This window comes from Oncorhynchus nerka, linkage group LG1 (assembly GCF_034236695.1).
Source record: "Oncorhynchus nerka isolate Pitt River linkage group LG1, Oner_Uvic_2.0, whole genome shotgun sequence".
In the NCBI taxonomy this organism is placed as follows: Eukaryota; Metazoa; Chordata; class Actinopteri; order Salmoniformes; family Salmonidae; genus Oncorhynchus; species Oncorhynchus nerka.
This window is the reverse complement of record NC_088396.1, coordinates 24,610,184-24,825,966: the sequence shown is the minus strand read 5'-3', so window position 1 is coordinate 24,825,966 and position 215,783 is coordinate 24,610,184. Positions and strand designations below refer to the sequence as shown.

The 215,783-nt window shown below is 42.5% G+C and overlaps 5 protein-coding genes, 1 long non-coding RNA gene and 1 pseudogene across 8 annotated transcripts; 5 read left to right on the top strand and 2 right to left on the bottom strand.

Moving 5' to 3' along the window:
- Positions 1-207: 207 nt before the first annotated feature.
- Positions 208-32,358, bottom strand: LOC115126569 (ankyrin repeat domain-containing protein 10-like). Of its 2 annotated transcripts, none has more exons than XM_029656237.2 (5): positions 31,999-32,358; positions 27,604-27,756; positions 24,745-24,836; positions 6,698-6,966; positions 208-3,665 (listed from the first exon to the last, which is right to left on the bottom strand). In XM_029656237.2, exons 1-5 carry the CDS (start codon positions 32,194-32,196, stop codon positions 3,382-3,384), a joined length of 996 nt encoding a protein of 331 aa, XP_029512097.1. In that variant the 5' UTR covers positions 32,197-32,358; the 3' UTR covers positions 208-3,381. The 2 variants fall into 2 exon arrangements, with proteins under 2 accessions (XP_029512097.1, XP_064873539.1); XM_065017467.1 differs by lacking the exon at positions 31,999-32,358 and adding an exon at positions 31,531-31,729.
- On the top strand, positions 31,512-38,420 carry LOC135571400 (uncharacterized). Its single transcript, XR_010463772.1, has 2 exons — positions 31,512-31,670; positions 34,833-38,420. It is a non-coding gene; the product is annotated as an uncharacterized LOC135571400 (long non-coding RNA).
- Positions 38,421-50,288: 11,868 nt separating this feature from the next.
- On the top strand, positions 50,289-68,854 carry LOC115125793 (A-kinase anchor protein 12-like). The gene is made up of 16 exons (XM_065003205.1): positions 50,289-50,392; positions 50,718-50,843; positions 51,158-51,256; positions 51,355-51,417; positions 51,520-51,678; positions 51,809-51,958; positions 52,078-52,236; positions 54,354-54,509; positions 54,615-54,739; positions 54,803-55,021; positions 55,300-55,828; positions 61,890-61,996; positions 63,469-63,534; positions 63,831-64,128; positions 65,407-66,653; positions 66,694-68,854. The coding sequence occupies exons 1-16, from the start codon at positions 50,362-50,364 to the stop codon at positions 68,557-68,559; spliced, it is 5,400 nt and encodes a 1,799-aa protein (XP_064859277.1). The 5' UTR covers positions 50,289-50,361; the 3' UTR covers positions 68,560-68,854.
- Positions 68,855-69,932: 1,078 nt separating this feature from the next.
- LOC115125883 (sushi-repeat-containing protein SRPX-like) lies at positions 69,933-101,354 on the top strand. 2 transcript variants are annotated; one of them, XM_029655499.2, is made up of 10 exons: positions 69,933-70,104; positions 78,944-79,000; positions 80,395-80,589; positions 84,587-84,763; positions 88,262-88,388; positions 95,868-95,986; positions 96,285-96,464; positions 99,105-99,238; positions 100,130-100,251; positions 100,370-101,354. In XM_029655499.2, the coding sequence occupies exons 1-10, from the start codon at positions 70,029-70,031 to the stop codon at positions 100,548-100,550; spliced, it is 1,368 nt and encodes a 455-aa protein (XP_029511359.1). In that variant the 5' UTR covers positions 69,933-70,028; the 3' UTR covers positions 100,551-101,354. The 2 variants fall into 2 exon arrangements, with proteins under 2 accessions (XP_029511359.1, XP_029511425.1); XM_029655565.2 differs by lacking the exon at positions 78,944-79,000.
- A 227-nt stretch (positions 101,355-101,581) lies between these two features.
- LOC115125704 (synaptotagmin-like protein 5) lies at positions 101,582-126,750 on the bottom strand. The gene is made up of 16 exons (XM_029655283.2): positions 126,338-126,750; positions 124,682-124,897; positions 124,176-124,418; positions 121,305-121,466; positions 116,655-116,772; positions 116,159-116,303; positions 115,381-115,478; positions 110,030-110,125; positions 106,589-106,657; positions 105,879-106,057; positions 105,288-105,390; positions 104,806-104,967; positions 104,599-104,707; positions 104,344-104,479; positions 103,764-103,972; positions 101,582-103,628 (listed from the first exon to the last, which is right to left on the bottom strand). The coding sequence occupies exons 1-16, from the start codon at positions 126,454-126,456 to the stop codon at positions 103,486-103,488; spliced, it is 2,307 nt and encodes a 768-aa protein (XP_029511143.2). The 5' UTR covers positions 126,457-126,750; the 3' UTR covers positions 101,582-103,485.
- Positions 126,751-174,780: 48,030 nt separating this feature from the next.
- LOC115146283 (dynein light chain Tctex-type 3-like) lies at positions 174,781-176,670 on the top strand (annotated as a pseudogene).
- A 9,420-nt stretch (positions 176,671-186,090) lies between these two features.
- On the top strand, positions 186,091-191,205 carry LOC115130988 (gastrin-releasing peptide receptor-like). The gene is made up of 3 exons (XM_029662608.2): positions 186,091-186,497; positions 190,174-190,519; positions 190,657-191,205. Exons 1-3 carry the CDS (start codon positions 186,091-186,093, stop codon positions 191,044-191,046), a joined length of 1,143 nt encoding a protein of 380 aa, XP_029518468.2. The 3' UTR covers positions 191,047-191,205.
- The last annotated feature ends 24,578 nt before the right edge of the window (positions 191,206-215,783 follow it).

Here is a 215,783-nt window from a genome sequence, read left to right as displayed (position 1 = left end):
AAGACAGTCTAAATGACAGCATAATCTTTAGAAATGAGACGGCACAATTGAGGGCCTGCACAGCCTTCTCAATATCACCAGAGGGCACCAAACTACTCAGATATTCAGGTAAACTATAGAAAATATGAAATAATATTGCTTCTGTGTTTTCAGACGATTGTAGATACATTCTCATGCACACAAAAAATGAACAAATTAAGAGAAAAATCATAGCCCCACCATCATAATTTTATTCAAAATAATTACCCTTTAAGGAGTTTAAACCGTACAAAATTACTCCACACTGAGCGTCAGCTCTAATTTGCATCAATATATGCCATCTACTCATGAACATTTGTGATTCTGTACAGACTGAATAGTACTGCTGAGCGGATTGCTCGACCGAAAAATGTAATGAAGCAGATGTATGCAGGGAGGGATTTAAAGTTTGTGACCAATACATTTATGAAGGTTCCTATTTTTCCTTCTTAAAAAATTGCCTTAGGCAAGAGTAGCTTTGCCTTGCTTTATAAAAATTGTAGCACTACTAATCACGCACATTTGTCATAGATCAACGTCTACATTTTGTCATTACTGTAGTTAGCAAAGCAATACAACAAAACACAAGCCAAATAAAGCTGCAAAAACATAGAAAAACAGTCCAAATAAACTCACACCATTTTCAACACCAGACACAATAGATAGGCTATACAGAAAAGCGTACACAGTCCTTTCCTAGAAAAGTAGAATGAGAGAAGATGAGGGCACTAGGAGGGGCTAATTCAACCAAAGTCTCCAGTCTGCGAGCTAATAGGACAGGGTCAGGCCATATAGCACACCTTGGTAATACCTAAAAGCTCACATAATACAGAAAAGCTGCACAGTAAAGATGTATGTACTTTAAACATTAACGTAAAGATATGCTTTGGCATAACAAGGGAGTTCTTGTAGAAAAAATAGCTATGAGACAGAGTCACCACCAGAAATGTCCAAAAAGGTAGATTTTCTCAGGGGGAATAAAAGAAAACGCAGATAAAACAAAAGATGCTTTCCCTTATTTTTACTTTAAGGGGAGGAACATTCTCTAGTAGTCTCTTCATTCTGACATGAGATGGACAAATGATGTCTTTATCCCCTTATTGGCCAAAATGGTGCAACAACATTAGTACCACTAAATGCAGTACTGGATGTCTTAACTCAGTGGCCCCCAACCGATGTTTAACACGCACTTATAAAACGGGACCTGTGGAATGCACATGGCATTTTTACTTTGGCGCACTAGTGTCGGTTATATAATTTGTATCACTTTACTCAGTCTGTGAAAACCATTAAAACATGAAAGTCTGATTAAACTTAGCCTGAGTCATTTAATTCCTACTATATGGCTCTGGGCTTAGCTATACCACAGCATGTGCTATAGAAACAGAGCATGGCTTTGTGTCCTTGGTTGCACCTTTATAATGCAGAAACCCGCCTGTTTGTAGCGCAAACCGTTAAAAACTCAAATACATATTTAACCAGTGCTACATTTTGTTATAGGCCTTCACGGGTCAAAAAAGATGGATCCATTCTAAAATGGACCTGGGGTTTCCCATCCGGACCCGATATGCATAAATAAAATACAACTATATAGGGACCCGTTCTGAACAGAATCGAGGACTAGACCCGTTCGGTATAGACCAGATCGATACAGACCCGGTCCTGAAGCAACAGACAAGTACATTTTTAAGCTACTTTAGTTACCGGAGCTGATAAAGCACAAGGGAAGAGGTAAAGAGTAATGACGCTATAGCAGGGGCCATGTTGTGTGGTAGGCTACTGTGAGTGTGCGTGAATGAGCCACACAGGAACAGTGGCGGGAGAGACCGCAACCAACCAATCCGACTTGAGCTATAGTAGACTAATCGCTGCCATAGCTAGGTTATGTATCATCATATATGATTAAGTACTGGTACCTATATTGACTGCATCAAACCGGGAGAAGCTAGTTAAGATCGCAAGCTACACTATTTGATGCTGCATACGCTTTCCCGTTCTACAGTTACAAACAACTCGCAGAGCTGTAGTGAAGGAAGTTGTCAAGGAAGTCAGTTTGTGTTTATACAGGACCTCCCGCCCTCAACTACAGTCAACCAATCAGTCAACGCGGCGCTATACCGAGACCTCCGCATTTGAGTGGCGCACGGCGATGCGGTACAGAGCTCAATTTGGCCTGTGCGTGCCCTCCGAGGCTCCGCAATTGTGTCACACCATCCATATGGTGCCTTGACCACATTTTCGGACCAAGCATACATTGGCTCTTATGATTGGCCAACAACAAGCTACACGTACCACTCTCATGAAAAACAAAGAGCAGCAGCAAAAATGATACAACTTCTCTGTCTCGCGCTCTACTGCAGCATTCGTGTTCGAATGCATGTGGGTCCTAGCAAGTCAGTTAAACATGACACATACCCAAGGCAATCCTATCAGAGCCGACCCAGACCCTTCATATTATTAAAGAATTCTCGACCCGGACACGGTTGCATCCCAGATCTGGTCTCGGGGATTCGTGTCCAGCTGGATTCACGAAGACCTCTAGTACACACACACAATAACAATCATGAGTAAGGAACTATTTCAAACAAACCATATTTAATGTATAAAAAACGTTTGTCACAGAAAATAGATTTGCTGTATGGATCAGATAAAATAAGAGGTCATTACCACTAAATAAATGAATAGTGAAATGCTATCCCATCAAGGTGTGCCACGGTTAAAAAACAGTTGGGAACCACTGGTCTAACTTCGTAAAGGTCAGAATTCCGCCATTGCATATTCATGATGCGGAGGGAAACTTCAGTGCAGCCTCTAGGATTTGATCTAACCGAAGTCTAACCTTCTCCCTATTCTTCTCCGGAAACCAAGTGAGAGGCTGGTTTCAGTAAATTGTTCCCAAGGTGTGGGCGTTTCTACATCAAAGGAATGTAGATTAGAATTTTACAACATTATTACAGTTACCATTGGGCAATGTAGGGTGTGGAGGGATAATTGTGCAAAACAGAAGTCACTCATCCTAAGGGGCTTTGCCAAAAACACAAGATTATTTAACAAGAATTGTGTGGATCATTCAAAGAACCTGGTATAACAACAAAACATAAAACTAATGTTTCTCTATCAATTAAGTATAGTAGCAAGGCAATGGATTTCTTAACATGTATGTAGAATACAATAAATTAACTATTTATGCCTTTATTTCTAGAACCCGGAAATATATCATTATCATGCCAAGAACCCAACAATGGCACTAAAATTAATTCCATCAGTGAGAGAACATGGCCAGAGAGGGCCTGATGGACATTCTACCAAGATACAATGACTAGGAGGGTCAACACTCAACTCAATACATGCACTCTAAGGTCTCTACAGGTAGGCATAGGAGTTAGTGCAGCGACAGGGGATCTGCATGGAGGCCACAGTGAAGATCTCCAGCTCCTTAGGGGCCGGTGTGGACACCTCCACTCCCCCCTGGTCCACCAGGCCTGGCACCGGCGCAGACCCATTCATCCCAAACGTCAAGGGTCCTGGCCCACCTGAGCTCACTGCCGGTGGCGCTGACTCCATGCTCTCCTGGTGTATGCTCTCCATCAGGAACTCTCCGACGCCGCAGACCGACCCATTCAGCATCCCCAGCGGCAGGCCCATACCTAGTTAGAGCAGTGGATGAGCATGTTGGGCTACCATCTAGAATACAACTAAATAAGAATACAATGACATACAGGTCAGAATACTCCAGAGAATAGTCAGAATACTACAGTCCCAAAGAGGCCATTCCATCATGCACAGGCTGTCTGGGCAGAAGGGGAGACACTGGTATTTAGCATTTTAGAATAATCAACCTTACTCAGCAAGTCCAATGTCCAATTTTAGGCTTTATCATTCAGCAATAAAAATATATATATTTTTTTTAAATCGGCCACTGCCCCATTTTCTGATTCCCTACAGCCTTTATCAACAGTTCAAAACTCTGCTCCAGAGTTTGCAGAAGTCCAATAAAACAAGCAGATGCTTTTACATGTCAACATCAGAGGCCTGGCAAACAGCAAAGGGTAAGTCCCCTGCCACCCCCTTCTTCCTCGTACTGCTCGTTCTAACGCTGCACAATGAAGTAAACAATGTATTCTACCAGGTTCTCATATGGGCTAGGCCAGTTTAATCATGGTTTTACAACAGGATTTTAGAATCGGAAAGGTTTTATGACACTCTTTGCTTTATTACGCATAATTAGGTGAGGAGAACATTCAGTCAGGAATAGGGCTGCAAATGGATGCTATACTACTGGAAACTTTCAAAAGTTTACCAACATTTTGGTAACTTTAAAGTATTTTATTTTATCAGGCGACATCTAGTGACCTTTTTTGGGTACTTCAGATTACCACAGATGTCCATCTCTGGCCAACAAACATATATAAAATAAGATGATTTTCAAACAAAAAGGGTATGACAAAGCTGTAAACATTATCCTAAATATAACCCATCAACTTAGTGAATACCATTGGTTTTAAATGAGGGCTTCAGCATGAAATATCCCTAATATATACATCCAGTCAAAAGTTTGGACACACCTATGGTGTGGGTTTTTCAAGGGGTTTTCTTTATTTGAAATATTTTCTACATTGTAGAATAATAGCGAAGACTTTAAAACTATGAAATAACACAAAATGGAATCATGTAGTAACCAAAAAAAGTGTTAAGCTTTGCACTCTTGGCATTCTCTTAACCAGCTTCACGAGGAACGATTTTCCAAAAAGTCTTGGAGTTCCCACATATGCTGAGTACTTGTTGGCTGCTTTTCCTTCACTCTGCAGTCAAACTCATCCCAAACCATCTCAATTGGGTTAAGGTTGGGTGATAGTGGAAGCCAGGTCATCTGATGCATCACTCTCCTTGGCCAAATAGCCCTTACACAGCCTGGTGGTGCGTTTTGGGTCATTGTCCTGTTGAAAAACAAATGATAGTGGGACTATGAGCAAACCAGATGGGATGGCGTGTCGCTGCAGAATGCTCATGTAGCCATGCTGGTTAAGTGTGCCTTGAATTCTAAATAAATCAGTGTCACCAGCAAAGCACCCCCACACCACCTCCATGTTGCACGGTGGGAACCACACATGCAGAGATAATTTGTTCACCTACTCTGCGTCTCACAAAGACAGAAGTTGGAACAAAAAAACATCAAATCTGGACTCCAGATCAAAACGACAGATTTCCACCGGTCTAATGACCATTGATCGGGTCTTCTTATTATTGGTGTTCTTCAGTAGTGGTTTCTTTGCAGCAATTCAACCATGAAAGTCTGATAACAAACCTCCAGATGAGCTTCAATGACATACAACACTCCTTCGTGGCCTCCAACTGCTCTTAAATGCAAGCAAAACTAAATGCATGCTCTTCAACCGATCACTGCCCACCCATCTAGCATCACTACTCTGGACGGCTCTGACTTAAAATATGTTGTTTGTGTTGCACGGCTTTGCTCTATTTTGGCCAGGTCGCAGTTGTAAATGAGAACTTGTCCTTAACTGGCCTACCTGGTTTAATAAAGGTGAAATAATTTTTTTTTTTTTTAAATGTACACAGTGTCCTCTGAACAGTTGATGTGTTTGGTCTGTTACTTGAACTCTGTGAAGCATTCATTTGTGCTGCAAATCAGAGGTGCAGTTAACTCTAATGAACTTATCTTCTGCAGCAGAGGTAACTCTGGGTCTTCCTTTCCATTTGGCGGTCCTCATGAGAGCCAGTTTCATCATAGCGCTTGATGGTTTTTGCAACTGCACTTGAAGAAACTTTCAAAGTTCTTGAAATGTTAAGGATTGACGGACCTTCATGTCTTAAAGTAACAATGAATTGTTGTTTCTCTTTGCTTATTTGAGCTGTTTTTAGCATTAATATGGACTTGGTCTCTTAAACAAATAGGGCTATCTTCTGTTTACCACCCCTACCTTGTCACAACACAACTAATTGGCTCAAACGCATCAAATAAATCAATTCCACAAACTAACTTTTAACAAGGCACACCTGTTAATTGAAATGCATTCCAGGTCATGAATCTGGTTGAGAGAATACCAAGAGTGTTCCAAGGGTCGCTACATTGAAGAATATCAAATTATTTTGATTTGTTTAAACCTTTTTTGGTTACTACATGATTTGATATGTCATTTCATAGTGTTGATGTATTCACTATTATTATACAATGTAGAAAATAGTAAAAATTAAGAAAAAACCTTGAATGAGTAGGTGTGTCCAAACTTTTGACTGGTACTGTATATTTTACACACTTATTTTACTGTATCAATAAGTCTTTGTTGTAAACATTTTGGCTTCAAACTGGTGGTGAAAAAAGTAAATCAGTAGTTTATAGAATAAAACAAAATGTTCATTTTACCCAAACACATACCTATAAATAGTAAAACCAGAGTAACTGATCATGTTGCAGTGGTCTCAATTTTTTCCAGAGCTGAACATGAATACATTTTTTTTTAAAGTATAAATTAGCAAAATGACCAGATTGCAGAAGATGCCGGTAACTTTGGTAAATTACCAGTTCTCTTTGCAACCATAGTCAGGAGATGAATCACCCTAAAACTCTTGCTCATTAAAAAAAAAAGTCACTGGAATACGTTAATAATCCCTCGCAAATTAAAGTTATTTTTTACAGAGTATTAAAACTGCAAAAATCTACCGTCAGTTCTGGCCTTCTTGATTTGATTGGCTTCCATGTTATCAAACGATCTCTTTCTATTGGGTGCCCCGTTAAGAAGGCTCCGCCCTAGGATGAGAGGGTGGGAGTGGCCTCCGTTCTGGGTGGTACCGTTCAGACAGAAGCCGTTAAACTGGGTCTGGGTCAGGTTCTGCTGCAGGTTCTGCGCATTGGAGAGCATCTCAGCACATTCGCGGAACCCCTGGGCATGGGCCAGGTCAGCGGCGGACAGCCCACTAGCGTTCCTCATACTGCGCAATAAGAGAAGAGAGCATTAGAGAAACCTACGCCCGGCCATAGCCAGGGATCTCACACACACACACACACACACACACACATCCCTGACTGCCTCAATTACACTAACCTTGCACTTCTACACTACCATTATCTCTTTGAGGGAGAGATGACAACTGATCCCTTTAGATATTTTTTCCCTGATATTAAATGCATCTGGAAATAAAAATCTCATCTTTTTTTAAATGAAAATGTAGAGCTGTCCACTGCAAGAGAACATGATAAATAACTATCAATATGCACACATTTAAAAAAAAATCTGAATCAGGAGACCAAAGTCATTCCCACATCCCAGAAATGTTGATACATTTCAAAGATGCAAAACATTGAGTGGAAGAAATGCACATCCTTGGAGATAACGGACAAGTTCATTCTGATTGACGGTGACCTCAAAGAGAGGAAAAGTCCACCTTGCAGAAAATGTATGTGCATGTATGTGTGTGTATGAGACGTAAATATGAGTGAGTGGGTGTGTGTGAAGCTAACAAAGTGTCTCTAAAAAAAGCTGAATAATAGTGAAATTCTTGCTAAAGTGAGCAGAGACTGGCAACACAGGATCAAAGTTCTGCTTATTTGGTCCAAAGGCAGTCCTCAAGACAGGCTTCAGGGTCCTCCAACTCATTCATCGGTCACAGGGAAAGCTAGGTTTTTTTTTTCTCAGTACATCCATGTTCATGATTTGATGCAAATGGAAGAGAGAGAAAGAAGACAGGGATAAAAATGGAAAAGCATAAGAGAGAAGAAAAGGGATTCAGCAGAGTAATCTTCAAGGAACAGGGATGATGAAAGATGTCCTTTCTTCCAGGAGAGAAAAGCAAAAATTAGACAATATGTTGGAGCTCTACAGTGGCACTCACTGTTTAAGAAGAGGGAGAAAAAAGATTGTCTGTTTTCAATGTCAAAGCAGCCGGCATCCAATCAGAAGGAACCAATAAAAGGTTAAGAAAACAACCCTTCATGTTGGTATCACAGAAGACACCAAAAAGACCTATGGTTGATTTGGTCTCAGATTCAGGCGTGTGCATAACAGATAGTCTGTTTAGTCATTTCCTGTTGCCACTATAAACCTGTAATAAACCTACAGTAGGACTTTATGAATGAGCGAACAGCAATGCAGTGAGCATAGTTGATCATGATTTCTGATCACGATTTCCATAATGCTTATAGATATGCTAGAAAGAAGACAAGGATGTCACTGGGTGGGTAACAATTCAGAGCATCAGTGTTTGAGCTGTTTTCTGTGTCTGGACTTCTAAAATCAGTTGGGTAAAAGTAAAAAAAAGTGGAGCATCAAAGCAAATTAGTCTAAAAAGATAGGACTACTCTAACCTGGCTACTAAGCCAAAATTGGCCATCTAAAGCGATCAGATAGGGCCAAACCAGTGACCCGCTTCTAAGCAGGTCATAAACAAAAACAGACACCAGGTAGATAATTGCCTGGTCAATGTTCCTGTCCTGGCATGTGCTGTAGCAGACCAAAAAGATTCCCTTGTAAGGATTGAGGTCTGCTCTGCTCTGCCATGGAAATGGTTCAATTCATTTCCAGGAAGTGTCTCGAAAAATACTCTAAGCTAACAGGAGGCCCGAAACTTGACTGTTTTGATGCCAATCGCCAAACATTTCTGCTGGCTAATGGGAGAACCATTCTGCACTTGTTGTTCCGAGGCTAAACACCATTTGATTCCGTGGCAAAATAATTTCCCAAGCTGAACAACCAGGTCTTTGTAAGGGGAAGAGGGCATTCGAGGCAGGTCCCCCGTATTGATTGAACTTTTTTTGTTGTATTATTTAGAAATGAGAAACACTTGACTTATAGATTGCAATGATGCACTAGGCAAATAACCTGCTACTGCAGTGTTGCTGTAAGGGATTGTAGGACGTTGAAAAGACGTGTAATATACATACTTTCTAGACGTTGAAGTTGGGTTCAATTTAAGTTCTGTATGAAATATGAAAATATGTATTTTCCGTATGTTTAAAATGCATATTTTCCAGGATGTTGAAAAATATGTATTTTCCCGATGTTGAAATCAGGCAATTTTTTGGTTCTAAATTAAAAGTTGAAAATATGTAATTTATAGATGTCTATGATTGGTTCAGATTTTGGACTGTACAAAAAAAAAGAAAAAGAGACGACCAAAAAGGCATTAGTGTTGGTCCGTGCTTACTGACATATAGCCTACAGTTTTGCCTGAGATTTAAGTTTATGAATGCCCATCTGCGTGGTAAGCCCACCACTTGTAAAACACAACAAAAAAAATGACATTTTGTCCAGACAGGAACAAAGAGAGACGTTGGCTTGTGCTTACTGGGGTGTAGTAGCCTGCCATGACAGCCACAATGGAATTGTATGAATGCCCATCAAGTTGTAGGCCCACCATTAGTAAAACAGGCCATTGCATAGGATTTATTAGTCATAAATGCTCTGACTAATCAACTTGGCAATTTAAGCTCTGAATATCAGATATCCAACTTTATCAGGAGTTAGTGAGCCTATTTGCAATGTGTTTACACTGCGGGAAATGCAGAAGTATTTAATTTTTGCTATAACCAGCTTGTCAAACATTGACAGATACAAACTTGAAACTACTGATCATGTCAATGGGGTGAAACTCCTGGACAACAGTTGTACAGCTGTTTTTAGGATTGTTTGTTAACATGACAACGCATATTTGTATTTGATCGGGTGTCATTTAGGTTAGGCTATTTGATCGGGTGTCATTTAGGTTAGGCTATTTGATCGGGTGTCATTTAGGTTAGGCTATTTGATCGGGTGTCATTTAGGTTAGGCTATTTGAGCGGAGAAACCTGCATGTAAAAACTGTCAGTCTCATTACATTGTCATACATTTTATCTACAGCCTGTAGGCTACAGAAAAGACCACATACTCTAACATATTCTATATTTGCTACACGATTTAATTAAGTCAAAAATTGACGTAATGTTGGTGCAACACCGCAGCGAGGGGTCTCTAGATGAGCACCCTGAAGAGGCACGCTTCAAATATGAGTTATAAATGTGAATAAAGTGAAAGTTGTAGCAACCCAGTGACATCCATGAAGAAATATATACTCTCCAGTTTAGATACTGTTGTTCACTCATTCATAAACTCAGTGCTTTGTCTTTCTTACAATCTCTAGAACTATCTTAATGTGTACAAAGTCAAAACAATAAATGACATCAAAATGCACTGTAATTAACGTGCTTAAGATCACATTCTTCTGTTGAATAAAAACAAAACAAAAATCACACATGATTAACTTGCATACATATCCCATTCCCCCCATTCTGACTCTGTTTGAAAAAACAAAAATTAACGCTTCCAAGAGATCCCACCTTCAAGCAAAAGCTTTGTTTATATAGAATTTGTGAGCATGTACTGTAGACTGACGGGTCTCACTAAGAGGAGTAACAATCCTTCAGGGTGCCAGAGAATCTAATACAACCAGTGTAGGGAACATTATGTGCACAAAGAACATGACACCAAAATATTCTGCTCTGACTTCTGAAAAATGTCCTATTTTTGTATTAGTAATCAGGTAACATTTCAACCCAACATTAAGTGAATTTGTTGAAGGGACAAACAAGATATACTGTAGTTTATTATCAACAAAATGTAATTATACTATGCGTATGTCATGTGTATTATATGTCTAACCCCTCCAACCTTTACTATCCTATCCCATCCCACCCCAGGCCTGGACCCACCCCCTGCCGTCACTGACAAAGACCAGATGTTTCATTAAAATAATAGTTCAGGATTTTGGCAATTTAAAAGGTAGTTTTGCGAGCCAATGCTAACTAGCATTAGAGCAAAGACTGGAAGTCGACAGACTTCAAGTCATTGCGCTTCCTTCAAACTGCACGCAGAGACATAAAATGGTATCAACGGGTTCATCGGACTCAGGGGAAGTAGAGCAAAGGCCCCATTGCCAAAAACCCAAACTATCCATTTAAAGTAAAGGGATTTTTTTTTTTAAGAGAAAAAAAGGATAGCTAGCAACTCCATCTCCTTGAACTAAGACTAATTTATTATGAATCAAATTAGACTGACTAAGATCCTTTTAAAAAGGTTGCTTCTCTTTTTCTTAGAACAAACTGCAAAAGTGTTCTTCATTACAAGAAAAACAATTGGTTATAAAAGTAGAGAACATGGGCTTGAAGAAGGAATCCTGGAAATAACATCCCGAAAAGATGAATGAAAGTGACTTTTGGTTGAACATAATCACACAGAATGTTTGCTAATTGTATGTTAGCAGATGCTGAAGTAACTGATAGGATACCATTCGCCCAAAAGTATCAATGTGACAGGTTAGAAGCTATTTTTAAGTCACACAACCACAACACTAATATAGGCTTAACCCATCAGTTTACTGGTTTTAAAGAACTAGATAACTTAGTCCAATAAGTTAAAAGGACTGCACATGTAAAAATAATAGCTCAAATATAAGAATTATATAATATTATGAATTACCAGTAGAACCACATGTTCCCATTCACTTAAATAATGAAATCCGAATTATGTTATTACAATCAATTATCTCCATAATAAAGTTTAAAGATTTGGATGCAACACATTAGATATAAAGACACAGTAAGAATCAAAATATTATAGATTTGTTTTATGTGGTGCCTTGTTCCTTTGTACACATAGTGCCCCTCATTAGATCTTTCATAGGGCTACAGTTTAAATCAGATCTCTGGCCAGACTTGTTCCTTTGTACACATAGTGCCCCTCATCAGATCTTTCATAGGGCTACAGTTTAAATCAGATCTCTGGCCAGACTTGTTCCTTTGTACACATAGTGCCCCTCATTAGATCTTTCATAGGGCTACAGTTTAAATCAGATCTCTGGCCAGACTTGTTCCTTTGTACACATAGTGCCCCTCATTAGATCTTTCATAGCCCCTCATTAGATCTTTCACATAGGGCTACAGTTTAAATCAGATCTCTGGCCAGACTTGTTCCTAGTGCCCCTGATCTTTCACACAGTAAATCAGATGCCCCACATCATTAGATCTTTCATAGGGCTACAGTTTAAATCAGATCTCTGGCCAGACTTGTTCCTTCGTAGTGCCCCCTCACACATAGTGCCCCTCATTAGATCTTTCATAGGGCTACAATGTGTTCAAAGGAACAAGTCTGGCCAGAGATCTGATTTAAACTGTAGCCCTATGAAAGATCTAATGAGGGGCACTATGTGTACAAAGGAACAAGTCTGGCCAGAGATCTGATCTGATAAATCAGCCACAAGAGCATTAGTGAGGTAGGGCACTGATGTTGGGTGATTAGGCAGTCGGCGTAACAATTCATCCCAAAGGTGTTCGATGGGGTTGAGGTCAGGGCTCTGTGCAGGCCAGTCCACTTCTTCCACACAGATCTAGACAAACCATTTCTGTGTGGACCTCGTTGTGCACAGGGGCATTGCCATGCTGAAACAAGAAAGGGCCTTCGCCAAACTTTTGCCACAAAGTTAGAAGCAGAGAATCGTATGCTGTAGCGTTAAGATTTCCCTTCACTGGGGCCATAGCCTGAACCATGAAAAACAGCCCCAGACCACTATCCTCCTCCACAAAACTTTACAGTTGGCACTATGCCGTCTCATTCAGGCAGGTAGCGTTCTCCTGGCATCCGCCAAACCCAGAGTTGTCCGTTGGACTGACAGATTGTGAAGCGTGAGTCATCACGCCAGAGAACGAGTTTCCACTGCTTCCACTGAGCTTTACACCACTCCAGCCGACTTTTGGCATTGCGCATGGTGATCTTAGGATGGTGTGCGGCTGCTCGGCCATAGAAACCCATTTCATAAGACTCCCGACTAACAGTTCTTCTGCTGACGTTGCTTCAAGAGGCAGTTTGGAACCTTGGTAATGAGTTGCAACCGAGGACAGACGATTTTTACACTCTACGCGCTTCAGCAATCCCGTTCTGTGAGCTTGTGTGGCTACCACTTCACGGCTGAGCCGTTGTTGCTCCTAGGTTTCCACTTCACAATAAAAGCACTTACAGTTGACCGGGGCAGCTCAAGCAGGGCAGAAATTTGACAAACTGACTTGTTGGAAAGGCACCACATTGAAAGTCACTGAGCTCTTCAGTAAGACCATTCTACTGCCAATGTTTGTCTATGGAGATTGCATGGCGGTGTGCTCAATTTCATACATCTGTTAGCAATAGGTGTGGCTGAAATAGACAAATCTACAAATTTGAAGGAGTGTCCACATGTAAAATACTTTTGTACTATATAGTGTAAGGGTCTCCATAGAAAACCCTCTATTTTGGGAACACTGTTCTGAGAGTTCTGTTAAAGCCTGATAATGTAGCATTTCCCTTCACAGGATCAGAGCGGCACTGGAGAAACTATTTTAGTTGCTCTAACTGCATTTGTCATCTTGGCTTTAAACCGTCAATGGACAAAAGGAAATCCCCCTTCCCCCTGTGAATTATATTTGGAGACAGGTCCACAATAATGGTAACCTGGTTTATGGGATGAGTCAAAAACAAAAACATCCAGTGGCCAAATTGATTAATATACCAACATATGTCAGCTCTCACATCACTGAATGTTGTAAATGTGCCTACTAACGATGAATGTCCAATAGAAACGTAAAAACATACTCAGTTAAGCTAAGTGGGTTTTTGATCCTGCAGCTCTTCTGAAGTTTTCAGCTATGGTTCTTAGTCTCTGGCGTAACTCATCACATAGCTCAGCACGGGAGCCAATCGAATGACGCCAGAGCTGACATGAACAACAATAGACTGATTGCAGTCTTGCTCAGGGCAAATCCCTTAGATAAGGGAGGCCTTGCATTCCCCCCCTCTTCCTGCCCCTGAATTCTAGCCAACTACATTCTATCTTCCACCCTCTCCCATTTGGTTCCTGTAGTTACAAAGTGATCCATTTAGATTTTTTGTTTAACTGCAAAGTTTGACATAGTTCAGGTCGAGAAGACAGCGGTAAATGAACACCAACTTTATTTGAAACACAATGATATCTACAATCACACTCATGTCCTGTTATTGAGACCCGTCATGTGTGTGAATGCTAAAGGGTGATACAGTACCTTGAATAATCAGCCTGTTGGATTCTAAATGGTCTATAATTAAGCAATAAGGCCCGAGGTGGTGTGGTATATGGCCAATATACCACAGCTAAAGGCTGTTCTTATGCACAACGCAACGAGGAGTGCTAGAACACAGCCCTTAGCCGTGGTAGATTGGTCATATCACAAACCCCTGAGGTGCCTTATTGCTATTATGAACTGATATCAACATAATTAGAGGAGTAAGAATAAATGGTATGTCATACCCATGGTATTCGGTCTGATATACCACGGCTTTCAGCCAATCAGCATTTAGGGCTTGAACCACCCAGTTTATAATACAGGATGACCATGTCCAAAACTGAGTAGTAAGTAAGGAAGCGTTAATTTCTCTTTTAAATGCCTGGTATGCTTTGCTTTTCAGTTGTGAACACACAACCACTGCCTTCTGTTGCTAGCCTATCACCTTCGAGAGAGATCCTAAAAATCATGCTGACCTGTAACTTTACATAGGACTAATTAAAAGATCACTAATCATAAAATGGGTCCTATGGTTAGTTTACAAATAAAATACAGGGACAGGTAATATTAAGCAAAGCATGCAGGTCTAAACATGTCTAAAGAAATCAAACTATTTAAAAGATATTCATAAATGTCCTAGCATTAAAACCAATCACCGCATGAAATACCTCAACAGTTTGCCAGTTTGTAGATAGGAAGCGATAGTGAGAACACTCAATGCCACAACAGTACGGCTATCCCAGGGAACGGGGCAGACTCTGCAGTGTCTATTCTCCCCCTTTTCTAGGATTACTTGAAAAAATCAAGTCATTTCGAATTCAATGGCTGCAAAACATTGAGATGTGGAGGTTTCTGAGTCTTATTCGTTGACAGTACAAAAAAGAAGAGATCATACGTTTTTCTATTAACTATTTTTTCTCTCTTCTCATTGCCACTTTCATAAGAGAAAATGTGACAGAAGATCAGATAATCAAAACAGATCTTACGGTATATCATAGAAATGGGTTAATACTGAAGGTGACATTCAAAAACAGAACAGGTTCTTTTATACAAGCAAAATATTTATAGCATTATAATGTTAGCATTATATACAGTTAAATAGTATGACCCTAGTGACTGCTCTACTCTGGACTATTCTCTATCCACTACACAACCCAGAGTGATTCTCTATTCACTAAATCTACTGAGCTTACCCCCTAGAGTAGCTCATTGTAAAACCCTAAAAGTGCTAGAGGCTCATGACAAGAAATTCAAAAGGAGAATCCAAAAAGTGAAATTAAATAAAGTTTGATGTTTTATGTTCAAAACGATCTACGCATGTTTCTAGATATTTAAGGTTTTGATTGCGAATTATGCTATTTTTTCCCCACGTCAAAATCAAAATGGATAACTATTTGAATGAAACAAACACTAATTAATATTCATTGCCCTATTATGATGGTGACGTAAAACCATTCATTTAGGGTTCTACACCTGTATTGCTGCACCGTGCTTCTATACCTGCATTGCTTGCTGTTTGGAGTCTTAGGCTGGGTTACTGCACAGCCCTTTGAGATATCAGCTGATGTAAGAAGGGCTTTATAAATACATTTGATTTATATATTTGAATAAACCAGAACATTTGGCCTGAAATTCCCTAACAAGGAAGTTACCTTGCTGCTCCATGCATGTATTGTTGAAGAATATCTGTGAATAATGATACCAAGAGATTGGGTAAATGATCTGGAAAGATCATGTAAACGTTGATGGGAGAAAAAAAGAACTGAACCAACAATAGAAGACAACCAAGCTTCCGTGAGTAAGTATGCCGGCTGAGATATTCATGGTTTGTGCAGGATGATTCAACATGATCAGGTCACAAGAAAAGCACCTGTCCAGAATAAGTGGGCCACGGTCCTTGTCAATGTACTGCCACTGACAAACAAGAAAATAGGTAATGGTCTTAATACGTTGAACTTGAGTCTTGAGATGCAGAAAACACTATGATAGACGGTTGAAATATCATGTTTTTATTAGAAAATTGATCCTCTTTCAGATAGGCTATTCAAGGTGGTTCAGGGACAAACCCACAAACAAGGACATGCTCCATGGCTTCAGTGATTTCACAAGAGAATGAAAATATTTCATTAAAATCACACATCTTGAGTGATAAGATGACGGCAGACAGATATGGCAGCTCTGCTTCTAGCTCCTAAGCACAATAATTTTGCTACACCTACAATAACATTTGCTAAATATGTGTAAAGTGGGACAAAAAAGTATTTAGTCAGCCACCAATTGTGCAAGTTCTCCCACTTAAAAAGATGAGGCCTGTAATTTTCATCATAGGTACACTTTAACTATGACAGACAAAATGAGAAGGAAAAAAATAAATCTAGAAAATCACATTGTAGGATTTTTAATGAATTTATTTGCAAATTATGGTGGAAAATAAATATTTGGTCACCTACAAACAAGCAAGATTTCTGGCTCTCACAGACCTGTAACTTCTTCTTTAAGAGGCTCCTCTGTCCTCCACTCGTTACCTGTATTAATGGCACCTGTTTGAACTTGTTATCAGTATAAAAGACACCTGTCCACAACCTCAAACAGTCACACTCCAAACTCCACTATGGCCAAGACCAAAGAGCTGTCAAAGGACACCAGAAACAAAATTGTAGACCTGCACCAGGCTGGGAAGACTGAATCTGCAATAGGTAAGCAGCTTGGTTTGAAGAAATCAACTGTGGGTGCAATATTAGGAAATGGAAGACATACAAGACCACTGATAATCTCCCTCGATATGAGACTCCACGCAAGATCTCACCCAGTGGGGTCAAAATGATCACAAAAATCTCAGAACCACACGGGGGGAGCTAGTGAATGACCTGCAGAGAGCTGGGACCAAATTAACAAAGCCTACCATCAGCAAGGGCATTGAAGATGAAACGTGGCTGGGTCTTTAAGCATGACAATGATCCCAAACACACCGCCCGGGCAACGAAGAAGTGGCTTCGTAAGAAGCATTTCAAGGTCCTGGAGTGGCCTAGTCAGTCTCCAGATCTCAACCCCATAGAAAATCTTTGGAGGGAGTTGAAAGTCCGTGTTGCCCAGCAACAGCCCCAAAACATCACTGCTCTAGAGGAGATCTGCATGGAGGAATGGGCCAAAATACCAGCAAGTGTGTGAAAACCTTGTGAAGACTTACAGAAAACGTTTGACCTCTGTCATTGCCAACAAAGGGTATATAACAAAGTATTGAGATAAACTTTTGTTATTGTCCAAATACTTATTTTCCACCATAATTTGCAAATAAATTCATTAAATATCCTACAATGTGATTTGCTGGATTTTTTTTTCTCATTTTGTCTGTCATAGTTGAAGTGTACCTATGATGAAAATTACAGGCCTCTCATCTTTTTAAGTGGGAGAACTTGCACAATTGGTGGCTGACTAAATACTTTTTTGCCCCGCTGTATGTGACCAATAAAATTACATTTTATTTGATTTATATCAAGGTTATGGTCAACATACTTTGCTCTTTCTTCAAGGGAAGTCATTCTAGCTGCTCTTCAGGTTGTGGAGGTTTGAGAAGCCTAATTTGCTTAGCCCCGAAGAAAATCATGTAGCACATTAATGCAGCGGTACTGGTCAGTTAAATGGTAAAGGTCAGTCTGGGAGGGGGCAATGGGCAGAAGACAGGAGCTCAGATGTCCAAGGAGAAGGTCATTCTAAGTTTAGGGCACAGCGACGACCAGTAGAGCAGCATAAAGCGGGAGGGAAAGAGTACTGGGGCAAAGTGACGAAGCAGAACAAACCCAGCGCAACAGTCATGATGGCGACTTCTGTGATTGGTAAAGGTTGAAATGTCCTCTTCAGAAGTGAGAAAGAGCTCTGTTTATGACAGTGAGAGATATGATACTAGAACTATGAATGATTTGTGCAGCAGCAGCATAAATATAGTGTTAGCACAATGACTGGAAGTCTATGGGATCTGGTAGCATGCTGGAGATGCTGTGGCTCAACGATTGTGTGTGAAGAGAGAGGATGGGCTGTTCATGTATAGACAAGGGAACATTCTCAGAATGGAATCATCCTTGTGGAACTGTGCCATGTAACACAGTGACAGAGTGCCTCGCTAATGGTGGTGGTTGGTACGGGAGGCATCCATTACTAGAGCATCAAAGAATGTGTGTGTGTGCGCGTGCGCGTTTGTCTGACAGTCACACCAGACAGCAGCTTAGACAAAGTATTTTGAGAGTAGGATAACAGGTTTAAAATAGTTGGGTGCATTTAATAGTTCAATATTCTCCCTATTCTACAGAAAATTATTTTAAAAGGTAAACTTATAGTTGGTAACAGTGGGAAATTGCAATATTGCGGCATATGATTCATACAAATATTAATCTGCCTGACACAGACATAACTTCCAGAATTCAAAGGAAGCAGCTGCGGAAACCTGGCACAAATGGCACCAGTCTGTATTGGAATGTCTGTGTGCAACTAAGAGCTATGTTTACAGTAGCTAGAGCTGGCTGGTCAACTACAGGCCCAGTAACAACCTTATGTTTGTAGAAGCTATTTAAAGCTGAATGCATTTATGTAGCACTGCCATTTATATACTAGTAAGTAAACATCTGAACATAAAAAATATTTAGTAATATTATATTTCATAAAACCAATATGGACATTTTGTTAAGCCTTCTTTGCATTCAACTGGCTGGTGCTTCAATTACTATTAGGCTAGATTTACTCAAACTACAGCTGCCTTTAGCAGCATAGAAATCACCAGTCAAATGCATTTCCATTGCAGTTTTGTCAGCTCCCTCTGGGTACTGAGAGCAGATAGGGAAGCAACCACTAAGCACAGGAGAAAATGGCTCTATTCAAAATAGTTTTTCGAAAGCAAAAAATAAAAGCTGGATTCATATAGGTTAGCCTATATTTTATAACTTGTTTGCTATTGGTCAAAACCTTTGGCCTTTTGAAGCACCATAGGGCAATAGAAGATTGCAGGGAACAAAAATGAAGACAACTAACAATACTTTTAAAGGCTTTAAATAATTTTAATTTCACCTATAATTTCTTAATACGTCACTGTTTAGAGGGCAATGTTTTTGAATTAGAGAATGTATAGTAAAGAAAAATGAAAATCTGTTGCCATGAGCCTCCTGTCTAGTTTGCCTTTTTCTTCCATACTCTAGAATAGTGGACCATCAGAATCAACATGAGCTACAGCTGTCAAAGGAAACAACTTTGTGACAAACAGTAACTCAAACAGCTGCACAGTAGCATTTCTAGGACCTTTAGGGAAAAACAAACAGCTTTCAAAATTGTTCAGAGGCTAGCGACCATATGCACATTTCATCATAATGAATAGAATGAAAATATTCTAGAAGTGATTGTTTTCCACCCACTGAAATTGTCACCAGTGATTCTAAATGCCATAGACCACCAACCCCTTAACCCAATACAAAGCGGTTTCCATTTAACCTGGGTTAACAATATTACCATAACAATATTGTCTAAATCTGTTCTACAATGCTTGTTGGAATTTGGGTTTGTACGACTATAATTTATACTACGTTTGGTTAGGTCGTAACTCTACGATGAGAATTGAGAATCCTAAAAATTGTCATAGCGCCTGCCAGAAATTAAAATTCAATGAAGTATGGCATAACTCACTGTATGTCAGCTGAAATAAGGAGTAGAGTACCCTATAGTCACCTAAAAGAGAGATTACATTTCACTAGCTCAGGGATGTAGAACTCAAATTCTCAAGTCCTACAGAGTCATGCTGGTTTTTGTTTCTCCCTGGCAATAAAAGTAGTTTCTTCCTGATCAGAAAGGTTTTTGTAAAAGTTATATAGTAAACCCAGGTAGTGGTAGAAATTAACATTTAAACATGGCATATAAACTCACTGGTGTTTCTGGTTTAAGGTGTGTGCGTTGGGGTTTTAACGGACAGATGAAAAAGGTATAGGCTACAGGTTGTCCCACAGATGACACTAACTAAAACACCATATTTCTGCCTGAAATGTTGAACTATCCTTCAGGGTGAATCCTTCCAACACTTGCTAAGAATTTTGGGGAGCAAAAACATTCCCTTGAGTGAATCGGACTATGCATGTTTGTGAGCAATTTGTCCTTGAGACAGATAAAAGGTATAATCAATTTAAACAGACAATGATTATCATTTAGTAACTAATTTAAAATATGCTGTGAAATAATTAGATCCCTGTCAAATTGAGGCAGTCTCTGCGGTCTGCTGTCAACAATGTGTCTTGCCCACACTAACAGATGTGTATTTGTCAAGGTTTCAATACTGCTCTTGTAGAAGTTAATGGTTCTAGTATCTGTCGACCTAAACACGATGGCACTTGGTCATACAATGAGGAGCACCCTAAAACTGTTGGTAAAGCACTATTTGCAGGGCATGGTGGTGGCCTTGACTAAATGTATGCACTAACATTCAGTACGTACAGTGCATTCAGACCCCTTGACTACTTCCACATTGTTACGTTTAAGCCTTATTCTGAAATTGATTACATCATTTTTTCCCCCTTATCAATCTACACACAATATCCCGTAATGACAAAGCAAAAACAACTTCAGGAAAGAAAAAAAACGAAAATATTTAGACTCTTTACTCAGTACTTTGTTGAAACACCTTTGGCAGTGATTACAGCCTCGAGTCTTCTTGGGTATGACGCTACAAGCTTGGCACACCCGTCTTTGGGGAGTTTATTCCATTCTCCTTTGCAGATCCTCTCAAGCTCCGTCAGGTTGGATGGGGAGCATCGCTGCACAGCTATTTTCAGGTCTATCCAGAGATGTTTGATCGGTTCAAGTCCGGGCTCTGGCTGGGCCACTCAAGCACATTCAGAGACTTGTTCTGAAGCCACTTCTGCATTATCTTGGCTGTGTGCTTAGGGTCATTGTCCTGTTGGAAAGTGAACCTTCGCCCCAGTCTGAGTTCCTGAGTGCTTTGGAGCAGGTTTTAATCAAGGATCGCTCTGTACTTTGCTCCGTTCATCTTTCCCTCGATCCTGACTAGTCTCCCAGTCCCTGAAAAACATCCCCACAGAATGATGCTACCACCACCAAGCTTCACTGTCAGGATGGTGCCAGATTTCCTCCAGACGTGACGCTTAGCATTCAGGGCAAAGAGTTCTATCGTGTTTCTCATGGTCAGAGTCCTTTAGGTGCTTTTTGTACAAACTCCAAGCGGGCTGTTCCTTTTACTGAGGAGTGGCTTCCGTCTAGCCACTCTACCATAAAGGCCTGATTGGTGAAGTCCTGCAGAGATGGTTGTCCTTCTGGAAGATTCTCCCATCTCCACAGAGGAAATCTGGAGCTCTGGCAGAGTGACCATCGGGTTCTTGGCTCTCCAAGGCTCTTCTCCCCCAATTGCTCAGTTTTGCTGGACGGCCAGCTCTAGGAAGAGTCTTGGTGGTCCCAAACATCTTCCATTTAAGAACGATGGAGGCTTTTGCACTGATATGCCCTGTTAACTGTGGGACCTTATATAGACAGGTTTGTGCCTTTCCAAATCCTGTTCAATCAATTGAATTTACCAGAGGTGGACTCCAATCAAGTTGTAGAAACATCAAGGACGATCAATGGAAACCGGATGCACCTAAGCTCAATTGAGTCTCATAGCAAAGGGTCTGAAAACTTAGGTAAATAAGGTATTGGTTTTTTATTTGTAATAAATTTGCAAATTTTAAAAAAAAAATGTTTTTTTTTGCTTTGTCATTATGGGGTATTATTTAGAAAAAGAATGTAACGTAACAAAATGTGGAAAAAGTGAAGGGGTCTGAATACTTTCCGAATGCACCCAGAACTTCATTGAGCATCTGATCCAATGACGCAAGACATTAGTTCTGGGTTAACTGAGATTAGGCAGCGTCTAACCCACAGAATAATTGACAGCAGAGCAAATGTAGGCCTATATTAAAAATCCATCAGTGTTATACCATGCCTTCTAAAATAATCTCTCTCCTCTTTGTTCATTTTACATCCGTCATTTATGGGAAACTGCAGATATAGCCTACCCTCTATGAAACGTTTGATTGGGCACTTGTTTCAGATCACAATATGAACCCATTTACTTGCAAGGAGATAAAGTAGCTGGCACGGAGAGCGTGTTTAGAAGCACATCTACAGTATGGCGAGCAGAGCTTCATCTGTATCTATTTTAATCATGTCAAACACAGACCTTTCAAGCCCTGCTAGTTGTGAGGGATTGTGCAAGTATTGAGTCATAGTCCAATTCCTCTCAGGTATATCAAATGCACTCAATCAAAACACAAAACAGGACTGGCAGGTTGTATGTTTCTGTATTTGTCCATTTATTAGTCTCTCTGGAAAACATACTGAGGGTGTGAGAGATTAAGAACGGTTGGTGTTAACAATAATTATTTCATGGTTCGTTCTGGAGTTATGCTAACCTAACATATGGCTAAACTAAAAACACAGGACTTGTCTAGGGTGAGGTGTGTAGTTCACGTCAGGTAAACGACTTATCAGCTCTCTGGAACGTTGGGCACCTGCGCTGAATGGCTGGAGTAGTTTATCTGTGTGTTGTCTGTTATCACCCAACAAGTCTTTTTCAAACGGCAACAGCTTCTATCCTTTGTCAGATCATAGGAGCTGCTGCACAGCATATAATTGTATTCTCTATTTCTATTAAGAAAGGTTGCAAATTTATCTTGGATTATGCATTTAATGTTTCAACCAATCTGCTGACAAGAACAAATGGGGGTAATTAACACTACAGTATTCATACCTTTTGTCAGTGTGTCCCTCTCCATATTTCTCGCTCTCCATTTACCTGCATGCACTGCATCAGCCCTTTATAGTGATGGGAGACCAGGCTGGCTACATCCTGATATGATAAACAAATTCTCAACTAGATGTTTTTTTATTTATGACAAATGGTCAGAAAAGGACTGGATAGGTGAAACCAGTTTGTTATGTGGCGTTTCTGCCACATTGCCTAAAAGTTTAACCGATCCAATCCTTTCACATTGTTTGGTTCAACGAGGACAGAAACTCATTAAGGGGTTTTGGGACATCATTTGATGTGTTTTCAGTGTCATCTCCGAGCAAGTAAAAAAGATTTTAAAAACACATTTTACCTCCATTTTGTTCAAATCTACCAGGAATTGTCCGTTTCTCCTCTTCAGGTTCGTAATGAGGAAATGTGCATTTGGTCAGGCGCTACAGCTATAGAAAAACACTTACCAAAGCAAACGTGAACAAAGAGACAGTAATGCTATATTAATTCTACAAATAATATAATCTACAGTTTAAACATATCAAAAATAATTTGCAGATGGTAAAGCTTATCAACCTGGGTCACATTTGCAGGAAAACTCCACCAAAAACAGAGGTATCACAAATATTTTTCCCTGAAAAGACACCGCTCCATGATCAGACTGTGACTAGTGCAGGAGGGAGATTCTCACACACCAGTTTATAGACTAAGGTATTCATCCCTGGCCCAGAAGAGCTACTGGGTATGTAGGTATTCATCCCTGGCCCAGAAGAGCTACTGGGTATGTAGGTATTCATCCCGGGCCCAGAAGAGCTACTGGGTATGTAGGTATTCATCCCTGGCCCAGAAGAGCTACTGGGTATGTAGGTATTCATCCCTGGCCCAGAAGAGCTACTGGGTATGTAGGTATTCATCCCTGGCCCAGAAGAGCTACTGGGTATGTAGGTATTCATCCCTGGCCCAGAAGAGCTACTGGGTATGTAGGTATTCATCCCTGGCCCAGAAAAGCTACTGGGTATGTAGGTATTCATCCCTGGCCCAGAAAAGCTACTGGGTATGTAGGTATTCATCCCTGGCCCAGAAGAGCTACTGAGTATGTAGGCTTTTGTTCCAGCCCTGAACACACACATTAAGTTCAGGTAATCATTGTCCAAACAGAAGACCATGATTAATTGAGTCAGGTGTGTACAGGTCTGGAACAAAAGCCTGCACCCTCCCGTACCTCTCCAGGAATAGAGTTAGAATCCCTTGGCGTAGGGAGTGTTGTGACGTCAGATGGCCCAAATTGAGGAACAGCAGCGGATTGCGGAGCAACATGTTGGGATTCAGCATGAATTTATCAGGAATTGTATTATTGTTCTCCATTTATCTGGAAACATGCATCCTTCCAAAGACATGTTGTTCTGCTTTCCTTGTCTGGTTGCTACAGTAACAGGACTCACACGGAGGAGGAAATCTCAGCAACACATTACTTTTCATAGGCGTAATTTCAGGGTAACTACTAACTAAGGGTATAACTCCTGTAATTACCTTGTAACAAAGTCTAAGTACAGGCAACTAGATTTCTTACCTTTACTAATCAAGTTTTGAAAAAAAAAAAAAAGTTCTAAACACAGCATATCTGCACATAAATAACTTGTTACAGGGTAAGAACATATGTTATTCCACTGGTAGTCCCTGTGTAGTTATTCTACTTCATTATCTATCCAGAGAACCTAAGAACCATTCCCGAAAAATCCACACCAATTTCCACAGTTTGAACATGGAGCACAGTGTCAACTCTCCTAAAAAAAAAAGCACAGCTTGTTCGGGTTTTGATGGAGTCCTCCTGTAAATGTGTAGGTATAGGAGATCTTGGGTGTTACAGTGAGGGGTAGACAGAGCACACAGGGGGTGCAGTAGCACGACTTACTCAGCTTTCGCCCCCTGAATCAGGAGAGCGTTGACACAGTCCAAACTGCCTGCACGGGCAGCCTTATGGATGGGTGTCTCACCCACATAGTCCTGAGAAAGAGAGGGAGGTTATAGAGAAGGAGAAGGAAAGAAATCCGTTACACACTGCATTTACACAAACTGAAGCAGTTGCTCACATTGGTTTCTTGTGCTGCAATAATATGCAGCAGGTTAGCCTCCCCCCTCTCATTTCCCTTAGAGCAGTGTCTGGTGAGGTCTGCCAGACACCAGAGTAAAATTCTCCAGAGGCAGAGTGAACTCTTCACCCCAGCTGCACGGGGGGCCACGAGGCTGTAGAGTATCACGCATGAGAGAAAGAGAGAAGGCAGTAGAGAGAGAGGGAGAGAGATGTAGAAGGCTGTGGCAAGACCGAGCATTTTTTTAAATAAATAGATCCCTCCTCCATGAGAAAGAAAGTGAGGGAGGAGCTGAAAGAGTGGTAAAGAGAGAGATTGAGTGTTTTTCCAACATATCCCTCCTCCATCCATAACCGCTGTTCTTCACATCCAGAGAATGTAGGCCATTTGACATGCTGTAGTGGTGACCCACCCTGCACCTCATCCCTGGGTGGCTCTATTCATTCCATACAAGGGAGGGGTTAAAAGAGGGTGATGGGTTTAATGAAGGGGAAACTGTATGGCTATTTTTGAAATGGGTGTTGAAATGTTTAATGTAAGCTGTATTAAAGCTCTATTAGAAATAACAGTAACATTCTGCAGCAAGCCAAGAGTAGAGGTAGGAGTTATGCCATCATGACCTACTATTCAGATGTTTCTGAGTGGTGCAGTGAAGCGTCAGATGGTCAGTGAAAATGTGTGCACACAAGACAGGAGTGTAAACAAAATAACATGTCAGAAGAACAAACACCAATGACATCAAGTCTAAATAAAAACAATATTGTCTATTCATATGTAGATAAGTGTACGTGTGCACACACACCGACTAGTGGTTTTCTGTCAGTCATTAATAGAACAGCACGGAGATAAAAGCAGGCTAGCTGGGGCTCGTAACAAACACGGGGTTGAAGAGGTTCTATAGATGTAATAACAACCATAGCCACAAAACAGAATGGATATCTTTCCTCTTAAAATATACAGTACCAGTCAAAAACTTGGACACCAACTCCTTCAAGAGTTTCTTTACTTTTACTATTTTCTACATTGTAGAATAATAGTGAAGACATCAAAACTATGAAATAACACATACGGAGTCACGTAGCAAAAAAAATAAAAATGAATATTTGAGATAGTAGCCACCCTTTGTCTTGATGACAGCTTTGCACACCCTTGGCATTCTCTCACCCTGCTTAATGGGGTAGTCACCTGGAATGCACTTCAACTAACAGGTGTAACCTTGTTAAACATGACATGTGGAATTTCTTTCCTTCTTAATGCGTTTGAGCCAATCAGTTTTGTTGTGACATGGGTGGTATACAGAAGATTTGATTAAAGACCAAGTCCATATTATGGCAAGAACAGCTGACATAAGCAAAGAGAAACGACAGTCCATCATTACTTTAAGACATGAAGATCAGTCAATCCGGAACATTTCTAGAACTTCGAAAATGTCTTCAAGTGCAGTCGCAAAAAACAATCAAGTGCTATGATGAAACTGGCTCTCATAAGGACTGCCACAGAAAAGACCCAGTTACCTCTGCTGCAGAGGATAAGTTCATTAGTTACCAGCCTCAGAAATTGCAGCCCTCAGAGTTCAAGTAACAGACAGTCTCCTCTGAACAGTTGATGTTGAGATGTGAGTCAGGCCTTCGTGGTTAAATTTCTGCAAAGAAACCACTACTGAAGGACACCAATAATAAGAAGAGACTTGCTTGGGCCAAAGAAACCCAGCAATGGACATTAGACCGGTGGAAATCTGTCCTTTAGTCTGATGTGTCCAAATTTTTTATTTTTGGATTCCAACCGCTGTGTCTTTGTGAGATGCAGAGTAGGTGAACAGATGATCTCTGCATGTGTGGTTCCCACCGTGAAGCATGGAGGAGGTGCTTTGCTGGTGACACTGTCTGTGATTTATTTAGAATTCAAGGCACACTTAACCAGCATGGCTATCACAGCATTCTGCAGCGATAAGCCATCCCATCTGGTTTGCACTTAGTGGACTATCATTTTTTCCCCAACAGGACAATGACGCAACACACCTCTAGGCTGTGTAAGGGCTATTTGACCAAGAAGGAGAGTGATGGAGTGCTGCATCAGATGACCTGGCATCCACAATCATCTAACCTCAACCCAATTGAGATGGTTTGGGATGAACATTGGGGTTGGGGACCGCAGAGTGAAGGAAAAACATACGTGGGTACTCATTTAAGACGGTTGGAAAAGCATTCCAGGTGACGCTGGTTGAGAGAATGCCAAGAGTGTACAAAGCTGTCATCAAGGCAAAGTGTGGCTACTTTGAAGAATCTCAAATATATTTGGATGTGTTTAACATTTTTATGGTTACTACATGATTCCATGTGTTATTTCATAGTTTTGATGTCTTCACTATTATTCTACAATGTAGAAAATAGTTTTAAAAATAAAGAAAAACCCTTGAATGAGTAGGTGTGTCCAAACTTTTGACTGGTAATGTACGTTCAATCTAAATGTGTAACTGGTACCTATTCAGATGGGTCAAGGGTCAGGTGGCCCAAAGACAGGATGATCCCTTTGATTGGATCAGTCTGAGCTCAGCCCCTCTCACAAACACTGGCTGCTGTCATTTTTACTACGTCTGTTCCCCTTTTCCTACTGTGTGTGTGTGTGTGTGTGTGTGTGTGTGTGTGTGTTTCGGTAAGTATATGCATCCATGTGTACTATACCTGTCTGTTGATGTCGGCGCCAGCTTGCAGCAGCCACAGCAGGCATTCTGGGTGGCCCCCAAACGCAGCGATGTGAGTGGGTGTCTGAGCAAACCTTGTGGTCACCGCGTTGACCCCACAGCCCACCTGCACCAGACGCATCACACACTCCAACTGAGAAGAGACAGAAATATATACAGTTGAAGTCGGAAGTTTACATACACCTTAGCCAAAAACATTTAAACTCCATTTTTCACAATTCCTGACATTTAATCCTAGTACAAATTCCCTGTCTTAGGTCAGTTAGGATCACCACTTTATTTTAAGAATGTAAAATGTCAGAATAATAGAGAGAATTATTTAATTCAGCTTGTATTTCTTTCATCACATTCCCAGTGGGTCAGAAGTTTACATAAACTCAATTAGTATTTGGTAGCATTGCCTATAAATTGTTTGATTGGGTCAAACGTTTCAGGTAGCCTTCCACAAGCTTCCCACAATAAGTTGGGTGAATTTTGGCCAATTCCTCCTGACAGAGCTGGTGTAACTGAGTCAGGTTAACTGAGTAAGGTTTGTAGGCCTCCTTGCTCGCACAAGCTTATTCAATTCTGCCCACAAATTTTCTATAGGATTGAGGTCAGGGGTTTGTGATGGCCACTCCAATACCTTTACTTGGTTGTCCTTAAGCCATTTTGCCAAAACTTTGGAAGTATGCTTGGGGTCATTGTCCATTTGGAAAACCCATTTGTGACCAAGCTTTAACTTCCTGACGGATGTCTTGAGATGGTGCTTCAATATATTCACATAATTTCCCCGCCTCATGATGCCATCTATTTTGTGAAGTGCACCAATCCCTCCTGCAGCAAAGCACCCCCATAACATGATGCTGCCACCCCCATGCTTCACACTTTGGATGGTGTTCTTCAGCTTGCAAGCCTCCCCTTTTCCTCTAAACATAACGATGGTCATTATGGCCTAACAGTTCTATTTTTGTTTCATCAGACCAGAGGACATTTCTCCAAAAAGTACGATCTACATCCCCATGTGCATTTGCATACCGGAGTCTGGCTGTTTAATGGCGGTTTCGGAGCAGTGGCTTCTTTCTTGCTGAGCGGCCTTTCAGGCTGTCAATATAGGACTCGTTTTACTGTGGATATAGATACTTTTGTACCCGTTTCCTCCAGCTTCTTCACAAGGGCCTTTGCTGTCGTTCTGGGATTGATTTGCTCTTTTCTCACCAAAGTACATTAATCTCCAGGAGACAGAACGCGTCTCCTTCCTGAGCGATATCGCGGCTGCGTGGTCCCATCGTGTTTATACTTGCGTACTATTGTTTGTACAGATGAACGTGGTACCTTCATGAATTGGGAAATTGCTCCCAAGGATGAACCAGACTTGTAAAGGTCTACAATTCTTTTTCTGAGGTCTTGGCTGATTTTTTGATTTTCCCATGATGTCAAGCAAAGAGGCACTGCGTATGAAGGTAGGCCTTGAAATACATCCACAGGTATATCTCCAATTGAGTCAAATGATGTCAATAAGCCTATCAGAAGTTTCTAAAGCCATGACATCATTTTCTAGAATTTTCCAGGCTGTTTAAAGGCACAGTCAACTTAGTGTATGTAAACTGCTGACCCACTGGAATTGTGATACAGTGAATTAGAAGGGAAATAATCGGTTGGAAAAATTACTTGTGTCATGCACAAAGTAGATGTCCTAACCGACTTGCCAAAACTATAATTTGTTAGCAGGAAATTTGTGGAGTGGTTGAAACACTTATGTTGGAGTCATTAAAACTAGTTTATGTAAACTTCCAATACAGAGTGTCAAAGCCCCCTGCTGTGTCTGTCCTGCTGTGAGGAAATCCACAGGCATCAAGCAAAACAGTATAGTGAATAAATACAAAAGAAAAGGCCTACAGTATCAGTATTTCCTGTCATCAAATACCTCCCTGTAGTTATTTTACAACCGGTACAAATCACACTAGGCTGGGGTGGTATCCAGATTGTCATACCGACCTTCAGCCATACATGGATATTTGGTAATACCGCCACTGAACACAAGGGACGCTATTTTCAAACACCACTTAGACATTTTTAATACGAAGGTTAGCAATGCTAACAAGTACATGCAAGGCTCTTGATCCAATAGGCGATTTTCTGCTGTTGCTGGCAAGCGAATCTTGATTTTCAAAGACACTAACCACTTAGCTAGATAGCTAACTAGCAACTAATTTAGCACACCAAATGCACAACTGCAGAGCATTTAACAAATTTTAGACAGTTAACTTAATAGTTATAAGAAATCTTAGCCGGCAAACATTTAGTTGTGAATTCCATTCTGTAACTAGATCACCTGGCTCGTGCTGCACAACAGCGAGTGAGTCACAAGGCTCCGGTCTCATTGTTTCAAGCACACAACAAACACCACGTGAACGGGTACTACCGGTAAGCTTCATAATGAAAAATGATGTGACCGGTGAAATGAAGAAGGCAATCTTCTTAATCTCCGAACATATTGCACAAGTTGACTGCAGGTATTTACTTAAAAAGTAGCTTCAACATTCAAATGTATATCAAAATTTTAAAAATTGTTAACGGTATTGAAAAAACATTTGTAGTTATTTCCAAATACTCCGGTATATGGTATACCGCCAAAGCCTAAATCAGACCCAGTTAACCACCACCAGGGCAATATAATAATGCATCAATCCAAATAACTATATCACATTTACATTTGTGTAATGTATCTTATTCAGAGTGACTTACAGTTGTGAGTACAAACATTTTTGTACTGGTCCCTCGTGGGACTCGAACCCACAACCCTAGTGTTGCAAGCACCATGCTCTACCAACAGCCTCATGGGACCTACCACCTCATTTGGTGTTAAACCAACCTATAAAGAGGGTGTTTTTAATGGTTTTATTTTTTTAATTCAAACTATTTGACATGTCAAATAGTGGGGGGGGGGGATTACCTTACCCCTATGCAAATACAGTCTGACCCTCCGTGGGAGTGGCTTGATCAAACATATTTTTTTTGCAGCAGTAGTAACAGTGCTGTAGCAGGACATTTATTAGACAAGGATGTAACCTGGAAGTTGGCCATGCTCCATTTTGTGTGTATATTGTGTTTGTGCAAGTTAGTTTTTTATGATCAACACAAGAGAGAAAACTATGCTTCTCAAAACCACAAACTGCCTTGTGTTCAGTCATCGAGTCAGGCAGAACATGCCTCGGGCTATTTGTAAAACCCTGCTCTAAAAGTAACAGGATACAGTAACAGTGTGAATAACTCAGTAGCACAGAGGAGAGTCAACGGATGACTCGATTTCAGTAAATGCCTGAGGCTGAGCTAGCATACTGTCACTAACCAGGCAGGGACAGGGAAATAGAGAGGGCAGAATGTGTTGTTCTCAGTGTGTGCTGAAAATAGATTGACAATTTATACAGTGTAGCTATTGTACTTTCACTTCTCTCAAATCGATCAGCATCCAGTCAGTGATGAGGCTGATTTGTGCAGCAAGTGGCACAGCGGTCTAAGGCACTGCGTCCCAGTGCCAGAGGCGTCACTACAGACACCCTGGTTCGAATCCAGGCTGTATCACAACCGGCAGTGATTGAGAGTCCCATAGGGCGGCGCACAATTGGCTTAGCGTCGTCCGGGTTTGGCCGGTATTGTAAATAAGAATTTGGTCTTTAACTGACTTAGTTAAATAAATAAAACAACATTGATTTATAATGTTCCTCTTAGTTAAACAATCAGGTAGGCTGGACTGGAGCTCACCCCGTCCTTCGGTTGACTTGTTTACAATGTGTATGTATACACTTACACATGGGAAGTCCTGTGTGCTTACAAACCGCCTTTTGGCGCGTTACAAGTTATTGGTTTTCCAACGCAACCAATAAACAATCGAGCCCGCCACACATATCAAAGAAACCACACTTACCGAGTTAAACTTACACACAGGTGTTCGGAGCATGCTAGATAGCTAATTAGTACAAGTGGTCACCTCTTGGCTTACATCTGTTTTCCGTAAACAAGCGCTGTAAACGTGGAGATATGCCCGTGTGGGAACACGTTATCAAGGTGTGTATCAAATTGTTATTTCTGGCTAATATGAATGATACGGTCCCTATGCTTCCAACCCCGTACCGCAAGAGACACATGTTAATGTTCAGACCGAACCGTGTCAGGGAGGGACCTTAACAAAACTCCCCCCGAAGACGCCTCCGTCCAATGACTTGTGTAATCTAATGGAACTAAGAGTAATGATCAAGGGCTAACTAGCTAGCGTTACCTAGATATTTATAAGTCAGTCAGTCTTAAAATGGCAGCTGGAAACCTCGGCCAAAGATGGTTAGAAACTCTGTGCCTCGGCCTTTTCATTTCTTGGTAATAAAAAAAATCCCATTACCTTTCCAAAATGAGCAGCCCAATGTATGGGTGTCCAGCCATAGAAAGAGTCCTCCACGGCTAAATCCGCCGGGTTTGAGGTGCACTGAAGAAGCGAGCACAACGCACCGATATCTCCATCCCTGCACGCCCGGTGGAGTGGGAAGCGAACGTTCAGAACCTCTTCACTTGAAAATCCCGACTGAATGCCCACCGACATTATCAAACTAATATAAAATACTATTTTAGCAAGGTACCGGTAAACGCAGTCGCCTTTTTCCAAGTGTAATTATTGTGGTAATGCTTCTTTGAGTGCCTTTTCACTAAGGCACCGTCACCCTGCTTGCTTGCAACATTGAGCACACAGAGACAGTGATGAGGCTCGAGTTTCTTGTCCAATGCACTGAGAATAAAACTTGAAGCGACTTGCAAATTCAGGAATGGAGTTTTGTACGCATGACTCGGCACTAAATTCACACCTTATTATCTGATACATGTAATAGAAATACGGCCAATCTCTGCCTGTATCCTAGGCTATTATACCTGCAAAACGTCAACAAACCCAGCCGATCTACTTACAATTGGATGCATGACTCTTTGTAATTAGATTGCACAAAAACATCTGCCTAAATAACTTTTTATTTCAACAATGAAACATAAGATTGGGTTACATACTGTAGTCTACGATTCACAAAATAAGCTCAGATAGTCTACTACTCAGTATGAACATTTTTAAAACAATGGATTGTAAAGTAGCCTATATTCAGCCAAGGTAGGTCAAAACATCCACATATACCAGTCGGGCTATTTTGACTGTGATTTCAGTATGTGCATGGTTTATGCATAAATACGTGTAACACTTCCTGCTAAGGAATTTTTTTAACCTACTTACTATTACTGTGGCCAAGCTCAGTGGTTCCCAAGCTGTGGAGTGCGCGAGGGGATCAGCAGTTTACCTCTTGTCATTGCATACATTAGAGAGCTATTTATAACTTATCAGAAATGTCCAGATCAACTAGCCCATGTCAGCAAACGTTATTTAGATTTTTTTAGCCCATTGATTTTGTTGTAACGCTTGAGTCACTCAAATATAATGAAACATTGGGGGTCACCAGTTTACAAGGACACACGGGTGTCTAATCACGGCCAGATGTTTTCTTTTTTAAATCTTTATTTAACTAGGCAAGTTAAGAACAAATGATTATTTACAATGAAGGCCAAACCCTAACCCGGACGACACTTGACCAATTGTGCGCCACCCTGTGGGATGGCCGGTTATGATAGTGACGCCTCCAGCACTCTAGCAGTGCCTTAGACCGCTGCGCCATTCGGGAGCCCACATGAACACATAAGACATGGCAAAATGTCTAGAATTGCAGGAAATTTGCTTTAAAATGGTGAAAAAAGTATCCATCCTATGGCAAAATGTATTGAATTGCAGAAAATAAGCCTTAAACATGCTAAACGTTATCTCCACTAACGAGGTGTGTGAACAGTTACAAACAGACTTCTGCCCATAGAAATGGCGCGCGCGCGCGCAGAAGGGCGGGGCGTAGGATGTTCGCCAATGCTGGAATAGTGCCCTGAGTGAAAACGTTTGGGAACTCCTGGCCTACTACCAAAAATACGGGTGATTAACTATACCCTCTTCTATTCAATTCAAGGGGCTTTATTGGCATGGGAAACATATGTTAACATTGCCGAAAGCAAGTATAGTATATGTGCTCATATTCAGTATTGTTGTGGATGAAGTAATGAGATACTGTCTCTCCTCTATATCTGGGGGTTGTAATCCCACCCTGTTGTCGATGGTCTTATTTCAACATGTTTCACAGAGAGCAGAACACAAGCACAGTAAAACACACTCTTTTGTGATATCCGACAGACGTTTTAGATATTAAAAAGTCAATGTATAGGTGATTTCTATCGTGTTGCATGATTGGAAAATGATCGGAAATTGCTATTAAACAAAATTAATCGTTTTTCCACTGTTCTGTCCGCAACTGCGTTCATAAACGCCATGAAACCCTGAATTTCAAACACAGATTCAACCACAAAGATCGGGGAGGTTTTCCAAAGCAAGCTACACTGTGATTAGGGAGGATAGCCCCATTTCGCCTGCACCCCGCACTTCTGGAAATATATTTCTCAAAACTATGGATCCGTTCTGCGCATGTATTATTTTACGCACACATTTTATTCTACGTAGCTTCTGCTGCTCACGCCACCTCCCTTCACTCACGTCCACCCTTTTCTGAATAATGATGATGTAGCCTATGTCTCTGCCTCATAACTGAACAAAAACTGCGCACAGATGTAGGCTAATCTTTGTAGTTGTTTTGGGCTTTGTTGGTATGCTTTCTAATGTTTGGCTATGTGTAAAATGGAATACACATTCTTCAATTCAAAGAGTGCTGACCTTCTCTTCTCTCTACTGATGATTTTAAGTCAATAGGCTACACCAACTAACCATCTTAAAAATAATACTTTAATGATTCCTTACACAGGTGGTGTGTGTATACTCTAAAAGTTCAACAAAGGTTCTTCTAAAATCCTCAATGTTCTTTGAAGAACCTTAGGGTTCTTGGCACTGTAAATGACCCCCAAAAAGTTATTCCAAGTACACCATAGGAGGTAGGGTTCATCGAGAAACCTGCTTAGTTGGTGTGGGTTCTTGCAGGAACCTAACTGCCCCACTGAAACAACTGGGTTTGGATTTGAAAGGACAGCAGGTGAAGAACACATTTAAATTAATATCAATCAACAGAGGTAAGAGTATGTAAGCTATAAGAATATGTTGCAGGCTAGCTATTTTGGGTGCAGATGACTGAACTTTTCACTGTTGTGTCTGTGCAGGTATACAGACAATGAGGCGTGCAAAGGTACGTCAATTGGTATGTTATGCAGATCACATTTACCATTCTCATACCTTACATCTTCAACGAACATCCCATAGGCCTCTACATTATGGACACGGTATGTATATGAAAACCATTATCAAAACAGTTATTTATTTATTTTTCACCTCCACCACAAAAACCAAGGTATGAATACTGTCGTGTGCATGTATTGTTAATCTGTATTTTTGGGGGGATTCAGACTTCACCCTCCCGACACCTCTGATTAATATAACAGGAAACCTGTTCAATCACCATGCACTTCAAAATCATTCTGGCTGTGGATACAGAGAACATCAACACATTAATATCAACACGCCAGAGGATAAACCCATTGGACTTGGGGCTCTGCTGGGAGTTTACCTCATATTTTGATTTTTATATTCTGCTTTGACACTAAAACTATAATAAACACTGAAAACTAAAAGGTTATGAGGATCCATTAAAAGGGGTTCTTCAAAGAACTTATAGGGGTTCCCCGACATTTTCAATTTGAAGAACCCCTAAAGGATACTCCAGGAATCTTTTATTTTTAGAGTGTATACCTGCAACTGAATTGTAATAGCTATCTACCCTGTTTCAGTCAGAGGTTGCCGTCAAGTCCCCTCACACGCCCGTCCGCAGGATCAGGAGGGAAGACAGCCAGTATTAGAGAACCCATGCATGGGATACCAGAGAGGATGTACAATGTTATCTTTTGGCTATTTCTGCCAGCAGGAGGTGCCATTGTATAATTATACAGTAAAGTACAGTTTGATCAAAGATTTGTATAACTAAATTAAGATTGAACACAGCCTGTCGTTTCCAATGGGAACAAATAAGTCATTGTGGGCAGAACAAGCAAGGAGGTGGGCAGAGCCAAGCACGAGCTAGCAAGATACTATTGGCCCGTTCTGAGATGCATCTGCATATTTCCGTTAGAGACCGCCTACTGTGTGACGTGCGCAATAACTCAATTTGCCTTTGCACTCCTTCTAAACAACACAATTTTAAAAAACTTTGCCAAAGGGTAAAAATCCATCACCGTCCATCTTCAACCACTGCCAGCCGCTATCATCCTAACCAACTTGCCCTCTAAATACACCGCTGCTGTTTTCAACCAAGATCTCAGCGATCACTGCCTCATTGCCTGCATCCGTAATGGGTCAGAGGTCAAACGACCTCCACTCATCACTATCAAACGCTCCCTGAAACACTTCAGTGAGCAGGCCTTTCTAATCGACCTGGCCCGGGTATCCTGGAAGGATATCCTCCTCATCAGGATGCCTGTTTTTTTTTTAAAATGCCTTCCTCACCATCTCAAATAAGCATGCCCCGTTCAAGAAATGTAGAACCAGGAACAGATATAGCCATTGGTTCTCTCCACACCTGACTGCCCTTAACCAACACAAAAACATCCTGTGTGGTTCTGCATTAGCATCGAACAGTCCCAGTGAAATGCAACTATTTAGGGAAGTTAGAAACCAATATACACAGGCAGTGTCTCAGCCTCCAGTATTTATGCTGCAGTAGTTTATGTGTCGGGGGGCTGGGGTCAGTTTGTTATATCTGGAGTACTTCTCCTGTCCTATTCGGTGTCCTGTGTGAATCTAAGTGTGCGTTCTCTAATTCTCTCCTTCTCTCTTTCTTTCTCTCTCTCGGAGGACCTGAGCCCTAGGACCATGCCCCAGGACTACCTGACATGATGACTCCTTGCTGTCCCCAGTCCACCTGGCCATGCTGCTGTTCCAGTTTCAACTGACCTGAGCCCTAGGACCATGCCCCAGGACTACCTGACATGATGACTCCTTGCTGTCCCCAGTCCACCTGGCCATGCTGCTGCTCCAGTTTCAACTTCCACCTGACTGTGCTGCTGCTCCAGTTTCAACTGTTCTGCCTTATTATTATTCGACCATGCTGGTCATTTATGAACATTTGAACATCTTGGCCATGTTCTGTTATAATCTCCACCCGGCACAGCCAGAAGAGGACTGGCCACCCCACATAGCCTGGTTCCTCTCTAGGTTTCTTCCTAGGTTTTGGCCTTTCTAGGGAGTTTTTCCTAGCCACCGTGCTTCTACACCTGCATTGCTTGCTGTTTGGGGTTTTAGGCTGGGTTTCTGTACAGCACTTTGAGATATCAGCTGATGTACGAAGGGCTATATAAATAAATTTGATTTGATTTGATTTGAGTTAGAAAAGCCCAGGCTAGCTTTTTCAAGCAGAAATTTGCTTCCTGCGACACAAACTCAAAAAAAGTTCTGGGACATTGTAAAGTCCATGGAGAATAAGAGCACCAACTCCCAGCTGCCCACTGCACTGAGGATAGGAAACTGTCACCACCGATAAATCCACTGTAATTGAGAATTTCAATGTAAAAAATTATACCGTCTGGCCATGCTTTCCAACTGGCCACACCTAACCCGGTCAACAGCAACTCACCCAAGCCTTCCCTATTTCTCCTTCTCCCAAATCCAGTCTGCTGATGTTCTGAAAGAGTTGCAAAATCTGGACCCCCACAAATCAGCCGGGCTAGACAATCTGGACCCGCTCTTTCTAAAATTATCTGCCGAAAATGTTGCAACCCCTATTACTAGCCTGTTCAACCTCTTTCGTGGTTGAACAATCAAAAGTTAAATCTAGAATTGGCTTCCTATTTTGCAACAAAGCATCCTTCACTCATGCTGCCAAACATACCCTTGTAAAACTGACCATTTACCAATCCTCGACTTTGGCGATGTCATTTACAAAATAGCCTCCAACACCCTACTCAACAAATTGGATGCAGTCTATCACAGTGCCATCCATTTTGTCACCAAAGCCCCATATACTACCCACCACTGCGACCTGTACACTCTCGTTGGCTGGCCCTTGCTTCATACTCGTCGCCAAACCCACTGGCTCCAGGTCATCTACAAGACCCTGCTAGGTAAAGTCCCGCCTTATCTCTGCTCGCTGGACACCATAGCTGCATCCATGCGTTCCAGCAGGTATATCTCACTTGTCATCCCCAAAGCCAATTCCTCCTTTGGCCGCCTCTTCTTCCAGTTCTCTGCTGCCAATGACTGGAACGAACTACAAAAATCTCTGAAACTGGAAACACTTATCTGCCTCACTAGCTTTAAGCACCAGCTGTCAGAGCAGCTCACAGATCACTGCACCTGTACATAGCCCATCTATAAATAGCCCAAACAACTACCTCTTCCCCTACTGTATTTATTTATTTATTTAGCTCCTTTGCACCCCAGTATTTCTACTTTGCACACTCATCTACTGTCAAATCTACCATTCCAGTGTTTTAATTGCTATATTGTAATTACTTCGCCACTATGGCCTATTTATTGCCTTTACCTCCCTTATCTCACCTCATTTGCTCACATTGTATATAGACTTATTTTTCTACTGTATTATTGACTATGTTTGTTTTACTCCATGTGTAACTCTGTGTTGTTATATGTGTCGAACTGCTTTGCTTTATCTTGGCCAGGTCGCAGTTGTAAATGAGAACTTGTTTTCAACTTGCCTACCTGGTTAAATAAAGGTGAAATAAAAAATAAATGCAAAACTGCCGGCCGCTGAGCTTCCTCTCATTACCATATTTGGATGTTTCACATTTATACATCCGGTGAAATATCTGGTCTCATTGTTCTATCTGTGGTGTTGTCACATTTTATGCTTTAATTCACCATATGGAATTCAGGATTTGGGTCGTTGTCAATCAAGTATTTGACCCAGCTCTGCTTTGTAGTGTTGCAAATGCTCATAAAGCTGTAAACTAAGGATGCCCTCGGCAGGTAGTGCTAGAGTTAGAATCTTGGCAAGGGGATCTGGGGGGAGTAGTCAGTCCGCAGAGAGACCATCAGACCCTGGAGAGATAGAAAGCATGAGGCACAGATAAAATAAGAGAAATGTTAGAATGTCTCTTTGAGAATAAGAACCTGGACACACCTACTCATTCCAGGGTTCTTCTTAATTTTTTACTATTTTCTACATTGTAGAATAATAGTGAAGATATCATCACGATGAATTAACACATATGGAATCATGTATTAACCAAAAAAGTGTTAAACAAATCCAAAAATATTTGATATGAGATTCTTCAAAGTATCCACCCCTTGCCTTTGACAACTTTGCACACGCTTGGCATTCTCTCAACCAGCTTCATGAAGTAGTCACCTGGAATGCATTTCAATTAACAGGTGTGCCTTGTTAAAAGTTACATTTATGGAATTTCTTTCCTTAATGCATTTGAGCCAATTAGTTGTGTTGTGACAAGGTAGGGGGGTATACAGAAGATATCCCTATTTGGTATAAGACCAAGTCCATATTATGGCAAGAACAGCTCAAATAAGCAAAGGGAAACGACAGTCCGTTACTTTAAGACATGGTCAGTCAATTCTGAACATTTCAAGAACTTTGAAAGTTTCTTCAAGTGCAGTCGCAAAAACCATCAATTGCTATGATGAAACTGGCTCTCAAGAGGACCGCCACAGGAAAGGAAGACCCAGAGCTACCTCTGCTGCAGAGGAGAAGTTCATTAGAGTTAACTGCACCACAGATTGCAGCCCAAATGAATGCTTCACAGAGTTCAAGTAAAAGACACATCTCAACATCAACTGTTCAGAGAAGACTGTGTGAATCAGGCCGTGGTCGAATTGCTGCAAAGAAACCACTACTAAAGAAACACCAATAAGAAGAAGAGTCTTGCTTGGGCCAAGAAGCACAAGCAATGGACATTAAACTGGTGGAAATCTGTCCTCTGGTCTGATGTGTTCAAATTTGCGATTTTTGGTTCCAACCGCGTGTCTTTGTGTGACGCAGAGTAGGTGACTAATGATCTCTGCATGTGTGGTTCCCACCATGCAGCATGGAGGACGTGGCGTGATGGTGCTTTGCTGGTGACACTGTCTGATTTATTTAGAATTTAAGTCACACTTAACCAGCATTGCTACCACAGCATTCTGCAGCGATACGCTATCCCATCTGGTTTGGGTTTAGTGGGACTATCATTTGTTTTTCCACCTGACAACGACCCAAAACACACCTCCAGGCTGTGTAAGGGCTATTTGACCAAGAAGGAGAGTGATGGAGTGCTGCATCAGATGACCTTGCCTCCACAATCACTGGACTTCAACTCAATTGAGATGGTTTGGGATGAGTTGGACCGCAGAGTGAAGGAAAAGCAGCCAACAAGTGCTCAGCATATGTGGGAACTCCTTCAAAACTGTTGGAAAAGCATTCAAGGTGAAGCTGGTTGAGAGAATGCTAAGAGTGTGCAAAGCTGTCATCAAGGCAGCTTATTTGTTTATTTAAGCAATATGATATGGAACGGAGTTCCATGCAATAATGGCTCTATATAATACTGTATGCTTTCTTGAATTTGTTCTGAATTTAGGGACTGTGAAAAGACCCCTGGAGGCATGTCTGGTGATGCAAGTGTGTGTGTCAGAGCTGTGTGTAAGTTGACTATGCAAACAATTTGGGATTTTCAACACAATGTTTCTTATATATCAGCCCTCTGATTACAATGAAGAGCAAGACATGCCGCTCTGTTCTGGGCCAGATGCAGCTTAACTTGGTCTTTCCTTGCAGCACTGGACCACACGACTGGACAATAATCAAGATTAGATCAAACTAGAGTCTGCAAGCAGAGCATCTCTTTATTACGGACAGACCTCTCCCCATCTTTACAACCATTGAATATACAGTGGGGAGAACAAGTATTTGATACACTGCCGATTTTGCATGTTTTCCTACTTACAAAGCATGTAGATGTCTGTAATTTGTATCATAGGTACACTTCAACTGAGAGACGGAATCTAAAACAAAAATCCCCCAAATCACATTGTATGATTTTTAAGTAATTAATTTGCATTTTATTGCATGACATAAGTATTTGATCCATCAGAAAAGCAGAACTTAATATTTGGTACAGAAACCTTTTTTTTGCAATTACAGAGATCATACGTTTCCTGTAGTTCTTGACCAGGTTTGCACACACTGCAGCAGGGATTTTGGCCCACTCCTCCATACAGACCTTCTTCAGATCCTTCAGGTTTCGGGGCTGTCGCTGGGCAATACAGACTTTCAGCTCCCTCCAAACATGTTCTATTGGGTCAGGTCTGGAGACTGGCTAGGCCACTCCAGGACCTTGAGATGGACCTTCTTCTTACGGAGCAACTCCTTAGTTGCCCTGGCTGTGTGTTTCTGGTCGTTGTCATGCTGGAAGACCCAGCCACAACCTATCTTCAATGCTCTTACTGAGGGAAGGAGGTTGTTGGGGCAAGATCTCGCGATACATGGCCCCATCCATCCTCCCCTCAATACGGTGCAGTCGTCCTGTTCCCTTTGCAGAAAAGCATCCCCAAAGAATGATGTTTCCACCTCCATGCTTCACGGTTGGGATGGTGTTCTTGGGGTTGTACTCATCCTTCTTCTCCCTCCAAACATGGCGAGTGGAGTTTAGACCAAAAAGCTCTATTTTTGTCTCATCAGACCACATGACCTTCTCCCATTCCTACTCTGGATCATCCAGATGGTCATTGGCAAACTTCAGACGGGCCTGGACATGCGCTGGCTTGAGCAGGGGGACCTTGCGTGCGCTGCAGGATTTTAATCCATGACGGCGTAGTGTGTTACTAACGGTCCCAGCTCTCTTCAGGTCATTGACCAGGTCCTGCCGTGTAGGTCTGGGCTGATCCCTCACCCTCCTTATTATCAATTTCTTTCAAACATCAGTCAATTGTGTCAGTGCAGTACACGTTGTGTGTCGTTCTCTATAAGCATGCTAAAAGTCTTAATTTGTTTACAGAGAAATAGCATTATATTTGGTCAAACCATTTTTTACACAACAGTTTGCTAAGAGGTTGCAGCACACTTATAGGTCTGCTGTTAGAACCAGTAAAAGGCTGGTTTACCACTCTTGGGTAGCAGAATTACTTTGGCTTCCCTCCAGACCTAAGGACAAAGACTTTCCTCTCGGCTCAGATTTAAGAAATGACAGATAGGGGTGGCTATAGAGTCAGCTACCACCCTCAGTAGCTTTCCATCGAAGTTGTCAATGCCAGGAGGGTTGTCATTATTTTCCACCACTCCCACACTAACTTTACAAAATTCAAACTTGCAATGTTCTTCTTTCATTATTAGTTTTTTATGCTTGAATACGATGGCTCACTGTTCACTGTTGGCATTTCCTGCCTAAGTTTTCACACTTTGCCAAAGAAGGAATCATTAAAATAATTGTCAACATCAAATGGTTTTGTGATGAATAAACCATCTGATTCGATGAAAGATGGTGTTGAATATGTCTTTCTGCCCATAATTTCCTTTAAAGTACTCAAGTTTTTTCTTATCATTCTTTATATCATTGATCTTGGCTTCATAACAGTTTCTTCTTCTTTTTGATGAGTTTAGTCACATAATGTCTCACATAATGTCTCAATAAGTCAGATGTGTAGCCAGACTTATTAGCCACTCCTTTTGCCCCATCTCATTCAACCATACTGTTGTTCAATTCCTCAATCAATCCATGGACCCTTAACAGTTCTAACAGTCAGTTTCTTTACAGGTGCATGTTCATTAATAATTTGAAGATGCAATTTCATAAGTGCAGCGTCTGGATGCTCCTCATTATCACATCAGACCAACAAATATTTGTAACATCATCCACATAAAAATCACAGCAAAATCTTTTGTATGATCTCTTACACGCTATTTTAGGCCCAGCTGTTGGAACTTTGGCATTCCTGGATATAGCCACTATATTGTGATCACTACGTCCGATGGGTATGGATACAGCTTTAGAACGAAGTATTAATAGTATTAGCACAAATATCAAATCCAAATCAAATTTTATTTGTCACATACACATGGTTAGCAGATGTTAATGCGAGTGTAGCGAAATGCTTGTGCTTCTAGTTCCGACAATGCAGTAATAACCAACAAGTAATCTAACTAACAATTCCTAAACTACTGTCTTATACACAGTGTAAGGGGATAAAGAATATGTACATAAGGATATATGAATGAGTGATGGTACAGAGCAGCATAGGCAAGATACAGTAGATGGTATCGAGTACAGTATATACATATGAGATGAGTATGTAAACAAAGTGGCATAGTTAAAGTGGCTAGTGATACATGTATTACATAAAGATGCAGTAGATGATATAGAGTACAGTATATACGTATGCATATGAGATGAATAATGTAGGGTAAGTAACATTATATAAGGTAGCATTGTTTAAAGTGGCTAGTGATATATTTACATCATTTCCCATCAATTCCCATTATTAAAAGTGGCTGGAGTTGAGTCAGTGTCAGTGTGTTGGCAGCAGCCACTCAATGTTAGTGGTGGCTGTTTAACAGTCTGATGGCCTTGAGATAGAAGCGGTCTCTCGGTCCCTGCTTTGATGCACCTGTACTGACCTCTCCTTCTGGATGATAGCGGGGTGAACAGGCAGTGGGTCGGGTGGTTGTTGTCCTTGATGATCTTTATGGCCTTCCTGTGACATTGGGTGGTGTAGGTGTCCTGGAGGGCAGGTAGTTTGCCCCCGGTGATGCGTTGTGTAGACCTCACTACCCTCTGGAGAGCCTTACGGTTGTGGGCGGAGCAGTTGCCATACCAGGCGGTGATACAGCCCGACAGGATGCTCTCGATTGTGCATCTGTAAAAGTTTGTGAGTGCTTTTGGTGACAAGCCGGATTTCTTCAGCCTCCTGAGGTTGAAGAGGCGCTGCTGCGCCTTCTTCACAACGCTATCTGTGTGGGTGGACCAATTCAGTTTGTCAGTGATGTGTACGCCGAGGAATTTAAAACTTTCTACGCTCTCCACTACTGTCCCGTCGATGTGGATAGGGGGGTGCTCCCTTTGCTGTTTCCTGAAGTCCACGATCATCTCCTTTGTTTTGTTGACATTGATTGTGAGGTTATTTTCCTGACACCACACTCCGAGGGCCCTCATCTCCTCCCTGTAGGCCGTCTTGTTGTTGTTGGTAATCAAGCCTACCACTGTAGTGTCGTCTGCAAACTTGATCATTGAGTTGGAGGTGTGCATGGCCACGCAGTCGTGGGTGAACAGGGAGTACAGGAGAGGGCTCAGAACGCACCCTTGTGGGGCCCCAGTGTTGAGGATCAGCAGGGTGGAGATGTTGTTACCTACCCTCACCACCTTGGGGGCGGCCCGTCAGGAAGTCCAGTACCCAGTTGCACAGGGCGGGGTCGAGACCCAGGGTCTCAAGCTTGATGACGAGTTTGGAGGGTACTATGGTGTCAAATGCTGAGCTGTAGTCGATGAACAGCATTCTCACATAGGTATTCCTCTTGTCCAGATGGGTTAGGTCAGTGTGTAGTGTGGTTGCGATTGCGTCTTCTGTGGACCTATTGGGGCATTTTTTTGAATGGGGCATGCTTATTTAGGATGGTGAGGAAAGCACTTTTAAAGAACAACCAGGCATCCTCTACTGATGGGATATGGTCCATATGCTTCCAGGATACCCGGGCCAGGTCGATTAGAAAGGCCTGCTCGCAGAAGTGTTTTAGGGAGCGTTTGACAGTGATGAGGGGTGGTCGTTTGACCGCGGACCCATTATGGACGCAGGCAATGAGGCAGTGATCGCTGAGATCCTGGTTGAAGACAGCAGAGGTGTATTTAGAGTGCAAGTTGATCAGGATGATATCTATGAGGGTGCCCATTCTTACGAATTTAGGATTGTACCTGGTAGGTTCCTTGAAAATTTGTGTGAGATTGAGGGCATCTAGCTAAGATTGTAGGACGGCCGGGGTGTTAAGCATGTCCCGGTTTAGGTCACCTAACAGTACGAACTCTGAAGATAGATGAGGGGCAAACAATTCACATATAGTGTCCAGGGCACAGCTGGGGGCTGAGGGGGTCTATAACAAGTGGCAACGTTGAGAGACTCATTTCTGGAATAGTGGATTTTTAAAAGTAGAATCTCGATTTGTTGGCATAGATCTGGAAAGTATGACAGAACTCTGCAGGCTATCTCTGCAGTAGATTGCAACTCCGCCCCCTTTGGCAGTTCTATCTTGTCTGAAAATGTTGTAGTTGGGGATGGAAACTTCATAATTTTTGGTGGCCTTCTTAAGCCAGGATTCAAACACGGCTAGGACATCAGGGTTGGCGGAGTGTGCTAAAGCAGTGAATAAAACAAGCTTAGGGAGGAGGCTTCTGATGTTAACATGCGTGAAACCAAGGCTTTTACGGTTACACAAGTCAACAAATGAGAGCGCCTTGGGAATGGGTGTGGTGCTGGGGACTACAGGGCCTGGGTTAACCTCTACATTACCAGAGGAACAGAGGAGTAGTAGGACGGCTAAAGGCTATAAGAACTGGTCGTCTACTGTAGTGCGTTGGGGACAAAGAATAAAAGGAGAAGATTTCTAGGCGTGGTAGAATAGACTCAGAGCATAATGTACAGACAAGGGTATGGTAGGATGTGAGTATAGTGGAAGAAAACCTAGGCATTGGGTGACGAGAGCTGACAAAATAGCTATCTAAGGCATTTAGGGTGGGGCTGGGGGCTCTACAGTGAAATAAAACAATAATAACTAACCTAAACAGCAGGTGACAAGGCATATTGACATTAGGAAGTGGCATGTGTAGCCGAGTGATCATAGGGTCCAATGAGCAGCAGTAGGTGAGTCAGGGAGCCGTTCGGTAGGTGCTACTACGCTACGCGAGCTGGAGCTAGCGGGCCGTGGCCAGCAGATGGGTCTTCGGCGACGTCACAATGGAAAAGCCTGTTGAAACCACCTTGGACGATTACGTCGGCAGACCAGTCGTGATGGATCGGCGGGGCTCCGTGTCGCCAATAAAGGGTACAGGCCAATTGGCATAAGAGTTATTGTAGCCCAGGAATTAGCTGGTAGACCTCTTCGGCTAGCCGGAAAATGGGCCTAGCTCGAGGCTAGCTCAAGGCTAACTGCTGTTTGCTTCGGGACAGAGACAGGAGTAGCCACTCGGATTGCAGCTAGCTAGCTGCGATGATCCGGTGTAATGGTCCAGAGCTTACGCTAGGAATCCGGAGATGTGGTAGAGAAAAACCAGTCCGATATGCTCTGGGTTGATATCGCAGACTGGCAGGTATTGACCGAGCTGAGGCTAGCTGGTGTCCGAGTTAACGGTGAAGGCCCGCTAGCAGTGGCTAACTGACTACTAGCTAGTAGCAGATCCATACCATGTTGGGTGAGGCGGGTTGCAGGAGAGTATATTCAGTCCGTAAATGGAAAGTGAGATTAAAATATATACCAAATATATACGGGAGGAAAACTATTATTTACACGGGACAAGACAAAACACACGTCCGACTGCTACGCCATCTTGGGAAAAAATGAGCATGTGTAGGGATGTGACTTCAATCAAATCAAATTTCTTTATAAAGCCCTTCTTACATCAGCTGATGTCACAAAGTGCTGTACTGAAAGATTAGTGGAATCTGTGTGGGTAGCTGGACAGGTAGGATGACTGACAATGAAGGTGAACAGGTGGTCACGTGTCAGGTGACAGAGGAATGTATGAGACTGAGGCAGGAATTCCTTTAACCATAAAGTGGTATATTTACTGGGTAGTCTGTGCTGCATCACAAAGGAAACAAACAACATGTATACAATCAAATTCATAATCTAAGATCAAATCATATCATTCATTATTAACATAATTGAGGGAATTCAACAGTCCAGGTCATGAAGAAGTCAATAGTAATCATCCGTGAGTCATTTAGGCTCGTAACTATTTATCATAAAAGAATACAAACAGGGAATGTGGTCATTGACAATTCACATTACATAATATGTTTGAAGCTGCGCTCCAAGCCGCTATAAACAATAACTGAATGGCCCACTCTCCCGATCGCCACAGATAATTCAGAAAGGTAACATGAAAGGTAACAGAGTCGGTGGACTTACGTGGATTCATGGACGCACAGAACTTCTGAATGAGATGGAGTTAAGGAAGAGAAAGCAGCGAGATCAGGCGATGGCAATTTCCTCCTTTTATGGAGTTGAGATCTGTCGGACATTTCCACCTGACCTAATTAAAGCGCCCCTGGCCCAGCTGAGTAAATGGCAATGAATTAAAGGAGTATTCCACCAACTCCATTCAGTTATTGTTTTTCTACAGCCACCCCGGAAATTTGTTAAATTCCACACTCCTCAAAAAAGGCTCATTGCTCCCCGTCCTCTGTCATCTCAGGGAGAGGAATCAGTCGGGCAACTGGCCGGATATATGTCCGGTTCTTCACCTGGATCTCCACTGATCTAACACGACCATCGATCCCAGGCATGGTCTTAGTTATACGGCCCACCGGCCAGGAGGCTCGAGGCAGCTGAGGGTCCACCATCATTACTACTTGGCCAGTTTCCAGGCTGGCCATTTCTCTCCGCCATTTCCCTCTGTGCTGTAGACTTGGTAGGTAATCCCGAATGAATCGGGTCCAAAAATGGTCAGCTAAGATTTGGCTGTGTCGCCACCGGCGTCTGCCTACGAGGTTGGTATCAGCATACATGGCTTGAGGAAGTGACGCATCTCGGCGTCCCATCAAGAGCATATTCGGTGTAACCGGATCGGGGTCAGCGATGTCTGCAGAGAGATATCCCAAGGGTTTAGAGTTCAGAATCCCTTCCACCTCTATCAGGACAGTCCTCAAGACAGTTTCAGTGACAGTTTGGTCCCCCAGGACGACTCGTAAGGCAGTTTTTTACAGATTTGATCTCTCGCTCCCATGTTCCTCCAAAATGAGGAGCGCCTGGAGGGTTAAATTTGAATGAGATTTGTTGGTCCATCAGCTGATCCTGGAGGCTGGGTTCCATGGCTTGGAAGGCTTCCTCCAACCTGGCTTCTCCTGCCTTGAAGTTCGTACCTCTGTCAGCCAGGATCTCGTAGGGTTTCCCCCGTCGGGAGATAAACCGCCGTAGGGCCATGAGGAAGGCTTCCGTATCCAAACTCTCCAGTAGGTCCAGGTGGACACATCTGGTTGTCAAACACTTGAATAGAATGCCCCAGCGCTTTTCCACACGACGACCTAACTTGATCATCAAGGGGCCAAAGCAATCTACTCCTGTTGACCAGAAGGGTGGTTTAAGGAAGGGGGTAAATCTGCTATTTTGGGCACCGTAGCTCCGATCTCTGAATTCTACGCAGGCGGGTAAAAATCTGCTATTTTGGGCACTCCTCACCAACTTCAAACATCAGCTATCCGCAGCTCCGGCCCTGCCATCTCTGATACATTTTATTTATTTATTTACTTTCTGCTCTTTTGCACACCAATATCTCTACCTGCAGACCATCTGATCATTTATCACCCCAGTGTTAATCTGGTGCTACCTCATGCCTTTTGCAAATGGCTGCCCATTTTTTTTTCTACTGTCTTACTCCATGTGTAACTTGTGTTGTCTGTTCATCCAGTAGTTGCAAATGAGAACTTGTTCTCAACTAGCCTCCTGGTTATCTCCCCATAGACCCTCTCTGGACCTGGGTGGAGAAGCCACTCATCATAACTCTTGATGAGGAGCCTGGTAAGAGGGTGTCTGGAGTCAAGGATAATTGGGTGGATAGCATCTGGGTCCAAAACCTCTGCTTGGCGCAGCCTCCCTCCGACTCTGATCACTCCAAGGATTGGATCATATTCTGGGGCAAGAGAGAGAAGACTGCTGTCCTTAGCAACTTCCCTACCGGCTTTCAGAGCTTTTAACTCCTCAGGGAAGCTAACTGCTTGTGCTTGCTGGAGGAGTAGTGTCTCTGCCGCGAGGGAGGTAGGTATAGAAGCCACCTCATCTGAGGTCTGGTTTGTGGCTGTGATCAGATCCGGCAGTGTTTGGGATTGTGTTAGGTCAGGGAGAGCCGTTGTTGGTTCCGTAGAAATGCTGTAGCATTGGGCGGACTTCCTTAACTCATGAGCTTCAGTTGGTTGCGGAGGGGCCGCACGCCTGGGGGCTGTCGGCCACTCTTTCTCTGGTTGGGACAAGAATGGTGGTCCCAAGCTCCAGCGATAGGGTTTAGCCAATTCCTTAAGGGTTTTACCTCTAGTAATGTTATCAGCAGGATTGTTTATGCTATCAACATACCTCCAGTCCTGGACTTCTGTTAGTTCTTGGATTTCCGCAATGCGAGTTCCGACAAACACCTTATACCTGCAGGACTCCGACTTGAGCCAGGTCAATACAGTGGTCGAATCACTCCAGTAGATGACCCGTTGGATTGGCAAGGTGAGCTCGGCTCGCAAGGTAGAGGCCAACTGGGCTCCGGAAAGGGCAGCACTGAGTTCCAGCCTAGGCATTGACAACTGCTCCTTGGGTGCGACCCTGGACCTGGCCATGACAAAGGAGACATGGGTGTGGCCTGCCTTATCCTCCACTCTAAGATAGGAAACCGCCCCATAGGCTCGCTCCGAAGCGTCACAGAACACATGCAGTTCCAGGCATGATCCCAGTTGGTCAGCACAGGATGGTACATAACATCTTGGCATTTGGACATCAGAGAGCTCCGTTAACTCTGTTTCCCAACAGATCCATCGTTCCACTAGGTCAGCCGGGTGGATTGGTTCATCCCAGTCCCTCTTGGTCTGCCACAGGTCCTGGACTAAGACTTTGGCCCGTGTTGTGTATGGCAGGATATACCCAAGGGGATCGTATTGACTGGCCAGGGTCCGATAGATGGTGCGCAGAGTGGGGGTTTCGGTACTCGGGGATGAGCGGTGCTTATACCCCAGGGTATCCGGTATGCAGCTCCACCCAGGTCCAGAGAGAAAGAAATCCATCTCACTGTGTTGCATGATCTAATTCCCCAAGCAAAGAAGGAGCAGAGTATGCTCATGGTAGGAGCTGCAAAGGAGCTGTATCTCGACCAGCAGAACCGGTCTCCAAGGGTCATGTTGAAGGTGGTCAAGGTCACTCTGCAAAGTGAAGGGAGAAGCATTGATACATTCGCCGTTCTAGATGATGAGTCGGTGGACTTACGTGGATTCATGGACGCACAGAACTTCTGAATGAGATGGAGTTGAGGAAGAGAAAGCAGCGAGATCAGGCGATGGCAATTTCCTCCTTTTATGGAGTTGAGATCTGTCGGACATTTCCACCTGACCTAATTAAAGCGCCCCTGGCCCAGCTGAGTAAATGGCAATGAATTAAAGGAGTATTCCACCAACTCCATGGGCCTTTTCTACATGTACAGAAACCCAGCCTGAAACCCCAAACAGCAAGCAATGCAGGTGTAGAAGCACAGTGGCTAGGAAAAACTAGCCAAAGACTTGAATGGAATATGACTGAAGGAGTGGGATGTTTATTTTTCATGTCTCTTTTTTAAAATGTTGTATATCGGTTTTTCCCCTTTCCAACTATCGATATTTATTCCATAGTTTACCACCCGTACAGTAGGTGGCGGCATGCATCTCTAACGATTGTTTGCGGACCGACATAATACCATAGAAGAAGAAGGTTATTTCGGTCGAGGAACGTCATCTGCGTCTGTAAGGTGTTCTGAAACCAGGGAAGGGATGACCGGCCAGACGGAGGCTGATATACCTGGTAAGAAAGCATGTCAAGTGTCTGTATCTCGCTTTTTTTAAGCATATGGCTGTTATTTAGATAGTGTAGCACCAGTAATGTGTGGTGGTGAGTATTCGCTAACCTGTTGCTATTTCTGGCTTGCTGCGACTTAACGTTTAAATAGGTAGCTGACAACCGCTTGGCATTAGGATTTACCTACTCCTGTAACGTTAGCCTAGTGAAATCAGGGTCATTTTAGTACAACCAGACCTTGTAGGCTATATTAGACCTGTTATATTCCTAAACCCCAATGAAATGTCGTAGTTTCTATCCTGTCTGAAGGTAGTTTTTTTTACCGTAACAGAAACGGGAGCAGTCTTCACCTTTGGGAAAAGCAAGTTTGCTGATAATGTGCCCAGTAAATTCTGGTTGAAGAATGACCATCCAGAGGAAATCTCATGTGGGGGGGATCACACTGCTGTCATAACAGGTACTCAGTTTGTAGCCAACTCTCTCCCATGGGAGTGGGTGACTTGGAGATGCTGTATAAAACCATAAATTATCTGTCTTTGTTTATAAAATGACTAAGTTATTATAAATAGTTATTAACAGTTTATTGATGCTATATTGAACCTGTAATTAGTTATTGCAATGAACAAAATGTGTTATACTTCAAGACGTGTAGTATTTAGGCATTCAAATAAAAATAAATGTTTTTACAAAAAATGCATAAAAACAGTATAATTAAGAGTTTTATTATCAGTTTATGAAATATAAGTGTAATGCCTTTTCTCCTACCTGTAGGCCATGGCAGGCTGTTCATGTTTGGAAGTAATACCTGGGGTCAGCTAGGACTGGGGTCAGAGATCAATGTCAACATCAACAAGCCCACCGCTGTGAAAGGTCAGTCAGTCCATCATGTACTAGGATTATGTTTGACTCATGTTTTGTCGAAGTTTTGCTACGTTTTGTAATGTTAAAACCTATGTTTTTTCCTTTAGCGTTGAAGTCTGAAAAAGTTAAGTTTGCATCATGTGGGAGAGACCACACAATAGTGTGCACATGTAAGAGAACCATGTTATTTTACTCTGCATTACTTGAGAGGATGTTATGAATGAATATCTGCTGTTATCATTACTTATGAGTCTTTCCCCCATGATTGTCAGGGAGTGGGCGTGTTTATGGTGCTGGCAGTAACCAGGAGGGGCAGCTTGGTTTGGGACACTGTGACGACACAAACACCTTCCACCTGCTTCATCCTTTCTCTGACCATGCACCAATCAAAATGCTTGCTGCTGGCTGCAACACCTCAGCTGCCCTGACAGGTAAGGATGACGACAGATGGGTTGTTTACTGGCATCATCAGTGTAGAGCAGTCCTGTCTGTCTGTCGGTCTGGTCTGGTCTTGTCTGTGTTTCTGATCTTTCACATGCCGTCTGTGTGCTGTATTGTTAGAGGACGGCAGGCTGTTCATGTGGGGTGATAACTCTGTGGGCCAGATCGGTCTGGGCACAGAGAGCTACATCCCAGAGCCCAGAGATGTGATGGTGGGACAGCCAGTGGCCTGGGTGTCTTGTGGATACCACCACTCAGCGTTTGTCACAGGTAATACACTCACACGTGCATGGTTATTTTATATTGGGATCTTAACCTTATGCATACCACATCCTGTTGTTATATAGTAATGTGGCTGCGTTATTGTTGTTGGTTTGGGCTTGTTCCAGTGGATGGGGACCTCTACACGTTTGGGGAGAGTGGGAGCGGAAGACTGGGTGTATTCCCAGACCAGTTAGCCAATCACAGAGTCCCTCAGCGTGTGGAAAGCATCCAGGACCCGGTCGTCCAAGTGTCCTGTGGAGGGGAGCACACAGTGGCACTCACAAGTAAATACCTCTGTGAAATAATATTACTATTAACCTTTACACATGTGAGTTCCAAATATCTCTCACGGTCGCCCCAGTGTGAGATGTTTTATGCGCGTGATGTCAGAATGCATCACTGTTCCAAAATATGATTGTTATGCAATAGGACAGTTAACCCATGCTGCCCTCAAACCAAGGCACACTGCCTGCTAATCTATAGGCTATGAATTGAGGTCGGTTCCGTCTCCTCGTTAATTCACATAAGAATTAGCCCATTTCACTGTTGCTGACAATTTATGTTTTAGGCTTTACTGAGCCGGACAAACTTCTCTCTTCGACAAGAGCCCAAGCACTTCCCCAGTGTTTCCCCCAAGTAGGCATCTCTAGTCAGAACAGGCCCTGCACAAACTTTTTCCCCCTGGCAAATTTTCTGACTGGCGCCCGCATTGTATTCATTGTTGTTTTCCTTACAAATAATAACTTTGGACATGTGTGCATTCCTATCCAAGTAAGTGCCTTATTTTCTGTATATTGTGTTGTCATTTCTACTGTAACATACCGTATGTATGTATGGAGCATAATGTATTTACTGTATTCCGATTCTTGCATAGATTGTAATGGACACATATGATGTGTGTAAAATACTTTTTTGAGGGTTGTACTGATTATGATGAGCTAATGCTAAGCTATTTTCCAGCTATTTGTGGTGCCATGTTTGTTGACACCATACAATGCATTCTGATTGTCACGTAAAGATGTCAGACAAATATGCTATAAAAAACAAGGTGAAGGGATAGTTCACTCGACTGACTTATGGTGCTTTGAAGACAACTGGGAACTGAAAAATACGAGGTCAAATCATGATGTCAGTCATCTTTAGGTTGGAAAGAGGCCCGAGTTCCTGAGTTGGAATTCTGAGGTGGATGACCGTTCAAAAATATTTTTCCCAGTCCAGGCTCTTTTTTTCCAGAGTTCCCAGTTGTCTTGAACGAAATGAAGGCGGAAGTCAGAGATATCTAGTTGTTTGAACATCAGATTGTAACTATGGTATCTCAGGGTTGCCAACTTAGACCTTTCCAGGGGTTTTATTTTTATTTAACGTATAAACTTCTCCTGTGTTTGCCCCCCATTTATTGATAAATCCCCCCATCGTAGTAATATTTCCTGCATGATATCCCCCCACGATACCTTCCCCCATTACTTCCGCCCATAGACTTGAAAACTCCCCACAAATGAAATGAACCCCCCCCAACAAACGGTTTCATCCCTGTTTAGCTTTCGCACTATGGTTAGGCTAGGCAGTAGGCTTGTATTTGGGGTAATGATCTGTGAGGTGAGAACATTTTATTTGCTTTGTGATTTGTCAAAAACGGTAAATTCATGTGCTCTGGTTATTGTATACACTGTCAAAAGTACATCAAAGATTTGTAATATGCTGAAAGTTCATATTTTTCACGCATTGGGCGCAGCCATCTTTGACTTTGTTTATTTGTGTCTTATAGTGAATGGCATTCTGGGATTAGGGAGTTTTCGCTTGTCAAGCATAAACAAACCTAGCTGCCACAGCATAAAGAATTTAGCTGTTGTTAGTTTAGCTCACACGCATCTATTCTCTAAACAATATTACATTTCTCCCTTCTGCTCACCAGATATGTGGTATATTGTAAACAAGTTTAGTTGTTAGGTCGCTAACTTATGTTAATTTTCTTTGTCAGCACAACCTGTTATTTAGACTGTTTTATGGAATGAGTTTGGATGTGTTCTGTGTGATGTTTGGATGATGAAGTTTGCATTTATCTTTTACAATAAAAAGTGAAATTGAGGAATTAAGTTGTGAAGACCTTTTATTTATCATCAGTACAAAACATTGTTTAGATGCTTTTCAATCAACAATGCTGTTTAGACACGTTTGTTGCATCATACGTTCTGTTGCCACTGTTCCAATCACATATTTGCGAAGGTACTCTGCAGGGACCACTCAACAATGATCACAAATATGTGATCGTACGTGTCAAAGGGTTAATACTAACTAAAGATACAGTACTGTTAATGAAATAAAATAGTCTGTCTACTGTTCCTAGCTGGTAACTGTCTCATCTTCTTCTACACCTCTCTCTCTCTTCCTCTCCATGTTCCAGAGGACAATGTGTACGCATTTGGGCGGGGGCAGCATGGGCAGCTAGGCCATGGGACCTTCCTGTTCGAGGTACCTTTGCCAAAAGCACTGGACCACTTCCGGAATGGCAGAGTCAGTCACGTAACCTGTGGAGAGAACCACACTGCAGTGATCACAGGCAATCTTCCATACTATTCTACTAGTATACACTGTTGAATGGATGTTATTCAGACATTTGAAGCCTGAGCATTTTTCCATTGAGGCCTCATTTCTCTCACTCCAGACAGTGGGATTCTATACACCTTTGGGGACGGTCGCCAGGGTAAACTAGGACTGGGGGAAGAGAACTTCACCAACCAGTTCAGACCAACACTGTGCCCACGCTTCCTCAAATACAGTGTCCAGTCAGTAAGTCAAGTAGTGTCTGAGTCTATGTTCGTGCACCTGCTAATACTGTGTATGTGTGTTCAGGTGGCATGTGGCGGCTCTCACATGCTGGTGCTGGCTATGCCCAGACTCCCAGAGGTTGAGGAAGTGGTGATAGAGGAGGATGATGTTACAGAGAGCATTCTGGAGTCTCTGGAGACCTACACCGAGCTGCTCCTGATGGACCCCTCCTTCCTGATGCCCAACCCACAGACCACACCTCCTCTCTGGACCCTGTCTGCTAGGGCCCGCCGCAGGGAGAGGGTGAGTACTGCCAAAACATCTGACAGTTCCCGAAAGGAGATCTGAAGTGTTGATTACAAAGGGTGACAGAGTTGTGGGGTTTTGGTTGCCTTCACTAGCGACCAGTGTTGCATCACATTGCTGCACCTCAGTAATGGTCCTGTGTAGTAGCCGACTTTATGTGAACCAGTCTAAGTAACTACTCTTTAATACTATTATTATGGTCTGAGGGAGCAATTTAGCCCTTATGTAGCCATTATTTAGTAGATTTATCTACTTTTCTGTGTTGTGTGTTTCAGGAGAGTTCTCCAGAGCAGTTTGGCCAGATGTTCCGTAACCTTCCGCCTCTGATGTCAGGCTTCCTCAACGCCTCCCTGCCCCTGTCCAGAAATATCCGCATCTCCAGAACACCATCTGAAGACCCCTGCACCTCCTCACTGTCCTCCAATCCCTCCTCAAACGACCCCCCCAGCCCCTCACTCTCCCTTAAATCCAGATCCAAAACCCCATTAACACCGTCACCCAAGTTCATATTCCCAGACCCTCCTAGCCCTTCACTCTCCTCCAAGTTCTCCCCTAAGAAGAGGCCCAGCCCATCAAAATCCCCCAAATATGCATCTAAAGAACACCTCACCCCCCCACAGTCCTTTAAATCCACACATAAACTCATCCCCACCCCCTCAGTGTCCCCTAAACCCTCCTCTGTAAAGCCCACAGATGACAACCAATCCCCAAAACGCTGTCTGAGGGTCCCACCACACCACAGACAGGTAGCTGAATCCTACAATGCTGTCTTTCCTTTTCACCACAGTACAGTGCCTTCGGAAAGTATTCAGACCCCTTGAATACTTTTGTCTTAGATTTTATTTTATTTTTATCCATTCTAGAATAAGGCTTTAACGTAATGTGGAATAAGTCAAGTGGTCTGAATAAGGCGCTGTATACAGGCATAACTGCTTCCCATATTCTATGACCTATCCAGACCTGGGTTCAAATACATGGATTTCAGTATCTGGTATTTAAAATACTTTTTCTGTGTATTTGTGTATTTTCAAATACACAGCCCAAAACAATCACTCATAAAACTTATATTAATCGCAGTCTCAAATAGCCACCTATCCCTTTTAATAGCCAGGCAACTGCACACATTTCAGCAAATAACGCCTAATTCAAATAAATACAGGGCCTATGTGAATTTTTTATGAGGTAACCATGAATTACCATGACATTTACAAGGTTTAATATTTGAATTTGGTAAATAAAATAATTCAGTGATGACTTGAAAAAATTGTCAATCAACCGATTTTTATCGCCAGTAGGAAACTGCTAGCCAATGGCTACTAACAGATGAGAGCTGCTAACTAACTAACTGGCAGGCACAAAAACCATCAACAATCTAGGGAGTACAGACCCCCAGAAATTGGCCGATCACATTCTAGTGGAGAAAGTAAAAACTGCCAAAAATGCACAGTCAAGAGGAGAATAATTATTCTGTCAATGAAGTTTTTTTATTTTTCGAATAGAGGCATACTAAGACAAAACGTGACACAACGTGTAAATGATAACACATTAGTGCAGGAAATTGATTAAAATGCTGGAAGTGCATGCTGGAATTCAACAATTAACAATGCAAATGAGCAAACGCTGTGTTAATTATGGAAGTAGACGCCTGGCTCAAATAGAAGCCTTTCTCTAATAAACAGCTGTTGTGATCAGTGATTCAAACAAATAAATGTCTGGGCTATTAATTGAAGTTTTACAGACTTTTATTTGTAAAAACCAAATAGTCTGCCAAATTGTATTTAACAGTATGTTCAAATACTTATTTCAAATAGTATTTTCAAATACCTGGGTTAAAAGCATTGGAGTGAGTCAGTGTATTTTAGTTTTCAAATACTTTCCAAGTGTATTTCCAAATGCATTATAATATTTTTTAAATAAAGTACCAGTCAAAAGTTTGCGCTCAACAGTGCATCCCACTTGTAAAGCCATCCGAAACGGTGCATCCCACTTGTAAAGTCATCTTTAAGACTAAACTTTGGCTAGCCTATCCCTCCCCCTAGACTTTAATTGTTGCTTTTATATATTTGATTGTTGCTTTTATTTATATATATATACATACATACATACACACACACACTACCATTTAAAACTTTGGGGTCACTTAGAAATGTCCTTGTTTTCCATGAAATATAGTCAAGACGTTGACAAGGTTATAAATAATGATTTTTAATTGAAATAATAATTGTGTCCTTTGCTTTCGTCAAATAATCCTCCATTTGCAGCAATTACAGCCTTGCAGATCTTTGGCATTCTAGTTGCACATTTTTTGAGGTAATCTGAAGAGATTTCACCCCATGCTTCCTGAAGCACCTCCCACAAATTGGATTGACTTGATGGGTATTTCTTACGTACCATACGGTCAAGCTGCTCCCACAACAGCTCAATAGGGTTGCGATCCAGTGACTGTGCTGGCTACTCCATTACAGACAGAATACCAGCTGACTGCTTCTTTCCTAAATAGTTATTGCATAGTTTGGAGCTGTGCTTTGGGTCATTGTCCTGGAGGAAATTGGCTCCAATTAAGCTCCGTCCACAGGGTATGACTTGTTGTTGCAAAATGTAGTGATAGTCTTCCTTCTTCAAGATCCCTTTTACCCTGTACAAATCTCCCACTGCCACCAAAGTACCCCCTGCTTGACAGATGGCATCAAGCACTCCTCCACATATTTTACTTTTTTCTGCGTCTTACAAATGTTTTTCTTTGTGATTCGACACCTCAAACTTAGATTTGTCTGTCCATAACACTTTTTTCCAATATTTTTCTGTCCAGTGTCTGTGTTATTTTGCCCATCTGAATCTTTTCTTTGAATTGGCCAGTCTGAGATAGGGCTTTTTCTTTGCAAATCGGCCTAGAAGGCCAGCATCCCGGAGTCGCCTCTTTGCTGTTTACGTTGAGACTGGTGTTTTGCGAGTACTATTTAATGAAGCTGCCAGTTAAGGACTTGTGAGGTGCCTGTTTCTCAAACTAGACAGTCTAATGTACTTGTCCTCTTGCTCAGTTGTGCACCGGGGCCTCCCACTCCTCTTTCTATTCTGGTTAGAGCCAGTTTGCGCTGTTCTGTGAAGGGAGTAGTACACAGCATTGTACGCTGTTTCTTGGCAATTTCTCGCATGGAATAGCCTTAATTTCTCAGAACAAGAATAGACTGACGAGTTTCAGAAGAAAGTCTTTGTTTCTGGCCTTTTTGAGCCTGTAATCAAACCCACAAATGCTGATGCTCCAGATACGCAACTAGATACGCAACAGATACGCAAAAAAACAAGGACATTTCTTAGTGACCCCAAACCTTTTAACGGTAGTATACATATATATACAGTTGAAGTCAGAAGTTTACATACACTTAGGTTAGAGTCATTCAAATTAGTTTTTCAACCACTCCACAAATTTCTTGTTAACAAACTATAGTTTTGGCAAGTTGGTTAGGACATCTACTTTGTGCATGACACAAGTACTTTTTCCAACAATTGTTTACAGACAGATTATTTCAGTTATAATTCACTGTATCACAATTCCAGTGGGTCAGAAGTTTACATACACTAAGTAGACTGTGCCTTTAAACAGCATGACAAAATGATGTCATGGCTTTAGAAACTTCTGATGGGCTAACTGACATAATTTGAGTCAATTGGAGGTGTACCTGTGGATGTATTTCAAGGCCCACCTTCAAACTCAATGCCTTGTTGCTCGACATCATGGGAAAATCAAAAGAAATCAGCCAAGACCTCAGAAAAATATTGTAGTCCTCCACAAGTCTGGTTCATCCTTGGGAGCTATTTCCAAACGCCTGAAGGTACCACGTTCATCTGTACAAACAATATTACACAAGTATAAACACCATGGGACCACGTAGCCATCATACCGCTCAGGAAGGAGATGCATTCTGTCTCCTAGAGATGAACGTACTTTGGTGTGAAAAGTGCAAATCAATCCCAGAACAACAGCAAAGGACCTTGTGAAGCTGCTGGAGGAAACAGGTACAAAAGTATCTATATCCACAGTAAAATGAGTCCTATATCGACATAACCTGAAAGGTCGCTCAGCAAGGAAGAAGCCACTGCTCCAAAACCGCCATAAAAAAGCCAGACTACGGTTTGCAACTGCACATGGGGATAAAGATTGTACTTTTTGGAGAAATGTCCTCTGGTCTGATGAAACAAAAATAGAACTGTTTGGCCATAATGACCATCATTATGTTTGGAGGAAAAAATGGGGGGGCTTGCAAGCCGAAGAATGCCATCCCAACCGTGAAGCACGGGGTGGCAGCATCATGTTGTGGGGGGTGCTTTGCTGCAGGAGGGACTGATGCACTTCACAAAATAGATGGCTTTATTAGCAAGGAAAATTACATGGATATATTGAAGCAACATCTCAAGACATCAGACAGGAACTTAAAAGCAGCTTGGTCGCAAATGGGTCTTCCAAATGGACAAGCATACTTTCAAAGTTGTGGCAAAATGTCTTTAAGACAACAAAGTAAAGGTACTGGAGTGGCCATCACAAAGCCCTGACCTCAATCCTATAGAATATTTGTGGGCAGAACTGAAAAAGCGTGTGCGAGCAAGGAGGCCTACAAACCTGACTCAGTTACACCAGCTCGGTCAGGAGGAACGGGCTAAAATTCACCCAACTTATTGTGTGAAGCTTGTGGAAGGCTACCCAAAATGTTTCGACCGAAGATTAACAATTTAAAGGCAATGCTGCTAAATATTAATTGAGTGCATGTAAAGTTCTGACCCAAATGGGAATGTGATGAAAGACATTAAAGCTGAAATAAAAGCTGAAATAAATCATTATCTCTACTACTATTCTAACATATCACATTCCTTAAAATAAAGTGGTGATCCTAACTGACCTAAGACAGGGAATTTTTACTAGGATTAAATGTCAGGAATTGTGAAAAACTGAGTTTAAATGTATTTGGCTAAGGTGCATGTAATCTTTCGACTTCAACTGTGTGTATATATATATATATATATATAAAGAAAACCCTTGAATGAGTAGGTGTGCCCAAATGTTTGACTGGTACTTTATATGTAAGTTTGGACACACCTACTTTGGACTGGTACATATATATTGTATGTTTATGTATGTATACAGTACCAGTCAAAAGTTTGGACAAACCTACTCATTCAAGGGTTTTTCTTTATTTTTACTATTTTGTACATTATAGAATAATAGTGAAGACATCAAAATTGTGAAATAACACATATGGAATCATCTAATAACCAAAAAAGTGTTAAACAAATCCAAATATGTTTTACATTTTAGATTCTTCAAAGTAGCCACTTTGCCTTGATGACAGCTTTGCACACTCTTGGCATTCTGTCAACCAGCTTCATGAGGAATGCTTTTCCAACTGTCTTGAAGGAGTTGTCACATTACCTGAGCACTTGTTGGCTGATTTTCCTTCACTCTGCGGTCCAACTCATCCCAAACCATCTCAATTGGGTTGAGGTCAGATGATTATGGAGGCCAGGTCATCTGATGCAGCACTCCATTACTCTCCTTATTGGTCAAATGGCCCTAACCCAGCCTGGAGGTATGTTTTGGGGTCATTGTCCTGTTGAAAAACAAATGATAGTCGCACTAAGCGCAAACCAGATGGGATGACGTATCGCTGCAGAATGCTGTGGTGCCATGCTGGTTAAGTGTGCCTTGAATTCTAAATAAATCACAGACAGTGTCACCAGCGAAACACCCCCACAATATTACACCTCCTCCTCCTCCATGCTACACGGTGGGAACCACACATGCAGAGATCCTAGCGTTCACATACTCTGCGTCTCACAAAGACACGGTAGTGGGAACCAAAAATCGCAAATTTGGACTCATCACACCAAAGGACAGATTTCCACCAGTCTAATGTCCATTGCTCGTGTTTCTTGGCCCAAGCAAGTCTCTTCTTATTATTGGTGTCCTTTAGTAGTGGATTCTTTGCAGCAATTTGACCACGAGGGCCTGATTCACGCAGTCTCCTCTGAACAGTTTATGTTTAGAGTTTGTGTCCCTAAACTGGAACGGTTGTTGTTAACATGCGCTAATGTGACTAGAATGACAGTGTAAATAGCAGCCAACTTTCCAGGACAGTAGACATGTCTTATGTCCAATTTACAGTAGCTATAAGAGTGAAAAAGACCATTCTATTGTTTGAGGAGAGTACACAACAACAAAACACTTATCATGGCAACTGGTTTGATATATTCACCTCTGAAGGTAAATAATGTACTTACATTCAGTAATCTTGCTCTGATTTGTCATCCTGTCTTAATGTAATGATGGACTGTCGTTTCTCTTTGCGTATTTGAGCTGTTCTTGCCATAATATGGACTTGGTCTTTTAACAAATAGCGATATCTTCTGTATACTACCCCTACCTTGTCACAACACAACTGATTGGATCAATCACATTGAGACGGAATGAAATTCCACAAAATAACGTTTAACAAGGCACACCTGTTAATAGAAATGCATTCCAGGTGACTACCTCCTGAATGCCAAGAGTGTGCAACGCTGTCATCAAGGCAAAGGGTGGCTACTTTGAAGAATCTAAAATATATTTTGATTTGTTTAACACTTTTTTGTTACTACATGATTATATCTGTGTTATTTGATAGTTTTGATGTATTCACTATTATTCTACAATGTAGAACATAGTAAAAATAAAGAAAAACCATTGAGTAGGTGTGTCTAAACTTTTGACTGGTACTGGATATCTGAATTCTTACATTGAATGTATGTGAAAGTAATTGAGATTTTTGAAATAGTATTTGAACCCAAGTCTGGACCTATCCCAGTGCAGCCATGTTCTCAGTATCTGTATTTACAGAGAGGACCAAGGACACTGTGATAGAAGCAACTGACAGCCGGATGCTCATTGAGAATTTGAAGAAGAACATGGATGAAGAGAACAATAAAGACATGTTGCCAGACATGGTGAGTACAGTGGTTTTATTATATAATATTACCATTTGTAGCATGTGTTATGTGTAGATAGGTATGCTGTCTTGCTTTCTTCTGAGGTACAGTATGTGGGCTCCATGTCTTTGGCCTGGGATCATAATGGTCTCTGTTCCCCTCTACGTTTGTCTGGGTTTTCTGTTGTCCTTTACTTTGGTCTGTGGCCTGGGTGCTCCAAGGCAGGAAACAGTGTTTGCAGGCAGTCTTTGAGTATTCCAGGAAAATGTGTATAGCTCAGCACACTCGTGTGTGTGTGTGTGAGTGAGATAGGGGGGCATTTTCCATTTGGTGGAACACTGGGGGGGGGGGGGACCCAAAACCATTCATTTTAATTGTACTTGTTTTGGAATCTCTCCATCTGTTTCTGTATCTGTCTCACGCTCATTTGCTTTTCCAAGAAAATATGTCATAAGTCTCCTCAAGGCAGCTTCAGTGCTACAGATGGCTCCTGCCAATAAACAAATGTGTTTGAGCTTAACCCATGTCCCTGCCACCATCCTTCCCATCACCATACACACACAGAACAAGTATACACATACACACACACATACAGCACCTCCTTGTGTGTAGCTAATCCATAGTGTTGACTTGGCTGGGATGACGACACACTTCACGTCCATGTTTCCATGACTCCTGCTGAGGGAGACTGTGAGGGAGTCTCCTGTGTTCAGATGAGAAGCGTATTTAGCTACACACAGCCAAACACTGCCACAGAAGCTGGATGCTTTTAGTGATACAAGCACAATGTTTTTACCAACAATATCTTCATCACAGTCTTCATCAGAACATGCATGTTGCAGCACACAATGACATCCAGCACTGTGAACAACAGACGTGGAGGAGAGAGAGCAGCTAGAGAAACACATGGAATTGGGAAGACCAGGCTTTTCTTTTCGTTGTGCTTCCTCTCCCATGCATCTGAGGTCATTCTTTACACAGAGCCATTACAGTGTCTTGTGTGCTATGAGCCTGAGTGTATACTGTACAGGTTTTATCTAGTCCATGAGAGCCTCTGAGGTGTAGTATATGAGAAGTTATGAGATAGATGAGTTTGGCACACGTTGATGAAGGTGCATATGTTAATGAATTGTTTGGAAAATCTTCTAATAAAGGTTGCCTTGGCAATGAGCACCCTCTCATTATCTTAGATTATCATTTATTTCCAGCGGAGATGGGGAAAAAATAGAGGGATTGAATTGCCATGCGTCTTAGTTCTTCCTACCGGCCTCTAGTTATGTGGTTTGTAGGCTCATGCTTGCCTGCAGGAAAGCTGATTACACACACTTTGTTTACATTCCTGATGGAAAGAAGATTATAGCTTTTGTGTTGTAACCCTTTATAGTGGTTTCATTGTAAGAACTTCTATGTAAGTATTGCCGTATCTCTATATAGTTCAGTGAGATGTTGAGTTTGGTTGTGAGACTTGTGTCCCGTTCTCTTTGAGGCAGGCATTACCATCAGGGGGAGATTTTGGCGATGAGACTGGGACTACATCTGCAGAACAGAAGGATAAGGTATGTTATTGTATTTACTGGAAGGGAGAGGAAATAAGGACTGCCATCTACAAGTCTTTCTCCTTTTCTCCTTTACTCTACCTTTAGCTACTTTATTCTGCTTTACACTTTACTGTCTCCTCTTTATGTTTCAAATCCTTCTCTCTTTTTCTCTACTCTTTGAATATTCTCTCTTTTTTGCAAAACCTTATCCTGTTTTCATCTGATTCTTCCTTTGCTCTCTTACTTTTATTTCTCTTTACAACTTTCTCTGTCTTTCTCTTTCTGTCTCCTTCACTCTTTCTCTATCGCTCCAGAGACATAAAAAGGGTCGGGCTCTGAGGAGAGCTGTTAAGGAGGCAGAAATGGAGGTTGAACAAGCCCCGGCCAACAGGAAGCCGCAGCTACTTTCCCATAAGGTCCTTCCTACCGAGCTTCTGAGAGGCTCCAGCTTGAGTTCATTAAAGGCAGAGGGCACGCCCCCAAAGAGCCCCAAATGCTTAATGAACCCTCAGACCCCAGCCAGCGGCAAGGAAAACATTGCCTTGACAGCAGAAAATTCTGGCATCAAAGTGAACACCAGTAAACTGACAGGTAGTAATCTGCAAAGCACAGGTAAAGCAGGGTCTAAACCAATTTCACCAGCAAAGAAACAAAGCAAGTTATCCGTATCGAAACCTAGCACTCCTACACACAGCCAGATCCAGATATCTGTGTCTAAACCCGGCACTCCAAAACATGGTCAAAACAAACTGTCTGAATCTAAACCCAGCACTCCAAAACATGGTCAAAACAAACCGTCTGAATCTAAACCCAGCACTCCAAAACATGGTCAAAACAAACTGTCTGAATCTAAACCCAGCACTCCAAAACATGGTCAAAACAAACTGTCTGAATCTAAACCCAGCACTCCAAAACATGGTCAAAACAAACTGTCTGAATCTAAACCCAGCACTCCAAAACATGGTCAAAACAAACTGTCTGAATCTAAACCCAGCACTCCAAAACATGGTCAAAACAAACTGTCTGAATCTAAACCCAGCATTCCAAAACATGGTCAAAACAAACTGTCTGAATCTAAACCCAGCACTCCAAAACATGGTCAAAACAAACTGTCTGAATCTAAACCCAGCACTCCAAAACATGGTCAAAACAAACTGTCTGAATCTAAACCCAGCACTCCAAAACATGGTCAAAACAAACTGTCTGAATCTAAACCCAGCACTCCAAAACATGGTCAAAACAAACTGTCTGAATCTAAACCCAGCACTCCAAAACATGGTCAAAGTAAACTGTCTGAGATGAATAAAGGTACAGAGATTAAAGTTAAAGGCCCTGTAAAAGTTCAAGGTAAAGAGGCTTTCAAAGACAAGAAATCTAAAATTGCAGAGGAATATACTAAAACAATTGAAGTTCAAAATAAACCACTTCAAGAGATCATGTCCCCTCCAGTCAAAGTTAAAGGTAAACCTGTGGAAAAGGAAACAACTCCAATTAAGGCTACTGCTGAAACCATTCCTTTGAAAGTAAAGAGCATTCCCAAGAAGATTGTAGATGATAACAAACCAACTGAATGTAAAGGCACTCCAATAAAAGGAAAAAAGAAGGCAAAAGAGGTGAATGAAGAGAAAATGGAAGAGTCTATTACTTTCAACGAGTCAGGGACAATAGTGGGGAACAAAATGGCAGTTAAAGATAAAGGCAAAGAAAAAGAATGTGCACCCACCAAAACAAAAAATGTGTCCAAACAAAAAGATGTTGAAGCAAAACTAACTGAGTTAGAGGGAGCCCCAGTGAAACTGAAAAGCAAGCCGACAGAGGTTTCCAGCCAAGCAGTCTTAGTAGAACCTACCTCAAAGGCCAAATCACCAGTCACATCACTCTCATTATCAGATGCACTACCTCAAAATGCTGGAGATAAGAAGTCAACAAAGTCACTGGTTGTCTGTCAGGTCAGGGATAGAGTGGAGGTCCCAGGGGAAGATGCCTTTGATGAATCGCAGAAGGGGAAGCCTAGCTGGGGAGGATTTCTCAGCGATGCAGCCTCTCTCCTTCCAGATGTGGGGATGGCGGGGACAGCCATGGGGGTCCTGAGTGAGGCGGTGACGAGCGTGAGGGGGATTCAGTCGGAGAGTGACACAGACACTTCTATCCCTCCTCGGCGGTCCAGCCGGGTAGAGAAGTTCACCAAACAGAGCGCCATCACCCAGCCTTCCTCCACATCACCCTCTTCTTCAACATCAGATCCAAGCACAGCTGAGCAAAGCAAGAGGACTGACGCCCGCATCGGCACCCTCAGGAATTCTGATCAGGAAGTGGGGAGCAGGATTATTGAGAAGGACCCAGAAACCACAGAGGCTGCTAGTGAGAGGTCAGGGGGTCAGGCCAAGGTTGATTATGATGAGAACTCTAGTAGTCAAAGTTCGGGAGCTGAGGATGATGAAGATAAAGAGTCCACAAAGAGACATGGAGATGGGACAGAAATGGAGAGCACCAAACAAGAGGAAAAAGAGGATTACAGAAGTGTTAAGGGTCTGGAAGATAACAGTGAAGACAGTGATACTGTGGCCAGCGGAGAGGGAGACGAGGGTAGAGAAGAAAAGAGTGAAGACAGCGAGGGCAGAGAGGCAGAAGAAAAGAGTGAAGACAGCGAGGGCAGAGAGGCAGAAGAAAAGAGTGAAGACAGCGAGGGCAGAGAGGCAGAAGAAAAGAGTGAAGACAGCGAGGGCGGAGAGGCAGAAGAAAAGAGTGAAGACAGCGAGGGCGCGGAAGAAGAAAAGAGTGAAGAGAGCGAGGGCGCAGAGGCAGAAGAAAAGAGTGAAGAGAGCGAGGGCGCAGAGGCAGAAGAAAAGAGTGAAGACAGCGAGGGCGCAGAGGCAGAAGAAAAGAGTGAAGAGAGCGAGGGCGCGGAAGAAGAAAAGAGTGAAGACAGCGAGGGCGCGGAAGAAGAAAAGAGTGAAGACAGCGAGGGCGCAGAGGCAGAAGAAAAGAGTGAAGACAGCGAGGGCGCGGAAGAAGAGAAGAGTGAAGAGAGCGAGGGCGCGGAAGAAGAGAAGAGTGAAGAGAGCGAGGGCGCGGAAGAAGAAAAGAGTGAAGAGAGCGAGGGCGCGGAAGACGAAAAGAGTGAAGAGGATGCGGAGGCGGAAGAAGAAGAAGAAACGAGTGATAGTGTGGGGACAGAGGTGTGAGAGTGAGGGGACAGGTGATGGGGAGGAGAGCAAAGAGAGTGATTCTGAGGCAAGCCTAGAGGAGGAGGGAGATGAGACGAGTGCACAGAGTGAGGGGGAAGGAGAAGAGGGCGAAAGTGGAGAGGAGGAGATGAGTGAAGAAGAGTCCAGTGATGAAGAGAGTGGGGATAAAAAAAAAGAGGAAGAGGAGGAGAGCAATTCGAGTGAGTATGAAAAGGAGGAGAGTGGTGATGAATCAGGAAGTGAGGCTGAGCGCAAGAGTGAGGTATCAGCAGAAGAGAAAGAAGATAAACAAGCAGAAAAAGCAGAAAGTAAAGCCACTGAGTCAGCAGAGGAGGAAGGAGAGAACCAAGAAGAGGAAGAGAGTGGAGCAGAGGAGGAAGGAGAGAACCAAGAAGAGGAAGAGAGTGGAGCAGAGGAGGAAGGAGAGAACCAAGAAGAGGAAGAGAGTGGAGCAGAGGAGGAAGGAGAGAACCAAGAAGACGAAGAGAGTGGAGCAGAGGATGAAGGAGAGAACCAAGAAGAGGAAGAGAGTGGAACAGAGGAGGAAGGAAAGAACCAAGAAGAGGAAGAGAGTGGAGCAGAGGAGGAAGGAGAGAACCAAGAAGAGGAAGAGAGTGGAGCAGAGGAGGAAGGAGAGAACCAAGAAGCGGAAGAGAGTGGAGCAGAGGAGGAAGGAGAGGGAGAGGATAAGGAAGGTAGTGAAAGTAAAGAAAATGAGGAGGGGGAGGAGGAGGCAGGCGTAAGTGAGGAGGAGGGGGAGGAAGAAGAGGACGAGGGAAAGGATGAAGAAAGTGGAGAAGGTGAGGATGATGCAGGAGAGGGGGAAGCACTTGAGGGTGAGGATGAAAAGGAAGGTGAAAAGGATGAGAACAACGAAGTTGAAGAGGGTCAGGAGGGACGAGAAGATGATGAGAAAGAAGCCAGGGGAGAGGAAGAGGTTGAAGGTGGAAAAGGTGAGGAAGAGGAGGAGGAAGAAGAGGGAGACAAAGAAGCAGAAGGAGAAAAAGAAGGAGAGGAGGAGGAAGAAGAAAGACAGCAAGGAGAGGGGGAGGATGAAGGAAAGGAAGAGGGTGAAGGGGAGGAGGAAGAAGAAGAGGAAATTAAGAATAGAGAAGATCAAGGAGAAGGAAAGGATGAGGATATGAAAGAAAGAGAAGAGAATAATGAGGAGAAGGGAGAGGATGAGAGTGAAAAGGGGGATGGTGAAAAACAGGAAGAGGAGAAAGAGGAAAGAGGAGTGCATGAAGAGAGAGATGAGGAAGCAAATAAACCAAAAGAGGAAAGGGAGTGGCAAGAGGAGGAAGTGAAGGGAAAAAACAGGGAGGGGGAGGAGAAGGGGGGAGGTAAAAAAGCAGGGAAAGAAAATAAGACAAGTGATGGGGAGGTAGAACAAGAGGAGGAAGAAGAGGGCACATGTGAACAGAAAGGGGAGATGGATGAGGAGGAAACTGGAGCGGGAGAGGAGGAAGGGGAAGGAGAAGAAGAGGAAGAGGAGAAAGATAGTAAAGGAGAGGAAGAGGAGGGAGAGGGAGAGGAAGAAGAAGAGGGGGAGGGGGAGGAAGATAGTAAAGGAGAGGAAGAGGAGGGAGAGGAAGACGAAGAGGGAGAGGAAGAAGAAGAGGGGGAGGAAGAAGAAGAGAGAAAATCACAGAAAGGGATAAAGAAAGGGTCACAGAACGTACCACCTAAAGCAGCTCCCCCCAGCAGGAAAGGGAAGGAAGAGCCCCCAATGGAGAAACCCAAACCACCAGCCCGCACGAAGCTGAGGACCACAGGGGGAAAACAGGCCAATGGAACCCAAGAATCCCAACAGTTCTGGAACAATGTCTTACCCCAGTACCTGGAGCTGAAGTGAAATATACTGGACATCAATGGTTCCCAATTTTATTTGGGTCAGAACCCATAACCTGACTGTTAATAACAGCTGGAATGGGTCTGGACCTCAGAAAACGAAGCCAGGTGCTCAATATACAGCACGACCCTACGTAAACTCCTTGAATTTAATCAATATCTGCATACAATTTACACAATATGCCCACTGTACTGTAAGGTACTAAACTGAGTGTACTCATGCACTATACTGTACTGAATTGTAATATACAGATATTTGTATTAAATAAAGAGAAATTGAGAATTTCACAGGACTGTCAGGAGCAAAGACTGTTTTTCTAGTAGATATAGTAGACATAGTTAAATATGATTGTTCTGTCTCTATACCTAGGTGATAGGGTATCATTAACCCCTAGAGTTCAGTTTACTGTAATTATAGATGAATGTACTATGACTGTCTGGAAGGGCACTTGGAGCCAGCAGAAGACATGGGATCCACTTCTAGAATCTAAAACATCAATTGCTGCAGTACATGTAGGAGAAACAAACACGTGCACAGTCACACGCACACACATGCAGTTTTTTGTGTTTCAGCCTAGTTCAGTCTGGTTTGGTGTTATTGTTATTATAGTTTCTGAGAGGCTACTGCACAGAAGCTCTGTTTGACTCACACTACTCTCTCCTGTTTCCTGTGAAGACAAGGAGCACCTTAACACCTTCATGTGGAGACTCGCCCCTAAAGAGACCAGAGAGGAGAACTGGCAGGCAGGCAGCCAAAACTGTGTGAGAGTGCATGTGTGTGTGTGTGTGTGGTGGTGGAGAGTCTTTCATCAGCTGTATACTTTCTCTCACCACTCATGTGCGAGTGTCTGTGTGAGATCTCTTTCTGTGTGTGTGGATGTGAATGGACATGTTTAACTATACTTGTGGGGACCAGAAGAATAGTAAACAAACAAGATTTGACTAACTGGGGACATTTTGTTAGTTCCCATGAGGTCAAATACTATTTCTAGGGGGTTTAGGGTTAAGGTTAGAATTAGTGTTAGGATCTAGGTTAGTTTGGTGGGTTAGGGTAAGAGTATAGGTTGGGGTTAGGGTAAATAGGATTGTGAATGGGACTGAATTGTGTGTGTGTGTGTCCAGCAATGATGTATCACTTTGGTGTTTGAGATGCCTTTATTTGGTTGTGCTTTTAGATTTTTTTATTGGGGAATGTATTTCCCCAGCAGCCTTGGCAAGTGGCAACTAGACCTAAATGCGTAAGCTATTGTATGAAAACAAAGTCCCTTTGTTGCAGGTTAAAATGTCTACTATAATTTGTTAGAGTTGTTTGCAGTGTTTAGTTCAGTGTTGCTGCACTTAGCTGTGACGCGCGCCGTGGCTCAGGCCAGATTCGATTAGGATCCTGGTGGAGTATTCTCTCGTGTTTCTGGAGCAGGAGGCGGGTCTTTGGAAAGTTGGAATGCCTTGGAAGTTTTCCTGTACTTTACAAAGATGTTGAATATGGACACCTGGCTGGTAGTGTCCCTGTTCGTGTTTGTCCAGCTCTTCTTCAGTTTAGCGTATGAAGGTAAGGAATTGCAAATATTTATCCATCCCGCGGATCAGAGGGATTTAGTTAACCCACTGGTGTCCAAATTGACACCGTCCATTTAATTTACATTTCTCAAATGTAACGTTTTTAGATATTTGCATAACATAGTTAGTGGTTGTTGCAATTTGTTCTGTTATTACGTATTCATTATCGGTTAGCCTATATCCCACCGCTACTTTTTGAGAGCCACATTTTATGTTTACGTGGAGGGGGGTGAGGCTAGGGTAAAAGGGGGAATACAGTGCGTATCTGGGGGACGTCTCCCGAAGAATTCATGAGAGACATTAAAGCCAGCATTATGTAGATGGTGCCTTAGCTTACCTTCGTGCTATAGCCTGTAAAAAAACATTTATTAATTAAGTCCTTTGTTCAAGTTATTTTGCCATGCAAAGTAAGGGCGCTATCCCACTGGGCACAGACGTCAATTCAACGCAGCTATTCCATGTTGGTTCAACGTAATTTCATTGAAATGTCGTGGAAACAACATTGATTCAACCAGTGTGTCCAGTGGGTAATGAGTTTAACAGTTGTACATTCGTTTAACAAGGGGATATGTACGTTAAACGTGCCAAAATGTAACTAATCTTGACCAACTAATGGTCTATGATTTCAGTCAACAGAGTGGCGAATCACATCGAAATTGTCAATAGCCTAGATAAGTCCACGTCTCCAGTAAATATTTCCAGACTACAGTCCACCCCAGTGTGACCGGCATTGGAGCTCCGTGCTCTGCAATCAGAGCCCATAGCTCCGGGATGTCGGACAAGGGCTCCTGTGTTCGGATTAACTGCACATTTGCTCGGGCTGCCTCCTCCCATTTCCTAGCTTTCCTAGACCCGCAGATCTGTGGAGTCAGTGTCTGTCCAGTGCTGGGTGGTTTTGTTTAATAAGATTGTAAGGTCTCTTTGGAGGGTGACAGGAGGACTGTACCAGTTGAATGGAGCCGTCAACAGGCCATACCATTGATTTAAAGGTAGACAGACACCATGATGGGATAGAGAGACCATTATAGTTGTTTTATTTTTTGCTGGTCGATTGATTTGATTCCATGTGGTGTTCTCTCATCTTAGCTTGGTTACACAATAATTTCACACAAAGTCACACACACATATATGCAAGCACTTACACACACACACACACACACACTGAGAGAGTTTTCCAGATGGCTGGGTGCCAACAGGGCAGGGACAGTATCCTGCAGAGGAACATTCACTGAAGAGTAATGACAAGCTGAAATAAGTTCAAGACGAGACGGGACTGTATAATAGTTTGGATGCATGGGTGTATACGTGTGCGTTTATCATGGAGTGTATGTGCATGTGTATGTCTGTATCAAGGTTAGAGATGTAATGTGTGTCAGAGAGAGAGAATGTGTGGGTGTGTGTGCTTGAGGGTGTGTGAGGGTGTTGATTTGGAGATGTATGTGTCTTGTCCAGTGGCGGCGCGGCTTACCACTTCTGTCTGAGCAACAGGCTGAAACATGTGCATACGCTACTGGATTTAGATTTACACTGACAGGGTAAACACAGCTTGTCAAACTGATGCTTATAGCTGGAGGTCACTGGTGAGTCTGTGTGCTTGTGAGTGTGTGTGTGTGTGTGTGTGTGTGTGTTTATGGGGGTTGATTTTTAACAGGGGTCTTTGTATTTATTTGGGGGTTGTTAGTTAGACTTTATGTGGCGTAATTTATGTGTGTGTGTGTGTGTTTTAAAGGGGGTTGAGAAGGGTGGATGGTTTGGGTTTTAAGTAGCCTTAGTAACCTTTCTTTGCTTTGGTGTTATAGAATGCATTGAGGTGTCTACTGAGAGACAGGCTGAGTGTTGTTACTTTACGTGCATTGAGGTGTCTACTGAGAGACAGGCTGAGTGTTGATGCTACCTCCAAGGCATATGAAGATGGGTGGTAACTGGCAAGGGAAGGGTTTGATGGTTGATTCTCTCCGGAACTCTGTATGTTTCTGTCTCGGCTGCTGTCTCAAAAACAAGATGGTTGCCGCTGTCTCCTTTGTCCCGTCTCATTACTATTTTCTCTGTCAGCACAAGCGGACACTCACACAGACACACGTACACACTCAGCGACGCCTTCGCCTTTATAGCTCGCTCAGCATGCATTTCTATTTACAGTGAAACCCAGTCATAATGACTCTATGAATCATTCATATTTTACGAATGGACTGCTGTGCTGTTGGTCTAGGTGGTTAGTGACCTTGTATGTATAGTTAATTGTCAGAAAGCTCAAACATGCCGTCTTAACACAGAGTGATGTAACCCAGGGAATTCTCTAAGCCTGCCAGCTTACTAATACCACTGGAGTAGCAGTAATAATGGTTCTTCTCATTTTCCATGGTGAGAGAGAAAGAGAGCATGACGGTAAGCCAGTCAGTGATTGATGCGTTAAGAAAGGTGTCGTGAGCATGTGATGTTGGAGAGAACACAAGTTTAAGTGGTTGGTTGAAGAAGAGATCTATTAAAGGGAAGTTGTGCACAGAGGCAGTGCGAAAAATATGGTCAAATCACTTCACTGTCTTTAGTCTATGTGTTTCTAATGCCCAGATGAAATAACAGATGCCTGTACTGCCTGTTCAGTTCTCCTCCTGGCATGTTTCTACATTAACCCTGTCATTGATTCCTATTACGCACAGCTCAGCTGAATAAAGCTGACTGGAACCTCAGTTTGTGTTCCCTCTGGCCCTGTTGTTCTCATTGAGCTTGGCAGGAGAGCCTCTCTCGCTCTGTCGCTCTCTCTGTTTTATCAACACCGTGTTCTCTCTGACGTCTTCCCACCCTCTGAGGAGTCATTTTCACTGTTAGAGAGAAGAGAAAAGAAGAGAGAGACTGTTAGGGATTCTGTCTGATTCCAAACCTCAGTGCACTGACAGAAAGACTGTTGGGACCGGGACCATGTTTATGTGGATGAATGACAACTTATAGGTTTTCTCTTTCTTTGTTATTGAAAACTCTGGATCTGGCCTTCATTCACACACTGATGTTAAGCAAATAAGAAATAACTTTATACTGCCAAGTTGAGTGTCAACTTCTCAGCATATCAGCTTTTATTCAAGGCTGGCTCAATTTGATGATGTGGATGAGATCGTTTCAAGTTAATCATAGTGTTATTTTATCCCTGGCTGTTCTGGAGACCGCTTTGAGTGGAAAAGGAACAGTACTGCGGTATTCTAAGATCCCTTAGGAAAGGAGAGAGACACGTCTATAATAATGTGTTATTCCCTCTGCTGCAGATTGCTGGATGGGATGTGAGTGTCAGTCTAACTGGCTGCCTTTGTCTCTAAGGATGTGCATGTGGAGAAGATGGACTAGCTCTGCCTCTGGGAAATATCCCCTGCTATAGGCTATGAGGCTCTCTGCTGGTATGGTGTATGTCAGTAGAGCCCCCTAGGATTGAATTTATTACAGAATTACAAAACCAAAAAATCAGAGCAGAACTTTAGTTGTTGTAGCAGGATAGTAATCTGTAGAACAGTCTCGATAGAGAGAGAAAGGAAGGCCTACGTGTGTGTGTGTTAGATTTACTCTGTTGTCTGTTGTCTATTATGGCTCCATAATAAAGCCCAGTAGAGATGTGTGGTAAGTTCTCCATGTGCACTCTGGTGTTGGGCCATATAGCGGTCGTACTCTGTAAGGATAGTCATATATAACCTCACTGTAGGCAGTGAATTGACTGCAAGCTTGTTATAGAACTGATCTGAAGCAGCAGCACACACCTGTGATTAGTTTCCCAGATATGTCTGTTTCCCTCTGATAGACTTCCTTGGCTGTGTGCCCGTGACTTTTCCCCTCAGTCAGCCAAATCAGATTCAGGGTCTGTATAAGGATGTGCTCAGTAGCAGTGTGATCTGACGGCTTAAACCGCAGTGCACGTTCGGCATTTGGCTGACGTGTATGTACGCCCGCCGGGCTGGGAGCGTGTAGCTGTAGCAGGAGTGAAAGACTTCTCTGTCTGTTTTGTCCCTCATGGATCCTGAACAGAGAACACATTCACACTGGGTTGGAGTCCACAACATCCTCCTCTGGTAGCGATTGGGCGTATCTGAGCTCGCTCCTCACTCCTCTCTCCCATTTACACCCCTTTCCTTCCCTCACCCATTCTCTCTTCCGCTCCCTTCACTATAATCCTCACCTTTTCCTCTCTCCCTCATGTCACTCCTTTATCTTGCATTGTGAATTGAAAGGTTATGTATCATTTTGAAGCAGTAATTTTGCTGTGACAGCGAAGCATTGTCTGCCAGACAAGCAACGTCCCAATACTCATATCTGCTTTCCTTTTGACAACTGATATCAAATATCTTGACAGATGAAAACAATAAGCCAGATTTCTATTGGAAGGGCCATTCTTTTTCTAGCTCTCTCACATAGAGGTCGACCGATTAATCGGAATGGCCGATTAATTAGGGCCGATTTCAAGTTTTCATAACAATCGGAAATCGTTATTTTTGGCCCCCCGATTTGTCTGAATTATTATTATTTTTTGTACACCTTTTTAACTAGGAAAGTCAGTTAAGAACACATTCTTATTTTCAATGACGGCCTAGGAACGGTAGGTTAACTGCCTTGTTCAGGGGCAAAACGACAGATTTTTACCTTGTCAGCTCGTGGATTCAATCTTGCAACCTTACAGTTAACTAGTCCAACGCTCTAACCACCTGCTTTACATTGCACTCCACGAGGAGCCTGCCTGTTACACGAATGCAGTAAGAAGCTAAGGTAAGTTGCTAGCTAGCATTAAACTTATCTTATAAAAAACAATCAATCAATCATAATCACTAGTTAACTACACATGGTTGATGATATTACTAGTTTATCTAGCGTGTCCTGCATTGCATATAATCTATGCGGTGCGGGAAAAGGACTGCCGTTGCTCCAACGTGTACCTAACCATAAACATCAATGCCTTTCTTAAAATCAATACACAGAAGTATATATTTTTAAACCTGCATATTTAGCTAAAAGAAATCCAGGTTATCAGGCAATATTAACCAGGTGAAATTGTGTCACTTTTCTTGCGTTCATTGCACGCAGAGTCAGGGTATATGCGATAATAATAAACGTTTTGTTTTCGCAATGATAGTTTCTGGATTCGACCATATTAATGACCAAAGGCTCCTATTTCTGTGTTATTATGTTATAATTAAGTCTATGATTTGATATTTGATAGAGCAGTCTGACTGAGCAATGGTAGGCAGCAGCAGGCTCGTAAGCATTCATTCAAACAGCACTTTCGTGATTTTGCCAGCAGCTCTTAGTAATGCTTCAAGCATTGCGCTGTTTATGACTTCAAGTTTATCAACTCCCGAGATTAGGCTGGTGTAACCGATGTGAAATGGCTAGCTAGTTAGCAGTGTGCGCGCTAATAGCGTTTCAAACGTCACTCACTGTGAGACTTGGAGTAGTTGTTCCCCTTGTTCTGCAAGGGACGCGGATTTTGTGCAGCAATGAGAAATGCTGCTTCAAATGGTGGCTGTTGTCGATGTGTTCCTGGTTCGAGCCCAGGTAGGAGCGAGGAGAGGGACGGAAGCTATACTGTTACACTGGCAATACTAAAGTGCCTATAAGAACATCCAATAGTCAAAGGTATATGGAATACAAATGGTATAGAGAGAAATAGTCCTATAAATATAATATTAACTACAACCTAAAACCTCTTACCTTGGAATATTGAAGTCTCATGTTAAATCTTCTTAGGGCTGCAATCCCGTTAACGGGATCGACATGACAACAGCCAGTGAAAGTGCAGGGCGCCAAATTCAAAACAACAGAAATCTCATAATTACAATTCCTCAAACATGCATGTATCTTATACCATTTTAAAGGTAATCTTGTTGTTAATCACACCACAGTGTCCGATTTCAAATATGCTTTACAGCAAAAGCACCACAAACGATAATGTTAGGTCACCTCATAGCCACAGAAAAACACAGCCATTTTTCCAGCAAAAGATTTTCCAGCCAGTCACAAGAACCACAAATAGAGATTAATCACTTTGATCATCTTCATAAAATGACACTCATAGGACTTCATGTTACACAATACATGTATGTTTTGTTTGATAAAGTTCATATTTATCAAAATATGAGTTTACATTGGCGCATTACATTCACTAGTTCCAAAAACATCCAGTGATTTTGCATACCCACATCATTCAACAGAAATACTCATAATAAATGTAGATGATAATACAAGTTATACACATGGAATTATAGATATTCCTCTCCTTAATGCAACCGCTGTGTCAGATTTTTTTTTTAAATTACGGAAAAAGAAACCCATGCAATAATCTGCGACGGCGCTCAAAAGTAAACGTCACAATAGCCGAAGTGATGGCGTCAATATAAACAAGAAATTATATGATAAATATTCCCTTACCTTTGATGATCTACATCAGAAAGCACTCCAGGAATCCCAGGTCCACAATAAATGTTTGTTTTGTTCGATAATGTCCGTTATTTTTAACATATAGCTTCAATAAAGTTCCAACCGGAGCATTCCTTCATGTCTTCATGAGCAATGGAACGCAAGTGAATACCATGAGGAATAAGCGTGATCAGAAAATGGCTGACTGCCAGACATCTGATAGATTCTGCTCTCATTCACTCCCACAACACCGTAGAAGTCTCATTCAAATTTCTATTGATGGTTGACATCTGGAATAACATCTGGAACCCCTAGGCAGTGCAACATCATTAATATCTCAAGGGGATTTCATTGGTGACGCTGGTGAATACATACAAAGCTCAGATTTCTCACTTCCTGTTTTGATTTCTCCTCAGGATTTTGCCTGCCATATGAGTTCTGTTATACTCACAGACATCTTTCAAACAGTTTTAGAAACTTTAGAGTGTTTTCTATCCAATACTAATAATAATATGCATATATTAGCAACTGAGACTGAGGAGCAGGCAGTTTACTTTGGGCAACTTATTCATCCAAGCTACTCAATACTGCCCCCCAGCCATAAGAAGTTAATGCAACCGCAATAATCTGAGAACGGCGCTCAGAATTTTTTTTTTTTTATCCGCCATGTTGGAGTCAACAGAAATCAGAAATTACATTATAAATATTCCCTTACCTTTGATGATGTTCATCAGAATGCACTCCCAGGAATCCTAGTTCCACAATTAATGTTTGATAATGTCCATTATTTATGTCCAAGTAGCTACTTTTGTTAGGGCGTTTAGTATTCAAATCCAAACGCTCGTGCAGGTCCAGCCAAACGTCGGACGAAAAGTTCAAAAAAGTTATATTACAGGTCGTAGAAACATTTAAATCTAAGTATAGAATCAATCATTAGGATGTTTTTATCATAAATCTTCAATAACGTTCCAACCAGAGAATTCCATTGTCTGTAGAAAAGCCATGGAACTCAGGTCGCTCTCATGTGAAATGCGCTGACCAGGACCTGGCTCTCTGCCAGACCACTGACTCAAAGAGCTCTCATCCAGCCCCACGTCACAGTGGAAGCCTCATTCAAGCTTCTAAAGACGGTTGACATCTAGTCATCCCTAGGAAGTGCAACATGAACCATATCCCACTGTGTATTCGATAGGGCTGTTCAAAAACTACAAACCTCAGATTTCCCACTTCCTGTTTGGATATATTCTCAGGTTTTTGCCGGCGATATGAGTTCTGTTCTACTCACAGACACCATTCAAACAGTTTTAGAAACTTCAGAGTGTTTTCTATCCACATGTACTAATAATATGCATATATTGGCAACTGGGACTGAGGAGCAGGCCTTTTACTCTGGGCACCTCTGGACACCTTATTCATCCAAGCTACTCAATACTGCCCCTGCAGCCATAAGAAGTATAAAAAGGAACCACCAGCTTTCATATGTTCTCATATTCTGAGCAAGGAACATAAACATTAGCTTTTTTACATGGCACATATTGCACTTTTACTTTCTTCTCCAACACTTTGTTTTTGCATTATTTAAACCAAATTGAACATGTTTCATTATTTATTTGAGGCTAAATAGATTTTTATTGATGTATTATATTAAGTTAAAATAAGTGTTCATTCAGTATTGTTGCAATTGTCATTATTACAAATACATTTTTTTTAAATAGTCCGATTTAATCGGTATCGGCTTTTTGTGGTCATCCAATAATCGGTATCGGCGTTGAAAAATCATAATCAGTCGACCTCTACTCTCATAGTGACCAAGAAGGAGAGGAAACCAATATTGGAGCACTAGTCACATATCACAGTAAGTATGTTGGTGACCTCACAACAAGACCCTGAGTCACATTTCAGCAAGAACAAACATGAAAAAACATTTTGGAATGGAGAAAAGGTTTAGGTAGTTCCTCCTCCGTTTCAAAACGTTTCCTTCAGTTTCATACTTACTGAATGTAACCCCAGTGTGAGGTTGCCATTGCAGCACTGGTTTTAGAACAAGGTTGCAGTAAAAGTGATTCATTGTGCCAAACCAGCTGGGGAGAAAGGCTCCCTTGGGGTTCTGCTTCTCTGCATGTGTTAAAGAGATTTCTCTCATTCCTCTTTGGAGGAATAGTTTAGCAACGTTTTCCAACAGTGATAATCTTGATTTAATAATGACCTCTTGCAAAACACCAGTAAATTCCAACCCAAATCTTTTGTTGAAGGATTAGGCCCACATCATGTTTTGAAACGTTGATAAACCCTTTCAATCAAATGTATTTATAAAGCCCTTTTTACATCAGCAGATGTCACAAAGTGCTATACAGAAACCAATGCAGCCCTACTCTTATCTTGAATGCAGCCTTGCTCTCTCCCTGCCTTGGTCACTAGCTGCTTTCTTCTCCCTCTTACTTTCTCAGGGTCGGGATACTATGGCTATGGAGATGATGAAGATGCATATGCTCGTAGAAACGGAGGTGAATGCTTTGACCAAGCTCTGCTGCCACACGCACGCACGCTTTTTACACACTCTGGCACTCGCTTTCAACATGCAGGAAAGTTTAGGGTTGAAATAAGCCTTTTAAACTCAAAGCATTGACTTTTTATCAACATTGAAAACATTTATTTTATTTGAAAAGCCAATCAAAGTTAGCTGTGTGTCTTTCACTTCAATGTGATGTACATAACTATGTTATTTTCTTCTCCACAAGATAGCGATATGCTTCATCCCATGTTTTACAAACTGACACAATTATGTCAAACTAACTTTCAACTTTTCTTTGAGGTCAGTTAGACATGGAATTTTACCCTCTGGGCCAAACCAAACTCCTGGACTATTTCTCTTCTGTAGAGACTCAAATATAGTATTGTGTTCTTTTACTCAATGACAGTGGAGACTGGAGTTACAGCCAACACACACACACACAAACTTATCCAGCTCCTGTCCAGCTGGTGTATGTTTGAGAGTGTTTGTGCGTGCGTGCGTGCGTGCTTGCAAGAAAGTGCGTGTTCTGAGCCAGTGGGGAAAAGACTGCATATTTTATTTCCCTGGAATACAAACCTACTGGCCCCTCAAACTTGGCATTCCCAAAAGGAATCTTTAGGTAAGCTTTTGAGGGATGGATAGAGCCATCCAACTGGTCGAGGAAAGTTGGAGGCAACTTGAGTGTTCTTCTGACAAATCTTTATCCCTCATGCTGTAAATCAGCTCTAGATCATCATCCACTTCAGCCTCCATTCTGAAGGTTATATTTATTAATAGATAAATTGATGGGGTTTAGTAGCTCTAATCAACAGTATGATTGAGTGATCCCGTTTAAATCCACTGGATCAAAGTGATCAAAGACAGACAGACACCCACACACACACTCAATCTATTTCCCTTACTCTCAACCTCTATCTTTTCTTTACTCAAGCAAGTACTTCTTGTTGTCAAGTACTTCTTATTGTCAGTATGGATTATGGTAAGTGACAAAGCCATTGTATCATTCTGTCTACCTGTGATAAGATGATGGATGGGTTTACACTAGCACTCCAGATTTCATCTCTTTAGTCTGCTGTAAACACTGTGTCCTGTGGTAAATCAGTATGGATTATGTATGTTGCTATGGGAAACTCACTGCCTGACTTACACTCATAGCCTCTCTTCATTTTAGCAGTAAGGTGAGAAAACACATTGATGTCCAAAACACTGGTAAATACCCCCGGCCCCCAATAGTTAATTTACATTGCGGCACAAACAGACAATGTCTATCTCTATCCTGTATAGGAAGATGTCTGTCCAGCATCTGAACCAGAAGGACATTTATTTCAATCTTTTATGTGAATGCTATAACTCTCCCTCTTATTCCCCCCTCAACCCCATTTTTAGGGACCCCTTGGTGCGCGCCCATCAAGGTGAAGCATGGCGACGTGAGTTGTCGGAGTCCTGGGGGGCAGTATTATAAGAACGTGATGGGATCGCGCTGTAAGATCCGCTGTAAGAGGGGTTACGAGATGCAGCAGGGACACCCAGAGGTGGTGTGTATGGCCAGCAAACACTGGTCAGGAAACTACGCCTGCAGGGGTGAGACCACCACACACACACACACAAACTCGCACACCTGGCCTACTGGCGAGACCCAAAATCACTGGACACCTTTACACCAAACATACAGTACCAGTCAAAAGTTTGGACACACCTACTCATTCAAGGGTTTTTCTTTATTTTTAAATTTTTTTACATTGTAAAAATAACACACATGGAATCATGTAGTAACCAAACAAGTGTTTAACAAATCTAAATAGATTTTAGATTTTTCAAAGTAGCCACCCTTTGCTTTGATGACAGCTTTTGCACACTCTTGGCATTCTCTCAACCAACTTCAACTGGAATGCTTTTCTAACAGTCTTGAAGGAGTTCCCACAGATGCTGAGCACTTGTTGGCTGCTTTTCCTTCACTCTGCGGGCCAACTCATCCCAACTCATCAGTTTTGAGACACTGTAAAGTCCATGGAGAATAAGATCACCTCCTCCCAACTGCCCACTGCACCGAGGCTAGAAAACACTGTCACCACCGATAAATCCACAATAATCGAGAATTTCAATAAGCATTTTTCTACGGCTAGCCATGCTTTCCACTTGTCTACACCTACCCCCTGCAGAAACTTGCCCAAGCCCCCCCACCCACCTCTCCTTCACCCAAATCCAGATAGCTGATGTTCTGAAAAAGCTGCAAAATCTGGACCCCTACAAATAAACTGGGCTAGACAATCTGGACCCTCTCTTTCTGGACCCTCTCTTTCTACGGCAATTGTTGCAATCCCTTTTACTAGCCTGTTCATCCTTTCTTCCCTTCTTTAAAGGGGGAGACACTCTAGACCCAAACTCTTATAGACCTATATCCATCCTGCCCTGCCTTGCTAAATTCTTCGAAAGCCAAGTTAACAAACAGATCACCAACCGTTTTGAATCCCACCGTACCTTCTCCGCTATGCAATCTGATTTTCGAGCCTCCTTCACTCATGCTGCCATGCTGTCAAACATACCCTCATAAACTGACTATCCTACCAATCCTTGACTATGGCGATGTCATTTACAAAATAGCCTCCAACACTCTACTCAGCAAATAGATGTAGTCTATCACAGTGCCATCCGTTTTGTGGCGGCAGGGTAGCCTAGTGGTTAGAGCGTTGGACTAGTAACCGGAAGGTTGCAAGTTCAAACCCCCAAGCTGACAAGGTAAAAATCTGTCGTTCTTAACTGACTTGCCTAGTTAAATAAAGGTCAAATAAAAATTTTAAAAATTGTCACCAAAGCCCCATATACCACCCACCACTGCGACCTCTATGCTCTCGTTGACTGTCCCTCGCTTCATGTTTGTCGCCAAACCCACTGGCTCCTTGTCATCTATAAGTCTTTGCTATGTAAAGGCCTGTCTTTTCTCAGCTCACTGTTCACCATTGCAACACCCACCTGTAGCTCGCGCTCCAGCAGGTATATTTCACTGGTCATCCCCAAAGCCAACTCCTCATTTGGCCACCTTTCCTTCCAGTTCTCTGCTGCCAATGACTGGAACGAATTGCAAAAATCACTGAAGCTGGAGACTTACATCTCCCTCACTAACTTTAAGCATCAGCTGTCAGAGCAGCGCACCTGCACACAGCCCATCTGTAAATAGCCCACCCAACTACCTCATCCCCATATTGTTATTTATTTTTGCTCTTTTGCACACCAGCATCTACTTGCACATCATTAATCTGCACATCTATCACTCCAGTGTTTATGCTAAATTGTAATTATTTCGCCACTATGGCCTATTTATTGCCTTACCTCCCTAATCTTACTACATTTGCACACACTGTATATATATATTTCTATTGTGTTATTGACTGTATGTTTGTTTATCCCATGTGTAACTCTATGTTGTTGTTTTTGTCGCACTGCTTTATCTTGGCCAGATCGCAGTTGTAAATGAGAACTTGTTCTCAACTGGCCTACCTGGTTAAATAAAGGTGAAATCAAATTTTTAAAAATCCCAAACCATCTCAATTGGGTTGAGGTCGGGTGATTGTGGAGGCCAGGTCATCTGATGCAGCACTCCATCACTCTCCTTTTTGGTTAAATAGCCCTTCCACAGCCTGGAGATGTGTTTTTGGGCCATTGCCCTGTTGAAAAACAAATGATAGTCCCACTAAGTGCACACCAGATGGGATGGAGTATTGCTATAAATCACAGACCGCGTCATCAGCAAAGCATTCCCACAACATCCCACCTTCTCCTGCATGCTTCACAGTGGGAACCACACAGGCGTTCACCTACTCTGCATCTCACAAAGACATGGCACTCAAATTTGGATTCATCAGACCAAATAACAGATTCCCACAGGTTTAATGTCAATTGCTTGTGTTTCTTGGCCCAAGCAAGTCTCTTCTTTTTATTGCCGTCCTTTAGTAGTGGTTTCTTGCAGCAATTCAACCTTGAAGGCCTGAACAGTTGATGTTGAGATGTCTGTTACTTGAAATCTGTGAAGCATTTATTTGGGCTGCAATTTCTGAGGCTGGTAACTTTAATGAACTTATCCACTGCAGCAGAGGTACAGTGCCTTGCGAAAGTATTCGGCCCCCTTGAACTTTGCGACCTTTTGCCACATTTCAGGCTTCAAACATAAATATATAAAACTGTATTTTTTTGATTACACACAGGTGGATTGTATTTATCATCATTAGTCATTTAGGTCAACATTGGATCATTCAGAGATCCTCACTGAACTTCTGGAGAGAGTTTGCTGAATAATTTTGCACGCCCAATTTTTCCGTTTTTGATTTGTTAAAAAGTTTGAAATATCCAATAAATGTCGTTCCACTTCATGATTGTGTCCCACTTGTTGTTGATTCTTCACAAAAAATACAGTTTTATAACTTTATGTTTGAAGCCTGAAATGTGGCAAAAGGTCGCAAAGTTCAAGGGGGCCGAATACTTTCGCAAGGCACTGTAACTCTGGGTCTTCCTTTCCTGTGGCGGTTCTCATGAGAGCCAGTTTCATCATAGCGCTTGATGGTTTTAGCGACTGCATTTGAAGAAACTTTCAAAGTTCTTGATGTGTTCAGTATTGACTGACCTTCATGTCTTAAGATCGGTGTCCCTAAACTGGAACGGTTGTTGTTAATATGCGCTAATGTGACTAGAATGACAGTGTAAATAGCAGCCAACTTTCCAGGACAGTAGACATGTCTTATATGGGCTGAAAGCTTAACTTCTTGTTAATCTAACTGCACTGTCCAATTTACAGTAGATATAAGAGTGAAAAAAAGACCACGTTATTGTCTGAGGAGAGGGCAAAACAACAACATGCTTTTATCATGGCAACTGATTTGATACATTCACCTCAGAAGGTAAATAATGTACTTCCATTCAGTAATCTTGCTCTGATTTGTCATCCTGAGGGTCCCAGAGATAAAAGGTAGCATAGTTTTGTTTGATCAAATCCATTTTTATATTCAAATGTAAGAACTGGGTTCTACAGTTTGAACCCCTGCTGTCTCTGGCCCCACACCCACCCTGCCCGGCAATCTAGTTGCGAAAGTTGAAAAAGAGGCTGTGATCCTTGCTTATTTGAGCTGTTCTTGCCATAATATGGACTTAGTCTTACACAAATTGACTTTTAACAAGGCACACCTGTTAATTTAAATGAATTCCAGGTGACTACCTCATGAAGCTGGTTGAGAGAATGCCAAGAGTGTGCAAAGTTGTCATCAAGGCAAAGAGTGGCTACTTTGAAGAATCTCAAGTATAAAATATATTTTTGATTTTGTTTAACACTTTTTTGGTTACTACATGATTCCATATGTGTTATTTTATAGTTACGATGTCTTCACTGTTATTCTACAATGTAGAAATGTAGTACGAATAAAGAAAAACCCGTAAAAGAGTAGGTGTGTCCAAACTTTTGACTGGTACTGTATGTAACCACTGAAGATACACACAACCAATAGAATCATTGTCAGATTCATCAGCTACCTGCTAATCATACACCCTCTTTGTGAAAATACATTTTTGGACTTGATTTGTGTTTCCCTGTCAGAGATCCGGTGTCCTAAGCTACAGATGCCTGCTAATGGTGGCTATAAGTGTTCAGATGGATCCTACTTTAACTCCCGCTGTGAGTTCTTCTGCTCCCTTGGATACACTCTGAAGGGGTCCAAGACTGTCACCTGCCAGTACCACAAGACCTGGACCTCAGGGGAGAGCGCCTGCATAGGTGAGTCAGAGAGTGCTTGTGTGGATGTGTGTGTGTGCGTTCGTGTGTGCATTTACCGATGTACAGTATGTGTATGGCGTTTGTGTGTGTGGTGTTTGTCTGTAGCTGTCAAATGAAATCAAATCGATTTTTTTCAACAGTGAAATGCTTACAAGCCCTTAACCAACAATGCAGTTTTTTAAAAGTGTTTAGAAAATATTTACTAAATAAACTGAAGTAAACAATAAATAAATAAAAAGTAAAAAATAAGAAAATAGAAAAATAACAAATAATGAAAGAGCAACAATAAAATAACTGTAACAAGGCTATATACAGGGGGTACCGGTCCATGTGTGGGGGCACTGGTTAGTCGAGGTAATTGACGTAATATGTACAATCATGGCCAAAAGTTTAGAGAATGACACAAATGTTAATTTTCACAAAGTCTGCTGCCTCAGTTTGTGTGATGGCAATTTGCATATACTCCAGAATGTTATGAAGAGTGATCAGATGAATTGCAATTCATTGCAAAGTCCCTCTTTTGCCATGCAAATGAACTGAATCCACAAAAAAAAAATTCCACTGCATTTCAGCCCTGCCACAAAAGGACCAGCTGACATCATGTCAGTGATTCTCTCGTTAACACAGGTGTGATTGTTGACGAGGACAAGGCTGGAGATCACTCTGTCATGCTGATTGAGTTCGAATAACAGACTGGAAGCTTCAAAAGGAGGGTGGTGCTTGGAATCATTGTTCTTCCTCTGTCAACCATGGTTACCTGCAAGGAAACACATGCCATCATCATTGCTTTGCACAAAAAGAGATTCACAGGCAAGGATATTGCTGCCAGTAAGATTGCACCATAATCAACCATTTATCGGATCATCAATAACTTCAAGGAGAGCGGTTCAATAGTTGTGAAGAAGGCTTCAGGGCGCCAAGAAAGTCCAGCAAGCACCAGGACCGTCTCCTAAAGTTGATTCAGCTGCGGGATCGGGGCACCACTAGCACAGAGCTTGCTCAGGAATGGCAGCAGGCAGGTGTGAGTTAATCTGCATGCACAGTGAGGCGAAGTCTTTTGGAGGATGGCCTGGTGTCAAGAAGTACAGCAAAGAAGCCACTTCTCTCCAGGAAAAACATCAGGGACAGACTGATATTCTGCAAAAGGTACAGGGATTGGACTGCTGAGGACTGGGGTAAAGTAATTTTCTCTGATGGATCCCCTTTCCAATTGTTTGGGGCATCCGGCAAAAAGGTTGTCTGGAGAAGACAAGGTGAGCGCTACCATCAGTCCTGTGTCATGCCAGGAAACTCCCCAGACCGTAATCCCATTGAGAACTTGTGGTCAATCTTCAAGAGGCGGGTGGACAAACAAAAACCTACAAATTCTGACAAACTCCAAGCATTGATTATGCAAGAATGGGCTGCCATCAGTCAGGATGTGGCCCAGAAGTTCATTGACAGCATGCCTCTGCGGATTGCAGAGGTCTTGAAAAAGAAGGGTCAACACTGCAAATATTGACTCTTTGCATCAACTTCATGTAATTGTCAATAAAAGCCTTTGACACTTATGAAATGCTTGGAATTATATGTCAGTATTTGTCAATAAAAGCCTTTGACACTTATGAAATGCTTGGAATTATATGTCAGTATTCCATAGTAACATCTGACAAAAATATCTAAAGACACTGAAGCAGCAAACTTTGTGGAAATGAATATTAGTGTCATTCTCAACTTTTGGCCCCGTCTGTACATGTAGGTAGAGGTAAAGTGACCATGCATAGATAATAAACAGAGTAGCAGCAGCTTAAAAATGGGGGGGTAAATGCAAATAGTCCAGGTAGCCATTTGCTTAGTTGTTCAGCAGTCTTATGGCTTGGGGGTAGAAGCTGTTAAGAAGCCTTTTGGACCTAGACTTGGCGCTCTGGTACTGCGGTAGCAGAGAGAAAAGCCTATTACTAGGGTGGCTGGAGTCTTTGGCAATTTTTAGGGCCTTCCTCTTACTGGTATATTTTTTGTTTTTTTATTTAACCTTTATTTAACTAGGCAAGTCAGTTAAGAACAAATTCTTATTTACAATGACAGCCTAGGAACAGCGGTGTAACTGCCTTGTTCATGGGCAGAACAACATATTTTTACCTTGTTCTTATTCGATCTAGCAACCTTACGTTTACTGGCCCAATGCTCTAACCACTAGGCTACCTGCCGCCCCAACCACTAGGCTTCCTGCCATCCAGTATAGAGGTCCTGGATGGTAGGAAGCTTGGCCCCACTGGTGTACTGGGCCGTACGCACTACCCTCTGTAGTGCCTTGCGGTCGGAGGCCGAGCAGTTGCCATACCAGGAGGTGATGCAACCAGTCAGGATGCTCTCGATGGTGCAGCTGTATAACTTTTTGAGGATCTGAGGACTCATGACAAATATTTTCAGTCTCCTGAGAGGGAATAGGCATTTTCGTGCCCTCTTCACGACTGTCATGGTGTGTTTGGACCATGACAATTCGTTGGTGATGTGGACACCAAGGAACTTGAAGCTCCCAACCTGCTCAATGACCTTGACTAACCGGTGCCCCCGCACATGGACTCTGTACCGATACCCCCCGTATGTATATAGCCTCGCTACTGTTATTTTAATGCTGCTCTATAATGAATTGCTGTTTGAATTTTTTACTTAAGACTTCTTTTTCTTAACTGCATTGTTGGTTAACAGCTTGTAAGTTATCATTTAACTGTAAGGTCTACTACACCTGTTGTATTCGGCGCATGTGACAAATACAATTATATTTGATTTGTAAGCCGGAATCAGGAGGATAGAGTTATGGTCAGATTTTCCAAATGGAGGGTGAGCTTTGTATGCATATCTCTGTGTGGAGTAAAGGTGGTCTAGAGTTTATTCCCTCTGGTTTCACATGTAACATGCTGGTAGAAGTGAGGTAAAACGGATTTAAGTTTCCCTACATTAAAGTTCCCGGCCACAGAGTGCTGCCTCTGGATGAGCATTTTCTTGTTTGATATGGCCTTATACGGGTCGTTGAGTGCGGTCTTAGTGCCAGCATCGATTTGTGGTGGTAAATAGACAGCTACAAAAAATATAGATGAAAACTCTCTTGGTAAATAGTGTTGTCTACGTGTTATCATGAGATACTCTACCTCGGGTGAGCAAAACCTTGAGACTTCATTAATATTAGATTTTGTGCACCAGCTGTTATTGACAAAGAGACAGACCGCCACCAATTGTCTTACCAAAGGCAGCTCTTCTATCTTGCTGATGCATGAAAAACCCAGCCAGCTGTATGTTATCAATGTAGTCTTTCAGCCACGACTCGGTGAAACAGCACTCCATCACAGCAGCTTCTCTAGTCTAAAATCACCCCAATTACACAGACAGGACATAACATAACACAACATAACATGACAGAACAGAACAGGGAAAAGCACATTTTTCCTGTTTCTCTTCCCTCCACATCTGCTGACCTTTTTAACCACTCTTTACCCCATCTCCTCTCTCCTTCTCTGGTAGATGTGGATGCCCCAGTAATAAAGTGTCCTAACCTGAAGGACAAGACGGCAGAGCCTGGCAAGCTCACTGCCAGGGTGACCTGGGACACACCGGAGGGCAAGGACACGGCCGATGGCATCCTCACTGAGTCAGTCTGACCCCTGATCCTTAACCCCTAACTCCACTGAACCTTCATTTATAACCTGTAGTGGTAGTTAGGCTTGGGCTGTATACCGTGTATTAGAGGTCGACCGATTATGATTTTTCAACACCGATACCGATTATTGGAGGACCAAAAATCCCGATACCGATTAATCGGACGCTTTAAAAAAAATATATATATATATATATTGTTTTTACATACACTGCTCAAAAAAATAAAGGGAACACTAAAATAACACATCCTAGATCTGAATGAATGAAATATTCTTATTAAATACTTTTTTCTTTACATAGTTGAATGTGCTCACAACAAAATCACACAAAAATGATCAATGGAAATCAAATTTATCAACCCATGGAGGTCTGGATTTGGAGTCACACTCAAAATTAAAGTGGAAAACCACACTGCAGGCTGATCCAACTTTGATGTAATGTCCTTAAAACAAGTCTAAATGAGGCTCAGTAGTGTGTGTGGCCTCCACGTGCCTGTATGACCTCCCTACAACGCCTGGGCATGCTCCTGATGAGGTGTCGGATGGTCTCCTGAGGGATCTCCTCCCAGACCTGGACTAAAGCATCCCCCAACTCCTGGACAGTCTGTGGTGGATGGAGCGAGACATGATGTCCCAGATGTGCTCGATTGGATTCAGGTCTGGGGAACGGGCGCGCCAGTCCATAGCATCAATGCCTTCCTCTTGCAGGAACTGCTGACACACTCCAGCCACATGAGGTCTAGCATTGTTTTGCATTAGGAGGAACCCAGGGCCAACCGCACCAGCATATGGTCTCACAAGGGGTCTGAGGATCTCATCTCGGTACCTAATGGCAGTCAGGCTACCTCTGGCGAGCACATGAAGGGCTGTGCGGCCCACCAAAGAAATGCCACCCCACACCATGACTGACCCACCGCCAAACCGGTCATGCTGGAGGATGTTGCAGGCAGCAGAACGTTCTCCACGGCATCTTCAGACTCTGTCACGTCTGTCACATGTGTTCAGTGTGAACCTGCTTTCATCTGTGGAGAACACAGTGTGCCAGTGGCGAATTTGCCAATCTTGGTGTTCTCTGGCAAATGCCAAACATCCTGCACGGTGTTGGGCTGTAAGCACAACCCCCACCTGTGAACGTTGGGCCCTCATACCACCCTCATGGAGTCTGTTTCTGACCGTTTGAGCAGACACATGCACATTTGTGGCCTGCTGGAGGTCATTTTGCAGAGCTCTGGCAGTGGTCCTCCTGCTCCTCCTTGCACAAAGGCGGAGGTAGCAGTCCTGCTGCTGGGTTGTTGCCCTCCTACGGCCTCCTCCACGTCTCCTGATGTACTGGCCTGTCTCCTGGTAGCGCCTCCATGCTCTGGACACTACACTGACAGACACAGCAAACCTTCTTGCCACAGCTCGCATTGATGTGCCATCCTGGATGAGCTGCACTACCTGAGCCACTTGGTGGGTTGTAGACTCCGTCTCATGCTACCACTAGAGTGAAAGCACCGCCAGCATTCAAAAGTGACCAAAACATCAGCCATGAAGCATAGAAACTGAGAAGTGGTCTGTGGTCACCACCTGCAGAACCACTCCTTTATTGGGGGATGTCTTGCTAATTGCCTATAATTTCCACCTGTTGTCTATACCATTTACACAACAGCATGTGAAATTTATTGTCAATCAGTGTTGCTTCCTAAGTGGACAGTTTGATTTCACAGAAGTATGATTGACTTGGAGTTACATTGTGTTGTTTAAAAGTGTTCCCTTTATTTTTTTGAGCAGTATATATATATATATATATACATGTAATAATGACAATTACAACAATACTGAATGAATACTTTTTAATTTTAACCTAATATAATACATAAATAAAATAAATTTAGTCTCAATTAAATAATGAAACATGTTCAATTTGGTTTAAATAATGCAAAAACACAGTGTTTGAGAAGAAAATATGTGCCATGTCACGCCCTGACTTTAGAGAGACGTTTTATTTCTCTATTTGGTGAGGTCAGGGTGTGATGTGGGGTGGGCATTCTATGTTTTGGATTTCTTTGTGTTTGGCCGAGTGTGGCTCCCAATCAGAGGCAGCTGTCTATCATTGTCTCTGATTGGGAATCATACTTAGGTAGCCTTTTTCCCACCTATGTTGTGGGATCCTGTTTTTGTACAGCCTACGGAATGGTACGTTCGTTTTGGTTTCACTTTGTTATTTTGTTGCTGGTTCTCATTTAAATAAATATGATGACCACAAATTACGCTGCGCCTTGGTCTCCTTCAAACAACGCACGTTACAGAAGATCCCACCACAAAAACACCCAGCAGCGTTTTCTGAAGGAGTGGACATGGGAGGAGATACTGGAAGGCAAGGGTCCCTGGGCGCAGGCTGGAGAGTATCACCGTCCAAGGGAGGAGATAGAAGCAGCTAGAGTTGGACGGCGAGGAATTAGAGGAACGGCAACTATACAAGAGGTCACGGCTAGCACGGAAGCCTGAGTGGCAGCTCCCCCCCCAAAAACGGGGGGGGGGTCACACGGGGAGATTGGCGGTGTCAGGGTTTAGACCTGAGCCAACTCCCCGTGCTTTCCGTGGGGAGCGTGTGACCGATCGGGCGCCGTGCTATGCGGTGATGCGCAACATGTCTCCAGTGCGCGTTCACAGCCCGGTGCGCTACATTCCAGCTCTCCGCATTGGACGGGCTAGAGTGGTTATCCAGCCAGGACAGATGGTGCCGACTCAGCGCTCCTGGCCTCCAGTGCGTCTCTTCGGCCCAGGATATCCTGCGCTGGCTCTGCGCGCCGTGTCTCCGGTGCGTCTGCACAGCCCAGTGAGTCCTGTGCTAGCGCCCCACATTTGCTGGGCGAAAGTAACCATCCAGCCAGGACGGGTTGTGCCGGCTCTACGCTTGAGACCTCCAGTGCGCCTCTACGGCCCAGTGTATCCGGGTGCCTGCTCCACGCACCAGTCTTCCAGTGCCTCTCCCCAGTCCGGTGAGACCTGTTCCGATTCCACGTACCAGGCCTCCAGTATGTCTCCCCAGCCTGGTAAGCCCTGTGGCAGCTCCACGCAACAGGCTTCCAGTACGTCTCCTCAGTCCGGTAAGACATGTTCCGGCTCCACGTAGGAAGCCTCCAGCGATGAGCCATGGCCCGAAGCCTCCAGTGATGAACCATGGCAAGAAGCCTCCAGTGATGATCCATGGCACGAAGCCTCCAGTGATGATCCATGGCACGAAGCCTCCAGTGATGATCCATGACATGAAATCTCCAGTGATGATCCATGGCGCGAAGCCTCCAGTGATGATCCATGGCACGAAGCCTCCAGTGATGATCCATGGCACGAAGCCTCCAGTGATGATCCATGGCACGAAGCCTCCAGCGACGATCCATGGCACGAAGCCTCCAGCGACGGTGTCCAGTACCTGACCTTAGAGAGACGTTTTCTCTACTTGGTGAGGTCAGGGTGTGATGTGGGGTGGGCATTCTATGTTTTGTATTTCTTTGTGTTTGGCCGAGTGTGGTTCCCAATCAGAGGCAGCTGTCTATCATTGTCTCTGATTGGGAATCATACTTAGGTAGACTTTTTCCCACCTATGTTGTGGGATCTTGTTTTTGTACAGCTCTTGTAGCCTACGGAATGGTACGTTCGTTTTGGTTTCACTTTGTTATTTTGTTGCTGGTTCTCATTGAAATAAATATGATGACCACAAATTACGCTGTGCCCTGGTCTCCTTCAAGCAACGCACGTTACATGCCATGTAAAAAAGCTAACGTTTAAGTTCCTTGCTCAGACCATGAGAACATACGAAAGCTGGTGGTTCATTTTAACAGTCTTCAATATTCCCAGTTAAGACGTTTTAGGTTGTAGTTATTATAGGAATTATAGGACTATTTCTCTCTATACCATTTGTATTTCATATACCTTTGACTATTGGATGTTCTTATAGGCACTATAATATTGCCAGCCTAATCTCGGGAGTTGATAGGCTTGAAGTCATAAACAGCGCTATGCTTCAAGCTTTGTGAAGAGCTGCTGGCAAACGCAGGAAAGTGCTGTTTGAATGAATGCTTACGAGCCTTCTGCTGCCTACCACCGCTCAGTCAGACTGCTCCATCAAATCATAGACTTAACCTCTAGCGTCGAGCAATCCCGTATCCGGGAGCGTAATCATAGCCTCAAGCTCATAACGGAACGTTTCCTATTCATGAAAATCGCAAATGAAATGAAATAAATATATTCAAACACAAGCTTAGCCTTTTGTTAATAACACTGTCATCTCAGATTTTCAAAATATGCTTTTCAACCAAAGCTACACAAGCATTTGTGTAAGAGTATTGATAGCCTAGCATAGCATTAAGCCTAGCATTCAGCAGGCAACATTTTCACAAATACAAGAAAAGCATTCAAATAAAATAATTTACCTTTGAAGAACTTCGGATGTTTTCAATGACGAGACTCTTACTTAGTTAGATAGCAAATGTTCATTTTTTCCAAAAATATTATTTGTGTAGACGAAATAGCTCCGTTTTGTTCATCACGTTTGGCTAAGAAAAATACTGGAAAATGCAGTCACTTACAACGGCAAACTTTTTTCCAAATTAGCTACATAATATCGACAGAAACATGGCAAATGTTGTTTAGAATCAATCCTCAAGGTGTTTTTCACATATCTATTCGATAATCTATCAGTGGTGGCAGTTGGCTTCTCATCAGAAGCAAACGGAAAAATACTGCAGCTGGAGATTACGCAATAATTGCGACGGAGGATACCAAGCGACCACCTGGTAGATGTAGTCTCTTATGGTCAATCTTCCAATGATATGCCTACAAATACGTCACAATGCTGCAGACACCTTGGGGAAAACGTGGAAAACGTAAGCTGACTCCTAGCTCCTTCACAGCCATATAAGGAGTCATTGGCATGAGGCGGTTTAAAAAAATGTGTCACTTCCTGATTGAGTTTTTTTCTGTAACATCAGTTCTGTGGCACTCACAGACAATATCTTTGCAGTTTTGGAAACGTCAGTGTTTTCTTTCCAAAGCTGTCATTATATGCATAGTCGAGCATCTTTTCGTGACAAAATATATTTTTCATCCAAAAATTAAAATAGCGCCCCCTATATCCAAGAAGTGAATTATAATATAATAAACACACAGAAATATGAGCCTTGGGTCATTAATATGGTCAAATCCAGAAACGATCATTTTGAAAACAAAACGTTTATCAGTGAAATACGGAACCGTTTCGTATTTTATCCCTTTTAACCCTAAGTCTAAATATTGCTGTTACATTGTACAACCTTCAATGTTATGTCATAATTATGTAAAATTCTGGCAAATTAATTACGGTCTTTGTTAGGAAGAAATGGTCTTCACACAGTTCGCAACGAGCCAGGCGGCCCAATCTGCTGCATATACCCTGACTCTGCTTACACTGAACGCAAGAGAAGTGACACAATTTCCCTAGTTAATATTGCCTGCTAAAATGATTATTTTTAACTAAATATGCAGGTTTTAAAAAATATACTTTTGTATTGATTTTAAGAAAGTCATTGATGTTTATGGTTAGGTACATTGGTGCTACGATTTTGCTTTTTTCGCGAATGCACTTTTGTTAAATCGGCACCCTTTTGGAAAAGTAGATTGATTATATGCAATGCAGGACAAGCTAGTTAAACTAGTAATATCATCAACCATGTGTAATTAACTAGTGATTATGTTAAGATTGATTGTTTTTTATAAGATAAGTTTAATGCTAGTGTAGCGTGGTTCGTTCTGCGTTGTGTACTTTTAATTAGGACATTGCCACAAGTGGAGGTCTGCTGGTTGGATTATTTTTATTTGCCCTGCACACGAAGAGACAACACACAATATTTTAGCCCTTGGCGCAGTCATAGCTCTCAGGCACCTGCGCGAGCTCATAGAAACTCACTCAAACACCGTCCCAAGTACTCACAAGCTACAATAGGTACCCTAACTTTAATAAATCTTTATATTGTCCACATTGTGTAACATTACCACGGTTTTATATTGAACAATTTCCGAGCCACGGACAACATACTTTGCTTGCCGAAGGTCAGGCAAAAGAGAACAATAAGAGGGTATGGAAATACAGATAACCCGCGATGGACCAAACCAAAATATACAAACCAAAATATACAAAACTTTTACAATCACGTGTATGTACAATATAGATATGAAAAAACGTTTGTACACCAACAACTAACAATTAGCTATGCAGCTGTAATTAAGTTTAAAAAACACACTGAATTATTATTATTATCCCCTCGTGGCCTGGCCTATTTGAATTGGTCCTTGTGTGCAACTTGGTGCATAATCTAGGGGAACAACATCACACTGCTACACTAGCTAGAAACTTACCTTGGCTCCTTGCTGCACTTGCGTAACAGGTGGCCAGCCTGCCACACAGTCTCCTCATGGATTGCAATGTAATCGGCCATAATCGACATACAAAAATGCAGATTACCGATTTGTTATGAACTTAAAATTGGCCCAAATTAATCAGCCATGCAGATTAATCGGTCGACCTCTACCATGTATATACCGTATAGCGGGATATTTGGAAATGGCCACAGGATGTTTTTTCAATACCGTTTAAACTATTTATTTGTTTTTGTATACATTTGAATATTTGTAGTTACTTTTTAAGTAAATACCTGCAGTCAGCTAATGCAATATGATAGGCAATAAAGAAGATTGCGTTCTTTATTTTACCTGTCACATATTTTTTCTTACCGGTAGTCCTCCTTCACGTGGTGTTTTGTTTACAAGCACACAACAACAAGAGACTTGTGAGTCACTCACTGTTGTGCAGCACACATCTAGTTACAGTATGGAATTCACAACTAAATGTTTGCCAGCTAGATATTTTATAGCTATTAATTTAACTGTCTAAAATGTGCTAAATGTTCTGCAGTTGTGTATTTGGTTTGCTAATTTAGTAGCTAGTTCGCTATCTAGCAAAGTGGTTTCGCTTGGCTTAGTAACAGTAGAGAATCGCCTCCTGAATCAAGAGCCTTGCTGTCTAGTATTTGTTTTGTGCCTGCAGCAAACTGTTAAGTAGCTTTTTGAGTTACTTGTATAGCTTTATGAGCTGGGACGTTTGTCCTGGAAATCATTTAGATCAGAGGCTGTATAAAATATTTGCAAAGAACTTGTTAGCATTTAGTTTGCATTCTCTATGAGATTTTACATGTACTTGTTAGCATTGCTAACCTTAGGATTACAGAGGCTGTGGATTTAGAAAACAGCTCCCCTTGTGTTCAGTGCTGGCATTACCGAATATCACGGTATAGCACAAGGTTGGTATGAAGGTATTACCATCTGGATACCGCCCAAGTCTAGTGGCAGTAGCAGTAATAGTAGTAGTCATGGTAGCAGTAGTAGTAGGGTAAGTCTTTAGTTAAGCTTCAGTACTATTGACACAGTGTAGTATTTGACTGAGGCTGTGTTTACAGTGTGATCCTGAAAGGGAAGCCTCCTGGACACTTCCCCGAGGGGCTCCATAAGATGTCCTACACCGTCTATGACCGCGCCGGGAACAAAGGCAGTTGCCGCTTCTCTGTCAGAGTACGAGGTGATCCCCCAACATTTTTACAGTGTTTCTAGTCAGACAGCAATGTTCTGACAACATTTGAAGGAACAAACACAGAACACTTACACATTTATGCCTGTTAAGGCTGCTTTTACACAGTCAGACAATTTTTATATTCCACTAATTGGTCTTTTGACCTATCACGTCAGATATTTTCACATCAGATCTTTTTCAGAGCTGAAATGATTGGTCAAAATACAAAATTAGCAAAAAACTATCAGAATTGGGATGCGTAAACACAGCCTTAGAGTGTGTGTCTGAATCTGTTTTGTGCCACCAGTGCGTCGCTGCAGCCCCATCACCCCTCCAGAAAACGGCTATATGAAGTGTGACAGTGATGGAGATAACTACGGAGCCACCTGTGATTTCAAATGTACAGGAGGGTATGAACTCCAGGGCAGTGCTGCCAGGGTGTGCCAGTATGGACTCACCTGGTCAGGCACGGAAACCAACTGTGCAGGTACATATCTGTGCACACACACACACACACATGTATGTATACACACACACATACACACATATTGTTCACATCACATAAGCACACCACAGACACACATACAGTACTTTACACTTCACATAAACCAATAGGGCTGGGATTTGCTAAGGATCTCCCGATACAATATCATCACGATACTTAGGTGTCGATACGATATGTATTGCGATTATCACGAATCTATATGCATTGCGATGATCACGAATCTATATGTATTGCGATTCAAAACTGTGATTATATTGCGATTCGATGTTCCAAACATATTGCTCACCATCTGTCTGCTGCAGAGGGACAAGAGAGAGCCATGAGAAAATGAGTTTTGATCAGACATGGAAATAAAAGTGCTGAAAAACAAATTGACTCCCTATTTAAAAAGAAGAATGAGAACATGCAGGCACATCAAACCAGCACAATAATGATATTGTGATATTTTCAAAATGATACGATATATCGTCAAAAATAATATCCCGATATGTAACTATTGATTTTTTTTTCCCCCATCACTATAAACCACACACACATACAGTTGAAGTCGGAAGTTTACATACACCTTAGCCGAATACATTTAAACTCAGTTTTTCACAATTCCTGACATTTAATCCTGGTACAAATTCCCCGTCTTAGTTCAGTTAGGATCACCACTTTATTTTAAGAATGTGAAATGGCAGAATAATAGTAGAGAGAATGATTTATTTCAGCTTTTATTTCTTTCATCACATTCCCAGTGGGTCAGACGTTTACATACACTCAGTTAGTATTTGGTATCATTGCCTTTAAATTGTTTAACTTGGGTCAAATGTTTCGGGTAGCCTTCCACAAGCTTCCCACAATAAGTCAGGTGAATTTTGGCCCATTCCTCCTGACAGAGCTGGTGTAACTGAATCCGGTTTGTAGTCCTCGTTGCTCGTACATGCTTTTTCAGTTCTGCCTACAAATGTTCAATAGGATTGAGGTCAGGGCCTTGTGATGGCCACTCCAATACCTTGACTTGGTTGTCCTTAAGCCATTTTATCACAACTTTGGAAGTATGCTTGTGGTCATTGTCCATTTGGAAGACCCATTTGCGACCAAGCTTTAACTTCCTGACTGATGCCTTGAGATGTTGCTTCAATATATCCAAATAATTTTCCCCTCATGATGCCATCTATTTTGTGAAGTGCACCAGTCCCTCCTGCAGCACAGCACCCCCACAACATGATGCTGCCACCTCCGTGCTTCACTGTTGGGATGGTGTTCTTCGGCTTGCAAGCCTCCCCCTTTTTTTTCTCCAAACATAACTAATGGTCATTATGGCCAAACAGTTCTATTTTTGTTTCATCAGACCAGAGGACATTTGTCCAAAAAGTACGATCTTTGTCCCCATGTGCAGTTGCAAACTGTAGTCTAGCTTTTTTATGGCAGTTTCGGAGCAGTGGCTTCTTCCTTGCTGATCGGCCTTTCAGGTTATGTCGATATAGGACTTGTTTTACTGTGGATATAGATACTTTTGTACCTGTTTCCTCCAGCATCTTCACAAGGTCCTTTGCTGTTGTTCTGGGATTGATTTGCACTTTTCGCATCAAAGTACGTTCATCTCTAGGAGACAGAACGTGTCTCCTTCCTGAGCGGTATGATGGCTGCGTGGTCCCATGATGTTTATACTTGCGTACTATTGTTTGTACAGATGAACTGGTACCTTCAGGCATTTGGAAATTGCTCCCAAGGATGAACCAGAATTGTGGAGGTCTTGGCTGATTTCTTTAGATTTTACCATGATGTTATGCAAAGAGGCACTGAGTTTGAAGGTAGACCTTGAAATACATCCACAGGTACACCTCCAATTGACTCAAATTATGTAAATGAGCCTAATAGAAGCGTCTAAAGCCATGACATATTTTTCTGGAATTTTCCAAGCTGTTTAAAGGCAAAGTCAACTTAGTGTATGTAAACTTCTGACCCACTGGAATTGTGATACAGTGAATTATAAGTGAAATAATCTGTCTGTAAACAATTGTTGGAAAAATTACATGTGTCATCCACAAAGTAGATGTCCTAACCGACTTGCCAAAACTAAGACATTTGTGGAGTGGTTGAAAAAATAGTTTTATTGACTCCAACATAAGTGTATGTAAACTTTTGACTTCAACTGTACATTACACATCCACCATGCTGTGTGTTAAGCAGCATTGAAGTTGTGATCAGGGGTGCTGAGGGGTTCGCTGGAGGTGAAAAGGGGATGTCTCCCTCGGCCAGGATGGGCTGTCGATCGCTCACAGAGATCCAGCAGATCAATACCGCCTGCTCTGAAATCGACCAGCACTGTCTGTGACACATACTTAAGTGGATTATTGTCTAATAGAAGAGACAGTATTATACTGCTATCATATTTTAAAATACAGTGACACTCCATATAGCACTTCTGATATATGCTGTGGAAGGAACAAGTCAGAGCAAACTTTATAACAACAAGACCAGTAAAGACAAGTAAAACAGAGCAATGAAATTAACATTTTGAGTTTTTTGGGGCAATTGCAAATCAAGTTACATTATTTGCTTTCATAGAATGTGATGATGTGATATGTTGCAATGATGTAGTGTTTTATTATGTCATAACATGTTATGTCACAGCTATGAACATCAACGTGGGGGTGCGTACAGCCTCAGGTCTGCTGGACCAGTTCTATGAGAAACGACGCCTCCTCATCATTTCTGCTCCCACAGCTGCCAATCATTACTACAGGTTCCAAATGACTAATCTACAGGTGAGGGAGTAGGAGGGAAGGATGGAGGGAGGGAGAGGGAGAGGAGAAAGGCAGAGCGTGAGGAAAGAGAGAGACCGAGTGGGGGAGTAGGTCAAATTGTCTGTGGTTCTGCTGATGGGGTGTATAGTTCCTCAGTTTCTGGTAAACAGAGAAAATGTCACCGCGCAGCATAAACAATGCCGGTGTGCTCTGTAAATTCAGGCTATTCTGGGTTTGGATGATTTTCTGCCTGTCAAAAGATATTAAAAGGGAGCAGCCTTTAAAAAGCATGACCTTTAAAGTGTCAGGAAAGATGTGACTCTTGTCATACGCGGTGAGTCATTACAACCTCACCTTTAAAGGTCCAATGCAGCCAATTTCATCTCGTTATCAAATTCTTTATGGGAAACAATTAAGTACCTTACTGTGATTGTTTTCAATTAAAATGGTCTAAAAGAGCAAAGAGCAATTTCTAAAGCAAGAATAGTACTAGGACTGTCTGGGAGTGGTCTGAGTGGGGAAGGTAAAACTAGCTGTTAGCGAGAGGTTTGGAACTCTCTCTCTTATTGGTCTATTAACTAATTTACCGCCTGGTGATGTCACCAAAACTCAATCTCACCAAAGTAGGCTGAAATTTCAGGCAGTCTTTTTAAACACCTCTTACACTACAAGGGCATTTTCACAATTCCACAGTATTATTCCAACTTCATAGTGTGGAAATATATATAAAACACAGGATAATCACGTTTTTTACTGCACTGGGCCTTTAACAGGCCAGGTGATGGATTCTGTGAACTTTGTTGACATTACTTGAATTTGTATGCGAGTACATTTTCATGTTCTGTGCTTGTATGTACAATGCTATTTGTGTGTTTTTGGTGTGGTTATAATGTAAATGTGTGTGTATTTCAGCATGCCCAGTGTGGTCTGGATCTCAGGCATGTGACGGTGATTGAGCTGGTCGGGATTTACCCGGCACAGATCGGCCGCATCAGCCACAGACTCATCCCCCCAGGGCTGGCTCTACAACTCCGGTACACACACATACACACACCGTCATCATCATTCATTACAAACCTATAACTCATTCTTCAGACCTACCATTGTGTGTTCAGCCTTGACCTGATGGAAGTGTTGATGTATGTTGCCTAGGTTACTGCTCCAGATCTCCCATAATAACTTCAACATGGTGATGATTGACAAGCAGGGGATGGACAAGGAGCGCTACACATACCCCATCACCTCAGCCCAGATCTTCACCACCATTGACACCTGGCAGGGACGCATGGATGAGATGGTGCTGCAGCAGGAGGCAGGCCACACCTGCCAGTAGTACAACATCTCAATGACACCCCTCACTAACACCCCCAACCCAACACCATCTCCCCAAAAAAGCCCACTATTCCCAATTGTACTCCTCAACGCACCCTATTTCCTTCACCCTATGGACAGTCCTTCTCACCCCCACAATATCCCTCCAAGTCAATAATTAAACCCTACCGTTGCTTAATATTACTTCCTGAACCCGACTCCCATCCTCCAGTTCCCCATAGCAGACCACAGCTAGTTAACATATCCATCAATAAGTCATTGAACCCTCTATTTCCCACCAACTGAAAGTCATCACATTGAAGTGCCATTCTAATTGTAAGGAGACAGGGGATTCAATAGTCACTACTAAGTAGGAATCATTAGTATCGGAATGTCTGATTGGAGCTGTGGAGCATTGGGCCCAGGCTAATTAGAATGGAAATATAACTCACTTTCATCACTGCATCCTACAGCAGTTAGAGGTCCTGGGCAGAGTGGGTCATCACAATCATATTGATTATTGTACTCGTCAGTCTTGTTTTTTGTTTGCTTTTTAAAGCTTGGACACATTTTACTATTATTATGATGTTTTGTATAATAACTATTTTCTTTTTTTTAAGATATGAAACTGGAAAAATCCTTTAGCTGTTTTATATTTATGTTTCTCAATTCTGGTAGCAGTGTTTTAATTAGGACATTAATAATAAGCACTCGGGAATGTGTGTGTTTGTGTGATGTGACAGCCAGTGATGCTGGTCCATCAGTACACTGCTGTTCGTTCCCTTTGATTTCACACAACCATGATTAAATAGCCCTCTTAAAAAGAGTGACCTCGTCCTTCTGTTGTTACAGAACCAGAACTATGTTTTACGACAGTCTAGTTTGTCTTTTGTAACGACATAAAAAGTTTTATACTTTTACGCTCAGGAGAGATGGCTGCTGTGTGAATGCAAATACACACACGTGCACACACACACACACTGACCCGGTCAGACACGCTCAGTTACATTCCGCACAGAAAGTCTGTTCTAAACATAGAGATCTGATCTGTGGTCTGATATGTGTGGTTTATTACTTCAAAATATTCTGATAACACATTGCAATCAAAAGAAGAGATGGATTCAGTCACATTCCAAAGTCAAATCAATCTAGTTTTGAAATGAGAGGACATTAAAACAGAGACCGTAACATGCTGTTAGACACATCTAGTGTTTCTTCAGTAGCAGCAGGGTATTGCGCACAACTCATCTATACAGTAAATTCCATTTTAATAGTATCATTATTATTATGCACTTTTCAATGGTTGTTGAGCATAACAGAAACTTAGACAATGGCGAATGTGCAGACTTGTCATTCCACAGAAAGAATGGCACCACAGTAGGATATGACTGTATACAGAGACATAGTCTGCGGTCAAATGGTACCCTATTCCATTTCCATTTATTTCCATTTAGCAGACGCTCTTATCCAGAGTGACTTACAGGAGCAATTAGGGTTAAGTGCCTTGCTCAAGGGCACATCGACAGATTTTTCACCTCAGTGCCTCGGCGATTCGAACCAGCGACCTTTGATTACTGGCCCATTCCCTTTATAGTGCTCTACAAGTGCACTTTAAAGGGAAAAGGTTACCATTTGGGATGCATGCCAAGACACCGGAACCCTTTACGGGGGGGATACTAGAAGTGTTATTACTCATCCAGGGAGATTACAAGGACTGAGGGGTCACAGTGGCCTGAGTTACAGGGACAGACACTCTGACGGATGTGCTTTATTCAATGAGTCACAGACAGAGGGTGGACTGGACACTGACTCATCGTGGAACATGCAATCCTCCTCCCATCTCCTCAAGGCTCCTGGGGCAAAACGTTTCCAGTGTTGCAGATAGAACTGCCTGACTCTCTATTCCACATTTGACACAATACATTTTGATCAGCAATTTGGTGCTGATAGATCTCTGGTTAGATTTCCACCTTAATCTGTTTCCACACAAAGTTAGGTCCAAAAACGTCTGTTGATGAAGTGAGTATTGTTTGTGCGGTTCTACTCTTAAAATGTGCTTTATCAAGACAACAGTAAAACTATTGGTGTGTTCAGGATCAGTTACAATGCAATTGTGCAACAATTTGAAACAGGTGATTATCAGTTCAGAATGTTGCATAATACAATTATTGCATGAAACATCGCAGCCTTGAACATACCCTAATTGTCATTGTACAGTATTCTATTGGAATGTTTAAATCTCCTCAGCAATGCAACAAACCCAAAGTGCCTTTGGAGTAGTTACCTTATGAGAGTAGGTAGAGGCTATCCTGAACCACTGATACAGGGTCAGATATGTTAATTTCCCACTAGTGGTTATAGTTAGGAGCAGGTCAAGACAATCTGATCCTAGATCTGGGAATAAGGACAACTTCTAACTCGTGGTCTCATCACAGGGAGAGGAGAGTGTTGTAAATAAACTACAGAGACAAGGACAGGTTCCCCCACACACCCATAATGTATGTGCATAGTGGAAACCGGGAGTCAGATCAGATCATACAATGGCACATGCTTGTTCATTATGTTACATATATGTCATAATGTACAGCGGTATTAGTAGTTGTTGTTGTTGTTGTAGCAGTGCTTGGTCTTGGCTGGACGCTTTGGAGGGCAGGGTGTGTGTGTGTAAGGCATGACTGGTTGGCCACTTAACCAGGTAGAGGGCCACGAACCCCAGTGCAGGATCAGGGTGGCTCAGTGGTTAGGGTTCAAAGTTCAGGAAGTGGGGTGATGTCATCAGCTCTTTATTGCGGGGATAGAGCAAGGCCATGGAGCACTCTCAACCACTGTCCCTCTCTTTCTTTTGTTCATTTTATTTCCCTCTTTCTTAACTTCCACTTTTTCTCCCCTCTGATACCTTTCTCTGTTTCCCCTCTGTCTTTCCAACTGCCTCTCTCCTTTTTCTCCCTCCCGCCATGTCATGTGTTGTGCTTGCACATGCTGGACCTCAGCATCAGTGTACACTCCTGGGGGACCTCTGGGTTGTCAATCATGCGTTGCCATAGCCGCTGTTCCTCTCCGTATGAGTCCATCCAGTCCACCTGGTTCCCATAGCTCTGGTCTGGAGGGAGACAATAGGTCATCACTATCTGTTCCATACACTCCATATCCCTACAGTGTTATGTTGACTGAATATGCTACAAATCACCCTAAACCTCAGAGGAGAAAGAGAAAATAATTGAAAAGACAGACAGACCTGTCCCTCCGTTGAGTCGGACTCCCCCCAGGAAGACGTTGCTGGCCAGAGCCTCCTTGTCCCAGACGGTGAGCTCCAGACACACGTTGTTCAGGTCTCCGGCCTGCAGGCCACAGTAGGTAAAGGTGTGGTTCCACTGGGGGTTGACCGTGCGACGCAACACCGCCGTCTTGTGCTTGGTGGACTTACTGTTGTCAGGGAGCAGGTACCTGACCAGATGGGGAGACAGGAAACAAGAAATACAAAACTGTCAGACGAATATTTAACCTTTATTTAACTAGGCAAGTCAGTTAAGAACAAATTCTTATTTACAATGACTGCCTACCCCGGCCAAACCTGGACGACGCTGGGCCAATTGTGCGCCGCCCTATGGGACTCCCAATCACAGCTGGTTGCGATACAGCCTAGAATCTAACCAGGGTCTGTAGTGACACCTCTAGCGCTGAGATGCAGTGCCTTAGACTGCTGCGCCACTCGAGACCCATTGAATAGGAAGAAGGTAGATAGTAGGTCCTAGAAATGTAGGCTGATTGAAATAAATGGGTCTCCACATGAAACTAAATGGGTGCACCCGTCTCACCCTTTCACAAAGGGGTCCGAGGTGCCTCCAGACTTGACAGCGGTCAGGTTCTTGGCCTCCTTGACCAGCAGCTCCACCATTCCTCCTTTGGGCAGCTTGATGCTGGTCTTCTTTCCTTTCAGAAAGCCTTTCTTCACTGAGAGGAGGAGAGGACGAAAGTGTTCCGTTTATCAACATCTTTAGTCAATTAGTTGAATCAGGTGTGTTAGTGCTGGGCTGGGGGCAGATAAAACAGAGGGGGTAATTGTGGAGTACCTTGGACCTGGTCCAGGGGTAGCATGAGGTTCCTCTCTGCAGGGATGTACTTAAGAACGACGGTTAGCTCCCCTTTATACTGGAGCGTGGAGTCCATTCTACTGTCCAGCTGCACATAGAACAAACATACTGTACTTACAGCATTTACGACTTACATACAGTATAAATCCACACATGTACGCTATTGTCCATCTAAACACAGAATACCTTGGGTTGCAGAGAGTACCACTCCTCCATGTTAGTGTCAAACTCCCAGGAGTCAAAGGTCAGCTCCACCTCCCCAAGGAAGCTGTTGTGACCGAAACGGTCGTGGTGCCACACAGACAGCTGCAATGTCCGTGTCTCCAACTGGGAGTGGCTGATCACATACTACACAGCACAGCACAGGTGAGAGAGACGGATGGAGAGTAGGACTGAGTACCAAAACTAATTTCCTGCCGATGCTCATACAGGAATAAAACACACACACCAGGGCCTTGATGAAGGCTGAAACACTAGGTATGGTGGTGCAGGTTAATGAAAGCTTCATTTCTTTAAATATGAACACCTGCTGCCTGTCACTAGTATTGACACACACTCTTTCTTCAGGCAACGATACACATTCTCATGACCACAAAAACAAACTCATGACATTTTACTGTCTCCCAAGCTATACACATTTTCATACGTGCACACAAACACTTCCTTACCCTAAGGTTCTCATTGAACACAGGGTTGATTGTGTTGGTCTTGATGCTGGTCTTCCTCTTGCTCTGGCGAGACTTGTCTGGGAGAAGGTAAGCCTTCACATAGCTGCCAATGGAAGGTACAGTCATTCAGCCACACTCCAAAAGAGGACATGTATGCAGGGATCCATATGATCACCCCAGGGCTTCACTAAGGTTACTCTATCATACCATGACTGTCGCAGTCATTGTGGGTCATGGTGAGTTCACACTTCAGTCATGGATTGGTTCAAGTTGAGCTGATGGTCAGTGACTGTGATAATTAGTGTGTGTGTGTTTGTGTAAGCATACACTCTTTAGAATAAAGGTTTCCAAAAGGGTTCTGTGGCTGTCCCCATAGGATAACCTTTTTTGGTACCATGTAAGACCCTTTTTGGCTCCAGGTAGAACTCTATTTGGTTCTATGTAGAACCATCTGTGGAAAGGAATCTACATGGAACCCAAAAGGGTTCTTTAAAGGGTTCTCCTGTCGGGACAGCCAAAGAACCCTTTTTGGTTCTATATAGCACCTTTTCTTCTTAGAGTGTAGGTTCTTCAGTGTGTGTGTGCCCTTACGCGTCTGTGCGTTGCTTCCTCTCATCCCCGGTGGCCAGGTTGCGACACTCCTTCACCAGGACATTGAGAGCGCCTGTCTTATAGCTGTAGCTGATGTTCAACAGCAGCTCCCCACTCACATTGGCGTTGCCATAGTCACCGGTCTCACTGTACATACTCATCATACTGTTCAGACTGCTCTGTGAGGAGAAGAGAGGGGAAGAGGAGGGGAGAGGGGGCAAGAGAAGGGGAGAAAGGGTATAGAATAGAGAAGATGGGTAGTGATAGAGCAAGTGAGGGGTACGAGACAGCAAAATGAGTAAAATAGTGTAATAGATGGGAGAGGAAAAGAACAGAATGGAGAAAAGAGAAGTAGATGATTGGGGTAGAGAATCAGAACCGATGAGGGTGAGAGAAGAGGAGAGTCAGAGCAGGAGGAAATTTTAAAAAGAAGTAGAGGGAAAAGGAGGAGAGAGTAAGACAGATGTAGGCCTAGATAGCCTTTAGTCTTTCTGAAGGTAAAAATGCAGAATGGACAGATTGCGTCATTTGATGTGAGATGTATCTGGCAGGTGAATGTAATATCCTAATGATGATCTAATTTATGTCATAGAATGAGCCCGTATGAGTGGCAGCGATTGGAGCAGAGCGGCACAGCTTGGTGGAAATATATTCACAATAAGTGGGGCGCACACATGCAAGCATGCACACACAAGGAGGCAAGGACTCACAGTCTCTGCGTCCGAGTCGCCAGGGAGACTGAGGTAGCCCCATTTCCTCTCTGAGCCAGGAGTAGAAGACTAGCAGCCAGAGGAAGAATAGACCCAGAACCAGCAGTGGCAGGAGGAGACAGAGAGAGGAGGGAAGAGAGGTGATACATGTGAAAGTGTAAATAGGACAGAGACAAGGGGAAAGACCCTAAGTACAAGAGCAGAAACTCCAGACACCCCATCACCAGATGCTGTGACAAAACAGAATCTAGCAGGGTTGCCATGGTGTTTATCAGATGAAGTAGGAACTGATTTGATCTCCTCCGGGGATAACATGAATAAACAGGGATGGACAAAGCAGGCTGACAACACCAGTAAATATCAAAGGCAACTACACACAGGTGTTTGGCCCAAAGGAACAGGTCCAGGTAGAGCAGTGGATACAATGAGAAGCAGCCTTTCTGGGCCTCAGTTAGGATTTATTTAACTAGGCAAGTCAGTTAAGAACATATTCTTATTCACAATGACAGCCTACCCCGGACAATACTGGGCCAATTGTGCACGGCCCTATGGGACTCCCAATCACAGCCAGAAGTGATGCAGCCTGGATTTGAACCAGGGACTACAGTGACACCACTTGCACTGAGATGCAGTGCCTTAGACCGCAGCGCCATTTCAGGCGTACATGAACATTATAGAAATAATAGATATGTAGATATCTATTTTGTGTGTGTATGCGTGTGTGTTTCCCTCATCCACCCCTATCCATCCCTAGTACAGCCATCAAACATTGTGTTCTATTCATACATTATTTTCGAGTGGGGAGATTCACAGAAGCCAGTCACCATTCATCTGAATAATCTCCTTAATCATGGCTCTCCACCTCTGCTGTTATTGAGAGCAGATCCCACTGCCAGAATTAATGCTGTTAGCCATGTCTGGGGTGAAATCATTAAATGTCAGACAGGCAGGGGATGCGTGTCTCTTGTTAACATAGCAATGTCTCAGAATAACACTGAGGGGGTTTCAGTGGCGTAAATACGTAGATAAGCCAGCAATGACAGTACATAGCTAATTGGTTAGTGTAACCTAGTGTTGATTTTCCAGTGTAACATTTATTGTGTTGATTCAGTTGTTAAATGAACTCTGTTATTGTTACATTAACACTTATTGGTGTAAAAGAACCCCAGTGTTGGTGTTAATAAGCAGTGTTAAACCAAATCTGGTTTACTTCAAATATCATCCAGTTTCATGAAAAACATTTTGATTGTGCATGACCTTCAACACTGAAAAGTGTTGACCTGTATAGACACTGGACCAGTGTTAAAAGTGACACTCTCTGTGTTGATCTAACACTGAAGAATTTGCTGTGTATGTCCTTATACTTTAAGTGTTGTATATTAAGCCGGTATTGAAAATAATCAACCAATCGTGTCCTTTATTATCCCGGTGGCAAAATGTTTTATGAGAAAATAAATGTAAATGTTGTGAAGCCAGGCATACCTACACTACCGGTCCAAAGTTTTAGAACATTACTCGTTCAAGGGTTTTTATTTTTACGATTTTATACATTGTAGATTAGTAATGAAGACATCAAAACTATGAAATAACACATATGGAATCATGTATTTAACCAAGCAAGTGTTAAACAAATCAAAATATATTTTCTATTTGAGATTCAAATAGCCACCCTTTGCCTTGATGAGAGCTTTGCAAACTCTTGGCTTTCTCTCAAACAGCTTCACCTGGAATGATTTTCCAACAGTCTTGAAGGAGCACTTGTTGGCTCTATTTCCTTCACTCTGCGGTCCGACTCATCCCAAATCATCTCAATTTGGTTGAGGTCGGGGGATTGTGGAGGCCAGGTCATCTGACGCAGCACTCCAACACTCTCCTTCTTGGTCAAATAGCTCGTACACAGCCTGGAGGTGTGTTGGTTCATTGTCCTGATGAAAAGCAAATAATAGTCCCACTAACCAGATGGGATGCATATTGCTGGGATAGCCATGCTGGTTGTAACCTTTAATTAACTAGGCAAGTCAGTTAAGAACAAATTCTTATTTACAATGACAGCCTACTGGGGAACAGTGGGTTAACTGCATTGTTCAGGGGCAGAACGACAGGGATTCAATCCAGCAACCTTTTGGTTATTGGCCCAACGCTCTAATCAATGGGCTACCTTGAATTCTAAATCAATCACAGCAAAGCACCCCCACACCATAACACCTCCTCCATGCTTTACGGTGGGAAACACACATGCGGAGATCAACCGTTCAACTATTCTGCGTCTCACAAAGACACAGCGGTTGGAACCAAAAATCTCACATTTGGACTCCAGATCAGAGGACAGATTTTCACCAGTCTAATGTCCATTACTCGTGTTTCTTGGCCCAAGCAAGTCTCTTCTTCTCATAGGTGTCCTTTAGTAGTGGTTTCTTTGCAGCAAGTCAACCATGAAGACCTGATTCACACAGTCTCCTCTGAACAGTTGATGTTGAGATGTGTCTGTTACTTGAACTCTGAAGCATTTACTTGGGCTGCAATTTCTGAGGCTGGTAACTCTAATGAACTTCTCCTCTGCAGCAGAGGTATCTCGGGGTCTTCAATTCCTGTGGCGGTCCTCATGAGAGATAGTTTCATCATAGTGCTTGATGGTTTTTGCGACTGCACTTGAAGAAACTTTCAAAGTTCTTGAAATGTTCCATATTGACTGACCTTCATGTCTTAAAGTAATAATGGACTGTCGTTTCTCTTTGCTTATTTGAGCTGTTCTTGCCATAATATGGACTTGGTCTTTTACGGAATGGGGCGATCTTCTGTATACCCCTTTACCTTGTCACAAAACAACTGATTGGTTAAAATGCATTAAGAAGGAAATCAATTCCACAAATTAATTTTTAAGAAGGCACACCTGTTAATTGAAATACATTATACAAGCTGGTTGAGAGAATGCCAAGAGTGTGCAAAGCTGTCATCAAGGCAAAGGGTGGCTATTTGAGGAATGACTCTCAAATTTGATTTGGTTAACACTTTTTTTGGTTATTACATGATTCCATATGTGTTATTTCATAGTTTTGTATTCACTATTATTGTACAATGTAGAAAAGTGTCAAAATAAAGAAAAACCCTTGAATGAGTAGGTGTTCTAAAACGTTCGGCCGGTAGTGTACATATGCTATACATACAGTATATATATATATATCATTAGACTAATGGCTCCAACAAGTGCTGTGTCTTTATGTGAGCTCTGCTGTGAAGTGTGTTTGTGACACTGCTCTGCTGTTCCTCAGCCCTTGGGCCACTGGCCCTTTGACACTGTTCACACTCATCCCTCTTCTTGGGCCCTTTCTGTCTGTGTGTGTGTGTGTGTGTGTTTGTGTGTGTGTGTGTGTGTGTGTGTGCCAGAGAAGGACAGAGTAATTGTTTTGAGTGTTGTGTGTTAGTGATACCGCAGGGTATTACCGTGGACATAGCGTTGCTCACGCGTCGGCTGGTGGCCTTGCTGTGTGCCGACATCAGAGCATCGATGTCCTCGTCTTTCTCAGCATTATTAAACTCCTGTGGAACACATAAACTATCAGAGGAGACATCAGCCCATTAAATCTCCATGTACATTCTCAGTAAGGAGGCCACACAGTGTCAACCTATCGTATCAGTCTGTTTCCAGTGGCAACTTTAAATTCAATCAGACAGGTCAGGACAGAGTGTGTTAATTAGATGACCCACTCATCGCACATGCTGTCTTTGAGATCTTTGCAAGTGTGTGTGTGCGAGCGTGTGTGTCCGTGCATGTGTGTGAGTGTATGTACTCACACGTGTAAACAGATCAGACCGTTTATTCAAATGCACACTTACAGTAAATACAGAGGAGTAGTGACCCTAAGCCAGTGGTTAAAATCTTTACCTGCTTCACCACACAGCCTTCAGCCCTGCTCCCAAGCCCTGCTACTGAGCAGGTGTTGATGTGAGCCTACACTCACTAATTAACTCCTAACTGGGCTCCTTATTGAAGCTCATATCTCATTCATACCGTTGTGTTAATCAGACAGACTTGATATGGATAGGATGTATAGATTAGAGCAGGGTTTTCCAAACCCCCCTAGGTGCACGTTTTGGTTTTGGCACTAGCAAAATAACAAACTCATCGTCAAGATTTGATTATTTTAATCAGCTGTGTAGCGCTAGGGCAAAACCCAAAATGTGCACCCAGGGGGTGGATTAGAGGACGTCCACTGTACTGTGCTGTGCACTTTCTGTATGGAGCAAATTCTCCAGTGTTAAATCAACATTGTGAGGATTAAATGTAACACTGGTCCAGTGTTTATACGGGTCCACACCTTTGGTTGTTAAATTACCACTGTGCGTAGTGCAGTGTTAGACTACACTAAGTGTTAGACTACACTTTGTCAGTGTTAGGGAATTAACACTTTCAGTGTTATGCGATAGCACCTCATATAGTATTTTAACACTAGGAAGTGTGTACAGTTTGCACCAATGGTGTTATTGCATAACACTGAATATGTTAATTCCCTAACACTGACAAATTATAACAGCGTCAGCAATAAGCACAGTGTTAATTTAACCATCAAACGTGTGGGCTCGTATAGACACTGGCCCAGTGTTACATTTAACACTGTCAGAGTCAAAAATAAAATATTCCCTATTTAGAGCGTTCTTGATTCATTCTTACTTTTTTCCCCCTATGTTTACTGAAACCGGTCATATTCAGCGAGTGTTGCACTTTCCTAAATTCATCAGTTATTCTGCACTCTGACAGACGAGAGTGCTCTGAAATCAGAGTAGACAGCCAGAGTGAATTTGTGAACGCAAGAGATATGCTAACTGGACAAAAGTCGTTCAAGTGCTTGCTAGCTAACCAAAAACAACTTTATAAGAGATTTTATTAAAATAGGTTACATTTGACTCAACATTCTGTAACACTAAGACATTGTTGGCGGAACAGACTGATGCAGTTCAGTGCATGATTAACATAATTCACCAATACATTTCTTGGTAGTTAAAAAAATATTGCTTCTAGGTGGTAAATAACAGCTGGCCTGGGACATTGTTTTCTGCCTCCATACGGATGTTTCAGTTTCAATGATTCAATATTTTGGACAAAAACGGACGAATGTAACTAAGGCTGGGAATGTCTATACAATCAAACTAGCAAAGACAATGATCACAAATCAGCCATAACACGGCTAATAGGCTAGCATATCTATTTATGTATAAAGCTAAAAACAGATAGCTAGCTAGCTGCTAAGAGGATGTCATGTCATTGGAGAAGTGGGTGAAGGACTGACTTTTCCCGCTCATATTGTTTTTCGGTGGCTATATACAGCTTGAGATGCAGGTCTCATTTGGTTAATGCTGAATATGACCGGTTTCAATAAATGTAGGTAAAGAAAGTAATAGTTCATCACAAACGCTTTAGGTAACATGTAACAGCCTAACCAGCTCTGATAGGGCGATTCTAAAATGGTCAGAGTGAGGTGTTCTCTCATTTGTGTCTGGAAGCACACTGCATGGCTAAAAGTATGTGACAATTGCTCGTCGAACATCTCATTCCAAAATCATTAGCATTAATATGGAGCTGGTCCCCTCTTTGCTGCTATAACAGCCTCCACTCTTCTGGAAAGGCTTTCCACTAGATGTTAGAACATTGCTGCGGGGACTTGCTGCCATTCAGCCACAAGAGCATTAATGAGGTCGGGCACTGTTGGGCGATTAGGCCTGGCTCACAGTCGGCATTCCAATTCATCCCAAAGGTGTTCGATGGGGTTGAGGTCAGGGCTCTGTGCAGGCCAGTCATGTTCTTCCACACCAATCTTGACAATCCATTTCTGTATGGACCTCACTTTGTGCACGGAGGCATTTTCATGTTGAAACAGGAAAGGGCCGTCCCCAAACTGTTGGCACAAAGTTGGAAGCACAGAATCATCTAGAATGTCATTGTATGATGTAGCATTAATATTTCTCTTCACTGGAACTAAGGGGCCTAGCCCGAACCATGAAAAACAGCCCCAGACCATTATTCCTCCTCCACTAAAACTTTACAGTTGGCACGATGCAATCGGGCAGGTAGTGTTCTCCTGGCATCCGCCAAACCCAGATTTGTCCATCGGAGTGCCAGATGGTGAAGAGTGATTCATCACTCCAGAGAACGTGTTTCCACTGCTCCAGAGTTCAATGGCAGCGAGCTTTACACCACTCCAGCCGACGCTTGGCATTGCGCAAGGTGATCTTAGGCTTGTGTGTGGCTGCTCGGCCTTGGAAACCCATTTCATGAAGCTCCCAACAAACAGTTATTGTGCTGTCATTGCTTCCAGAAGCAGTTTGGAACTCAGTAGTGAGTGTTGCAACTGAGGACAGACCATTTTTACGCACTACGCGCTGCAGCACTCGGCAGTCCCGTTCTCCGAGCTTGTGTGGCTTAGCACTTCATGGCTGAGCCGTTGTTGCTGCTAGACATTTCCACTTCACACTAACAGCACTTACAGTTCACCAGGGCAGCTCTAGCAGGGCAAAAATTTGACAAACTGACTTGTTGGAAAGGTGGCATCCTATGACGGTGCCACCTTGAAAGTCACAGCTCTTCAGGAAGGCCATTCTACTGCCAATGTTTGTCTATGGAGATGCATGGCTATGTGCTCGATTTTATACACCTGTCATCAACGGGTGTGTCTGACATAGCCGAGTCCACTAATTTGAAGTGGCGTCCACATACTTTTGTGCATATAGTGTACCACGGCTGTCAGCCAATCAGCATTCAGGGCTTGAACCACCCAGTTTATAATCCTCATTATACAACGGGTGGGTCTAATCCTGGATGTTGATTGGTTAATCCCGCCTTCCAGCCAGTATCTATTCCACACGTTACCACAGGCTAAATCTATTACATTGAAATGGCTATTTACTCTTTTCCATCTTATATACAGTGGGGCAAAAAAGTATTTAGTCAACCACCAATTGTGCAAGTTCTCCCACTTAAAAAGATGAGAGAGGCCTGTGGAAAATAAGTATTTGGTCAATAACAAAAGTTTATCTCAATACTTTGTTATATACTCTTTGTTGGCAATGATAGAGGTCAAGCGTTTTCTGTAAGTCTTCACAAGGTTTTCACACACACTTGCTGGTATTTTGGCCCATTCCTCCATGCAGATCTCCTCTAGATCAGTGATGTTTTGGGGCTGTTGCTGGGCAACACAGACTTTCAACTCCCTCCAAAGATTTTCTATGGGGTTGAGATCTGGAGACTGGCTAGTCCACTCCAGGACCTTGAAATGCTTCTTACGAAGCCACTCCTTCGTTGCCCGGGCGGTGTGTTTGGGATCATTGTCATGCTGAAAGACCCAGCCACGTTTCATCTTCAATGCCCTTGCTGAAGGAGGTTTTCACTTAAAAGCTCACGATACATGGCCCCATTCATTCTTTCCTTTACACGGATCAGTCGTCCTGGTCCCTTTGCAGAAAAACAGCCCCAAAGCATTATGTTTCCACCCCCATGCATCACAGTAGGTATGGTGTTCAGACGGGCCTGGACATGTACTGGCTTAAGCAGGGGGACACGTCTGGCACTGCAGGATTTGAGTCCCTGGCGACGTAGTGTGTTACTGATGGTAGGCTTTGTTACTTTGGTCCCAGCTCTCTGCAGGTCATTCACTAGGTCCCCCCGTGTGGTTCTGGGATTTTTGCTCATCGTTCTTGTGATCATTTTGACCCCACGGGGTGAGATCTTGCGTGGAGCCCCAGATGTATGTCTTCCATTTCCTAATAATTGCTCCCACAGTTGATTTCTTCAAACCAAGCTGCTTACCTATTGCAGATTCAGTCTTCCCAGCCTGGTGCAGGTCTACAATTTTGTTTCTGGTGTCCTTTGACAGCTCTTTGGTCTTGGCCATAGTGGAGTTTGGAGTGTGACTGTTTGAGGTTGTGGACAGGTGCTTTTATACTGATAACAAGTTCAAACAGGTGCCATTAATACAGGTAATGAGTGGAGGACAGAGGAGCCTCTTAAAGAAGAAGTTACAGGTCTGTGAGAGCCAGAAATCTTGCTTGTTTGTAGGTGACCAAATACTTATTTTCCACCATAATTTGCAAATAAATTCATTAAAAATCCTACAATGTGATTTTCTGGATTTTTTTTCTTCTAATTTTGTCTGTCATAGTTGAAGTGTACCTATGATGAAAAATCTCATCTTTTTAAGTGGGAGAACTTGCACAATTGGTGGCTGACTAAATACTTTTTTGCCCCATTGTATAGTGTAGCTCTGAATCCATGATATAGCAGAGTTTGAAAAGCCATAAAACATACATTTTCTCAACAACAGGTTATGGTCAATAATATCAAATGCTGCACTGAAATCTAACAGTACAGCTCCCACAATATTATTTTATCAATTTATTTCAACCAATCATCAGTCAGTCAGTTTGTTTACAGAGAAATAGCATTGTATTTGGTCAAACACGTTTTTTTTCAACAGTTTTCTAAGAGCTGGCAGCAAGCTGATTGGTCTGCTGTTAGAATCAGTAAAGGCCGCTTTACCACTCTTGGACAAAATTACTTTGGCTTCCCTCCAGGCCTGAGGACACATACCTTCCTCTAGACTCAGATTAAAGATATGACAGATAGGAAGGAGTGAGTGAGTGAGTGAGTGAGTGAGTGAGTGAGTGAGTGAGTGAGTGAGTGAGTCAGTGAGTCAGTGAGTCAGTGAGTCAGTCAGTCAGTCAGTCAGTCAGTCAGTCAGTCAGTCAGTCAGTCTGTCTGTCTGTCTGTCTGTCTGTCTGTATGTCTGTCTGTCTGTCTGTACCGGTTCATTGAGCCCAGGGACAGAGTGGCTCCTCAGACTGAGGGCCTCATCACTGGCAGAACCAGGAACAGACAGGTCCACCTCAGAATGACTACGATCTAGAGAGAGAGAGAGATGAGAGGAGGGAGTGACAAGGTATTACCTTCCCACAGCCACACATAGAAACAGTTCTCCTCAGTACTGTCACAGCCATGCTTAATGACACTAATTGGAGTTGTTATGAAATGCTAATATGTGACAGAGCGCCATATGCTGCTACAACAGCCAGCTGTTACTGGGTGAGATGAGAAAGGTGTCTGAGTAGAGAAAGGGAGGAGAGAGGAAACGTAGAGAGGGAGACAATGAGAAACAAGAAGAGGAGAGTGTGTGTGAGCGTAAAAGAGCAATCGAGAGAGAAAAAGAGGAAGAGAGGAGAGAGAGAGAGATAGAAAGCGAGGAGTGAGAGAGCGAGAGAAAGAGGAAGAGAGGAGTGCGAGAGAGAGAGAGAGAGAGAGTGAGAGCAACAGCAACATAAAAGTGCTACAACCCACCCTGACGATCGAAGGACTTGGCTCCAAAGCTCCCAATCTAATAGAACACCTCCTAACCTTCTGAAACACCTCCATAAAAACTATGATATTAAAGGCTTCATCTTCTTCATGCTCCCCTATCAGATTAAATCTCAGGAAACAAGTAATTGAATTTGTTATCTGGGGTTTGTGAAACAGAGAGATTCCTGTCTCTCTCTATAGGTGTTCACATACACACATGGTGGAGGACTGTGTTGTCATGATGATACCTGAAGACACGGAGGCCCTGGAGACAGCGATGGTGGGGGTGGCGGTGCCAGGCTCCATCCTGCCATGCCTGGTGACGGTTTCGGCCATCTTGTCAAACACGCTGTCGCTGGAGCGGAAACTAGCCACGCTCTCTGCTCCGTCCGGCTACACACACATATACAGACACACACACAGAGGTGAGTTAAAAATCACATATTCTATGAGCGTGTTTGTGTTTATTTAACCTATATTTAACTAGGCAAGTCAGTTAAGAACCAATTCTTATTTATAATGATGGTCTACCCTGGCCAAACCCTAACCCGGAAGACACTGGGCCAATTGTGCTCCGCCCTATGGGACTCCCAATCATGGCCGGTTGTGATACAGCCTGGAACCAAACCAGGGTCTGTAGTGATGCCTCTAGCACTGAGATGCAGTGCCTTAGACCGCTGCACCACTCGGGAGCCTATGAGACCATGAAACTGTGTTATTGTGTGTATTTGTTGGGTTGCTGACCTTGACCCTCCTGGTCTTGCTGCTGGGTGTAGGGGACCTGTCCCTCTCCAGGGTTTGGGAGCGCAGGTTGTTGGGTACAGTAGGGAACCCTAAGGTTTCCAGAGCCACAGCACTGCCCCTGAGGAAAACACAGAATACAAACCATCACATTACACATCATACACACTAGAATAACAGACATGAGATTCTGATGATTCGGGTTAGGTTTTGATCAGGGTGTGAACATGAAGCAAAGGTTTGGGTTTGGGTTATGGCTAGGGCTGTGGCGGTCACAACATTTTGTTAGCCGGTGATTGTCAAGCAAATAACTTTTGGTCTCATGGTAATTGTCTGTTAATTAACATAAACATATTTAGCATCTCCTGGCTTCCATACATAGCCTACAAGCCACTGATGGAGACCTTTGGAACATCTATTTAAAAAGTCTAATAAATCCATAAAATATAGCCCACACCTTCACAATAAATCCATTATTTATTTTAGACAGGCGTAAAGAAGCATGATATGAATAAAATGTAGTCTCTTTCAGAAGAACAGAATAGCATACTGAGTTGTCCTTATGTTAGGTACTGATCTGGCTATGCCAAATGGCTGTGGGCTACACTAGTAGATTTGCTTAGAATTCTGTGGCATTATTTTATATTATTTCATAGTATGAAGAACACAATTCAACAAACCTGAATAAAATAGAAAGTATATTTTCTCCAAATAATATGAGGAATGTGCACATTCTGTGTTGAGCAATTAAGAAATAGGTACTCCTATATGCTTAATTTAAAGGTAATGTAACTTTAGTTGTTCTACAAACTTGGGCTATATGTTTTGATTTTTAGTACATTGTAAGGCTGCATGATGTGACTAATGATGATTTGAAAAAAGTAGCTTGAAAGGCATGAGTTCTGCTTAGTTTTTTTGCACAGGCTGTCATTCACAATTTGAGAAGCAGTTGATTATGCTTGAAATTTACCAACGGCATCCCCTTTGTGTGGCCGTAATAAACCCTAAAAAATCCATGCCTTTGGCAGCCAACCTCCCTAAAAAAAAATCCATGCCTTTGGCAGCCAACCTCCCTAAAAAAAAATCCATGCCTTTAGCAGCCAACCTCCCTGAGTGCTGTGTGATCCAAAGCACCGCTCACTCACAGGCTATAAGTGAAGACAGACACATCAGGGACGCAACTGCGCGCGCCAATATCCAATTCCGAGGTGCATATTGAAGAACTGACCACATTCACTTTGTCAGTCATCAAGATGAGTAGGCCTAATAAACAGCAAGAGCACTAGCCTATGTCAATCTACTATCCCCCATAGTACAACAGTTGACCTATTCTATTCTGTGCGAGAAATAAATATTCCAAACATAGTCTGGGACAATTGTGGGATGCGATCGATCCCAAATGAATACAACCACTAGCATCAAAAAATATTTTACACAATGAAGCTGACGCAACAGATCAGAACATAGCTTAAAATGTTGATAAACTATTTGGTTATTTCTTCAAGTTATACACGCACCAATGAGCGCACGGCATTAGGCAATAAGCGTGAATGTTCCATTAGCGGAAAAACATCATTATCAAAAGTGATCGCAAATACAATGTCATGATCGTCGTCAGGGAAATGACCGGACCAGGGTGCAGCGTGGTGAGCGTACATGTTCCTTTATTAAGAATGCCGCCAACAACCAAACAAGAAACACGACCATGCCACTTCCTAGGGTTATACAGGCCTGTAGTAACAAAGACAACTACCCACAACTAAGGTGGCAAAACAGGCTGCCTAAGTATGATTCCCAATCAGAGACAACGATAGACAGCTGCCTCTGATTGGGCACCACACTCGGCCAAACACACAGAAATACAAAACATAGAATGCCCACCCCACATCACACCCTGACCTAACCAAATAGAGAAATAAAACGTCTCTCTAAGGTCAGGGCGTGACATACGATTATGCATGCAATGTTTTTATTGTGAAAGTGCATTTAGGTGAAAATTATCTTCCCCAAACTTGAAACTCACACGCTGATTATATATGCCAGTTAGGTGCTACACCCCTTGTAAAGCAGATTAATGTGTCCCCGTGATAAACAAATTCTATTGACAGAAATCTGATTTTTGAGGTAAGAATAATTATTTTAACAAAATGTCTTTTAGTGATGGCTTTGTAGTTCCTTTCACCAAACTTATATGTTTATAACTAGTCTGTGTAGAGATATTTGATGCAAGTTAGCAATGCTAAAGTTTTAACATTTAGCTCAAATGGAAGCTAGCTAATGGCTGTAAGGGTCAGGGTTAGTTGTAACAACTTGTGAAAAAAAATTACAACTAACCCTGACTAAAACTGGATGTTTTGGTAAATGTTTTCTTTTACTTTCAGCATGCCTAGATCATGGAAAAGTAAGACAGACAGGGGAGTACCTCTCCACACTTTTAAAAGAGCATCAAGTGATGTAACAGAGCAGGGGAAATCAATCCGATTGGTTGCAAAGTTGTATGGCATGTGTCATGTGACGCTGTGCAGATTCTGCAGAGAGAAATAGTAGCTACTGGAGAAGGGGTTGAGCGAACTTGCAGGCTTCTGTAGTGGAGACAAAACATTTTTCTACCCTGCCTAAAAGAATGGCAAGAAGCAAGCCAAAACAAACCACACTGACCAACAACACATTTTTGACTGCCTTCATGACATGTGAACACTGGTGTGGAGGTAATACTTACTGACTTTATTGTCCCCATGGGGAAATTTTGTTGTAGTGTCATGTACACATTTAAAGTGGCATTTAAATACAATTTTTTTTTTGACAATACAACTTTCATACCAATAAAATAAATAAAACATTTTTTAAAGACTAGCCTGCTGGCCTTACGGAGTCAATAGGAATATTAGCCCGAGCTATTTAGGAGGGATATCACATCTGGCACAAATGATTGTCTCGTTGTGTTTTTCCTGCTGAGGGGGGCCCTATACCTGCGGCCAGAGGGGAGTAGTTCAAATTTCAGGTACAGGGGGTTGCTTGGGTCTAAAATGATTTTGTGAGCCTTGCGGAGGGCCCTGACCTTAAAGATCTCATCCAGGCCTGTCCGTTTGACTCCAAGTACCTTGCTTGCTGTGGTGATAATCCTCACCATATTTCTCTGGCTGACAGTGGCATTGCCAATCCAACAAACAATACAAAAAGTTAAAATACTCTCAATGAAAGATTTGTAAAACAGAGTGAGTATAGTACAATTAACATTAAAAGATCCCAGCTTTTTGAGAAAGTACAGTCTCTGTTGACTCTTTTCTTTAGATCAGGTCTGTGCATTTACTCCTCTGAAGCATATTGTCCAAGAGGACACCCATATATTTTTATTCCTCTACAATCTCTATGTTCTGACCTCTGATAGATGTTGCAGAGGTAGGTGTTGTACGCTTCTGGAGTCTATGCACATCTCTTTGGTCTTAGCTACAATGCTGTTAGTCACCGCAACAGCCCTAGTTATGGCTAGGGTTACTGCCGTAAGTACAATGTATTAGGGTTAGAGTTAGGGAAGGGGTAAGGGTTAAGATTAGAGCTAGGGTTATTGATATAATTACAATGTAATGTAGTTTACGAAAGTCCAATCAGGATGGCGGGTCTGAATGTTTAACTTCATCCAGTCAGCATAACAATTCACTTTGTTTACTATTTTACGGGCATAGCGGGAATGAAGACAAACGTATCATCATCAGCATAACGTATTTTCTTCTCCGCTTTCCTATTAGCCCTGTTCGAAATGCCATTCACCTATTTACCTAATAACCTATAAGCATGACAAAATATTGCTCATTCCTCACGCTTGCTGTTTAACTTATGGGCTCCCTCTGGCAATTATCACATTCCTCTCTCTCAACCAATGGGAGAAGGGTGCAATTAGGGGCATTTTCTGATAAAGGCGTTCCTTGATACCAAGCTACACCCATTGATGCTCGCCATTGGTCTGTGGCCTTTCTTTTGCATTGGGGACAACAGCTGTAGCATTGTAGCTAAGCCTAACCCTTTTCTTAACCTCAGTCTCCTATCCTGCGACGCAAATTCACCTACCCTGCTACGTTAATTATCCTAACCTGCTATGTAAACAATTTCTGTGTCGAAAAACCGTCTTATAACACCGAAACTGAACTGACCATTTACGGGCATCAATGGCCATTTCCTGATATCAGGGAACACCCACATCAATAAACACCCCGAACTGCGTTCTGAAATTACACCATATTCACCAATGGGCGTAAATCTTTGGATTTATTTATGTCAACTCCCTGCCATCACATTATCTGGCACCGAGGATCTTCCCACGGAGACGAGGCCATTCCCGAAACGATTTAATAAATTGTCATATTGCATTCCATCTTTGTTGTCCATTCAGTTAAGCCTGTGCTCAATTGAATTACCATTCAGGGTTAGTACTTTCAATTTAACCAGTGGTCATCAATCATCTAGTCACACCCAATCTCTACAGCTTTAGTTATTGCCTAAAACAGGTGTGCTGCTTTCACCTATTCTGTGACTTCAATTGAGCGTAAATGAAGAAGATGCTGACAATGGAGATGTGCCCAGTGTGTGCCGGTGTATGTGATAATAAAACCTTTTAAAACATTTTTTACTTGTATGGGTTTGGTGGTTTAGTCTCACCTGTGTGAGTGAGGTGTGGAGCGGGTTGTGGAGCGTGGTGCAGAACGGGCGCTGCGTACGCTGCATGGGTCTGTGTCGGGAACCGGAGGGGACACACTACCACCGTCCGCCTCGTTTTCTGGCTTCAGGCTGGGACGGCTGCCCCTCTTTTCCATCCGCATCCTGGAATTCAACACACAGCTGTTCATTTTACACATCAGCCTGTGGTGTGTGTGATACATCAGTGTGTGTGTGTGCACGCGTGTGTGTCGCAGGGTTTTTTATTTTTTTATTTTTTATTTATTTATTTATTTCACCTTTATTTAACCAGGTAGGCTAGTTGAGAACAAGTTCTCATTTGCAACTGCGACCTGGCCAAGATAAAGCATAGCAGTGTGAACAGACAACACAGAGTTAACAATTAACAAGTCAATAACACAGTAGAAAGAAAAAAAAGGGGGGAGTCTATATACAATGTGTGCAAAAGGCATGAGGTAGGCGGATAATTACAATTTTGCAGATTAACACTGGAGTGATAAATGATCAGATGGTCATGTACAGGTAGAGATATTGGTGTGCAAAAGAGCAGAAAAGTAAATAAATAAAAACAGTATGGGGATGAGGTAGGTGAAAATGGGTGGGCTATTTACCAATAGACTATGTACAGCTGCAGCGATCGGTTAGCTGCTCAGATAGCTGATGTTTGAAGTTGGTGAGGGAGATAAAAGTCTCCAACTTCAGCGATTTTTGCAATTCGTTCCAGTCACAGGCAGTTGGGTACACTCTTAGAAAAAAAGGTTCTTAAGCTGTCCCCATAGGATAACTCTTTTTGGTTTCAGATTTAACATGGAACGAAAAAGGATTCTTCCAAAGGGTTTTTTATTTTTAGCTTTTTATTTCACCTTTATTTAACCAGGTAGGCTAGTTGAATAAGTTCTCATTTGCAACTGCGACCTGGCCAAGATAAAGCATAGCAATTCGACACACACAATAACAGAGTTACACATGTAATAAACATAACACAGTCAATAATACAGCAGACCAAAAGTCTATATCCAGTGAGTGCAAATGAGGTAAGATAAGGGAGTTAGGCAATAAATAGGCCATGGTGGCGACGTAATTACAACATAGCAATTAAAACACTGGAATGGTAATGTGCAAGTAGAGATACTGGGGTGCAAAGGAGCAAGATAAATAAATAAATACACTATGGGGATGAGGTAGGTAGATAGATGGGCTGTTTACAGATGGGCTGTTTACAGGTGCAGTGATCTGTGAGCTACTCTGACAGCTGGTGCTTAAAGCTAGTGAGGAGATATGAGTCTCCAGCTTCAGAGATTTTTGCAGTTCGTTCCAGTCATTGGCAGCAGAGAACTGTAAGGAAAGATGACCAAAGGAGGAATTGGCTTTGGGGGTGACCAGTGAGATACCTGCTGGAGCGCGTGCTACGAGTGGGTGATGCTATGGTGACCAGTGAGCTGAGATAAGGCGGGACTTTACCTAGCAGAGACTTGTAGATGACCTGGAGCCAGTGGGTTTGGCGATGAGTATGAAGCGAGAGCCAACCAACCAGGGCGTATAGGTCACAATGGTGGGTAGTGTATGGGGCTTTAGTGACACAACGGATGGCGCTGTGATGGACTGCATCCAGCTTGTTGAGTAGAGTGTTGGAGGCAATTTTATAGATGACATCACCGAAGTCGAGGATCGGTAGGATGGTCAATTTTACGAGGGTATGTTTGGCAGCATGAGTGAAGGATGCTTTGTTGCGATAAAGGAAGCCAAGTCTAGATTTAATTTTGGATTGGAGATACTTAATGTCTGGAAGGAGAGTCTGGAAGGAGAGTTTACAGTCTAACCAGACACCTAGGTATTTGTAGTTGTCCACATATTCTAAGTCGGAGCCGTCCAGAGTAGTGATGCTGGACGGGCGAGCTGAATGCGGTCAGTGATCGGTTGAATAGCATACATTTCGTTTTACTTGCATTTAAGAGCATTTGGAGGCCACAGAAGGAGAGTTGTATGGCATTGAAGCTCGTCTGGAGTTTAGTTAACACAGTGTCCAAAGAGGGGCCAGAATGGTGTCGTCTGCATAGAGGTGCATCAGAGAATCACCAGCAGCAAGAGCAACATCATTGATGTATACAGAGAAGAGTCGGCCCGAGGGTTGAACTCTGTGGCACCCCCATAGAGACTGCCAGAGGTCCGGACAACAGGCCCTCCGATTTGACACACTGAACTCTATCAGAGAAGTAGTTGGTGAACCAGGCGAGGCAATCATTTGAGAAACCAAGGCTGTCGAGTTTGCCAATAAGAATGTGGTGATTGACAGAGTCGAAAGCCTTGGCCAGGTCGATGAATACGGCTGCACAGTAATGTCTCTTATCGATTGCGGTTACGATGTCATTTAGGACCTTGAGCGTGGCTGAGGTGCACCCATGACCAGCTCTGAAACTAGATTGCATAGCGGAGAAGGTACAGTGGGATTCGAAATGGTCGGTAATCAGATTACACAAATTACGTAATCATTACGTAATCAGATTAGACAAATTAAGTAGCTGTAATCAGCCCAGATGCTGATTACATTTTGGATTACTTAATCAAATATCAATATGATAATGTGATAAATATTTGTCTCATTGAGAATATTTGTCTCATTGTTGAGTGGCCAGTGGGCCAGGTGTGTCCTGGAAGCCTACTAACCCAACCAGTCAGAATGCAATGGGAAACGCATTCTCTGATGTTGGACCATTCTCCACCTGCCTGTGTCGTGGACTAGTCATCGTATTAAATCTGTGCAGTGATCTTCTCCTGTGTCATTGGCAATTTAATCAATCTGTCATTTGCAATTTGAATTAATCCAGCTCAACTGTGTGTGTGTGTGTTTCTCACCCTTTCCCTTTCCTCTTGGCACCATCCACCAGGTTCCTTACGGAGCTTCTTCCTGATTTGGACGTGTCAGGCCTCTCAGGTGTGTGGATTGTGTCGCCTGGCGCAGGAGACTTCCTGTGGGGGCTTCCAGCAGGGCTGCTCATGATAGACTGTTTGACAACGTCACTGCTGAGCACCGCACTCTGGTCAAACCGCTTGGACCGCTCCTCCAGGAACCACTCCCCGGTCACTACCTTCAGCTCTCTGTCAACCAGAGACACCATCAGACAAGAACCGCTGACCTCTGACCCCTGTACAATAAACTAACCTCCCAACTTTAACCCTGGCTTTAACCGTCTCTAAAGGTGATGTCAAAACGCCCTGAAAAGGATGTCACAGAGCAAATGCAGAGTGATTAAAAACAAATAGGAGGCATCTGTCGCTCATAAAAAAAACTCACACACTCACACAAAGCCATAACTGTTACTCGTGCTAAACCATGGCCTGATGCCTTTGCCCAGACTCACGAGACTTTGGAGCAGATGGAGCACTTCCACTGCTTTCCTTTAGGGGGCATTACGCGGCAGTCGCTACAGACACGCTGTAGGCACTCCTCACAGAGCTCCCCACGGTCGAAGATCAGGCCCAGGCCCTTCAGGCAGCGGGCACATTGACGCTCCCCAACCTCCTGGGGGCAGCGTGAACCCTTACGCCTGATGTCCACCAGCTCATTCTTCAGCTTCCTACAACAGGGAGAAACAGAGGAAGAACACTTACGTTTGTCATTGTCACTAATGATTATGACCATGATTGTAGTAGTTGTGATGTTGTGGTCGTATTGTGATTGTAGTGGTACGAAAAATTATGATTACAATTTTTAAAATAATCATCAGTGGCGACCTGTCATTCAGGACACGTGAGCCCCACCTGTTTTAGCTGGGAAAAAAATACAAAAAAAATATTTATATAATTTTTTGTTGTTACCTGTTTTGCATTAATATGTGTCACATATAATTTACATTAGAAATGCCCATCCAAAAAGGCTCAAGGTCATTGGCCACAGATAAAATGAAGTCAAATCATGTAATATCTACCGTAGCTTTGATTGGACTGGTCATGTCAACATCATACTTTCAAAATCTTAGCTAGTAAGCTAGACAAGCAGTCATCATCATGAATCCAGAGAATGTCAGACTTTGATGACCAAGTTTTATGACAAAATTTGCCCACAAGAAGGAATGTCGTGCCACCTTTCTGTTTAAGTGAGCACAGCACAACAAGGTCCAAAAATGTATTGTATGCTGCTGCATAAATGATATATTATGCCAGGGAGATATGTATACCGTAGCTAAGAAAGTAATACTAAATATATGTTGTGTAGTAAGCTGTTAGTAGCCCATGTGCCTCACCCTAATAATTTGTTCCCTTTCCCCCTCATAACTTAGCCTACTGTTCTGACTTGGTAGTGCACATTTTAGAGAAATGTCATCAAATATTGTAAGAGCTTTCATTGTCTGCTTATATTCCCTCTTTATTTATAATATGGTTCTGACTTGGTGTACAGGGAGAATACTGTAAGAACGGCTCATGTTCTGAATTCTGTCGCTGTACATTTCAAAAGTGCTGAACAAATAGTTATATTGACTATGTCCGTCTTAGCTCGCTCATTAATGTCTTGATCGAAATTACGGATTGCCTCTTATCCGCTCATTGTTCCTTTATGCCATAGTTTGTACATCTCAATTGTCAGTAGAAACCACATTTGTTTAAGCAAGTCAGCCATATCAGCTTTGTTTTTTAAAAAGGCAATAAGTGAGGCTGAATGAACTGTTTCGCTGCCAGACCAGGCTCCGCTGATTGCCAGGTGTAGCAGTTGTAAGGATTCACTCCAAAGTGCTGAAAAGAAAGCACTGCTGTTGGGACATCTTTAGGTAGGCCCTAATACTTTGTTGTCACCGTTTGTCCCCGTTATAGTGCAATTAATGTATTGTTTAATGTTGTGTTGTGTAGTGGCTTTGCTGGCATGCATCAAAAAATAAATAACTGAGTAAGGCCACATCAAGACTTACATGCTAAAATTGCTACTGATCAACATCTTCATCAAGGAAGGTGTAGTAGTAGATGTATTGTTGTAGTGTAGTGTATCGTATAATGATGATAATGATGACTTATTCTACCCTCACCGTATCCTCTTTTCCTCTCTCTTCCTCAGTTTCTCGTCCTTCTGCAGGACACTGAGGATCATCTCTCTCTCATGCTCCAGCAGGAACGAGAGGTTCAGCTCCTCAGCACTCTTCTCCATTGGTCCGTCACTCTCGAAACCAGCCAATCAGAGAAGCCGAGGCGATGCAGGAAGAGTGGTCACATGCAGGGTGTTCCGAATGCAGCTACATGACCTCGCTGAGTGTTCCGTTAAGATTCTGTTAACGTTTTGTTAGCATTATCATGGTTTCTATGTGTGAAGCAAGACGTTCTCCACGTTCCCCAAGGTTTCTCTGTGTTCTTCTCCTTATCTTGTTTCTCTCTAGCGTCTAATACAAACCTTGAATCACACAGCAGTTACTCTATCCCCAGAGACTTGTCCACAGCCATTCTGATCCTGTGAAAAACACAACACAGCACAAACTGTTGTTAGGGAATATCTCTGAAGTGAGAGACTGTGGCTGACCCTTGATGTTAAGATTCTGGTCTCACTTCCTATTGAGCTCATAGTTCATCTGCTGGTCTAATCACATTACCACAGTGTTGAAGCTCTTATGAACAGACAGTTGATGTTGATTGTCAGCAGGATTACCATAATAACTTCTACAGTCTGACAGCCCCTGACCATCCCCACATCACCCAGTCAGTCCATGCCTCACACCTCGGGCTTATCACACCATCACCTTAATACAGCAATCACGCTATACCAGTTAACCTTATCAAATCACCTGCCAAATAAGTCTAATAGTGGCTTATACTCATTTAAGATGGCCCTAATGGCTACACACATGCATTCAAGCCCCCATGCACGCACGCACACACGCACACGCACAAAGTGTTAATTTGCGTGCACCTGTCCTCTCCACTGATAATAAGTCCACTGGGTACTTGGCGTTCAGCGACGGTGCAAATGTCAGCCCATCCCCCTGTTGCAGTGCACCATGGGAATGCTAACTGGCTCATTACTGCATGCCACTGTCAACACTGAGTCCTGCTGTTATTTCAAAGACACACACACACACACACAGAGGATGGTCTTCTTTGATTGGTTCTAAAAGCAAAAGTATTCCAATGTTTTTGTCTATACAGCAGCTGTGCTATCTGTGTTGAGTCTGTAGTTGAGAAGAAACTGATTGCCTTTCCCAATTCGTTTCAGCAACATTCATCATACGTTTGTTGTCTAATCTATATGCACCCTCTATCCTGCTGGGGGGAGATAGATACGGAAAGGAATACGGTATAATGATTTTGTTTCAAATGTTAGGTTTTGATCGTTCTCTGAATTACAACGGAGAATAATTGTGACTGAAGTGTCATAGGTTTATCCTCTAATGATTCAGCTTTTCAAGGGCAGATGTTCTGTTTTTAAGTGGCTGACAGAGAGAGATGGAGAAGGTGATGGAGGAATAAAATAAGACAGGACAGACAGGTCAGAGAAGAGGAGGAAGGACTGAGGGTGAAAAAGACGGTGAAATTGATGTAGATAGAAGTGGAGGAATTAATCAGGGGGCAGGCCAACTGAAAGGAGGTTGTGAGAGGGGAAAGATGGAGGAGAGATAACATGGGGAATAAAAAGGAATTAATCAGGGGGCAGACAGACTGAAAGGAGGGCGGGAGAGGGGAAAGATGGAGGAGAGATAACATGGGGAATAAAAGGGAATTAATCAGGGGGCAGACAGACTGAAAGGAGGGTGGGAGAGGGGAAAGATGGAGGAGAGATAACATGGGGAATAAAAAGGAATTAATCAGGGGGCAGACAGACTGAAAGGAGGGTGGGAGAGGGAAAGATGGAGGAGAGATAACATGGGGAATAAAAAGGAAGTAATCTGGGGGCAGACAGACTGAAAGGAGGGTGGGAGAGGGGAAAGATGGAGGAGAGATAACATGGGGAATAAAAGGAATTAATCAGGGGCAGACAGACTGAAAGGAGGGTGGGAGAGGGGAAAGATGGAGGAGAGATAACATGGGGAATAAAAAGGAATTAATCAGGGGGCAGACAGACTGAAAGGAGGGTGGGAGAGGGGAAAGATGGAGGAGAGATAACATGGGGAATAAAAAGGAATTAATCAGGGGGCAGACAGACTGAAAGGAGGGTGGGAGAGGGGAAAGATGGAGGAGAGATAACATGGGGAATAAAAAGGAATTAATCAGGGGGCAGACAGAATGAAAGGAGGGCGGGAGAGGGGAAAGATGGAGGAGAGATAACATGGGGAATAAAAAGGAATTAATCAGGGGGCAGACAGAATGAAAGGAGGGCGGGAGAGGGGAAAGATGGAGGAGAGATAACATGGGGAATAAAAAGGAATTAATCAGGGGGCAGACAGACTGAAAGGAGGGCGGGAGAGGGGAAAGATGGAGGAGAGATAACATGGGGAATAAAAAGGAATTAATCTGGGGGCAGACAGACTGAAAGGAGGGCGGGAGAGGGGAAAGATGGAGGAGAGATAACATGGGGAATGAAAAGGAATTAATCAGGGGGCAGACAGACTGAAAGGAGGGCGGGAGAGGGGAAAGATGGAGGAGAGATAACATGGGGAATAAAAAAAGAGAAACCAAGGACAGAGTGAGAGAATGGAAGACAACAAACAAGAGAGAGAGAAGTTTCAAAACGTAGAATGTCTTCTGTCTCTGCCAACTAGAGGGGTGTGAACAATTTGCGTCATGAACAGTTCTTGTGCCCATAGAAATAGACGTGGCACCTGCGCAGGATGTTCCCCAATGCTGGAAAGGGCATCTGAGGGAAAAGGTTTAGTAACCCCTGCAATAAAGAACATTTCTTAATATGAAATGTTCTTTTGTAGATCCTTTTAATGAACCATAGAGTTTTTTTTATTCTGGTCAGCCGTATTATATTGTTAAAATTCTATAGGTATTGCTATTGCATTAATTGAAACGTTTAATCAAGTGAGCTACCTCTGGAACAGCTGGGGGTTCCCAAGAAGAGTATTGCAAACCACTGAGTGATTTAGTCAACCATTCTCAATTAACACAAAGTCTTTCACAAGACACTGTCACTGGCGATAGTTATATATTACATGACATAATATAACACAACACATTAGATAAACTGGAATGGCACTCTCACTCACAGTTGCATTAAAAAGATCAAATCAAATTGTGCGTGTATGTACACTATATTGCCAAAAGTATGTGGACACATTGCTCGTCGAAACTCATGGGCATTAAATATGGAGTATGTTCCCCCTTTGCTGCTATATCAACATCCACTCCTCTGGGAAGGCTTTCCACTAGATGTTGGAACATTGCTGGGGACTTGCTTCCATTCATATCTCTATCTTACTAACTGACTGATTTTTATGGGAAATGTTTCAATATGGTAATTAGAATTATGCGTGGGTGCGGACAATGACCTCCGGGTGTTTTGCGGGCCTGCCTGCTCTGCCCGGGGGAACAAGGGGGGGAGCAGATGGGCTGAGAATGGAGAGGGGAAAAAACACAAGGAAATCAAGATAGCAGTGGCAGCTGTACAAATAACTAATCCAAAGGGTTTTCCTTCTCAAACACAGCAGAAAGCTAACACAATATGATGCCCCATCACCTTATTAATTCAGCCACTTAGACAGCAAGTTAAACTTAGAATTCTGCGTCTTTCTCGCAAAATAAATATTAAATGCAGAAATAGCTTGCAGCGTTTTGTAAACGCAGATCTAATATGCTTCTTATTGTAATTTCTGCTTGGCATCAGACAAATGTTGTGCTTCAGTTGCACTTCTAAACCCGGATTGACAATTCACGAACAGGCATTCTGGCATTCTCCAGCAGGTATATCTCTCTGGTCACCTCCAAAACCAATTCTTTCTTTGGCCGCCTCTCCTTCCAGTTCTCTGCTGCCAATGACTGGAACGAACTACAAAAATCTCTGAAACTGGAAACACTTATCTCCCTCACTAGCTTTAAGCACCAGCTGTCAGAGCAGCTCACAGATTACTGCACCTGTACATAGCCCATCTATAATTTAGCCCAAACAACTACCTCTTTCCCTACTGTATTTATTTATTTATTTTGCTCCTTTGCACCCCATTTTATTTCTACTTTGCACATTCTTCCACTATAAATCTACCATTCCAGTGTTTTACTTGCTATATTGTATTTACTTTGCCACCATGGCCTTTTTTTGCCTTTACCTCCCTTATCTCACCTCATTTGCTCACATTGTATATAGACTTGTTTCTACTGTATTATTAACTGTATGTTTGTTTTACTCCATGTGTAACTCTGTGTCGTTGTATGTGTGGAACTGCTTTGCTTTATCTTGGCCAGGTCGCCTACCTGGTTAAATAAAGGTGAAATAAATAAATAAAAATAAAATTCTATCAGCAGACAGCGCTCTGACTGATGTCTAGCTACTTTTCTCCGGTACTTTTCTCAGGTGTAGCCAGCCTATTTTTCTCTGGTAAAATGTAAGATTCAATTAAGTAAAACCCAAATGCGAACCCTGTCAATACACAGCTGGACTCACCTGCTCCCGCTTTCTCCCGCTGTGCTGTTTACAAACAAACACGGGACTGGCTTAACTGTTCTGGGGAACTACATAAGCTTCATAATGTGAAATAATGAGATGGTGAAATAAAGACCGCGATCTGCTTTATCTCCTAACGTATGTTGACTGCAGGTATTCACTTCAAAAACAGCTACAAATGTTTAAATATACTGAAAAACTTCAAAGAAATTATTTCAACGGTACTGACGGTTTTGAAAAACCATCACGTGGCTATTTCCAAATACCTTGGCATACGGTATATACCGTATAGGTATACCGCCAAAGCCTACATAAAACCATCACCCTTCCCAAAGCACCCTTGAGGAACCCACATTTTTTTGTGTGCAATGAAGACGCACAGCCACCTCCAGCAGATGTGTCTCAGCCCAGACACCGAGGTGCTTGTGATCAGCATATCAAGTGGCACTGCGCTGCTCCTCCACAACAACTGATGGATGAATCAATAGTCTGACACTAAATGGCTGTTTGGTTGAGCGACAGACACCGAACATCAACGAGGTTTACCTTTGGTGTGAGTCGATCTAAGAATCCAACAGTACAATGAACTGAAGCATTTCTCCTGGATTCTGAGGACACACACACTTCACAGTGTACACCATGAGTTAGCATATCATGCTTCACTTGTGGGGAATTCTTTGAGTTACTCAGAAATGTTTTCCGCCAAGATTAGATCTGCAATGTCTTATGTATTTAAACATGTGTGTGCAATGTATTCCAACTTTGTGAGATGAAGGGTGTGTATGGATGAGTGAGAGTGTGTGTGTGTGTGTATGTGTGTGTGTGTATGTGCACCAGTGTGTGTGCAGTCTGTGCACCCTCTTATATGGCAGGACTTATGGCACAGTGCCTTTGTTTCTTAGGGGGAAGCCAAGCAAATATAGTTAAGCAATAAGGCCAGAGGGTGTGTGGTATATGGAAAAGGTACCGCTGCTAAGGGCTGTTCTTAAGCACAATGCAACGTGGAGTGCCTGGATACAGCCCTTAACCGTGGCACATTGGCCATATACCACAAACTCCCGAGGTGCCTTATTTCTAACGTAATTAAAGCAGTAAAAATAAATGTTTTGTCATACACAGGGTATACGGTCTGATATACAGTACACTTTCCACTAGATGTTGGAACATTGCTGCGGAGACTTGCTTCCATTCAGCCACAAGAGCATTAGTGAGGTCGGGCACTGATGTTGGGCGATTAGGCCTGGCTCACAGTCAGCGTTTCAATTCATCCCAAAGGTGTTCGATGGGGTTGAGGTCAGGGCTCTGTGCAGGCCAGTCAAGTTCTTCCATACCGATCTCAACAACCATTTCTGTATGGACCTCGCTTTGTGCACGGGGGCATTGTCATGCTGAAACAGGAAAGGGCCTTCCCCAAACTGTTGCCACAAAGTTGGAAGCACAGAATTGTCTAGAATGTCATTGTATGCTGTAGCGTTAAGATTTCCCTTCAATGGAACTGGCGCAGGAGAAGAAGGCAGACGTTTTACGTGTCCCCAACGGATTGTGTTTTTTGGTTAGTTTATTTGCGTTGTTTGTAACTTATTTTATACCTGTTTTGTACATAATGTTGCCGCTACCATCTATTATGGCCTTAAATAACTTCTGGACATCAGGACTGCAATTACTCACCACAGACTGGCAGAATCTTCTAATGAGTCTGATGAGCCCGATGCGAATGATATACTGCTTTCTCGGTAACAGGCCAAGATCCCCGTGATTTGCGTGAAGAGGAGACGGAGAAAAAGGGTCCAGAGGGCAGGCTGCCTTCTGAGGATTCGTAGGCGATCGAATAAACCCCCACTTCCTTACATTCTGCTTGCAAACATGTAATCTTTGGAGAATAAAATTGATGACCTACACGCAAGATTAAACTACCAACGGGACATTCAAAACTGTAATATCTTATGCTTCACAGAGTCGTGGCTGAACGACGACAATATCAACATACAACTGGCTGGTTATATGCTGTACCGGCAGGATAGAACAGCGGCGTCTGTTAAGACAAGGGACGGCGGACTATGTACAGTATTTTTGTCAATAACAGCTGGTGCACGATATCTAAGGAAGTCTCGAGCTATTGTTCGCCTGAGGTAGAGTATCTCATGATAAGCTGTAGACCACACTACCTACCTCGAGATTTTTCATCTGTATTTTTTGTAGCTGTTTACATACCACCACAGTCAGAGCCTGGCACTAAGACAGCATTGAATTAGCTGTATTCGCCATAAGCAAACAAGAAAACGCTCACCCAGAGGCGGCACTCCTAATAGCCGGGGACTTTAATGCAGGAAAACTTAAAACCGTTTTACCAAATTTCTATCTGCATGTTAAATGCAACATCCGCACTGAGCAAAAGGCTAGAGCTGCCGCTTTCATGGAGAGGGACTCTAACCCAGAAGCTTATAAGAAATCCCGCTATGCCCTCCGACGAACCATCAAACAGGCAAAGCGTCAATACAGGACTAAGATCAAATCATACTACACCAGCTCTGACGCTCATCAGAAGTGGCACGGCTTGCAAACCATTACAGACGACAAAGGGAAGCACAGCCGAGAGCTGCCCAGTGACACAAGCATACCAAACGAGCTAAACTACTTCTATGCTCGCTTCGAGGCAAAAAACACAAACATGCATGACAGCACCAGCTTTTCCTGAAGACTGTGTGATCATGCAGCCGATGTGAGTAAGACCTTTAAACAGGTCAACATTCACAAGACCGCAGGGCCAGACAGATTACCAGGACGTGTACTGCGGCATGAACTGACCAACTGGCAAGTGTCTTCAATGACATTTTCAAACTCTCCCTGTCCGAGTATGTAATTCCAACATGTTTTAAGCAGACCACCATAGTCCCTGTGCCCAAGAACACTAAGGTAACCTGCCTAAATAACTACCAACCCTGTTCAAGGGCATTATCACTTAATTACACGCCTGCTCTGTATGAGTTTATGCTCAGACTTCACAACAAACACACTGTCATGTATGTACATGTGATCATTTGTACTTGCACTTGACCCATGATATCAGATACACATTATTTTACCCCATCACTGCCTCAGTGTGCTAATATATTATACACACAGATGAGCATGAGTACACGCACACGTACGCCCACTGATAAACATGATTACACCACACACACACACTGATACACACACAAACATGCACTCACAAACATACATTATGTAATCTATAGTAAGACACTCCATCCGCAATACCAGCCAATATCCAGACTACTTCACAACCTGGCAGCCATAGAAATCTATAGCATATAAAATGTGACTCAAGTAAGCAGCCTAGAAGAACAACAATGTCTGTTGACTCAATACATGAATTAATTTGATTTGACCTCGTGCCATTAATTCTGCTATTGTGTCGCACTACTGTGTCTACAGTACCTGTCTCTTTACGTCGGACTCCTAAATGTCACAAAAGCAGGTGTTGTGTTGTGTGGGAGTGGGAGCCCTCCTTCAGCACACTGCTAAACCGTAAACACACTAATAGCAAATAGAACATCCAGGAATGTCCAAATTCAGCCTCTAACCAGAGGTACCGCACTCTGCACTAACATGCTGACTACACCGCTCGCGTTGCGTGCACGAGCGTTGCAAAATAGATTTAAACACACATTATTCAATTATTGCGACAACGAGCGTCTGCGTTGCCAAGTGCTAAAATAGGAGTCAGTTCTAATTGTGACGCTGATCACGGTGCAAGTCCTGCCACTCCCATCTTCTCATGTTTATAGAAGTAGATACCCACGTGCCATCTCCTCATTGGTTATACCCACGTGGACGATTGAAAGGCAACTGAGTTCGTTGGTTGTTGTGGTAATACAATGAAAGTTTAGATGACAATCACCATTTAAAGCCCAAAGAAGAAAAAGCCTGGAAGGAGGAGAGATGACAAGAAATTATTTGGTTGACCGTTTTATGTGTGGATTAATTATCGGAGTAGAGGACCTTGTGCATTTCAGTTAAAATAACAATTCAACTTTATATCCCAGGACAAATTAGATAGCAACTGCTAGCTAGCTAGCTAAATTGACATAAATGTTTAATGCTTTTCGACCTGTCCCCAAATTAATATAATTGGCTCAGAGTTTGTCTTGATATTTTAACCTGCTTGTCATGATCGCGTTTGGTGTGGGGGGACAAAATCAACTTGCGCACGATGGCGCACCGGTTTGGATACGGTGTGCTGAACTCTTCATACTCATCCATTTTATAACACTTGATACTCGTAATCGGATTTACTTGTGATCGTAAAACCCCAAAGTGTGTTTTAAATGCCGATAAAGCCTATACGTCAAGTGCCTTTTACTGCGCTATCACTCATAGTGATTTATGTTCCTTCACACACTGTTCAAAGGTAAACGATCCCGACAGATGAAGATGCACATGATTTACTTACTTAGTCCTATTCATTTATCAACGAAATAGGCTGATACTACTGCCTGTATTTATTCCAGACACAGATTTAGATGAAGGTAGGCTAATTTGCTTGCCCCATGCAGTTTCACATTTGAGAGGAACTTCTCTCCCGACACTTAAGCCATAACATTTGCACAATTAAAATAAACAATCTACATTTGTCATTTTATTTTCTAATAAACATGCCTGGACGAGAACAAATAATAATAGCAAGCGAGCTTGGACTTGGATCACGAAATAACGACAGACGTCATCAGCAATGGACTAATTATATGGACAGACAAAGTAACCTACTAAACAACACCATGTAGACAGACAAAAACAACCATATGGCCTCAGCAAAGTCACCCGGAAATAACTCAATTTAACCACAATGACTAGTTACAGATTCTGATTTATACACAATATTTGGAGAAGGGGAGACTTCTGCCCCGATACGAGTGAGTGAAACAACTCCGCTCGTGTCTGTTTGGGGAAATGAGAGCAGAGGGAGAGCGGTTTGTTCTAATCCAATCATTGCAGCAGGCTCAACCGCTACCCCGACCGTTTCTTTACTGACACAATAACTAAACAATAGTTGTTAGAGCACACAGCGCTTCACACTGTTTGAGTGCAAGAGAGATGTGTGCTGGCAGCTGAAAATTACTTTTTCTTATCGCGGAGAACTACAAAAAATATGTGTCATAATTGTATTCTGAAAATTCACCATATCCGTTACAATACTCATTTTGTCCGAGTACTCGGCACACCCCTAATCTGCACTCAACCGATAAAGCCAGAGCTATGGCAAGTGCTTTTAAATCTGACACTCGAGTCCGCAGTGCTGTTGCTTTTGCAACTCTTCTATTATCTATCAAATCAAATCAAATGTATTTATATAGCCCTTCGTACATCAGCTGAGATCTCAAAGTGCTGTACAGAAACCCAGCCTAAAACCCCAAACAGCAAGCAATGCAGGTGTAGAAGCACGTGGCTAGGAAAAACTCCCTAGAAAGGCCAAAACCTAGGAAGAAACCTAGAGAGGAACCAGGCTATGTGGGGTGGCCAGTCCTCTTCTTTCTCCTTTCTACTTACATTACATCATTACATTTAGGTCATTTAGCAGACGCTCTTATCCAGAGCGACTTACAAATTGGTGCATTCACCTTATGACATCCAGTGGAACAGTAGTGCATCTAAATCTTTTAAGGGGGAGGGGGGGTGAGAGGGATTACTTTATCCTATCCTAGGTATTCCTTAAAGAGGTGGGGTTTCAGGTGACTCCGGAAGGTGGTGATTGACTCCGCTGTCCTGGCGTCGTGAGGGAGTTTGTTCCACCATTGGGGGGCCAGAGCAGCGAACAGTTTTGACTGGGCTGAGCGGGAACTGTACTTCCTCAGTGGTAGGGAGGCGAGCAGGCCAGAGGTGGATGAACGCAGTGACCTTGTTTGGGTGTAGGGCCTGATCAGAGCCTGGAGCACCATGGTCTTGTAGCGGATGCGAGCTTCAACTGGAAGCCAGTGGAGGGAGCGGAGGAGCGGGGTGACGTGAGAGAACTTGGGAAGGTTGAACACCAGACGGGCTGCGGCGTTCTGGATGAGTTGTAGGGGTTTAATGGCACAGGCAGGGAGCCCAGCCAACAGCGAGTTGCAGTAATCCAGACGGGAGATGACAAGTGCCTGGATTAGGACCTGCGCCGCTTCCTGTGTGAGGCAGGGTCGTACTCTGCGGATGTTGTAGAGCATGAACCTACAGGAACGGGCCACCGCCTTGATGTTAGTTGAGAACGACAGGGTGTTGTCCAGGATCACGCCAAGGTTCTTAGCGCTCTGGGAGGAGGACACAATGGAGTTGTCAACCGTGATGGCGAGATCATGGAACGGGCAGTCCTTCCCCGGGAGGAAGAGCAGCTCCGTCTTGCCGAGGTTCAGCTTGAGGTGGTGATCCGTCATCCACACGGATATGTCTGCCAGACATGCAGAGATGCGATTCGCCACCTGGTCATCAGAAGGGGGAAAGGAGAAGATTAATTGTGTGTCGTCTGCATAGCAATGATAGGAGAGACCATGTGAGGTTATGACAGAGCCAAGTGACTTGGTGTATAGCGAGAATAGGAGAGGGCCTAGAACAGAGCCCTGGGGGACACCAGTGGTGAGAGCACGTGGTGTGGAGACGGATTCTCGCCACGCCACCTGGTAGGAGCGACCTGTCAGGTAGGGACGCAATCCAAGCGTGGGCCGCGCCGGAGATGCCCAACTCGGAGAGGGTGGAGAGGAGGATCTGATGGTTCACAGTATCGAAGGCAGCCGATAGGTCTAGAAGGATGAGAGCAGAGGAGAGAGAGTTAGCTTTAGCAGTGCGGAGCGCCTCCGTGATACAGAGAAGAGCAGTCTCAGTTGAATGACTAGTCTTGAAACCTGACTGATTTGGATCAAGAAGGTCATTCTGAGAGAGATAGCGGGAGAGCTGGCCAAGGACGGCACGTTCAAGAGTTTTGGAGAGAAAAGAAAGAAGGGATACTGGTCTGTAGTTGTTGACATCGGAGGGATCGAGTGTAGGTTTTTCAGAAGGGGTGCAACTCTCGCTCTCTTGAAGACGGAGGGGACGTAGCCAGCGGTCAGGGATGAGTTGATGAGCGAGGTGAGGTAAGGGAGAAGGTCTCCGGAAATGGTCTGGAGAAGAGAGGAGGGGATAGGGTCAAGCGGGCAGGTTGTTGGGCGGCCGGCCGTCACAAGACGCGAGATTTCATCTGGAGAGAGAGGGAGAAAGAGGTCAGAGCACAGGGTAGGGCAGTGTGAGCAGAACCAGCGGTGTCGTTTGACTTAGCAAACGAGGATCGGATGTCGTCGACCTTCTTTTCAAAATGGTTGACGAAGTCATCTGCAGAGAGGGAGGAGGGGGGGGGAGGGGGAGGAGGATTCAGGAGGGAGGAGAAGGTTGCATAGAGCTTCCTAGGGTTAGAGGCAGATGCTTGGAATTTAGAGTGGTAGAAAGTGGCTTTAGCAGCAGAGAGAGAAGAGGAAAATGTAGAGAGGAGGGAGTGAAAAGATGTCAGGTCCGCAGGGAGGCGAGTTTTCCTCCATTTCCGCTCGGCTGCCCGGAGCCCTGTTCTGAATTCATTCAGTCATACTTCAACTTTATCGTGATTCTGTTTCTCGAACTTCTGTCTCCAACACAGCAAATTCTCCAGTGTTAAATCAACACTGAGAGTGTTACATTTAACACTAGTCCAGTGTCTATATGGGTCCACACTTTTCAGCATTAAATTAACAAAGTGTAAAGCCTTATTTGCATATTTCCCAGAATAACCATTACTGTATTTGTTAGTGACAGAGAAATGTTTGTTGCATTTATCTATCATTCATTCAGTCATGTGGCCTTTACCAAGTAAGATCTTAAGCAAATATGTGATTAGACTATTTTTTATTATTTAATATAATACAACATATTTCTTAAGGCCTTATTTTGAGGTGTGCTGAAACTCATGGTTTACAGGCAAATTCAGACATATACTGTATGTCACATTATGCTGGCTTGCTAAGTGATGTGTAATTCCTATTGGAATCCAGCCAGAGTGGGGCTATCCAACACTTTGAATGTTCATTCACCCACAACATGCATTCCGAATGATTGCTGGGTTGGGAAGGGTAAGATATGATACTACGTAAAGCATCTAAACTTGAACAACCATTAAAGGGAGCAATAAATACAAGTAACAGATTAGGTTAGTTATAAAAAATGTTATTTATATTTGAGTAGCATAATTTAACGTAAATTAACGTACATGCATAGATACATAGATATTGAAACAAACAATTCTAAAAAACAACCTGCACTAAACATGCTAGGAATTGTGATGATGAGCGTGGTTTTGGTTTAATACTAGTTATTAACACCAACACAGGGATTATTTTACACCAACAAGTGTTAATTTAACACCTGAATCAACACTAGAAATGTTATACTGAAAAATCAACACTAGGTAACAGGCCAATTTGCTGTGAATGGTTAACTAATTGATTCATGTCATTGATTTTTCCACTAATCTATTGTTCCAGGTCTAAATCAGTTCCTTACAAGAGGGGAAGGATAGAAACCAGCAGAGCAATGCTGCAGACCTGTAGGCCCAGATCTGAATACTCTGGGTCAAGACATAAAATAAATACTGAGATTTCTTGGTGTAGCGTGGGAGTAGCAGTGGAGGGAGTTTCCTACCTTTTTCTGCATTATGCGGTACAAGGCTACAGTTCACGGTCTGACTAATGGTTTATCAATAGCGTCCATTCCACTGTGGGTAGGCAGAAAGGAATGAGTCACCAGAACATGTGTGACTTCTTGAATGGGGATCTATGGTAACAGAATTCAGAATATAGAAGCGAAGTATCCGGTGTCTCTTGTTCCATCATGTGGGTTCCGACTACATTTACGTCAGAGAGGGAAAGGACTGTGCCGATACCTGGGTGACTAGCAGGTGATACCTGCTGATGAATTGGATTTATGTAGCTGTTTTCGAAGGGCTCAGTCATTTACAGGCGGGTCACCTCCTCCACTCCCAATGTGTAGCATCTGCCTAGGTGACGCAAGGCAGCGTCAGACTACTCACCCACTACATACGTATCATCTATCAGCAGGGCCCATCTCTGGGCCCATTGCAGTGTGATTTTGAGGCAAGGGTATGGAGTTATTGTTGGTTCCATTATGTGGTTTAAAACTACATTCACTATCTGAGAGAATGGACTGTGGACACCCAGGAGACATTTTGTTTCACTGCAGCAGGTACAAGTGGAGAAAGCTGCATCCATCTACCTATTACACACCTGGTGTGGTTTTGGTGTAATACTAGTTATTAACACCAGGAGTGTCAGAGTGACCATGCTCCAGTTGACAAGAAGCAGAAGAACCAGATTATATTTTGTGTAAAGTAGAGTAAAAACAATCCAACTATCAATGTGAACAGGAGATAATTTAGACATCCAGTACATTATAACACACATACACGAGCACACACACAATTAAAACCAAAACAAAAACTATAAAAACTCATTAAGATTGATTGTGTCTATGTCCCATCAAATGTAATACACTTTTCAAAGAGCATTTCAACCCCTCCCCCTCCCCCTGTTCTCACTCTCCCCTTCCTACTTTTATTTTCCCTGCTTTTAGTCTTTGGGCATAGGCAGGGGAGGACTGGCCATCTGACATTTCGGGCAAATGCCAGATGGACTGTTCCAGTTTTAGCCTGGTGGACCTGTCTTACTTGTTTTTTTTTTAAATAATCAAAATTATAATTATCTGGCAAAAAATGTCGGTCTCAAGGAATAAAATAGGCCTGTGTGGGGGCCTCGAGGGAATAAAATAGGCCTGTGTGGGGGCCTCGAGGGAATAAAATAGGCCTGTGTGGGGGCCTCGAGGGAATAAAATAGGCCTGTGTGGGGGCCTCGAGGGAATAAAATAGGCCTGTGTGGGGGCCTCGAGGGAATAAAATAGGCCTGTGTGGGGGCCTCGAGGGAATAAAATAGGCCTGTGTGGGGGCCTCGAGGGAATAAAATGGGCCGTTGTTTAAGAAATGCCCGAGCGTATTTCTGATCCCAGTCCGTCCCTGGGCACAGGGCTGTTGTGTAGAGAGCTCTGGTATTAGGATCAGTGCTACAGTGATACAGACAATAATAGCACACTATCCTCTATGTGCGTGTGTTTGTGTGATAGTACTGTGTATGTGTGCCAGTGTATGCATGTGTGCCCATAGTGTTAGTTTGTATGTGTCACTACTAACGTGTACGTAGTGCTTTTGTGTGTGTGCGCACCTATGTGTTTGTGCATACGTGTGCATGTGCGTGTGTACTGTTAATGTGAGTGTGTGTACTGTAACTGTGGGCATGTGCGCAATGCGCATTTGTGCTTGTGTGTGTACCCTAAATGTGGGTATGTGGGTCACCCTGCATCGTCTTCCCATGGATCCCATGGAAAACATAGCAGATCCCACCAAGGCATCAGTGTCTCAGCCTCATTATTTCTTTGGCCTTAAATCAGTGGGTTTTTCATTCTAAATAAAATATATTTCAGCTCACAGATTTTTTCCCCATTCATCAGCAGATCCAGCTTCAGAGAAGCAGATCTATTTTACCAGATAATTTCATTGTGTTGACACAGAGATGTATAATGTAATGCTCAAGGGTTTAAGGGTTTGTGAAGAGCTGCTTGAGGGTCATGGTGGTCTGTCTGTCTCATTAATATTTATCACACAGGAAAGCATTCTCTCCTTAATGCATAACTCAGTCCTTGAACAAGATTCTGCTTTTTCTTACTGTTCATGTTTTTGGTTTAATTCTGGCTATTAATACCAACACTGGGGTTATTTTACACCGTTGACTGTTCATTTAACACGTACAGAGTTGATTTAACTCCTGAATGAACTCTAGAAATGTTACACTGAAAAAGCAACTCTAGGTAACACATGCCAATTTGCTGTATATTGTTATTAGCGTAGCCTATGTTCTAAATGTATAACTGGTCTAACTCTATTTTCATGGTAGTGTGTAAGAAATCATTTTCTGACTGTATGGCTGTACAGTCGTGGCCAAAAGTTGAGAATGACACAAATATTAATTTTCCCAAAGTCTGCTGCCTCAGTTTGTATGATGGCAATTTGCATATACTCCAGAATGTTATGAAGAGTGATCAGATTAATTGCAAAGTCCCTCTTTACCATGCAAATGAACTGAATCCACAAAAAACATTTCCACTGCATTTCAGCCCTGCCACAAAAGAACCAGCAGACATCATGTCAGTGATTCTCTCGTTAACACAGGTGTGAGTGTTGACGAGGACAAGGCTGGAGATCACTCTGTCATGCTGATTGAGTTCGAATAACAGACTGGAAGCTTCAAAAGGAGGGTGGTGCTTGGAATCATTGTTCTTCCTCTGTCAACCATGGTTACCTGCAAGGAAACACGTGCCGTCCTCATTGCTTTGCACAAAAAGAGCTTCACAGGCAAGGATATTGCTGCCAGTAAAATTGCACCTAAATCAACCATTTATCGGGTCATCAACAACTTCAAAGAGAGCGGTTCAATTGTTGTGAAGAAGGCTTCAGGGCACCAAGAAGGTCCAGCAAGTGCCCGGACCGTCTCCTAAAGTTGATTCAGCTGCGGGATCAGGGCACCACCAGCACAGCGCTTGCTCAGGAATGGCAGCAGGCAGGTGTGAGTTCATCTGCACGCACAGTGAAGCGAAGACTTTTGGAGGATGGCCTGGTGTCAAGAAGGGCAGCAAAGAAGCCACTTTGAGGACTGGGGTAAAGCCATTTTCTCTGATGGATCCCCTTTCTGATTGTTTGGGTCATCCGGCAAAAAGATTGTCCGGAGAAAACAAGGTGAGCGCTACCATCAATCCTGTGTCATGCCAACAGTAAAGCATCCTGAGACCATTCATGTGTGGGGTTGCTTCTTAGCCAAGGGAGTGGACTCACTCACAATTTTGCCTAAGAACACAGCCATGAATAAAGAATGGTGCCAACACATCTTCCGAGAGGAACTTCTCCCAACCATCCAGGAACAGTTTGGTGATGAACAATGCCTTTTCCAGCATGATGGAGCACCTTGCCATAAGGCAAAAGTGATAACCAAAGTGGCTCCGGGAACAAAACATCAATATTTTGGGTCCATGGCCAGGAAACTCCCCAGACCTTAATCCCATTGAGAACTTGTGGTCAATTTTTATTTTACCTTTATTGTACTAGGCAAGTCAGTTAAGAATAAATTCTTATTTTCAATGACGGCCTAGGAACAGTGGGTTAACTGCCTGTTCAGGGGCAAAACAACAGATTTGTACCTTGTCAGCTCGGGGATTCGAACTTGCAACCTTTCGGTTACTAGTCAAACGCTCTAAACACTAGGCTACCCTGACGCCCCTCCAGAAGAGGCGGGTGGACAAACAAAAACCCACAAATTCTGACAAACTCCAAGCATTGATTATGCAAGAATGGGCTGCCATCAGTCAGGATGTGGCCCAGAAGTTAATTGACAGCATGCCAGGGCGGATTGCAGAGGTCTTGAAAAAGAAGGGTCAACACTGCAAATATTGACTCTTTGCATCAACTTCATGTAATTGTCAATAAAAGCCTTTGACACGTATGAAATGCTTGTAATTATACTTCAGTATCCATAGTAACATCTGACAAAAATATCTAAAGACACTGAAGCAGCAAACTTTGAAAATGAATATTTGTATCATTCTCAAAACATTTGGCCACGACTGTACTGTGTTGAAGGTCTGAGCTATATGGCCAAAACATTATGTCAACCCCCAAAATAATGCCATTATTTGACCGTTTCTGAATTCTAAACGTCTTAAAATGGCAAGTTTTATGAGTTGTGGATGACCTTAGGATTGCAAAAAATGAATTTAAGTCTTAATGGTCTTTCTCCATTTTTGATTGTTTTATACTCATCCAAACTAGGGCAAAACTGACAGTAAAGTAGTGTAATTGTAGAAGTTTTGATTTATTTAGCATTGCATCAAAATATCGTAATAGATGGTATTGTAAAATGATCCATACCTCTATACGTTAATATACAATATGTCATCCATTTTACTGACTTGTGTATTAAAATAATGTACTGCTCTGCTCCATTGAATTCTCTGCTGTTAAATGAATATACTATACATCCTCTGTGTGTGTGGTGAGAGTTTCCAGGCTGTGTCTCTCGCTGCAGTGGTTTCCTCCTAAATATTTAATGCCACTCTGACATGGACACAGATCGATGGTGAATGTCAGAGCATCTCAATCCAGTGGCAACACCAGGAGAGCACTAAACACTCCACTTAACCAACGTCACTACACTACTCACAAATCAGCATTCTGTACGGATGGAGTATCCTTCAACAGTGGATGATATTACAGGCCATTACACTCAGAGAGATTGGGGAATCATGCGCAGTATTGGTTACGGTATGATTTAATTGTGCATCTTAACAATTTCCAACTCAACTATTTCTGGTCTAAGGATAAGGAGTTATGTCGAATATTCTAATTCTGTCAAAGTGCCAGAAAGCACACAATCTCAGTTCAGAGTAGTGACAAAAATCACATTATGTGAACATTTTTATGAAGCCTGAAAAGGTGAATGTGTGTATATAGTTGTGACTATATACTACAGATATCATACTGTGGATAACGGTCACGGCCGTCGAAAGAAGTGGACCAAAGTGCAGCGGGGTGAGCGTACATTTTCCTTTTATTTAAAATGTCACAAACGAAGAACAACCGTGACGCTTACAGGGCTAATGTGCCACTAACAAAAGTCAACTACCCACACTGAAAGGAGGGAAACAGGGCTACCTAGGTATCATTCCCAATCAGAGACAAAGATAGACAGCTGTCCCTGATTGAGAACCATACCCGGCCAAAACATAGAAATAAAGAAACATAGAAAACAAAACATAGATTGCCCACATCACACCCTGACCTAACCAAATAGAGAAATAAAACGTCTCTCTAAGGTCAGGGCGTGACAATAACACTGCAGTGATCTAGCAGGTGAGAAGATACCCATACATCTTTGGGTCATTGCACACTGACACAGATTGAAAGAGACCTTGAATGAGTGCCACACCACATCTCCCCTCTCTAACCACAGTGACTCAATGTACAGAACACAGGGGCTGGATTTAGTTATTGGAACAGAACACATAAAGTGCAGAAAGTTATTTGAGATGGGAGGCTGTGACACGGTGTCAACATGACTGGAATGGGCCTCTATGGGCAAGCCAGCCAGTCAGTGTGTTTTATGAATGGGTTACCACCATAAAAGGCTGCTGTATGTAAAACTGACGGACATCGGATACTGTGTTGTAAGCTCAGCAAAAAAAGAGACATCCACTCACTGCATTTATTTTCAGCAAACTTAACATGTGTAAATACTTGTATGAACATAACAAAGATTCAACAACTGAGACATAAACAGAACAAGTTCCACAGATATGACTAACAGAAATTGAATAATGTGTCCCTGAACAAAGGGGGGGTCAAAATCAAAAGTAACAGTCAGTATCTGGTGTGGCCACCAGCTGCATTAAGTACTGCCTTGCATCTCTTGCTCATGGACTGCACCAGATTTGCCAGGTCTTGCTGTGAGATGTTACCCCACTCTTCCAGCAAGGCATCTGCCAGTTCCCAGACATTTATGGGGGGAATGGCCCTAGCCCTCACCCTCCGATCCAACAGGTTTCAGACGTGCTCAATGGGATTGAGATCAGGGCTATTCGCCTAGCCATGGCAGAGTACTGACATTCCTGTCTTGCAGAAAATCACACACAGAACGAGCAGTATGGCTGGTGGCATTGTCATGCTGGAGGGTCATGTCAGGATCAGTCTGCAGGAAGGGTACCACATGAGGGAGGAGGATGTCTGCCCTGTAATGCACAGCGTTGAGATTGCCTGCAATGACAACAAGCTCAGTCCGATGAAGCTGTGACACACCACCCCAGACCATGACGGACCCTCACCTCCAAATCGACGCTGCTCCAGAGTACAGGCGTCAGTGTAACGCTCATTCCTTCGGCAATAAACGCAAATCCGACCATCACCCCTGGTGAGACAAACCGCGACTTGTCAGTGAAGAGCACTTTTTGCCAATCCTGTCTGGTCCAGCGACAGTGGGTTTGTGCCCATAGGCAACGTTGTTGCCGGTGATGTCTGGTGAGGACCTGCCTTAAAACAGGCCTACAAGCCCTCAGTCCAGCCTCTCTCAGCCGATTGCGGACAGTCTGACCACTGATGGAGGAATTGTGCGTTCCTGGTGTAACTCGGGCAGTTGTTGTTGCCACCCTGTACCTGTCCCGCAGGTGTGATGTTCAGATGTACCGATCCTGTGCTGGTGTGGTTATACGTGGTCTGCTACTACGAAGACGACCAGCTGTCCGTCCTTTTTCCCTGTAGCGCTGTCTTAGGCATCTCACAGTACGGACAGTTTACAATGAAGAGCTGTGAACTTATTTGGATTTTTACGAATTATCTTTGAAAGACAGCGTTCTGAAAAGGGAAAACATTTTTTTTTGCTGAGTTTAGTTAATGTTGGTGAGCTGAGTTGGGAGCTGGTACATTACACAGAAACAGGTATGTACAGTCACTGCACAATTAGGCATACACAAGCACGTGCATTCAGAATATAATAGATCCCTATCTGGTACATAGTGAGTATATTTCGTCTAGTATATCTAGGTGGTTCTCAAGGTTTGAGTGTTTTGGTACCTGCCTGGAGACTATAGAACTGAGCTTGTTAACCTTTAGACTCATTGTGTTAACCTTCTACAGAAAGGTCTGTAAAAAGCTCCACACACACACACACACACACACACACACACACACACACACACACACACACGCACTTAATATTAACTTTATCTGACATTTTTGGGGAAATGCACTGAATCTAATTTCTGCTGTCTATCTAACGGCATATAATCCACTTCCTGTAGATAGGATGTCAGTCTCTCTGCACAGCGAGGTGCAATCGATGGCCAGACAGCCTCTTTCCAGTCAGCCAGAGATAAGACCTTGCATGCTGAAGGGAAATTGGGAATGTTTGCGAGAAGACCGTCAACCTCTCTGCTAGTCCAACAATCAAGATCCAAAATCAAAACAGACAAGATCTACTCCAACACACTGTGGAAAACTTTTAATATAAACTGTGAAAAGACCATTTTTATTGTATTTTTGTGTTGATCTTAATAATATTTGATTAGATCTGCTTAGTTTTGCTTTGATGTATTGATTTGATTGTTTATTTGTTTTTTAAAAAAGTTATTACTTTTTATTGAAATATTAGTTTGGATTGAATTATGTACAACCTAATAAAATTACCTAAAAACTCAGTGGTGTTAGGAACCTCCTGGTTTACAGGCCACATCAGGCCTGCAAATCACATTTATACGCAATCTGTATTCAGCACGACTGTCAGGATTAGAAACATGGATAAATATCCATATCCATCAATATCCATATCCATCAATCTCACTCACTCCTTTGTTTAGACATGCATGCCAATACCTGTTGAGAAATACTGCTAAGTATTATTTCATGGCAATCACAATCCAATTAAGCTTGACAATCACTGAAGATGTCTGAGAGAAATAGCCATGGTGCATGTTCTGCCCTAAGACAGAAGATGTGTGGGAAACCAATTATAAAAGACACAACATTCTAATTCAATTAGTATAAAAATGTAGTTTTGTTATACATATAAAATATGTTTCAGTCATCATGTGATCTTCAGACATTCCAAAAACACACATTACACTTTTGCAGCTCACCAGACGCCACCATTTTGTGATGAAATACAGTAACTGCATGTGGAGTAGGATAAAGTTTCCCCCTAGACACTGATCTCAGACCAGTCTTGAGTTTCCCTCCCTAATATTAAACATTATGATTGGGGAGAGTACACTGACTCTGCATCTGCATGCTGGGACAGGTTCTACCCATCTCATTTATAGAGGGCCCATAATTCCCAGCACTCTGTGTACTGTCTGCAGCTCCAATTCATTAGACACACGCTGGGACAGGGGGCAGAATAAAGAGTTCCACAACACAAGCAAATACTGTACACATACACACACTGGTCTGGATAGGGTTACTTGCCCAACAAATATGTTATACGTATATAATAAAGCACACACAACAGCCGTAATGATACAACATCACTAGCCTGCAGTAGTATCGCTACAACTCATCATACTGAGTCTGAGTAATCACCAAACCATGCCCAAGGCTGCTGCAACTTCCTGCGGGGCTCAATGGAGCAGAAAATGAGAAATAGATTCAACCATCTGAGCCTTTGCCTCTATAGACTTACCTCCCCCCTCCTTTCCGCTTCTACCTGTTCTCTCAATTCCTCATCACTCTCCTTTTTCCACTCCTCATCTCTTCTCTTTTCTTTTCAAACCTGTCGTTTCAATTCCTCATCACTCCACTCCACTCCTCCTTTCTCCCTTTCCCTCTCATCACCCCTGCTTCATCCCCCTGTTCCTCCTCTCCTGTTATCTGCTCTCCTCCTGCCCCTGAAGGAATGCATCTCCACGTCCATGCTGTTAATGACCTGGTTGTGTCTTTTGTCCTCTAAATGAGATATGCCACCATGCACAGGCCAAGATTAGCATGGAAACACAAAGCCCATCCACAGAGATGACAGTCCCCTTCAATAAAACACACCCACAGAGAGCGAGGGAGGAGGAAGTGAGGGATGGAGAGAGAGACGTGAGAGAAAAGAATGAAGGAATTACAAGAGTGGAGGAGGGAGGAGAGATCACCTTTGACCTTAAACGTTGATAGTATTGTTGTACGTGTCTTATTCGGTGACATTGTGAATGCCAGGGAGAGATTGGTTAGGAATCCTTGAGAAGAAGCTTTGGCAATGATGACACAGAAATAAACCAAGCCATGCTGAGCGGAGGCAGGGGAACAAAACACAAAGAGATGATATCATTATCAAACAATGATTGCGTTTTCACTGCCGCTGTCATATCTATCATGACAGGTTGTTATACTCATCGAGTCATCATGATGGTTGAGTCACAATCAAAGAGAGATTGTGGTTTGAAGGGTTTATTCTACGCCTAAGACACTGTCATGACTGTCCACGAGAATCCGAATAGGGCAGATCAGGTTTGCAATGAATAACTTCAATCAGACCCCCTCTCACCCTATAGAGGGGGAAGGAAAGAACTAGTGGGGGTTAACAACTCACGCCCGGTTGTAAATCAGGGGAGAAGATTCAGGCCTGCGCTCTCAAGATTCACCAAAAGGAATTTGCTTTGTTTCAACATACTTTTTTCCTGCTGAAACTAACACGTTCAAAAGCGAATACTGGAACAATATTTCTAACATAGTGGGGAACGGTCAGAGGCGATCTATAGAACACTATTATTTTGTTTGTTATTTTGTGATGTCATAAAAATTGTTATACAGGAAATACTGTAACTTGGAAAGTATACCCACTACATACAGTGGCAAGAAAAAGTATGTGAACCTGGATTTTATCTGGATTTCTGCATATATTGGTCATATATTTTGATCTGATCTTCATCTAAGTCACTACAACAGACAAACACAGTCTGCTTAAACTAATAACACACAAATTAATGGATTTTTCATCTAAACATTCCCAGTGTAGGTTGGGAAAAAGTATGTGAACACCTAGGCTAATGACTTCTCCAAAAGCTAACTGGAGTAAGGAGTCAGCTAACCTGGAGTCCAATCAATGAGACAAGATTGGAGATGTTGGTTAGAGCTGCCCTGCACTATAAAAAACAATTACAAAATTTGAGTTGGCTATTCACAAGAAGCATTGCCTGATGTGACCCATGCCTCAAACAAAAGAGATCTCAGAAGACCCAAGATTAAGAATTGTTGACTTGCATAAAGCTGGAAAGGGTTACAAAAGTATCTCTAAAAGCCTTGATGTTCATCAGTCCACGATAAGACAAATTGTCTATAAATGGAGAAAGTTCAGCAGTTGTTACTGTCCTTGGGAGTGGCCGTCCTGCAAAGATGACTGCAAGAGCACAGCGCAGAATGCTCAATGAGGTTAAGAAGAATCCTAGAGTGTCAGCTAAAGACTTACAGAAATCTCTGGACCATGCTAACATCTCTGTTGACGAGTCTCTCATCTCTGTTGACGAGACACGTAAAACACTAAACAAGATAGGTGTTCATGGGAGGACACCACGGAAGAAGCCACTGCTGTCCAAAATAAACATTGCTGCATGTCTGAAGTTCGCAAAACAGCATCTGGATGTTCCACAGCGCTACTGGCAAAAAAATAATATTTATTTTTATTTTACCTTTATTTAACTAGGCAAGTCAGTTAAGAACAAATTCTTATTTTCAATGACAGCCTAGGAACAGTGGGTTAACTGCCTGTTCAGGGGCAGAACGACAGATTTGTACCTTGTCAGCTCAGGGGTTTGAACTTGCAACCTTCCGGTTACTAGTCCAACGCTCTAACCACTAGGCTACTGGCAAAATACTCTGAGGACAGATTAAACTAAAGTTGAGTTGTTTGGAAGGAACACACAACACTATGTGTGGAGAAAAAAAGGCACAGCACACCAACATCAAAACCTCATCCTAACTGTAAAGTATGGTGAAGAGAGCATCATGGTTAGAAGCTGCTTTGCTGCCTCAGGGCCTGGACAGCTTGCTAGCATTGACGGAAAAACGAATTCCCAAGTTTATCAAGACATTTTGCAGGAGAATATAAGGCTATCTGTCTGCCAATTGAAGCTCAACAGAAGTTGGGTGATGCAACAGGGCAACAACCCAAAACAAAGAGGTAAATCAACAACAGAATGGCTTGAACAGAAGAAAATACGCCTTCTGGAGTGGCCCAGTCAGAGTCCTGACCTCAATGTGATTGAGATGATGTGGCATGACCTCAAGAGAGCGGTCTACACCAGACATCCCAAGAATATTGCTGAACTGTAAAGAGGAATAGTCCAAAATTCCTCCTGACTGTTGTGAAGGTCTGATCCGCAACTACAGAAAACATTTGGTTGGGGTTATTGCTGCCAAAGGAGGGTCAATCAGTTATTAAATCCAAGGGTTCACATACTTTTCCCACCCTGCACTATGAATCTTTACACAATGTGTTCAATAAAGACATGAAAACATATAATTGTTTGTGTGTTATTAGTTTAAGCAGACTGTGTTTATCTATTGTTGTGACTTAGATGAAGATCAGGTCAAATTGTATGACCAATTTATGCAGAAATCCAGGTAATTCCAAGGGGTTCTCATACTTTTTCTTCCCACTGTATGTGAAGTTTCCATACTCTGCATTGTACATGTAATATGAAAAATGATGAAAGTGTTTTTGTTAAAACCACTTAAGCTTAGGGCTTACTTTTTCGAACATTCTGTTAAAAATCGCGCAACATTTCAGCGCCCTGCTACTCATGCCAGGAATATAGTATATGCATATGATTAGTATGTGTGGATAGAAATCACTCAGACGTTTATAAAACTGGTTAAATCACGGCTGTGACTATAACAGAACGTGCGTTTCATCGAAAAGTGCAGGAAAATCTGATCACTGAAAATGGAAAAATATATCCATGCGCGACTTGAACCCATTGATAAAGGTGAACCACATTTAATGGGGCTGAGGTTGCAATACACACAGCTTCCACACGATGTCTAGAGTCTTGTCATTTGCCTACTCTTTGTTTCTTGGTCAAACAGACGCAAGGCAGCGCAGTTCTTCCGGTCTCCGACCGGATATTTTGGTTGAGGTTTACCAGGACATTATTTCCAGACTTACAGCTATAGAATTTACATCGCCTCGTGATCAATTTGATCGCTTATTAAACGTTTACTAATACCTAAAGTTGCATTACAAAAGTATTTCGAAGTGTTTTGTGAAAGTTTATCGTCGACCTTTTTAATTTTAAAAAATGACGTCGCGTTATAAAACAATGTTTTTTTCCTTGATTACAGTCTTCATAGATTGATATCTAGGCTATATATGGACCGATTTAAACGAAAAAAAGACCCAATAGTGATGTTTATGGGACATCTAGGAGTGCCAACAAAGAAGATGGTCAAAGATAATGAATGTTTTATATTTTATTGGTGCGTTTAGTGTAGCGCCGACTATGCTAATTATTTTGTTTACGTCCCCTGCGGGTCTTTTGGGGTTGTTACATGCTATCAGATAATAGCTTCTCATGCTTTCGCGAAAAGCATTTTAAAAATCTGACTTGTTGCCTGGATTCACAACAAGTGTAGCTTTAATTCACTACCCTGCATGTGTATTTTAATGAACGTTTGAGTTTTAACTAGTACTATTAGCATTTAGCGTAGCGCATTTGCATTTCCAGATGTCTAGATGGGACGCCTGCGTGTCAGGTAGGAGCAAGAGGTTAAGAGAGGGATGTGATTTGAGAAGTTATTTGAGATAATTGTTTTACCTAACTTTGCACAGTGAGTAGTTACCACCAGGAGTGAGGTCAGGGAGCATGCCATCCTGCCGGAACTGCCCCTTTAAAGCAAACTAAATAAATGATGGGTTAAGAAAAAAACATCAGACCAGAAAAGCTGTACGTTTAAAGTGGTTTGAACTTTGAATCTCAACATGAGGTGGAGACGATAAACTCACCTCCCGGACAATCACTGGTACTGCTGATTAGCTGTCCACAGTAAAGTATCTTTCAAAGCGAATTTAAGTAGGACCATCCTGTGTTACTCTCCTCAAACCACCGATATGGCTGGCTAGCCTATCTTCAAAGAAGCCTCTTCAAGAGTGAATGGAAGGAAAGTCAACTCTGTAGTTCTGTTCAGGACTCCACGACAAGTCACCGGATACCGGACAACAGACTTCTTGGAACCATTTCGGACAATCAGAGCCTTACAAGCGTGCAGCAAAAAGGCCCAACCCTCTTTCCAAGGCTGCTCTGTTCACCAAGAGATTCCCTCCAAACCCAGGCATTTCACATAACTACATAAATGATTTCTTACTCAAAGTGGGCAGCGGTTCGTGTGCAAAGTATATGGTTACTGTAGGTGAGAGTAGTTTCTGAATGTACTAATGTTAAGTGTCTCTGTCCCTCTCTCCCCCTCTCTTCTTTAACAAGCATCAATGTTGTTGTCATTCTGCTAGGGACCTGTTTTCAGTGTATTTTGTCTCTAGTCAATAACCGGTGCAGAGTGTGTATGTTTATCCTGTGTTCCCATTTAATTAGCTAGTAAATAAATAATTAAACCAATTTGTGTAGTACTGAATCATAAGTAAGGCACGGGTTTTTGCAGATACAAGGAAGTTATGACTGTTCAGAATGATGATATGATACGAGGTTATGATTAATAAGTTTATAGTTTATAGATGTGATAGGTTTTAGAGTTTAATTTGGGAGATGGTAACTCTTTAAATAACCTCTCCCGTGGTGCCCCAGATCCTAATGAGTTAATTGTTACATGATAAAGTTAAATCAGGTAATAATTAAACAGTTTGTTATTCATCGGATTAACTGTCTTCAGATTAATGTTAAACTTCTCTAGGGTAGGGGGCAGCATTTGGAATTTGGGATGAAAAGCGTGCCCAAATTAAACTGCCTTCTACTCAGGCCCAGAAGATAGGATATGCATATAATTGGTAGATTTGGATAGAAAACTCTAAAGTTTCCAAAACTGTTAAAATAGTGTCTGAGTATAATATATATTTTGGCAGGCGAAAACCTGAGAAAAATCCATTCAGGATTTCTTTTTTTGTGTAGTTTTCTATTCAATGCCATTACCGTATCCATTGACTTAGGACTAAAATTGCAGTTCCTATGCTTTCCACTAGATGTCAACAGTCTTTAGAACTTGATTCGGGCTTGTATTCTGAAAAATGAGGGAGTAAGAGTAGTCTGAATGAGTGGTTGGGCGTTCTTCACCACACTTTCTGTGTGGGTGGACTATTTCAGATCGTCAGTGATGTGTATGCCGAGGAACTTGAAGCTTTCTATTTTCTTCACTAAGGTCCCGTCGATGTGGATAGGAGCATGCTCCCTCTGCTGTTTCCTGAAGTCCATTGAATGATGGACTTCAGTTGAAGTCATCAACCTTCACAACCAACAAACGGAGGGGAATAAGTACGTGCTTGCCAGAATTAAAGCATGCATTAAATTGTGTGGCAATTGTGAGACAGCACTGAGGGGAAATAACGAGTCGGCTGACTCCTTGAACCCAGGCGTTTTCAGTGGTATTTTTGAGACCATGCATGGAGATTACAGGCTACAAAAGCATTATGTCAACCAACCAATTTTTAAGGGTACATTGAGCACGATCCAAAACAAACTTTTGGATTGTATGTATGAAGTGTACAGAGAAGCTATACTGTAGTTAAGGAGGTGTCTGAGACGCCTTTTGCGTCTGTATAGGCAGACGAGACCACTGACGTCTCCTGCAAATCATAGATGGTAATAGTGCTGCGCTACATGTTACTAGACAACAGTGTGTGTGAGAGGTTTTTGGAGTTCGTAGAGGTGAAGGACAAAACTGGTGTTGGCCACTCCAACACTATCAAACAAGGCCTAGCGCCACTGAATGTCAAGGAGAAGCTGGTTACACAAACCTACAACAGGGCAGCGGTGATGAGTGGTAATGTATGTGGTGTCCAAACGCTACTGAAGGAGACTTACCCAAACGCGCAATTGGTGCACTGTTACGTACACTGACAGAATCTAACACCAGAAACTTTGTGCTGGGAGAGTGAGCATGCTTGAAGGGTTTTTTGCAGGCCTATCCTCCTTTTCCACCTTTTTCACAGGCTCACCCAAAAGACTCTCCGCTCTTGCGGAATCAACAAACAGACGGGTCCCCAAGCCACCGGGTACATGATGGAACTTCAAAAGCAGAACCGTCAATGGAGTGTGGGAGGACCGTAAGATACTGGCCCGGTGCATGGAAGACATCCGCACTCAGCCTGGATGGGATGAGATCACCATCAGCGAGGCATATGGCCTGTCCATGAAACTCAAGGATCCCACATTTCTGCAACTGCTCGAGTTCTTTTCCTAGGTCAATCCAAAGGTGGATGTTTTGTACAACATAATGCAGAATCGAACCATTGATGCAGTAGGAATCGCCGGAGCAATCAACAATTTCATGGTGAACATTCCAAACATTTGCGAGCAAACTATTGCACTGGCCAATGGACATGTTGATGCCACTGAACCAAGGTGGAGAGAACTTAACACTGCCCCCGTGATGGAGGAAGCATGCGACACAATCGCTGCTCATGTGCAAGAAAGGTTTTCTGAAAGTGACCACTTAATTGCAGCAAGTTGGTGGACAGCTCATTTTACCCCCAGTATGTACATTCCTTTCTGACCGCAGCACTCCAGTGTGCTACCAAGATATGGCCTGTGGGCAACCAGGAGAAGATGAAAACGGAGCTGTCCACTCTCTACCTGTATCCTTAGCTGGACACTAGAAAGACCGCACTTTCTTTATTGAAATCACTCTGAGAACAACCTGATATAAATACTATGCATGCTGGTCTCTCTTGGCTAAGAGTTGAGGAGAGACTGACTGCATCACTTATTTTTATAGGAAACATTCATGTGTTGAAAATCCCAATTTCTTTGCATAGTCAACTTACACACAGCTCTGACACACACACTTATCCCACCAGACATGCCACCAGGGGTCTTTTCATTGTCCCCAAATCTAAAACAAATGTACAGTATTATATAGAGCCCTAATTGCATGGAACTTCCTTCCATCTTATACGGCTCAAATAAACAGCAAACCTGGTTTCAAAAAACCGATAAAGAAACACCTCACGGCACAACACCTCTCCCTTATTTGACCTAGATAGTTTGTGTGTATGCATTGATATGTAGGCTTCGTGTTTGTAGATAAAAATGTATGTAGTTCTGTCCTTGAGCTGTTCTTGTCTAATGATTTTCTGTATTATGTAATTCTGTATTATTATGTTTCATGTTTAGTGTGGACCCCAGGAAGAATAGCTGCTGCTTTTGCAACAGCTAATGGGTATCCTAATAAAATACCAAATACCAAATATCTGCAGGAGGCCTTGTCTGAGACGGTCTCTCTTCTCAAAATAATCATCACCACTCCAATGACAACCCGCCGAGTCAGAGAGACTTTTCCACCCTTAAAAGGATAAAAACCTTCACACGCAATTCCATGGGACAGAAAAGGTTAAATGCATTGGCCTTCATCCAGAGAATGCCAGACTTGGATGACAAAGTAATTGAGAAGTTTGCCCACAAGGACCACCCTGCCAAGTTACTGTTCAAGTGAGCACAGCACAACAATGGCGAGTCCATAAATATGTCTAGTATTCTGCTGCGTAAGTGATGTAATATGCCAGGGAGATATGTATACTGTAGCTAAGAAAGTAATACTAAGTGTATGTTGTGTAGTAAGCAGTTATTAGCCTATGCGTCTCACCCTAAGAATGTGGTCCCTTTCCCTCTTAGAACTTATCCTACTGTTCTGAGTTGGTGGTGCGCATGTAGCCTATAGCCTGTTTTAGAGAAATGTCATCATCAAATATTGTAACAGCTTTCATTGCCTGCTTACCTGCCCCCATTGCAAGAGCTTTCATCATCTGCACATGTAGTCTATAGCCTGTTTTCGAGAAATGTAATGATCGAATATTGTAAGTGATTTCATTGTCTACTTATGTGTCCCCATTATTTACCCTACGGTTCAGACTTGGTGTACAGGGAGAATACTGTAAGAACGGCCCATGTTCTGAATTATGTCACTGTCAATTTCAAAAGTGCTGAACAAATAGGCGGCATATAGGCTACATCTGTCTCAGCTCGTTCATGTCTTAATCAAAATTACGTCTTGCCTCTTAACCGCTTATCGTCATATATGCCATAGTTTGTACATCTGCATTGTTACAGTATATTGCTTATATAGGTCTATTTCATCAGTATTTTACTAATAATTTGAGGAAATGTCAGAATGATGCATTTAATTGTTTTTCTTACTTTGTGTGTTGTAATTAGCTAGGGTGCTTTTCTCAACGAGGAGGCTGACAGACCCAACAACATTATATTGTAGTGTCCCCTCCTCGTAACCATGTTTGCCAGTGACAGTCTCTTCCCATTCAAATATTTGTGTTCAACAAAAAGTTCAGAAATAGGGTGCAGGCCAGGCAGCATAGTGGAGTCTGCCACTAGCACAGTCAGTGTAGTCAGCTCAGCTATCACCATTGAGACCGTGTCTGTGCCTCGACCTAGGTTGGGCAAAACTAAACATGGCGGTGTTCGCCTTAGCAATCTCACTAGGATAAAGACCTCCTCCATTCCTGTCATTATTGAAAGAGATCATGATACCTCACATCTCAAAATAGGGCTACTTAATGTTAGATCCCTTACTTCAAAGGCAATTATAGTCAATGAACTAATCACTGATCATAATCTTGATGTGATTGGCCTGACTGAAACATGGCTTAAGCCTGATGAATTTACTGTTTTAAATGAGGCCTCACCTCCTGGCTACACTAGTGACCATATCCCCCGTGCATCCCGCAAAGGCGGAGGTGTTGCTAACATTTACAATAGCAAATTTCAATTTACAAAAAAAAAATGACGTTTTCGTCTTTTGAGCTTCTAGTAATGAAACATTTTGAAATTTTCCCCCTTCTGATGACCAGGTGGCGAATCGCATCTCTGCATGTCTGGCAGACATATCAGTGTGGATGACGGATCACCACCTCAAGCTGAACCTCGGCAAGACGGAGCTGCTCTTCCTCCCGGGGAAGGACTGCCCGTTCCATGATCTCGCCATCACGGTTGACAACTCCATTGTGTCCTCCTCCCAGAGCGCTAAGAACCTTGGCGTGATCCTGGACAACACCCTGTCGTTCTCAACTAACATCAAGGCGGTGGCCCGTTCTTGTAGGTTCATGCTCTACAACATCCGCAGAGTACGACCCTGCCTCACACAGGAAGCAGCGCAGGTCCTAATCCAGGCACTTGTCATCTCCCGTCTGGATTACTGCAACTCGCTGTTGGCTGGGCTCCCTGCCTGTGCCATTAAACCCCTACAACTCATCCAGAACGCCGCAGCCCGTCTGGTGTTCAACCTTCCCAAGTTCTCTCACGTCACCCCGCTCCTCCGCTCTCTCCACTGGCTTCCATTTGAAGCTCGCATCCGCTACAAGACCATGGTGCTTGCCTACGGAGCTGTGAGGGGAATGGCACCTCAGTACCTCCAGGCTCTGATCAGGCCCTACACCCAAACAAGGGCACTGCGTTCATCCACCTCTGGCCTGCTCGCCTCCCTACCACTGAGGAAGTACAGTTCCCGCGCAGCCCAGTCAAAACTGTTCGCTGCTCTGGCCCCCCAATGGTGGAACAAACTCCCTCACGACGCCAGGACAGCGGAGTCAATCACCACCTTCCGGAGATACCTGAAACCCCACCTCTTTCAGGAATACCTAGGATAGGATAAAGTAATCCTTCTCATCCCCCCCACCCCCTTAAAAGATTTAGATGCACTATTGTAAAGTGGCTGTTCCACTGGATGTCTTAAGGTGAACGCACCAATTTGTAAGTCACTCTGGATAAGAGCGTCTGCTAAATGACTTAAATGTAAAATGTAAATGTAAAATCTATGCAGCCTACTCAATCACTTTTTATAGCTACTGTTTACAGGCCTCCTGGGCCATATACAGCGTTTCTCACTGAGTTCCCTGAATTCCTATCGGACCTTGTAGTCATAGCAGATAATATTCTAATCTTTGGTGACTTTAATATTCACATGGAAAAGTCCACAGACCCACTCCAAAAGGCTTTCGGAGCCATCATCGACTCAGTGGGTTTTGTCCAACATGTCTCTGGACCCACTCACTGTCACAGTCATACGCTGGACCTAGTTTTGTCCCATGGAATAAATGTTGTGGATCTTAATGTTTTTCCTCATAATCCTGGACTATCGGACCACCATCTTATTACGTTTGCAATTGCAACAAATAATCTGCTCAGACCCCAACCAAGGAACATCAAAAGTCGTGCTATAAATTCACAGACAACACAAAGATTCCTTGATGCCCTTCCAGACTCCCTCTGCCTACCCAAGGACGCCAGAGGACAAAAATCAGTTAACCACCTAACTGAGGATCTCAATTTAACCTTGCGCAATACCCTAGATGCAGTTGCACCCCTAAAAACTAAAATAAAAATTCATAAGAAACTAGCTCCCTGGTACACAGAAAATACCCGAGCTCTGAAGCAAGCTTCCAGAAAATTGGAACGGAAATGGCGCCACACCAAACTGGAAGTCTTCCGACTAGCTTGGAAGGACGGTACCGTGCAGTACCGAAGAGCCCTTACTGCTGCTCGATCATCCTATTTTCTAACTTAATTGAGGAAAATAAGAACAATCCGAAACTTTCTGTCCAAAAATGATGCAGAAAAATTAATCCATGCTTTTGTCACTTCTAGGTTAGACTACTGCAATGCTCTATTTTCCGGCTACCCGGATAAAGCACTAAATAAACTTCAGTTAGTGCTAAATACGGCTGCTAGAATCCTGACTAGAACCAAAAAATTTGATCATATTACTCCAGTGTTAGCCTCTCTACACTGGCTTCCTGTCAAAGCAAGGGCTGATTTCAAGGTTTTACTGCTAACCTACAAAGCATTACATGGGCTTGCTCCTACCTATCTCTCTGATTTGGTCCTGCCGTACATACCTACACGTACGCTATGGTCACAAGACGCAGGCCTCCTAATTGTCCCTAGAATTTCCAAGCAAACAGCTGGAGGCAGGGCTTTCTCCTATAGAGCTCCATTTTTATGGAACGGTCTGCCTACCCATGTCAGAGACGCAAACTCGGTCTCAACCTTTAAGTCTTTACTGAAGACTCATCTCTTCAGTGGGTCATATGATTGAGTGTAGTCTGGCCCAGGAGTGGGAAGGTGAACGGAAAGGCTCTGGAGCAACGAACCGCCCTTGCTGTCTCTGCCTGGCCGGTTCCCCTCTTTCCACTGGGATTCTCTGCCTCTAACCCTATTACAGGGGCTGAGTCACTGGCTTACTGGGGCTCTCTCATGCCGTCCCTGGAGGGGGTGCGTCACCTGAGTGGGTTGATTCACTGTGGTGGTCATCCTGTCTGGGTTGGCGCCCCCCCCTTGGGTTGTGCCGTGGCGGAGATCTTTGTGGGCTATACTCAGCCTTGTCTCAGGATGGTAAGTTGGTGGTTGAAGATATCCCTCTAGTGGTGTGGGGGCTGTGCTTTGGCAAAGTGGGTGGGGTTATATCCTTCCTGTTTGGCCCTGTCCGGGGGTGTCCTCGGATGGGGCCACAGTGTCTCCTGACCCCTCCTGTCTCAGCCTCCAGTATTTATGCTGCAGTAGTTTATGTGTCGGGGGGCTGGGGTCAGTTTGTTATATCTGGAGTACTTCTCCTGTCATATTCGGTGTCCTGTGTGAATCTAAGTGTGCGTTCTCTAATTCTCTCCTTCTCTCTTTCTTTCTCTCTCTCTCAGAGGACCTGAGCCTTAGGACCATGCCCCAGGACTACCTGACATGATGACTCCTTGCTGTCCCCAGTCCACCTGGCCATGCTGCTGCTCCAGTTTCAACTTCCACCTGACTGTGCTGCTGCTCCAGTTTCAACTGTTCTGCCTTATTATTATTCGACCATGCTGGTCATTTATGAACATTTGAACATCTTGGCCATGTTCTGTTATAATCTCCACCCGGCACAGCCAGAAGAGGACTGGCCACCCCACATAGCCTGGTTCCTCTCTAGGTTTCTTCCTAGGTTTTGGCCTTTCTAGGGAGTTTTTCCTAGCCACCGTGCTTCTACACCTGCATTGCTTGCTGTTTGGGGTTTTAGGCTGGGTTTCTGTACAGCACTTTGAGATATCAGCTGATGTACGAAAGGGCTATATAAATAAATTTGATTTGATTTGATTTCAGTAATAGACCCATCTAATTCCAGTTCATATTTCGAGGGTTGTGGGTCAGTGGGTGTGTATATTGTCTATAAAAGCGGATCCTCGTGATTGTATTGTCCTTTTTTAGATCACATAGGCCGAATAAAATACTTTGAACGGTAGTCTAACCTCTAAGTCTCGGTCTCTTTCTCTCTCTCTGTGGTGACTTAAAGAAGAGTAAAGGGTTCCCAAGGGCTCCACCGAACCAGTCAGAACCATATTGTCCAAATGGAGAAAGTTTGGTACAGAAGTGAATCTTCCCAGGAGTGGCCGTACCAAAATCTCTCCAAGAGCTAGGCATAAAATCGTCCAGGAAGTCATAAATAACTCTCGAAAAAACATTGCTCACGAAAAATAATATGTATGCTCATCTCAAGTTTGAGATGTTGTAGCAGGATCTGAAATTAGCAGTTTATGCTCAAAAACCCACAAATGTCACTGAGTTGAAGCAGTTCTGCATGGTGCTGTGAGAGACTAATTGATAACTACAGGAAGTGTTTGGTGGCAGTTATTGCAGCTAAAGGTGGCATTACCAGTTGTTGTCTAAGGGGGTGATTACATTTTCACACAGGGGCATTGGGTGTTGCATTACTTTCCTTAATAAATATGTACACATTTGTTGTGTTATTTGTTCACTCAGCGTCCCTTTAATAAAATATTTGTTTTTGGTCGAAGATATAACATCCAGTGTCAATAATGTGCAAAAGTGAACAAAATCTAACGGGGCAAATACTTTTTCACAACACTGTACAGTACATAGAGTACCAGTACCATATCAATGTGCAGAGGTATGACATATTTGAGGTAGATATGTACATGAGGGCAGGGTAAAGTGACTAGGCATCAGGACAGATAATATATAATAAGAGTAAAATAAAGAACAGAGTAGCAGCAGCATATTAGGAAAAGTGTGTGTCATGTGTCTGTGTGTGTGATTGTGATTGTGTTGTGTCGGTCTGCGTGTGTGTTAAGTGTGTGTGGGCGTATGTAGTGAATGTGTGTGGGTTTTGGTGTGGGAGTGTCAATGTAGTGTGTGTGACTGAGTTTGTGTACATGGTTTGTATGTACAGTCTAGTGACTGTGCGTAGGGTGAGTGCAAGATAAAGTCAGTGCAGATCGTTTGGGTACCATTAATTGTACTATTTAGCAGTCTTATGGCTTAGGGGTAGAAGCTATCTCGGAGCCAGTTGGTCCGAGAGCCGATACTCTGGTACCGTTTGCCGGACAGTAGCAGAGTGAACAATCTATGGCTTGGTTGGGTGGAGTATTTGGCCATTTCTCTGAACTTCATCTGACAACCCCCTGATGTAGAGGTCCTGGATGGCTGGGAGCTCGGCCCAGTGATGTACTGGCCTGTCTGCATCACCCTCTGTTGTGCTTGTGTTGGAGTCGTGCGAGGCTAAGCAGATGGGGGTGAACAGGGAGTACAGGAGTGGACTAAGCACACAACCCTGAGTGGCCCCCATGTTAAGTGTCAGCATGGCGGAGGTTTTGTTGCCTACACTCACCACCTGGGGCTGGCCCGTCAGGTAGTCCAGGATCCAGTTGCAGAGGGAGGGGTTCAGTCCTAGGGTCCCAATCCTAGGGTCCCTAGCTTGAAGGTGTTGAACGCTGAGCTGTAGTCTATGAACAGTATTCTCAAATAGCTATTTCCCCTCTTGTCCAGGTGGGAGAGGGCAGTGTGAAGTACAATTGAGTTTGCCTCATATGTAGATCTGTTGGGGCAGAGTGAGTCTAGGGCAGAGCTCTCCAACCCTGTTCCTGGAGCGCTACCCTCCAGTAGGGTTTCTCTTCAACCCCAATTGTAACTAACTTGATACATCTTATAAACCAACAAATTATTTGAATCAGGTGCGCTAGTTTTGAGTTGGAATGAAAACCTACAGGGTGGTAGCTCTCCAGGAACAGGACTGGAGAGCCCTGGTCTAGGATGTCTGGGATGATGGTGTTGATGTGTGTCATGACTAGACTTTCATGGCACTTCATAATTACAGATGTAAGTGCTACAGGGCAATAGTCAATTAGGCAGGTTACCTTGGAGTTCTGTGAACAGGGACAATGGTGGTCAGCTTGAAACATAGTGGGATTACAGACTGGGAGAAGGATAGATTGAAAATATCTGTGAAGACACTTGCCAGCTGGTCTGCGCATGCTTTGCGAACACACCCTGGTATTCCGTCTGGCCCGGCAGCCTTGTGATTGCTAACCTGTTTAAACATTTTGCTCACATCAACCACGCAAAGCGAGATCACAGAGTCATATGGTAAAACCGGGGATTCCTTGCAAGGCACAGTGTCATATTCCTCAAAGCGAGCATGAAAGGCATCTAGCTCGTTTGGGAGTTCTGGATCGCTGGGCAACTCATGGCAGGGTTTCCCTTTTGTAATCCTTTATTGTCTGCAAGCCCTGCCACATACGAAGAGTGTCGGAGCCGGCGTAATAGAATTGCACCTTCCTCCTATATTGTCATTTTGCATGTTTGATGTCTCGGAGGTCGTAGCAGGCTTTCTTGTATGTGTCCATGTCCATGCCCCATTCATTGTAAGTTGTAGCTCTAACCTTTAGCCTAGCGCAGATATTGCATGTAATCCTTGGATTTTGGTTTGGATGTGTTCTTATAGTAACTGTGGGGACGACATCGCCTATGCACATATTGATGAAGCCTGTGACTGTTGTGGTTAATTCCTCAATGCTATCGAATGAATCCTGGAACATATCCCAGTCTGTACTAGCAAAACAGTCTTGTAGCCTCGCGTCTGCTTCATCTGACCACTTCCGTATTGAGCTCATCACTGGTACTTCCTGTTTGAGCTTTTGTCTGTAAACAGGTAGCAGGAGAACGGAGTCATGGTCAGATTTGCTGAAGGGAGGACGAGGGGGTGCCTTGTATGTGTTTCTAGAGTTTGGTCTAGAGTTTTAGCGCCCCTAGCGGCACAGGAGACGTGTTGGTAGAAGTGAAGTAGGACGGTTTTAAGTCTCCCTGTGATAAAGTCTCCACTCACCAGAAACACTGCCTCTGGGTGAGTGGTTTCTTGTTTGTTTGTGGCCCCATACAGTTTGTTGAGTGCCAAAGTGGCCCTGGAAAATAAATAATGTGGACAAAACATAATTTGAAGTGCAAATGATGTTTTCGAAAGACCACTTTAGCGTGTGGAAATGTTGTATCATCAACCTTCCGCTGTAAAAAACATGGAAATTCAAATTAAAAAAAAGATGTTTAAAGTGATAAGTAGGCATTGGTCTGAAGCGGGAAAAGGAAATTCATAAGTACCACAATGCCTAATACCCACGATCTAACAGGGTTTTCTAGCAAACAGCTTTGAAATACTAGAGTAGCTATGTTGTTCTATTTTACTTCAAACAATATGTATGCAGGTTGCTTAGGATTAAAACATTCTCCAACAGCCTAATTCATACTCTTCTGAGGAATAATGGACTTTACAGTGTCCTGCTATTTAAATAATATACAGTGCCTTGCGAAAGTATTCGGCCCCCTTGAACTTTGCGACCTTTTGCCACATTTCAGGCTTCAAACATAAAGATATAAAACTGTATTTTTTTGTGAAGAATCAACAACAAGTGGGACACAATCATGAAGTGGAACGACATTTATTGGATATTTTAAACTTTTTTAACAAATCAAAAACTGAAAAATTGGGCGTGCAAAATTATAGCGCTACCTTTTGCTGCGATTACAGCTGTAAGTCGCTTGGGGTATGTCTCTATTAGTTTTGCCCATCGAGAGACTGACATTTTTTCCCATTCCTCCTTGCAAAACAGCTCGAGCTCAGTGAGGTTGGATGGAGAGCATTTGTGAACAGCAGTTTTCAGTTCTTTCCACAGATTCTCGATTGGATTCAGGTCTGGACTTTGACTTGGCCATTCTAACACCTGGATATGTTTATTTTTGAACCATTCCATTGTAGATTTTGCTTTATGTTTTGGATCATTGTCTTGTTGAAAGACAAATCTCCGTCCCAGTCTCAGGTCTTTTGCAGACTCCATCAGGTTTTCTTCCAGAATGGTCCTGTATTTGGCTCCATCCATCTTCCCATCAATTGTAACCATCTTCCCTGTCCCTGCTGAAGAAAAGCAGGCCCAAACCATGATGCTGCCACCACCATGTTTGACATGGATGGTGTGTTCAGGGTGATGAGCTGTGTTGCTTTTACGCCAAACATAACGTTTTGCATTGTTGCCAAAAAGTTCAATTTTGGTTTCATCTGACCAGAGCACCTTCTTCCACATGTTTGGTGTGTCTCCCAGGTGGCTTGTGGCAAACATTAAACGACACTTTTTATGGATATCTTTAAGAAATGGCTTTCTTCTTGCCACTCTTCCATAAAGGCCAGATTTGTGCAATATACGACTGATTGTTGTCCTATGGACAGAGTCTCCCACCTCAGCTGTAGATCTCTGCAGTTCATCCAGAGTGATCATGGGCCTCTTGGCTGCATCTCCGATCAGTCTTCTCCTTGTATGAGCTGAAAGTTTAGAGGGACGGCCAGGTCTTGGTAGATTTGCAGTGGTCTGATACTCCTTCCATTTCAATATTATCGCTTGCACAGTGCTCCTTGGGATGTTTAAAGCTTGGGAAATCTTTTTGTATCCAAATCCGGCTTTAAACTTCTTCACAACAGTATCTCGGACCTGCCTGGTGTGTTCCTTGTTCTTCATGATGCTCTCTGCGCTTTTAACGGACCTCTGAGACTATCACAGTGCAGGTGCATTTATACGGAGACTTGATTACACACAGGTGGATTGTATTTATCATCATTAGTCATTTAGGTCAACATTGGATCATTCAGAGATCCTCACTGAACTTCTGGAGAGAGTTTGCTGCACTGAAAGTAAAGGGGCTGAATAATTTTGCACGCCCAATTTTTCAGTTTTTGATTTGTTAAAAAAGTTTGAAATATCCAATAAATGTCGTTCCACTTCATGATTGTGTCCCACTTGTTGTTGATTCTTCACAAAAAAATACAGTTTTATATCTTTATGTTTGAAGCCTGAAATGTGGCAAAAGGTCGCAAAGTTCAAGGGGGCCAAATACTTTCGCAAGGCACTGTATATACAGTACCAGTCAAAAGTTGACACAGCTACTCATTCACGGGTTTTTCTTAATTTGGACTATTTTCTACATTGTAGAATAATAGTGAATACATCAAAACTACAACATAACACATATGGAATCATATAGTAACCAAAATAATTGTTAAACAAATCAAAATATATTTTATATTTGAGATGCTTTTCCAAAAGTCTTGAAGGAGTTCACTCATATGCTGAGCACATATTGGCTGCTTTTCCTTCACTCTGCGGTCCAACTCACCCCAAACCATCTCAATTGGGTTGAGGTCGGGTGATTGTGGAGGCCAGGTCATTTATGCAGCACTCAATCACTCTTCTTCTTGGTCAAATAGCCCTTACACAGCCTGGAGGTGTGTTGGGACATTGTCCTGTTGAAAAACAAATGATATCCCATCTGGTTCGGGCTTCGTGGGACTGGCGTATCGCTGCAGAATGCTGTGGTAGCCATGCTGTTTTTGCTTTGTCATTATGGGGTATTGTTTGTAGGTGGATGAGGAAATTGTTTTATTTAATACATTTTAGAATAAGGCTGTAATGTAACAAAATGTGTAAAAAGGGAAGGGGCCTGAATACGTTCTGAATGCACTGTATATTACACTTCAAATTAGTGGATTCAGCTATCTCAGCCACAAAATCGAGACAGGTGTATAAAATCGAGCACACAGCCATGCTATCTCCATAGACCTCAGTGATTTTCAACGTGACACCTTCATAGCATGCCACATTTCCAACAAGTCAGTTCGTCAAATTTCAGCCATGCTAGAGTGTCCCCGGTGAACTGTAAGTGCTGTTATTGTGAAGTGGAAATGTCTAGGAGCCACAACGGCTCAGCCACAAAGTTGTAGGCCACACAAGCTCACAGAAGGAGACCGCCAATTGCTGAAGCGCATAGCATGTAAAAATGCTCTGTCCTCGGTTGCAAAACTCACTACCGAGTGTAATACCCTGACTACACCGCTCGCATCGCAAAATAAATATAGGAATCTATGTTATTCAATTATTGCACCCACACTGGTCATGCGCGCCAAAGAACGTGCGTCTGTGTTGCCAAGGGCTAAAATAGAAGTCATTCCTATTTCTGACGCAGATCACACTGCAAGTCCTGCCTCTCCCATCTCCTCATTGGTTTATAGAAGCAGGTACCCACGTGCCATCTCCTCATTGGTTATACCCACGTGGGTGATTGAAAGACAAACTGTTTTGCCAGTTGTCGTGGTAATACTATGAATGTGTAGATACCAATCACCATATAAGTTCAAAGATGAAAAAGCCTGGAAGGAGGAGAGAACTAGAAACTATTCGGTTGACCGTTTTATGTGTGGATTAATTATGTGTGGACCTTGTGCATTTCAGGTAAAATAACAAATCAATGTTTATATCCTAGGACAAATTAGCTAGCAACAGCAAGCTAGCTAAATAGGACAAATTAGATAGCAAGTGCAAGCTAACTAGCTAAATTGCCATACATGTTTAATGCTTTTTGACCTGTCCCCAAATTAATGTCATTGGTTCAGAGTATGTTTTGATATTTTAACCCGCGTGTCGTGATCGCGTTTGGTGTCGGGGGGCAAAATACATTTATACACGAGGGCGCACGCGCGCAGCCGGTTTGGATTCCGTGTAACTGCCTCTGGAAGCAACGTCAGCACAATAAATGTTCGTCGGGAGCTTCATGAAATGGGTTTCCATAGCCGAGCAGCCGCACACAAGCCTAAGATCATGTGCAATGCCAAGCGTCGGCTGGAGTGGTCTAAAGCTCGAAGCCATTGGACTCTGGAGTGATGAATCACGCTTCACCATCTGGCAATCTGGGTTTGGCAGATGCCAGGAGAACGCTACCTGCTTGAATGCATAGTGCCAACTGTAAAGTTTGGTGGAGGAAGAATAATGGTCTGGGGCTGTTTGTCATGGTTCAGGCTAGGCCCCTTAGTTCCAGTGAAGGGAAATCTTAACGTTCCAGCATTCTAGATGATTCTGTGCTTACATTCTTACATGTGCTTACGATTCTGTGCTTCTGTGCTTTGTGGCAACAGTTTGGGGAAGGCCCTTTCCTGAACTAGACTGGCCTGCACAGAGCCCTGACCTCAACCCCAATTGGAACGCCGACAGCGAGCAAGGCCTAATCGCCCAACATCAGTGCCCAACCTCCTCATGCTCTTGAGGCTGAATGGAAGCAAGTCCCCGCAGAAATGTTCCAACACCTAGTAGAAAGCCTTCCCAGAAGAGTGGAGGCTGTTATTACAGCAAAGGGGGGACCAACTCCATATTCATGTCCATGATTTTGGAATGAGATGTTAGACGATCATGTGTCCACATACTTTTGGCCATGTAGTGTCTATATATATATATATATATATATATATATATATATATATATATATATATATATATATATATATAACATTAAGCTCTATGTATTTTTAGATATAGGCCTATTGTAAATGTGGTATTGCAGCGTAACCATCTTTATTGCAAAAATAAATACAAATACCCACAACTTTAAGCTACAAACTAATTGACAGAGGTAATGAACTGCCCATTGTTCAGCACAGCAATTAATAAAACAGGACCATGTTTGCAAAACAAGTGTTTCTGAGCTTATGTCAATATTACACAGGTAAGCTAACGGTTACAGAAATCAGAATTTTAGACAGGTTCTATATGAGTGACACCACCACCTGTTGTTATGTTGGGCACTTACTGACCAAAGAAATATGTTATGAAATGTATTTTTTTCTGAATTACATTTATTGCTAAAATAAAGGTTTAAGAAAATACAGGCAGGCATCACTTTACTACAAGACAAAACAGCTCAATCAAGGACGATGGTCTTGTAAGTATAAAAGCAGAAAGTATTCACACCCCTTGACCTTTTCCATATTTTGTCGTGTTAAATTGAGACTGAGATGTTTTGTCACTGGCCTACACACAATACTCCATAATGTCAAAGTGGAATTATGTTTTTTTATTTTTTACAAATTAATTCAAAAAATTCAAGCTGAAATGTCTTCTCAATAAGTTTAACCACTTTGTTATGGCAAGCCTACATAAGTTCAGGAGTAACTGTGCTTTCAAGTCACATAATAAATTGCATGGACTCTGTGTGCAATAATAGTGTTTAACATAATTTTTGAATGACTACCTCATCTCTGTACACCACACATAAAATTATCTGTAAGCCGAGCAGTGAATTTCTAAAACAGATTCAACCACAAAGACCAGAGAGGTTTTCCAAAGCCTCGCAAAGAAGCCACCTATTTGTAGATGGGTAAAAAATAAAGCAGACATTGAACATTTTGAGCATTGTAAAGTTATTAATTACACTTTGGATGATGTATCAAAACACCCAGTCACTACAAAGATATACAGTGGGGAGAACAAAGTATTTGATACACTGCCGATTTTGCAGGTTTTCCCACTTACAAAGCATGTAGAGGTCTATCATTTTTATCATAGGTAGTACTTCAACTGTGAGAGACGGAATCTAAAACAAAAATCCAGAAAATCACATTGTATGATTTTGAAGTCATTCATTTGCATACCAAAAGGCAGCGGCATAGCGGCGAGACGTACACACTTAATAGGGGGATTGGGGATCAAAGCCAGTGAGTGGGAGGGAGGGAAACCCAGCACAACACAACTACATAGCACATCACAGGCACAGCTCTATGCAGCATTTCACCACCAACTTGGTGTAGTAAGTGCAGTACAACATAGCAGAGTCCAACATAACATTACTCCAGTCCAGAACATGCTAGAACACTCCGTAACAGCTCCGAACAGCCTGTGCTGCAGTTCCACATTCTAAAAAACAACCCAATTTGGGTAAATATTGAACAGAACACATGTTGGGTTATTTTGACCCAGCCAGTTCTTTAAGTTGGGTTGTTGATGCTTGGTTATTGAGCTATGATACACAAGGTCAGATCGGGAGAATGGAGGCGTAGCTTAGTAGGGGCGTGGCTTTCAAATAGTTATTTTTTTGGCCACCCATGAGGGAATTGTCATTCAGGTTAGCACTGACTCTTTTGTAGCTTTAATAAAGTTTATACAAGTGTATGGGTTTTTACATTTGATTTATTTAACCTTTATTTAACTAGGTAGGTCAGTCAAGAACAAAGTCTTATTTACAATGATGGCCTAGGAACGGTTCCTTAAATACATATCCCAATGTTGGGATCGTTACCACTTCGTTATCATAGTATTGTTATACATTTTATATAAGCCACACCCCTAATAGGCCACACATTTAGATTACCCAAACGTGGGTTAATTTAACCATCAGTTTAGTTTTTATTCAGTTTTATGCTGGGTTGACCCTGCAGGCATGGCATATTGGTGGCGTGGCTTTGAGATAGGTATTTTTGCCCACCCGTGAGAGTAAATGTAATTCCTGTTCAACTGCACTTGAACAATATAACTTTATGCAGGGTTGTATTGTGTAGGCCTTTGCATTTGTAATTCAAAACTTACTCACACAGCATGCCATCACTATTGTATTGATTAAATCCAGTCAATCATTTTGCATTGATAAGGTCTAGGTAGCCTAGCTACTCCAAGTTTGAATATAAACCAAATTTGATTACATTCACATTGTCTCCTGACACAAATAAATAGGCCTATTTTAGGCTATAAATAAATGACTTTAGCCTGCAGCTGTGTTTGTTATCAGTAGTCTACAGTTGATCAGACTGAAGCACAGATTTATTGTGCATGAGGCAAATCAGAGGCAAATCAGTCTAAACAAATGTACTTTGTCCCTATTTTCGATGCTTGTGTGTCAATATTTTTTATCAAACCAAATCAAAAGTGTTGGGCCATATGCCAGCTTGCCACACATTTGCCGGTGGCCCTGTTGTGTCGATGTCTGCAACATGGATAAATCGAAATCACCACATAATGCTACAAATGAAGAAACATATCCTATCCTGTTCTACTATCTTGAAACTTTGAATTTGTATCATACTTTGGTCTAATTTCATCCAAATATCATCCAATCTAATCAAAAACGTGATGTTGACTGTTCATTACTATCATGCCCTAACCACAGAGAGCTTTTTATTCTCTATGTTGGTTAGGTCGGGGTGTGACATCTAGGTTATTATATTTTTATGTTGGCCTGGTATGGTTCCCAATCAGAGGCAGCTGTTTATCGTTGTCTCTGATTGGGGATCATATTTAGGCAGCCATTTCCCCTTTGTGGGATCTTGACTATGTATAGTTGTCTGTGAGCACTATAGCAGCCAGGAGTGGAGAACATCCTGGACGTGGGAAGAGATTATGGCAGGAGACAGAAGCCTGCCATGGAAGCAGGCGGAAGCAGCGAGGGAGCAACAACAATGACACCGGGGTTCGCGGCCACGACGGAAGCCTGAGAGGCAGCCTCAAAACGAGAGGCAGCCTTTTTTTTGGGGGGGGGGCACACGGAGTGGTCGGCGACGCTGAGGGGTGAGTCAGAGACCGAGGAGGAATATTGGGACAGATTGAGCGAGGAGTGGGAGGCGAAAGTTGAGGGGAGTGAACCAGAGACTGTCAGTGAGTTGAGGGAGAATGTGGAGGAGAGAGAAATGAGAGAGTTATTGAATTGGTGGACGATGCACAACATTTGCCCTAAGGAGCGTGTGATCGATTTAAAGCCACCTGAGTCAGCTCTCTGTACTCATCCTGAGAAGTGTGTTAAAGTTCCGGTACAAGTAATGTCGGTTATATGCACCAGGTCTCCAGTACGCATCCACAGTCCAGGATGTCCTGTGCCTCCTCACCAAACTCGCCCTGAGGTGCGTGTCACCAGCCCGGTGCCACCTGTACCGGCCCCACGCATCAGGCCTCCAGTGCGCCTCCACAGTCCAGAGCTTCCGGCGACAGTCCGGAGCCTCCTGAGACGGTCGGCGGTCCGGAGCCTCCTGAGATGGCCCGGCTCATCCGGCGACGATCTGCTGTCCGGAGCTTCTGGCGACGATCCCCGCACCAGAGCCGCCATTGAGGATGACGTATCCACGAGCGGAGTGAGTACTTCGCCCGCACCGGAGTCGCCCCCAACGGTAGATGCCCACCCGGACCCTCCCCTATTGAGTCAGGTTTTGCGGTCGGAGTCCGCACCTTTGGGGGGGTACTGTCACACCCTGACCATAGAGAGCTTTTTATTCTCTATGTTGGTTAGGTCGGGGTATGACTAGGGAGGGACATCTAGGTGATTATATTTCTATATTAGCCTGGTATGGTTCCCAATCAGAGGCAGCTGTTCATCGTTGTCTCTGATTGGGGATCATATTTAGGCAGCCATTTCCCCTTTGTGCTTTGTGGGATCTTGACTATGTATAGTTGCCTGTGAGCACTCTAGCAGCTTCACGTTCAGTTTTGCATTTATTGTTTTCTTTGAGTTTCACTTCAAAATAAAGAGGATGGAACCATACCACGCTGCATCTTGGTCCACCTATTACGAACCAACGTGACAATTACCTTTAAGACAATCTAGTATTCATTAATATGCAATTGCCTGCAGCCAACCTGCTTCCTTTAATCCCTTGTGATTACAGTAAAATACTATAGAAACAACTTTCTTAGATTTTAATAGTCACTTTTACTGTATTGTACTGTGTTTCATTGCTCTGGTATCAAGTTACCTTTAATAGTTCAGTATTGTATTGACACTATTCAGGAATAGGCAAAGATATCTTATGATATCTTGTTATAATTACAATTTTTTGGAAGACCAATGCATCCTTAACTACAACAACATTTTCAGTAAAGGTAACAGAAACGTTTTACTTGCTATGACTGTGATATGTAATTTGTTTAATCAACAATCAAGGACAAATGTGCCCACTAAATGACCAATATGTAAATGTGAAAAAAATGAACTTGCAAAGAACACTGGGTGATATGTCACCATATAATGCTACTATCTCAAAATGTCTCAATGTTGACATACATTTCTTCAAAATGTTGACTTACTTATCTCAAAATGTATTAAGGTTTTAAAAACATTTTGGTGGCAGGAATGTGCTTCCATAAGCCTGTAACTTTGAAGCAATATTAGTTTAAGACGTGCTAAGTGAATATGAAACATTTTGATGAGCTCAGTTCATGCTATTGCATTAAATCCAACATATGTCTCTGTGGCGATAGTCTAATTACTAATTACTAAGTTAGTACATGCAAAATGTGTAAATTGTTTCACAGTATCATAATAATAGCCCATAGAAATAATATTTTTTATAATTAGCCTATATTTCACAGCTCTGTCTAGACAACAAAAACTGTCAGATAAATTGAACATCTTCGAACCAGTTTCTAGTGTGACTGGACCGAGAGCACAAAAAAATGCCTTTTGCTGCATTGCACCTGTACAAACAAACGCTGCTAACTTTACATGCAGCTGTATGGTAGTTGAGACCTCACCTGAACAGAAACGTTTTATTTTATAATTACTCTACTGAATTATTTGTCCATAATACAATTATTTAGAAGGTTATGCAACAATACAAAATAAATGTTTAAAATCTATCGCAATTTTGCAAAAACAGCATGTAGCCTATGAGTTTGAAGAATTAGCTTATGATGATGCTTATTCGCTATGGGAATGGCTTACTGGTCTCTTGTCGCTTGTTACCTCCTCGTCGGGAATCTCCCTTTCAGAATCATTGTGGGACATTCACCGCAGTTCATGTTTCACACAGATAGAACCACCAACATAAAATTACAATGGTTTCTCTTAAGATTGTAACAGAAAAGCCATCATACCTGAAAGTAGCTTGGTGACTCCTGAGAGTGGATGCTATGGGGGAGCATGTGCAGTTAGTCCATCTCTTTGCGCGTCTCTCTGATCACAGCTGTAGTGTCAACTGCTCTGCTCCGCATAGCAGCCCAGTGCTCTCGTGTGTAAGGGGGCGTGGTCACATTTTCGGGAAAACAGCTGGGGCAGCTACTCTGCAGTCTATCTACGAACCCGATTTAGTAGGCTATTATTTCTCCAGTGGCAATATACTGATACTGAATATAGGCTAATAATTTCCTATTGACTCAATAAGTCATGCTGCAGTGGCAAAGAAGCAGTTTAGATGTCTTCCTGTGCGTCTCTCTCTCTCTCTTTCTTTCTCTGTTTTTTTCTGTGTTTGTGTTGTCCTTGAGTCCTAGAGTCAAATTGTGGTACCATACCCCAGATCTAACCTTAGCTGCTACGAGGATAAAATGACAGAATTACATAAAACACTGAATTACAAAACAATATCTGATCGTTTATTAGTGGTTATGATCAGTCCACTTCTTACACTTACTACCATACAATTCCTAATACCTCCCTCCGCAAGGAGAAATAATCTACTGCTCTCATTTGCAGTCGTGGGTGTATCTTGCCTCGCTGAGTCTGTCACAGATGAGACAGATATTTCACCAGATGTATAAATGTGAAGCATCCGCTTGACGTTCCCCCTCACAATCATATTTGGTAGTGAGAAGCCCAGTGCGGCAATGGGGAGAGGATGGAATGAGATGGATTTTGGCCGAGATTCTGCACATTTTCTCATTGATTAAACATTTGATCTTAATACGGTTCTGTTCCCAAAACTACAATATGTTATGAACAGAGTGGACTAAGTTTTGTACACTTTACCCTTTGCCAAAGTTGTAAAAAAATTGCGTTGTTAGGAAGGAGTGCAAAGGCGAATTGAGTTATTGCACCACTTCAGAGTATGCGTTCCCTAATGCGAATATGCAGATATGTGCTAGAACGGGCCAATAGGATGTCGCTAGCTCGCCCACCTCCTTGCTTGTTTTGCCAACTCATTTATTCACGTTGGGTGTGGTTTAGCTATAAAACAATACAATTATCTCTGCCTTTGATCATCTCCGTCTCGTTGACAGCTAAACAGGAATAACAGCAGGGTCAGCGAAAAGGCCTTGTATAAATAATACATTCTTGTTTTTAAATCAAATGGTGGAGTACAATTCCGGAGAGGAGGTAGATTTAGCATTTAGCTATATATATCAGACTTCATAGCATTTAGCCCAGTTAGCTAGCTAACATGTGCATGTACTGCATAGATGCTTTTTCGAAAATGTCACAAGCCAGTACTTGAGGGGGTTTGTTTATTTGGCACGGATTACCCCAGTGGGAGGAGTTTGATTCGGGAGAAAAGTGATTGTGTTGGTTTAGGAACCGGACTGCTTCACCGGTGTGAGCCAGGTGCCCAACTCTGACCGACCGCGAAATCGGCTCAAAACAAAAGTGTAATTAAGCACGGAGTGATTAATAGGATTCAGATTTTTCACATGCACTCGTGATTGCTTTGGATAAAAACTCTGCCTTCCCAATGTAACCTATTTAGAAAATTCAATGAAAAAAACATGCTGTGTTTGTCTGGATGATGCACCATGCTGCCTTGTTGACAACATGACAGAGCAGGGCCGATTACTATTTGATTTGAGATTTCGTCCATTGACTTGTGCATTTGCCCGGTTCAACGCGGGCCAGTGTAATATAGACCCTCCATTAGTATTTGAGAAGTCAAATGAAACTGACAAGATAATATAGACCTTCTTGTAAACATTTGTCAAGTAAATGTCATATTAATACATGTAGTTGTGTGGGGAATTTATCAGTTTAGCAGCTAGCCAATTTACTGGGTATGATCAAATCAACTGGACTGAGCATCTGTCAAAAACAGCATAGCTAGCGAGTTTACAGTATTATGCAGTCGAAGTGACCCAGTGTATTAATGAAATGTTTCAGCTACTTCGAAATCTTCCAGAAATCACAATGCTCTTTCATACTTTAGCAGGCTGCAATACCCATAATCTCAGTGCAAATTATTCTAAAGATCCTATGAACAGACTAATAGTTAGATAATGAATTATTGGTGCAGCAGCCCCCTTCTCATCCCTGGGTTTGCCTGAAAGTAGCCTTTGATGTCCAGCCTCCACAGCTCTAGTGTTGACATGACCTCTAAGATCTCAAAGTGGGGTGTCTGTCTGTGTACCCTAGTTCGTTGTGAGAACAGCCGGGAAAATCTAGGTCCTTTTGTTTTGTATGATTCCAAGCACACAACTGTGTGAATGAATGTCGGACACTTAACAACTTTGTTTGACTTTATATCATAACTAAGTAATACCCTCTATTTTGTTCATGTTTTTCATAATGAGCCTTTTTATATATATTTGGAATCGCAGGTGTCTTACAACGCAGAGGAGGCCAGAGTGTCTCTGTTAAAGAGGTAGGTAAGAGGATCTTGGAAACATGTTTATCAGCAGCCTTATTTGTTGGCTGGTGAAAATGGTCAAAACCACTGATTATCCCCTTCATAGTTGCTTGATTGTGTCGTTTCTCATTGCAATCTCATCTCCTATGATATTATTGATATTATTGCTCCTACTGACTGTCTGTGTATCGAAGGTATCATTGGAGGAATAGACTACAACAAGAACAAAGTGAACCAATGGACTGCCAGCATCGTGGAGCACTCTCTCACCCAGTTGGTCAAACAAGGGGAGACCATTCAAGTTCATAGGTGTGATGTTAAGATATTTTAACACAACTGAGCTATGGGATTACAAGAGTCAGTCACAAATTGGTCACGTCGAAGTAGCGAGAAAACATAGATGCACTAAAAGTTGAAGTTGTTAGTATACCTTAAACCTCATTCTATTGGCCCTTTGTGACCGGGAGCAAGGTTCTGTGCATGACAGAATGCTTACAGCAGGAAATACATCATCAACATGGTCTTGTGTTCCAGTGAACTGTGTCATCATGCAGAAGACTGGTGCTGGTCTCCACACGACCAACTCTTGCTACTGGGACACTGCTACTGATGGTGAGATAAAGTAAAACACCACACTGTACTACTCTACTACTAACTGTACAAACCATTGAACAGTCATTTGCTTTGTTGTGCTAATGAACAGAGTATCACCCTTTGGCTTAATCAGGAGGGTGTAACAAGTAGAACTTTAAGATAGAAATACACTGCTCAAAAAAATAAAGGGAACACTAAAATAACACATCCTAGATCTGAATGAATGAAATATTCTTATTAAATACTTTTTTCTTTACATAGTTGAATGTGCTGACAACAAAATCACACAAAAAGTATCAATGGAAATCAAATTTATCAACCCATGGAGGTCTGGATTTGGAGTCACACTCAAAATTAAAGTGGAAAACCACACTGCAGGCTAATCCAACTTTGATGTAATGTCCTTAAAACAAGTCAAAATGAGGCTCAGTAGTGTGTGTGGCCTCCACGTGCCTGTATGACCTCCCTACAACGCCTGGGCATGCTCCTGATGAGGTGGCGGATGGTCTCCTGGACAGTCTGTGGTGCAACGTGGCATTGGTGGATGGAGCGAGACATGATGTCCCGGATGTGCTCAATTGGATTCAGGTCTGGGGAATGGGCGGGCCAGTCCATAGCATCAATGCCTTCCTCTTGCAGGAACTGCTGACACACTCCAGGGGAGGGTTTGGCCCAGCGTCATCTGGGTTAGGGGAGGGTTTGGCCCAGCGTCGTCTGGGTTAGGGGAGGGTTTGGCCATTGTAAATAAACAAGAATTTGTTCTTAACGGACTTGCATAGTTACATTTAAAAAAGCTGCCAAGGCAGCAACTACTCTTCCAGCAACTACTGGGTTCCAAACACATTAAGGCACTTACATCACATATAAAACAAAAGATAAAACATTACAACATGTAACATTACTACACCACTACATATCTACAATACAAAATGTATAATACCACCATACAACAATATTACAATGTGCGTGTGTGTAGAGTGCGTGTGGTAGCGCTTGTGCGTATGAGTGTGTGTCTCTTCACTGTCTTCAGCTGTACTTTAATCTGTTTTTAAATCGGATTATACTGCTTGTATCAGTTACCTGATGTGGAATAGAGTTTCATGTAGTCATGGCTCCATGTAGTACTGTGCGCCTCCCATAGTCTGTTCTGGACTTGTGGATTGCGAAGAGACCTCTGGTGGCATGTCTTGTGAGGTATACATGGGTGTCCGAGCTGTCTGCTAGTAGTTTAAACAGACAGCTCGGTACATTCAGCTTGTTAAAACTTCTTACAAAAACAAGTAGTGATTAATGAAAATGTATGCACTCACTACTGTAAGTCGCTCTGGATAAGAGCGTCTGCTAAATAACTAAAATGTATGCACTCACTACTGTAAATCGCTCTGGATAAGAACGTCTGCTAAATGACTCAAATGTATGCACTCACTACTGTAAATCGCTCTGGATAAGAGCGTCTGCTAAATAACTCAAATGTATGCACTCACTACTGTAAATCGCTCTGGATAAGAGCGTCTGCTAAATGACTCAAATGTATGCACTCACTACTGTAAGTCGCTCTGGATAAGAGCGTCTGCTAAATAACTAAAATGTATGCACTCACTACTGTAAATCGCTCTGGATAAGAGCGTCTGCTAAATGACTCAAATGTATGCACTCACTACTGTAAATCGCTCTGGATAAGAGCGTCTGCTAAATGACTCAAATGTATGCACTCACTACTGTAAATCGCTCTGGATAAGAGCGTCTGCTAAATGACTCAAATGTATGCACTCACTACTGTAAATCGTTCTGGATAAGAGCGTCTGCTAAATGACTAAAATGTATGCACTCACTACTGTAAATCGCTCTGGATAAGAGCGTCTGCTCTGGAAAAATGACTCAAATGTATGCACTCACTACTGTAAATCGCTCTGGATAAGAGCGTCTGCTAAATGACTCAAATGTATGCACTCACTACTGTAAATCGCTCTGGATAAGAGCGTCTGCTAAATGACTAAAATGTATGCACTCACTACTGTAAATCGCTCTGGATAAGAGCGTCTGCTAAATGACTAAAATGTATGCACTTACTACTGTAAATCGCTCTGGATAAGAGCGTCTGCTAAATGACTAAAATGTATGCACTCACTACTGTAAATCGCTCTGGATAAGAGTGTCTGCTAAATGACTCAAATGTAAATGTATGTCAAATTCTCCTCTATTTTTAGCCATGAGATATTGACATGCTTATTATTAATGTTAGCTCTACGTGTACATTTAAGAGCTAGCCATGCTGCCCTGTTCTCAGCCAGTTGTAATTTTCCCAAGTCCCTCTTTGTGTCACCTGACCAAACTACTGAACAGCTGCGACAAAACTAGGGCCTGTAGGACCTGCCTTGTTGATAGTGTTGTTAAGAAGAACTGCGCTTTATTATGGGCAGATTTCTCCCCATCTTGGCTACTGTTGTATCAATATGTTTTGACCATGACTTGCTCAATTGACATATTATTCATTACAAGATTTAGTTGAGGTTTAGAGAAATGATTTGTCACAAATACAATGCTTTTAGTTTTTTTTTTACATTTAGGACTAATTTATTCCTTGCCACCCATTCTGAAACTAACTGTAGCTCTTTGTTAAGTGTTGCAGTCCTTGCAGTAGATGTAGGCTTTTTGTTTCAATTACTCATGATACTGTAAATATGACTTGTGAGCTGTGACTGACATCTTTGTCCATTAACATTTCAGTCATTAAATGCATTATTTAACTAACATCATCATTTTCTGGTGTTTATTTGAGACGTCTCACCGGTAAAGCAGGTTGACAGAATAGCTAGTGAGGTTTAGGATGGGGTGAAACTGCTAGTTTCCTACCTTGTACATAGGGGGATTGTGAGGTAGTAGTGGCGTTAGACAATTTGTAACAACGAACGGTTATCCTATTTGCTGCATTGTTTGTTGTTCTAATCTAGGGAATAGCCTTGTACAAGATGGCATTTTAAAAGAAGATCAGGTGGAATTAGATTGTATACAGACACAAGCTACATCATTGGTCTATGTAATTACAGATGTTTAAAGCGAATAGTGAAACTCTAAGACTTTAATGTCTTTAAACACACACACACACCTCAACTATTAAAACTCATATGACAAGCGTGTCTCAAAGAGTTTATTACTTTTATATTTAGGTAAATGTTGAGTGTGAAAAGAGGCCAAAGTCAACACATGAGAATATATCTGTCCAAGTCTGATGAAGCAAGGCTATCCATAGCCTGAGATTGAGTGACAGGTTATGGCTGGTGAAACTAGACATTTACATCAGAGAAGTTCTGAAAATGACTACCTTGGATGAATTTGTCCCTCTTTTTAGCATCCTTTTGTCCCTCACCTGAGTTAATCATTGATTGAAGCGGTTTCCATTCTATTCTGTTCACCAACCAAGACTTAGTAGATCAATTACTTCAAGGATGGTGAGAAGGACAAATAGTTTTTTAAAGAATTTTCTCCCAGCCTAACAAACTAGAGGAATATTCTTGGCTGGATTCCATTTAGAAAACTTGCTACCTCTCCTCTGCCCTAATCTGAAAATACTTGATAGGAAAAAGTCAAATGGTGAACATTTGAAAGGGAAGGGAGTTTGTAATCGAGTTGGAAACAAAGGGATAAAGAAAAAATGGAATCCTTCATCTCTCCTACAGCACTGAATGCTCTCAAGGATTCATAGTCACATCTGCTTACATCAGGTTCACCGTCAAGGCTACAACATCTTTCTGTCATATTTTTTTGATTAATGGATGAGATTTACAGTCAGTTTATGTATTGTGCCACTAGGGGTCAGTATAATTCCATATACGTGGTCTGATTATATTATAACACACAAAACACAATTACTCGATAAGTCACATATAAATATACAAGTAATTCACATATTGTTTTGAATTCCATCTTTAAAATACCACTTTTAATAATCATTTTCTCTGTGAGATTGATTCACAACACTGTGTGTTATTTACATTTGATTCCTTTTATTACAAACATTCTGTTTGGCTTCAAAGACTGTTTGTATTTTTAATACAAACTATATGGAGCCTTCATGTGACACTAAATTCTGTCAAGCCCTGTGCAACAGCGTTGCAAAAGAAGAGCTAGTGTAAAAAAAATAATCCTATAAAAGAAACATACAACATTCCTTAAACAATACATTTAAGGTTCAAGCTAAGCAAAGACTCTTCTCACCATTCCAAATATTTAACACTTTTCAAATAGATATTGTGCAAGTCTGTGTCTAGATTAAACATATGTAATAAATCACCAGAATTGAAGTGGCCAAAGAGACTCTGAGACACAATAGCACAATACACATCCAAAGTATCTCACTGTGGCAACATAAACAATAACAGCTGCTGCTGACTGCTGCGCTTAGTTACAAAGCTGAACCAAAGTGACAGAAATCTTTCATAAACATGCAAAGGTGTGAGGCAGAGTCTGTCGGTGGCCGTGGTCACGCGGTGGGTTCAGTACATACAGTTGTGTTTAGTAAGAGATATGATCTGTTTATTTCACCTTTATTTAACCAGGTAGGCCAGTTGAGAACAAGTTCTCATTTACAACTGCGACCTGGCCAAGGTAAAACAAAGCAGTGCGACACAAGCAACACAGAGTTACACATGGAATAAACAAAGGTACAGTCAATAACACAATAGAAAAAAATCTATATACAGTGTGTGCAAATGAAGTAAGATTAGGGAGGTAAGGCAATAAATAGGCCGTAGTGGCGAAGTAATTACAATTTAGCAATTAAACACTGGAGTGATAGATGTGAAGATGATGAATATGCAAGTAGAGATACTGGGGTGCAAAGGAGAAAAAACAATAAAAAACAATATGGGGATGAGGTAGTTGGATGGGCTATTTACAGATGGGCTATGTACAGGTGCAGTGATCGGTGAGCTGCTCTGACAGTTGATGCTTAAATTTAGTGAGGGAGATATGAGTTTCCAGCTTCAGTGATTTTTGCAATTCATTCCAGTCATTGGCAGCAGAGAACTGGAAGGAAAGGCGGCCAAAGAAAGAATATGCTTTGGGGGTGACCAGTGAAATATACCTGCTGGAGTGCGTGCTATGGTAACCAGTGAGCTGAGAGAAGGTGGGACTTTACCTAGCAAATACTTATAGATGACCTGGAGCAAGTGGGTTTGGCGATGAATATGAAGTGAGGGCCAGCCAACGAGAGCATACAGGTCGCATGGTGGGTAGTATATGGGGCTTTGGTGACCAAACGGATGGTACTGTGATAGACTGCATCCAATTTGCTGAGTAGTGTTGGAGGCTATTTTGTAAATGACATCGCTGAAGTCAAGGATCGGTAGGATAGTCCGTTTTTCAAGGGTATGTTTGGCAGCATGAGTGAAGGATGCTTTGTTGTGAAATAGAAAGCCGATTCTAGATTTAATTTTGGATTGGAGATGCTTAATGCGAGTCTGGAAGCAGAGTTTACAGTCTAGCCAGACACCTAGGTATTTGTAGTTTTCCACATATTCTAAGTCAGAACCGTCCAGAGTAGTGATGCTGGACAGGCGGGCAGGTGCAGGCAGCGATCGGTTGAAGAGCATGCATTTAGTTTTACTTGCATTTAAGAGCAGTTGGAGGCCACAGAAGGAGAGTTGTATGGCATTGAAGCTCGTCTGGAGGTTAGTTAACACCGTGTCTAAAGAAGGGCCAGAAGTATACAGAATGGTGTCGCCTGCGTAGAGGTGGAACAGAGAAACACCAGCAGCAAGAGCGACATCATTGATGTATACAGAGAAAAGAGTCGGCCCAAGAATTGAACCCTGTGGCACCCCCATAGAGACTGCCAGAGGTCCGGACAACAGGCCCTCAGATTTGACACACTGAACTCTGTCTGAGAAGTAGTTGGTGAACCAGGCGAGGCAGTCATTTGAGAAACCAAGGCTGTTGAGTCTGCCGATAAGAATGTGGTGATTGACAAAGTCGAAAGCCTTGGCCAGGTCGATGAATAAGGCTGCACAGTATTGTCTTTTACTGATGGTGGTTATGATATCGTTTAGGACCTTGCGCGTAGCTGAGGTGCACCCATGACCAGCTCGGAAAACAGATTGCATAGTGGAGAAGGTACGGTGGGATTCTAAATGGTCAGTGATCTGTTTGTTAACTTGGTTTTCGAAGACTTTAGAAAAGGCAGGGCAGGATGGATATAGGTCTATAACAGTTTGGATCTAGATTGTCTCCACCTTTGAAGAAGGGATGACCGCGGTAGCGTTCCAATCTTTGGGGATCTCAGACGATACGAAAGAGAGGTTGAGCAGGCTAGTAATAGGGGTTGCAACAGTTGCGGCAGAATTTTAGAAAGAGAGGGTCCACATTGTCTAGCCCAGCTGAATTGTAGGGGTCTAGATTTTGCAACTCTTTTAGAACATCATCTATCTGGATTTGGGTGAAGGAGAAATGGGGGAGGTTGGGCAAGTAGCTGTGGGGGGTGCATTGCTGTTGACCGGGGTAGTGGTAGCCAGGTGGAAAGCATGGTTTGCCGTGGAAAAATGCTTATTGAAATTCTCAATTATCGTGGATTTATTGGTGTTGACAGTGTTTCCTAGCCTCAGTGCAGTGAGCAGCTGGGAGATGCTCTTCTTCTCCATGGACTTTTCTGAGTTTGTGCTAAAGGATGCAAATTCCCTGAAATGTGGTTCAAAATGTTTTGAATGGGGCATGCTTATTTAAGATGGCGAGGAAAGCACTTTTAAAGAATAACCAGGCATCCTCTAATGACGGAATGAGGACAATATCCTTCCAGGATACCTTGGCCAGGTTGATTAGAAAGGCCTGCTCGCTGAATTGTTTTAGGGAGCATTTGACAGTGACGAGGGGTGGTCGTTTGACCGCAGACACATTACGGACGCAGGCAATGAGGCAGTGATGGCTGAGATCCTGGTTGACCACAGCAGAGGTGTATTTAGAGGGAAGGTTGGTCAGGATGATATCTATGAGGGTGCCTGTGTTTACAGATTTGTGGTTGTACCTGGTAGTTTCATTGATAATTTGTGTGAGATTGAGGGCATCATAGATTGTAGGACGGACGGGGTGTTAAGCATGTCCCAGTTTAGGTCACCTAACAGTACGAGCTCTGAAGATAGATGGGGGGAAATCAATTCACATATGGTGTCTAGGGCACAGCTGGGGGCAGAAGGTGGACTATAACAAGCGGAAACAGTGAGAGACTTGTTTCTGGAAAGGTGGATTTATAGAATTAGAAGCTTGAATTGTTTGGGCACAGACCTGGATAGTATGACAGAGCTCTGCAGGCTGTCTCTGCAGTATATTGCAACTCCGCCCTATTTGGCAGTTCTATCTTGTCGGACAATTTTATAGTTAGGGATGTAAATTTCTGGATTTTTGGTGGCCTTCCTAAGCCAGGATTCAGACACGGCTAGGACATCCGGGTTGGCAGAGTTTGCTAAAGCAGTGAGTAAAACAAACTTAGGGAGGAGGCTTCTAATGTTAACATGCATGAAACCAAGGCTTTTACGGTTACAGAAGTCAACAAATGAGAGCGATTGGGGAATGGGAGTGGAGCTAGGCACTGCAGGCCCTGGATTAACCTCTACATCACCAGAGGAACAGAGGAGGAGTAGGATAAGGGTACGGCTAAAGGCTATAAGAATAGCCGAGTGATCATAGGGACCAGTGGGAGGCTAGGCGAGCTGGAGACACGGCGATTCAGACAGCTAGCTGGCCGGGGCTAGCAGAGGGGCCTTAGGGGGGGACGTCGCGACGGAAGAAGTCTGTTGTAGCCCCCTTGGACGGTTACGTCGGCAGACCAATTGTGTTGGATTGGCAGGGCTCCGTGTAGGCAGTAAAAGATTAGTCTCTTTACATATACACTAGTGCTGGCTTATCAGTCACCAGGGCTGTAAATTATTCAAATATATTTCGTAGCAAAAAAAAATTGAACACAACATAAAATCTAGGATCACCAGAAAGCAGATTTGTATATTTATTGTTATAAAGCCTATATTGGTCTTATATGAATTCTAGCTACTTTTGAAGCACATGCTGTGCCCTAGAAACTAATAACTCTTTAAAGCTGCAAATGGCTTAAGGACAACAAGGTATTGGAGTGGCCATCACAAAGCCCTGACCTCAATCCTATAGAACATTTGTGGGCAGAACTGAAAAAGTGTGTGCAAGCAAGGAGGCCTACAAACCTGACTCAATTACACCAGCTCTGTCAGGAGGAATGGGCCAAAATTCACCCAATTTATTGTGTGAAGCTTGTGGAAGGCTACACGAAACGTTTGACCCAAGTTAAACAATTTAAAGGCAATGCTACCAAATACTAATTGAGTGTATGTAAACTTCTGACCCACTGGGAATGTGATGAAAGAAATAAAGGCTAAAATAAATCATTCTCTCTACTATTATTCTGACATTTCACATTCTTAAAATAAAGTGGTGATCCTAACTGACCTAAGACAGGGAATTTTTACTAGGATTAAATGTCAGGAATTGTGAAAAACAGAGTTTAAATGTATTTGGCTAAGGTGTATGTAAACCTTTAATTTGACTTCACTACATTACTAAAGAAAACAATGTACATTTTACTCCTTACATTTTCCCTTACACCCAACAGTATTTGTTACATTTCGAATGCTTAGCAGGACAAGAAATGGTCCAATTCCCAGATGTATCAAGAGACCATCCCTGGTCATCTCTACTGCATCTGATCTGGCGGACTCACTTAATAACACAACTGCTTCATTTGTAAATTATGTCGTTGGAGTGTGCCCCTGGCTATCCATAAATAAAAAAAACAAGAAAATCGTGCCATCTGGTTTGCTTAATATTAGGAATGTGAAATTATTTATATTTGTACTTTTACTTTTGATACTTAAGTATATTTTAGCAAATACATTTACTTTTGATACTTCAGTATATTTAAAACCAAATACTTTAGACTTTAGCAGTATTTTACTGGGTGACTTTTACTTGAGTCATTTTCTACTAAGGTATCTTTACTTTTACTCCAGTATGACCATTTGGTACTTTTTCCACCACTGGCCTAAACCTATTGATGTTACATTTAATGGAATATGAATGACTGTCATCCAATATGCTGTAATAGAAATAAAGCCACGCTCATAAAAAAAAAAATCGTCTTCACTACAGCAACTGTGACTTCCAACAAATGGGGCAGGGAGCGAGTGACGCATGCCATCAGTGAATTTATAACCCCCCCCCAATCTACAATGAGGGGTGATGAGAGAACCCTCAACATTGGCTAGCAGTGTGTCAAACGGCATCATAAAAATAAGCTTTTTTTGATGGTTATTAGGCTATGCATAATTGGTTTTGGTAACACAGTACAATTATGAGCCACACCATTTAATTTAACAGGAAGCCATTGCAAGGGCTACTTTAAGAATATTTTTTACATACTTTCAAGAAAGACACCAACTATGTCTTTGGAGGACTCCTTCATTTTAAACCCCGAGAACATATTGATGTTTAACTTGTCGCGGGCATCCGGTATCGAGACAGGGGTCCAGGAGCCCTACATTTGGCTGCCCGGTATCGTTATCGCCACCGTCTACGGACTTCTAATCATTATTGGAATTATCGGTAACGTCACGCTCATGAGAACGTTTATCGCCGTTAAATCCATGCGGACGGTGCCCAACCTATTCATGTCCAGCCTCGCGCTCGGTGACCTTCTGCTGCTTGTCACGTGCGCTCCGGTGGACGCAAGTCGGTACCTCGCTGACGAGTGGCTCTTCGGTCGGGTGGGATGTAAAGTCATCCCTTTCATCCAACTCACCTCCGTCGGGGTTTCTGTTTTCACACTCACTGCGCTCTCTGCAGATAGGTAAGGGTTGTATCATTGAATGTGTTGTTTTCTCGATCACTCTGATGGGAAGTGAAATTTAAAAAATGTGTTTTACCTATACATTTTTTTAATTTTTTTATTTCACCTTTATTTAACCAGGTAGGCTAGTTGAGAACAAGTTCTCATTTGCAACTGCGACCTGGCCAAGATAAAGCATAGCAGTGTGAACAGACAACACAGAGTTACACATGGAGTTAGCAATTAACAAGTCAATAACACAGTAGAAAAAAAAAAATAGGCAGTCTATATACAATGTGTGCAAAAGGCATGAGGAGGTAGGCGAATAATACAATTTTGCAGATTAACACTGGGGTGATAAATTATCAGATGGTCATGTACAGGTAGAGATATTGGTGTGCAAAAGAGCAGAAAAGTAAATAAATAAATAAAATAAAAAGAGTATAAAAACAGTATGGGGATGAGGTAGGTGAAATGGGTGGGCTATTTACCAATAGATATGTACAGCTGCAGGTTAGCTGCTCGGATAGCTGATGTTTGGTTGGTGAGGGAGATAAAAGTCTCCAACTTCAGCGATTTTTGCAGTTCGTTCCAGTCACAGGCAGCAGAGTACTGGAACGAAAGGCGGCAAATGAGGTGTTGGCTTTAGGGATGATCAGTGAGATACACCTGCTGGAGCGTGTTTGGGTGTTGCCATCGTGACCAGTGAACTGAGATAAGGCGGAGCTTTACCTAGCATGGACTTGTAGATGACCTGGAGCCAGTGGGTCTGAAATATGTAGCAGGGCCAGCCGACTAGAGCATACAAGTTGGTGGGTGGTATAAGGTGCTTTGGTGACAAAACGGATGGCACTATGATAGACTGCATCCAGTTTGCTGAGTAGAGTGTTGGAAGCCATTTTGTAGATGACATCGCCGAAATCGAGGATCGGTAGGATAGTCAGTTTTACTAGGGTAAAGTGAAGGAGGCTTTGTTGCGGAATAGAAAGCCGACTTTGATTTGATTTTCGATTGGAGATGTTTGATGTGAGTCTGGAAGGAGAGTTTGCAGTCTAGCCAGACACCTAGGTACTTATAGATGTCCACATATTCAAGGTCGGAACCATCCAGGGTGGTGATGCTAGTCGGGCATGCGGGTGCAGGCAGCGATCGGTTGAAAAGCATGCATTTGGTTTTACTCGCGTTTAAGAGCAGTTGGAGGCCACTGAAGGAGTGCTGTATGGCATTGAAGCTCGTTTGGAGGTTAGATAGCACAGTGTCCAATGACGGGCCGAAAGTATATAGAATGGTGTCGTCTGCGTAGAGGTGGATCAGGGAATCGCCCGCAGCAAGAGCAACATCATTGATATATACAGAGAAAAGAGTCGGCCCGAGAATTGAACCCTGTGGCACCCCCATAGAGACTGCCAGAGGACCGGACAGCATGCCCTCCGATTTGACACACTGAACTCTGTCTGCAAAGTAATTGGTGAACCAGGCAAGGCAGTCATCCGAGAAACCGAGGCTATTGAGTCTGCCGATAAGAACATACATTTGTAAGTAAAAAAAGTAACCTTTATTTAACTAGACATGTCCAGTTTAGAACAAATTGTTATTTACAATGATGGCCTACCAGGGAACAGTGGGTTAACTGCCTTGTCCAGGGGCAGAATGACAGATTTTGTTTCTTGTCAGCTGGGGGATTCGATCCAGCATGAGCAGGCAGGTGTGTAATGATTACAGTACATGTTCAACCTGGTTGCAGATTATTTTCACTGCAGAAAATAACACCACATAATATAAAAATTGATCCAGTTTATGCATGACAAATTCATTCTGTGTTATTGAAGTCCAACAGTTTCCTTTTCTATTTATTTCAATTCACTCCTGAAAAGTTTGTTTTCCTAGCTGTTTCTGATGACAACAAACAATGTGTGTATGTGTTTTTTTAACCAGGCAAGTCAGTTAAGTACAAATGCTTATTTACAATGACTGCCTACGCCAGGCAAACCCGAACAACTCTGGGCCAATTGTGCGTTGCCCAATGCAACTCCCAATCACGGCCAGTTGTGATACAGCCTGGAATCGAACCAGTGACACCTCTAGCAGTGAGATGCGGTGCCATAGACCGCTGCACCACTCAGGAGTCCAAGATGTGGCACCATTTGTGGCATTGATTGCACTAATACATATATAATGTCAGAAATGGTCCTTAAATTGACACTTTTGGCTCTTAGCAAGTGTCTTGTCAGGCCACACAGAACATCAGAATTGCCATCAGGAGATAAAGAAAGCAGTTTTTGCCTTTAGTGAAGACAGTACACTAAATGGGTTTGACTGTTGAGCTGCCTGCAATACTGTGCTCTGTTCTATTATATTCCACTATTATCATCTCCTCTGTCTCTGTTCTGCAGGGTTCTTTCAATTCAATTTCAATTCAAGGGCTTTATTGGCATGGGAAACATGTGTTAACATTGCCAAAGCAAGTGAGGTAGACAACATACAAAGTGAATATATAAGGTGAAAAACAACAAAAATGAACAGTAAACATTACACATACAGAAGTTTCTCCATCAGAGTTACATATTACAGGTAGACTCAGAAAAACTACGTCACTAAGAGCAGCACGGCAGATATTGCGATGAGCAAGATGACAGACTTCACTCTCACAGTCACACATATGCTGCGTTCATGACATGTCGGAAACTCCGATATTTCTGATTTGCTAACCTTGGTAGAAGAGTCGGGTCCCGAGTTTCTGACTAGGGAGGTTTCAGAATCAACCAATAGGAAGATATACGCAAATAACTTTGGTTCATTTGAACTTGGAGGTCCCGAGTTTCCGACATGAATAAACACGGCAAAAGTAGCTGCAGATGTGCATGGGTTATCGTCACGCTGTTAGAGCGTTATTGGTACCGGACCAAAACAGCTGAGACGTTAATAAGCCTCGCACTTCAACGCTCTTAGTTGTTGAGGAAATGTTGTTTACTTTGTGCACCTACGTCATATCGCTATGGATATATATATCTATTGGAACCTTGCAAAGAGTTCAGAGGGTTATACGAAGGGTATTAGTCAGAGCTGAGAGAGAGAGAACGTGAATGTTCCTTTAGTGAAGTGCCGACAGATCAGACTGGCCTACAGTATATAGGTTAAATAGCCACCAGAGAAGTCAATTCTGTTTCTTCATTTCTTATTGAACACAGATCCAGACAACCCACTCAATACATTACACATTAAAACATATCTGTCACTGCAGTTCCCTGCCATGCCCACTCTTTTAAAAACACAATTTCAGGGAAATATCAATAATGTAACCAATCTGAGCAGATAGCTATTACTTTTACATTCGTCACACACCACCTGTTATTGAAGTTTAATAATTATTATCAGAGCTTTGATGTGCCATATAATCAATGGACTTTGATTCGGGGAATATGTTTTCTTAGGAGAGTTGTTTCTAGCAGTCTTTGATGTTCCTGAAGTACCCTTATGTATGTTGTCTCCCTATTCTCTCATTATAAATAGGATCAAACTCCATTAACCAACACCTGCTGCTTTCATTGAATTCTCTCACTTTTTTCATCCTGATCCCTTTGAGCCACTTGTTTCTTTAATGATAAAGGATCCTTAAAAAAGTATGCTAAATGACTAAGCATTATCTAAACGTAATCAAATGTAGCATCAGTGAATTTGAATGTTCTTCTCATCCCAGGTACAAGGCCATTGTCAAACCCATGGACATTCAGAGGTCCACAGCTAAGATCTCCTTCCGAGCAGCAGCCATCTGGCTGTTCTCCATGACCCTGGCCATTCCTGAGGCGATCTTCTCCGATCTTCACACCTTTAACGTCGGCCAGACCAATGACACCTTTGTCACATGTGCCCCCTACCCCAACGCTGGGGAACTGCACCCTAAGATCCACTCCATTGCCTTCTTCCTCATCTTCTACATCATTCCACTCATCATTATCTCTGTGTACTACTGCCTCATCGCATGCAGCCTGATCCAGAGCGCCTCAGACATACCCGTGGAGGCACACTTACATATCCAGAAACAGGTTTGTGAATGTGTGTCTGGACACTGGACGGATGATTAGGTGTTTATCATTTAATGGGGAATAAGTTAATTAAATATGTCTGTATTTCAGTGCTTCGGAATTCAAACTGAATGATGTTCTCTCTACCATCCCCACAGATTGAGTCTAGGAAACGTCTGGCTAAGACAGTGCTGGTGTTTGTGGTTCTGTTCGCTGTGTGCTGGCTCCCAAGTCACGTGATCTACCTGTACCGCTCCTACCACTACGGCCAGGTGGACACGTCCCTGGGTCACTTCATTGCCAGTGTGTGTGCCCGCGTCCTGGCCTTCATCAACTCCTGCATCAACCCTTTCGCCCTCTACCTGCTCAGCAACAGCTTCCACAAGCAGTTCAACAAGCAGCTCCGCTGCTGCCGCCACCCACAAATCAGGTGTAACGCTCAGGGCACGAGGCGGATCAACATGCGACTGACTTCGGTCAAGAGCACCAATCACTCACAGAATAACTCCAGCCATGGGGCTCATGTTTGTCAGGAAGGCTGTGTGTAGCGACGATGCTCCAGACTTGTAAATGTCCCATTCCAAAACTGACACACTGCTAGCAACATCATTTATGACTGTAACCCATATAGTGGGTCTGTGTTGTATATCCCAGTGTTGATATTGAAGCATCATACATCATTCTAATTCTATGGTTGATATGTTGGTCTATATGCATCCAATGATCCATGATTGATACAAATCCGTGTTTTATTTTAAATTTAGAATGTATAATCTAAACAGCTGCCACGTATGTAAACCAATGTGGCAGAACTGGACTCTGGCCTCTGGAGATGCAGTTCTATTCTGGTTACTCATTTGAACCAAATTGATCCATGACTACCCAACCAGGTGTAAATGATGAGTTGGTAATGACGAGTGAGAGAAACAGACACCTACAGTATGAATGTACAGTGCCACCTACAGTGCCAACTGCCAATGTGTACACACTTCGACCCCTAAAGGACAGTTCTGTAGGGATAACTCCAGCTGATGTAAAAGACCAACAACTTTGGTGATTTGATAGATACTGTAGCCGACATTAAAGGATCAATTTCCTCAAGAACAGTTGCCCAGGAGTAGTCACCGCTGCCTCAAAGGCTTGGAAATGTTCTATCTACATACCCATATACATCTCAACACATAGACATATCAGCATTGGTGGAAGAGGAGATGTAAATATCTGTATATAGTTCATTGTACACATCAGAGTACAGTATCTGTTTGGGTCGAATGTTAAAATGGACAAATACACTATTTACCATTCATTTCTATTGTGCACAACATAATCCGAAACACAAGAAAAACAAACTGCAAATGCGTCTAACAAGTTTGTAGTCACAAGCTTGATGTAGTTCATTGTGTGCTAGGAATATTGGACCAAAGACTAAATGTAATACCCTATAAGTGCATTTGCCCAAATACTTATGATACCCTCTAATGGGGGGACTAGAAACACAAAGTACTTTCATTTCTAAACAGTAAAACAGATATGCATGAAAGTACCCTCAAATAAAAGATGACATTCTGTACTGTCGCCTCATATAAAATATTTGATCTAAAATAAAAAATGCTGGAGTATAGAGCCAAATTAAAAGTTTCAGCTTCACTGTCCAAATAAATATGTAGGGGAGTATGTGTCCAAGAATAGTTATATGTTGTCCAAAGTGATACATGTGTTTCTCAGTGTTTGATAAACATAAAAAGTAATTCTCCATGGATTAATGGAACATTATGTTGTTGTTTGAGCATTTTCTGTCCTCTCAAATGGCCTAAATTGTTCCTTTATAGAACATGTTTATCTGCTGTCTCGTTCAATGCCAAAGTTTTTATTGTGTTACAATTAAGTGGCTATATTTTTTTTGCTGTAAAATTGTTTTTCAATGTATATTATGATGTTTATTGTTGATTAAAGGATTACAAGATGGTGGTGTGTGGTGATTCAATGTGCTGCACCGCTGTCTTGTCCTCTTCCTCGGCACCTAGCATGTCCCTCCAGTGAACATGCAGTATTCACCATTCTAACCACTGGCTTTGTTCTGCATGCAGGACATCCTCCATTAGGACTGGATTCAGGGCCGTGCACAGACCTTTGGTGGGGCAGGTTCTTAAAGTGAAATAAGGGTTTTAACATAGTACTTCATTTTCTGACAAAACACTCACTGATCACACGTTAGGCTAAGCAAGCTAGAAACAAAGACGAAAGGAGTTAGTTAAGTACGGTATATTTGCTATAACGACTGCTGGGGTGGGCTATATCATCTGATCATCGCTAATGTAGGCTATATGAATCAGCTAGTTAGCTAGACTATGCTGTCAAAACAAGCTAACTAGTCTTTACTTTATTTAAATTGGTTCTGCTACAGACAAACAGTCAAACTGCATTTGCCCCTGTCCCTGACCGTGAGACAAGACTAGCAAGCAACTCCAAAGTAACCTACTATTGGCTGTATTAATTTCAAACTCACTGCTCAGCGCCGGTGGGTAACTTGTGCGTGCGAGGAGGACAAGCACAGCGTTGCTGCAGTGCTTGTGGTGGCAAATGATTCATGAGTTTATGAGAAATTATCTAGTTTGATGGGCAATTCGTTTTTTTTCTCTCTTTTCGCGTAACTTAAAAAAAACACCCTTTTCTCATTGGGGGGCAAAGGGACAGGTGCTCCAGCATACCTAGTGCTCTATCGGTGCATGTGCCTGACTGGACTGGAATAATACATTGAACAAGGGGCCACTGAAACATGGTTACAAGAGCAGAACACAATGTACAAAACCCCTTTAAGGCCAATCAATGAAGCTCTTGTTTAATTTGAATCAATTACCTTAGATGGCAGACACTAGCAATCACACAGTTATTCTGGTGTATATGCAGGCATGGTGCTTAGACATGCATAGCCTATTATCATTTTACCACAATCGTTTCAATAGTAGCTGTGTGTTCTTTAATATTGTGTGCCTTCCAAAGGTTGTTTTCACTTTTCGTGCAGCGTAACCTTGTCTTTAAGGCTGGACACAGCCCTATGTAGGTCTATTCATTTGCCATTTAAATTCCCTATTTTACATTCCTTTTTTCTCAAATTCCAATGTGGTGATAGAGTGAAGATGTGATTCCATCAATTCTTACTAATTATTTTCTGTTATTCAGCACTTTGATTGTCAAATCGATTTAAACTTGCTCTGTTGTACTTTCATTTTCACAACTCTCAGAACATTTCACAAAACATAGTCAGGCAAATCAATACATCATGTAGCTAAAGCCTAAATTGTGATTTACAGCACATTCGGAAAGTATTCAGACTCCTTGACTTTTTCCACATTTTGTTACGTTTCAGCCTTATTCTAAAATTAATTAAATGTTTTTTTTTACCCCATCAATTGGGGCACCGTTGACAGCGATTACAGCCTTGAGTCTTCTTTGATATGCTGGCTGGGCCACTGTTAAAGGAATTAAATTGCTCTATGTTTTAATACCCAATTAAAATTAAACACTCTGTCAATTCATAAGGATATGTAAGACCCTTATTCTATAATAATAGACAGAGCCCAGTCTTAAAGTCACACAGCAGAGTTTATTCACGAGAGTACTGAATAAGATACAGTTTACCACAAGTTATAAACTGAAAATGACGGCCTTAGTTCCAGCCCCAACCCGTGCCATCTCCGTTCCAGTACAAAGGCTGTATCTCAAGCCTTCCCACATCCGTCTCCCTACCAATTTAATATAATTTACGAGTCAAGGTTTTCTCGTGTAGATAAGCATTCTAGCCAGTCTGATTCATTTGTACCAAGGAACAGACAGTCATTGTTCTAACTCTTGACCACATTCACACACATTATATTCAGTACTGGGATCAAGAAAGAAAATTCATACATATACAGTAACATAATAGTATTCTGATTAGTACATATGTAGTAACATAATAGTATTCTGATTAGTACATATACAGTAACATAATAGTATTCTGATTAGTACTTCCTGATTGAAATGTATACATAATTAGTCATTATAGATAAAAATTCCCTTAACAGCCACTCAAGGACATTCAGAGACTTGTCCCAAAGCCACTCCTGCATTGTCTTGGCTGTCTACTTAGGGTTGTTGTACTGTTGGAAGGGGAGCCTTTGCCCCAGTCTGAGGTCCTGAGCGCTCTGGAGCAGGTTTTCATCAACGATCTCTCTGTACTTTGCTCCGTTCAACTTCCCCTCAATCCTGACTAATCTCCCAGTCCCTGCCACTGAAAAACATCCCCACAGCATGATGCTGCCACCACCATGCTTCACTGTAGGGATGGTGCCAGGTTCCATCCAGACGTGACGCTTGGCATTCAAGACAAAGAGATCAATCTTGGTTTCATCAGGCCAGAGAATCTTGTTTCTCATGGTCTGAGAGTGCTTTAGGTGCCTATTGGCAAACTCCAAGCGGGGTGCCATGTGCCTTTTACTGAGGAGTGGCTTCCGTCTGGCCACTCTACCATAAAGGACTGATTGGTGGAGTGTTGTCCTTCTGGAAGTTCCTCCCATCTCCACAGAGGAACTCTGGAGCTCTGTCAGAGTGACCATTGGGTTCTTGGTCACCTCCCTGACCAAGGGCCTTCTCGCCCGATTGCTCAGTTTGGCCAAACTTCTTCCATTTAAGAATGATTGAGGCCAATGTGTTCTTGGGGACCTTCAATGCTGCAGAAATCTTTTGGTACCCTTTCCGGGTCTGTGCTTCGACACAATCCTGTCTCGGAGCTCTACGGATAATTCCTTTGACCTCATGGCTTGGTTTTTGCTCTGACGTACGTTGTCAACTGTAGGACCTTATGTAGACAGGTGTGTACCTTTCCAAATCATGTCCAATCAATTGAATTTTCTACAGGTGGACTCCAATCAAGTTGTAGAAACACTTCAAGGACGATCAATGGAAACAGGATGCACCTGAGCTCAATTTTGAGTCTCATAGCAAAGGGTCTGAATACTGTTTTTTTTTTGTTTTTTTCTTCAATTTATCATTATTGTGTGTAGATTAACGTGGGGAAAAATGAATTTAATCAATTTTAGTTTAAGGCTGTAACATAACAAAATGTGGAAAAAGGGAAAGGGTCTGAATACTTTCCGAATGCACTGTATTTGTTCAGTTCATCCAAGGCAGTTGGACCTGCTGGGAGGTGTTCAGTTGATGTCCTGTGATCTGGTATGTCACTCTCCTGCAGTGGAGGCTGCTGAGCAGAGTACAGCTCATAAATATGTCTGGAACGGAACGAATGGAATGGCACCAAACACATGGAAACCATGTGTTTGATGTATTTGATACCATTACTGTTATTGCACTCCAGCCATTACCATTCTCCAACTAAGGTGCCACCAGCCTCCTGTACACTCCTTTAGGGAAACACTCAGAAACCCTCACGGAGCAAATAACATTGTTTACTAGTTCATGGAAATCTATTTAGCAGTTTTACATTGGCTGGAGTCAAACTGAGCTAACTGCAAGTAGAAGTATGAGACACACTGTACAAAAACAACAACCAACAAACTTTCTTAGAGTGGAAGACTCTTTCTTAGAGTGAATGATACTTGACTTTAGATCAACTCTGTGCTGTAGATTTATGAAATTAAGTTTTATTTGTAACATGCACAGAATACAACAGTTGGAAAAACGGAATTACTGTGAAATGCTTACTTACAAGCCCCTATTAACCAACAATGCAGAGTAAGAAAATATTTGCTAAACGAACTAAAGTTTTTAAAGAAACAACATAATAATAACGAGGCTATATGCAGGGGGTACTGGTACAGAGTCAATGTGCAGGGGTAGGGGTTAGTTGAGGTAATTGAGGTCATATGTACGTGTAGGTAGAGGTAAAGTTACTGTGCATAGATAATAAACAGTTAGTAACAGCAGCTTAAAAAAGTGGGTCAAAGAAAATAGTCAGGGTAGCCATTTGAATAACTGTTCAGGAGTATTATGGCTTCTGGGTAGAAGCTGTTAAGGAGCCTTTTGGACCTAGACTTCGCGTACTGGTACCGCAGTCTATGACTTGGGTGGCTGGAGTCTTTGACCATTTCTAGGGCCTTCCTCTGACACTGCCTGGTATAGGGGTCCTGGATGGCAGGAAGCTTGGCCCCAGTGATGTACTGGGCCGAACGCACTAACCTCTGTAGCGCCTTACGGTCAGATCCTTGCAGTCAGCCTTGCGGTCAGTCTCCCGAGGGGGAATTATGTCATAGGTCATTATCTCTTGCATGCTGTCAAGTCCTTTTGCAATGCTCACTTCATTAGATTGTTATTTGTAAAAGTACATTTGTTAATAAATGTGCATGAATGTCCTGCTCTGCATGACTGAAAATCCAGAATTTTCAGATGTCCTAAAGATACTAGAGAACAGTATCAAGAGAACCATATGATACTACAGAACAGATTGACACCAAATTGAAGCTGCCTCTACCCAGAAACCCAAGATACATCAGCAGGCCAATATCCACCATGCAGGTATATCTCTTTCATCCAACACCTGCTTCTGGACACTGTTACAAAGGCACAGCAGCGCTTAGCAGCACACTGGCTCTCCAACAAAAACTCCTCCATCCCGTAACTGCTGCAGTATATTTAGAGTAGCACCCTAATCACTTTGGGAAGAAAAGAACGGTCAGTGTTCCAACGCAAAAACCAGACCACGAGCAGAACTGCCAAAATCAACTGGCTATTTTTGTTATGTGAATGGAAAACCAGAGTTCAGCTACTTGCTCTTCTCTCTACACTCTTAGAAAAAAATGCATCCAAATCAGTTCTTTGCAGAGGGATAGGGTTCTACCAAGAACCCTTTTTGGAAGACAAGGTGTAAGGGATTTCCTCCTCTTCGTCTGAGGAGGAGTAGCAAGGATCGGACCAATACGCAGCGTGCTAAGTGTCCATGTTACTTTAATAATCACTGAACACGACAAAATACAAAAATAACAAAGTGAATGAAAACGAAAACCGAAACAGTACTGAATGGTGACACAAACAACAAAACAGGAAACAATCACCCATGAAACACAGGTGGGAAAAGGCTACCTAAGTATGATTCTCAATCAGAGACAACTAACGACACCTCCTCTGATTGAGAACCATACCAGGCCAAACACAAAACACAACATAGAAAAACGAACATAGACAACCCACCCAACTCACGCCCTGAACATACTAAAACAAAGACGTAACAAAAGAACTAAGGTCAGAACATGACACAAGAGTTCTTTGTAAGGCAAAGGGTTCAACCTAGAACCTTTCTCATCCTAAGAACCATTTTTTGGAAGAAAAATTCTTTGTTGATTCTTTGGGTGCATCAAGGATTCCTTGGAAGGCAAGAAGGGTTCTACATAGAACCTTTCTGAATCTGAACAAAACATCTTATTGTATTTTTTCTCTCCTTTAAAAAAAATAGTGCCTGAGCATTAGTGTTTACCTCAGAGTTAAAACTTCAACCCTCCAGTGTTTAAAATGATAGGTGTGAGACTGTTTTAAAATGTAACCAACAGTTGAAGTCGGAAGTTTACATACACCTTAGCCAAATACATTTAAACTCAGTTTTTCACAATTCCTGACATTTAATCAGAGAAAAAAATCTCTGTCTTAGGTCAGTTAGGATTACCACTTTATTTTAAGAATGTGAAATGTCAGAATAATAGTAGAGAGAACAATGTATTTCAGCCTTTATTTCTTTCATTACATTCCCAGTGGGTCAGAAGTTTACATACACTCAATTAATATTTGGTAGCATTGCCATTAAATTGATTAACTTGGGTCAAACGTTTTTGGGTAGCCTTCCACAAGCATCCCACAATAAATTGGGTGAATTTTGGCCCATTCCTCCTGACAGAGCTGGTGTAACTGAGTCAGGTGTGTAGGCTTCCTTGTTCACACACGCTTTTTCAGCTTTTTCAGTTCTGCCCAAACATTTTCTACAGGATTGAGGTCAGGGCTTTGTCATGGCCACTCCAATACCTTGACTTTGTTGTCCTTAAGCCATTTAGCTACAACTTTGGAAACATGCTTGGGGTCATTGTCCATTTGGAAGACCCATTTGCGACCAAGCTTTACCATCCTGACTGATGTCTTGAGATGTTGCTTCAATATATCAACATAATTTTCCTTCCTTCATGATGCCATCAATTTTGTGAAGTGCACCAGTCCCTCAACACCCCCACAACATGATGCTGCCACCCCGCAGGATCTTTGCGATCTTTGTCCCCATGTGCAGTTGCAAACCGTAGTCTGGCTTTTTTTTTATGGCGGTTCTGGAGCAGTGGCTTCAACCTTGCTGAGTGGCCTTTCAGTTTATGTCGATATAGAACTTGTTTTACTGTGGATAAATACTTTTGCACCTGTTTCCTCCAGCATCTTCACAAGGTCCTTTGCTGTTGTTCTGGGATTGATTTGCACTTTTCGCACCAAAGTACGTTCATCTCTAGGAGACAGAACGCGTCTCCTTCCTGAGCAACATGGCGGCTGTGTGGTCCCATGGTGTTTATTCTAGCGTACTATTGTTTGTACAGATGAGCATGGTACCTTCAGGCGTTTGGAAATTGCTCCCAAGGAAGAACCAGACTTGTGGAGGTCTACATTTTTTTTCTGAGGTCTTGGCTGATATCTTTTGATTTTCCCATGATGTCAAGCAAAGAGGCACTGAGTTTGAAGGTGGGCCTTGAAATACATCCACAGGTACACCTCCAATTGACTCAAATTATGTCAATTAGCCTATCAGAAGCTTCTAAAGCTATAACATAATTTTCTGGAATTTTCCGAGCTGATATATCGTATCTTATCGTTTTGACAATATCGCAATATTATTTTGGCCAGCAGAGATAGGTGGGATGGGCTGAGAGAAGCTGAGGGTTGGGATGTGGAACTGGAGACAAGTGGGAGTGGAGTTGCTGGGCAGGAGATAGAATGATGGTCAAAGATAAAGTATAAAAAATAAAAATCAAGTCAAAATAAAACATAATAAAAAGGAAGTTTGAATGACACCGAGGTGCAGTGTTTTTACAGCTAATGCCGGTTTGCCTGAGGCTGATGCCGTGCAGGTGATTGTGCACATGCACATACACACACTCTCATTCAAATACACATATACCGGACACACACATATGTAAATAGTGCCAGACATGCACTCAAACATATACAGTTGGCCTTGCTGTTATGATTTTAGTTGTCCTTGATGTCCTTTGTTGTTTTTTTGCATTGTTGTTTTCTGTTTTCTTTTGTCTTTTTCTTTTTTTCTCATCAGTTAATTGTCTTGGTTGTTGTTGCATTATCCTTCTTAGGGGTGGGGAATGGAATTCATTTTATTTTTTAGTATTTTCTTTTTCTTGTGGGCGGTGACTGTGGGAGGGGTCTCAGATGGTTGAGGGACAGCTATGGGAAACTGTGGGGGTGATCTTGGAGGGTTCACTTCCCTGTTTGTTTTGGGCGGGGGGGCCTTGTGGGAGATCTGTTGACATGCCTTTGAGCAGGGCGTTGACCCTGGATGCTTCTGTATGTCGCTCTGAATGGGAGTCTGTTGGATGACTGGTGTGGTGTAGTTGTTGGATGACTGGTGTGGTGTAGTTGTTGGATGACTGGTGTGGTGTAGTTGTTGAGCGGCTTCACTGCAAGTATATTGTATGTTTTGAATATTCAATAAAACAAATATAAATTAATATATTCTTTTCGCGCTAGTTGGCTGTTCTTGAACCAAAACTCCAGTACTTTCCCTTCAAAGCTTGTTCTCCATCTTCATTTTAAATAGGTAGCCAATTTGTTTTCAGCGCTTTTATTTCCATGATGGATTAAAATGGGTTTTCTCATGGCTCTCGTTTGTCCCTCTGCAGCACATGGCAAGCAACCAACTTTAAATGTAGTTATCCTAACAATTATATTATAGAGATTTCAGTAGGGAACATTATGCTCCCATTTTGCTCATGTGCAAGCTTTTTCGGAAGTTTCAGAACTGGCAATGCATTTAAGTAATCAAAATTTGAGCAAAAAGCAAACTGACAGCCGCAGCCAACCATAGGACTGGCAGCCATTGCTAGTGTGCCCATGAGTTTACCGGTCAAATTGCCAGGGCTCGAGTTGCCAAATCCCTTCAATAGATTATCCTAAAAGTGCATCCCTCACAACCTGTATGTACGATAATAGCATTTGCATTTTTATTAAATCTGTTCGGCCCCTCCGTCTCCTCCATGCCTCATACCCTCAGATCTCATATCAACGTCCATCACCTCGCTGATGAGGAGGCCAGAGTGAGAATTTGAAATTATTTTGGAACTTTTGCACTTTAATAGTTTAAAATGCATTCTACATGTTTTTTAAAATCCTGTTTTAATATGTTTGCACTGGAAATACCTTTTTTTTTTTATGTGACAAATGAAAAAAAATGAACCTCAAACTTTCCTTTGCTATTTTCTTTAGCACTTTAGAACTACCCACCAAAAAAGGACGAAGCAGCGTGGTCACCAGGAGCAGCGTGGAATGGACTCATGGACATGGGAGGACATTCTGGACGGGAAGGGTTCCTACACATGGGAGGAGATCCTGGCTGGAAGGGATGCCTCCCATGGGAACAAGTGGAGGCAGCCAGGAGAGCGGAGGCAGCAGGTAAAGGGAGCCAGCGCTTTAAGGGAACACGGCTGGCAAGGAAGCCCGAGAGGCAGCCCCAAAAAATTATTGGGGGGGGGCACATGGGGAGTGTGGCTAAGTCAGGTAGGAGACCTGAGCCAACTCCCCGTGCTTACCGTGGCGAGAGGTTGACCGGGCAGGCATCGTATTATGCCATGAGGCGCAGGGTGTCCCCAGTGCGCAGGCATAGCCTGGTGCGCTACGTCGCAGCTCCTCGTATCGTCCGGGCTAGAGTGGGCATCGAGCCAGGAATAATGAAGCCGGCTCAGCGCATCTGGTCTCCAGTGAGTCTCCTCGGCCCTGTTTATATGGCACCAGCCCTACGCACGTTACGCCAGCACAGGCCTGTGTGGTCTGTTCCACCCCGCCGCACTTGCCAGGCTACAGGGAGTATCCAGCCAGGACAGACCTCCAGTGCGCCTCCACGGTCCGGTCCATCCGGTGCGTCCTCCACGCACCAGGCCTCCTGTGGCAGCCCCACGCACCAGGCTGTCTCTCCGTCTCCTCCCTCCAGGTGCTCCCGCCTGTCCAGCGCTTCCAGAGCCTCCCTCCTGTAAGGAGCTGCCAGAGCCGCCCATCAGTCAGGAGCTGCCAGAGCCGCCCGTCACTCCGGAGCTGCCAGAGCCGCCAGTCAGTCCGGAGCTGCCAGAGCCGCCCTTCACTCGCCCCTTCCCCTATGGGTTTAGGTTTGCGGCCACTGCACCTTTTGGGGGTACTGTCACGTCCTGACCTTAGTTCCTCTTTTATGTCTCTGTTTTAGTTTGGTCAGGGCGTGAGTTGGGGTGGGCATTCTATGTTTTGTAGTCTAGGTTTTGTATTTCTATGTGTTTGGCCTGGTATGGTTCCCAATCAGAGGCAGCTGGTAATCGTTGTCTCTGATTGAGAACCATACTTAGGTAGCCTGTTCCCACCTGTGTTTGTGGGTAGTTGTTTTCTGTCTTTGTGTGTCTGCACCACGTTTCGTTTGTTCCGCTTTGTTGTTTTTTTGTTCTAGTGTTCAGTTTCTTTATTAAATCTACCATGAACATGTACCACGCTGCACCTTGGTCCTCTTCACCTTCTTCCACCTATGACAACCGTTACAAGCACAGGCTGAGCATGAAACAGAGCTGGTTTAACAATCACTTAATAATCAAAGAATAACATGAATCATCTAATTTTGAGAAGAACACAAAGACTCATTAAGGAATTATAATGTAAGGGTTGAAGCAAGCTGTTGCCCATTACATGATTCATTTTTCTCAGCAGTCCTCTTGAGAAATCAGCATATTTGATTTGTACATTGTAGTCCACTCCCTATTCCCATAGGTGAATTGTCATTCAGACTCTGTATTCAGACTATGTATTCAATGGTCACTTTGTCTTCATAGCATAGAGCGCAGTATATTTCAAAAGACCAGTCAGTGAATCATAGAGAAGATACCAATTGAAGTCTCAATAAGCGAACATTCATTCCATCTCTTTCATTCCTTCGAGTGCCAGAATGGGGTGCTCTATCAAAGTTAAGGGGAACAACAGTAGTCGTGCTACACATGCAAAATAAATGTGTCAAATTGAAGAGGTTTTAAGAAAAAAGTGGAAAGGTTATTGGAAAGTATGGAATACTCAACAATGTAGCAGTCAAGGCTGTACCTTGAATGGCTGGCATTTAGGAGAGCTCATTCACCTGCTATGTATACACAAGACACTGACTGGACACTTACGTTTAAGTGTTTATCATTTAATGAGAAATGTGAAATGTCATTGTGTCATCTTAGTCAATGTGTGTGTGATGAATATTCCGTCAATTTCACCATTATTCCATTATTCCAGCTCAATTGTTGCCCACTGGGTACAAACTGTTTAAATCAACATTGTTCAACATAATTTGTCAACGTATTGTGATGTGGAATCTTTGTGAAAAATACATTGGATTTGAAAAAAGTCAGCAACTGTTTTGTTTTGGGGGTAAAATTTCTATCGCAGGATTATGTCATCATGGTAACCAATTTCTGACATAGACAAACCTTATGTAAAATATGTTGAATTTTAAAACATTCGCATGGGGAAAAAAGCACCAGGAATGAACGGCTTGCAATTTGTACTTTTTTTTACCCCTTTTTCTCCCCAATTTCATGATATCCAATTGGTAGTTACAGTCATGTCCCATCGCTGCAACTCCTGTACGGACGAGGGAGAGGCGAAGGTCGAGAGCCATGCGTCCTCTGAAACACAACCCAACCAAGCCGCACTGCTTCTTAACACAGCGTGCATCCAACCCGGAAGCCATCCGCACCAATGTGTCGGAGGAAACACCGCGCAGCTGGCGACCTGGTTAGCGTGCACTGCACCCGGCCCGCCACAGGAGTCGCTAGTGTGCGATGAGACAAGGATATCCCTACAGGCCAAACCCTCCCTAACCCGGACGACGCTAGGCCAATTGAGCCGCACTACTTCTTGACACACAGCTCGCTAAACCTGGAAGGCAGCCGCACCAATGTGTCAGAGGAAACACAGCACAACTGCCGACCGAAGTCAGCTTGAAGGCACCCGGCCCGCAACAAGGAGTCGCTAGAGTGCAATGGAACAAGGACATCCTGGCCGGTGAAGCCTTGCCATAACCCTGACGATGCTGGGCCAATTGTGCGCCGCCTCATGGCTCTCCCAGTCATGGCCGGCTGTGACATAGCCTGGGATCGAACCCGGGTCTGTAGTGCCACCTCAAGTACTGCAATGCACTATATACCGCTTTCTGATCAAATTCTATTTAACATTTTAGGACAAAGTAGCACACCTATTTACACAAATGACAACACACGTCACTCAATTCAGTGCTTCCTAGTTCTATGTATCAAACAGTTATTTCAGTTCTATTAAAACCAGGAAAGTCTGGAGAGTCCCCTGCTGATTACAAACCCTAGATGGGATAGAGTATCGCTGCAGAATGCTGTGGTAGCCATGCTGGTTAAGTGTGCCTTGAATTCTAAATTAATCACAACAGTGTCACCAGCAAAGCACCCCCACATCATCACACCTCCTCCATGCTTCACAGTGGGAACCACACATGCAGAGATCATCCGGTCAACTACTCTGCGTCTCACAAAGACATGGCGGTTGAAACCAAAAATCTCAAATTTTGACTCATCAGACCAAAGGACAGATTTCCACCGGTCTAATGTTCATTGCTCATGTTTCTTGGCCCAATCAAGTCTCTTCTTCTTAGTGGGACTATCATTTGTCATTTGGTAGTGGTTTCTTTGCGGCAAATTGACCATGAAGGCCTGATGCACGTCATCTCCTCTGAACAGTTGATGTTGCAATGTGTCTGTTACTTGAACTCTGTGAAGCATTTATTTGGGCTGCAATCTGACGTGCAGTTAACTCTAATGAACATATCCTCTGCAACAGAGGCATAGCGCATAGTGCTTGATTGTTTTTTGCGACTGCAAAAGTTCTTGAAATGTTACGGATTGACTAACTTGTCTTAAAGTAAAGTAATGTAATGAAGAGTAAAGTAAAGTAATGATGGACTGTCATTTCTCTTTGCGTATTTGAGCTGTTCTTGCAATAATATGGACTTGGTCTTTTACCATATAGGGCTATCTTCTGTATAGCACCCCTACCCTGTCACAACACAACTGATTGGTTCAAACGCATTAAGAAGGAAAGAAATTCCATAAACTAACTTTTAACAAGGCACACCTCTTCCTTAAAATACAGGTGACCTCCTCATGAATCTGGTTGAGAGAATGCCAAGGGTGTCCCAAGCTGTCATCAAGGCACAGGGCGGATACTGTGAAGAATCTCAAACATAAATTATATTTTAATTTGTTGAACACTTTTTTGGTTACTACATGATTCCATATGTGTTATTTCATAGTTTTGATGTCTTGACTATTATTCTACAATGTAGAAAATAGGACAAATAAAGAAAAACCATTGAATGAGTAAGTGTGTCCAAACTTATGACTGGTACTGTATATATTTTTAGACCTGTATTTTATATCAAAGACAATATAATGAACAAATATTATCTTGTATTGCAGTTCACAGCAGCACCTACAGATGTGTTGACTTGACAACTGCATCAGAGTTTTGAATGACCCTCGCCCCCTTTTGTTCCATGCTGGCTGAAGGACTAGCTAGCCAGTAACTAGCTAACTCCAGACACAGATGAAAGGGGAAACATATAAGTATCTTGGCCATAGATGAATAGGGTAAACTTTTAATTATATTTTACATTTTGGCACCAGTAGAGTAGCTATCTAGCTATCTAGCCATGTCCCTCTGCAAACACGCCTTCTCCGATGTTGGTTACAAGGCGATAATTATATAAATTAGGTAAGAGAATATCATGTTACCAAAGTTGTATTAAAATGATAGTTAAGGTGATGTCACCTTGTCCACTTAATAATGTATCCTTAATAATGTATCCAAGTGTTTAAAATGAGGAAGGGAACAGTAACTTTATGTTCAACCTTTATCAATGTAGAAGAAGCAACAGTCATTTTTCATACTTTGGTCTTCAAATATCATCCAATTTCATGAAAAAACAGATTTTGACTGATGAAGACTTTTAACGATTTTCCGAGCTTTCCTTTCACACCGCCTGATATAGAGGTCCTGGATGGCAGGGAGCTTGGCCCCCGTGATTTAGTGTGCTGTCCACACCATCCTCTGTTGCACCACTTGATCGAGGGCGGTAATGTTGCCATAGCAAGCAGTGATGGAGCCAGACAAGATGCTCTCAGTGGTGCAGCTGTAGACCTTTTTAATGATTTGAAAGCCCATGCCAAACCTTTTCAACCTCCTGAGGGGGAAGAGGCACGGAGTGTGTGTAACATTTTATGTCCTTAGTGATTTGGACACAGAAAAACTTGCAGCCCCGTCAGTTCCTTGGTCTTACTGACGTTGAGGGAGAGGTTGTTGTTCCGGCACCACATTGCCAGGTCATCCTCCCTGTAGACGTTCTCATCGTCGCTGGCGATCAGGCCCACCACCGTCGTGTCGTCAGCTAACTTAATGATGTTGGAGTGGTGCGTGGCCATGCAGTCATGGGTGAAAAGGGAGCACAGGAGGGAATTAAGCACACACCCATGTGGGGCCCCTGTGTTGAGGGTCAGTGTGGCGGAGGTGATGTTGCCTACCCTCACCACCTGGGGTTGGCCCATCAGGAAGACCAGGATCCAGTTGGAGAGGGAGGTGTTCAGTCCCAGGGTCCTAAGTTTGGTGATGAGCTTGGAAGGAACAATGGTGTTGAACTCTGAGCTGTAGTCAATGAACAGCATTTCCACAAAGGTATTCCTCTTATCTAGGTGGGTGAGGGCAGTGTGGAGTGCAATTGAGATTGAGTCGTCTATGGATCTGTGGGGCGGTGTGCAAATTGGAGTGGATCTAGGGTGTCTGGGATGATGGAGTTGATGTGTGCCATAACCAGCCTTACAAAGGATTTCATGAGTACAGATGTGAGTGCTACAGGGTAGTCATTATGGCATGAAGCCTTAGAGTACCACTACTGTTTTAAAAACATGTCTATCTTGATTTCACAATTCAAAACAATCACAATCACTTTTTTGTCTTTTAATAATTATAAGCATTTTTTAACACAGGCAGGATTAACACCTAACAAACACGTTGTACTTTAAAACAAACTTTTAACATAGGCCAGGCCCTGTTGCTACCTCATATCGTAGCGGTAATGCCTTGCATTGCACCTAGAAAGAAAACACGTCAATATGCTCAACTTATCCCAAGGCAAACATTTTGACTATACTAGCCTACACAGCTACAAGGGTGCACTTTCATTCTAGGTTTAGGTTCTCATATTGAAGCTTCTAGAGACCCTAACTGACGTACAGAACTAACTTTAAATGATCTACTTTGGTTTAGATACAAACATCATGAAACCTCTAACACAATCAATTAATTTGACTTGGTGAAAATCCTTCTTTTTTTTTTACACATTTACCACTTTTTCCATGTGGTTTCTTCCTTCACAGACTCCATTAAATGATGAACTCTTCCTAAATATTTCGTAAAATTATTAATTTTGTGTATGGTTTCATAGAAACAAGGGTGGCTCAACTTACGCCTTTGGCTCAGCTTACTCCACTCCCCCCTATAGCCTATTTGCCTGACTTTTTAAAACATTTTGTGTTGGGGCTTTCGAGTGGATTTTCGACATAATGCAGGGCCAAAATGAATAAAGCACACACAAACCTGTAATTCTAATAATTACCACTATTACAGACTCCCTGGATGTCATTATTGCTGTAGTGTATTGCACTTTCAAAAGCTGTATATAGACAGGATACATACTTATTACATTATCAATACAATCATTGTTGTTATGGTTACTGTTGCATCCAGTGATGCCTAATGTGATGATGAACTATTGATGACCTCTGTTTCAGGACGGTAGGCTGAAGGACTCTCCCTCTAATGAGACTTAATGAGACCTGATTGGCCATCAGGCATTTGATGATATGACCTTTTTCTTTTCAATCTAAACTGGCATAAGAGGAGCACAGGAGAGGAAAAACCCTGCAGCCACACCAGGTATGTACACACACTTCTCCTCTGCTCCTCTCCACCCCCACTCTCCTCACATCCCATCTCATCTTTTATGCCTCTTCCATTTGATTTCACCTAATTACATTCTGTCATAAAAGAGCACATTTTCAACTTCATAAAAACATGTTTTCCCATCGCAAGAGGTTACTTTTTTTTTAAATACTATAGTAAGTGCCTATTAAGTGTCAAATAAAGTAACAGGGTTGAAGATTTCTTCTTGTGACATGAGGAATGGAAGTTTGTTGTGTGCAACAGGGAGTTGCAATTGAATGCAAAAACTGTTTATACATTTCTAGCCTGTCTATCTAGGGGTAATAGGGTTGACGTGTTATACTCGACACACTCAGTTTTACACCACAAAACACCAGAACATTGCCAAAAAGAGTAGAACAAGCTCGCCTGCTTTTACTCTATAATTTGGCTAATAGATGTTCAATGTTTCTTTTGAAATACATATTTCAAATGGAATAGTTTCACCAAAATGAGAGTTCAGTTCATGTAACAGGGTTGACCTTAAAATGAGGGACAGAAGTAAATTAATCACTAATCAAATGAAATAAATAATAATCTTCAAGAAATGACTTTGTCAAAGCAACAAAATAACTAGGGCTTTACAACTTGGAGACATGTTGGGATTAAGTGGGTTAAACTCTTCCTTGAAGTGACACAGAGTTGGCAGAGGGACATTTCAAAATGAGGAATTTTGGTACTTAAGCAATCCTTTATTTATATTTAAAAAATCTGATTTATTGAATTCTCCATGTGATCTATATTAAAGGGCACTTCCTTTAATATAACAGGCTTTTAAAATTCAGTATTGGTGGACAATTTCTAATTAAAATATCAAAGGCTCTTTCTTCGTGGAGCAACCCAGGAAACCACTGGCGACTGTTGAGATGCACTCACAGTGCCTTGACTTTTGAGTAAATTGTAGAGTTACCACCCATGACTGTATTGGTTAGTGACAGAGACATGGTTGTTGCATTCATCAATTGTCTGTCCTATAGACTTCACCCGGTGAGATACTAAGTTAATATGTTATTATATATTTTTTTAAATGAATACAATACCATACCGTACATATTCCATAAGTCCTTATTTTGAGGGCCGATTTTTACCCTAATAAATGGGCCTGGAATTCATACACATCACTTTGAGCTAGTGATGGGGAAACAAGGCTTCCTGAAGCATTGAGGTTTTCCAGCCAATTGTGTCGAAAATAGGTTCATTACTTGAGGCTTTGATTAACACAGTGGACACCGGTGTCACCTGCTGGTGAATATAATTTAAAGCAGCCAAATTATTATAGATGACGTCCTACACTCTGAAGTGCGTGCGCAGCGTAGCCTTTTTGTCTTCTACCAAACCAATATCAAACCAATCAGGTGGTTGTTCGATGAAACAAAGCTTCAGACGTCATTGATCACGTGCTTCTGATGAAGTGATACAGGCATCGGCACACTGCTTTGAAGTACACTGCTTAGCGATTTAAAAGCATGCCTCAGAGCTCCGGTATCAAACAGAACATCACTACTTTGAACCAAAAACTACAATCATCATTAGCATATTTCCCAGCATGCTATATTGCAGGTTGTTTTTTAGAATTGCTTATTTCAATATCTATGTTTGTGCATGTCCACTGATTGATTGATTAATTAATTAATTAATCTTACACTAGTAAGATATAAATTACAAACATTTTCTAAATTAATCTAATATGTTAGTTACTTGGACTTATTGCACCCTTTACTAAAGTGGTTGTTCCAGTGTAGATGCTTTAGGTTGTCTTATAGCCTAGTCATACCAACCCTGGCAAGCCTACAGTTTGTGGGTGATAAAAAAAATCCCCAAATTGGCAGGATTCCAATAGGAATTAATTCCACATCATCTTGCAAGCCAGTGTAACAGTATAGCTTCCATCCCTCTCCTCCCCCCAACCTGGGCTCGAACCAGGGACCCTCTGCACACAGACAACACAGTCACTCACAAAGCATTGTTACCCATCGCGCCACAAAAGCCATGGTCCTTGCAGAGCAAGGGGAACAACTACTTCTAGGTCTCAGAGCGAGTGACGTCATCGACTGAAACACTATTAGCGTGCACCATCGCTAACTAGCTAGCCATTTCATATCGGCCACACCAGCATAATGTGATATGCAGGCCTGATGTGGTCTGTAAACCATGAGTTTCATGCCATTGTATTATACTGTTCTGGTGTCTATATGGGTACACAGACTTAACTCTTTCATGGTTTAGTGTAAAGCCTTAATCAAATGTTTCCAAGAGTGCCTTTCCTTTTGAGTAAATTATACAGTTACCACCCATTAATGTTTTTGAGACATGGTTGTTCCTTTCATTCACTTTAAATTAAATGGACTTCACCAAGTGAGATCTTAAGCGAAATTTTTTTTCAAAATGTGTGCCAATCTTGTCATACTCTGTTTTCGGATTTAGTGGTGCTCAGAAAACCCTGAAGTGTGCTTTAAAAGCCGGTAAAGCCTATACCTCAAATGTGTATTGTTATGTTCTTTCACTCATTCACACACATTGTTCAAAGGTAAACAACCCGACAGATGAAAATGCACATGATTTACTTACTTAGTCCTATTCAATTATCAACGAAACAGACTAATAAATAGCCTAATGCATGGCTGGCTACTACTGTCTGCATTTATTCCAGACACAGATTTAGATGAAGCTAGGATAATCAGTGGCATGTATTCATGGTTGCCAAGGGAACACACATAACGACAGACAAAGTAGCCTAATAAACAACGCCAAGTAGACAGACCAAAACAACAATATGGCTTCAGCAAAGTCGACAGGAAATAACTCATTTGAACAACAATGACTAGTTACGGATTCTGATTAATACACAATGTTTGGAGATGAAGAACTCCAAACGTTGTGTACGAATCAGAATCCGTAGCTGGTCATTGTTGTTCAATCTAGTTATTTCCTGTGAGTGAGTGCAACAGAGGTGCGCGTGTCTGAAATGAGAGTTGCTGTGGAGGGAGAGCCGCTTGTTCTAATCCAATCGTTGCAGCAGGCTCAACCGATACCCCGCTCATTCTTTACAGACAGAAGACTAGCCACTAGTTGTTTAGAGCACACAGTGCTTCACACTGTTTGAGTGAAAGCAAGATGCTGTCAGCACGCATCTGAAAATAATTTTGTTCAGTTAACAGATAATTACAAAGAATACTTGAGTCATAATCATATTGAGAAAATATCCCGTTACTATACTCGTTTTTCCCGAGTACTGGGCACACCCCTAGTGTAAACTTGAGACATCTGTGGCATTATGTTGTGTGACAAAACTACACATTTTAGAGTGTCTTTTTCTTGTCCCAAGCACAAGGTGCACCTGCGTAATGATCATGCTGATTAATCAGCTTCTTGATGTGCCACACCTGTCAGGTGGATGGATTATCTTGGCAAAGGAGAAATGCTCACTAACAGGGACTTAAACAAATTGGTGCATACAATTTGAGAAAAATAAGGTTTTGGTGCGTATGGAACATTTCTGGGGTCTTTTATTTCAGCTCATGAAACATCGGACCAATACTTTACATGTTGCGTTTATATTTTTGATCAGTATAGTTGCCTGAAACTGTGTAAACTATAGTTGACTATATTGAGTATTTGAACAAATCTAATTTTCAAATAAACTACTAAAACATAACTATTTTCTTCCCAGGTCTGGTGCCCAGACAACTTGCCTTTTGTCCAAGAGATCCAGCAGGGGAATGGACCAGGGTCAGATACAGTATGTGATGGGGCTCCCTCTGCCGGTAATATTACTCAATTACATAAACACAAGTCCACTACAACATAAGGGGTTTATGACAAAACAAAACAATTTTGATGAATAAAATAATTTCGTTAAAAAAATAGAGAAAATCATACATACCAGCAATGAGTGAGTTGCACGGCAGTCCCCCGTAGACGTGGAAGGGGTCCCTCCAAGGCCGACTGCAAAGGGCAATCGCAGTCTGAACAGCACCCATGGTCAAACAACAACAGCAGCCTCATCCACAGTGACTGAAACATGCTATTAGCCTGTCTGAGTGGGATCCACAAACCTGTCTGGCTGCTGGCTTTCCCAGACCTCTTATCAGGCCCCGAGCTACCTCCTCCTACAATGAGTATCACCTCCACAACCCCCCTGTCCATGGGATAGGGGTGACTGTTGCATGACAATAGAGCTAAGCATAGGTAAGGCAATGGACTGATGCACACACACAAACAGAAAATTCCATTTTTTTCATAGCGCAAAAAACACCAACATGTTTTCATCAAACCATGGTTCAGATTTCACAAACAGTCTGGATGTAAACTACATACATACTGTACAGTCAGACTACATGCTGCGCATAGGGCGCTGTGGGCGCTAGGGGGCTCCAAATGGTTGTTGTTGTTGGGGGAACTCACAATAAAAAAAATCCTGGGCCTCCTGAGTGGTGCAGTGGTCTAAGGCACTGCGTCGCAGTGCTTGAGGTGTCACTACAGACCCAGGTTTGATTCCAGCCGACTGGGAGACCCATGAGGCGGTGTACAATTGTCCCAGCGTTGTCCGGGTTAGGGGAGGGTTTGGCCTGCCGGGATTTCCTTGTCCCATTGCGCTCTAGCGGCTCCTTGTGGCGGGCCGGGCACCTGCAAGCTGATTTCAGTTTGGACTGTGTTTCCTCCAACACATTGTTGCGGGACTGGCTTCCGCGTTAAGCAAGCAGTGTGTCAAGAAGGAGTGTGGCTTGGCAGGGTTGTGTTTCGGAGGACACATGGTTCTCAATCTTGTTCTCTCCCAAGTCCATAGGGGAGTTGCAGCGATTGAACAAGACTGTAACTCCCAATTGGGGGAAAGTAAAGAAAAATGTTTTATATATACAGTACCAGTCAAAAGTTTGGACACACCTACTCATTCAAGGGTTTTTCTTTATTTTTAATAGACCAGAATAATAGTAATAGTGAAGAAATTAAAACTATGAAATAACACATATGGAATCATGTAGTAACCAAAAAAGTGTTAAACAAGTCCAAATATATTTAACATTTGAGATTCTTCATTCTCCACCATTTGCCTTGATGACAGCTTTGCACACTCTTGGCATTCTTTCAACCAGCTTCATGAGGTAGTTACTTGGAATGCATTTCAATTAACATGTGTTCCTTGTTAAAAGTTATTTTGTGGAAATTCTTAATGCGTTTTTGAGCCAATCAGTTGTGTTGTGACAAGGTAGGGTTGGTATACAGAAGCTAGCCCTATATGCTAAAAGACCAAGTCCATCTTATGGCAAGAACAGCTAAAATAAGCAAAGAGAAACAACAGTCCATCATTACTTTAAGAATGAAGGTCAGTCGATCTTGAAAATTTCAAGAGCTTTGAAAATTTCTTCAAATGCAGTCGCAAAAACCATCCAGCACTGTGATTACATTGGCTCTCATGAAGACCACCACAGGAAAGGAAGACCCAGTGTTACCTCTGCTGCAGAGGATAAGAAAATCAGCAATTAACTGCACCTCTAATTGCAGCCCAAATAAATGCTTCAGAGTTCAAGTAACAGACACATCTCAACATCAACTGTTCCGAGGAGACTGAGTGAATCAGGCCTTCATGGTCGAATTGCTGCAAAGAAACCACTACTAAAAGTCACCAATATTAAGAAGAGACTTGCTTGGGCCAAGAAACACGAGCAATGGACATTAGGTGGAAATCTGTCCTTTGGTCTGATGACTCCAAATTGGAGATTTTTGGTTGCAAGCACCGTGTCTTTGTGTGATGCAGAGTAGGTGAACAGATGATCTCTGCATGTGTGGTTCCCACCGTGAAGCATGGAGGAGGAGGTGTGATGGTGCTTTGCTGGTGACACTGTCTGTGATTTATTTAGAATTCAAGGCACACTTAACCAGTATGGCTACCACGGCATTCTGCAGCGAAACGCTATCCCATCTGGTTTGCGCTTAGTGGGACAATCATTTGTTTTTCAAAAGGACAATGACTCAAAACACACCTCCTGTGTAAAGGCTATTTGACCATGAAGGAGAGTGATGGAGTGCTGCATCAGATGACCTGGCCGCCACAATCACCCGAACTCAACCCAATTGATTTGGTTTGGGATGACTTGGACTGCAGTGTGAAGAAAAAGCAGCCAACAAGTGCTCATCAGCATATGTGGGAATTCCTTCAAGACTGTTGGAAAAGCATTCAAAACAAATCAAAAATCAAATCACATTTTATTGGTCACATACACGTGATTAGCAGATGTTATTGCGGATGTAGCGAAATGCTTGTGCTTCTAGCTCCGACAGTGCAGTAATATCTAAAAAGTCATATCTAACAAATTACACAACATATACCCAATACACACAAATCTAAGTAGGAATGAATTAATGCTGTATACATATGGACGAGCGATGTCAGCGCGGAACAGACTAAGATACAGTAGAATAGTATAGAAAAACAGTATATACATATGAGTAATGCCAGATATGTAAGCATTATTAAGTGAATGAGATACCAAAGAATAGTATAGAAAACAGTATATACACATGAGATGAGTACATTCAAAAGTTTATGGAAACGTAGGGCTGTGCTTGCTATGGGAAGTGTCCAGCACCTCTGGAACCTCTCTGCATACAGTCCTCTCTCTCCTACATCTCTTTTAAACATTCGGGGCTCATGAATACCCTGAACCTACACTGGAAGACTACGGTCAAATCAAAGGTTTATTATATGTTAACATTTCATATTGGCTAGCTATCACTAAAGCGGGTAGCTTGGTTTGTTAGCCATTGCCAGCTAACGTAGCCTGCTAACTAACATCGGCTAGCTAGCTTGAACTAGCTAGCTAGCTAGCTAACCCATTTAGCATGGAAGGGAAAGTAAAGCCAAATGACAATTTTTTTCTTCTCAATTTGACAGAACAAAATATAAGCAACCTTGGTGTTTGTTTAACTTAATCACCAAACAGCAACAAAGCAGACAGTACCTAGGGTTCAGTCCTCTTTTTCTCTGATACTGTTTTTAACTGTTTGAATGTATGTATGTCCGTGCGTGTCTGAAAGAGAGGTTTGTTGTATTCTGTTTGTATGTCCTTCCTTTCCCCTGCTCTGTTCTCCTGTCACTTTGTAGATGAAATTGGCCCTTCATTTCAGTGATGTAAATGCACACCTGGGGGAGGAGAGATGGGGATAGGGAGGGGGAATGGGGAGAGGAAATGAGCCTTTACGGTTTGTTAGGGCCCTGCACTGTTTTGATGCTAAGCACAAGCTTTTGTACATCCTGTTTGAGAGGTGTGTGTATGTGTAATGGGGTCAATCTGCATGGTCAGATGGTAACAACGGCACACCACACACTGAGAGCAGAGGTGGATATGCAAAGATGGACCCTTTTAGTTTATGGATTCACAAAGATCAAGAAGAGGACACGTTTTTTTCTCTCCCGAAAACCAATGATTCGAAAACGCAATGGTTGGAGAATTGGTTTTGCTTTCCTGTTTTGTTTTTGTAGATGCATACAAAACGTTTTGAATCTTTGAGTTTGTTTATTTGGAAGCCAATGATTAATAAAGAACCATGTATAAAAAATATTCTATCACACTGTTCACATCACCATTGCTTTGTGATTTGGTTATATATTAAATTCCTCTACCCCACATGTTGAACTCATTCCACAAAGGGTTGAGTTTCCGCTGGTTTTTGCTCCACCCTTGTACTTGGTGGATGAATTAAGGTCACTAATTAGTAATGAATTTCAGGGATCCCGAGTGGCGCAGCGGTCTAAGGCACTGCATCTCGGTGCTAGAGGTGTCACTATAGACCCTGGTTTGATTCCAGGCTGTATCACAACCGGGCGTGATTGGGAGTCCCATAGGGCGTTGTCCAGGTTAGGGTTTGGCCAGGGTAGGCCGTCATTGTGAATAAGAATTTGTTCTTAACTGACTTGCCTGGTTAAATTTAAAAAACTCTTTAGGCAGTAAATGTGTTCTATAGTGACAACAATAGATGTGCATTACCCAGTCTACGCCCCTAATGATGTGTGAATGGTGCCCTATCCTTAGACTTGAAATAAAGG

Bases quoted from the DNA above. Each gene is read 5' to 3' on its own strand.
- LOC115130988 (XM_029662608.2), top strand. From the start codon at position 186,091: ATGTCTTTGGAGGACTCCTTCATTTTAAACCCCGAGAACATATTGATG. The intron at 186,498-190,173 runs GTAAGGGTTGTA...TTCTCATCCCAG, and splicing joins ACTGCGCTCTCTGCAGATAG to GTACAAGGCCATTGTCAAAC. The intron at 190,520-190,656 runs GTTTGTGAATGT...CCATCCCCACAG, and splicing joins ACTTACATATCCAGAAACAG to ATTGAGTCTAGGAAACGTCT.
- LOC115126569 (XM_029656237.2), bottom strand. From the start codon at position 32,196: ATGTCGGTGGGCATTCAGTCGGGATTTTCAAGTGAAGAGGTTCTGAAC. The intron at 27,757-31,998 runs GTAATGGGATTT...GTCTCTTCTCAG, and splicing joins GGGCTGCTCATTTTGGAAAG to TTGGAGTGTGTGATGCGTCT. The intron at 24,837-27,603 runs GTATAGTACACA...TCTCTTTCTCAG, and splicing joins GCGCCGACATCAACAGACAG to GACTATGTGGGTGAGACACC.
- LOC115125883 (XM_029655499.2), top strand. From the start codon at position 70,029: ATGTTGAATATGGACACCTGGCTGGTAGTGTCCCTGTTCGTGTTTGTC. The intron at 70,105-78,943 runs GTAAGGAATTGC...TTACTTTCTCAG, and splicing joins CTTCAGTTTAGCGTATGAAG to GGTCGGGATACTATGGCTAT. The intron at 80,590-84,586 runs GTGAGACCACCA...TTTCCCTGTCAG, and splicing joins AGGAAACTACGCCTGCAGGG to AGATCCGGTGTCCTAAGCTA.
- LOC115125704 (XM_029655283.2), bottom strand. From the start codon at position 126,456: ATGGAGAAGAGTGCTGAGGAGCTGAACCTCTCGTTCCTGCTGGAGCAT. The intron at 116,304-116,654 runs GTCAGCAACCCA...ATGTGTGTGTAG, and splicing joins GCAAGACCAGGAGGGTCAAG to CCGGACGGAGCAGAGAGCGT. The intron at 106,658-110,029 runs GTAATACCCTGC...TCTGGCTGCTAG, and splicing joins TGAGCAACGCTATGTCCACG to TCTTCTACTCCTGGCTCAGA.
- LOC115125793 (XM_065003205.1), top strand. From the start codon at position 50,362: ATGACCGGCCAGACGGAGGCTGATATACCTG. The intron at 50,844-51,157 runs GTACTCAGTTTG...TCCTACCTGTAG, and splicing joins TCACACTGCTGTCATAACAG to GCCATGGCAGGCTGTTCATG. The intron at 51,418-51,519 runs GTAAGAGAACCA...CATGATTGTCAG, and splicing joins CCACACAATAGTGTGCACAT to GGAGTGGGCGTGTTTATGGT.